General features: G+C 35.7%; 2 protein-coding genes across 9 annotated transcripts; one reads left to right on the top strand and one right to left on the bottom strand.

Moving 5' to 3' along the window:
* Positions 1 to 34076: 34076 nt before the first annotated feature.
* LOC150084307 (RCC1 and BTB domain-containing protein 1-like) lies at positions 34077 to 167768 on the bottom strand. Of its 6 annotated transcripts, XM_090375158.1 has the most exons (15): positions 167710 to 167768; positions 152075 to 152354; positions 140013 to 140254; positions 135973 to 136063; positions 127040 to 127107; positions 117528 to 117635; positions 112604 to 112746; positions 97405 to 97595; positions 88637 to 88692; positions 86949 to 87019; positions 76288 to 76341; positions 76027 to 76124; positions 73818 to 73948; positions 57447 to 57522; positions 34451 to 34543 (listed from the first exon to the last, which is right to left on the bottom strand). In XM_090375158.1, the coding sequence occupies exons 1-14, from the start codon at positions 167710 to 167712 to the stop codon at positions 57472 to 57474; spliced, it is 1587 nt and encodes a 528-aa protein (XP_090231284.1). In that variant the 5' UTR covers positions 167713 to 167768; the 3' UTR covers positions 34451 to 34543; positions 57447 to 57471. The 6 variants fall into 6 exon arrangements, with proteins under 6 accessions (XP_090231280.1, XP_090231281.1, XP_090231283.1 ...); XM_090375154.1 differs by lacking the exon at positions 57447 to 57522 and having other exon boundaries at positions 34077 to 34543; XM_090375155.1 differs by lacking the exon at positions 57447 to 57522 and having other exon boundaries at positions 34077 to 34543; positions 76027 to 76073.
* Positions 167769 to 175657: 7889 nt separating this feature from the next.
* Positions 175658 to 230415, top strand: LOC150084306 (aprataxin-like). 3 transcript variants are annotated; one of them, XM_090375152.1, is made up of 7 exons: positions 175658 to 176000; positions 195909 to 196076; positions 203491 to 203609; positions 207680 to 207733; positions 220254 to 220357; positions 229823 to 229907; positions 230087 to 230415. In XM_090375152.1, exons 2-7 carry the CDS (start codon positions 195927 to 195929, stop codon positions 230163 to 230165), a joined length of 591 nt encoding a protein of 196 aa, XP_090231278.1. In that variant the 5' UTR covers positions 175658 to 176000; positions 195909 to 195926; the 3' UTR covers positions 230166 to 230415. The 3 variants fall into 3 exon arrangements, with proteins under 3 accessions (XP_090231278.1, XP_090231275.1, XP_090231279.1); XM_090375149.1 differs by having other exon boundaries at positions 175662 to 176000; positions 195903 to 196076; XM_090375153.1 differs by lacking the exon at positions 220254 to 220357 and having other exon boundaries at positions 175664 to 176000; positions 195903 to 196076.
* Positions 230416 to 247903: the final 17488 nt, after the last annotated feature.

Genomic DNA, 247903 nt, shown 5'->3' with positions numbered 1-247903 from the left:
CCAATGATATCGAAATAATGTTGTTCCAGTTTTTAAAGTCATGGCTAAGAAATCTTATCTGTCTGATTCTGTTCCAAGCAGTTAAAGAAACCAAAAATCTCTCTATTTCGAAGTCTGGAAAAGCGCATGAGATTCAACACAACTAAAATCTCAACTACAAGCTTATAAAATTTTCATTGCTCTTGCTGAAGGAACTCAGTTTATCTTCACTTTATGCATGTGTGTGTGTGTGTGTATATATATATATATATATATATATTATAATATATATTACGCGAAGGGACTTTTATGAAGTGGATCTGTACACTCAGTTTTGAGAATAATATATCTTTTACTGAATGACTGCAAGTAGTCCAAGTTATTAACCATTGTAAGTAGAAATATAGTCAATTCCGCGACTATTCCAGTACCTGGTTATTAGCCAAATGTAAACGTAGTTTTGCTGGTGAAAAAAAAATATCACTGATATCCTTTAGTAAAGTCGGTTAGTGATATACCACCATCATAGCCCATAAATATTTCGTCTTCTGTCTTTCACTGATGGTATTCAAACTGATAGGTAAAAATAGAGAATCCATATAAAACCCATGTTACCAAACATCAATCGTATTTGGAACCTGCACATCATATTTATTGCCTCAATGATAGACATGAAAAAGTGGATATTGTTTGAATTTAGCCTGACATAGCTCAGAATTATGGAGCGTTTTTGTTTTATTTTAGATTATGTGAATGATTTATTTAAGGCTTTTATATTAAGACCTTTCTTTCCAAACTCTCTTTGGGATAAATCAGCAAAAATATTTAAAAAGTGCATCTAAATGCAGAATGCACTTTTATTCGATTAAATTACTAGGATTCGATTAAATTAATAGGAACTCCAAATATTCTTCTTCAACAACTTATCTGTAACCCTGTTCCAAGGTTACAGCATTAAAACTATAGAATGAAATTGGTTTCCTGTTACTGAAAATAATAACAAATATTTATTTTTACATTTAAAAGCAATAAGAGTAAGAAATTTCATAAAAAATATTAATGCCAAATTTACAACTTACAAATAATTAAATATTACTGATTTTTTTTAATCACTACTTCCTGATTATAAAAATTTTAACTAAAATTTCGATAAATCATTTATTTTTTTAAACAAATTAAATTACGCAGAAAAATTACGATATTCTGGTGAATATAATTTCGTTTGTTTACGATCATTTATCTCTTTGTATATGTATATACGTGTACATATATATTTAACCTCCAGCTTTCAGTAAACCGGTAATAACGCTTAATATAAGATGTTTTTTCCTTTAACATGATTTTATTCTTTTCTCTAACACCCAGATATTGGTAGGAATTCTTGGAACGGTCATAGGATTTCGATTTCCTCATGAATTGGGTGATTAAATTTTAAATAATGAATTGATGCACTTATCACGTTTTTTTTTTTTAAGTTCTAAACTTATTAAATATTAATGAATTAGTAGAAAAGGTTTCTGCCGGATTTATACAAACCAAAAATCTACCCGGAGAAAACAAAGTTATTCTTAGGTAAAAGTTTCTGCGACCTCTTTGAAATCTTATCATCAGACCTTATTTATGCTCCTAGATGTGATGAGAGAATTTCAAAGAGGTTCCAGAAACGTTAATAACCTATCAATAAATTAAAGCGTCTATTACTCCAGGTAGTTGGGTTGGACAGAGCAGGAGGAGGAAGAGGCCATAGCCTTTTCTACCAGTTCCAATATTATTAAGATAAACTTACAAAAACCATGCTAGCAGGGACTTGTCTGGGGCGCCAAAAACAGAAAACAATAAACAAAAAAACATATATCCTTAGCAAAGGGGCACCGAAAAATCTTTCTGCATGGGGCGAAGAAATACCTTAGTGCAACCCTGTTTTAAATTATTAAATTAAGATCCCACGTAATTTAATTTACCAAACATATTAGACTTTTTGATTCTAAAAAAAGGTAGCCGATGTTTTATTATTATTATTTGATTTTTAACTACTCCAGCCTACGTTGTTTAGTTCAGGGAGGGTGTGCCAGATCCAATGGGGAAACTGCAAACGTCCATGTAGTTTAAGTCTAGTTAAATTCAAGCTTGGTTTTCGTATGGCATCTTGCAAATTGCCTAATACAAACACTGAATATGCCAAATTTTTTTGACAGTTTTAGTTATTTATATAGCCTATAAAAATCTCATTTTAGAATGAACCTATTAATTTCTGCCGGATTTATACAAACCAAGTAGGTTGAGATCATTCTTTAATGTAGCACTAGCTTTAAATCGGATAACTATAACCGAGAAAATAATATACTGCTACTCAATTTTATAATTATCCCATTTCCTATTTGTAAGGAGGAATGTAGAAAATAGTTAGTATAATCCTCTTAAATAGCTGAGGCGTTTATTATATGAAGTCAAGTGAATAAGAAGTGCTCTCCCCCACCAAAAGTGAACTACATTCTTCAACTGAACTTTATAATAATCATAGCTTTCGGTTTTCTTTTCTTTTCTTTTCTAAGAGCAACGTATGAGGAATAATTTGCATAATCCTTGTAACTGGTAGAGGTACCCGTATATGTGAAAACTTAATAGTAAATAATATAATGTACCCTAACGTTGTACTCTAAACAAAGAAGACTGGAGTAGTAAAAGGGGGAGGGAAACCCTTCAATTATCACTCGTTCGTAGCAAGAGCTGATCATCCTAAATTTTTCAGTTTATTGTGCCAACATTTACATTGATTATTACTCAGGTGAAATACTGTTAGTGGTTGGTTAATTTGCAATATGTCATACACATAACTTTATTTGTAAATATTAAATGTTTAGTAAATCTGTAAAGGTATTTCTATATGTCAGTGTATATAAATGAAGACGTGGAAGTAGCAATATTCGAATCATCCAACGTTTATGATAGATATATTGTATTAGATATGCAAAGAGAAACATAGAATCACTGAAAGCATCTTTTCCTGTAGACTTCCAAGGTTAAGCCTTAAGTAAATAATGTAAATAAATACGCTATGTATTTTTATGTGACCTCGATGTACCCCAATACTGACAAAAATACTGCCGAAAAATTGCAGGTTCACATAAGGCAGAGTTTTAAGGGTTTTTTTTTTTTCCCTTCATTATTAAAAAACGGTTAAAGTTTACAATCAGGTACCCCTTCCGATCGATCGTTGCCAGTAGCAGTGATTGACAGGCCTAGCCCCTTAACTCTAACCTCTTTAGTATACGGTACCCTTAGTTAGTGTGTTTATTCCCACCCCCCTTGTGCTTTTTTTAAAATCGTGAACTCGTTTTCCAATTTTAAAACAGCGGCGTAGGGGGATTCACTCTAAAGCTAAGTAAAAAGAAAACACTGAGAGGGGCTAGGCTTGCCAGTCACTGCCACTCACAACGATCGATCGAAGGGATACCACATTGTAACGCCTAACCTTAAAAACTTTAATTTATGCAGTTTGATTTTAAAGAATCTATTAATATATATTAAAATATGTAAATAAGCAGTACACATAAATGTATGCGTAAAAACGAAACATGTGGTGCATAATTTATGCACTCCGTGTTTTGTTTTTAATGGGTTTTAATATCATTCCTAATTTAAATTCAGTTAAATTATTTTGTAATTCAAAATTAATCAATCAATTTTATTCACTGTTCGGATTTTATGCTGAGATTAATCTCACTCATTTTAATCTGAAGTGGTATGTCGAGATCACACAGTATAAATATAAAATGCAAATAGATATGTTTCCATACTTGTAATCCAGATATAATTAGAGCTACTGTATGAAAGGTATGTCTTGTATTATCTTCCCGAATCTAAAAATAATAAAATAAAAACTAATAAATATAGCATTAAACTGGTATAATTCATGTAAAGGCTTAAAATATTAGATAGTGTCTTTGCTATGTACTGTTTGATTAAAATCATTGTTCATTTGTTTGTTCAATAAAGCCTTCTTGAAAATTTCTATGTTTATTTGTTATTAAGAGTCATATGCAAGGTCAAGTTGATAGATCAGACAGGGAGGCTACCGCCTCAGGTCCCCATATTCATCTCTCGTCTCAGGCGACAAAATCTCTAGAATCGGCCCTGGTTATATGCAATCTGATGTGATGAGGTACAGCTGTCATTAGATAGTGTTGTTGACAAGTGGCTGAGCTATAAAGTCCAGAACACCTTAAAATTTATAGTTCACAAGGGCGTGCAGAAAAGCCTATGATGCTCAAACAGGAATCAAACATGTTGGTGTTTTTAATAAGTAGAGCAATCCGGATGTCTCGTAACCCCTAACTTTTTCATTATTGTTACTTCTGTATGGGCTTATAAGTGAAAGAAAGCAACATACAAAAGGACAACATAACAATGTCCTTGTTTAGGGTCGAGTACGTCTATTTGAGACTCAGCATTTTCTCTGCCCAAAATGATTCGACGTCATGTTCTATAAAAAATTTGGCGCAACATTTTTCGGTTCAACTGAGCAGCCTTCAGTCTCTTTCAACTCTCATGCAGTTAATGCAGTTATTGTCTCGGGTATGGCAAGCTGGGTTTGCTACCCAGCTTGCCATACCCGAGAAACGCTGATGGAACTAATATTCAAGTGACAGCTAAGTCAAGTAGGTCGAATTTCAGCGAAATCCGGTCTTTCTGTGACAACCAAATCCTCTGCTTACACCTTCACAATGGTAGGACTGATAGTAACACTGGATATATCCCCCCATGTGCAAGTCCTGAAATACGTCACCTAGTATATTGGAGGTAACCTAGGTGTGAACCGACGTCGGCAGGAGTCGAGGTGTGGCATCCACACAGAGGAATGCCACCCTTGTGTTACTAGGCAATACTAGGTTGAAATCATGCTCATCAACAGATGCAATGCCACCATTTTTCTTACTGAAGGCTTGAAGTGGTGAAGCTCTCTAGAGCAAAGCTGTGGAACCCTTCCATCTTTTCCATCATGCTGTATGATTTATGTCATTTGAGGCTATGATGGGAGCCATGGCGAGATCTATTCTTCCTTACATTTTGAGGATTACACCGGACCAAACCTATTGGTAACTCTTTAAGAGACATCATTACTTATCAGCTAGTGTATAACCAGTCTGCGCATGTAGCACAGTGGTATCGTCAACGTCCTCCCCATATCGGGTGGAAAAAGCCCGGGTTAGAATCCCGTCGATGACGCGAGGAACTTTAATGGGCTTTTTTCACTCCGTGGCTGAGTTAGTCGGTCTCAGGCGTAGATAGCAAGGTTCCCCCCAGAAACTGGGATTTTTCGTCCAGAAAACAGACAAATCGACCATAGAACACATGCAATTAACAGACATAAGACACAGCAGGGCAGATAAATTTAATTATTCGGATGGCCTAAATATAATAGTTTAGTGTATAACCTCGCTGCCTCTACTCTTCCAGATAGTGACTGGTGAAAGTCCGAGTAGTGAGTATGCAGAGAGCATTATTGAGACCATGTAATGTCAGGGAGTTGGGAAGATTCTTGCCATGTGTACGCCACATCCGAATATTTCAATACTTCATACAACCTCTTTGTTACTACTGAATACATCTTAAATATTCAAACTAACAGAACAAACTTATCTGCGAAAAGATCTAAACCTCCAAAACACTTCCTTATTCATTTTACAAATATATGTGGTCTCAGTTCCAATCTCAGTGATGTCCATTTCCACTTAGTCTGCCAAGCTCCACTTACTTTTTTGACAGAATCGCAATTTAGGCATAGCTACTGTCAAAAGTAAAGTGAAAGACTTTTCTCTCTTAAGGGCCACTGCAAAGGTCTCAGACAATTTTTATATCCTATGCAATGGGACCTACTGATGATGTTACCAACAACAAGTTCTAAATAGGGGGAATTCATGGAAATATAGCAGCAGCTACTAGGTTTTTCATACCAACTAAAATACACTGATCAAGGCTCTGATCTAAATGGATGTCAAATGAACTCAGGGGCGGAAAGAGGGGGGGAATATGCCCCCTTAACCAAAAATTTGAAATTAAAGAAAAAGAACGCAAGAGGCGTTCTAAAAAAAACTTAAAACCCTGGTCGCCATGCCTCCCCCCACCCTTACGATGATGCCTAGATACGCCACAGAATGAACTGATGAGACTTGTTGTTTTTTAGTTGTTGGCGCATCGGCTTCTGTGGCCATAATGCACCTCCCAAAGTTTTTGCATTATACTGTGATCCAAGCCCGAGGCGGGATTCGAACCCGCGACCTTTGGGTTGCCATGCAGGCACTTTACCCACCTGGCTAGCCCGGTCGGCGATGATGAGACTTGTGGCAGAGAAAAAAAATGCATGGGATGCATAGAAATTAACAGGTGACACAGAAGCCGATGATATATAAAAATTAGTCTGTAATCAAGTAACAGAGGAGATTAGGCAAACTAAGGCAGATTATGAGATCTCTCTGGCAAAGAAAAGCAGCAAAGACTTCTATGTTTATATTAAGAGTAAAAGGAAGGGGTTGAATCACATTGGGGGCGACTAGATGTCAATGGGTTAACTGTGGATGACCCTGCTCATATTGATGAAAAACTGAATAGGCATTTTGCATCTGCATTTACACGTGGGAAATTTTTTAGGGAAGGGGATGCCAGAGTTTATCAAACTCGAACGGGGAGCTAAATGATTTTGTGATAACGGAAGGTGGACAAATTGTTGAAACTAAACATAAAAAAACGCGCCTGGGGTGGATGGAATCTGCCCAATTATATTAAGGGGGGGGGAAGCAAAGGAAGTAAGCAAACCCGTATCCGTATTTATCAGAGCATCCTTGGATTCAGGGGAGATCCGTATGGACTGGAGATGTACGAATGTATCTCCAGTTCACAAAGTGGAATCAAAAGGGGTCATGAGTAATTACAGACCTGTTAGCTTAACGTCTGTTCCGGGAAAATAATGAAGTCACTGGTTAAAGAAGTAATGCAGGACCATCTGGAAGGCATGCAATTATACTGCAGTCACAGCATGGATTTGTTAAGGGGCAGTCTTGTCTGACTAATCTGATTGGACACTACGAGGCAATGACCAAGGAATTGGGTGCAAAAATTTATTTTGATATCATATACTTGGATTTCAGAAAGGCTTTTGATACTGTTTCACATAAAAGACTACTGTATTTAAACACTAAATGCACAAGGCATAATTCCATATGGGTTAAAATTAACTATATAATATCGGTGAAGATACACCATAGTTAACCCATAAAATTAAACTACTTAAGGAGTGCACAGGCATCGTTTTAATTATATCTCATATTGTGGCTACCTTCACAAGGAGATACCAGGTATTGCACTACTTCGAAAAGTAACGCTTCTCTCTAGTAGAGAAGACTATTGTTACTTATTATCGTATGTTACTTATTACCGTTTCAAAGCCTGTTGGAATTTCTTCGGTGGATGGGCAGGTACTCTGGTAATGCAAACATGCCATTACAGTTGCGAAGTTAATTCCACAATATGATAAATGCCACCATTTGACATCTCTCATATTGTGGAATTAACTTCGCAATTGTGATGGCATGTTTGCATTACCAGGGTTCCTGCCTACCCACCGATGAAAGGCCAACAAGCTTTGAAACGGTGCTGTCTGGGTGGTGGAGCCCACTGAGAATAAGTAACAGTAGTCTTCTCTACTAGAAAAGCGTTACTTATCCGAAGTAGTGCAATACCTGGTATATCATTGTGAAGGTAGCCACAATATGAGATATAATTAAAACGATGCTTCTACACTACGGAAGTAGTTTAATTTTATGGGTTAACTATGGTGTATCTACACCGATATTATATAAATGAAAGACTACTGTACAAACTGGAGCACTGCAGCATTAAGGGCAGGTTACAGCTCTGGATAAAGGGATGGCTAAGTGGGAGATGATAAAAAGTGCTTAGTAATGGATACTATCCTTTCATGGACGAATGTTATTAATGGAACCCCATCTGGTTTCAGTGCTGGACCCATTATCGTTTTATAAATTTATTAAGATATATCTGGCTTAATGTCCAAGTTTGCAGATGATATAAATATGGGAAGGATGGTTAATGAGAGCAATCACGGTAAGCTACTGCAACATCTAAAAAATTAGGTCGATGGGCTGAGAAATGTCAGTTGAAGCTTAAAGTTTGACAAATACAAGGTACTGCATATGGGTAATAGTAATCCCAAATTAATAAACCAGCTGTGTGGTACTACACTGAGGGTAGTGGAAAATGAAAAAGACCAGGTGTAATTGTACAGTCAGATATGAAGTACTCTGAGCAGTGCACACAGACTGCCAGGACAGCTCATGGAGTTTTGCCAATGATATACAGAAATTTGCTATCAGGGACAAGGAGGCGATTATCCCTTTGTACAAGGCTATGGTTAGTCTTCATCTTCAGTACTGTATACAGGTCTGGAGGCCCCACTTTAGGAACATGTAGCTCTGCTGGAACAGGCATAGAGAAGAGCAACCAGATTGGTGAATGGAACAAAAGAGTGCTCTTACCAAGAAAAGCTTGTTTTGCAAATTGCATCAACTGGAGACTAGGCAACTGCAGGGAGATCTAATTGTGCTTAAGGCCTTGATTGGATTGAGCAAGCTAAATGTTGATGGCATTCTTCCTCTTGCTCAGAATACACGATGAGGCATAAATTCAAGGGTGGCTACTGGACAGATGTGCAGAAGTTTTGCCTTCAGCCAACAAGTGGTTGATTGTTGGAACAAATTTCCATCCGTCGTTGTGGAAGTGGGTGGTTTAAATAAATTCAAGGAAGAACCTTTACATATTCTTGGAGAGTATGGGTGGATGAAGTGTTGTTTTTTTCTTTTTTTGGCTGATGCTTTATAAGTTTGGTTTGTTGCATCATATGTCATTACTAATAAAACTATCAGGCGATCAAAGAAGTTCGTATAGGTTTTCCAAGTTAATATTTTGACAAAAATTAAGTGGAAGCCATTGTAAAATAAATAATTTTTTGTTTATACTCCGGGACAACCAAACGGTCAGAGGAGTTTGTAGACGACGACTATCTGTCGATGTACTTCCAAAATGCTACTGCGTCATTTGATGCCCAGCATGCATGAAGCGCACTTCGGTAAAAGCGACGAATTCTTTCATCTTTTTTTGGCTTCTCCAATTACCGTTATTGGAACAAGTTTACTTCATGAGTAAAAATTAGGCACAAACGCTAGAAGCGGCTCGTAGGATAGGATAGTCACATCATTTAGAAAGCATACAGAGTGAACGGATAGCCCAAAAACGGTCCAAAAAATTTAATCAGATGATGAGTCACTTTGATTATGGATCCTACAAGGGACCATCGACCAAACTGAAGGCTGCTAGTAAGTAGGATTCAAGACAGAAGCCCAGTGCTTGAATCTTTCTGCAATGTGAACTGACCATTCATTTATTTGCACCATTTGGGAGATGTACAAACCGAGCAAATGAGTCCCACAAATTCATAGCCGATAACAAATTCCAGAGACTATTAATTTGCTTGTCGCTGCTTTCGCGTTACGCTAATTTTGCTGCTGCATATATTATGAACAAAAAACGTCATTGGTTAATACTCTGTGATGATAACCAATGATGGAGCAGTGTCATAAGGCTGCAAACACGCTACCGCCTAATTCGCAGAGGAACTAACGGCCATAGGTGTCAAATTCGGAAGTGCAGAAGAAGTTCTGAAGTACTTGTAATTGGATTTTTAGCGCATCAACGACTTAAACCATATTACGGCATTGTGCATTATATCTGTACAAGTATGTATTCAAGGTCCGATCTGCAGCGGTGTGGGCTGCAAAACTCGGAATAACTCATGGTATGGGCAACCCTATTTCCTCGGCCTAAAATCGGCTAACTGAAGCTCCAATTAAAGAATCCATTTCTTAAAAATAATCACAGTGTGGTTATTAATCTTAATAATCGTAGACGATTGCCTATAGTTGCGCATCCAAAAATTTTGCCAGGGAAAGTGATAGAGTCCATTAGCTCCACATTGACAAATTTTACAAGCACCAGCACGTGACAATAAAAATCATATAAAATAAAAGTGAGTGTTCTTGTGGTAGCTCCATCCCTTATTCCCCCCTCTTGCCGTGTGTGTGTGTGTGACTCTTTTTCGCAATAACTAGCAAAGCGTCCGGTATTACAAATATCATTACGAATACATATCATGTATGTACGAAAACATGTTTCTCAAACTTTACATTCGAGAGATTATTACTACTACTACTAATAATAATAATAAACCACAAATAAAATACCACTGACAACACACATTACAATTTTTAAAAAATATAGATAATGCAATAAACATTTTTACTTACTATTCAAGAATAATTAATCTAAGCTCTGCAAATCAAACTGTAAATTTAAAATACTGAGAAAACGAAAGTAAATGGCTTTAGAAAGTTCATACGCCAATGTATGCAAATCTAGACAAAAGATAAAACGTACCATAATTTCCTTATGAATTTGATCTCCATCTCCTCCTTTTCTCAACCAACAAATTCCAGTGTTCACAGAAACCATAACAGAAATGACTGTCTTGCTGTAATGTAACCAGCTCGTGTTGTCACATTTTTATACTAAACCTACTCAACCAGCTGTCAGAATTATTGACACATTAACATCCTTTTATGGAATCACTTTTCGATAAGTAGTCATAATTCATTGTCTAAAACTATACATAGTTTCTCAAATTATACAAATAATACAAAACAATAAATTATACAAAATACAAATAATACAAAACAATAAATTACGATAAAAATAAAATACTCAAATCAATGCTTGGAAATACAACAAAACAAAACTTTCCTATGATATGGGCAAACGATTTTGATGGAATGCACAGTAATTTGGTAATGCATCCAGCAACTGTGAAGGGTGGATAGAACGAGAAAGCAAAAATTAAAACGGCTAAACTTCGCAAAGAAACTCTTACTGAAGGATCTTTGCGACACGGAGCAATAGATAAGCTCAGCTCCTCTAACTGCTTCGTGTGATTGAACAATCTATTCCTTTACTAATTTTGTTTCCCGATTTAAAACCAGTGGTAAGGCCCTAAACCGTTTATTGGGAAATAAAGGTTTTAAATCGGGAAACAAAATTACGTAAAGGAATAGATCGTACGATCAGTGAGAGAGTGGAGAAGCTAGATGTGGCAATCGTTTGCTGTCGCAAAGATCTATTGGTAAGAGTCTCTTTTTGAAGTTAACCATTAATATAAATATTGAGACTAATTTACAAGATATAGCAAGAGGCTAATTTACTGTTTAAAAATATTAATATGTAAAATAACTAAATAAATATGTAATTAAACATAAAAATGTATTAGGTGTAGAAATAAGTGAAACAAGTCAAAAAATAAAATAATAAAATGACACGCACGCGCGTTCCTTTTTGATGAAGTAAAAAATTTACCGGTTATCCAAATTTTCTCGGAATCTCAATGGAAATAAATATTATTACCAGTTAGAACCCTGCTACATGTTAGCAGCCATACAAACAAACAAAAAAAACTTATATATGGATTGGTCTGCAAATAAAGCCTCTTTACCAAAGTATAAAGACAACAAATAAGATGTGGGAAATTTGTTGAAATTTTATACCGTTTACTAAACAAATACAGCGGAATCATGTATACATTATGTACGAGATAAAGTTCGCAGACTGGTGCTGTTGCGGTCATGTGCAATGAGTTTGAAAATAAGTAAATGGTAGGTTGTAGTTCAAACTTCCCCCAACAGATGTGGTGCAGAGATTTTCCAATGGCCCATTAAAATTCCTCACGTCATCGACGGGAGTCGAACTCAGGTCTTTTCCACCCACTGTGAGGAGGATGGCAATTTTACCAACTGTGCTACCCATGTGGACTTTCTCTCAGCACTGATCCCCCATACGAATGTATGTTCTGGAATAAACCTTAGTCTAAACCCCCTCAAAAGTTTAATGTTCCTCTTTCCTGACAAATTGAGTCCTCCAGAACAATTTGACCCTAAAATTCTCCACAACTCCATATTTTTTCCCCTTTTTACAACCTGTAATTTCTTATTTTTTTTTTTTTTTTTTTTTTGATTTGGTAGTTGTTGGCGCATCGGCTTCTGTGGCCATATTGCACCTCCCCAGGTTTTTGCAGTACTTTGATCCAAGCCCGAGGCGGGAATCGAACCCGCGACCTTTGGGTTGCCGGGCAGGTACTTTACCCACTCAGCTAGCCCGGTCGGCGTAATTTCTTATACTGAGCTAAATGCTAAAGCAAAATATGCAAGATAAGCCATGGCACAATTCTGTAGGATAGTGAGCAGGGAATAACGCTATGCAAAATGCATGGGTGTTAAGCACGAACAAAACTAAGGCTGTGAGGTATCAGTATATTGTGTCTATTCTTCGGTCAGTTTGCTATGCAAAAATACCAGATTTTTCCGTATAAAAGAACCATGCAGCCTTCTCCTGAGACCTACTAACTCGGCCACTAAAAAAAAAAAAAAAAAAATTCGTTGTCGTAGCTTAAGAGCATCAGCAAATAAGGTGTATATTGTCTGTAAATTGTGTATGTTCTGAAGTCAATTTTCTGTTTGGTGGATGAAAAACCATGCTATCCTCACCTGAGACAAACTCTGCCACATTGTGAAAAAGGCCCATAAAAATTCCTCACGGTGTAGGGAGGATAGCAATCCTACCAACTGTGCTACCCATGAGGGCAAAAATACCTGTTGTCATTGATGGGATTCAGATTCAAGCTTTTCTAGCTGGTATGGTTTGGTTTTTATGGTGCATGGGCAACTAAGGCCATGATGCACCAAGTCCACAAGCTGGTATGGGAGGCAGTGATTATAATCACTGTGGGTCTTATAACCGGTAATAATGGACATTTTTTTTGGCTGATGTTGTACATGCTCAAGATCACGGTGAGGCGTTCTTGAGAATTTAACTCCATTAAACTGAATTCAGTATAAAGAAATTATATTTCATTTATAAATGCAAAATATTTCTCAGCAGTGGTGTTTGTTGTTAAACGGTGGTTGCAAATTACATTTTAATATTTGAAACTTCTAGTTTTGAAAATTATTAGTTATAATGATTATTATACAATTGGTGTTTTATATTTTAAAATAAACTATATTCATAAAACTGCTACAATTACATAATTCTGCATCTCTTGCCCATGCAAAGGCATAACAAAACCCCAATGTATCCAACAAAACATTTACTGAGCTACTGAGATGCAAAAGTTCTGCAAAACAAGGTGTATGGCTCTAATGACATTTTTTGCCTAGACACATGCGTACAGGGCCATACAAAGGTACTTGGGGGCCCAGATGCAAAAAAGGTTAAGGGGCCTCATTAATTTATGTTGAGACTTTGATGGCTCCCTCGATTGGGGCAGACAGATCGGGGCCTGGGTGCAGTGCATCCAATGCATTCCCCCATTTGCTTGTTTGTTTGTTTGTTAGTTATTTGGTTTTTAGGAGCATTAGCAACTAAGGCCATATTGCTCTGGGGATATGCGGTGGTTATTCCCTGATCTTTCCGCATCCTCCGTATTTGGTGGGCATGGGCTCGAACCCCAGTCTAATCAAGAAGCGTGTGCTACGCACTGCTGCTCCTGCCCACGGAGGCGCCTTCCCCCATTTGCACAGCCCTGGCTGTGCACAAACAGAAATACTACTGAACATAGATTTCCACGCTCAATTTGCTAGCAACTGACTAACCATTTACACCAACAAATGCAAGTCAACTGTCAGATGACACTGAAATTATATCTATAAATAATACACTATATTGGCTAGTTTTTAAAAAGTTAAAGTAGCATTTTACATAAACCTTATACCACAAATTTTCTAATAAAAATAACATTGGATATAAAATGGAATTATCCATAATCATTGGTATTTGTTGTAAATAATTATCCAAATAAAAATGTTTTGTGAATAGCAAACAAAACTTTATCCCACACAATCACATACTACATCACACTCACAGCATAACACCTAAAGTTTTTATTTCAGCTAAAAATATTAAAGCATTATATAAATGCAAACAGATTTAGAGTAATTATTCATGAATGGTTTTGCATATATAATGCACTTAAGTATTTATGAATTATGTAGCAAATTATTTCTATGCATAATTCAGAACACACACATTTGAGGGTAACTTCAAGAAGCCCAGTATTGTATTTTGCCTTATCCAATTGCAATTTTCATCTATCTTCTCTCACTTCTTAAAAGTTGAATGTGAAACAAGATGGTTAGTGTGCTATTCCTTTTCATTAGCAAAATAGTCTGTTTTGCTATTGATATTTTTTAATCTTAAACTTCATATTAAAAGTTACCATATTGATTTGCTGACACTTTTTTGGCATATCATATGACCATTACCATTGTCAGAATAGTAGAAAAATCAGATGGTTAGTTACTTAGTACCTTTAATAAATCCATAGTATCATCTCTTTAGTCTTTTTACCATATTCTTATTTTAACTACATTTGGAATGAAGTTATTGAGTATAAAATATTTAATCACATATGCTCATTTTCAAAATTACACAAAAGCAAGAACAAAACAGAGATTTAAAATGTTCGTCTGATATAACCTATGTAAACAAAGCGAAACACTGACAGAAAAATTCTACATCACTGAGATGTTTCAGTAGTATTCAGGTTGTATCCATATCTGCACAGTAGGGAAAAAACAATTAACAATTCATGGCTGGGTTCAAGCATTTTCTAACAAGAAAAGAAATCAATATGAATATATCAATGTTGCTTTATTATATATACAAGGTGCCAGTTTTCAGTGGTAATCCATAAAAACAGCGTTTATTTCAACGTTCAACAAGACAGAGCATCATAAATATACAAAATTATGCAGTATTACTCAAAGTACAAAAACAATGCCTCAATATATATATATTTTTTCTTCTTCTACTTGTGTATAATAATACTGCAAACCCTAAGTGACAAAATTTACTATTTTATTTTATTATATGTGCAACCTTATTTGGCATAAATAGGAGAATACTTAACATTATTTTGGAAATACAAAATATTCACATACCTTAGAGCACCACCACCAAAAGTTCTTTCCACCACAAATATAATATTTTCATATAATAGATTACTAGCAAATAGGAAATACAGTCTTTAATACTATATCTCAAACTGAATTAGATGAGCAATTATATCAGTTTTTCTTAAATATTTTAATGCAATAATTAAATATTCCTATAATTGAAAAAATATATATCATTCTATAAAACTATCACATTTCTTGATGTCTCAAATCATTACCACTTTACAATTATAGCTCACTGGTTTCTTTTTTGTTTTGAGAGATTATATTGAATTATCAAATGAAAGCTATTAATTTGATTAATGCATTTATTTTGTGAACCTTTACTATTTAAATACACTAATCAAAACAACTGGAGGATCACTGTGCAAACATTTGTGTAATATTAATTTTATTTTCAATTTACTTCTCCCTTAAGGAAATGCCCCTAGCGAGGATATCATGATATGGTTGAGGCTAAGTTCTGAACTTTGTATGTTGAAAACATTTCAAATCAACTCAGAAGTGCATGGTAATTGCAGCTACATTGGAACATGACAAATCAGAAGTATCATAAGCTTGTAGGAATGGCCAGTTTTTTTGGGTAGCATATATGATGTACAATGACTTCAGTATAGCAATGGCCCCTAGCAACTGTGATGCACTAATAAAATTATATTGATGGGTTGTTGCAAGGTTAGTCACCACTCTTGTGTTAATGCTGTTTCTGGCTAATTAAGTGTCACTGGACAGTTAATACTGCAATAAATACATCTTCCTGCAAAAAATATCTTCCTGGGGCATCCAAGATGTTGCTTGATGGGATTCATGGTTGAGGAGAGAGTAGGCCAATCCATATGATACCCTCATTTTCAAAGATATCAATGGCTAGGTATGCTCTATGGGATTGAGAATTGTCATCCAGCAAACAAACTCTTTGCCTACAGCACTAGGAATGACCTCTGCATATCAATCTATGAAAGTGCTGTGACTGCAGTCGCAATGGGTAATGAAATGGCAGAATATGCAATAATCCCTTAATTGTTTTGACCAATGTATGTTTCCATGGAAGTCATTCCAAATTTACTAACAATTTCATTTACAAATTTCTATAATCAAATAAACCCAATACTATGTCAAACATATCTGTTTAAATTACCTGAAGAATCATGCAGCATCTCACAAAATTCAACCCCACATCTGCACCATATGGACATGTGTGAGATGGTAACAGTGCATTCTTTGTACTAGCTAACATGGCTCTGGAGAAGCTGTGACAGGCCCAGCAAGCCAACAGTGGATAAAAAGAGCTACCAAAATCCTGAAGAGTCAAAGCCAGACTGAAAATAACGATAAACTTGACTTGGATACTGGACTGTGAACTGGAAAACTGAATATACTTTCCTTAACAGGCAAGATGGAGGAGTTAATTGATATGATCAAAAAACTGGAGAATCACTGTACAAACAACATTTGTGTAAATATTAAATTTATTTTCAATTTACTTCTCCCTTAATGAGATACCCCTATGATAGCCACAGGGGCATCTCCTTAAGAGAAATTGGAAGGAAAGGAAATTGGAAATTTTGGGTCTGAGTGAGACTAAGTAGAAGAGGGAAAGAAGTGTACGAGAGGATTTACATTATATTGGAAAGATGCAGAAGATTATATTAGAAGTCATAATAATAAAAGTTTTTATCTCATTTTTTAGAATTGGAAAGGTCACTCATCCCCCAGATTGAAACATAAATACTTGAGCGGCACCTGGCAGACACAATGAATATCTGCATTCTTGTTAGCTATTTATGTTTAGCCAGTGAAACTAAAGCTCTACAACAAGATCAGACATCTGTCGCTGGCATCCCACAGACACCACACTGGAATGGGAGTTCCAAGAAGAAATAAACATACTTTTGATCACATGGCATCTGTTAAACACCAAACAAAAAGTTAATGTCTTGCACTTCACGGCATATCAAAAGCAGAAAATACTGTATAACTAGTTGGATAATACTGGTGGGTAAAGGTACATTAAAGGATTTCATTTACAAATTTAAAAAAAAACTGGGGCCTATTAGATACCAAACTAAGAATGGAAGGTTAAATAAAGGAAAATTTCCAAAATTATGTAGGGCTGGAAAAACTATCAATGAACCAAATCTAAGGCCATTAATTTGAAGCAAAAGGTTTCTTCTAGAAAACAGAGAACATATAAGAAATTTGACAACTATCGTGGATTTATTTTCAGCATGAATATATCAAATGACATATATATTCATGCTGGAAGCTCCTAATGAAGTTGTAGGCATGCCTTGGTGGTGGGAGGAATCGTTCCTTTGTCCAACAGTTAACAAAAGTGCCACTAGGTAGTAAAACTGGCAGTTTGAAATCTAATGTATCCCTAACAGAAGCACTACCAAGTGGCACCGACATTAAAGATGCAACAGACAAAAACCACACATCCTAGAACCATGCAATTGTGCAAAGAAATGACAAGATGGAGAGCCCTTTTTTTATGCCTCTACACTGCAAAGTAGGAGGGTACTAGACAAAGCAAGTTAGCTTTTTTCCAGTTGAACTTAATTTATCTTGCCTTAAAATTTGTATTTGAATTTGAAATTCTCTTACCATAAATTTAGTTTTGAATCTGCATAAAGACTAGGGCTATACTATTCAAAACGATGTGTTTTTCATGCATTTTCGGCTGATATAATTTTTTGTGTCACATTGTTAACAGGAGAGACTGTTCTACAGGGATGGGGTACACTTAAATAGAAAGGGTGCAAGAATATTTGCTAATGGTTTGAAGGCAGTGTTAGGTGGGTCAGAAAACTGCTAGCTTGGAAGGATACACAGACTAAAAGATTAACAGTGGCCACAGGCAGAAATGGAAGTGATTCTTGCACTGCTTCTATTAGAATGAGCAGCAGCCTGGAAAGCAAGGTGCTGAGAATTTCCAGGAGTCATGGTGGAACAAGTAAATACATGGGCTATGTTTGGGTAACTAAGAGTAGGAACAGGTGTATGTACACCGATGAGCCAAAATATTATGACCACCTACCTAACATGATGTTGGTCCTCCACGTGCAGCCAAAACAGCTTGCACCTGGTGACGCACGGACACTACAAGATTTCTAAATGTGTCTTGTGGTATCTGGTACCAACACGTAACAGCAGATCCTTTAACTCCTGTAAGGTCCGTGGTTGAGACACCGCAGATCAGAATTGCTGTTCCAACACAAACCACAGATGCTCAATGGGATCGATGTCTGGGGAATTTGGAGGCCAGGGCAATATCTGGAAGTCTTCCTCATGTTCCGTGAACCAGTCTCGAATAATCTGGGCGGTGTGGCATGGCGCATTATCCTGCTGAAACACGGCACTGCCGAGGGGAAGACCGTTGCCATGAAAGGGCGTACCTGGTCAGCAATGATATTTAGGTAGGTGGTAGACATCGAAGTGCCTAGCACATGGATGACTGAACTAAGGGTATCCCAGCAGAACATTGACAAAAGCATGACACCGCTGCCACCGGCTTGTTTTCATCCCACAGCGCATCCAGGTGCCATCACTTCCCCAGGTAAATGACGCACGTGTACCCGGCCATACACATCATGCAACAGGAAACATGATTCATCAAACCAGACGACCTTCTTCCAATCACTCAAGGTCCAGTTTTGATGCTCACGTGCCCATTGTAGGTGCTGTTGCCAGTGAACCCTGGTTAGCATGGGCACTCAGAGCAGCCTGTGGCTATGCAGCCACATTTTCAGGAGGGTTCGATGTACTGTGTGTTACAACACATTACTCCAGTCACCAGCATTTCAATTACCAGGTAGTTGTGCCACAGTCGCCCTTCTGTTGCCACGTGCCATCCGGGAGAGCACTTGCTCACCTAGAGCATCAATGAGCCATGGTAATCCAACTCCTCATCAGCGGTTCATGGGTTCCCCCTCCTCGGACCACTTTTGGTAGGTACTAACCACGGCTGACCATGAGCAACCCACCAGCCATGCCGTTTCAGATATGCTCTGACCCAGTCGTTGGGCCATTACAATTTGGCCTTTGTCAAGCTCGCTTAAGTCCGCTGCCTTTCCCATCTGAAGAACAAGAGTAACACTGATTAACAGAGTGCAGTATCGGGTGCTTTTTATACCGTGTCCCGACCCACACACATGCATAGTTTACCTGCAGTTGCATCGATTTGCATAATGACTCACTAGTCATAATGTTTTGACTCATCGGTGTATGTTTTTATGCTGTTTATCACAATATTTCATTGAAAATTTTGATAAGCATAACCTGCATTCCCTTACAAATCCTTGGGTTCTGGGCAATATCTGAATTCAAATTTGGACCCAGCCTATCAAAATTCATGACATGTACTTATATTTCAGAAGGGAAAAAAAATCAAAAGTTTAAATTTTGTTGTCCAGTGTAATCAATTATACCTTTATTTTTAATTTTGCTTGCATACAGGTAGGTAACAGTAGCTCTTGCAAATAAATATATTTGCTGTAATTTCAGCAGTATATCCAAGTGTAAACACGTGTATAATCTTAAGTTAGTCATTAAAAGTTTTAGCACGAAGAGAATGGAACCTTGCTCCACTCCTCCCATAAAAGCTAAAGCAACTTGTTCTCTGCTTGAATTAGGAAGTCTTGTTTTGGCTCACAATTTTTACTAAAAAACAACCCAAATGTGTTCAAACTGGATTCAGATCCTGATTTGGAAATGGAAGGTTCACAACATTATTGCCACCTCCGTAACCAGGTGAGCAGGAGTGCATAGCACACGCTTCTTGATTAGACCGGGATTCGAGCCAGTGACCACTAAATACGGAGGATGCAGAAAGGTCAGGGAATGACCACCACATATCCCCGGAGCAATATGGCCTTAGTTGATAATGCTCCTAAAAACAAAACAACATTATTCTCTGTTGTACGAACTGGATTATTCAATTACAGCAAATCATAATGTAGTGATATCTGATTCAGCTGCTACTTGTCAGATATTCACTGTAGAATTACTCATTTATCACAAGAGCATTCTTTTTTTTTTTTTATGAGGCATCAAATGGCTTCATACAGTTCCTGGTTCTAATGGAGAATTGCTTTTCTACCCATTTCATTTCATCAGTTTTAATTTCTAATAAATATTATTTATAATCTTACAACAACATAATGTGCTGCTTTGTAAATATCAGTCACATGTTTGTTCATTTGCATGATGAGCCTCTTCTACATTTTTAGGGGTGGCTCTAACATTATGAGCCATATTCATAAAGCAGCCACAATTAAGAAATTTACTGATGCCACCAATTACCAGGGGGAAATTACTTTAGGGGTGGCTCTAACATTATGAGCCATATTCATAAAGCAGCCACAATTAAGAAATTTACTGATGCCACCAATTACCAGAGGGAAATTACTTGCACAAGCCAATTACTCTAGCTTTCCTTATCTTGAACTGCCAAATGGATGTATTACGCTGCATAATTCCAGCCCAGTGCCTTTTCTACAAATAATGTACTTCTATCAAAGGAGCATGGCCCAGCTAGGAATCTCACATCCATCCATCCATCCAAGTGAGCAGCAATCAATTAATAGAAGCTTTAAATTCCTTATGGCCAGCTGATACTTCAAGAGAGAATATGGGAGACCCATTTTATCATTATGGCCCCTCGGTCACTACACATTATATCCACCATTGAAGATATACAATAATGTTCTATCTAACAGTGTTTTCTGTAACAATGGAACAAATACCACTTGAGGCCTCTATCAAAAAAACAAAAAAACAAATGTCATCTGGAATAAAAGATTTACACAATATACACCAAGCCTATACTTCCTTTATCCTTAAAAAGGTGCTCCTTTGTTTATTATTCAATCACCTTTTCCCCACAATTCTGATTGTTATTTGTTATTTTGGTTTTTAGGAGCATTAGCAACTAAGGCCATATTGCTCCGGGATATGCGATGGTCATTCCCTGACCTTTCCGCATCTTCCGTATTTGGTGGTGACGGGCTCGAACCCCGGTCTAATCAAGAAGCGTGTGCTACGCACTGCTGCTCCTTCCCACCTGGCTATGGAGGTGCCTCCACAATTCTGAAGCAGTTCCACTTCTCAATACCCAATAGGTTGACTATAATCAACCACCTTCCTGCTCAAACTGCCATACCTGATGCCTTTGAGAGCAACCGAGATAATGATCATTATGCTAATACTAAATCTGCCTTTGACAGACTGGATATCTCAGCCCTCCTGTATCTCTTCAGGCTTTCTACTGGATAGGAGACCTACATAACCTTCCTTATGTATTACTAATGAATAGGGGTATCTATCTAACCATTCATAAGAGGACTTTCACCTATTATAATATACCTGCTGGTGTCCTGCAAGAAGTGTCCTCATTGCCACCTATTTAAGGCTATTTTGAGTTCCTCCATATTCCCCAATGATTATATATTTATGCAGATAATAATAGAGCTACTAACAAAAATCCCCTCAATAGCCAACCCAGTTAATATAACTTCTAGCATTAACAAACTCTGGGCTCTTGTCACCTTCTTACATAACTTTGGGCTTCATCTCAACTCCGATAAATTGACCATCATGGTATCCTTGCTATAGAAACAACCAACTGTGGTACTACCAGCAACTGAAGAATCATTGTTACCAGCCAAAAACGCTTTGGAATCTACTTTTATCCAAAATTTTGATTCCACAACCACACTGAATACCTACTGAATAAGATAAAGTATGATGGACAGCCAAGCAGCATTGACACTACATTACTACTCTACATTGACAATAAAGAAACAATGCACAGATGCATCCAAACATCTGCATATCCTACAATTCTGCTCAGAAATCACTTTACCCATAGACCAATAATTGGGTCTGAACACTGAGCCTTAAAATGAACAATCTACAAGAAACACCTCCCTCCTCAGACCAGAACCAATGGATATGGTCAAACTAAATATATCATTGGTTTCAAACTTCTCACAATGAGGCAGATGATATTAACAATTAAGATGTTAACAGACTCAAAAAACATCCCATATCTCTGGAATAACTGTGAGTGGCACAGTCTACTATTTTTAGTCCCCACAGATAAAGCTCTATAATGATGTTAGTATTAGCATATGATGCAAGCTTATACTACACAGCCAAAAAACTACCCACATCATTTGTCCATCCCCTCTAATGATTTAATTCCTTCTAATTATTTGTTCATCCTCTAGTAATTGGTCTAATCTCCTCATCATTTATCCATATCCTCTAATAATTTACACGGTCCTTTATATTTATTCAAACTACCCACTTCAACACCAGATGGAAGCTTATCCCAACAATCAGTTACCCTCTGAGTGAGAGCAAGATTTTTGCACATCTATCCTGCAACCATCCTTTTCCAATTTAAATTTGTCTCCACGTATGTGCCATCCAAGAAAGAGTACAGATGCCATCAGCATTTAGTTCACTCAACCCATTTACAGCTTTAAACACTTCAATCAGGTCTCCTCACAGATGCCTAGTTTCCAGATGCTACAATTTATGTAATTTAAATCTCTCCTGGTACAAGAACTCTTTTGTGCCCCTAACTAATCCAGTTGCTCTTCTCTGCACCCAATCCAACAGACCAACACATCCTTCCTAAAATGAAGCTTCCAGACCTGTAGGTAGTATTCAAGGTGGGGCTTAACCGTTGCCTTATACAATGGAATAATCACTCCATCACTACTAGTAAAGTTCTTGTATATCACTGAAAGAACCTCATGAGCTATTCTAGCAGCATGTCTGCATTAAAACAGATTGTCTCAACCTCTACAATTGCTTCTTACTGGCTCAGGCACTTGTTAAAATACAAACCATATAGCATATGGAAATAAATCTGCATAATCTGATAACAGAAAAGTAAAAACTGACAGATGCTGCTCAAAGTGGATCTTCCATATGATCGATAAATTAGTGTTCCAATATATTAGAGCCAATGAATGGCTCCATGACAATACCCGATAAACCAAGAATGAAGAAATATCAACTGGATGACATGGACCATTAGCAATAAAAAAAAAAAAAGGCTAATTATGAATTGTTGCATATTCTTTGTTATTTAATTTTAATTATCAATTTCCTTTTTCTATTGTAATACTCCTGGCTTGTTGCTGAGACGATGGACAAAAAAAAGGTAGTCATGCACGATACTGTGACCAATCATATATATACTGTCATTAATAATAATTGTTTTTTTTTAATTAAATATAACAGTAGCTTTAAACTGGTTTTGGCATTTTATGCAAACAAAATGGATGACATTTTTTGGTAAAATTAGAGAATACAAATGACTCCAAACATGCTCGGCATGGAATTAAATCTCAGATTGCATAGGAGTCAATCACTTGCATGGCCCACTCAGCCATGTTTTGATTGCTAGTCTAGAGTAGCAATATTAGCATAGGCTAGTAAACCTGTATTTGATATAAACAATGATTTACAGAGAAAGCAGCAATCTAAATGTATAATGTGGATGAAAAATGGAAATGCACTGATAAATATTTTTAATACTAATTTCAAAATTCATTCAGCCGGTGCAGAGTTGTATTATGTATACAGACAAAGTACAACTAATAAGTTCTTACATGTTATTATGAAATATACCTAAAGCAATCACATCATTATGTTAACTTTGCTTGCAAGTGTATCTCACATACAATTCTTTAAACTGTCAATCACAATAAATCTGCATTGTGATGAGAGATCTTAAAATTTATTGTAACAATATTGTTTGTTAGTTCCCATATCTATTATTTACACAGTAATGTATTCTTTAGTTATGTAAATAATTAGTAAACTGAAGGCTACCTTTCTAACAAAAAATAATATCACCAAAAGGTTATTCTGTTATTTAAAATATGCATTATTTGTTATGTATTTTGGATTACTGTTCTCCTCATAAGATGATGACGTGTAGATACTGAAAGTTGTTCCTATTTGAATATTAATGACCACAGCATTAATTAATGTAGCTGAAATTCTGTTACCTGCTAAATACATAGGAAAAGATAGCCTTCAGTTTACTAATTTATTCCATGGGCCATATATAGCAAGGACGAAAAAATCCCTGGGAAAAATCACCAGAAACCCAAAACCTCCATGTCAAGCTAACTTAATCCAGCTTGAAAAGGCTTCAAAGAGTTCATTTTATCTCTGGTTTTGTAAAAGTGAAAACACAGTTTTAAAAATTTCACGACATAAAGAATACATGAAGAAATTCCACCTTCTGCCGTCACAGATAATGTTTTCAAAACAATGAAGTTTATTTGAAACAACTTTTAACAAATACAATAATAAGAAAAACTACAAAAAATTAAAATAGAGGTTTAATCTGACAGCAAAAGTTAAATATTTTCAAATTAAGATATTTGATTACTGGTAATGCCTTTAATCACTCTATGTAGTTCTGATTGATAAATATGGGTAATATTGTAATATGTTATAGAAAATAGCATACTGCAGTGCTTTTTTTTTTTTTTTTAATTCATCATTTATAATATATCTGTCAATATATGATTGATATATTATAAATAAAGAAAATATTTCAAAATTCAGAATATTTCATATAAAAATTCCCTACTATATTAAATCTATTTCTTCTATTTACTTACAAAAATTAAACTATTTTACCAAATCTATACCTTTGAAATGGACCACAGTAATGAAACATTATATACATATAATGGTGTAAAATTATCATGATTTATATAAATTACAAAAGACATTCCTTCCCACAAAATAACCTTGAAATTCTTGTGCTCAAAAATGGATGTGTGAATAATTTGCATTATTACAAGCCACAATCTCAGAATGAACCATTACATTTCTTTATTATAGCAGACTGTACATTATTTTCACTAGTAAGTTAGCCAATTACAGCCTGGGATTTTCTAGTTATCCAAACAACAATCACAAATGAAATAAAGAGTTCTTTATTATAAAGAAGTCTTTATTTCATTCTTCTTTATCTTTCTTCTATAAAAGAGGTAGGTTATCTTTATAAAGAAGTCTTTATTTCATTTGTGATTTTCACTAATAAATAACTTCAGCATCATCACATCTGGCATTAAATAGTATTCACTATTTTAAAATGAAATGGTTTAATTCGTTTTGTTTCTAAAAAAAAATTTTAGAAAGTTTAGATGTGTGTACTATGAGAACAACTAATGTTTAACTGACAATAATTATATTTCTGGTAGTTCACTTTCATGAAAAGTCCAATATTACAGAAAACTACTTAAAATCAGTTAATAAATACAACCTTTTCCTTCAAGTATATGTAGGGAGATTTTTTACTTTCATAATATACATATAAGCCTTCAGATGACCACCATTTCCACAAAAATAAACTATACTGTACTTAATAAAAGAATTGTTAGTATAGATGAAAATGGATCATAAATGAAGAAAAGTACCGTTTTCAAAGGACCAAAATCTACAGTTTTTACAAACAAAACAATGTATAACTTGATTTGATACAGGTGAAGCAGGAAAAGCAAGAGAAGAGCAACCACCAAACTAGTGTGGCAAATGGAATACAAGACTGATGCCATGAGATGAGTGCTGGTGCTGCCATCTACTAGAAAAAAAAAACATGAAAGAAAGGGTGATTGTTCTTCTTTAGCACTGGAGTCAAGGTCAGCAGAAATTGCCGCCATTTCAGAACGTAGTGTGAGCTGAACTGCAAGTCTCTCCTATGTCTGTGTTGTGGAGGGGCAATGGAACAAAGAGTAAACATCAAGTTTTGTGTTCGACCAGGCAAGAGTGCCACAGAAATGTTTAAAGTGATGAAGCAAGTGTATGGAGAGAACTGTCTGTCTCATGCACGGGTATTTGAGTGGTATAAATGTTTTGCCCATGGAAAAGAAACACTGGAAGATGACCAACATCTCGGCCCAGCAAAAACAGGTTTTTGTATGCCAGAATTGACTGAAAAAGTGTGGAATATCATTACCAATGACAGATGTGCAATGCTCTGAATGATTTTAGAAGATCTGTGCATTAATAAGGAAAGTATTCGACAAATAACTCAGAATTTGAAGAAAACAAAGGTCTGTACACTGTTTGTTCCACATTCATTGACAGTCAATGAAATGTGCAAGTTAAAACACTGCAGAGAACTCATTCAGGCCGCTGAAAGCAAACCCAAATTCCTGAATTCGATCATTACAGATGACAAAACATGGTGTTTTCATTATGACCCAGCAACGAAGCGACAAAGTGCGGAGTGGAAGTCAGCAAACTCTCCCAAAGCCAAAAAAGTCCATTGAGAAAGGTCAAAAATCAAAACCATGATCAGCACTTTCTACAATAGCAAGGGAATTGTGCACAAAGAAATTGTACCCAATGACCAAAGTGTTACTATCTGGACATTTTGAAACATTTGTTGAAGAGAATCCGTTGTGTGTTTGTTGGGGAGGTGCCTCGGTATGGAGAAGATGGCAGTTGGTTCCTCTTGCATGACAATGCACCAAGTCATAAGGCTCTCACTGTTTGGGAGTTTTTGGCTAGCAAAAAAAGTCTGCGTACTGTCACACACCCACCACATTCACTAGACAGCCCCATGCAACTTCTTTTTGTTCTTGAAGCTCAAGGCACCACTGAAGGGCTGTTATTTTCATGATGTCGACACCATTCAAAGAGCTGAAATGAGAACACTGAACAGCATACCAGTCACAGCCTTCCACCAGTCATTCCAGTTGCTTCACATTGTTGCATGCAGTATGTGAAAGTGGGAGGAAGTTACTTTGATAAACCAAGGTTAGTTTATAATTGCTGCACTGTGTATGTTCTTGAAATGCAAATATAAAATGTTTTCAGATGAAAAAATTATTGCAAGTTAAAAAGAAACTGGAAGTTTTTATTATGAACTAAAAAAAACTGACATACCATCAGCCGAGGTTATTAACTGAAAGTTTCAGAAGTGAAGGGAAGTATATGCTAGTTTTTTTCTAGTAAGATTTAAGAAGACTATTTTGAAATATTATGAAATTGTATAGAATAACAAAAATTTCTGGTATTACTTTTCAAATATTCACAAAAAATGTTAGAGAGCTATGAATGGGTAAAGGACTATCACTGAACTGGAAGTGTAACAAACTGAAGAAAACTATATATACCTTAAGTAATAATACAGGGTGTCCGAAAAATAATGGTACAGTTTTGTACTAATGTTTTGCGACACAAGGCAAGCACCATGGCTGTAAAGGTGGTCAAATGAAGTCAACAGGGCAAAAAGTTTGTGGCAGGCACCACATTGCGCATGCAGGCAGTCAGCAGTGCATGCATGCGCAATGTGGGACAGTCGGTGGCATATCAGTTAGTCTGGCAATGACTACCATGCAAGAGAAAGTTGCATATGTTTTGTGGTTGGCAGAATGCCAATCCATAATCGAGGTTCAATGGCATTTCAAACGAGAATATCACAAGGATCCACCATATGAGAATATCTGCTGATGGTTTAAACAGGTTAAGGAGACAGGCAGTATTCAGAAACGTAAACAACCAGGAAGACCACGGACATCGGATGATAACGTGGAAGCAATACAGCAGTCCTGCATTCGAAGTCTGCAGAAGTCCATTAGCCGGCGAAGTCTACAATTGTGTCACCCAAATTCAACTGTGCACAATGTCGTGCAGAAAAGGCTACAGCTTTTTCCTTAAAAAATTCAACTCCTGCATGCAATCCACCCCAATGACAAGCCGAGAAGAGTGGAATTCGCTGTCACCATGCTGCATAGATGCGACGATTAACCAGGATTTTTAAATTGCATCGTATTCTTGGATGAGGCTACATTCCATATCCGTGTTTGTTTGTTATTTTGGATTTTAGGAGCATTAGCAACTAAGGCCATATTGCTCCGGGGATATGCGGTGGTCATTCCCTGACCTTTCCGCATCCTCCGTATTTGGTGGTCACGGGCTCGAACCCCAGTCTAATCAAGAAGCGTGTGCTACGCACTGCTGCTCCTGCCCACCTGGCTACGGAGGCGCCTCCATATCCGTGGGTGTGTAAATCGTCACAACTGCCAGATATGGGCAAATGAAAATCCTACCGTGACACGTGCACACATTAGACTCTCCGAAGGTCAACGTTTGGTGCAGTTTAACTGTCAATGGCAGCATGCATCTAGACATGCTGGAGCTTTTTTCTTTCCCCAAATCGAGAACATGGATGAATCTGATCTCATTATCTTTCAACAGGATGGAGCACCACCACGCTTTACAACGATTGTGCACCATGTGTTAAACATTCGTTTTCCAGGATGGTGGATTGGACGAAATGGACCCATTCCTTGGCCTCCACGAAGCCCAGATCTTACTCCATTGGATTTCTTCCTTTGGAGTCTTGTGAAAACACTGGTTTACAGTGAAAAGATTCAGAATCTTGTCCATCTGAAGGAAATAATTACTGCAGCAGTTGCAAGCATTATTCCGGACGTTCTTGCTCGAGTGTGGACCGAGGTTGATTATCGTTTAGATGTGTGCCGTGCTGTTAATGGTGTAAACATTGAAATGATTTTAATAATCTATGTTACCTATTAACTGTAATAAAAATATTTCACAGCATATTGTGTAATGTTTATTACCACATAAACTAACACCAAACCCCACCATTATTTTTCGGACACCCTGTATATAAGATGACAGAATGATACATAGCTGATAGAGTAATTGCACAAACTTCCTATATTCATTTTAAAAATATTAATTTAAAATGGCCACCAAGTCTGGATCACAGCAAGTAGGATAAAAGTTGCTTAAAAATTGATTAACGCATATATCTATAAGCAATTCTGAAAAATTTCATGAATTATTGCCCATAAATTATAGGAAAGGTAGATTTCAGTCAGATATGAATGTATTATTATTCCAGTGGAGATTCCTGATGGGCAAGCATTCAATTTAGTAACAAATGTGGCAACTTGGATGTATCTACAACTTTCAAACACACAATCATAATGGTAAAGCCCTGCCATGGCTCATATGTTCGATAGATTGATATTCATCAAACTGCATGAAGCTCGCATGTGACTGACAGCTTCATGCATTCATATGACGAGTTTGCAGAAACCAAACAGCTTTTAATTTTTTTACTAGAAAAGAATATTAATTAGGGATGAATTATCTTGACTTAACTGCAGTCATTACTTTGAATCTAGAAAGCAAAGACGATTGGCAGTGTCACGCAGCAAGGATATTTCCATACTAAAAAATGACCATTTTGTAGGGTGTATTCTTCCTATCAAAAAATTAATATACCTAATGTTTTTTCTGCTTGACTGAAACGTGGCAACAACTGCTTCTTTCACCATAAGAATTCAACCAAAATGTGGCATATAAAATGCCAAATTTTTCCAAATTTGTGCTCTAAGAAACTGCTGGAAGAAATGGTCCATTTATGAGAAGGAAATATTGTGTAAATCAATATAACCTGCTTATGAAACTGAAATATAGTCAGGGATGCAATATGTTGCAAAAAAAAAAAAAAAAAAAAAAAAGCAGGGGACTTTGGCACCTGCAGCAAAAAAGTGAAGTTGTCATTCTTCACCTTGATCAAAAAAAGGAAACTACCACAAACATTGCTTAATATCATATGTGACATAATAAAAGAAACTGCCCTGATCTCAGAAGAATGGAAAAGCTACAATAAAATTATGAAAATCAGATAAAAATATAATACTCACTTAACTATCAAATAAAATAGCATTTTAAATCCCATCACATACTAATAAAACAAAGAGAGAATAAAAGAGATAATAAAAGAGTCTATAACTAAATGAATCAATTCAAGCAAATAAAAGTATGCTGCTCTGGGCTACCTCTCCACAAAATATGAAAATACAAAAGCATGGAAGACATCTTAAGATGCCTCTGACAATATAATCTGTCAAATAAAAGAATTCAGTTCATTTTAAATCTTGTCAATGTGTGATTTATTACTATTTATGTATTGAATAATTATTTTACTTTTGTATTACAAATCATTATTTCATTGCAAATTTTTATACTAAATGCAAGTATCATCTTTTATCTTCTCAGTTTTCAATCCATGCACAGTACTAAGTACAATAGGTTCTAATACTTTTTGTGCTTGGGATTTTCATTAAAAAAAAAGACTGACTTTGAAATGTGATGTAGCTGCACGTTGCTACATGTAGCATGTTAATTTTGAAGAACACTATTTCCCTTTTCAATGCAATTTTGGAACACAGCAAGCGTCACACACTCCATCAGCAGTGATAAAGTGGGACAGCACATTTACTGAGTAGTATGTTCTATAACTTCTACCAGTAGTACAAAGCAATAACTCAATATATTGCATGACTACTGTTTATTCCTAAATGTGGGAATACACGTATAGGAATAAACCCATTGGGTGTTTGACAAAATGTGCAAGCATGTTTTAAAATATTAAATGGGGATAAAATAGTTTATATTTCTAATTTCCTGATATTTTGATTTTATATATGACAGCAGCATGTCAACTTTTTTATTACATTATTGTTATGTTAGTTTCGACAGAGATTTACAAAAGCAGGTAGATGGTAAAATGCATTTGGATTTCATATGAATGAGCAGTGTTAGCATTCTCAATGGCTCACTGCAAGAATGCATGGAAAATTATGATCAAGCAAGTGCTTTTTTTATGGAACATTATGCTGTTGAATAAGTGAAGTGTCTTCTTTTGACTGCAAATCAGAAAAGAAAAGTTTATCTTATCCTCATTTAATAATTTAGTTTATTTTTCTCTACCTAATTATATTCAAAAAATTCTGCTGTTAATTAGGTTAAGAAAACTCAAAGGTAGGCAAGTTGGTAGAATGCATTCAAATTTTGTATCAATGGAACAAAAAGTATATAATTATTTTTTTCACATTATGAAAAATATAACTGACAACAGGTGTCAGTTCAGATAGTTTTTTTTCCCCTGTTACTGATAAGGTTTTAGAAAGGCTGTACAGAGTCACTCACTTAGCAGCCAGCCTGTGGGGTACCATATTCACCTGACACCACTCATTAATTATGACTAGCAACCCAAGGAATACCTCACATCTAAGAACAAGAGTAACAACTTTTAAATGTCTTTAAGTGAATCTTTTTATTCCTATATGTGGGCTAGTCAAAATTTGTAAGCATTAAGAGTAAAAAAAATGATTGTTGCACACTGTGAAAGCCATACACAAACTGAAGCATACATACTAATTGACAGAAACTGTTAATCATTATAAAAATATGGCTAAATCATGTGCAATCATCGAAAGGTTTTCTCCACTAATGTAAACTAAGTTGCCACAAATGCTTTTACAAGTTAAATGATACAAGAGCCTATCTCTATATAACATTGCTAACTGCAGTAGCATTCACCTGATTTCTTTAAGCCTGCAGTGGCCATGCTGTTGTACGCCAGTCACTCACCACTTAAATTTAAATATTAAAATATATAATAAAATTATTTAAAAGTGAATTTTAATGCATGTCTACTATTATTTTCAGTTTTAGTGTGCATCACTTTTTTTTAACTGGAAAAACAAAACTGTAAAAAATTCATGTTGGTGTGCAAAATGTGCCTCATGTCCAATTGCATATAATCTTCTTACAGAGTTTTGGTTTCTACATCACTGTTTTCTCTCACTCTATGAAACTGTGCATTGGAATGAAAAAGTTGAGAAATATTATTTGGATAATAAGTTGTTATTAACACAGAAATTTCTTCTTATTATCCAATATAGTATCAGAATAAAGAGAATTATATAGTGCACTGTTTCAAAGTATTTTTCTCCTTTAACCCTCCCCCAAAATATTCAATGTTGCATACAATACAACAGAACACTTGTTCATGTGTCTTTCTTTGCCATAGCCACTGCAGTGTCTGGGGTGAGTCTAGCATGCTCTTTCTCACTACAATATGATAATTTACCACATAACTATATTCAGATGTGACCATTCACCTAAATAATAGTCAGTATGGCCTATGGAAAGTTTGAGTTTAGCACCTGGCCAATGTCAACAAAGACTGCTTACCACTTATCTAAAATACTGAATGTGAAAGTAGTAGAGACAGTTGTCTCTGTATCCATGTACCCAGGGATACAGAGACAAACAAGATGAGTCAATCGTTATTGAATTTAAAATCTTTGACAAGTGATTATTAATGGCCACTATTCATCAGGGGCTAATGTTATGAGTGGGATCCCACAAGGTTTGGTGTTGAGCCCCTTACCGTTTTTAACGTTTATTAATGATACTGATGTATATATATCAAATTTAATGTCTAAGTTTGCTGATGATACTGAGATGGGTAGTGTGGTTAGCAACAGTAATCAATATCTGATAATTTAACAGGACTTGGATAAATTAGGCAGATGGGATGAAAAATGGAAATGAGGTTTAAATACCAAATGCAAAGTACTGCATTTAGGAAGCAATAATCCCAAAATAACATACCTTTTGAGTGGTACCAAACTCAAGATAGTACAGAATGAAAAATACCTAGGGATAATAGTACAGTCAAACATGAAGTTCTCTAAGCAGACAGGCTGCTTGGACAGCTCATGGGTATATATCAATGATATACAGGGATTTGTCAGAAGGAACAAAATGATTTTCCCATTGTATATTGCATACTACATACACGTCTGGAAGCCTCATTTTGGGAAACATGTAGGTCTGTTGGAATAAGTGCAGAAAAAATCAACAAGATTAGAGCAGGAGCACAAGAGAGTACTTGTAGGAAAAACTTAAATTCCATAAACTGGAGCACTGGAACTTACAACATCTATGAGGTGACCTGATTGAAGTGTTTAAGGCTTTAAATGGGTTGAGTAAACTAAATGCTGATGGCATCCTACTCTTTCTCAAATGACAAACAGACACATATATGAGGCAACTAATTTAAACTGTAAAAAGATGGCCACAGGATATCTGTGCAAAAATTTGTTTTCATGCCAGAGGATAACTGACTGTTGAAATAAGCTTCTATGTGGTATTGTGAAGTGGGTAATTTAAATAAATTTAAAAGGCTGGACAAATTAGTGGAGGGGATAGACAAGCAAAGTGCTTTTCCCCCCAGCTTATGTTGTATAAGTTTTTTTTCCTTGCATTATTTCATTCATGATTAATACTAATATCAATCAGAGAATGCAAAGATGCAACTGATCTGATTAATGTTCTTCATTTGCTACTGTCCTCTGTTTTATAATCTGATTCAAATTAATTTCAGTGCTAAGTTGCATACCATTTTACTAGAATTCTCAAAAATGATATTTCATCGATGCATTATCCTCGGCACAGCTTTATAATTTTGTTAATCCATATCACACCATACTTATACCTTAATAAACTAAAATTCTTGTAGTACACTGCGTGAATTTAAGTCCACAAAGAAACACTCTAAGCTCCTTTTCCACAATACAATGAGCAACAATATATACATAATCCAGAAAACTATACCCAGAAGTTTTAACAGAAAAAAATAATAAAAAATTCCACTATTTATTTTATATGTTTGTATATATCTAGAAAACAATGCTAAAATGTAAACTATTAATTTATATAAGTGTACATTAGTGATCTAGGTCTCTGCAACATAATATCCATTTGTGTTTTTGGATGCTTTCTTTCAAACTAAAATAAAAAAAAAAATAAAAAGAGTTAATACTTGTGTGATACACAATAGTTTTATGTGGGATTCTTACCACTTCTCCTCAATCCTAATTACATTAGAAATGTTTGGGAGGATTTTAAAATTTAAAATTTTTTTTAAAATAAAAAAAGTTAACAAAATTAAAAGTAAAAATTAAAAACAGATGATATATCGACAATCATTCATTTATGAGTAAATATGCTAAACAGATACATATAAAAGTATTTCTTTCTAAAACTGGATGGAAACAAAATCTCTGGAATTCACAGGACCAAAATTAAAAGTAGTAAAAAATAAAAATATTTAATCTGCCACTAATCTGTCCATGTGCACAGGAACGTCTTGTTCATGCAACTATTAACAATATATCAAATTGCCTTAAGCTGCATATAATCAAATCCACACAAAGTTAATTTTGAAACCTTTGTCCCTCCCAGATACACAAATGACAAACTTGCATGTGAATTATTGACCACTAAGTTTGATTGCACATTATTTCAAAAAACAGGTTAACTTAAGCACCAAACAGCCCTTATTAGGAATCTTGTATTCTTATTTTTACACTCAAATCGGAAGACCAGTTTCCCTAAGTACTCTCCATGTGTCAGTACTTGAAAGCACCATGCTGGGCTGCCTTGAAAATGAAATTTTTCACCGTCATCTCATCCAGTTTAATAAATGCTTCTGTTTGAGCTACTGCAGTAAGGTGGTTAAGTGCAAATCGAAAACAAAATTCTTCCAATTCCTACAAAAGAACAAAGTTGAATAAACTATTTAAAATTCATAATATGAATGAATATTTCCTCTATAAATTACATTCTCTCTAAATTAATGATCATTAAGTGCATTCAAACTACAAAAGTTATAAACAAAGAAAACAGCTTTCATCAAATATCAATACTGGCTTTATTAAAGTTAACTATATACTGGGTTACTGTAAACAAAATAACTTAGGATTTAGGTTATGTTAATTGTGTGTTATAAAAAAAAATCCACGTAGTAATATACAGCCAGGTTTCTAGAGAGAATACAGAAACAGAAGTAACTAGGGGAAAAAAAACAGTATTTGCCAATGAGAATGACAAGAGGTGAAGTACCACAGACAGTCAAGAAATTTTTAAATTTCCAAAATTAAAAAGTATAGGGTATTAGATATGGTTTATGTCATGTTTCCACATATGGAAAAAAATTTACTAATAACTTAAAATAATTTTTAATGTTACCAATTAAAAATCCATCTTGTTCTCAGTTCTTCATAAAGTGAGTGAAATGCACAGATTATTACATATCTGGTCACTACTATTTGCTACTACTAGAACAAATTGATGCGACTTGCATTTTCAACTTTTATAGCACATGTATTTGTTGTTGTACAGTAGTCAGAAATTGATATTAAAGTGCCTTTGTTTTAATCAGAAGTGCAATCGACAGTACTGATAATAACGTAAAACCAGTTTTACTGAAAGATTTTAAGTCAACTTATGGAAAATTCACTTAACGTAACAGGTTAGAGCATTAGCATCATATTTGTACACAAGTTACAGTTTTATTAATTCCTTCATAAAAAGTGCAAGAAGTGAAAGTATGGCTGAAATAAATCCAAAAAAAGTGTTATATTGAAGTCGGCTTTAAAAAAATTGAAGGTAGTTTTGCACACTTCACCCATTTTGTTATATTGAAAAATATAAAACTGGGCAGTTTCAGCTATGCCCTAGTGGCACATTTCCTAATATCAACCTGTACACAGATCAATATACTTTCTAACTTCCTGAGGCTGAAAACTAGCATCCGCAGCTCAGAAAAATGGTTAAGCAGAAGGAACAGCTATACAACAGATGCATTAGTGCAGAAGATACCAACTGGGTAAATATTGCTAAACACGAGATTATAAACCCAGTGTATGCTTCTGATGGAAATTCTTCCATCTTCAAAAGTGAAGAGGAAAGAAATAAGCATAAAAGAAAGATAGTCCATAAGAAGTAATGTAAAAACTATGACTGACTGTCCTAACAGCATGTCTATAAAATAGACATAAACATATAATAAAATGGAACATATCAAACCAGCACTTCCTAATTTATTTCACAAATATAATTTCAGCTATGATCTACTAAATCCCAAGTATTTTTATGACAGAATCTCAACTGTCAATCTCCTTGATAACCACCCATTTCGTTTGTATAATCCCTTCCGCTTTTACACTTTTTCAAGTGAGTTTCTAGACAGTATGGAGGCCTATTTGGAGTGAGTGTTTTCAATTTTAATATAGTTGATAATGAAAAGGAGATAAGAGTAACTCTGTGCAATCTAACATAAGATTCTCTCAACAGCATAGATGAGCTGCCATGGTGCACATGGTGTTTTAGCTACTGTATAGGAATTTTCTAGCAGAGACAGAGAAAAGTAATTATTTGATTATATAAAAGTTTGGTCCCACTCAGAATATGGTATATCAACTTTTTAAAATTTATTATTATAATGAAAGTATATATATTTTTTCTCATCTTGAGACCAAGCATCTGTATGGCTTGAGTTGTGTCTGTGTGTGTGTTTTGCAGTAGCATAAACAGAAGACACATTTAAATTAAGGGAGGAAATTAAAACAGAAACAGGGTTTTTTGTTTGTTTGTTTTTTTTGAAAAGTGTTGTTGTGGGAAAATGTATGCAAGGCAAAGAGGTTATTTGGAACTAGAATTGCTAAACACTGTAAACATGTAAAAAAGGGAAATAAACAATAGGACTCTCATGCCTCACCTAGGGAAATCTTTTTGAGTTAAGCAGTATCCAAGTGGTTAAATGTGAGAATGCAGTAGCACACATTCAAGTTGACCATGATTCAAGTCATGTGGTTGCTAAATATGGTTAACAATTGTATTCATTTCCAAAATGATTGGTATAGTTGTACAAGAGCATAAACAGAATACAGATATATACTTTTTTTTCTTATCATATTGATTTCCTGTTTTTTTATTATTATTATTAGCCATAGAGTGCAAGGAAGCCTGAGGCTTATGCTGCACCAGCCAAAAAAAATTTCTAAGTTATCCAGGGAAACACAGAGAGGGGGAGGGAAATCACCAAGAAAGAGAAGAATGATGATATCCAGCTCAGGACCCTGGGTGTGCCAAGCCCATATTCACCAGATGTGAGCCCCTGGGGTAAGTATATGGGAAATCAAACTGATGTTTGTTAGTACAGCTATCACAATCTGCATCTAAATCAGTGTGGTTACTTCTTATGGAAAAGTTTCTTATCTTAACCAAAAATGCCAACCTACATACAGTTGATGAACTCACACAAGAAATTCCACCAGTTGTGATCAGCAACAATCAAGAAATTCTGGCTGGCATGTTAAATGCCAATGTGTTGCATAGTGAAAATGTTTTCACTTGGCTAAAACTTTCCCAGGAGTGCTGTGTTTTTGTGACAATATTTCATCCTTTGTCACATTATATGCAAATTAAACTGGACCGTCTTTTTTTAAATATCCTGTAGTTACAACTGTTTTTGTTATTCCTAGACTGCTGTCTATGCATGCACTGCCTGGATATTCATATAATGCAGGACAGTGTTATACCTAAAATATTCAGTTTTACATAAAACCTACATTCTGGACAAGGTGTGTTACAGAAATTAACTTTGTAAATTTCCTATTATAATAAAAGTATATAGTTCACATATTATCAAATCAAACCTAATTTAAAATAAACCATCTAAGTTTTTTTATTACCCCAATAATGTACAGGTGTTCAAGTATTAGCTCCAGGGATCACCTATATACATCCACAAAATATTCTAGTTCTGACAGATCATGGCATACCATTTTCTGTTAATCTCCAGATTCTAAACTTGCTAGCTTGTTTAATCTCTAGATTCTAAACATTTCTTGGTTCATCTAATCTCCAGCCCTTGGGTTCTACCATCAACATTCAAATAATTAATATTTGAATGTTGATGGTCAAATAATTAATATTTGAATGTTGATCTGATTTTAACCCAGTGCATAATTTTATAAGTACAGAGTGAAGTTCTTACTCGTCAGTTTCCTTATGATAAGAACTGAAATAAATATTATGATTTTTTGTAAATAATTAAGTTATTTACAAAAGTGAGTGTTTATTTACTTCTGCAAGTAATTGAGTAATTTTACAATATTATAGAAAATTTTAGAACCTCTATTTGGAGGATCCCATCTGGTGTTTTTGGATCACAAAGTGGAGCACAGTGCAAATTTGCAAAATCAAAATGAATATGACAGTATTAAACCATGCCTGCCAAGATAATAGGACATTGTGGTTCCATCAATGGCTTCCTTCAAGTCTTGAATAATCTCGCCTGGGAACTTCTGACTTTTATAAATTCAGGTAGCACAACACTAGCCATATGATCAAAGCAAATTTGGCATGAATGCATCAAAGCTACTCCAGAGGCTAACCATCTTGACTGGAGGACAGTCACTTTTTTTAGCTTTGGAAAAGCAGGTTTGTTTCAAACTGGAAAAAAAAAAAAAAAAAGTTCAGAAGTTACACATGTGGGTTGCTAATGAGAACATTGGTGGAATTTGAATGAACGTTGTGGGCAAACATTTCTTGTCAGTATTTGGAATTATAATTCATATAGATCTCGTCAGTATTTGGAATTATAACTGATATATATATATATATAAACTTGTTATAAAAAGCATCATTTTATTATCAAGAAGTATTGTAGTTTATTTTGTAAGATTGCAGTTTAGAGGTACTTTGACTGTTAAATTAGAACAGCAGTTATGATAATCAGTAGTGGGAATCAATAATTTGTGTCACGGATCCATATTTAAACTGTAATGTGAAAGACTTTTAAAAAGTATAAAACTATATATAATATCTGCATATTATATAGAGTTTTGATGATTATAACTCATGAGAGCACCTTAAATTATAACATCTCGTAATTTTAATATAATTTTTAGACATAATTACAGTTATGTCTACCTAGGTGCTAGATGACTCTGATCACCCAGTGCAATACCACCACTTTGGAGGCTTGAAGTAGCAGAACCCATGTTTAGTCTCCAGAACAAAGTTCCAGTCAACTTTCCCCCATCTCTTCCATTATGCAATATGATTGACGTCTTTTGAGGTTAGGATGAACACCATGGCACCCAGATCCAAACTTCCTTACATTTCAAGAGTACAGCTCTAAAACAGTGTTTGCAGGTCAGCCGCTAGTTAGTACACTGTACCGAACCTGTTGGTAACTCTCTTGGAGGCTTCTGGATCAGCTAGTGTATAATCTTGCTGCCTCTACTCTGCCAGATAGTGATTGGAGGGAGTCCGAGTAGTGTGTATGTGGGGGGGGGGGCGTTGCCGAGGCCACGTTATGTCAAGGATCTGAGTATATTCTTACCATGTGTATGCCATATCCAAAAATTTCATTACTTCATACATGTTTCTCCCTCACTTTTTCTTACTATTGAATACACCATGAATTGTCAAACTAATAGAGCAAACTTATCTGCGAAAAGATATAAACCTCCCAAACACTTCTTAGTTCATTTCACAAATATACGTGGTCTCAGTTCTAATCTCAATGATGTCCATTTCCACTTAGTCTGCCAAACCCCATGTACATTTTCTGACATAATCTCAGTTATCAGTTGATTCAACCACTGCTCATCTCAATTGCCCAAATTATTTGCTGTATGATTCTTTTCACCTCAAAGGTGGTGCTTGTGCATGTGTCTGTTCCGATATTCCCTGTCAGAGACTTGGTAATCTGGAATCTTCTCTAGCTTAAAATCTCTCTACCTCATTCTGTCAAATTCATCTGTTGTCTCTACTGTTCTCTCAACTCCACTAATCACTTGGAACTCTTTGGCTTCCTCTCTTTGCTACTTTACTTTCTCCAGTCCAACTTTCCTACCAGTGAGGTCATTTTCCTTGGTGATTTTAATGTTCACAGCTCTAGCAGGCTTCAGTTTTCTAGTCACACAGACACAGCTGGTGGAGATGCTGAGGCTTTTGCAATTACTAATGACCTCGCACAGATTGTTCATTTACCTACCAGAATACCAGACAATCGCAACCATACAGCCAACACACTTCATCTTTTTCTCACAAATAACCCTTTCAAGTACATGGTCAAAGTGAATGGCTCTTTACACCAGTGTTCCGCATCCTTTTTCTCTCGCAGCACAACCTAAGTTTTCCGCAGCACACCGTAAGTTATCCATGACACAACACCGCACATAAAAATGTTAATCCCCAAAAAGCATAGTTTATGGAAATGTTAATATAAATATGCTATAAGTCACAATAGAATCAATTATTATAGTTCCAAAATAAATTGGCTCATGCATATATTAACATTTTATGAACCCTAAATCACTGTACAAAATAAAAGCAAAGCCAAAAAAAAAAAAAAAAAAAAAAATTCTATGAGTATTAAACCAAATAACTAAGCATACCTTCAATGTGATATTTGTGCCTGCTTTGCTAAAAACAGACGGCTGATGCGTAGCGGAATCGTTGACAATGCAAGCCTCATTTCTTCATCAAAGGATCCGAGTCTCTCCTCCCTCTTTGATGTTTTAATTTCAGTTAAGGTTGAAAAGCCCAGTTCACACAAATATGTAGATGAAAATGGTAATAGCATATTAATTGTCATCTCAGAGCTAGCTGGGTATTCTTTTCCTTATTGACAACCAAAATGTGCCCAACTGTGCTTCACGATATTTTAATCACAATGTTCTGTCCGCCTTTAGATCTGTTAGTTCCTCTTGTACATTCATCGGAAGAGATTTTGCAGCAAATGGATCACAAACCCAGTCAAAATCTTCAATGCTCTCTCCAAAATAATATTTGAACTTCTGCTTCAAATTATGTAAATGTTCTTTAATGAAGTCCATCACCACTTTATTACTAGCAGCAAGCAGCCATACAGTTGGGAACATCTCAAACGACCCATTTGCAATGCATTGTATCCACAAATCCAGCTTATTCTGAAAGCCTTGAATCTTATCCATACCCGTAAAAGGATTTTTGTTCTTGCCTCGCATTTTTCAGTTCAGCTCATTCAAGTGAATGAAAATATCGGAGAGATATGCCAACTTGGTCACCCATTCATCATCTGCAAATAACTCTGCATACTCATGGCCCTCAACTGTTAAAACTGTCTGTACCTTCCTCCTTAAGCTCAAAAAGGCACGTTAACACTTTATCACATGACAACCACTGTAATTCTGTATGTAGCAGGAGTGTGGTATGTTCAGATCTAATTTTCCTGACACAAAGAGAAAAAAAGCCACCAATCGAGGGGGCTGCGATTTGATGAAGTTAACGACTTCTACTACTTCATACAGCACAACTTTCAGACCAACAAAGACTTGGCAACTTTTGTTGCCAAGTCTTTGTTGGCAAAGACTTGGCAACAATAGCTTCATGGTGAATAAGACAAAGGTCACATCATATGTCAGGATTCAATTCGTGCACTTTAGCCACAAAGCCTTTAACTCGACCTGTCATGGAAACGGCTCCATCTGTGCAAATACTAACACAATCCTTCCAATTTAATTCATTTTGGAGCATATATTGGTAACAAAATATTTCTTCACCGGTGACTTGTTCAGGTAGTACTTTGCAAAAAAGAAATTTGTTGCAATTACATCTCCATCGATGAACCGAATGTTGGCAAGAATTTGAGCATGACTGCTAACACCTGTCGACTCGTCGATCTGCAGTGAGAGCTTCTGACTGCTGTTGATTTTCTCCTTCATGTCTTCAATGTCACTGGCCAAATCACTGACTCGGCAACTGATTGTGTCAGCTGAGAGTGGAATTTTTGAAATTTCATTTGCAGCTTCTGGACGCACAACTATTTTCACCATCTCTTTACAACAAGCTGGCATTAACAAAGTTTCGGCTATTGTGTGGCTTTTTGGCCTTTACGATAAGTGTGGCTACTTTATAGCTAGCTTCCTGTACTTTTTCCAAAACACCGACAAAGTCATGAACTTTGCCAGTTTTTTGTTTTGTTGCAACAACCATCGAAAATAATTTATATCGTTGCATGCCAGAGAAGAATGTTTTGTTGAGAAATGTCTTTTCAGTTTACTGGAAACCATAGTGGCATTGCTCAGTTTTTCTCTGCACATGACACACTTCGGGATTGGACATGTTTTATCACCACACCAGAAAAAACCAAAATACAAATAATTAACACTATACTGTCTGCACACTAATTTTTGTTTCTTTTTTTCGGGCTCGTCACTTTCAGGACTTTCACTTGTGGACAGAATACTCCTTACGAGGAACTTGACATTTGTTAAAAAAAGAAAATAGTAAAATCAACAATGTTATGGCTTGCGATCACAGTTTTCTGAGTATTTCAGAGCACAGCTGTGAGGAAACTGAAAGTGATAGATGCAGGACCATTCGAACAGAGGGAGGGGCACATCTATTGCTTTAAAATATAGTCTTATAACAAGGTAATAAAGTTGAAGTAACAGAGACAAATATCAAAACAAGCCAATAAAATAATAAAAGACAGGGGATGTTTTGCTAATCCTTACACTTTGAAGGAACAGCACATACATATCTAACTTTAACAAGTAACATCCTATTTCAGTCAGCGCAGTGACAAAATGAGAAATATTGGAAGGGCAAACACACAAATAACTTGAGAAAGGAAGTGTTGGATACTTGCACAAAAAATAATTTACTGTCCCACATGTACAACATTGTGTTTTAGTAGAAATGGCATTACAAACTTATATAAAAACTATAATTGGGAGTAAATAATGTACAGTTCATTTCTTAAAATAGGTAAAAGTTCTCAGTTGTCAATTTGTAATCATAATACATATTTATAGGTATACAGCTTCAGCAAAGTTCACTGCACACTTGTCATCTTGTGGCGGAACACTGCTTTGGGCACCTCAGATCATGTAGCCGAGTGGTCAGGAGCACGAGTGCAGAAGCACGCGCTCTTTGAGTGCACCGGGGTTCAAGCCCCTGACTACTAAATACGATTAACATTTGTATTGATGATTTATTGTGAACTCCACTGACCTGGTGGTCGTGCCGGAGTATAAACAAGAACTTGGTGACTGTCTCTTCTCCAGTGGAGCCTTTATCTCATGGCTATTCCCAACCTCGTGTTGTTTGGCATTACAAGAATGCAAAATGGGATGACCTGCAAGATTTCTTTTCTTCTTTTCCTTTTTCGGATTACTGTTTCAAAACTTCTGATGTCAACATTTGCTCAGATCGTGTCAGTGAAATTATTCTTGTAGAAATGATTGGAATCCTTTATTCTACACTCCACTTTAAAATCTCATCCTTTATCTAAACCTTGGTTTTCCAATAAATGTGCTAAGGCTGTTCAAGAGAAGAATGTTGCATATTGTAATTAGCTTGCTTTCAATTCTTCAGTTTCATTTTCTGTCTACATCAAAGCTCGTCACAATTGTAAAGCAGTTATTAATCAGTCCAAACTAGATTTTGAACAGGCTAAGAATAGAAAACTTACTTGCTTCTTGCCCTAATGGTAGCTGAGCATTCTGGTCTCTCACCAAAGCTATTGGCCACAACTTTTGCCCATCTCTGCTCCTGCCTCTGTCAAAACCAGATGGTTCTATTGTCACTTCAGCCAAGGATAAAGCCAACCTGCTAGCATCCCATTTTAATTCCAACTCATATATTAATGATCTTGGTAAAACACCTCCCACCATTCCCAACATGCTCCATTCAATGCCTCCTGTGGTCTCCATCAAAAGGATGTCAGAAGGATTTTGACAAATCTTGAAGCTAAGAAAGCTCCAGGTCCTGATGGTATTTCTCCACTTGTCCTCAAAACCTGTGCTCCTGAACTTACTCCTGTTCTTTGCCACCTTTTTTCACTTTCTTATTACAAAGGTGTGTTTCCTTCTGCTTGGAAATTTGCTCATATCCAGCCAGTTCCTGAAAAGGGCGACAAATCACTCCCATCCAATTATCATCCGATCACAATTACTTCTACTATTTCTAAAGTAATGGAGAAATCAATTAACTGCCAAATCAAACTATCTAGAAACCTTCCGTTTGATCAACGATCGCCAGTATGGATTCCGTCAGTGTCGATCCACTGGTGATATTCTGGCTTATGTTACCCATTTATGGACAAATTCAATGGAAAAGTTCGGTGAAACACAAGCAGTTGCTCTTGACATATCAAATGCTTTCAATCGTGTTTGGCATAAAGGTCTTCTAAACAAGCTTCCAGCTTATGGTTTGCCAACTGTTTTTTGTAATTGGTTATCCAGTTTTCTCTCTGACCGCTCACTAAGGGCAATGGTAGATGGCTATCTGTCTTCTAACTTCTCCACTAATGCTGGTGTCCCCCAAGGTTCAGTTCTTTCTCCCACTCTTTTCCTCTTGTATATTAATGACCTTCTTCGATTGACCAGAAATCCTATCCATAGTTTTGCTGATGATGGCACATTGCATTCCACTTTCTAGTTTGAGAAACCTTGCCCTGCTCAATCAGCTTCAACTTCTCGAATATCCACTGCCAATTCCTTAAATGCCAATCTCCAAGTAATTCTCCAGTGGGGCAAAGACAACTTAGTTAATTTCAATTCTTCTAAAACTCAGTCCTGTCTAACATCTTGCAAAAAGGATTCTTCTGCTCCTATGCTTATCTTTGGTGACACTCCAATTTCTAGGCAAGATGATATATCTCTTTTGGGGGATTACCCTGACTTCTCAGGCGCCTCCGTAGCCAGGTGGGAAGGAGCAGCAGTGAGTAGCACACACTTCTTGATTAAACCGCGGTTTGAGCCCGTCACCACCAAATATGGAGGATGTGGAAAGGTCGGGGAATGACCACAGCATATTCCCGGAGCAATATGGCCTTAGTTGCTCATGCTCCTAAAAACCAAATAACAAACAAACAAACAAACAACCCTGACTTCTAATCTCTCTTGGCACAAGCACATTACAAATATTGCTTCTTCTGCTTCTAAAAAACTTGGTTTTTTTCTTTTGCTCTCAGCGTTACTTTTCTTCCAAACAGCTGTTCACTCTGTACAAATCGCAAATCTGTCCTACCATGTAATATTGTTCCATCTGGGGCGGTGCCCCCAAAATCTCTCTCAGGCTTCTAGATTCCATTCAGAAGAGGACAGTTAGGTTAATTAATGACTCATCTCTAACAGAGTCTCTCCACACTCCGTCTCATAGACGTCTGTTTGTGCTGCATGCCTTTTCTACAGATACTTCCATGGGCACTGTTCTTCTGAATTGGCTTCTATAATTCCCGCTGTCTCTTTCAAAACAGTCAGAACACGTGCTTCCACCAGCCAACATCCATTTACTGTCCAACTTCAAACTCACAAAACCAACTTTTCACCTTCCTCATTTATTCATTCAACTGCCGTTTTCTGGAACAACCTTTCTTCATACGTATTTCCTGAAAATTACTGTCTACAGAAGTTCAAGTCTAATGTCAACAAATATCTTCTTTTTTCTTCTCAACCTCCAACCCATGCACGGTACTAAGTACTATAGGTTCTAATACCTCTCGTGTTTAGGATTTTCTTAAAAAAAAAAAAAAAAAAAAATTTAAGACTAGAGTTGATAAAAAAACTACAACTCAGGATGGCAACACCAAAATTCGGAAGGGAATTGCTACAGGTGATGCTCCTCTGGGGGCAAGGTCTTATTCCATGTACTGACTGACCACATATTTGGAGTTGTCTCTAGCAAGTAATACTGCCATAGTATATGTAGTACACACACACACAATAGATATAGATATACTATGTATATTGGAGATCCAACTCAACCTAAAGCCTACTCCCTATGCACCTGGCTACACAGACAGATCATAAACAAAAGGTGCTTGTTCCACAAACAGTTGTAATTCTGGTAATTCAACTGTTAGAGAAAAATTATGATTATATTATGAAGGATAAGTAGAAGACAAGCAGGATATATCTGTCAGATGCAAAAGTTAAAAGGTTCATTATACATACAGGAGACATTAAATATAACACTGAGATTCTAATTCAAAACTATAGAGATGAAGGTGAGAAAAGCCATGAGTTACAATTTAACACAAAAATGTCTGGAATTTTGCCAAGGTATATGATAAGGAAATTTATGGTACGAGCCTTCACCATCAATTACAACTGAAAAAAACCCTACAAGACTCATGGAGCAGAACTTTTGTGCTTTTTGGTAAAAATAACTGCTTTTGTGATAAATGGAATACACTTAAATAGAAGTGCAAGAATATTTGCCAATGTTATTGTGAGCAATGTTAGAGGAGTGTACCTATAAACTGCTGGCCTGGAATGGGACACATAAACCAATAATTTTAATGTAACTAAAAAGCATGGGTATATTCAATTCTTACACTACTAAACTATTCTAATGGCATACAGTAACTTGTAAAGTATTATGCAAAGCACAGGGTCTTTTGAAGATTTTTATAACACTATTAGCTGTAAATGATTGGAAAGCTACATAAAATTATATACTGCACAAGTGTTCAGAGAGTTCTAGAAGTTATAAATTTGATTAATTTGAAGCTAGTTAATTTAACAAATGTTAACAAATAAGAATAACAAAAAAAATGGTACCATTCTGATGTAAATTATGCAGAATTTGAATATGGTGAGTACAATCTGCACAGCAAAGACAAACATTACAAAAAGGGAGGACAGGTCATCCTTTTGATCAGAAAGCACATGGATTCAAAAGTGTATATGGGTGAGAAAAATAAGAATAACAGATAATCAATCTGGTGCGATAAAAAAAAAATGTAACAATAAATCTAGGAATTGGAGTTAGTCAAACATAATGATCAGATATATATGCAACAGAAATAGGCAAGCAAATTCAAATGTCTTATTATAGGAGACTGAACTTGCATCTTATTTCTACAGCTTTAAGCATTAACATAAAGGTAAAAAATCAATATTACTGACTTGGTCATTACTGATGATTCATCTGTTATTAAAAACCTTCTTGTGACCATAATGTTTTAATATGGAAATTCCCATATCCCAAGGATATTAGTTATGAAAGGTAAAAAGAAAGCTTTCATTTTCTTAAAACATACCGTGTTGATCCAAAACATTATTCTTACGGGATATACAGGCTAAACAGGATATGTTCAAAAAATAATTATAGGTTATTTTCATATCATTAAAAAAAAAGTGTTGTGATGAAATCCAATATAGATGGCAAAAAAAACTGATGAAATTAACATCAAAGATGAAGGCTATCTGAGATATCTATAGATTATCAAGAGTAAGGGATCTTTACTCTTTGGCTGAATGCAAATTTCAATATATCTATTCTGAAATCACCCTTTTTCAATTTAAATTTGTCCTTTCGTGCGTGTGTCATCCAAGAAAGAGTAAAGATCCCTTTTGTTTACTTAATCCTTGTAAAGTCTATACACTTCAAATTAGACCACCATGCAGATACCCAATTTCCAAAGATTGCAACTTACAAAACTCCAGTCTTTCTTGGTAAGAATCTCCTCGTGTGCTTCCAACTAATCTTGCTGCTCTTTTCTGCATCCTTTCCAACAGATCTGTGTCCTAAAATGAGGTTTCCAAACTTGTATGCATCATTCCAGATGTGGCCTAACACTGTCTTATACAATGGGATAATCACTTCTTTGTCTCTGTTGGCTTTTGTATGCACTGCTCAGAGAATTTCATGTCAGGCTGTATGTTATCCCTAAGTCTTTTTTTTTATTGACTACTTTGTTCACTGCTATCCAAATAATATATTATTCTGGGATTGCTGCTACCCAAATGCAGTACTTTGCATTTCTCAATGTTAAACCTCAGCTGCCACTTCCAGTCTATCTACGGCGCCTCCGTAGCCAGGTGGGAAGGAGCAGCAGTGCATAGCACACGCTTCTTGATTAGACCGGGGTTCGAGCCCGTCACCACCAAATACGGAGGATGCGGAAAGGTCAGGGAATGGCTACCGCATATTCCCGAAGCAATATGGCCTTAGTTGCTAATGCTCCTAAAAACCAAAATAAACAAACAAACCAGTCTATTTCTTGGTTTATATCAAGAAAAGAGATCCAAGAAAAATTGCAGAGAATTTGTTCTGAACACTAAAAGGAAGGAATAAACATTACGGGCCCAATAAAGAAGAGTAACAGGATCAGTACTAATGCCCCTAAGCAAATGAGTGATGAGGTGAACAAGTTTTCTGCATCAATATTCCCAAATATTATTCAGCATTAAATGAATTTGTGATGAGAGAAAAAGCTCTAGAGGAGAAATTATCAGGTTTAAAAGTGAAGAAAGCAAAAGAAATTGATGATATTAGCATTAGCATTAGTAGAGGCATTTGATGCAAGAAAGCAAGCTTATGCAGCATCAGCCAAAAAAAAAAAAAAAAAAAAAAAAGTAACATAAATAAATAAAAATAACCACTTCCACTTCACCCCTCTGTTCGTTCGAAATACCTGTCCAGCTGAGCCTTAAACTTATTTAGGCTATCAACTTCCACGACAAGGGATGGAAGTCTGTTCCACCCACCAACCACCCGCTGGCTAAAGGCAAATTTCCGCACATCTATCCTACATCTGTCTTTCCTCAATTTGAATTTATGCCCTCTCAGGTGATTTTTCTGAGCTAGAGGAAGAATCCCATCAGCATTGAGCATGCTCAAACCATTCAAGGCTTTGTACATCTCTATCAGATCACCCCGCTGGTGCCTAGTTTCCAGACACTGTAATTTGCAAAACTTAAGCCTTTCTTCGTAAGAGAACCCCTTTGTCCCATTCACCAATCTAGTTGCCCTTCTCTGTACTCGTTCCAGCAGCTCTACATCCTTCCTGAAATGAGGCCTCCAGGCCTGTATACAGTACTCTAGGTGTGGCCTGACCATTGCCTTATACAAGGGAATAATCACCTCCTTATCCCTGCTAGAAAAATTTCTATATATCATTGACAATACACCATGAGCTACTCTTGCAGCTCGTCTGCACTGCTCAGAGAACTTCATATCTGCCTGCACCACCACCCCCAGGTCCCTTTCATTCTCTACCACTGTCAGTGTAGTACCACAGAGTTGATACGTTGCTCTGGGGTTGCTGTTTCCCATATGTAGTACTTTACATTTGTCAATGTTAAACTTCATTTGCCACCTCGAAGCCCATCTGCTCAACCTTTCCAAATCCTGTTGCAGCAGCATAGTGTCAGTAGTGTCCTTGACAACCCTGCCAACCTTTGTATCGTCTGCAAACTTGGACATTAAGCCTGATATACCATCATCAATATCATTTATAAATACAGAAAACAATAAAGGCCCCAATACTGAACCCTGAGGGACTCCACTAATAACATTAGTCCACGATGAGCAGTGTCCATTGATTACCACTCTCTGTCTTCTCCCCCTCAACCACCCCTTTATCCATAGCAGCAACTTGCCTCCAATGCCACACTGCTCCAATTTGTGCAGCAGTCTTCCATGTGCAACAGTATCAAAAGCCTTTCTAAGATCCAAGTATATAATATCAAAGTTATTCCCTGCATCCAGTTCTTTTGTGACTGCATCATAGTATCCAATCAAATTGGTCAGGCAAGACTTCCCCTTAACAAAACCATGCTGTGTCCTAGCTATAACTGAAGTCTTGTCTAGATGATCCTGCAGTGCTTCTTTCACCAGTGCCTCCATTAATTTTCCGGGAACAGAAGTTAAACTCACAGGTCTATAATTACTTGTGTCAGCCTTTGATCCCCCTTTGTGAATTGGGGTCACATTTGCACATCTCCAGTCAATGGGTACCTCCCCTGAGTCCAAGGAAGCTCTCATAATTATGGCTAAGGGTTTGCTTACCTCCTTTGCTGCCTCCTTTAATATAACTGGATAGATCCCATCCACCCCAGGTGCCTTTCTTGTGTTTATCTTCAACAATTTCTCCTCCACTTTGCTCTCAGTTATTACAAGATTCTCTAGCTTACTGCTAGAGTTGAATACACCTCTGGCATTCCCCTCGCTGAATAACTCCTCATGTGTGAATGTCGATGCAAAATATTCATTTAGTTTGTTAGCTACCCGAGCAGGGTCATCAACAGTTGACCCATCGATCTCAAGTGGACCAATCTGATTCATCCCCTTCCTTCTAGAGTTTACATAAGTAAAGAACTCTTTGCTGTTTTTCTTCGCATCCCTTGCCAAGGATCTCTCGTAATCTGCCTTCGCCTGCCTAACCTCCTTTGTAACTTGGTTACAGATCAACTTGTATCTATCATAGGCATCCGTGTCACGTGTTAATTTGTATGTATCCCATGCATTTTTCTTCTCTGCCATATGCCTCATTAGTTCATCTGACAACCATTTAGGCCTAAACCTTGAACAATATTTCTTAGTTGGTATGTAAAGCCTAGTAGCTTCCACGATAAGTTCTTTGAATGCTTCCCATTTTGAATTTGCTGTTGGCAATATCATCAGTTGATCCCACTGTATAGAATTTAAATACTGTCTCAGTCCATTGTAGTCGCCTTTACGAAAGCAATACCCCTTCCCTTTACCCCTAATGGTAGTTACCTCTTTGAGTAACTCCCACTTCAGCACACTGTGATCACTGCCACCAAGTGGTTCATTTATCTGCAGATTCTGAATGCATGAAGAATCACTACTGATAATCAAATCAAGAGTATTACTCCCTCTAGTTGCCTCCCGAACATGCTGATGTAGAAAACAATCATCCAATAAATCCACAAAAGCCTTGCTACTGTGTGAGTGACCAGCCCCCAAATTCCAGTCAATATCTGGGAAATTAAAATCCCCCATTATAAGACTCTCTGATTTACTTGCCCACTCTATTTCTCCGAACAGTTTCTTATTATACTCATCAGAGTCATTAGGCCTATAGCACACTCCTACTCTCAATTTTGATCTCCCAATGCTTATGTCACACCAAACTGACTCGACACTGCACTGTCCAGCGATGTCGACTGGCTTCACTTCCTTGGATTTTATGTGTTTCTTAATTAATAGCATAACCCCTCCTCCCTTCCTATCCTGTCTATCCTTTCTGTACACATTGTACTCCCCAAATTCCAGTTCTGCATTTCTTATATCTGTGTGACACCACGTCTCTGAAATCCCCACAATATCTGCCTTTGATGTTTTGAGCAATACCTCAAATTCATCAAATTTATTTACTAAACTCCTAGCATTGGTGTACACACAAGTATACATGCACCTGTTCTTTTTCTTAGCTACCCTAACACAACCCATGTGTTTACTTGTACCCCAATGATTCCCAGCAGTCTCTGAAATATCCTGCATCTTATTTTCCAGGCTGCGGCTCATTCCAATAGAAGCAGTGCAAGAATCACTTTCACCTCTGCCAGTGGCTACTGTTAATCTATTAGTCCTTGTATCCCCCCAATCTAGCAGTTTTCCGACCCACCTAACATTGCCTCGATAGCATCAGCAAACATTCTTGCACCCTTTCTATTTAAGTGTATCCCATCCCTGTAGAAGCAGTCTCTCCTGTTAACAAGTACAGACCAGGCTGAAAAAAATTCTACCCCTTGAGCCCTGCACAATCTTTCCAGGGCCGAATTGATTGACAGGGCTCTCATCATATACTCCCTCCTATCGTGTCTGGGCAGAATTGCAGACACTTTCAATTTCAACCCTAATTCACGGCTTTTTTTCATCAGTGACCTGTACTTGTCAAGTAATTCCGCCGGTCTCCTTTATATCTTTATAGTTTTATGAAGAAGAGGCTAAGAATCCCCTTAAACCCTTATTTATTTATAGTAAGAATACATACTACATATTATAAAATATTTATAATATGTAGTATGTATTATTTATACTGTGAATGAGTGATAATGCTGGAAGCATCCCTAGACTCGGGTGAAATTCCAAAAAACTGAAAAGTGTGCACATATCTATCCATACACAGAGGGTATTCTAGGAGAATTTTCTCTCTTTTTTTTTTTTTTTGTTAGTTGTTGGCTCATCAGCTTCTGTGGCCATAATGCACCTCCCAAGGTTTTTGCATTTTACCGTGATCCAAGCCCGAAGCGGGATTCGAACCTGTGACCTTTGGGTTGCCAGGCAGGCATTTTACCCACCCGGCTAGCCCGGTCGGCTCTAGGAGTATTCTGGGCAAATCAAGCCTGTCTAAAGTCTGTGGCAAGAAAAATTATGGAATCTAATTAAGGAGGCAATGCAAGATCACCTCAAAAATCATGATATAAGAGTGACAACAGTGTTTTGTTAAAGGAAGATCTCATCAGACCAATCTGTTACGGTGTTTATGAGGTAGTAATAGTGTAAGTGGATGCAAGAAATAACCTTGATAGAATTTACTTGGAAAGGCATTTGACACATTCCAAAATTAATGTCTTGTGCATAAGTTGGGAAGTGTAGTTCCACTAATAACATTAATCCAAGAAAAGTAGTCCCCACTGATAACCACTCTCTGTCTTCTCCCACTCAACCACCCCTTTATTCGTAGCAGCAACTTGTCCTTAATGGCAAACTACTCCATTTACATAGCAGTATTTTGTATGTAATGGTATCTAATCTGGTGGGATAAAAAATCTGGTGTGATCAAAAGCTTTTCTGAAGTCTAAGTATATTATGTAAAAATTATTTTTTGCATCTAGTTCCTTTGTTACTGTGTCATAGTAGCCAATAAGACTGGTCAGCCAAGATTGCCTCTTAACATCCATGCTGTGATTGAAACATAACTGCCTTCCTGTTTATATGAGTCTGCATTACTTCTTTAACCAGTGACTCCATTATTTTCCCTGGAAAGCTAATAGGTCTGTAATTACTCCTATTTCCTTTTGATATCCCTTTGCAAACTGGGGATACATTTGAACAGCTCCAGTCCATAGGGACCCCACCTGAATCCAGAGATGTTCTCATAATCATGGCTAAAAGTTTGCTTAACTCTTTTGCTGCCTCCCTTAATGTAACTGGCTAGACCTCAGCCACCCTATGTGCCATTTTCACACTTAGCTTCAACAATTTCTCCTCCACTTTCCTCTATTATCACAAAATCATTCAGCTTCCTGCCAGATTCTGACTCACTTCTGGCATTGCTATCCCTAAAAAATACCTCTTGTGTGAATGTACATGCAAAATACCCATTCAATTGGTCTGCAACCTGATCAAAATATGGATACTCTCTCTTTTCGGAAGATATGTACAATTATACATAATAAACGACACAGTGCTTGTTTTAATATACAGTTGTTATACATCGAGTGCATGACTATTAAGATGGCAAAAATGAAACTTCACAATTATTACATGTGAAAAATTTAAAAAGGTTCCACATATCTCATTGTGAATTCTTTAACCTGGAGCTGTGGGGGAGTTCTTCAAGACCCTGCATGATATCAGCAATGTCATGCTCACCTTTGACTTGGTCCACACAGCTGAAACTCTCAATACCTTTTTAAACAATCACGTTTTCTTTGATATCTTCATTTAAAATTCCAGAAATGTCAGTTAACACACAAACAGAAAAAATGTCAGTACAGCTAAGCCTATTCTTAATAATTATATGCACATGCTGAAAAACAAAAATTCAAAATTAGCAATATCTCTCGCATCCAATTATTGAAGCATGCATGCATAATGTTTCATGGCATCATCTTTAATTTTTATGCTCACTGGCTTGATGTCATGGAAGAGAGTGAGTGGCATCCAACTGCTGAAGCATGCAGGATTTTTGACTAACATTTTGCTCACCATCAGTTAATATAATCCGGGTGATAATAATCAAAAGTTGCAAATAATGGAGGTTATAAAAAACATGTTTAAAGGGCTATCTAAAGTGCTGCAGAGGGAGGTTTTATTTTACAAAAATAATTAAAATATATTTTTAAAGTAAAAAATGATTTTTAATAGTTGTGTTCATAATACAATAAACTCTTCAAAATTTTGTAACTCTCAACGATTGAGAGGTGCCAGATTTTAAAATTTTCTGGATTTTAGAGGGTATACCTAGCAATTGAGCAGTTTTAGAAGCATACATTTCAATAAATATTAAGCATAATTGCAAAATTTCAACTGCATGTATAATGAAATGGTCTTAATTCTCACAGCAGAACTAACTTGCCTTTGTAATAGGTTGCCCTGGTACAGTACTACATTCAAGAAATAGTTTTAGCTATATTACAGCTCTGAAAACATTTTGTATACTACATGCAAGTCACATCAAACAACTTTTCAATTGGTCATGTCTGTGTTTGTGTTGTCCCTAGAGACTACCTGCTATCTGACAAGAGGCCAGTTAGTCATAAAACAGGCTGTAACAGCAGTCTCATCTTTTAAGTAAAGAGCCAATTAAACCTTTGGAACAAACTTATATAGTATCAGTCAAAAAAAAAAAAAAAAAAAAAACTTATTTATACAGCCCTATCTAATATTTCTCCATGATTCTGCAAGCAATTCTTGAGGAAGTGAATAAAAATGTAAAATTTAAAGACAGAACATACTGTATAATAATTCTATAAGAAGTACACTAGCAAATTTTCATTATAGCTCCATATAATTTCATTATAATAATATTTGCTGGTACAGTCAAGTTCTGCCATAATGCGGTACATGTGTTCCTAAAAATCTCCGTGTTATAGTATTTTGTGCATTAAAAACAACAGGGCTTATGAGAAAAATAGGGATGGGGCAGAGCACTCAAAAAAAAAAAAAAAAAAAAAAAATTTCGGTCTGGTAAGTAAAACACTAAAAAAAGTTAGAAACCCAATAAAATTGCTAACACAGGTTTAAACATCTTAAATTTCTAATAAATGAATAAATATTACAGTAAACATAGCACTTTACCTTGACAAGATATGAAATTTGTTTGTTTGATTAATATTTCTGTTCATTGACTTTTTTTTTTTTTTTTTTTTGATTGTAAAATTTAAAACAGTAAAAAAGATAAGCAATCAATAACGGCAAACATGTGACGCACAAATTTCACAAGCGAGATACAGAGTAACAAGTTTACAAAGCTTGTAAAAATAGGAATGAAGAGAAGACTCTGAAAATTGTTTTTATATAATTGAAGATTTCATTGAAGGGGAAACATATTTCACCATAATAACATAAAAACCCACAGAATTCCAGCTATCAGTATTATCGCAAATGGAATAAGATCGAGTTTACTACCCATTTATAATTAATTGCACTAACTGAAAAGCCCAATAAACTGGGAACTGCAAATTGTTTTTATTGTTTTATGGTAGTGACCTCCAGAAATGTGCTCCTCTGCTCACGCTATTATGCCCCATGAAATTTCTGTTAGAACAGAAAAATGTGAGCTCCTGAAAACATAAGTCGGTCTACAATATCACATGTTATCTTTGTGAATACAATGAGTGACAACAGTGTCTCCTACCAATACAACTACAGTAAAGGGGAAATATAGTTTTCAAACATTTGTTTGACATATTTTAAGCTTCGTAAATTTGTACGTATTGCTGCACAGGTTGCTACGTTCAAGCTTGGTGCCGGGTATTGCATTCACTTAGTGTTCTTCGCAGATGAAATTACACATAAGCGAATGCAAAAATTGCATTATACTCGCATTGTTCCCTAATATATCAGTTGCGTTGGAGCAAATTCTCATTGCAAAAATGTGCATTATAGCAGAACTGACTGTAGTTGGTTTTGGCAGTCTTTTCAAATTATAAAAGCTATTCATAAGTCACAGGACCCAATTCTGACTTTGAATTTTGTTGTAGATGTATTTTGAATAATCTGTACTAAAATGCATATAAAACCATATATTGTTAGTCAGAGAATGGTAGTGACTTTGAAATACCTCGTTTCAAATAATCCAATATTGAAATAATGAGGATAGGATATACTGTATATAGATTTAAAGATGGATTAGATAAATATGTGGAAAACAGAAGAGGTCACATAAAATTTATTTCTTTGCATCATTCTACCATTTTTCCAGAATGCCCAAGATCCCTTTAACACAGAATTCTCAGATGAAAACAAGTGGCATGCAATTTAAACAGCTGATATCATAACATAATTTTGCTATAAATAAGGTATTCTGAAATACTGTACACATACTTCATCAATATTTAATAGTTATATAAGATTTATGATGTCTGTTCTTAAAAGCATCATTCACTTTAATGAATAGTATGATTTTTAGTTTATTGTATATTTTAGTCCTGTGTCTAACACAAGACTAAAGAATTCAATATCGTTTTAGCAGTGTTTTATGTGGCACTCATAACTTTATTATTAAAATCATGGCTTGTTGCTGGAACATCTGAGTATCATCTCACGGTGACACATGCCAATTCTACAATATATCAAGCTACTTCATACTTGTGGTTATCTGTTCAACTAGAAGAACAGGCCCTATCCTCTGAAAGAATACAAAACACCTTTACTTTTCCAGATGGTTCTAATATATAATAAATAAAGGACATGAATATCATCATGTCCTTTGTATTTCTCCATCCCAGATCCTGACGTTGTATTGACGATGATAATGGAAAAATGAAATTCTTCAGCGAAGAATTTCATTTTTCGTTGAAAGTAACCACTCTTCTTTATCTATCAGCTTGATTACTTGCAGCAAAATATAATTTGTTACAATTTGCAGATATTCAAAACAAGATATTTGCAAAGAATTTTCCACGTCTTTTTATGTTATGCCAAAACTCCAAAATGTACTTTGTTGGAGTTTATAGAAAAGCCTGTTAAACACAATCCATAGTTTCAACATTGGCTAAATCTGCCTGTGCTCTTGTTTTTGCATGTAGAAGCCTAGTCTATGTAAATTTTTCATACCATATGTGTTAATGGGATTGATATTTTGAAATTGGCTCAGTATGTATGGAAGTAGCAGGTTTTATTTTGTGGAAGGAGAACACAGGAAACAAGTTTTCCCCACTTGTAGTCCAATTTGTGGGATCACAGATATGCTGTCACCTATAGAATGAAATTTTAAGAAATGAAGAGTATAAGATAACTTTAGGAGTTTTTCTTTTTGCAGCAGGGATATAATCTAGTGTGTACATTTTCACTGTAAAAATTTTTAGTTGCTAATCTCATTTATAGTAATACTGTATATGCAGGGACCATTTACTCAAAGCTAAATATTTAACTGTAAAACTATTAATTTACATCACATACCTCATTTGATGCACTTTACAATATTTTATATTTGATGTCTGGAAACTGACATTACTAAGAAAAAATCTATTCTACTGGACATTACAGAGAATAACACCTAGAGTGCAAACATTAAAATGTGCTCTACAGTACTAATTTACTGTTTTACCAATGTCCTATTCTTTACTAGCTCAAATTCATTAATAATTTATACATGTTGCTATTGCAGAAGCATGCTGTATTCCATCAGTTATAAACAAAAAAAGGGTTAAAATTTAAAAAAAAGCCACTGAAGAATATATACCCAAGGGTCATTTAAAAACTATACTTAAAGGATAAATAATATATTCCACACAACACCTAATATATAGTTAGCAGCAAGTGTATTCCAAGTAATGCAGTAATGCTAATTAATACAATATTCATACAAATCAATTAGGAATCTCTCAATTTCGTTTCTTCTACTTGATATTAACATTCTAAAAAGAAGTGCAAATTTACAGTATGGACTAAATTTTATACCTTCTATAAATTAAAGCTTAAAATTTCAACATTTCACCAAACATTGGCAGGGTGTCCTGACTGGAACAGGAGAAACCTAGCAAAACAAAGAAAAAAATAAAAATCACGAGTCAGTCCTACTAATGATCCTACTCCCAACCCTTCCCTATCAATCCTGCCAGCTAGTTAAGAATGAAGAAACAAAAAAATATGCACAGCTGCTACTTCCAGACTATATATAAGGTATTCCAAACTAAAGCTGGATGAGTTTCTGGTAATATTTCAATTGTTGGTAGATTTCTATGAACCATTAATATGAATAAATTCTGAAAGATAAATATATCATTAGAAAACAGGACAGAGGGTATGAGACTTTAAGACTACATATTCCTGTTAATTAATGAACTAGTTTATTTTATTTTTTTTAATAAAAAGTAAGCTCTCTTATAAAACTGAGATATTTAACTTTTAATGTGTTAAAACCAGAGAAAAATATAATAATTGAGCTCAGGTCAAAGTTAATATGGGATATACCATAAATCAACTTAAAAATAAAATTAAAAAGATTCACTACTAAATTATAATTATATTAAACAGGAAGATATACACATCAATATGAAGCACTACAAGCTTAAATTAGAAAAATATAAAGGCTTGAAGACTATGTGACTTTCCTTAAAATATACTGCAGTCATGTTTCCTATGCAAAATATGTATGGTCATCATGTATTTCATCACACTTAAGTTGTACATGGTCACCTTTTGTCCCAAAGCCTAGAGCAGGAACTGGCAATCTTTCTATAACAGAGGGCCTGGAGGAATTTTTATGAGGTACTTGCAGGCCATAAAGTTAACACCATTATATTGAAGAATACAATAAAACTAGACCAAGACAGTTAATATTATTATTACTGGTGTTTCGGCCAAGGGCAAGACAGTTATGAAGGAACCGAACAATATGGATTCTTAAGCAGAAGAGACATCTTACAAGTAGAAGTATTTTTTGCCAAACTTAATCTTGGGTCCAAGAAGAGAATTCTCATTACCCTAATCAACCGTTTCAATTTATTATAAGCAGGGGTGGCTCATCCATAGGCACTGCAGCACCCCCAGCTATTTAAATCTAGATATACAGTGAATGGAGTTATATGAAATTTTGTGAAGAACAATGCAACGCAATGAATATTAATATGAATATTAACGGGACCTGCATATAGTATACGCATCCTCTATTTCCAGTAATCATTTCAATAATAAACAAAGAAAAACACAAAATCATTTCCAACTTTGAAGTTTAATTAACCATACGCCACATTTTGCATTCCAGTGAATGTCTGGTAGTTGGTTGCCAATATACATTTTTTATAGGTGAAACGAATTAAAGTCACTGTAAAGTGTGCAGTGCAGATTTCATCATTGACCATGATGGGTATGTAGCCACAATGTTGGTGTCTTTTTGTAATTCGCCCAAATTCCCATCAAGTAACTAAATAATATCAGTGTTAAGTCAATACTCAACATTCAACAGTGTAATCATGTGATTACAGCTTAACTGTAACTGGAAAGGAGGAGTTCAGGCTAAAATAAAAGAAGTGTACAAAAATACACATTTTATTCACTGCTATGCACACCACCTGAATCTGATGATGAGAAATGCAGCAAGTAGTACCTGAGATCCAAGAATATTCTTTTTGAATCTCATGTTGATACCAACATTTTTCTCGAGATCACGAGTGTCTCACTGTTCTCAGAAAGCATATGGACAGCCGTGTTGCCCTACAAGATGGAACTTCAATATACGCACTGTGAACAGCGTTTATGAAAATTTTGAATCCTTAAAAAAGTACATGGAGGAACTACAAGTGACAGCAAACATAGATAAGACGATTTCAGAAGCAACTGGAATTTTGCACATCTTGAGTAATTAAAAATTCGAGTTCTGGTTAGAACTTTTCCATCAGATAATGCCTCACGTGGAAGTTATTTATAATCAAATGCAATCTCGAGAAATTGAGGCAGTTAAAATACAAGAATATATAGGAAACTTTAAGAATGCCATTCTAAAAATCAGGAATTCAATGTATTGTGAAAATCCTTCAAAAACACTCATGATTGAAGCAAAGGAAGTATGTGACTATATAAATGTTGACATAGGTGAGAGATATTCTTTTACAAAGCAATTAATTGCTGCTAAATTGTTTAACAAAGTTAACTTTGTTATTTTTCGTACAAAAATGACCATGGAAGAAGTACGGGAGAGTACTGAGGCATATCTCATGATTGAAAGAGAAAAACTTCTTACGGAATTACAAGTTTTCTATAGCAGACATAATCTACACAATCATTGCAAATTAACTGACTTGCTGAAATTTATCTCAGAAAATAATCTAGCTGAAGTTCTTGGTGAACTTAACGGAGACATTTTTGAGGTTTTTTCCCTAATGGAAACCCCAACAAAACTCATAAAAGTTCTTTTGACCATTCTGATGACTACTTCAGAACCCGAACGCTGCCATTTCAACATTAAAAAGAATAAAAACATTTTTAAGGAGCACTATGAATCAGGAAAGGCTAAATACTCAAGCAATGCTTTTAACAGAGAAACGCTTGGTCAACAGTGCACCAAACTTGAATGAAAAAGTTATTAATCTATTTTCAATAATGCAACAAATAAAAACCGAAGAATGGATTTTGTTTTTAAATAAAAGTTCAAGTCTGTTAATGGTAAATGTCTAGTTAATGTTTTGTAGTATTTTTAATTTGCTCATTATTGTTACTGTGTATGTCTACATGTCTTATAACCAAGGCAATTTAATGTAACTTTAAGACGCAGCACCCACAAAGCATCAGAGTCATGAGCCGCCACTGATTATAAGCATCTTTTTTTTCTGTTTTATTATGGGACCATAACTCACAAGGAGAACTCTTCTTCCTTAACCTGAAATCAGTTAACTAAAACAATAATCAAAGAGAACTTTAAGAATTGCTCTGTCCTTTGACTGAATAAACAAGATAGAAATTTGGCTCATGCCTCACCAAACAAATGACAAATGGATAATGAACCTAATATACCATTAGGCTTAGGCTATGCTAATTATAATTGAGAGGACCCTTCACCTTCAGTTTCCTTGGCATTGTGCTACTTCAAATAGAACTTCCCAGTTCTGTTTAAACTGGGAGGTTCTGTTTTGAATATGGAGCGCATAGCATTCCATATTCAAATAAGCAATATTTTGCCATCTCAATAAGTGCTATACTATTTATTTGAAGTAGTGCAATACTAGAATAACTGTTTTGAAAGCAGTAAGAGCTGCATAATATTATAAAATTGTAGAGACATTTTCTTTTCCTATTATAGCACTTGGGTTGTAAGTTTAGAACAAAAAAAAAAAAAAAAAAAAAAATGCATGTCTTGCTATCATTCATAGGAAAGTAGAAACACATAACAGTACTTCAGTGATCATGTATGGTCCAATAAAAAAATTAAGCTAATAAAATGTTGGTTGCATAATAACCACAATGAACTTCTTAGGAATAAAATCATTTTAAATGGAGAGATATTAAGTTTAAGAAGGCATTCTGTGGGATCAATCAATCACTTGGAATTTCTTAAGCAAGAAATCATTTTAAGCAAAATATCCACTTACATGGATTTCACTGTGTTATAAAAGTTAACTTTATCCAAGTATACCAAATAAAAATTACTGATTTTAAACAATTTATTTTTAGTGTCAAAATTATAAAACATTCAATACCAAGGTCATCAAATGCTACTAAATCACTGTAGCTGCTGGTGCAAGGTGACATATGAGGCAGTAATGTAACCAGCTGAGTAATAGCTAATTTCACAACAGAAATAATGGAAGGAGGAAGAATTGTGTGTAAGAAAAAAGTCGATACACATAATTACTCCAAAATGATAGAAAATTATTGATATTTATTCATACAAATAAAATACCTATATGTCAAGTAGTACCAAAAATTATTTTTGTGTGGTAAGTGATTTTAAATGGATATTGTTAATGTATAGAATAAAGTTACAGTACAGAACTTGTGTTGGCTGACATGAGTTCTCATTTCACGTTTTTATCTTCTTTTTTTTTTTTTTTTTTTAAGTGAATAATGTCTATGCTGGGAGTACCCTACGGTGCTCAGGCTGTAACGAAAAGTGAAACGTCTAACTGCTGTTATATCTCCGAAACTAATAAACAATAGTATAAACAATTTATATTTATTTTGTCGCGTATATAATGCCGTCGACGAATATGCAAGAAAAAATTAAAAATTTTGATATTTAATATCATTTTTTTTGAAAAAACTAAAAAGTTCATATTTTGGTCATTTGCCGTTGCGCCTTGGTTACTTTCACTCTCAATAACTTCTAAACTATGATAGATAGACATTATTATTAGCCATATGGTGCAAGAAAGCCTGAGGCTTACACTGCACCAGCAAAAAAAAAAAAAAAAAAATTCTGAATTAGAGAGAGAGAGAAGTAGAAGGGAATCACCAAGAAAGAGAAGAATGATGATATTCAGCTCAGGATTCCGGGTGTGCCAAGTCCATACTCAACAGATGTGAGCCCCTGAGGTTAAATAAACAGTAAGCGACAAAATTGTTCAGTAGGAAACTTAGTTTTTACATCTATAAATAGTTCTGATGTAGCTCTTATGGTTCCCAAGTAATAGCGATGCAAAGTTGACAGAGTTGAAAAATTCGAGCATTTTCAAGTTTGTTTTCGCAATATCTTGAAAACTATAAATGTTAGACAAAAACAGTAAGCAAAAAAATTGTTGCCTTTGAGAGCTCTACAAGGACATATAACTAGATTTCAAAATGGGTTTTTAGTTTTCGAGAGTTGATAACTGCTACTGCATTATATGCAATAGCAGTTTTTTTTTATTTCATGCTTTCCCCTAAACTTATTTGTTTTGTTAAATATGAAGTAAGGTTAAGACTCTAAGATAGCATCTCTTCTATTCACAAAGGCAGCTCAAAAGGAATTAATTTTCAAAAAGGAAAATAAGTAACTACAGAACTAAGGTTCTATAGTTTGACTTCTGTACCATGGAAGATTGTGAAATGGAATCCTTAGTTGCAATATAGTATCACCTGGACAGGAATGAAATTACAAGGATATGCTAGAATGGCTTTGTTATGTGGAGATCATGTCTCTGACTAATCTAATTAGCTATTATGAAGGTGTTACTAAATAACTGAATGATAAAGAATAATTTTGACATCAGGAAATCTTTTAACACCCCATGTAAACAATTACTGTAAAAATGAAGCAATCCAACATTAAGGATGAAGGGGTTATTAAGCAGTAGGAGACAGAGAAGAGTTAATACATGCCACTACTCTTCATAGACTAATGTTAGGCATGAGGTCCACAAGGTTCAGCTGAAGCCATTGCTGTTGCTAATATTCATTAATGACAGAGATGTTGGTATTTCACAATTAATTTCTAAGTTTGCTGATGATGCAAAATATTATTATTATCAGTGGAAAAATTATATAAGAAAGCACACTTATATAGCTTCGGGGGGGGGGGGGGGGGGGGGGGAAATGCCCACTAACTTTGCATCGCTCTCTAACAATCTGTCCAATTCTTTAAATTTATTAAAACTGCTGACTTACAAAATAACAGGTAGAAGTTTCTTCCAAGAAACTTTTACAGTTTCTTAGAAAAATTACTCTGGATAAAAACAAACTTTCACACATCTACCCTGCAACCAACCAATTTAAAGCCTTAAGCACTTCGATCAATCAGATCCCCTCATACCATCATACACAGTACTCAAAGATTCAGCTTATCCATTGTGTTACATAATAGGATAATTAGTTCTTTGTCACTAATGACAAAATTCATGTATACCACTGACAGAACCCCATACTATCCTAGTAACATGTCTGCATCGTTCAGAGAACCTCATGTGAGACTGTACAATTACTCTTAGGTCTTTTTCATTCTCCATTACCTTGAGTTGGCTACTACCAAATAGTTATTATTAATATTAAACCTCAATTACCATTTTTCAGCCCATCTGCTAATTTATCTAGATCTTGTTGGAGTAGCACAGCCTAATTACTATTATTAACCACACTGCATACCTTTGTAGCATCAACAAACTTAAGACATTAATTGATATGCCTACCAGATACGAGTAGATTGGTTAATAACGCTAATGGAAATTAGAGTGAACAGATCAGTTTTTGAGAGCTGCCAAGTTGACTTTTTTTTCATTTCTTAAAAAATTATTGAATTTTTATTACATTTCTGTTTAAAATAAGTAGAGTAATTTTTACTTGCATTTATCTGATAGATTATTAATTTGTTCTTTACTTGGTTTTCAAAATTGCTTAAAAAATGAAAGGAAAGTTAGTTTGCCTCCATTATTACAGTATTGTCATAAGAATGATATAAAAACACAGCATTTATTATAGTATTGTTATAAGAATAATTTGAACGCAATTTAGTAATCTTCTATATAATTCCACGAGTATAGTTAATATTAGAAGTGTTTTATTAAGTCCACAAACCATAAATTTACAGCAATACAAATGCAAGTTCAACATAACTGTATCACATAGAACATAACTTAAAACAGCTAAGTAACTACTGCTGCCAAATAATCTGGCTACAGCGTAGCATCATTATACTTGTATCTCTTAGTTTTGTGTGGTATTCTTAAATTAAATTTAAAATGGAATCATGCCTATGAAGAGCAATGAAACAAAGACTCAAAGCAGCAACACTTCTTGTTGTTTTGGTTTTTTTTAGGAGCATTAGCAACTAAGGCCATATTGCCCCGGGGGATATGCAGTGGTCATTCCCTGACCTTTCCGCATCCTCCGTATTTGGTGGGCACAGGCTCGAACCCCAGTCTAATCAAGAAGCATGTGCTATGCACTGCTGCTCCTGCCCACCTGGCTACGGAGGCACCTCAACAACACTTCTTACTGCTTTGAGTTATCCTCTGCGCCAAGACTTCTTTGGTGCAGAGGATAACTGCCAATGGCAGTTCTCTTAGGAATCAGGGTTTTATAATGTGCTCTGTTGTCTCTTTGCAAACCTGCCTTTAGCTAGACATAATACAGCCAAAGGGGATGGATGCCTTTGTATGTGTTTGTCATAAAGACCAAACTGAGGTTAAGCATGAATTAAGCATTCTGATGGGCTTATATGAGGGCTTGATAAACACAACTGATGCCCTTGAAGGAATCAGAGAGGGACCCATCAAGCACTCAGCTGCCCAGCTCAAGACTAGAATCCATGAATGGGAAAAAGGCAACACAATGACATCCTCAATGGCAGAGATCTCTGGTCTCCCAGGAGCTAGCAGTTGTCCTATCATCTTTTGTAAGGGCACAAAGGGAGATAATGTTGTACACATTGACATTAAGAGTGGGAGATCATTGATAAAAAAAAAAGTCATGAGTTAGGATTAAACTTAAAAATGTCTGCAATTCTGCCCAGAGACAATAGGAGGGAGGACATGATGACAGCTTTGTCAACAATTTGATCCAGGAGGTGCAAGAATATTTGCTGATGGTATTGAGCCAGTGTAAGGTGGGTCAGAAACTGCTAGCCTGGGAGATACAAAAACTAATAAATTAACAGCAGCCACAAGCAGAGGTGAAAATGATTCTTGTATTGCTTCTACTGGGACATATAGCAACCTGAAAAGCAAGGTGTCAGAGATTACAAGGCCTGGTGGGGTCTTCGTAGGACAAGCAAATTTTTTTATTACCATTCCTTTCACACAACTGGTCCAACGTTCTTGCCACCATTTTACCAATTCTGTCCACAGATGCTTCCTTTCCTCTTTGAAACTTGCATCACAATCTATTTCAAGTGACAAACAGTTAAATGGCAGCCCTTCCTTAGATGACAACTCAATGATAGAAATACCAAGTGCAAATCCAGTGGTAGATGACTTGTCAAAACTTGTAGTGCATCAGTAGACAGGCCATACACATCTTCAATAGAATAGATCGCTGAATTGAAAAGATCTTTCGCATACTGAATTTCTGCAAAGCAGAGCTCAACCAGATATGTGATGCATATCCAACAATTGACAGGAAAATGCAGTAATAAAATAAGGCTAATGCTTTACCCCCGATGCCCCATTCTTTTCTCATAATTCGAGCAATCATGCCCACAAGCTTTCAAATTTTGCTCGCAACACATGTGACCATCTAGATTAAAAATATCCTTTGGCTTATATTTTCAAGAATGGACTGTACTGAACACGAGTAACCTGTAGATTTTTCTTTGTCAACCGATCCAGCCTCACATGAAAACTTAGTTTTAATGTCATGAAACAAAACTAATAACTTAGTTTCATTTCATGAAACTAAGTTATTCCTGTCCTCCTTAAATCTTTGGAGTCATCCCGTGCTTAGAAAGCACAGAATTGGTGGCTACATGCATTCTGGTAAAGAAATATTAGCAGGATATTATCAAACTTTCTATTAACCACACAAAATAACACTATTTTTCATAAGATAAAAATGGTCCTTGTAATTCATATTAACAAAATTTTCAAATATGTTTACATCACATTAATAATTACATATTTTAATGTATTCATATGAAGAAAAATATATGTTATTATTATTATATAGATTGAGTTTCTATTAATGAGATTCTATTTATATATATAGTTTTTAGATACAAAGTAATTCAATTTACTTGGTATCAAAATAATTCTTTGCATCTTAAGTAATTTAAGTTAAATGGCATTAAAGTCAGTTCTGCTATAATGCACATTTTTGCAACATAAATTTGCTGCAACGCGACTGATATATTAGGGAACAATACAGTACAACACGATTTTCGTATTGGTTCATGTGCAATTTTGTCTGCGAGTAACACCAGGTGAATGAAAACTGAGCACCAAGCTGAATAGCAACCTGCACAGCAATACATACAAGTTTACGAAGCTTAAAAAATGTCAAATGTGTGAGAGCTATATTTCCCATTTACTATAGTTGTACTGGTCAGAGACACATTTGTCATTCGCTGTATTCACAAGATAACACGTGATATTGTAAGCCGATTCACATTTTTCTGTTGGAACAGAAATTTCGTGAAGCCGGATAGCATGAGCAGAGGAGCACATTTCTGGAGGTCAATACCATAAAACAATATGCAGTTCCCAGTTTATTGTATTAGTGCATCTGCACGGTAGCACAGTGGCATCGTCACCATCCTCCTCACACCGGGTGGAAAAGGCTCTGGTTTGAATCCCATTGATGACACAAAGAACTTTAATGGGCTTTTTCACTCCATGGCTGAGTTAGTCAGTCTCAGGTGTAGATAGCAAGGTTTTTTTGTCCAGCAAAGCAGGCAAATCAACCAGAGAACACACGCAATTTACAGAAACAAAATATGGGTTTATGTAATGAATTACGGTGACCCTAATATAATAATAATAATTTTCTATTAGTGCAATCTAGTTATAAACAGGTAGTAAACTATTTTACTGCATTTGCAAATTATACTGATAGCTGGAATTGTGTGGGTTTTTAGGTTATGGTGAAATGTGTTTCCCCTTCCATGAAATCTTCATTCATATAAAAAACAAATAAATTTTCAGAATCTTCTCTTCATTCCTATTTTTTAAGGTTTGTAAACTTGTCTCACTTGCAATTTGTGCATCCCATGTTCGTTGTTATTGATTGCGTATCTTTTTTACTGTTTTAAATTTTACAATCCAAAAAATAAGAAAATGTCAGTGAAGAAATATCAATCAAGCAAAACATATCTTGTCAAGGTAAAGTGCTATATTTACTGTAATATTTCTTTATTATAAATTTAAGATAAACCGGTGTTAACACTTTTACTGGGTTCCTAACTTTTTTTAACGCTTTACTTACCAGACTGAAAATTTTTTTTTGAGTACTCTGCCCCATCCCTATTTTTCCCATAAGCCCTGTTGTTTTTAATGTGTGAAATACCATAACATGGAGATTTTTAGGTACCACATTATAGCAGAACTGACTGTACTTTGTATCTAAAAACTACATAATAAAGTTTCTAATGACATTATATGCAGTAGCATGTTTTCCTCAAGTTCTCTATCAGATAAACTGCATAACCACAAATATGCCCTTAACTAACTTTTATCTGAATAATATTGCAAAATCTGACATCTTAAATTGACCTTAATTATTCAACATAAAAGAAATTCTATAAATTTATTAAATCTTGCCTATAATCAGCAACTATGTGAGAGCTACCACAAAATGGATGACAAAGAAATTATATAAGTATTTAGATTGACTTCACTTTTTTTAAAAAGTGAACATATTGCTGAAACTATGTCAAGTATTTTTGTTTGTTAAGAAACCACTGTTGCCTGTATGCAAACAAAAATATAAAAACAATAAATAAAGAATTTATGGTCAGTGATATGAATTGCATTCCATTTTTGTCTCTATTACATATGACTGAGTGGGTGGTTAATATTCAAGAAAGGCTGCTACCAACTTCATGAAGTATGTTAATACAGTCACCGTCCCCATACATTATATTTGTGTGACCTCAGAAGTCCAGATATGAAACTATCAGATTAATTAAGGTGTGTACATAAGTATGTACATATAGCTATTTTGTATATTGTATGTAGTGTTTTTTATGTGTGTGTTTTTTTTTTTTTTTTTACTAGGCATCATAAGTGGTACCCGGACTTGTGAATACAAATTTACCCCTCCACGTCCATGAATCATGTGTGATTCATTTATAACTACCCCCCAATTTTATTACTTTTCGGGATATATTGTTGACCTTGAAGTGTTTCAGCCACAGTCTCAAGTTATTAGTTACTTTCTAGTGTGAAAATGGGTAGTCGTGGACTTTGTGACGAGGAGTTGCGAAGAATATTGGAGGAAAGTGACTATGAGCCAATTTCTAGCCATAGCGACGACGATTACGTACCAGATACAGTTTCAGAGCCCGATATTGACAGTGGAAATGAATGCAACAAATATTGACACAATTGACGGATATGGCCGGTACATTAGGGACACATGAAGGTTCTGCTAGTGTTAGTAAAAGTCATTGGACTTACAACATTTCTCCACCTCAGAAAGAAACTTTCATAGGTTCATCCGGTATCCAAAATATTGACAGTATAATGGAAAATGGTAAAGCTTCTATAACCTGCATTTATTATAAATTTATAAATGAAGACGTCATATATCTTATGGTGAACCAGACAAATTTATATGCTCATCAGGTTATGAATATTCAAGTAATAGTGAAAGGAAGAATGCAATGATGGAAAGATACTAATGAAAGTGAAATGAAAAAGTTTTTGGGATTCATCTTATTCTCAGGTATTGTTTCATATCTGAGATGGGAGTATTATTGGAAAACCCCTTATTGATCTAGTAATTACAAATTTACGTAATTCATACTTTCCCGGGGATGTTGTTGTTATCGACGAATCTATGAATACCATTCAGAGGTCGGTTTCTATTTGGGCAATAAACCCTTCAAAAAGTAATAAATATGGATTGAAAGTATACAATTTGTGTACAAAAGATGGTTACGTTTGGTCTTTCGATGTTTACAATGGTCAAACCCAACAAACCCTGCCAGGAATCAAAAACCTGGATGTGTGGTTATAAAACTATTAGCCAGACTAATAAATGAAGGGTGATTTCTAGTTGCAGATAATTATTATATTAGCATACCTCTTGCGAATTACCTGAAATCAAATAATACAGATTTGTGTGGTACACTTCATAGTAATAGATTGGGAGTTCCTAAGGAAATAATCCAGAAGAAATTATGCAAGGGGTGAAAAAATAACAATGCAAAAAGATAATATTGTGATCACTAAGTGGCATGATAAGAGAGATGTTTTGATGTTGTCAACATGTTTTGGTGATGAAATGAAGTGTGGAAGAAGAAATGAACAAGTAAAACCAGAAATGATAACTGAATACAATAAGGCAAAAAAGGGGATCGATGTATCAGACCAACTTTCAAGTTACCAGTCACCAATGAAAAATTCATTGATATGGTATTAAAAAATTGCAATAGAATTAGTTTTTTGGGACAGAAATTGTGAACACATTCATAATTTTCAATGAATTGCAGCAAGAGAAGAAAGACAAAATGTCTCTTTTAGAAGTGAGAGAGGCAATCACTAAAGAATTGATGGGAATCAAAAAGGAACCAACCTCTAGTACAACTGCTTGTCAACATTTTCTTCAGAAATTCTGAGGCTTTCCCATGGTAAAATTCACAGGAAAAGGTGTCACGGATGTTACGAAGAAGCAAAAATTGCTGGAAAAAATCCCAAATTGGCTGCCAAGCAAGTTCATACTGAATGTAAATCATGTGAGAAGCCATATTGTATGAAATGTTTTGAAAATAAACATAAAAATTGGTCTTTTTTTTTTTTTTTTCAGTTTTTTGTACTTCTGAAATAAAATACACTTTTCTTCACATTTTGAAATCTGTTTTATTTACTCCTAACATTGCATGTAATTTGAAATATTTGATGTAAAAACTAGGAAGCTTTTACGCAGGTTCATTAACTTTTCTAAAAAAATATTTTCTTGTTAATAAGTCCACAAAAGATTAAAAACATAGGTCAGAAGTCCAATTTTTTAAAAATGTTTAAGCTGGCAAGGTCCTTGGGAATCACATATGACACCTGAACTTATTACAAAAAACTATTGTGCATCAAATGTGATTCCCTGGACAGTGAACGCGTTAAGTTACCGATAAAAGAGACAGATATCCTAATGTTATCTGTCTCCTCTATAGATAATGTAATGATCAATGAAAAGTGCAATGTTGAACTACATGCTGTGCTATGCAGAGAGAGAGAGAGAGAGAGAGAGAGAGAGAGAGAGAGAGAGAGAGAGAGAGAGAGAGAGAGAGAGAGAGAGAGAGTGCCTGTGGGAATTCTCAACTCCAACTGATACTTATAAACCCAACAGGAGAAAAAAGGCCAATTCTGGAATGAGAGAAAACCGAAAATGGCTTATAGAATTAATAACAAAATGAAAATGGTGCAGACCTTTGCTGATTGGATTTACTTCTCATGAACCAAATCAGGTGTTCAAGTAAGAGGTTCATAAGCTGCGGGTATTCAAAATAAATTTTCTATGGACTGCAACAGGTCTAAAAGGTCCAAAATTCACTGCATCACCCTAAATATCCATGGAAAGAAAGAAACTCCAAAAATTCTTAACCAAAAAAATTTGAAAATGTATAACTCTGCCAAGTTATAAAAAACATGAGATATGGAGGTAAGGCACACACAAGGCCCAAATCAATGACCAGCTACAATGCTTGAGACTACCCTGCTTAATGCTGTAACTCAGTATGAAATGATAATTTATATTACTTATAAAGCATATACACAAGTGTATACATAACATGATTAAACAATATTTCCTTGCAGTTACCTATTAAAATTATAAATGTATAAGAATGCAAATTATAAAATTATAAAATTGTGTGGTATAAGAATGCAAATCAATCTACATGAATATAATCATTAATAACATAGCACCTATTGATTATTAAACACATTTTTACAGAAATTTAAATGGGCAATTTAAAATTTGATAATAGTAGTAATAATAGCCACAGTGCAAGGAAGCCACAGGCTTTTTGCCACACTGACCAGAGGGGGGGGGAAGAGTAGATAAGAAAATACAAATTATTTGCTTCCCTCCTCACATAGGTAACCATCCAGTTGGCTAGCTAAAAGAAAACTTTTACAATCTAGTCTAAACTTCTTCACCTGTAATTTGAATTTATGCCTCTGAGTTCTGGAATTCTCTATAACAGTGAAAATTCCACCTTCATTCATTTTACTAACCCCTTTCAGAGCCTTATAAAACTCAATCAGGTCACCTCTGAGGTGCCTTGTTGCCAAGCTCTGTAGCCCACATATATGGAGTCTTTCCTCATATGGTCACCATTCCGCTGATCTCTCCATGTAAGTGGCCTGTCTTTGGACCCTTTCAAGAAGCTCAATGTCTTTTTTCAGATGAAAAGACATTGAGCTTCTTGAAATAGAAAAATTTGAAATACTTGAACACAGTATTTCAAATGTGGTCTTACAATTGCCTTATACAGTGGGACTATGACCTCCATATATCTACAGGATAATGCTCGGTAAAGCATCTACAGGACACCTCCATAGCCGAGTGGTCAGGAGCAAGAGTGCAGTAGCACACGCTCTTTGAGTAGACTGGGGATCAAGCCCCTGACTGCTAAATACGGTCGATCTGCCAACCTGCACTGGACCAGCATGGTAGATTATGGTCCATGTCCCTCAGCATGAATTGTTGAGGAGGCTTCCATCCTGCAGTGGGTTGATAATGGCTCCAGTTTTTAAGACACCATGTGACCATCAAGATTAAAAATATCCTTTGGCTTATATTTTTCAAGAATGGATGGGCTTTTCTGGCTACCTGTTTACACTGCTCAGAAAACTTCATATTTGCACATATTATAACTCCCAGATCCCTTTACTCCTCTACTGTTTCTAATTCAACCCCACCAAGTGCATAACTTATTTTGGAGTTACTATTCCACAGGTATTCATATTTTGCTGCATTAAAATATAGCTGCCACATTTCTGATCATTCTTGCAGCCTATTCAAGTCATCCTGAAGGAGTGCTGCTTGGTACTGATCAAATGCCTTGTTAAATCCAAATAAACTATGCCAAAATTGTTCCCTACATCCAGTTCAAGAGTAACTGCATCAAAATAGCTTACTAAGTTAGTTATACATGACTTTCCCTTAACAAAACCATATTGTGTTGTATTCAGAATTCTGCATCTACCTAAATGTCCCTAGATTGCACTCTTAATCATTACATCTGAGACTTCCCCTACCACTGAAGTCAGACTAACTGGTGTGTGTAGTTACGAACTTTGTTCTTAGAACTACCTTTATGTATTGGTGATATGTTGGTACTTTCCCAATCTAAAGGAATCTCCCCTGAGTCCAAATATGCCTTCATAATTAACTTCAATGGTTCAATACACTCCACCACGGAATGTATTGAACCATTGAATTCCCTCAAAATTACTGGATATATGCCATCAACTTCAGGAACCTTACTTGCCTTTATGCTCAAGTTTTCTAATAAAAAGTCATCTGTAATTTCAAAATCACTACTTTCGTAGGACTCAGCCTCACTTGCACAGCCTCTTCTCAACACGAAGGGTCTTTCTTCAGTGAAGATAGATGCAAAGATAGATGAGGATGAATTGAACCTGTTCAATTCATCCTCAGCATCAGCTGGGTTGTCTTAGACTTTCCCATACCCAGTGCAATAAGGGTCTGATCTGATTCGTTTTTTTCTTCCTTGTATTCACATGCGTTCACATACATAGGTTAGTAAAGAGAATAATTCATTAACCATAACTGAGGTCTTAGTGCAAAGAAAACTAAATTAAACAACCTCTGAACCATCAAAATCAACCACTGCCTTTAGAGAAACTGTCATAGAAAAGTAAATATCTGTAAAGTATTACTTTTATACAAACATTTAATAGCAGAGCAATTCTCTCTCTCTCTCTCTCTCATGACTTTTAGTAGAAGACAAAGACCACTGATTCTGCGGATCTCACATTGTGCATACAGACAGCACACACGAAATCAACACAAATTCTCAGATACTATTTTTTTAACCTCTCTTATTCTTTTCTCATTAACCTTTCACCTCCTTGCAAGTTTTCTGGTGGTAGTAACATAACTACAAAAGGGATGAACAAACAGAAGCAAAGCTACCCATTAATGAAAAAAAATATTTTATTATTCTCCCTGTGCTAATCAGAAACAGAATGATATGAAATAAGATGGGAGCTCAAATAGATGAATAAAAAAAAAGCCTATATGAATTACATGAGGCAATGCATAGCATCAGCAGAAATGTAGGTGAGTTAAATAAATAAAAACTAGCCAGGTAAGTACACAGAAACCATAAAAATACACATGAATAACAGAAACACTCTGTTTATACTCTAGCATGGCTACATAAGTCAGAGGAACTTAGAACTAATTATTTTGATTGACAAGAATATTACTGTTAACCATATTTAACAGTCATGTGGGACTGAACTATAGTCAACTCAAGTGTGTGTGTACTGCTGCACTTCCACACTGACCACTTAACTACATCAGACATTAAAGGCAAAATTTACATCAGACATTAAAGGCAAAACTAGAAAATTTGGCAACTATATTAATCTATAAGGCATTACAGTTTGCACTACACCAAATTAGATATTCAAGTGAACCTCAGTCTTGGAAGAATAACATTTCAAAACTGGAGAAGGGTAAGATAATGGCTAATCACTATCAAAGAAGAAGATAATCACTATCAAAATGAACACCCACCTTAGCTTCATACTTGATTGCTGCTGCATATAACATTGCAACATTATCCACTGTAATGCCATGCTTGATAATGCGCTCGCAATGGCGTTTCAACTGGGTCTCACAGTAAGAATTGGCCAGATCAAGTAATCCTAGATTGGTTATATTAAAAGAGCTTATATTAAAAGTATGAAAAAAATGAAGAAATATGAAAATTAAAGCAGTTTTCACTCATATTCTTATCTCAGTTTCATTTTAACAAAAAACAGGTACCTTTTTTGTTAAAATGAACCTCTCCTCACACATCTATCATTATGACCCATTTACTGTAGTAGTCTGAATTTGTTGCAGATCAAGCAAGAAATGGCTTTTTGAGAATAGACAGAAACAGTTTTCCAATAAGCCAAAAAAATCATGCCATTTCCAATGGAGTAACTTACACATTTCATTTAATGGTTAAAGATTTTCCTTTTTTTTTTTTTTTTTTTTTTTTTTTTTTTTTTTTAGTGGTAAAAGTAGCTTTCTTTCACTATAATTTAACTCAGAGTTTATCATGTTTTTTCTCTCTCTCTCTCTCTCTCTCTCTCTCTCTCTCTCTCTCTCTCTCTCTCATAAGCTAACACTCTTGACATTGAAGAGTCTGTTTGCAAATATTTCAAAGTTAGCTAATTCATTAAAACACAACAAGAAACATTTCCACATTATGTTTATAATATTATAAGAGTTTATTTTTACATCATCTGAACCCAAAACATATTCTTTTTAAAGCCTCAAAAGTGCTGAATCCATTACTTATCCATGAGATGCAATTCGTTGGTTAGAATCCCATCCATTAATCGATGAGAGACTTAATCGGTCAAAAATATATATAGTCAAATATTTAGTATAGTATTTTTGCATATAGTAAAAATATGCAAAATAATTCTGAATATAGCAAAATTCCAAATATAATAAAACTAATAAAATGATTTTGAATATAGCAAAAATGAATACAGTATATATATATTTTTTCAGTCTAATTTAATTCAGGCTTTATCCAGTGCTGAAAAACATATCAGGCTTTGCTGAATTACATGTCAAAAAGGTGAATGTCTTAAAATACACTTTTTGCATTAGAACAACATTTTTATTGTTGCTTTATGCTTAAATTGCACATATTTACAAATCGTGTTATCTTCTTGTAACTAGGCTCCACAGCTACATTCAACCAATGACAAATATCTACAATTCACTTCATAATGCAATGTGCTTTCAGAAACTTCATCCCTGTAGGACTTCATTTAATAGCAACTTCATTAAGACTATTCAAATGGCTGTGATATACCTACATTTCTTTATAAGGAGGGAAGAGAATCAGCACTGGCATCTGACCTACCCACAATCATCCTTGAATAAACACCCAGGCTCTGAATTGCTTGTACCAGGCAAATATTAATTCTTCTTGATGAGTACTTATGAAATGTGGATCTCAGTAGGAACATTGCATAAATGTGGTTGATTTAATTTTATCAACAAAGAATATGAGGCATCTTCTCCACATCCACTATTAATTTCTTATAATTACAATTGTAGTGGCATATGTGAAAGCTTTATAAATTAATTAGCCAAAAGAGAAACTTTGAGCACACTCTTTGAAATTGAATTATATTTGAAAGGTGAAATTAAAAAAATAAATTAATTAAGAAAGAAAAAATTATACATTTTTACCACATCAGTCTACTTTGCTACAGATTACTGAAGCTCTATGTAAAAAGTTATATTTAAAATTGGCTATTTTAAAATTTGAACTGGGCTTTAAATAATATCCTGGCATACTTTAAGATTAACAAGGACTGAAATCCATTTATAATGAGTACACAGAGTAGAGTCCAGATCATCACCCCACCCTATCCTCAATGAGCCTAAAACAGACAAATCCACAAAACAAACTTGTTTCACTTAATAATATTGTGCAACAAATAAACATAAGATAAATGGAAATATCCATAAATAAAGAAACATGTAACATGCAAACTATGAGTCAAAACTGCAAACAACTGATTCGGCATATAAAATAGTCAGTTCTAACATTTTCCAAAAAAAAAAACAAAACAAAAAAAAAACATACTCATAATAAGAATTTATCCTATAAAAAAAAAAAATTCTGAAGGTAATTTCATTATAATCATATTCCTCATAACATAAGCTGCCCTAACAGTTTAAAATTTTTCCCAGAAAAAATAATCATTACCTATTGCATCTTCTGGGGGAAGATCAACTTCATCTGTATAAAGGTATCTTAGAAATGCACGATATACCGGATATGAAAATTGAGTTATATCCACAATACTATCAAAATAAAAATATTATCAATAATAAGTGATGCACTATTTAATGAAAGCAAACATCAATTTTTAAAATTAAATAAAGCATGCTTTAAATTATTTTTCATTCCATAACCCAATATATATTTTTTTAAAATGAGTATGTACAGTAAAGTTTAGATACTTACTCTTTCTCATCTTCACCCCAATGAGCTTGAAACATAGACCTAAAGTGTTCACACCTACAAGATAATTTATTTAAAAACATTGCCGTTTTAAAAACTTTTTTTTTTTTTGTAACTATCACTTGCAAAATCATTTGTCACTGCTTCTCAGAATTTATATTTAAAATAATAAGTTTCATAGATTAACTTCTCTTTATAAAAAATATAAATATTAATATGCAGCTCTAATTAGTAAAGGTGCCAAGTCAGTTATCCCAGTAATGATATATGCTTTGAAATTCATTATGCAGGCACAGATTAATTTTAGATTAAATTTATTAAAATTAGATTAATTTTAATAAATTTAAAATGAATTATTAATGATACATTAAGAAATATCCTCCCCAAAAAAATGAATTGTCCCATTTCATCTAATATTCCCCAATCTCTAAATAATATTAACCTCAAAGAAGCCTTGGAACTCACCACAGGCCAAGTCTACTTCAAATTGGTGACCAGTTCCATGAACAAAAAAGGAGCCTTGGCATGGAGAATGCCGATTCCTTCCCCCACCCTTCTAGTAGATATATTTATGTCAGATTTTTAACAGAAAGAAATAGCTTCATCCTCCACTCTTCCCCAAATTATGGCTCTGGTTCTTGGATGATATTCTTGTGATATGAATCTGGAATGAAAGGGATGTTCCCTCCTTCTGTGGCTACATAAATAATATACACAAAACCATAAAATTTTCCACTGAAACTAACAAAAACAAAATACTGCATTATGTAGATGCCATATCCAGGCTAAATCATAACACCAGTCATCCTCACCTCTGTAAAAACTGAGGGGAAGTGGAAGTTCTTGAAAGTGTTGTTAATAACTCTACTGCAGATTTTCTTAGGGTAGTTCTTTTAAATCAAGATATTTTTGATAGTGGTAAGTTCATAATTGAGGTTATACGATGAGAATATTTTCACGACCCTGAGAACTATGCTCTTTCTAATCCCAGCTTTTACAAAGGTACAGGGTGACTGGAGTTATAACTTAGCAATACATGGCATCCATAGGACTTCTGTGCACTGATGTACTTTGTCTGTTATTGGAGATGTAAATGTTGACATCTAGGTAATGCAATATTTTGTTGTTGCTAGTTTCAGTGGAATATTTTACGGTTTTGTGTATGTTATTTAAGTATCTACTTTATGTTCAAGATCTGATATTTTTTGTCTGCTAGAAGGGTAGGGAGAAGAATCAGTACTCTCCTTGCTGAGGCTCCTTTTGTTCATAGAACTGGTCACCAAATTGAAGCAGATGGCATCCTTCCTCTTGCTGAGGCTACACTCAAGGGAACATAAATTTAAATTGAGAAAGGATGACTACAGAAGATATGTGTAAATTTTCCACCTGGTGTTGTGGAAATGGATAGTTTGAATAAATTCAAGGAAACAGACGAATTATTAGATGGGAGAGAAGTGATGTGGGAAGGTTTTTTTTTTTTTTTTTTTTTGGCAGATGCTAAAAGCTTGCTTTAGCTTGTTTTCTTGCATCATTTGCAACTACTCATACTAAGAACATAATGTAAAGTCTGCAAAATTGGCAGACTCCAACTGCTGACTTCATAACTCTGACTTGTAAAATAATATTCAAAACTAAATATTCTTTGCTGCAAGTTTACCACATTCTTGCACATGATTTAATGCTTCTTCATTTCATTCCATTTCAGATCATGTACAAGAATGAAGTATACCTGTGGCAAAGAATATTCAGTTTGGAAAGTTACATTAGAAGTTTAAATTATGAATTCAGCAGAGAAATAGGGCAGACTTGATGCTTCTTCATTTCTCTCTGTTCCAGATCATGTGTAAGAATGTGATCACTCATCATTTTAATTTTATTCATTTATGAAAACATGATCCTTTGAATACTAATCACCAACTCTGTGCAATTAAGTAAATGACATCACAAACCCTAGAGCAAGTAATGTGTGTTTGCTTAAAATGAATGAGAATTACTCACTGCACATGCATTTATGATAATCTCCTTTATGTGCTAGAGTTTCACTGCAACATTTTTAACAGCACTGCATAGCAAACTGTAAAGAAAGTGACAAGTATAATGAAGCTATGAGGTGAGACAGCTAAAAGTTTCTGGACTGGTGTAATAATTAATTTAGACTTAAATTAAAAGTTGACAATGTCCCCTTCAAAGTAATTTCCTCCAGAGTTTTTATACATCAATCGTCTCTCACTGTTTGAAGCATCTCTGGAAGCTCCTGTTTCATGATGCTGTTCAACACTTTCTGTGATTCGACCAGAATCTCTAGGATGTCTTTGAATGTTCATCATTTTCACTGTGGGGAATGGGAGGAAGTCAGAAGAATATTGATGATGTGATACCATTGCCATTTTGTTCTTGGCTAAAAACTGCTGAACCAACATGTGGACTGGCACATTGTCATGATGCAGAAGACAATCCTGAGTGTGCTATTTGTCTGGGCATTTTCTCCTGACATCCTCCCTTAAATGTCTTAGGACCCCGAAGCAGAACTGGTGATGTTTGGCCTGGCGAAAGGAACTCCTGATGAGAAATTCCCTCATTGTCAAAGAAAACAATTAGGATTCTCTTGACATTTGAGCTGGCTTACCTTACGTTTTTTGGATGTGGAGATGGACTTTTCCACTTGGAGGGCTGCTTTGTTTCTAGGTCATAACTATAAACCCTCTTTCATCCCCTGTTATGACATTGGAAAGAAAGTTTTTGTTCTTTCTGGCCTGTACCTTCTAGTCCCTACACACAGAAAGCTGGGTCTGTTTCTGCTCATCCCTCAACAAATGGGGCACTAATTTTACAGCAATCCACCTAATGTTTAAATTTTCAGTTAAAGTGCATCAGCATGTACCATAAAATTGGGTTTAGATGTCACAATTGCTTTAATTGTATGCTACCTGACCTTACGGATGACTTGATGCACTTTTTCAGTATTTGTTTTTCTTCCTTGACAAGCGACAACCTGAATGCTCAAAACCATCAACCAAAGTTTAGCCACCTTGGAAATGCATATACCATTGAAAAATTTGTGTTATACCCACAGCATCATCATCAAACACTTGTTTAAACATTTTTTTATGTCTCCAAAGATGCTTTCTCAAGTTTATGACAAAGCCTGATGCAAATTTGCTGTTCTTTAAAGTCCACCATATTGCTTGGCTACAAAAATCACAAGACACACTTAACAGAAACACTTAACCAACTGCAAAAAAGCATAACATCCTATTAGCACGAGACTGAAACTTGCCATACTAACTCACAATTCAGTGGTATCTAATGATACACTGCTGGAGTGATAACATGGGGTTAGTGCTCCATGCAACCAGTCCAGAAAATTTTGGTTTGCATGACATATGTACTCCTTTATGAAGCTCATAAAAACTGAAACCTATTAGGCCCCAACAATGTGACATCCATGTTCTTAGTGATGCATATAACATAAAATAAATAAGAACAATGTTATGTATGTGAGAGGCTTTAATTATGCAGATGGGCAATTTCTTGTTGTATGTTTACAGTGCTACACTATAAATTGGTTTTCCTGTAATCAATTCCTTATTTGGAAGCATGGGATTGCTATGAGAAATTAACAGTTTCCAAAGTTTATTTTTAAACTTTGGAAACTAGAATCAAACTAGAAGCTTAAAAAATATATGCAAAATGAAATATGTAACAATAAAAATGCTTATTTAACAGTTCATGTCTTTTTTTGTTTACTCGTTTTTTAAAAAATTTGGTAAATTTTATTTTTAAGTATGACATGGATATTAAAGTTGTTCCCTGACACCTACATTATGTGGAGATTGCACTGTATATTTCCTTAAAACATGCTGTAAAATGTTCCACAGGGGTTCGTCTGGACATCATTCTTCAAATGGAGATTAAGACAATCAACTCTTAATATTATTCAAAATGCAATGTGTACAATAAGGTTTCCGGGCAAGTTTATTCATTAATATTGATGTTCCAGAAAACGCCTGTGTTTTATATGATCGACTAGTGGTTTATATATTAGGACAACAATCTTGTGTTCTCAAGATCTATTCTGAAACGGGGAGAACAAACTTGCAACAACAAAATCGGCGTTGTGTTTATTCACTCTGAAATCCTCCTATAAGTTAGACCTCAGAATGCCGCAGAACTATGATTCTTTTACTATAAAACTTGTGCTGTGGGTAAAGTGTAACAAGAGAATGGCTAAGAGGCAAGGATGATTAAATAAAACATGGTTTATTAACTCTAGCATACAAACAGGTGTAAAATAATATGGTTATATACGTTTATATGATTATATAAGAGCTCTATCTCTTATCAAAAGGATAAAACGATATACTATAAGGCTAATGATACATGTGTACAAACTTATCTGTGTTCTTCATGTGATATTCAGTTGGCACTGCTGCCCGTACTCTCTGAAGCCAACAATCATCCTCCAGTTCGAGTATCTGGGTGTATGTGTAAGTGTACTATACAGGTTTAACAGTCATAACTTATGGTATTCCATTAATACAAATGAATCTTGCTAATCTTAAACTCTAATTTCTAAGTGTTGTAAGATAGATGCTACCTTAGTGAGTGTTACTATGAGGAGGGTTGTTTCTCAGTGGACTCTATTAAATAAAGAGTTATGTATTAACGTCCGACACTTTCATTCTATTAACTATCGTGTTGTAAATATAGGGTAAAACTTACCAGAATAAACTTTGCAATATTCAGAGATAGACGTCTAGGAACAGGAGCCAGCAGCAAAAGATTCTCAAGGTGTTTTTATGAGATAGCCTCAAGAAAAAGTGCTTCGCTCGGGACAAGACTCTCTTTGTCTCCTTCTCAGTTTCTCCATGTTTCTCTCTGTATCTTTCTCTGTTCTCTCTCTTTGTCCTCCTGTGTGTGTGTGTGTGTGTGTGTGTGTGTGTGTGTGTGTGTGTGTGTGTGTGTGTGTGTGTCTCTTCGTTTCCCGTGCGTTCGACCTCTCTTCTCCAATCTTTTCGTTCTGTCCATCCTCTCTTTTGTCTCCGATCTGCATATATACGTGTCCTCCCTTTAAGAGTTTCCAATGCTTCTAATGGTCAAAAGGCTAATTTCGTGGGGAAATGAAAATCCCAGGAACTGTTATTTTGGGGACCTGACACAGTAAAAATGGAATTTATGAGGAGAAAGAGGGACTTCACATCTGCATCAGGTAGAATTTCCAGACTGCCCAGCGGTAGTCACTAGATCTAAAGTCCATTCGTTCCTACACAAGGAATTTCCAGACAACAATTACCCTGTAGTTATAAGGTTCAGATTTCACCCTGAAGTATGCTTCTTAATTGTCATTACTCTCTTTTCTCTGATGAAAGTCATATACTTTCTCACAGTTTTATAAATAATACATCCACGATGTTTGTCCGATCCGATCAAGTAACGATCTCTTGCTGTGAATCAGCCGTACTCATAAAGATGGAATAGTGTTTCAACTGCTGTTTTCCCTAGCGCTGCGCCAACGGGCGTATGCTAAAAAAAAGAAACAGCCTTATACGAGTGAATATCACACTACAAGTATAGTAGTGACAAAAAGTATAAGGTGACTTGGCGAAGTAATAGCCCTCAAAGGCAAACGAAAAGTAAAAATGAAGACATTTTTACAAAAGAATATTTTAAATAAACTATGAGACCCCATATTCAGAATCACAAAATCCAGAAGGACTTAACCGATGGCATCATGTGATGCCACTCTAGCATTGCTCTGCCCACCTGTCTATTGTATCATAGTGGGCTGACAATCTCATTTTTCATGGAATTTTATTGGCTGGTATCCTTATTTGATAAATGACATTTCAAGGCATAACTGCATTCAATAAACATGCAAATTACCAAAAGGAACTGAATTTTATCTGCTTTGTATCAACCTCTTGAATAAACTGATAACACTGTAATAAGAAGGATCATAAAACACAAAATTTACAAAATATAAACCAGTGTTTTACTTGAGCCATACTGGCTTAGTTTTGTGTAAATTTTGTGTTTGATGATCCTTCTTATTACAGTGGTACAGTCAGTCCTCGTATAACATGTGTTTACACTACACGAATTCGATCATACATGATTTATAAATAGGGGAACGATATCGTGTATAACATGATATCAAACCGAATTCACTTATGCACGATTCGCCTTTGTGTTTACAAGAAATGGCAGTCAAACGCGGAATCACCCCCAACTGAACGCAACACGATAGGAATGAAGAGAAGATTCTGAAAACGTATTTATGTTTTTTTTTTTATATATCAGTGAAGGGGAAACACATTTCACCATAATAAGGTAAACACCCACACAATTCCAGCTATCGGTATTATCGCAAATGCAATTAGATTGAGTTTACTACCAGTTTATAATAGATTCCACTAGCAGAAACGCAACTGGAAATTGTTTTTATTGTTTTATGGTAGTAACCCCCAGAAATGTGCTTTAGTAAAATGAGGTGTTAATAGTGTATCTCTGCTTTTACGGTGTTGTTTATTCAGTTGCTACACGCACGCAGCTTTGTTTATGTGTATCAAGCATGCCTCCTCATTTTGTAATTGTGCTTTATTCCCAAAAAATGAATAAAATACTTAAAAAGGTGTGAAAAGGAAGCGTCCTGGTGAAGACACTGCAGATTCAGAGAGAAAAAGAAAAGCAATATCGATAAACAGAGGCGGACTGGATCAAAAATTCTTACCCGGGAAAATTTGTAGTGGCCTCATACTATGGTTTATGGCCAAAATCACACCGGCCTCCGGCCAACCGGAGTTTCCCCGGTAAGGCTTATGGCCAGTCCACCTCTGTCGATAGAGAAAAAAATATGAAATTGTGAAACGCTTTGAGTGAAATGAAAGACCATGTGATATTGCACGTGCTGCAGGCCTAAATGAGGCAACGCCGAGAATTACAAAGAATGCAGATAAAATAAAAACAACTTTTATAGCAGGAACAACTCAAAGTGTAATTAAAATCCATTAAAATCCACACAAAGAATTGGAAGAGATGGAACGGCTGTCATCTGTTTGGATAGAAAATCAAACTAAAAACAAGTTTGCTTACGATAGAAGCAAAAGCATTAGCAATATTTTATTACGTAATAGTCGTAATAAAATACGCGAGTATTTTATTATGATAATTTACTGTGTTTGGTAATGTTTTGGTTACAAATGTGTGTTCAATCTTGGGTGGTCGGCACCTAACCCTACTTTTCCCATAGGGCCTGTTGTTTATATTGCACGATTTTGCATTGCACAAGGGTTTCTAGGAACACAACTATCGTGCTATACGAGAACTGACTGTATTGGTGTATTCAAGAAGTTGATGCAATGGATATTCACAATGCAAGAAGCCTTTTTACTAATATTTTGTTCACCACTGAGCTTGTTTTCTCACCGCATTTATGGCCTTCCCTTGATGACTTCTGGTAGCATACTACTGAGAATCATGGTGAAAACACCATCCATCATAACTAGTTAACCTTCTGCATGTATTACGGCTGTGTTTCATGGCAAATATTGCAACTCACTGTGTTCATCAATAACAGCAAATGATGTGTGAAATTTTTACCACTAGCTTTTAACTTCTGTTCTTCTACATAGTGTATCATCCCCTTGGGTGGCTAAAAAATTTCCAAGCAGTACATAACTTTTTAACTTCAGTTAGAGCAGTTTTATGTGCAAAAAGCCAGTTGTGCTTTCTACTGACTAATATTGCATTTTTGTGGGAACAATTTTGATCAGCAACTCAAGAGGATATTAAGCAATTAAAAAAATAATAATAAACAAACAAAACTAAAAGGAGTAGTGAAAAGCAAATGAACAAAAAATTAAAAAAAAAACAGAACTGACTGTACAATCATTATATACAGTATTTTTATTCCTTAATGGATGGCTAAAAATTACGTTTATCACCGGTGGCATAAACGAGGGAGATTCTGAGGTCAAACTTTCCCAATCATTTTCCAATTTCAAGCTGAGCAAGCCTTATTTTAAAGATATATTAGTTTAGAAAATGTAAGAGGTAAATTTTAAGACAAATAACATCCCATCAAAATAGAGTGTAACCTTGATATACCAGTTTCAGACATAATGAAGTGATATCCCCAAAAAGATATGTAAAAAAATAATGCAGTTTATAGCGACAAATTTCACAACAGACACTGGCAAAAGCAAACTCCATACCTCAGAGAGGAAGTAACAGTGACTGTAGTGGTTTCCAAATGTGGACTACTGTATTTATTTATTATTTATTCAATGTGGGGCTGCAAACTTACACCAAATGAACAGCATGCAGGCCAGAAGGGCAGTTTATTTTTTTCCTTCTACAGTATATTCTCCCAATTAGATAATTAATGTTCTATAAACAACAGGGCTTATCCAAGAGTAATTACTGTATATATTCAGTTATGTATGTGAAACACAATACATCAGTGAAATGATAATTGTACACAGGAAACTTACAAAAGTAAATATTTTTTCCACTGAGAGGGAAATGAGAAAGTGCTACCACCTTTGTCAGTTGCTATACATTCAGTTATAAATTTTTGTAAACAGCATAAAAAGTTTTGTAAACACCTTTTCAAAGCTACAAAATCAGAGGTAGAATGGCAAAAACTGCTAAAGGCATAATGTGAAGTGTGCTCAGGAGTACATTAATCGCATAACTGATAGGGTACCTATCTTTTCTTCCTTCTATAATGTCATGGTAGTGCGTAAATGTACTTCTTTCTTTTAAATTTAAAACTTTACATTGCAATTGTTGGTCTGAAATCCTTTTCAAGACTCAGGAAAACTGAGTTTTGAAAGAGATTTTAGAAAGCACTACCATCCAAACTCTGTTTTGCAATAATATGCCATACAATTTGTCTATTTTATTTTAGTTTTAATGAGAACCTTAAACATGAAAGGCATCAGAACCTACAGTACTTAGTACCATGCGTGGGTTGAAGGTTGAGAAGATAAAAGAAGATACTTGTTGACTTGAGTAGATACTTATTGACAAGACTAGACTTGAATTTCTGTAGATTGTAATTTTCAAGAAATGCATATGAAGAGAGGTTGTTCCAAAAAAAATGGAAGTTGAAGGGATAAATGAAAAGAAAAGTTGGTTTAATGAGTTTGAAGTTGGACATTAAATGGATGTTGACTCTAGTTGCAGAACATGTTCAAACTGGTTTGGAAGAAAGTGGGAATTATAGAAGCCCAATCAGGAAGAGTGCTCATGGAGGTATCTATAAAAAAGGCATGCAGCAGAAACAGAATGTCTATGAGCCATAGAGAGGAAGAGACTTTGCAAGAGATGGGTCATTAATTAACCTAACTGCACTCTTTTGAATGGAGTCTAGAAGCCTGAGAAAGTTTATGGGGCATCACCCGAGATGTGGGAACAGTATTCCATGGAAGAGAGAGTTTGAGATTTGCACAGAGTGAGTAACTGTTTAAAAGAAAAGTAATGCTGAGAGAGAGAGAGGGAGAGGGAGAGAGAGCAAATCAAGTTTTTAAATGCAGGGGAAGTAATATTTGTGATGTTTTTATGCCATGACAGAGTAGAAGTTAGCATAATCCCTAATAGAGATATGTAATCTTGCCTAGAAATCTGAGTGTCATCAAAGAAGCATATGAGCAGAAGAATCCTTTTTGCAAAACTAAGACAGGACTGAGTTTTGGAAAGATTGAAATTTACTAAGTTATCTTTGTCCAGTTGGAAAATTACCTGGAAATTTTAAGAAATTGGTAGTTGATACTTGAGAAGGTGAAGCTGTTTAGGTGAGGTTTCTCAAACTGGAAGGTGGAATACAACATTTATTGAAAGAAGCTTACAATAATTACATCTTTCTGAAAACCACAATGTTGATATGTTTTATTCTAATTTAATTTTGTTACTTTGCAGTATCAAATGGAGATTGTAAAGGGATATGAAGCTTCATTTCTGTTTGCTATTTAACTAAACAAAGAGAACACACTGCAGCATAAAGTACGAATATCACTCTTTGTAAAACAGGATAGTAAGTGTAATTAGGTTGCCATACTTTCCAAAATTTACAGGACCACAACCATGTGAACAACATTCGAATTAATGTTACATATAGTGTTGCTCACTGTCCAGTTTTCACTCTGACAGTCCAGTATTTGAGCTCATTGTCCCAGTAAACAAATTAAGAAAATACCACACATGTAAATATCTGATATTTTCTAATTAAGTTTTATTATCCTTTTATAAGTTTGTTTATTTAATTTTATTTACATTCAGATTTTATTAGTTGTTTTCTTAAGAGTTTTAAGAAATTTTGCAACTTTCACTGCTGTTTAGGTAGAAATGTGACCTGGACAATTGAGAAAGAATGGTTGCAGGAGGAATCTTGCATAATTTGCCACTATTAATACTACTGAATACAACATTAACATAGTTACAGTAAAAAAGACCAAAATATTGATTAGTTCTAGCTTTGAATATATTTGATTAAATAATTAAATCTTTAGTTTGATAAGTTTTAAAATGATAAAATAAAAATAATTAAACTATTAAATTTGTGACATATAAAACTTGAGAAGTTTACAATAAGAAATAAGTAACTTATTTCAGTTTATAAGTTTTAAAATATTTCAAAAAATCATTTTATAAGTAGCAATTACCTTATTTTTAGTATTGCTTTATGAACATATATCACTTTGCCTTCAATGCAAAACTTAAGATCACTGGTATTCTAAAAGAAAGGAAGTTAACTAGAGTTATTGATCATAAGCTTCACACAGACATTACAAAAAACCTTCCACATGTTAATATTTTAAAATAAATGCTTTTATTATGAAGATAACAATAAATTTACATATTACAAAAGTGATAAATATACTTAATAAATCATATAGAAATAAATTATTCTTTAAACTTCTAAAGACTTTAGATTGATATTAATTCAATAACTCAACACATCTAAAATTATTTCAAGTTTCAAATTATTTCAAGAATCATTTTAATGTGCCATCAACTGTAAACTGGTATTACATATAAGACTTATTTCCTAAATGTGAAATGAGAAAAAGCAATAAAGTGATAGCACCATCATTTTATCACTTTTAACTCTACAGTTGTCGGTTGTATTTTATTTTTACATCAAAATTTTATTCTATCTTATTTTATTATTTTATATTTTTTATTCTATTTTAATTTATGTTAATAAAATTTGAGTCATATACAATTGGTGTATTCCATTGAAGTTATTATGAGCCAGAACTTTCCCAACCCCAGAGGCTTATTTGAAATTTAAAAAAGTAAATTGTTTTAAAGTAATGAAAACTCTAAGAACTCTGCCTCACTTAAAATTCTTCATTAAGTTCTTCCTGTAATTGAGTGAATCCAAGCATGGATTTTTACCAAGCACCTTGGCCTTCTACTCTTGGACCTAACACTTGAATAGGATAACCATAAACAGCCAGAATTTCATGAGGGTCATTACCTGATATTTACATGGTAATATGAAAATATTTTACCTATAAATGAAGGAGAATATGAGAGTCTAGGAAGAAAAAAATTATCAAACTGATCTGTGGACAGCTAAGACCACACATATAGCACACAGCCTGTAGAGGATTCCAGCCATTTCTGTAGAGTAAGAAATTCTTAGAACCCTTCCATATAAAATCTATAGTGGATAATACCAAAAAACAGAGATCAAAGATGTAGCATTCTTCCTCGCCTCAGAATGTGATTTTTTGAGTTCTAGACAAGCCAATCATTGGTGCAACATCAGGCGTGACAATCATTCCTTGCGTTTCTTTTCTTCTCTCTCCTTCCAGCAGTGGATTCACCATTGGCACAGGTTACCAATACAATAGGTTTGGTTTTTTTTAGGAGCATTAGCAACTAAGGCCATATTGCTCCGGGATATGCGGTGGTCATTCCCTGACCTTTCCGCATCCTCCGTATTTTGTGGTGACGGGTTCAAACCCCGGTCTAATCAAGAAGCGTGTGCTACACACTGCTGCTCCTTCCCACCTGGCTATGGAGGCGCCTACCAATACAATAGGCATTGATACTAACATATATATAAGTAGATACTGGATGGAAATAGTAAGTTTCTGCTGAAGAAGAGAATCAGTTCCAGAAAAATATAATTTTTATTTGCATTTATATATTTTAATGCTTTCAGTGCTGTTATGAAGTTTTACTGTTTTATTTATTTATTTTAATTGGTCTGTATGCATTTTACCTCAAGTACATTAAACAATTTTTCAAACATGCAATACTTCATTATGATAATTAGAACACTTCATTTTAAATAACAACAATGATTAACAAGTAATAATGTTTAACAAGTACATACCAGATCATCAAATGCAATTCTCAGACTATCACTCACTCTGTTTGTGAGAGCCACATCTAGAAAAATAAATAAATAATTTTTTAAAAAACATTTCAGTTAAAAAAAAAAAAAAAAAAAAAAACTTTTTTTTAAGTAAACATCCATTAATCTCAGCCTTCACTTAACTTTATCTTTTGCTTTTCCTAACTAGGCAGTGTACATTACATTATTAGTTCTCAAGGAGTGCATAAATGCTATTTTGAAGACAAATTGTGTTAAAATCTATGAGTAATTGCTATTTCAGATACAAAAAAGAAAAAAGAGAGCACAAAACTGCATACATAGTTTTTTGTTCTCTTATTCATCTGCATTACTTGTAAAATGCCCTTCCTACAATACATCTTGGATGCTTTCAATAAATATTTGTTGCAAAAATTATGAAATACTGTAATTTTAAAAATAACCTGTGGAATTATTTTACGAGTGAATTTTGTTGTGTTAACTCTCCCAGGATTGCAATTATTCCATTCAAATGGTCAGAGAAGAAAATTTAAATATTGAACAGTCTACTCAAAACACTCAAGATTGGGTAAGTATACAGTTTCCTCAATATGACCAACAACAAAAGAAGGGTGACAACCATATAATAAAATCACTATCAGAATTTAAGAAGCATTCAAAAGTGAGTGCACAGCACTTTCAGCTAATCTGCACATGTGAATAAAAAAGTTAGTTCAATAGTTTTTACCTTCTTTAATAAATACCTTTCATTATGTTCCTTATTTTACTGAATAACCTATAATTCTGATGGTATATATAATGCATCGTGAATTAACTTTAAAAAACATTCTAGGATTAAACTGAAATAGTGTATTTTCCATCAGTGTTTAAATAAGCTAATATAATGAATACTGCATCGTCCAATAATATATAACGTCCAATAATATATAACGTCCAATATTCTCATTACATCTTGTTTATTTCAATTTTTCAATTTCTATTTGTTTGACTACTCATGATGTATTCAGTAGTAAGAAAAGGTGGGGAGGACATGCTGCATGAAGTAATGAAATTTTTGGATATGGTACATAGGAATATATCCAGTTCCTTGGCATAACGTGGCCTCAACAATGCCCTCCACATACACACTACTTGGTCGCTATCTGGCAGAGTAGGGGCAGCAAGATTATGTAGTAGCTGATCTGGATGCCTCCAAATAAGTTTGATCTAGTGAGCTATCTAACAGTCAGCCTATAAACACCATTTTTGAGCTGTAACCTCAAAACGTAAGGATGAATGGATTTTGCCATAATACCCATCATAACCTCAAAAGACATCAATCATACTGCATGATGGAAGAGATTTAAATTGAACTGTTCTAACATCCTAAACAGTTGTGGGTAATACTTTCCTCTGGCCTACAACTTGAGCTTCTTTCATGGCTAATCTTTTCCATAATGACTTTATGTGCACAAAAAAAAAAAAAAAAAAATCTAATTTCCCACAGCCACAGTAAAATTTTAAGACTGTAATCAAACATTTTTCCAGCTGCACTCAGACACTGGGCACTTTCTGTCTATCACTATTAGCTATTCTAAAGTGATGTCGAGCTGGTCACCAGTTCACATAATGTAATTAGCAAGAACAGTTCACACTTAGTTACTAAGTTTACTGAAAGTGGTAATACAAAAATAAGAAATGTTAGCTTGTATTCATTGAATGTATGACTAGAAAAAACAAAACAGCAGCAAAAACAAAACTTAGAAATCTTGTCATTATGTGCAAGAAATTTATTGAATTTCTCCCAGCACATTGTTATCTTTGTGATGCTGATTAAATTAATGCATTAACTGTATACTCACAAATGTTTACCACAATGAAACTAAGGGATTATTAATATTTTATGAGAATTAAGAAAATTCTGCAGTGTTAATAAGAGTATCTCACTAAAACTTTCCCTTGATTAATTAATACTGACATGTTCTGAACATGTATGAATACTTCCAACAACCCATATAAATCAAATCATATTTTGATCATTTGAATTCAAATTGACCAGGTTTTACTACAGTCACATGCAGCAATAAAGTGCTCTCTCTCATTGAACAAAATTGTCTTGTTTTAGACTTTCCATGGCTTTGACAGAACAGTTGTCTATGACTAAGTCATCTTCCAAAAAGATCTTGAAATTCTTAGTCACAGGCAGCTAGCTCACAGCTTCAACTTCCAAAAGAGAAATGGAAGATTTAACAACTGTTAGTGTAACAAATTTACTCTTCACATATCAAGGAGCAATAAATCTGGTAGAGATGTGGGACAGGGGTGATTGAAGGACTATGTCAGGATTTTCAAACATTAGCATAACATTTAAAAGGAAAAAGTAAAATAGAAGAAAGGAATATTATTATTAGCTATATGGTGCAAGAAAGCCTGAGGCTTATGCTGCACCAGCCAAAAAAAAATTCATTCCGAGTAACCCTGAGAGAGAGAGAGAGAGAGAGAGAGAGAGAGAGAGAGAGAGAGAGAGAGAGAGAGAGAGAGAGAGAGAGCAGAGAGAGAGAGAGAGAGAGAGAGAGAGAGAGAGAGAGAGAGAGAGAAAAGTAGAAGGAAATCACCAAGAAAGAGAAGAATGATGATATCCAGCTCAGGACCCTGGGTGTGCATGAACAGCCTTACCACATGTGTGAGGATAACCTTGCTTGTACTTCCAATTTTATAACATTTTCACTTTATTTTCACACGTTTTTACTTTCAATCTGTTTCCTTTTTGCACCTCTTTCTATGTAGTAGTAAATGTCCACCAAACATTCATCCATTTTCAGAGAAAGGAATGCAGCCCACCTTTTCAGCACACAGATTAATCAGATGACAAGGACAGCCTAATGCCATCAAGTGCTTGATCTACTGTAACACCTTTGCTACTTCAGTTTTTAAGCCTATCATAACAGAGCATTATCAAAACTACATGCCAGACAGTTTTCTAAATGAATTCCACATGTTTCAGATTGGCTGGAAGAACTGGTTGGTTCAACATCTACATACAATACACAAGTGTATTACCTTCTCCAGATTTTGTATGTGGAAAATTTTGAGAATGTGTTTTCTTAAACACTACATTTATTTCTCTGGCATGTTACTGAAAAACAAATAAAATATGGTTTAACAATACAGTATACTTAATATTTAATTTTGAAATTGCCACATATTTTATGTAACACAGACTTGCATACCTGAAGGCCAATTCATTAAAAGGAGTTGGATAACAAAACTGCATAGACGATTTTTTTTGCAGATGCAGAAAAAAATCCACTTCTTGGCATTATTTAGCTATTATAATAGTAATTTGAAGATGAAGAAAATTATTTTAGGAGGGTGAGCAGGAGAATGGGTCAAATAAAGTTTCTGTTGTAAATCTGGAGGGATGGAAGCTACTTATTCCATTCTTGTTTTCTGTCACTCAAAACTATATGGCATTTTGATTATATTTATGTCATGGGTAATTAAGAAAAGTTCAAACTTTGATTTGGGGAGGGGGATGCAAAAGCATTCTGCTGCTATTTCTTTGGCAAGAAAAGTTCTTAATATAAATAAATCTGATTACACAAACAGGCAACACATATACTGATTGATCATTCAATTTTTGTGAAAAGGTGTACAGAGGTGAGACAGCTTTGAAGTTTGTTCAAAAGAGTTCTAGGAATGACCCATAACAACAGACTATAGCTTCATTACACAGGAGATTTAAAAAGATCCTCAGTGGAAGAAAACTGAACCTTAGTAACTCGCTCAGCTCCATTAGCCTGTAGTAGTGTAAAAAATTTGAATTCTATATGTAATTCATTACTTAGTTCATAATGTAAAGTTTTAATTGATTTATTAATTAACTAGTGTTAATTGACTTAACATTATTTTTTATACTTGATAGCAAGATTTAAGTTGAATCGTTGGCATGTAAAAGTAAGTTAAAAGTAGGTACTTGTTCATTAAAGCCTTTATGCTAATTTTAATGATATAAACTTGAAAATTTTACTCAATGCATGTTTAAGTGCTTTCTTCACCAATGCTTTCTTGTAATAAAACAAGAATGTGAGCATGGTGCGTACACAAATCTCATGAAAAGCATCCCATGTGATAGTTATTAAGTGTGTAAACAATAAATTAAAAAATAAAAAGTTTTTTTTTTGTATAGATAAAATGTTAGATATAAAACAAAAAATGATCAGAAGTAACTTTGTAATTTTAAGGTTGAAGCCTTTAATGAGAATAAATATTTATTTGAAATGCATTTTGTAGTTAAGGTGAACAGTAAAATTAAGTTCTCTCATACTATTATTATTTGAACAATAATAAGAGTATGAGGGGTTTGGTGTGGGGGGGGGGTAAATAATATTGATGATTTATTTATAAAATAAAGAAAGATATTTATATGCCCAGTAATAAACAGAAACAAGAGCACACATTACTGATCGTAATATAGATATTTTCATAGTGGCTTAGAAATCGACTTAAATTTTGTAAACTAGTACATTTATTTCCTTATTACAAAACATGCAATTTTCTTATTTTCCTTATTACAAAACATCCTAAATGCAATCTAGGAATTACAGTGTCCACAAAAGCAAGAGATTTTTTATGCAATTAATTTGGTGAGAAAAATGCAGCCATCACATATTCTGGAAATAAATTCTTTAATTAAGCTGCTCACTACAACAAGACAAGTTAATGTATATTTTATCATTGGGAAACAAAGTTTTAAAAAGGAGAGGCTGTCTTTATTGTCTTACTTAGATAGTTTTAGAGAGAATTTAAGTGACACTCAAATAATGTTAACTTTGGTTAAACAGAGAAGCACATGCTTTGTGAAAGAATTAAGTGGAACAATCACGAACCTGTAAGGAGAAAGAGGAATCCTGTTAAGATAGATCTTGCAGTGTTGGAAGTGGCATACTTTGTGTAACAATGCTACAATTGATATGTTATAAGATGGTTCAGTTATAGTTTTGCAGAAATTCATAATACATATTTATACAAAGTTATAAATACAGAGTTAATCTAATGTTTACTGAACTCCAATTTTTTGCAGCAGGAGTTGTATTTCTGATATGCAGTGAAATTTGAAATTTTATATGCAACTTCTAGGCACAAAATATAACGTGGCTAGAAGTTATGTATAAAAAGTATAAAGCCAATATATAATTGTGGGTAACGTAATCACACACAGCTCTACTGACTTGTACAGCAATCTCTTACTATTCAGAGGGATTCAGTTCCCAAGAAATGTCGTGAATATGGAAACCATGAATAACAATGTTCAGCACCCATATGAAACCAAGCATTACAATCTAAAAAATATGAAATTTAAGAGGAAAACTAGCCTAAATTTGAGTCTATTTATGTATTATATTTAAGTATAGAAGTATAGAGAAATGTCAATCTAAATAAGTGTGGTTTCTAATAAAAATACAAAAAAGTTTTAAAGTCAAATAAAATTTATTTAATTTATTGAAATTGTCAAACAATACATGATGGTCAACTAGGCATTCCATTGGTTAACAGTGCCTGGCACTGAAGACACTAAGAAACTTTTGATGGATAATTGTTTCTTTTTCTTTTTAAGTTCTTTGTGAACTTCTTTACAAGGTGCAAGCAAGTGATTGAGTTCTCTCCTAAACTTGATGCTTCTCTCCATATTTGAATCCAACTCAAACACTATCAGAATGGATAGTGTGAAAATTTCATTTAACAATCTGATGTTAAATTCTGGTCTAACAATGTCAAGCATGTCATCTTCAGGATCATTTCAGTTTTCATCCAACTCTTTTATGGCGAGCTCCTCAGTGTGAGTCTCAATTAGTTCCTGTATGTCTGCTGTCTCCATGCCTTCAAATCAGTCAACTTGTATTCCTTTCGCAATCATTACAATCTCTGCTACCACATCATTCATGTTAGAGATTTGGGTATCATTAACCACTTCTGGCCATAATTTCTGCCAACATGCATTAATAGTAGAATCCTTTACCTCTTCAACTGACTCCTTTAGTTGTAAAATTATAACACTGCAATTATAACATTGCAATCAGCAATGTTATAACATTTCTGCATGCAATGTGCATGCAATCAGCAATGTTATAATTTTTCCAACTTTGGCTTACGATTAAGCTTGAATCCTTCTCCATTTCAGTTAGCAAGCCAGTGAATATTCTCTGACATAACAGGTTTTAAAAGCCACAATCACAACTTAGCCTAGCAGTTGCAAAAGTGATGTTGTATTTGGTAGCAAGAATAAAATTTCGACAGCCGGATTCAAACAGATTCTCTGGATGTCCTGGAGCAATATCAACTATAAGAAGAACTTTAAATGGCAATGATTTCAAAAATGTGCATGGATTCAGTGATTTGTAAACGACCATTGATTAATCATGAGGCTGCTTGCATTAACACAAAACAACAGAATAAGCCTCTTCTTGGTGGCCTTAAATCCAGGAGCAGATTTTTCATGTTTCACTCCCAACTGTAAGTACTTGTTTCCAAAGCAAGCCACTTTCATTTGCATTAAACACTTGCTCGGGTAGATATCCTTTATCCATAATTAACTTTTTTAATTCATTCGAAAACTTTCTGCCACAAAATTTGCCAAGGCAGATTCACCCCCAACTTTTGCTTTTGCTGGCTAAAAAATGTGTGACTTTCGTCACATTTGCTAAAGTATTTATATAGTTTTTTTGCATTTCCACATATGATAAACGAGCTTAACGGAACTTTTTTTCTGCATTTGATTTTCAATTTAAGGCCTTTTCCATTTTTTAAACATCACGTGTGTTATGGTACATATTTTTGCTACAATAAGTGCTCTCGGAAACATTGTGTTGTATCTTTTTTTCCAATGTTTTAATGGATCAGACATTGGATTCATTGATTTTATAATGGTTTGCAAATGAAACAAAACTTTCTCCTTTTGAAAGTTTATCTAACGACTCAATCTTGCTTGCTAAAGTCATCATCTTCTTCGATCTTTTAACAATTCCTCTTTGCTAAAATTCATATTTTCATAGAAAATTAAGCTATTAAACGTTAAAACGAAAAAGAAGCACACTCATGCTACAAATGCATAATGCAGACTGATAATTTCACACGATCAACATTAGTCACATTCACACTGGAATCAACATTAGTTATGCATACATCTTGCAACTGTAGGTCATGGCACATTGACATTGACATTTTACACTTATAAAAGGCAACCATGAATAAGCAAAACTGTGAATAACAAGGAATGGCTGTATATAACTGATTGCCTCATATTCTAGATTTGGAAATAAGAAATTTTAAAAATAGGAGTTTTTTTATAGATAGATATAATACCACTACAAACCCTCTTCTTTTTTGCTCACTCCCAAAATATCTACCGATTAATTAGCCCTCGTATAACCAACATAAGACTCATACTCACTAACAACTGTAAAGATAAAATTATAATTCATATTATATTTAATTATAATTAAATATAGGACTGGTTAGATAAAATGAGCATTTCTGTGCATGACTTTATTTTAAATGGTAATCCCAAACATGAAAAATTGTTGAAAGATACAGTACTCTAGAAATAAAATGTCTTAAGTTATTCCTCATGAGAATAACTTTAGTGATACTAAAAGAAACTTGTTACATTGGACTTAAACTTCTGTAGGATATAATTTTCAAAAAATTTGGGAAATACACATGAAGGAAGGTGTAACAAATAATGAAAATAGAGGGAATGAAATAACAAAAGCAAATTTAGTTCAATAATTGAAGTATAGAGTTTTCAACGGATTTGGACTGGTTACCTCACAACTCTGATTTAAAAGTAAACTGGAATTACACATGACAGTTCATAAGAGCAAAATATCTTTAAAAAAGGCATGCAACAATTTGTGAGAGCAGGGCATTCATTAACCTTAACAATTATGAAAAAAAATTAAAAATCACATCTAGAAATCTGAGTATTCAAGATGAGCATAAATGACAAAGTTGTGAGAAATAAGAAAATGGGATTTTACAAGGAATAAATTGTCTGAGAATAACTTTAGTGATACCACTGGAAGAATAATTAAGATAAAAAAAATTTAGTATTACCAAGACAAACAACATAAAGATGAAAATGACTGCACAAAAGGTACTTCTATCCTCCCCTCATATAATCTTGTGAAATATCCTCATTTGGAATTTATAGATAGAAATTTTTTTTAGCAAAAGGAGAATCCATACTAAGCAGTTTCTTACAAGGAATGGTTTAGTATGTAATCTCCATACTAAGCTGTTCCTTATATCATATGGGGGGGGGGTAAATTATGATGAGTGGTTATGAAGTAATTCAACAGTCCAGATGGTTAAAAAAAAATGTGGGGATCAGAAAATCAGAGATGAAAATAGACCTCATTGAAATTAGAACTGAGACCACTAAAATGGAAGACACTGCACAATTGTTAATTTTTCTGAATCATCCAAAATGGAGTAAAATAAGTGAAGTCCCAATCATATTTGTCATGGATTTGTTGCAAAAGTTAATACCATTTAAAACCAAAGAGCAGGTCACAAAAATTAAAAGTTATTTTTAAAAAAATTTCTACAGTTTGTTTTGCTAATTTATATGAATTCTCAATATTTTAAATTATTTTGAAAATAAGCACATCCATATGTTTACCATTTAAAAATGTAAAATCTATATTAATAAAATCATAATTAGCAATACAAAAATTTAAGAAAATTCAATTCAAATTATATTTCAAAATTAAGCAAAAAGAAATCACCTAATTCCATAGGTCTCCATGTCACAGCTGGTGATGCAAAACAAGCAAATACATCATGAAGAGAATGAAATGGAGTTTCGGTAGGAAGAGTTACTGCCTGTCCTCGACACTGACCCCACATATACACTTTGGACGTCTGGGTCAAGGCTGCTGAGATATGGTTGTAATGGGATGCTGCTATTTCTACAACTCTGAAATTGAAATATATTTGACTTTTTAAATGACAAAAACAAGACAATAAACAAACTGAAGACATGAAGAGCGATACAAATTTGACCCTGATATTCAGATATGTAATCTTATGAATCTTATCCTTACCAATCAAGAATTCTACAGATTGATGCTGTCACCAGTTGTGCACTTCATCCTTCATACACACAACTTTTCTCCAAGATATTGTCAGAAGCTCAAAAAGGTGATTAGTCACAAAGGGAAAGTCAATTTTATGTGGCAGTATCTCCCAACTTATCTGAAACAATGTAATAGTCACAACTTGCACTATCCTGCAGAACTGGTTTCAATGGTTGTGTACAATTAGCACAAGGTGTCATGTTAGTATATGTTGGAGTAAATTGTATGTATTCTGTGCACATATATTTCTGACCAGAAATATATGTGCACAACGTACCAACTGTGTGGTACCAACCGTACAAAACGGTACGGTACCAAACGTACCAACTGTGTGGTACTACACTTAAGGTGGTAGAAAATGAAAAAGACCTGGGAGTAATTGTGCAGTCAGATATGAAGTTTTCTGAGCAATGCAGACAGGCTGCTAGGGCAGGTCATGGGGTTTTGTCAATGATATATAGGAATTTTGCTAGCAGGGAAAAGGAGGTGATTGTCCCTCTGTATAAGGCAATGGTCAGGCCACGCCTTGAGTACTGCGTACAGGTCTGGAGGCCTCATTTTACGAAGGATGTAGATTTGCTTGAGCGTGTACAGAGAAGAGCAACACGATTGGTGAGGGGAATGAAGGGATTCTCTTACCAAGAGAGGCTTAAGTTCTGCAAATTGCAGTGGCTGGAGACTAGGCACCTGCGCGGTGATCTGATTGAGGTCTATAAGGCCTTGAATGGGTTGAGCACGCTGAATTCTGATGGGATCCTTCCACTTGTTCAGATTACGAACCTACGGGGACATAAGTTCAAATTAAGAAAGGACAGATGTAGAATAGATGTGCGGAAATTTGCCTTTAGCCAGCGGGTGGTTAATTGCTGGAACAAACTTCCATCTGTCGTTGTGGAAGTTGATAGGTTAAATAAATTTAAGGAGGAACTGGACAGGCATTTGGAGGGAATGGCGTGATGATTTTTTTTTTTTTTTTTTTTTTTTTTTGGCTGATGCTGCATAAGCTCCTACACTTGCTTTCTTGCATCATGTGCCACTACTACTACTACTACTACTACTACTACTACTACTACTACTACCTGTTTCTCTGGATAAATACCAGAGTTTCTGGGAGTTGAAACTGTAACCAAACTTGCTATGACCACTAGTTATGCATAAAACTTTTTAAATTAAAAGTACAGTAAAATCTCAAAAACTGAAAAACTGACACTTTATGAAAATTTTATATTAAAAAGAAAACTCCATCAATGGTTGCTGCTTCAACTGTTACATTATGACTATGGGAACTTGGTGTCAATCAAGCTCAATGCTATGTTCAATAGTTTTTTTTTTTACATGAATAACATCTATGCTGGGGATACCCTATGGCACTGAGGCTGTCACGAAAAGTGAAACATCTAACTGCTGTTATATCTCTGAAACTAATAGACAATAGTATAAACAATTTACATCTATTTTATTGGGTATGTAATGCTGTTGATGAATATGCAAGAAAAAATTAGTAATTTTAATATTTAATATCATCTTTTTCGAAAAAACTAAAAAGTTCATATTTTGGTCATTTGCCGTTGCGCCTTGGTTACTTTCACTCTCAATAACTTCTAAACTATGATAGATAGACATAAACAGTAAACGACAAAACTGTTCAGTAGGAAACTTTGTTTTTACATCTATAAATAGTTTTGATGTAGCTCTCATGGTTCCCGTGTAATAACGATGCAAAGTTGAGAGAGTTGAAAAATTTGAGCATTTTCAAGTTTGTTTTTACAATATCTTTAAAACTATAAATGTTAGACAAAAACAGTAAGCAACAAAATTATTGCCCTTTGAGGGCTCTACAAGGATATATAACTAGATTTCAAATCGGGTTCTTAGTTTTCAAGAGTTGAACAACTCGTTAAAGTAACTACTTCGTTCAGTTACTTCAAATTTGTCGAGCAGTGGTTGTGTTTCATTTAGTTAAGTTGTAACAATGCCAAAAGTTACATCAACTAAATGTGTTCAAAGATTTCGACAAAATCACAAATCTAACATTGAAAAGCAAGCGCCAAAGTCAGCGGCGGAATGCAAGAGAGAGAGTAGTAAGCATAAACGCAAGCAAGATCAATTAGAGGCAGATGTCCAGCCATCAACATCAAAAAGAACAGTACAATCAGCAAATGAAGATCGTCAAAAGTGTTATACATTAGCTTCAAAAGAATTTGAAAGAGCGTTTTTGAACTCGTTCAGATATGTCTGCAGTGTTTGCAACAGACTGGTTTCAGAATGATTTGAGATTACCAAAGCCAAACCACATACAAATTCTTGAAGATGAATTTCCAGAAGCAGAGAACGTGGCATCATTTATGCTTTGCAATACATGCTTCACAAGCTTAGAATCGGGAAATGTACCATCGTTATCCAAGTCCGACAGCTTCATATATCATCCGTTTCCATCGAATTTACCACCGTCAATTGTATAAATGAACGGTTGGTTTCGGCTAGATTGCCATTCATGCAGATTTGACGTTTGCGATATAAAACAGGCAGTTATGGTATCGCCAGAGAAGTCATAAATGTTCCAGTCAATGTAAATAATATGGTTAGAGAGTTGCCTAGTGCTTTAGATGACGATTATGCATTCAACATCAAGAAGCATTTGATTCATAAATCGACTTACTTGCAAGGATATGTGAGAAAAGAAACGGTCAAATTGTGGCTAAGGTATTTAATCAATACTCCTCTGTACAAACATTATAATATCACAGTCGATCGTCAGTTGCTTGCTACAGTTTCATCGAGAGTTACCAATAGCAAACAAGTAGACAATGTAGAGAAGATCACATCGTCTGAAAGTGACATTGAATTACTTATGGCACAGCAACACACTTTACTTTGGAATGAAGACAAATATCTTGCAATTGCTCCTGGACAACACAATCAACCAATGATAGTTTACGATGAACATGCTGAGGAACTGTCGTTTCAGGGATATACTTAGGCCATCCACGTAAATTTAAGGATGGATTACGTGTTATTCTGTTTATGATGGCAACTAGCAAAATAAGGTGAAAAGATCACCGAAGAGTAAAGCCACATCGTATTCTATACATGGCGATGAAAATTTTACACTTGAGAATAAACGAAGGTTATATTCCACTTTTAAATGCGTCAAAGAAACTTCCAACATAACAAAACGTATGATAGAAGACCAAAGATTTGTTTAAGAATGCGTCGAACATAACTTGTCGTTTCTCAAATCCATTCCAAAATCTGTACACTGCTGGTCTCAATGCAAGAAAGATGTTTTTGCTATGATCAGACAACTTGGTAAACCGACCATGTTTCTGACATTGAGTGCAATGGAGATTTGCTGGTCACAAATCTTGAAAACACTTCACAGACTAAACAATAACGAAGATACAGAAGTTGACGGAATTTGATGGATACAGAAGTTGACGGAATTTGATGGATACAGAAGTTGACAGAAGCTAGTCAACGACAATCCAGTCACATGTAATATATACTTCAATAAGCTAGTTGACGTTATAATGCATATACCCAGGGTCCTCAGCTGGATATCATCATCATTCTCGTTCTTGATGATTCCCTTAGACCTCTCTCTCAAGGTAACTCAGAATTTTTTTTGGCTGGTGTAGCAAAAGCCTCAGGCTTCCTTGCACTATACAGCTAATTATAATAATAATAAAAAAAAAAATATATATATATATATATATATACATACTACAATCGAAAAGGTACAATCCTTTTGGAAAATTCCAAGTAATCAATTTCTTCAAGTGTATAGAGTTCCACACTGTGGCAGTCCGCATGCTCACATTTTGCTGTGGCTACAAAATGATCCTAAAGAATTGGTTTCGGGAGATATGCCAAAGTCTGTAGAAATAATAGATGAATTGCAGCATCAATGCTTCGGATCTTCTGACATCTTACTCAAATAAAGTGCACAAGCATACATTTACTTGTTTCAAGAAGAATGATGATGGATGCATATTCAATATGAAATATTGAATTCATGAACACACAAGACAACTGACGTTCAAGTTACAAATTCCGTTTTCAACAATATAAGAAAGAACTTGAAGAGAAACATTACGATACACTTCAGTAGTTTCTAGAAGAGCACAAGTTAGATATGAAAACTTACTTGGTTTATTCGATCAGGATTGACAAGACCTACCATTCTAATGAAAAGAAATAAGACACAACTTTGGAAGAATACCTTCAGTCCTTGGATAGCTAGTATAAATTCAAACATGGATTTACAGATCATACTTGAGGAACATTCATGTGCATCACATGTTGTAGAATATGTCTGAATTGGCAGAGTATAAACATGAGATGGTTGATATACTTTACTAGCCTTTCGAAAATGAAATGGTTGATATCTTAGATTCAAACAAGTTTCTTCAGATATATGATGAAAATAAAGGGTACCTTATGAATTGCCGCAAAAGGCACGAGTCGGACATTGATATTGGCAAAACATTAGAGTATTGTAGAACACTTTGCATCGAAATGGACGATAAAGAGGATGCTCGAGCAAAATGCGAGGAATATGTTCAAAATCTAATCGCAGAGGATGCTAGTAACAGATTTCAAGAGAACAGTGATAATATTGAAATGATTTCGGCAAACTCACTATCTGCTGTGGTACGTCGGTGAGAAAATGTCATAACTAGCGACGATTACTGCAAGTTGGTTCGAATGACGAATAGAGAACAATGCAAGTTGATTCTTGAAGTTACACATCAATAACAGATCGAGCTAACACAACACCGCTTCAAATATTCTTTATTGGTCCAGCAGGCTGTGGCAAGACATTTACCTTGAAAATTATGATGGAAACTTACAATCGCTTAAGTCAGGCACACAACTCACTTAACAACACATTCGTCAACAGGGAAGGCTGCCGTAGCATTCAACAGTACTACAGTTCATTCGCCATTCAAAGTTGGTACGACGCAAATACATGGTGGTCTTGCTCGAGAAACTCAGCACCTCTATCGTAACGTGTTTCAAAATGTTCAAGCGGTATTCATCGATGAAGTTAGCATTGATCGGAGCTGACATTTTGCATATGATCAACACCAGACTGCAAGAGATCACCAGAAATTCCGATCAAGAGTTTGGTGGTTTAGATATCATATTTTGCAGAGATTTGCGTCAGTTGATGGCAGGGAATTCAAGGCGCATATTCAATCCTCATAAGAATTCCGTTGGTGGTGCAATTTTGTGGCAGTCTCTCAGTTTCTTTCCACTGGTCCAAGTGATGAGACAGAGTGATGCATTTTCCTGCATATTAAATAAAATTGAAAACAACGAAACGTTAGATGTTTAAGAAAATAAGTTAATCGAAAGTCGATTTAGAACACGAGACTTTGTCACGGAACAAGCACCAAATGCTATTTGTTTGTTTCATCTTAACAACATGTTGTTCAATATAACGCTCAAGCGTTGGAAGGAAACACCACCATCGATTGTACAGCCAATGATTACTTCACCGGTTATAAGAGTCACAAACAGTTGACTAGCATGCAAACAAAACTCCATCAAATGAGCTTAGCAGAGACCGGAGGTTTGCCATACGTATTGCATGTATCTACTGGAAAACCCTACATGATCACTACAAACATTGATGTTGAAGATGGTTTAGTCAATGGAGCGATCGGAACTTTAAAGCACATTGAAATAGAAGAAACAGAAATCAAAACATTGTGGTTACATTTCGAAAGCAAGAATGTTGGAACTAAGAGTCATCTCCAGTCTCGCCCGCACATATTGTCGCATCGTGGCGTATTAAAATCTGGCTGGACTCCAATTACGAGATGTTCCGCCACAGTATCTTTCAAAAGCAAAATGCTTAAATGAATGCAAAAGAATCCAATTTCCTTTGGTTGAAGCTTGTGCCATGATGGTTCATAAATCTCAGGGTGGAACTTTCAAAGAAATCATATTCGATTACGATAAGAGTCTCGAACAGTAACTGGTATAAGTTGCATTGTTGAGAGTTAGAAGCACGATGGCCTGTACATCAGAAATCAGAAAGATGACTTTACATTACAACATGCTTGTGGTTGTAACACACCTAAGATGCAAGATCTTCGAACTGAATTGAAACGTTTGAATAACCATCGTTTGGAAACACTCTCTACAACCACATTACAATTTTGGGATCAAGTTGCTTCGTCAGGTTTCAGAATGGCATTGTTGAATACACAGAGTTTGAAACTTCATAGAGAAGACATTGCGACTGATCCAATTCTCGTGGAATCAAATATCTTGGCATTAAATGAAACATGGCTTGAAAATGATGAAAATGTTGATGTTCGAGGATACAAAGTATCACACAATTCAAAAGACCTTCTATGTGATCTGGTGGTGTTGCGATATACAATAAAGTAAAATCAATAATATGTACACCACATATTCTCATTACCCTGGGTGCAGACTCGCAATGGCAAATGACTGGTACAGATAATTGTGGCAACATTTGTGCAGCTGAAGTTGAAATAAATGGACAGAAGACTTTGCTTGTAACATTCTACATCTCACCTACTTCAACATTGGAGCAGATTAAAGTTTTCTTAATATCCAATCTAGCGATTTATATGCCGAAGTTTGGAGAAATACCTGAAGTTGTAAGGAAATTCAATTTTCAAAAGATCCCAATAATTTTGGTGGGTGATTTCAACACTGACATTAAGAAACCTGAAAATGCTCCATTTCTTGACTTCATGGAATCAACATTCGATCTTAAACTCGCATCAGATCCCACAAAATCTATTATGCGTGGTCAATCATGTATTGACTTGGTCTTAAACCGCAACATTAATGGTTTGAATTGTTTCAACTATGTATCCTACTTAAGTTACCACAAATCTTTATTGTTGATTGTAAATGAAAATACTGAATAAAATAAAACTAATTTCATTAAACTTAAATTGTATTTTTTCATTTCACATGACGTTATTCATGGATCCACCTTCGGCTCCATGGAGCTGATGTCGATTTTTTTTATATTCAATTCTGCATAGAATGTGATGCCAAAAATCATTTCAACTTCTTCAATTTTAAATTGTGGGCTTTGTAATTATAGCATATTGCTCACTCATGCAAGTTTCCTGAGAAAACCTTCCTGTGACTGCCAGTAGAGCAAATGTTACAATCTAAGCCTCGTCTACTCACTGGAAAATTTATATGATGTACAATTTGAATGACTGTATCTGTCAGATGTGGTCAAAACAACAAACAAGAAATATACATCATGGGATTTGATTATCAACAAATTGCTCAATTATATTATGAGAGTTTATGGACAGCAGGATAATGTGGCAAAATTTACATGGTCATAATATAATTTGCAATTGCCACTACAGCAGTTTGATTATGACAAATCCTTGTACCCTAGACTCTTGTAGCAACTAAAAGAGTAAATACTTACCAGTAGTGAAGCTTTACAACTACTATTAGCAAAAATGCTGAAAAAAGATACTATTATGAAATATAATTTAGCTTTAATACTTTCTTTAAATGACATTCTCTTCATGGATGATGTCCAAACTATTACAACAACTTTATACAGCATGATACATATTTTAATAAAGAAATATCACATTACCGACCATATACCAAGTCCTTGTTTGTATGCACAATGACGCTAAGAATAAAGAGTACAAACTGCTGACTTCATATCATCTAGTATCTAGCATTCTCACAGTCTAATTAGGCCCCCACTCCCAACACTCCATTTAGCTTCTGCTTTCATAAGATTAACACCTTTGCTTCTGGCTTGACCAATGACCTTTATGAACCCAATTCAAAAATTACAGATTGAGTCAATCAAGAATAGGGAGAGCAGAAACATTTTTGGGCTTTCTTCTCACTATAATTGAATTAGTCAGCCGATGGCAAAGGTTTCTTGACAAAAAAATAATCGGTTTTTCTACCATCAAACAAGAAAAATGGTTTTTAAAGTCAGGTGGTTTTTCCTTCCAAGTGGATTAAAAACCCCATGATGCACATATGTATGTGTACCAGCACACTAACTGCATATTGATGCATATGTGCATCAACACACAGTTAATGTGCTAAGTAGGGATTAAATGGAGTTGGGATTAGTGGGGGGGGAGGACCAATAGGCAGTTAGAATGACAGACACAAGATATTCCTCTTATGACATGATGCCAGCAATTTGAAAAAGGCAAATTTTTACTCCTTGTTCTTACTCATTGCACATGTGAACAAAGAACTTATACAACTTTTGTAAAATGATGCTTACTTATAAACAGAGACACTCAGGGAGCAGTGCTTAGACCCCACTTGTTTTTTATCCTCCTAAATAATACTGATGAGGGAATACAGAGAAAGCTGGCAAAGTTTTCTGACAACTTAAAGGTTGGGAGGGTGGTTAACAATTAGAACTTTACTTGCTATGCTACTTCAAAAGGATTTGGACCATTTTTAATGTTCCACTAGGGGGCTTCACCCCCTGCCCACTTTGCTCGCCAACCCTCGTGCCTGCTTTTCTAAGTAAAATGTAGAAATATGATGGAGTAAGTCAAATCTTTTCTACGTAAAAGACACCTGTCGAAACGCACTGATCGATATCTAATCAAGAAATGACGTAATTATTTATCTGTACATTTGTAGTGACATAACTGCCCTGCCCACTTGTACCCATGTGACCTGCATCCCTCTTCTCCCATTGGCTACCCCATTCACCACCACACAGATTCTCAAGGTGGAATAAATATCAACTACGCAATTATTTACCTGCATTTACATAGGCCACTTAGGAAAAGGCCTTTTGCTTTGGGTTCCATAATGCAAGAGGAATATTGTTGCATCCAAAAGAGCAAAACTAAAATATTTACAAACTATACAAATATTTAAAATATTTATAAAATACTAAACTATTTACAAATATACAAACTATATCGGGTTCCTTCATCAGCGGACATTACAATGGAACATCAAATGATGCCTGGCGTGGTCATGCACTAGACAGTGAAGCACGTGCACAAGATTGGTGAACGTTATGGAAGCAGTTGTCTTTCAATGGACGACAACAATGTAATTATTTACCTGTGCATTTGTAGTGACATAATTGCCCCACCCTCTTCTCCCAATAGCTCGAATAAATATCACTAGGAGGAAAATTTTTTAATGTATAGAGAAATAACACACTACCCTAAGGTGAACTTTATTAGGTCTAGTGTACTCTTTGGCTCTCGTCTCACTCATCATTGAGAATATTCCTCCCTCATTCATTTTACTAATCCCCCAGGACCTTACATACTTCAATCAAATAGAAACTATGTACCCTCTTCTATTTTATCCTCCTAAATAATACTGATGAGGGAATACACAGGAAGCTGTCAAAGTTTTCTGACAACTGAAAGGTTGGGGGGGGGTGATTAATGATTAGAACTTGACTTAATATTCTATTTCAAAATGATTTGGACAAAATGCAGATATGGTCTGATAAATGGCAGCTAAAATTTAATGCTAGCAAACCCAAAGCATTGCACTTGGAGAACAGAAACACAATAGTTTAAAGATTAGGGGAGAGAGGAATTAAAGGATGTGCAGGATGAGAGAGAGACTTGGGTTTATGATACAGAAGGACATAAAGTTCGACATAGTGTCGAACTTTATGTCCTTCTGACAAACAGGGAACATAGTTTCCATTTATGATTTATCAGAATTCTGCTAGTAAAAGGAGGAGGTCATTATCTTTCTCTATAAGATGACGGTGTGATCACACTTGGAATATCGTACACAGTCTGAAGGCAACATACACCTAAAGAAAGATACAGAACTTCTAAAGAAGGTGCAAAGAAAGTTGACTAGATTGGTGAAGAACACTAAGCATTATCCCTGTGAAGAATAGTTTAAAATAAATAGTCTTTAGAGCGTAACAATTTGACATCTTAGGAGGATTTGAGTGAAGTATATAGGGCTGTGGGTGAGATTAGTAAAATGAATGAGGGAGGAGTATTTGCACTGATGAATGACACAAGAGCCAGAGAGTACAGCTATAAAATCTTAGGCAAAAACAGTACACTAGACCTAATAAAGTTCACCTTAGGGTAGTGTTATGGCACATTAGAAATGTTGACTGCAAGGCTGGCACGGTGAAGAGTTTGAAAAAATTCAAGGACGAATTGGATATGCACTTTTTTTGACAGAGAAGGAAGGGGTGAATCACACTGATGTTGATGGTTTAACTGTTGGTGGACCTGCTCAAGTTGCAGACAAGCTGAATAGGTATTTTGCATCTACCTTTACAAATGAGGAATTTTTTTACAGATGGGGATGCCAGAAGTGAGTCAAATTCTGGTGGGGAGCTGAATGATTTTGTGATAACCAAATGTCGAGGAGAAACTGTTGAAGCTAAATGTAAAAAAGCTTTTGATACTGTTACACATAAAAGAATGATATTTAAGTGAGAGTAGCTTAGGGCAAGTTGCTGCTATGGGCAAGTTGCTGCTATGGATAAAGGGGTGGGAGAAGACAGAGTGGTTATTAATGGGCATTGCTCTCCTTGGACTAATGTTATTAGTGGAGTCCCCCATGATTCAGTGCTCAGCCCATTGTTGTTTTCTATATTTATTAATGATATTGATGAAAGTATATCAGGCTTAACATCTAAGTTTGTAGACGAAACAAAGGCTGGCAGGGTAGTTAATCACAGTAATCAGGGTATGCTACTGCAACAAGACCTAAACAAATTAGGCAGATTGGCTGAGAAGTGGCTATTATTATTATTATTATTATTATTATTTGGTTTTTAGGAGCATTAGCAACTAAGGCCATATTGCTCTGGGGATATGCAGTGGTTATTCCCTGACCTTTCCGCATCCTCTGTATTTGGTGGTCACAGGCTCGAACCCCGGTCTAATCAAGAAGCGTGTGCTATGCACTGCCGCTCCTGCCCACCTGGCTACGGAGGCACCTGAGAAGTGGCAACTGAATTTTAATATTGACAGATATAAGGTACTTCATATGGGGGAAAGTAATCCAGATTAACATACCACCTGTGTGGCACCACACTTGGCAGTGGAAAATGAAAAAGACCTGGGAGTAATTGTACAGTCAGACGTGAAGTTTGCTGAGCAGTGTAGACAGGCTGCCAGGGCAGCTCATTGGATTTTGTCAATGATATACAGAAATTTTCCCAGCGGGTATAAGGAGGTTATTATCCCATTATATAAGGCCACATCTTGAATATTGCAAGCAGGTGTGCAAGCCTCATTTTTGGAAAGTTGTGGATCTGTTGAAGACCAACGAGATTGGTGAGGGGAGCAAAAGGGTGTTCTTACCAGGAAAGGTTTCAATTCTCCTAATTGCAGCATCTGGAGATTAGCCATCTGCAAAGAGATCTGAATGAGGTGTTTAAGGTCTTGAATGGATTGGGTAACCTCAATGCTGATGCTGTTCTTCCTATTGCACAGACTAGACACAATCAGGGGGCGTAGAGGAGGGATGGTTGCAGGTCGGATGTGTGGAAATTAAATTTAATTAATTAAATCCAACAATCAACCATTCCCTCAGCCTGAGGATGGTTGATTGTTGGAACAAACTTCCATCTGATGTTGTAGAGGTGGGTTGTAAAACCAAATAAATAAATAATCACTTATCTGTTTTCACAATTTCCCAGTCCTGAAATGTCAAGAGGTCATCAAAAAACTACATACAGACGTTTTATTTGGAAAAAAATAAAGAACAGAATGTTGCTAAGTTTTGGCTGAACCTACCATTACAAATTTTCATTAATGATTTTATTTTTAGATACATGCATGTTCCATGTGAACATTGTGTGGAACTAGAAGCACGGTATGGAATAGCACCCTGCAGATGCATGCAGCATTTTAAACTTCTGTTGTCAAAAGCAATGCATGTAAAGGAGTTCAAGCAGAACAACTACAGTTTTTTTTTTTTTGTTTGTTTGTTTTTTTTGAGTTGTGGTGCTGCTGCTGACCATATATAATTAAAATATATGCTTCAATAAACACATTCTGTTACAAGATCGTATGTGCAACTTGTCTTGCTCATATTTTCAATGCGCCTCCATAGCCAGGTGGGAAGGAGCAGCAGTGCATAGCACACGCTTCTTGATTAGACCGGGGTTCGAGCCCGTCACCACCAAATACGGAGGATGCGGAAAGGTCAGGGAATGACCACCGCATTTCCCGGAGCAATATGGCCTTAGTTGCTAATGCTCCTGAAAACCAAACAAAACAAAAAAAAAAAAAATATATTTTCAATCAAGTTACTGATCAAGTACAATTAAATTTTCAAAATATTGACACACTTATTAGCAAATGTCAAAGAAGTGTATCTGGAAAAACCAGCCAGCTCATAATAAATATTTCAAAAGAGAACCCCTTTGGACATTATTTGCTATAAAAGTTAGTTGAGAGTGACCAAATTTTAAAAAACAAAAAAATTGGGACAACCCATTTAGAAACATGTAGAGTCTCTTACAGATGACTCTATGCTTTGATTTATGTTGTTATGTGTTTCACACTAGTATCTACTGGAAACAGATGTTGAATCAGTAGCTATTATTATGATTGTGTTCTTTAAATAGCTTTAAGCTGAAATGTTATCTACAATACATCTTTCTTATAAATCTGAATGCTACTAATATAAGAAATAAACATTTTGGTCCAATAAGCATCAATGATTACTTCCTGTTGTGCAATCAACTTGAAGACTTCTTAGAAAACTGGAGAATAAAAAAAACTTAAACATGCATGTGTAATAAAAATTAACACACTTATTGACACACTTATTAGCAAATGAAAAAACTATTTTTTTTGTACTTATATAATAATGGCTATTCCATACCACCATCTACAAAAAAAAATTTCCTTGTGAGATGATAAGTCTAGTGATTCTGCCATTGCTGAAAGCATCTGTGGAAGTTCCAGGTTCCGAATTCTACAAGCATGGTCACTTATCTACAGTTGTTCTAGAACCACAACTGCATCAAAAAATCTCCTCCAGTGCAAACTTCAGTTCTAGAAAAAAAAGAAGTTATGCGGTACTAGATCTAACGAGTGTAGGGTAGGGAACAGCAATAAAATGGCAACACTAGAAAAATTAGCCTATTTGGCATCTTGTTTCATCTTTTATCGGAATAGGACATCCCACTCAAAACGAAAATGGTCCCATTAAAAATGGGGTGTCACCATAAGCTTGTGACTTTGCTAATTCCGTGTTGAATTCTTTCAATTCTTTTCAATTACTTGATTTTTTCCTTTCATATACACAAGTTTTACAACAGCTCCAGAGAAATATAATGCAATCAAATAAAGTGATTTTATCTGAAAGAAAGGAAAACTCGGGACCATTCCTGGAAATTAATCTTTCAACAAACTTTCAGCATAAATCTGAAAAATCTCTTCTCACATGGCATATTATTCCATCTTGTTGGAATGTAGAGCATATCAGCACTCTTTTCTGCAAAGTTGAAGAAGAAGAATTTTTCCAACATGTTTTAGCACTATGCATTCACTAAATCTTGCCACTATTCTCTTTAAAACAAAAAATAAAGACCAATCATGTAACTGACAAACAACATACCATACATTAATACAATTTGAATGCATCTTATTTTCCTGAATAATCTACAGACTTTCTTTGGCCCATATATAGCAATTCTGTTTATTGACTATCATTCAAATCAGAGTAAAACTCATGAGACAAGAAAAGACATTATGACAGCTTTGTCTTCAAAGACATTAAAACAGCTTTGTCTTTGAATTTTTCAATGATTCAACTATAGTACTTACTTCTATGATTGTTTCTAGTGATCTAATTGAACTTGAATGATCATTATTTTTTATTTATACACTTCTGTGTAAAACTTCTTGGTGAATTTTATTATTATCCATTGACTAGCTGCATCTTTACAGTCCAATTCTTGCAACAATTCACTTTGAGCAGGGATCATATTTTAAAAAGAGGTAAATTTTAGTTCTTTCCTGCAAATCTCAGGTATCCATTGTAATTTAAATTCCAATTAAGTCTTCAACCTGGAATAAATATGAAAAAAGTGGAGGTAACATTGGAGTGTGGTTAATGACAGCAATCAGGATACATAACAAGAAGATCTAGATACACTACCAAAAGAAGACATGCTAACAATTGCAGGTTAACATTCACACATGCAAGGTACTGCATTTGGATATTAACAAATTAGAGGACACAAAAGTAAAATGTAGCCCTTCCTTTTAATATATTATGTAGTTTGATACATCTGAGAAAAAATATATCTTGACCACTGCATTATGATAAATGCTATCTTAATCTATAGTGTCAGAACAATGTATAAGATGTCACCTATACATACACTGTCGTACAAGTAATTTAAATTAAAAATGAGCATTTCAGCTGAACTTTTATTAGCTGTCATCACCGAGAATGAGCATCAATGAAGAGAAAAAATTAAAACCTAATAGAAATACTAATGTAATTTAATCTACGTTCCACATGGTTGGCTGCATCCATACTGTAGCTAACTGTGTTGATGGCTGGTTATGTTTTGTATGTAATCGGGCTGACCTACTCATCAAAGTTATGACATATAGTTTATGATACAGATACAGATCATGGAGATTTTACAAAGTTCTCCTACAGCTCAGCGCAAACATAGAGACAGATGACATTAAGTACACTACAAGTGCTCCAGCCTACAGACACCCAACTCCAAACTTATGCAAATTGCAATGATGGCACAGATCACAATGGCACAAGACCAAAAGGTGTACAACACAACCCCATATGCAACTGACAATTTTTTTTAAATTATAATATGGATTAAATTAAATTTTACCTTCCAATTTCAGAAGCAATCCTGACAGGAGATACCTGATTTGCCTTATTCCCTGTACCTAACTGTCCATAAGAATTGGCTCCCCATGCATATAAGACCCCTTCATCAGACAATGCCATGGTATGTGCATACCCACAAACCACCTAGAAATTAAACATTCAGAAATTAAACATTCCATATATTCTGATTAACTTTTCTCATGGAAAAATATTCATGTGCATACACAATCTTATAATCATTTCATATGAATAAAGTTTTATTTTTAGAAGCATCACAATTAAATTTAAATACTTATAAGTTAATGCTTAAAACAGGCTAGACTGAGGCCGCCAGTATTATTTATATTGGGATTAACAATGTAACACTACTCAAACTAGTGACATCACAAATGGATGTCAAGGGGCTTAGTTACATTACCTTCAGAACTAAACATGATAATATTTGAAGCAGAAGAAAACCATGAATTCTGCTTCCCTCTCCAGCCTTCCAAACAGCCCTTATGTGATCTTAAACAAATATACCAAACCAGCAGTCAGGTCCAACTCCTTGTTCCCCCCCCACCACCAAAAGTGGCAGAATTCAATATAGTAGTTCTACCACTGCTTTGAAGGCTTGAGTGTCAAAAGCCTTCAGCGTGCATATGAATTTCATTAAATAAAATTCATGTATGTGATAAAAGTTTACTTTTCAGATCAAATCATTTCAATATCACAATTAATAGCTTTATTTTAACTACATATAACACTCATTAGTAAATAAAGCCATATATTATAAGAATAATAACATATAACCCATCCCAAAATGGCAAGTAAAAGACTGTTAATGATGAAGGAAAAAAAGCTGGAGTGAGTACTTTCATATAATACTTCTAAGGGCTGTTTAAACTATTAGTCTATTTAAAAATTCGTTACTTTAATGTTTTTAATCAAAATTTTGGCTTCCCCAAGGGTGAAACACTACTTGAATAAAAGCACAATAACTCTTTTTGGAAATTGTTGGTATTTTCCTAAGGGGGAAACATATCTATCTACGTATTTCTGGACAAATAAAAGTTAGAAATAGTGCATGAATTTCCTGAAAATGCTAACAGTATAAAAATCATTAGATATTCTGTTCAACTCATGATTTATGGTTTTTTTTTTATGTATCCTGTTAAAGTATTGTTTTGGGGCATGAATTAGCATTAGCATTAGCATTAGTAGAGGCATTTGATGCAAGAAAGCAAGCTTATGCAGCATCAGCCAAAAAAAAAAAATAAAGTAAAATAAATAAATAAAAAATAACCACTTCCACTTCACTCCTCTGTTCGTTCGAAATACCTGTCCAGCTGAGCCTTAAACTTATTTAGGCTATCAACTTCCACGACAAGGGATGGAAGTCTGTTCCACCTACCAACCACCCGCTGGCTAAAGGCAAATTTCCGCACATCTATCCTACATCTGTCTTTCCTCAATTTGAATTTATGCCCTCTCAGGTGATTATTCTGAGCAAGAGGAAGAATCCCATCAGCACTGAGCATGCTCAAATCATTCAAGGCTTTGTACACCTCTATCAGATCACCTCGCTGGTGCCTAGTCTCCAGACACTGTAATTCGCAAAACTTAAGCCTTTCTTCGTAAGAGCACCCCTTTGTTCCATTCACTAATCTTGTTGCCCTTCTCTGTACTCGTTCCAGCAGCTCTACATCCTTCTTGAAATGAGGCCTCCAGGCCTGTATACAGTACTCTAGGTGTGGCCTGACCATTGCCTTATACAAGGGAATAATCACCTCCTTATCCCTGCTAGAAAAATTCCTATATATCATTGACAATACACCATGCGCTACTCTTGCAGCCCGTCTGCACTGCTCAGAGAACTTCATATCTGCCTGCACAACCACCCCCAGGTTCCTTTCATTCTCTACCACTGTCAGTGTAGTACCACAGAGTTGATACGTTGCTCTGGGGTTGCTGTTTCCCATATGTAGTACTTTACATTTGTCAATGTTAAACTTCATTTGCCACCTTGAAACCCATCTGCTCAACCTTTCCAGATCCTGTTGTAGCAGCATAGTGTCAGTAGTGTCCTTGACAACCCTGCCAACCTTCGTATCATCTGCAAACTTGGACATTAAGCTTGATATACCATCATCAACATTTATAAATACAGAAAACAATAAAGGACCCAATACTGAACCCTGAGGGACTCCACTAATAACATTAGTCCACGATGAGCAGTGTCCATTGATTACCACTCTGTCTTCTCCCCCTCAACCACCCCTTTATCCATAGCAGCAATTTGCCTTCAATGCCACACTGCTCCAATTAGTGCAGCAGTCTTCCATGTGCAACAGTATCAAAAGCCTTTCTAAGATCCAAGTATATAATATCAAAGTTATTCCCTGCATCCAGTTCTTTTGTGATTGCATCATAGTATCCAATCAAATTGGTCAGGCAAGACTTCCCCTTAACAAAACCATGCTGTGTCCGAGCTATAACTGAAGTCTTGTCTAGATGATCCTGCAGTGCTTCTTTAACCAGTGCCTCCATTAATTTTCCGGGAACAGAAGTTAAACTCACAGGTCTATAATTACTTGTGTCAGCCTTTGATCCTCCTTTGTGAATTGGGGTCACATTTGCACATCTCCAGTCCATGGGTACCTCCCCTGAGTCCAAGGAAGCTCTCATAATTATGGCTAAGGGTTTGCTTACTTCCTTTGCTGCCTCCTTTAATATAACTGGATAGATCCCATCCACCCCAGGTGCCTTTCTTGTGTTTATCTTCAACAATTTCTCCTCCACTTTACTCTCAGTTATTACAAGATTCTCTAGCTTACTGCTAGAATTGAATACACCTCTGGCATTCCCCTCGCTGAATAACTCCTCATGTGTGAATGTCGATGCAAAATATTCATTTAGTTTGTTAGCTACCTGAGCAGGGTCATCAACAGTTGACCCATAGATATCAAGTGGACCAATCTGATTCATCCCCTTCCTTCTAGAGTTTACATAAGTAAAGAACTCTTTGCTGTTTTTCTTCGCATCCCTTGCCAAGGATGTCTCGTAATCTGCCTTCGCCTGCCTAACCTCCTTTGTAACTTGGTTACAGATCAACTTGTACCTATCATAGGCTTCTGTGTCACGTGTTAATTTGTATGTATCCCATGCATTTTTCTTCTCTGCCATATGCCTCATTAGTTCATCTGACATCCATTTAGGCCTAAACCTTGAACAATATTTCTTAGTTGGTATGTAAAGCCTAGTAGCTTCCAAGATAAGTTCTTTGAATGCTTCCCATTTTGAGTTTGCTGTTGGTAACATCATCAGTTGATCCCACTGTATAGAATTTAAATACTGTCTCAGTCCATCGTAGTCGCCTTTACGAAAGCAATACCCCTTCCCTTTACCCCTAATGGTAGTTACCTCTTTGAGTAACTCCCACTTCAGAACACTGTGATCACTGCCATCTAGTGGTTCATTTATCTGCAGATTCTTAATGCATGAAGAATCACTACTGATAATCAAATCTAGAGTATTACTCCCTCTAGTTGCCTCCCGAACATGCTGATGTAGAAAACAATCATCCAATAAATCCACAAAAGCCTTGCTAGTGTGTGAGTGACCAGCCCCCAAATTCCAGTCAATATCTGGGAAATTAAAATCCCCCATTATAAGACTCTCTGATTTACTGGCCCACTCTATTTCTCCGTACAGTTTCTTATTATACTCATCAGAGTCATTAGGCCTATAGCACACTCCTACTCTCAATTTTGATCTCCCAATGCTTATGTCACACCAAACTGACTCGACACTGCACTGTCCAGCGATGTCGACTGGCTTCACTTCCTTGGATTTTGTGTGTTTTTTAACTAATACCATAACCCCTCCTCCCTTCCTATCCTGTCTATCCTTTCTGTAGACATTGTACTCCCCAAATTCCAGTTCTGCATTCCTTATATCTGTGTGACACCACATCTCTGAAATCCCAACAATATCTGCCTTTGATGTTTTGAGCAATACCTCAAATTCATCAAATTTATTTACTAAACTCCTAGCATTGGTGTACACGCAAGTATACATGCACCTGCTCTTCCTCTTAGCCACCCTAACACAACCCATGTGTTCACTTGTACCCCCATGATTCCCAGCAGTCTCTGAAATATCCTGCATCTTATTTTCCAGGCTGCTGCTCATTCCAATAGAAGCAGTGCAAGAATCACTTTCTCCTCTGCCAGTGGCTACTGTTAATCTATTAGTCCTTGTATCCCCCCAATCTAGCAGTTTTCCGACCCACCTAACACTGCCTCGATAGCATTAGCAAACATTCTTGCACCCTTTCTATTTAAGTGTATCCCATCCCTGTAGAAGCAGTCTCTCCTGTTAACAAGTACAGACCAGGCTGAAAAAAATTCTACCCCTTGAGCCCTGCACAATCTTTCCAGGGCCGAATTGATCAGCAGGGCTCTCATCATATACTCCCTCCTATCGTGTCTGGGCAGAATTGCAGACACTTTCAAATTCAACCCTAATTCCCCGCTTTTTTTCATCAGTGACCTGTACTTGTTAAGTAATTCCGCCGGTCTCCTACTCTTAATATCATTAGTGCCAACGTGTACAACTATATCACCTTTTGTGCCCTTAAAAGATGATATCCGCTCTACAACGTCATCAACCTTTGCCCCTGGCAGACATACCCTGGTCCTGTTCCACCTATCCTTTTTACAAAGCATGTTTCCCGTTTCCCTGACAATAGAGTCACCAACAACTACTAGTTGGTGACTAGTAGTTGTTGGTGATACAGAATTTTTCCATTCTGTATTTTTCTGAGAGCTTCATTTCACATCAGTCAGTTTTTCGAGTATGAAAGAGTTGCAAGCCCAGTGTTATCAAACATTTTCACTATGAAATCAAAATACAATGAAAACTAAGTAACAAAAAAGACTCACTTTCTGAATTACAGCTCCCTGTAAATTTGCAACACGGCATGGATTAGCTTGATTTGCATTGTTTCCTATACCTAGCTGACCATTTCCATTATAGCCCCAGCCATATACCTATAAAATAGATATTTTCACATCATTTATCTTAAATTACATTTATGCAATTCATTTTCTTTTCCAAATGCTTTGGTATTCAAAAATGAGTTGCGCTCATAAAAACTGAATTTTTATTAAATAACACAATATGTTTTTTATGATATTTATACACAAACTAGCCAAAAAAATTTGAATCTTTATTCTGTATCTAATCGGGCCTGCCTTTGTTTCGAATAACAGCAAATATATGGTGCAACGTGGATTCTATAAGGTGTTTTTTAGTGCATTTTATTCTAATTGTAACCATTCTTCCAGCAAAATATTGCATAGCTGCAACAAAGGTTGAAGGAAGAGGACTTCATTGCCAATGGAGGATATGTGGAGAATTGAGGTCAGGTGAATGTGGAGGCCAGGGAGGATAGTGGAAATCCATGTCATGTTTTCTGAATCATTCTTGCACAATTCTAGTGCAATGTGCTGTTGCATTGTCATCCATAAGGTGACCATTACCTTCTGGATAAAAGCGTAACATTGCAGGATGCAATAGATCTGATACAAAATCCAGGTACTCCTGGGATGACATTCTACCTTCCACCAGTATCAACAGACTCAATCCGTGCCAACAAAACATTCCCAATACCAAAATACCACCTCCAGATGCCTGGGTTGTCTTAACAAGGCAAGCAGGGTACACTGCTTCATAAGGTTCTCGCCACACTTTTCGCCTACTACCAGTGCAAAACAAAGGGTATTATGATTCATCTGACAACATGACTTTCTTCCATTGTCTAATCATGACATTCTTGGTACCACTACAAGTGGAGTGGAATTTTCTATTTTTCTCTAAAACAAGTGACTTCTGAATAGGCAGGCAATTTCCGTTTTTTTTTCTGCCACATTCATACCAAATTTCTTCAATTTCCTGAGCATGGTATGGGTTGAAATTGGGCAGTTCTGGGCTGGATTGAATTAAGATATTATTTGCTGAACACTGGATGTCCTATTTTTCCATACAGTCATCCTCAGAATATGACAGCTTCATTCTTAAAGTATTTTTTTCTGCCACATTCATGCCTTTGAGATGTGGAAGAATTGCTTGCTTTCCAGTCACTAAAAACCTTTGAGATGGATGCTTTTGAGAAACCAGGTCTTTTGTTTCTTGAACATGGCTCTTGATAAACATGCACCCACCATAAGACCTTTTTCAAAGTCTGATAGATCACACATTTTCCCCATTCTGGCTACAAATTACTGCATTTGAACAGTCTGTGCAATCTTTATACACGACGAGACAACACATCATTACTCACAGCACAGTTTTCTTTGAGTCTATTTGCATTAATTTGTATTTTCTTCTGTGTGTGGCTGTCTAAATACAAAGGTTTGTATTTTTTTTGGCTAGTGTGTGTAGATAGCATTCAATATGTACAAGTAGCATACCACACTATCTTACTGTCTTATTTCGTATTCTACCAGTAACAGCAACTTTTCTAAACGATTTTTTTTTAATTATTATGTAGTTAGCAAGAAACTGGGTTTTTGTTTCATTTTTTTTTAACCAGAAAACCTCAACAAACTGATTCAAAGGATCATTTAAAAATAATGGAGAAGTCACCACCACAGATCACAGAAAAGAACAGACATAGAAGGTAAATAGTGTAGGCAGGCACCATTACCATCTTACATCAAGAGAGAAATAAAGAGATTCTGAACTGCATGTGTTTTTTTGTACTTATATAATAGTGGCTATTTCATACTGCCATCTACAAAAAAAAGTTTCTTTGTGAGATGATAAGTAAGTCTAGTGATTCTGCCATTGCTGAAAGCATATAAAAATAAGTTATGCAGCACTAGATCTGAGGAGTGTAGGGTATGGAATAGTAATCATGCAGTTTTTGGCCAGAAATTTTTGAATAATCAAAGCAAAGTGAACAAAAACATTTGTCTTGATGAAGAAACCAGACTGTAACAACATTTCCTTGGGTTTTCTGCTGCACATCTTTCCATAAATGCCAAAGAACATCTTTGTAGAAATGTTTTCAGTTTGTTCCTGTGGGAAAAATGGATGCCACACAATTTCATCAATGTTGAGTGATGCTATTGGCATGCTCTTCACATTAGAGTGTGCATGGCCTTCAGGTAATGATTTTGGGCTCTTCCATTATGATGACTTGTTCTGTTTTGGGTCATATCATAAACCCATTATCACTTGTGATGGACTTCGAAAGAATTACAACTCTCTCCAAAATGTTTCCTAAAGATCCTCACACATGCTAAACTAAGATTAATCTTTTGCTTATCAGCAAATAGAATAGACACAAATTCGGTGGCAATCCACTGAAGGTTCAAATCTTATGCCAAAATTCTCTGACATGTACCAGATGAAATTTAAAACCTTGTTAATGAGCTGGAAACATTTGGTTTAGCCAAGTTAATGAGCTGGAAACATTTGGTTTAGCATTAACAGTGGCAAATGATGCAAGAAAGCAAGCTTTTATAAAAAAGCTTTTTTTTTTTTTTTTTTTTTTAAATTACACCTCCCATTTCACCTATTCATTCCCTCCAACAGTTTGTCTAGTTCTTCCTAGAATTTATTTAAACTAACTTCCACACAGATGAAAGTTTGTCCCAATAATCAACCAACAAACAAACATCTATTCTGCAACCATCCTTCCTCAATTTGAATTCGTGCCTCCTCAATATATATGGTCTGAGCAAGAGGAAGAATCCCATCAGCATGGAGCTTGCTCAATCCAATCAATACCTTAAACACCTCAATCCGATCACATGGCAGGTGCCTAGTCTCCAGATGCTGCAATTTGCAGAACTGAAGCCTTTCTTGGTAAGAGTACCCCTTTGTTCTGCTTACCAATTCCATTGAGCTTCTCTGTACTTGTGCCGAGAATGACAGAGAAAAATGAAGCTCCACATTCTTCCTAAAATAAGGCCTCAAGCCCTGTACTCAAGAGGTGGCCTGACCATTGCCTTATACAATGGGATAATCACACCTCCTTATCCCTGCTAGCAAAATTCCTGCATATAATTCAAAAAACCTCATTAACTGTTCTGGCAGCCTGTCAACATTGCTCAGAGAACTTCATATCTGACTGCACAATTACCCCCAGGTCTTTTTTTATTTTCCACTACCCTGAGTTTAGTATCACAAAGTTTGTACTACAATCAGGAATACTGCCCTAAGGTTACTGCTACCCATATGCAGTACTACTTTGCATTTATCAAAGTTAAACTTCAATTGCCATTTCTTAGCCCATCTGCCTAAGTTTTCTAGATCTTGTTGCAGCAGCATACTGACATTACTGTCATTAACCACCCTGTCAACCTTTGTATCATCTACAAACTTGGACATTAAGCCATATGCCTTCATCAATATCATTGATAAATATAGAAACCACCCAACCATCCTTTTTGATAAATATAGAAACCATCCAACCATCCTTTTTGATAAATATAGAAACCACCCAACCATCCTTTTATCCATAGCAGCAACTTGACCTTAATGACACACAACTCCAATTTGGCTTCCATTCTCTAGTTACACAAACCCAGCTGGTCGAGATGCTGAGACTTTTGCAATTACTAATGACCTCACACAGATTGTTCATTACCAGAATACCGGACAATCCTAACCATACAGCCAACATGCTTGATCTTTTTCTCACAAACAACCCTTCTAAGTATACAGTCGAAGTGAGTGGTCCTTTAAGCAGCTCAGATCACAACTTGGTGATTGTCTCTTCTTCAATGGGGCCTTTATCTCATAGCTAATCCCAACCTCGTGTTGTTTGGCATTACAAGAATGCAAAATGGGATGACCTGCGAGATTTCTTTTCTTCTTTTTCTTGGTCAGATTACTGTTTCAAAACTTCTGATGTCAACGTTTGCTCAGATCGTGTCAATTAAATTATTCTTGTAGGAATGGAATCCTTTATTCCACACTCCACTTTAAAATCTCATTCTTTATCTAAACCTTGGTTTTCCAATAAATGTGCTAAGGCTGTTCAAGAGAAGAATGTTGCATATCATAATTGGCTTGTTTCCAATTCTTCAGTTTTATTTTCTGCCTACACCAAAGCTCACAACAATTGTAAAGCAGTTATTAATCAGTCCAAACTAGATTTTGAACAGGTTAAGAGCAGAAAACTTGCTTCTTGCCCTAATGGTAGCCGAGCATTCTTGTCTCTCACCAAAGCTATTGGCTGCAACTTTTGCCCATCTCGACTCCCACCTCTGTCAAAATCAGATGGTTCTATTGTCACTTCAGCCAAGGATAAAACTGACCTGCTAGCATCCCATTTTTCTTCCAACTCATGTATTAATAATCTTAGTAAAACACCTCCCACCATTCCCAACAAGATCTATTCAATGCCTCCTGTGGTCTTTCATCAAAAGGATTTTGACGAATCTTGATATTAAGAAAGCTCCAGGTCCTGATGGTACTTAAGAAAGCTTAAGTACCATCAGGTACTTAAGATATTAAGATATGATGATATTAAGAAAGCTCCAGGTCCTTCCGTCTGATCAACGATTGCCAGTATGGATTCCATCAGTGTCAATCCACTGGTGATATTCTGGCTTATGTTATCCATTTATGGACAAATTCAATGGAAAAGTTCAGTAAAACACAAGCAATTTCTCTTGGCATCTCAAAGGCTTTTGATCGTGTTTGGCATAAAGGTCTTCTAAACAAGCTTCCATCTTATGGTTTGCCAAATGTTTTTTGTAATTGGCTATCTAGTTTTCTCTCTCTCTGACCGCTCACCAATCATGATGATAGATGGCTCTCTGTCTTCTAACTTCTCCACTAATGCTGGTGTCCCCCAAGGTTCAGTTCTTTCCCCCCACTCTTTTTCTCTTGTATATTAATAACCTTCTTCCACTGACTGGAAATCCTATCCATAGTTTTGCTGACAATAGCACATTGCATTCCACTTTCCAGTTTGAGAAACCTTGCCCTGCTCAATCAGCTTCAACTTCTTGAAAATCTGCTACCAATTCCTTAAATGCCAATCTTCAAGTAATTCTCCAGTGGGGCAAAGACAACTTTGTTGATTTCAATCCTTCTAAAAGTCAGTCCTGTCTTATATCTCACAAAAAGGATTCTTCAACTCCTATGCTTATCTTTGGTGACACTCCAATTTCTAGGCAAGATGATATATCTCTTTTGGGGATTACCCTTACTTCTAATCTCTCTTGGCACAAGCACATTACAAATATTGTTTTCTCTGCTTCTAAAAAATTTGGTTTTTTTCTTTTGCTCTCGGCATTACTTTTCTTCCAAACAACTGTTCACTCTGTACAAATCGTAAATCTGCCCTACAATGGAATATTGCTCCATCTGAGGCAGTGCCTCCAAAACCTCTGTCAGGCTTCTAGATTCCATTCAGATGAAGGCAGTTAGGTTAATTAATGACTCATCTCTAACAGTCTCTCCACTCGCTGTCTCATAGATGTACTGTTTCTGCTACATGCCTTTTCTAGAGATACTTCCATGGGCACTGTTCTTCTGAATTGGCTTCTATAATTCCCCCTCTCTCTTTCAAAACAGTCCAAACGCATGCCATCACCAGCCAACATCCATGTACTGTCCAACTTCAAACTCACAGAACCAACTTTCATCTTCCTTGTTTAATCATTCAAGTGCCGTTTTCTGGAACAACCTTCCTTCGTACTTATTTCCTGAAAATTACAGTCTATAGAAGTTCAAGTCTAATGTTAACAAATATCTTCTTTTGTCTTTTCAACTTCCAACCCAAGCACAGTACTAGGTACTATAGGTTCTAATACCTCTCGTGTTTGGGGTTTTCATAAAAAAAAAAAAAAAAAATTTATACAGCAGTCTTATGTGCAACAGTATCGAAATCTTTCGTGAACTCCAAGTATATGATACCAAAATTATTTTTTGCATCCAGTTCTTTTGTGACCACATCATAGTAACTGATCAAATTGGTTAAACAAGATTTCCCTTTAACTAATCTACTTAACAGAGGAACAAGAAAATTCAGTTTTTCAGTAGGAAGGAAGGAAGGAATGATATCAGGTAAAGTAAGTAGAAGTTAAGAGTAGATATAACTTTAAATATGTGCCAAGAAACACAAAAGACTAACTTTCACAAAATTACAGATATCTCAGTTCCCTGTAAATTTTCTTCACAAAGCAGCACAAATTACCTCGATATGCACAGCTTCCTAAAGCTAACCGACTATTTCCATAATGGTCTCGGTCACACATAGAGTTCCTATAAAATATATATACAGTGGATTCCGGTTATTTGGGCCACCAGTTAATCGGGGCAGCCGTTTATTTGGGGAAAATCTTAAAAAACAGAACCGAATTGAGAAAATAGCCAGGGTTTACTTCGCTTAATTGGGACAACATGCCGTTTAATCGGGACAGGAGACCGCAGCACTGAAGATTACCCTACGATTATCTCCGACCGTACCACGTAGTTCAATCGGATTTCTGAAGGTCACAACCATAAAACAATAAAAACAATTAGAAGTCACCTATTTATTGGGCTTTTCTGTTAGTGAAATCTATCATAAACTGATAGTAAACTCGATCTTATTGAATTTGCGATAATACCAACAGCTGGAATTCTGTGGGTTATTATGGTAAAGTGTGTTTACACTGCTACGGAATCTTCAATCATATAAAAAATAATAATTTTCAGAATCTTCTCTTCATTCCCATTTTTAAAGCTTCATAACTAGTTACTCCGTTCTCACTTGCGCGTATCGTATTACTTGCAATTTGTGTGTGCCGTGTTTTTTGTTATTGATTGCTTATCTTTTTACTGTTTTAAATTTTAACCCCACCTACAAATGTCAGTGAACAAAAATGTCAACTAGTTAGTATGTACATATTACAGTACGTATTAATTATTCCGATTATCATGTTTATTCTTCCGAATTTCACGTATCATTTAATTTTTTAATTGGTAAGGTAATAAAGGGTAAATTTGTGCTTAATATATCTTTACTTTTATAGCCTCTGGATAATATTCCTCCTATTTTCTCTAATTAGAATTGCTGTTTAATAGAATTAAAATTCAATTCACAAACGTGATCACAATGACCGGCGCTTACTACACATTGTATAGTGAACGGCACTTTACTATGGCTTGGTTTGGTTTGGTTTGTTTTGGTTTTATTGGCGCATTAGCTACTAAGGCTATAATGCGCCAAGACCATGTCATTTATAAAATAATTTAAACTTTCAGTGACCTAATTAGTTAGGTCACTATGTCAAGAAGTATAAGAAAAATGTAAATTTTATAAACGAGTAAAAATATTTATTGACTTTAAAAATCTAAAAATAGCAGACACATTGTCATTGTCGGATAAAATCTGACTGAGTGTATATGGCTCAGTCAGATCATTAAAAGCGGTAAGACGGATACTGCTAAAAACTGGACATTCGATTAAAATGTGTCTAATTGATAAAACTGTGCCACAAGACTCACACATAGGAGGGTCATCAGCCCTCAGCAAAAATGAATGAGTTAAATCTTTACTATGGCGAGTCCATCATAACGTGATTTGATTGAACAGTGAACCAATTGTAAAGGGGGGTCCATTGTATTTTTAACTATTTACGTGAAACTTCGGATAATTGGGGCAGTCGCTTAATCGGGCCAAAATGCACTAGTCCCGATGTGTCCCAAATAACCGGAATCAACTGTATTTCACAACATTATCTTAAATTGCATTTATACAATTCATTTTCTTAGCCAGATACTTTGGTATTCAACAATAAGTTTCATCCCAAAAAACTGAATTGTGGGACTGAGTTGCAAGTTGGTTGGTTTTGGGGGATTTTTGGTGCAAGGACTAATATGGTCTTGATGTGCTAGTTCATATATGATATGTTAGCTCACATAGTTTTTATTCTGTATTATGTCTGTGCATGTGTATATCCATGGGCCAATTTACAGTTGTGCAAGCTGAAAAATTCAGAATAATTCACAGGAAAAAGCCCTTCTTCCACCCAATATTGGAAGGGGACAAGAAAGTTCACTGAGGGGGTAGATACATATCAGGAAGCAATAAATTTGCTTAAATTGATCAACACATGAGAGCAATATCCTAACATATGACATTTCAGAATCTGGTCTTTCACAATAGCAAGATTGGTTTGGACAATGGATAGAGTTTGCATGAAGAGGTCTAAACATTTTTGTAGCACTACAGGTAACCATAATAATCTATATATTTAATACAGAACCCATGTGTTTCAACAGTCAGTGTGAACGATAGGCTTAACCGATCAAGCTGGAAGTGGTCTCAAATTGAAGCTATTTCTTCCTAGGTGTGCAAAAAGTTGTTAAAATTTAAAAATTCGGAATAGTTTTATTTTACAGAACGGGCCAGTTTTGTAGTACAAACGAGAATAGTTCAACATTCACTTCATAGATGGAACCACAGGGAGATATTATTATTATTATCATTAACTATGTGATGCAAGGAAGCCTGAGGCTTATGCTGCACCAGCCAAAAAAAAAAATTCCCAAGTTACCCTGAGGGAGGGGAAGGGGGAGAGCGAGGTGGGGGGGAGGAGAGAGAGAGAGAGAGAGAGAGAGAGAGAGAGAGAGCAGTAGAAAGGAATCACCAAGAAAGAGAAGAATGATGGTATTCAGCTCAGGACCCTGGGTGTGCCAAGCCCATACTCACCAGCCCCTGGGGTGAGTTAACTGTTAAACAAACAGTTGTCTAAGTTGATAAAGCATTTTTTCTGATTATCAATTTGCTTTTTAACTATTTAATTGATTAACAATTTGCACGTTCGCACAATCATGTCCTTTGTTCCAAAAAAAATAATAATAGGACAGCTAGAGAAAAACTCTGCTACCAATTGTGAAATTTTCGCAAGGGATACTGCTAGTAAAATTCAAATTTAAGCTGAACCTTATGAAACTTTACTACAGCAACTGGTTCACAATTAAACTACATAAGGTACTTGCAGAAATCTGAGTACATGCTAACACTGAGGAAGGAGAGAGAGTCATAAAAGGGTAACCTAAGATCCATCATGAAGTAGTTTTTGGGAAATTTTTGGTGCATCAACCATTTTGGTCAGTGTATCAGTTCATACAGCTTATCATCCTGCTCCTTCCAACCTGAAATCAGTACACTAGCCTCAAAGCAGTCTTTAAGAATTTCTCCACTCTTTAACAGGATTTGAACCTAGACCACTGTAAAGGGGCAAGTTGACAACTATGCTGCAACAGAGGGTAATAAGATGCTGAACAATCCATAACAACCTCTCTTAGCTACGTTTTCACATTCCCAATTTCTTATTCTATATTACAAAATGTCAACATTATGGCATAGAACTAATCCAGCACAATAACATATATAATTCAATGAAAAGAAAAAATACAATATTATGAGTAAAAAAATTACCTCCCCATTATCTAAAACAGCCATTGAAGAAGTCTGACCACAAGCAATAGAGATACATCTTCTTGATCCTAAAGAAACATAACATATTCAATCACTTGTTTATTCAAATTAATTAAACATACTAAGGAAAGTATCACTACTAAGTTCTATGTCCTTAAAAATTTTAAATATTTTCTAATTTGAGTAAGTTAAAAATAATAAAACATATAATGCCCATAAACAGATATCCAATTCAATTACAGGTATTCCTCACCATTAGGAAACCTAGAAAAGGAAGGTATGTGTGTCTTGGTGAGTTGGATCATACAGATTTTTTCCCCTACTATAAAATTATGCTAACTTACACATGCAACTTAAATGCTATAAACTCTAGCACAGCAAACAAGTTTCTTTGACTTTATCAGGAGTATCAGAACCTAAGTTTGCATTTTCTGGCTGGAAAAGGTGGTAAATGTTAATTATTTTCAAGAAGGTAAATGATGTTTTTAAGATCATTTATGGTCTTAAAAACACTGCTTTGTAATCTCAAATGGACAGTAAGATTAACTGGAACCTGAGTTACTACTGGATTTCTCTTGCATATTTTGGAAAATCAATAAGGATATAAAAGATAAGTGCAGCATTACAGCGATAACACTGAGCAGGCAGGGGAGTCTTCTACTTTTAAAAAAATGGGCATGGGTAATATTTGTGTGACCTATTTGCAGATAGGCTAACACATCACATCCTGTTGAAACAATCTGAAATTTGAGATTCGTAGTTCAAGAGTTGGTTCAATACTCAAATTTTTTACATTGGTTTTTGCCAGCACACCGAAATAAAATGAGACATACATTTTTCAAGATTACTGTTGCAAAGCCTTAGTATAGAACTTTCCACTTGTCATAAGGCAACGTGACAGCTGATTTGGTAGCATTATCAGCTACATTATCAGAATTTTTTCTCACATCCTGGTATCCAAAAAAGTATGTATGTACTTCTCTTGAGTTCACTTAAAGTAGTCAAGGAGGTAATTATCTTCTTTACTGTTAAGTAAAGGAAGTTCATGGAATTTCAGGGCTCAGAGCACATTTAGTTTGAGAAAATTATACTGATGTGAAGTATAATTTTCTAAAATTTGGATTTCTGTTAGTATGGCAGAGCACATATCGAATTTTTCTGGCAATTGCTAGGCCATGTGAAGATTAGGACAACTGCAACCAAATAAACATGAATTTCATTCTTTGACCCATATATATAAACTGCAATGAAGTTGGGAAGCTAATATTCTAGGAGAGCATTTTCAAACTCTGTGTTCTGCGAGACGTTAATAGGTGTTCCACAAAAAATAAAATAAATTTTAAAAAAATTATATACAATAATGAGAAGTTTCCATTATATTCTGAAACTGATCTTTTAATGCTTAGCAGCAGCACACTGCTAATTAATTCTATTTCACTTTACAGACATGCCATTTTTTCACACCACCATTCCAGTGTATGTTTTTGTGCCTCTTCCTCTGTCTATAGTAGACAGAATAATTATAGGCAGGGCACGGTTATTCACTAACCATTCTGCAATGTATTTGCGCTACAATTCCATCCCTTCTCATCAACAAGCTCTTGGTGTAAGAAATTCATTACTTACATAAGCAGTTGGTAACAGAAATTATTATTATTAGTATTAGTAGTGGCAAATGACGCAAGAATGAAAGCATATCGAAATCAGCCAAAAAAGCCAACACTTTCCATTTCACCTGATCATTGCCTATTACACTTTTTCGAGTTTTTTGAATTTATTCAAATTATTCACCTCTACAACACCAGATGGGAGTCTGTTCAAACAATCAACCACCCACTGGCTCAAATCAAATTTACACACATCTGATCTATAACCATCCTTCCTCAAGTTGAATTTATATTGTCCCATGTGTGTAGTCTGTGCAAGACAAAGGATACCATCAGCACTGAGATTACTCAATCCATTCAAGGACTTAAACACCTCAGTCACATCTCCTTGCAGATGCCTGATCTACAGATGCTACAATTTGCAAAACTGAAACCTTTCCTAGTAAGAGCACCCTTTTGATCCCCCTCACCAATCTTGTTGCTCTTTTCTGCACATGTTCCAATGGATCTGCTTACTTCCTAAAATGAGACTTCCAGAGTACGCAAAATATAACCTAACCATTGCCTTATACAATGGGATATCACCTCCTTATCCCTGCTGGCAAAATTCCTGTAAATCATTGACCCCATGAGCTGTCCTGGCAGCCTGTCTGCACTGTTCAAAAAACTTCATATCTGGCAACACGATTACCCCCTAGGTCTTTTTATTTCTCCACTGCCCTGTGGTGGCACCACAGGGCAGTGGAAAATCTGGGATCAGTGCTTAATCTGGGATTACTGCCCTCCACATGAAGTACCTTACATCTGTCAATATTAAAATTCGAATGCCACTTCTCAGACTGTCTGCCTAATTTATTTAGGTCTTGTTGCATCAGCATACCCTGATTGCTGTGATTAACTACCATACCAACCTTTGTTTCATCTGCAAACTTAGATTAACCTTGTTAGATCAATATCATTAATAAATATAGAAAACAACAATAGGCTGAGCACTGAACCATAGGGGAATCCACTAACAACATTAGTCCAAGAAGAGCAGTGCCCATTGATAACTACTCTGTCTTATATCTACCAACCAACCATCCCTTTATCCACAGCAGCAACTTGTCCTTAATGTCACACTGTTCCAGTTTGTATAGCAATCTTTTATTTGCAACAGTATCAAAAGCTTTTCTAAAATCTAAGTACAGTTGGTCGTCGACTTACGACCAACTTCTGTTCTGACTGACAGGTCGTAAGTCGATCTGGTCATATGTCGGCCATATATTTATTAACAGTATTTTTTAACCTTTCTAATCTTTTTATCATCTTTATAATTTATTTTTATAATCTTTTAAATTTTTATCATCTTTTATTTTTCATTTTAAATACAGTAATGTTTTCATCTTTTATTTAGCGATACTGTACATACCTTCGTTTCTACGCCTAGGCTATCTCACTCTCTGAGGTTAAATTCAAATGTTCTCTACATTTTAATTGGTTTATTATTCATACTGTTTATAAAACAACAAAACTACAATCTATAATTATATTGTACATAATGTGAAAAATAATACTGTACATAATGTACTGTAAACACACAAAAATACAATCTAAAATTAATGTAAAAATTAATACAAATGAAATTTACAAAATCAATTTTTAATCTTTGCTTGTGCTGGGTTGTGCATCGTCAGGGTCATGTTCTTGGGTTGAGGTAGGAGTTGTTTATTTATAAGAGACATTATGCAAAGCAAATCTTTTTTTAAAACGCTTAAACCACCCAGTACTAGCCTGAAAATCTTCTGCGTAATCGTCTCCGGCGCGTGATTTTAAACTCTGAAACAAACTTCTAGCCTTTGCTTGCACTGTGTGAAAGACTCATGGGTGTATTTTTTTGTATTAAATCTTCCATCCACACAAACAACAATTTCTCCATTTCATGGATGGGTTCCTGTCGTTGTTTGGTTAAAATTGTAGACTTAATAGGTGTAGAACCTTTCACAGCGTCCCGAATTCTTTCTTTGTCCTTAAGTATCGTCGATACCGTGGAATGTGATAACTTCAAGTCACGTGCTATCGTATTCACTTTCTTTTCGCCTTCATACTGCTGGATAATTTTCATTTTACACTCTAAATCAATAGTTTTTCTTGACTTCTTAGCTGGCGTATATGTAGATGAAGGCATTTTCCTTTTACTAAACATTTTATGCGTATTTCAGTAGAATTTTAATTAATACACCACACGCAACAGATGCTTGAAAGCGACTGGGTGTATGTGAGAGAGAGCGACTGAGTGTATGTGCCTGGTGCTGTCCTCAGGCCTCCTGTCATCGATGTGCCTCCTCACCTGGGTTATGGGTGTCCTCAATAATGACTTCCTTTATTATTATTTTTTTTTGTGGTCGTAAGTGCGGCCGGTCGTAAGTCGCATAGGTCGTAAGTCGACGACCAAGTGTATATGATGTCAAAATTTATTTTTTTCCTTCCAGTTCCTTTCTTATTGTAGTAGTAGTAATGACATATGATGCAAGAAAGCAAGCTGACAGCAAAAAAAAAAAAAAAACCTTACACACTTACGCAGCACATCCATCCATACTCTCCAAGAATTTGTCTAGTTCTTCCTTGAATTTATTCAACCCATCCACTTCCACAACAACAGATGCAAGCCTGTTCCAAAAATCAACCACCTGCTGGCTGAAGGTAAACTTCCGTACATTTATCCTGCAACCATCCTTGTTTGTAGTTTTGTGGCACAAAAGCTGTTTCGGCTATATTGCGCCTGTTCAAGTTTTGTTATTTTCAGTTATGCAACCATCCTTCCTCAACTAGAATTTATGCCCCCTTATGTGTGTCAGTCTCAGCAAGTGGAAGAATACCATTAACATTCAGCTTACTCAATCCATTGAAGGCTTTAAACACCTCAATCAGATCTTTCCGCAGGTGCCTAGCCTCCAGAAGCTGCAATTTGCAAAACTGAAGCCTTTCTAGGTAAGAACACCCTTTCGTTCCCTGCACAAACCTGGTTGCCCTTCTCTGTACTTGTTCCAGCAGATCCACATCTTTCCTAAAGTGAAGCCTCCAGACCTGTATACAATACTGAAGATGTTGCCTAACCATGGTCTTATACAAAGAGATAATCACCTCTTCATCCCTGCTAACAAAGTTTCTATGTATCATTGACAAAACCCCACAAGTTTTCCTGGCAGCATGCCTGCATGCTCAGAGAATTTCATGTCTGACTGCACAATTACCCAAGGTCGTTTTCATTCTCCACTACCCTGAATGTAGTACCACACAGTTGATAAGTTATTCTGGGGTTACTACTACCCACGTGCAGTACCTTGCATTTGTCAATGTTAAACTTCAACTGCCATTTCTCAGCCCATCAACCCAGCTTTCTAAGATCTTGTTGTAATTGTTCACCCTGATGACTGTCGTTAATCACCCTGTCAACCTTTGTATCATCTGCAAACTTAGACATTCATCAATATCACTGATAAATATTGAAAACAATAATGGGCCCAGCGCTGAACCCTGGAGAACTCCACTAATAACATTAGTTCACAAAGATCAGTACCCATTGATAACTATTCTCTGTTTTCTTCCACTTAACCATCCCTTTATCTATAGCAGTCCTTAATGCCACATTGCTCCAGTTTGTACAGCAGTCTCTTATATGCAACAGTATCAAAAGCCTTCCTGAAATCCAAGTATATGATGTCAAAATTATTTTTTGCATCTAGTTCCTTGACACAATCAGATTGGTTAGACAAGACTACCCCTAAACAAATCCATGCGGTGATTGCAGTATTGCATGCCTGTCCAGATGTTCCTGCATTACTTCTTTAACCAGTGATTCCATCCCCTTCTGATCCCCCTTTATGAACTGGGGATACATTTGCACATCACCAATCCATAGGGACTTCCCCTGAATCCAAGAATACTCTCATAACTATGGCTAAGGGTTTGCTTACCTCCTTTACTGCCTCCCTTAATATGGATAGATTCTATTCACACCAATTGCCTTTTTTACGTCCATCTTCAGCAATTTCTCCTCCAGAACTTTCCTTTCAGTTAACACAAAGTCATTTAGCTCCTTGTTAGAGTTAGATAAACTTCTGGCCCCCACGTCTCCACAGAATTCCTCATGTGTGAATGTAGAGGCAAAATGCTTATTCAATTTGTTAACAATCTGAGCAGGGTCATCAACAATTAACCCATACACATCAAGTGGCCCAATGTGCTTCAACCCCTTCGTTATACTATTAATATAAGCATAGAAGTCTTTCCTGTTTTCTTTTCATGCTTTGCCAGAGACTTCACATAATCAGTCTTAGCTTGTCTAACTTCCTTTGTAATAGTATCCAATCACATGGGTCAGACAAGATTGCCCCTTACCAAATCCATGCTGTTACCGTAGTATAACTGCATTCCTGTCTAGATCCTGAATTACTTCTTTAACCAGTAACTCCATTATTTTCCCTGAATCAGAAGTCAAGTTGACAGGTCTATAATTACTCATGTCTCTCCTTGATCCCACTTTGTGAATTGCGGATACATTTGCACAACTCCAGTCCCTGTGGACTGGAGTTGTGCATGCTCTCATAATCATGGCTAAAGGTTCGCTCACCTCTTTTGCTGCTTCTTTTAATATAACTGAACAAATCCCATACACCTAGGTGCCTTTTTAGGTTTACTTCAACAATTTCTCCTTCACTTTCCTCTCAGTTATCAACAAAATGATTTAGCTACCCACCAGAATTTGACTCACTTCTGCCTGGAAAGCACAGTATCAAATACATGAGCTGTGTTAGAGTAACTAAGAGTAAGAACAGGTGCACATATATTTGCATCTACACTAATACTGGGAGCATAGTACATAAATTTGATGAATTTGAAGTACTGATTAAGTCATCAAATGCAAACAGTGTAGGAATATCAGAGACATGGTATCACTCAAACATTAGGGATGCAGAATTTGTATATGGAGAGTACAGTGTGTACAGAAATGACATAGCATATAGCATTGCAAATCAAACAGCACCACAAGAATCTTCCCCAAACTTCACGTTCATAGCTTTTGTGCCACAATACAACTCTGTAAAGAACATATAGTGTGAGTTATTGTGTGGTGTCTGGTTATGTTCATCTATTGTTCATCTGGCTCTTAGCCACTGAACCCTGGGAAACCAAGAACTGCGATCCCCCATCCAGTACTGCGAGGAGGTTGGCTAGGAACGGTAGGATCATGTATCTCTGGCAGGATGAATCCTGGCAGACTGCCAGGGAGGGCCCAAAAAGTGTAACATTGCAGGGTGCAACAGATCTGATATGAAATTCAGGTACTGATTTTAAAAGTTACATGTAAAATAAAGCAGAAATTACTACTTCTGTATGGTAGAAAAGTTCAGTTTTTAGAAAAACTTATTTAAAACAAATAATAATTCTTTTAAAATAATTTTGAGCAATATTCATTAGAATAAAATTTCAGCGCAAAATGATTCATTAATAAATACTACAAATATATATATAATATGTATAAAAGCCAAAATGATTAATTAATGTTACTTACTTGCAAATATGAAATTAAATAATATATACCTATAGAAACACACGTTGCATACATTTTTAACATACTTGTAAAAAACATGCAAAATATAAAATAAGTGACTCATCACCTACATTTCTTCACTTACAACTGTGATATGCAATAATAGAAAGTAGTAGAAACTTTCTTTTCTTTTTTATTCCCAAGAAATCTGCACTAAAAAAACTGTTCATAGAAAATACCCAATTTCCTGCATTTTAAAACCAAACCAGAATATTTTTTATAAGATATAGATGGTCTGAATTCCAAATTTAAAATGCATAGAACCATAAAAATACAGAAACTTTGTAAAGAACCATAAAAGACATGATTTTTCAGAAATTTTCCATTATAACTAGAAAAGTTGGCAGGCATTTCTCAGCCAGTATTGGAGAGCATTTTAAATCATGATCTATGAAAGTTCAAATAATCCAGAAATTAATAAGAAAAAATGCAAAATGAACATCCAAGATTAAATGAATTAAGTTATAATAGCTATAATACCAGAAACATTTTTGATGAAATATTATGTGTTATTGTACACATATATACACTCAGTGATCACTGAATTATGACCACCTACCTAATACTTGGGCCACCATTCACACAGATAACAGTTGCTATTTGCCTAAACATTGACTCTACAAGATATCTGAAGATGTCCGTAGGGATCTGCAGCCATGATGCCTGCAAAGCTTTCCACAGTGTTGGAATATATGATGGGTGCGTATCCATATGCCTTTCTTCCCATTCAAAACATAGCACAGGTGTTCAATTCAATTGAGGTCAGGCATATTTGGAGGCCAATCAAGATGAGTGATAACTTCACTTTGTTCCTTGAACCACTTGTGCACAGCTCAGACCTAATGGCACGGCGCATTATTGTCTTGGAAGATGCTGTTTCTGTCCGGGAAAAAATTTAACATGGCAGGGTCTCCTAAGAGCTACTGATATAACTTACCAGTGAAATGTTGGTCCATATGCAGTAGGGATCCTAGTTCTTGCCAGCAAAACACGCCATCACCCAGCCTGGATAGTGGGCACCATACACAATGGGTTCATGGTTTCGTGTTGCTTGCACGCACACGCACACACACACACAGGCATCCATCGGCATGTTACACTATGTATATGGACTCATCTGACCAGCACACTCATTTCCAGTCCTCCAATGTCCAACCAGAGTGTTGCTGACACCACAAAATTGCCACTGATGATGATCAGCAATGAGGAGAGGGTGTCTCTTGGGTTATCTGCTGTAGAACCACATGCATCTGAGTGCGCAGTGCATCATCATTTGGGATATTGTTCTTGCATTCCCCATACTGTATTGCAATGTCAACTGCTACACAGTGACCTGCCTTAAGTCCATACAATGTGCTGCACCCTTCACTCAACATGAACATCCACCCTTGCACAGTTATGTCGGTAGGCGGTGGTTTGACACCAATCTTTATACACATTACACCACAGTGAACCATGAGCAACCGACAAGACATACCATTTCCAATATGATAGTACCTGATACATAAGCTCCCACAATCATGACCTTTTGAAACTCTATGAGAGCTTTACTACATCACATAACTGATACTTTATCACTTTGACCATATGCAAATTATCACAGCTCTAAAATAAAAGCCCCTCCGGCTTTTTATACTGCAGCATAGACCATTACAGATGGGGAGGTCACAATTCAGTGATCACTGAGTGTATATGCACAATGAAGAAAATGCAATGACTTTAAACTTTCTCACCAATACCAGCTACGACTTTTCTAGCAGCTGGCTGATTTGTTGTTGAACCTAATCCTACTTGTCCACAATTATTCTGGCCCCAGGCATACACCTACAAACAGACAAAAAATAAAAATGCATTTTCCTTCCATGAAGATGCAAAAAATAAAATATTTTCAAAAGTTATTCAAATATATCATCCACATAAACTTTTAGTTTGCCTACATACAAAGATGATTCAACTTGGTCAGTTTATTGAGAGTTACAATTTATGGTCATTAAAAAGCAATTATTTTATTTCATTTCAAAATTAAACATCTAACAAAAATATGTTCTAGCCATTATCTAACTGCCAACACATGGCACAAGCATAAAGACAATATCTCCCTTATAACACTGCAGTCCAATCAAGCAGCATTCAGTACATTTTTTAAATTCAGAAATCAAAAATGAATAAAGCAACACATAGTACAGTAAAACATTTATTTTAATATGAAAAGTTAAAAGTTGGAAAAAATTTTACAGGAACAAATAGACACAGTAAACTAAGTAAAGGAGTTTTATTGTATCATGACTACAATAGACTAAGTATCCCAAAAAAACTACTGATAACATTTACCATTATTACAGCTAATAACTTGTCCCAGATAAGTAAATGACTCCGCCTTTTCGATTACTGCTCCTTCAATCATTATGTCCCTTTCTTTGGCATACTTGTTCATCATTACTTTTGTTTTAGCCATATTCATCTTTAGTCCAAAATCCTTACTAACTGTGCATAACTGATTAAGATTTTCCTCTAATTCTTTGGGATCGTGGCTTATGACCACAATGTCATCTGCAAATCGTAAATGGTTTAGGTACTCTCTGTTCACATTGACTCCTTTCTGCGACCAGTCTAATCGTCTGAAAGCTTCCTCAAGGGCAGCAGTAAACAGCTTCGGAGATATTGTGTCTCCTTGTCAAACTCCTTTCTCGATTTTAAATTTCCTACTGTCTTTGTCTAGTCTAATAAAGGAGGTAGCATTTTCATATACAGTCCATTCCGGTTATTTGGGACACATTGGGACTAGTGCATTTTGGCCCGATTAAGCAGCTGCCCCAATTATCCGAAGTTTCACGTAAATAGTTAAAAATACAATGTAACACCCCCCCCTTTACAATTGGTTCACTGTGCAATCAAATCACGTTACAACGAACTCACCATAGTAAAGTACCGTTCACTATACGATGTGTAGTAAGCGCCGGTCATTGTGATCACGTTTGTGAATTGAATTTTAATTCTATTAAACAGCGATTCTAATTAGAGAAAATAGGAGGAATATTATCCACAGGCTATAAAAGCAAAGATATATTAAGCACAAATTTACCCTTTATTACCTTACCAATTAAAAAATTAAATGATACGTGAAAATCAGAAGAATATACATGATAATCGGAATAATTAATACGTACTGTAATATGTACATACGAATTAGTTGACATTTCTGTTCACTTACATTTGTGGGTGGGGGATTAAAATTTAAAACAGTAAAAAGATAAGCAATCAATAACAAAGAACACGGCACACACAAATTGCAAGTAACATAATACGTGCAAGTGAGAACGGAGTAACGAGTTACAAAGCTTTAAAAATAGGAATGAAGAGAAGATTCTGAAAATTATTTTTTTTATATGAGTGAAGATTCCATAGAAGCGTAAACACATTTTACCATAATAATCCACAGAATTCCAGCTGTCGGTATTATCGCAAATTCAATAAGATCGAGTTTACTGTCCGTTTATGATAGATTTCACTAACAGAAAAGCCCAATAAACAGGTGACTGCTAATTGTTTTTATTGTTTTATGGTTATGACCTCCAGAATTTCGACCGAACCACGTGGTACCGTCAGAGACAATCGTAGGGTAGTCTCCAGTGCTGCGGTCTCCTGCCCCGATTAAACGGCATGCTGTCCCAATTAAGCAAAGTAAACCCTGGCTATTTTCTCGATTGGTTTCTGTTTTTTAAGATTTTCCCCAAATAAACAGCTGCCCCGATTAATCAGTGGCCCAAATAACCGGAATCCACTGTATTTTCTTTCAAAATCATAATATATGGGGTATCTATGCCTTGTCTTTCCAGTGCCCGAAAAGCCATTTGACTCCAGTATGAAGTCAAATACCTTTTCATAATCCACAAATGCCAGGCATAATGGTGTTTTATATTCATTTGCTTTCTCCATTAGCTGTGATATTACGTGAAGGTGATCCATAGTTGAGAATCCTGTCCTAAAGCCAGCTTGCTCTGTCGGTTGATTCTCATCAAGTATTCTTTCTAATCTGTTAGTAATGACCCTTGTGAACAACTTGTAGATGTGGGGTAACAAGTTAACTGGTCTATAATTTCCAATTTCAGATAAATCAGAAATTATAGACAGTTACAATTAGAGACAGTTTTCATTGACAGTTACAATATAATTCATCAAGGTCACTGCCATAGCACCCATGACCAGCAAATACGGAGGATGCGGAAAGGTCAGAGAATGACCACCGCATATTCCCGGAGCAATATGGCCTTAGTTGCTAATGCTCCTAAAAACCAAATAACAAACAAACACTGCCATAGCATTAATAACAGTTGCCCAGCTCATTTTATACTCTTTGTTCTCCCCATGTTCATATCTCTCCTTGAATTACTTGCACCATATGAACATTTAAAAACATGGCAAGCAAAATTTCCCATACTGTGCTAAAAGCTCTGACAAGGTTCAGTCCTTTCAACCTTCCTTGGAGAAACTTAAAAAATATTGCACTCTTCCACTAACTAGAGACAAAGCAATTGCTATTCACTTAAATTATAACATATTAAGGTGGGCCTCGATTAACGCGATTAATTCGTCCCGTGAGCGCATCATGCAAAATGGAAACACGTTAATCGAATATCATAACCAATAGGAAAAATTATAATTGGTCCTTGACCTTCTGGAATGTCCATAAAGAATTTTAAAAATACCTTTTAAATAACTTTTTAACTGTATATAATGTAAAAGATAATGAAAATAATTATGGAATTAAATGTTTATTGCATAAAACAGCGGTTCTTAAACTGTGCGCCGTGGAATATTTTAAATTTTCGAGGGAAACACAGCGATACTCGACATCTGTCGGACACCGTGCGAACTACTAGCTCGAGGTAGTTCACAGTTTCAGCATTTCTTATTAAGTTGTTTGGACCTAACTACTAAACGAAACTGTTAAGTATTTCTTTTGGTCTGGGTGCGCCTTGAAAAAATTACTCAGACATTAAAGGTGCCGTGAACCGAGAAACTTTGGGAACCTCTGACATAAAATACACAATGAAGAAATTACTGTTGCGGAAATATTTGAACAGTGTTGGCTTTCTCTTTTCATCAATCAATTTCCGATAGCCGACAACAATCTTCTCTGGGCCCTGGCAAAATAAATATCGCTGAGAACATCAAACCTTTTGTTTGAGGTTCTATGCGATACGAAAGATTTCACCTAATTCTTTTACCGTTATCTCCTTCATCTGGCATCAACATTTTCATCTGGCTCATTTAAAAATTTGAATTTTTAAATGCAAGTCTGCATTGACTTTATTAGCAGGAGACAAACACGTCTTCTTCCGATGGTTGATGAAACACAACGAGGCGGGCAGCAGGCAAACGTTTGTTTATTGACTGTACGACTCGTGGTAAGCTTAACACGCGATTCAAATCTTTTTCAACTATTGCATAAAAAAAAAGATTGCGTTAACTGGAAATTTGCATCGTGTAAAGTGAAAAGTGGTATCATTTTTCAAATAGCGTTAACTGAATATCGCGTTAATCGAACTCATGTTATGCGAGGCCTAGCTGTATATAGTTTTAATGAGCATCAACTATATGATTTTTAAAAAAAATTATATATATACATATTGCCACAAAAAAAAGTTTTGTATTCTTAATTGATGAAAGTGTTAGCTCAGCACCGTCTATAAACAAAATTTATCATCAATCACAAAAAAAAACATATGAATGCATGGCAATGTATTAATTAAAATATAAAAACTCAACTTACTTCTCCTTCATTAGTAAGAGCCATTGAATGATGGCTGCCACAAGCTACTTCAACTACTTTTCGACCAGCGAAACTAGAAGAAATAAGACTAGGAGTGAGTCCTTGATTGGTGCCTCCATTACCAAGCTGACAATATCCATTGTGTCCCCATGTATATAAATCACCATCTTCTGTTACAGCTAATACATGAGGTCCACTCCCATAAGCAAAGCTCTTGATTCCTTTTTTACACAAGCTTTCCACTGAAAAGATTTTTAAAATTTTAGACAAAAATTCTGTTTTCAGACATCTAAAGAAAAAGAGAGATCACTAATGGCAAAATCTGAATTTTGCCATTAGTGATCAAATTCCAAAATAAGAGAGGCATAATTGATTACATCTCATAAAAAAAGTACAAAAGCAAAAGCTGGCCACAGCTTTAGTAAGTAGTGTACAAATACACAGTTAGAAACATGGTCAGACATGTAACACCACAGAATATAGTAATATTCTTGTGGTGGTACCAGAGTGTAAAGAGAAAATTTATTTATTAAGTAAACTATTATAAAGAGAAATAGTTATTATGAATTAAAAATTACTGTAAACTGGAATTTTTATTGATACAATTATAACAACCATTCATTCATAAAGTAATTTGTTTAATGAACAGCAATAACACTGTTAAACAATTTTTTTTTTTTTTAATATAAGACCTTTTCTTAATGCATTTTGTCTCCGTGATTAGAAAAATTACTTCAAAATATTCCAATCACATCAAATTTTGAAAAATTTCATCTTTTTATATTAAAAGCTGTAGACTGCTTATGTAACAATTAGAAATAAATTACAATTATATTTGAAAATTTCTTTTCCTGAAGCCTGAAAACACCTGTTGGCTTTAAACCATTAATACTTACTTGCAACATCTGAGTTTACAAGTGAAATTAATGATTTATTTAAATATAAACAACTTGAAGTCAAATGTTTCTGTGTGTTACTGTAATTCACCATGCGTGAATGAAATATTTATTGTGTGAGAAATTAAATCTCACATTAGTGTGTTAATAAACTTAACAGCTTCTGTTATGTTTATGGCAGGTACGTAACTGAACAGCAAAAAAAAGAACAATTTCTCCTATGATCAAGAAAAATTATGATCCATATTTTAGATGCAAAACAGAAAATCAAGCAAACAAACCCTGTTGTAATATGCAATGACACTTTGAGAATGGCTGAATTCAAATTATTATTTTAATAGGTGTTGAACCTCCACTATCCACCTGAGATTGACTAACTCAGCACTGATTGAAGAGGACTTTAGAAATTACTATAGTCACCAACAGAATTGAACTCAGACCTCTCCAAATAAGTGGCGGACAGTAATGTATTATGCTGACTAACCTGCCACAGGGGCAATGATGGCTGAATGAAAATGAAAAAATTAAATATATGCCATTTACAGTGCGCATGTGGTGATGGGAACAAAAAGATCATTTTGAGGACAGAGAGTGAATGAATAGGTGAAATAGGAATGGTATTTTTTTTTTTTTTTTTTTGCTGATGCTGTATAAGCTTGTTTTTTGCCATCATGTGCCACAACTAATGCTACTAAAGCATCAAAAGTTGGTAGATTATTCTCATCAACTGGTGCAACACTTTGTTTATTAGAGGCTTGAAGTAGTGGGACACATGTTTAGTCTACAGAGCAAAGCTCCAGTAAACATTCCCCCATCTCTTCCATCATGCAGTATGATTGATGTCCACTGAGGTTAAGATGGACATCGTGGCAAGATGTAATCCTCCTTACATTTCGAAGTCACAGCTCTAAAACATTTTTGCAGGCCGGCTGCTAATTAGTACACCAGAATGAACCTATTGGTAACTCTCTGGGAGGCTTCCGGATCAGCTAGTATATCACTCCGCTGACTCTACTCTGCCAGATAATGACTGGAGGGAGTCTGAGTAGTTTGTATGTGGGGGGGGGCACTGTCGAGGCCATGTTATTATTATTATTACCACCAGCCACATTGTGCAAGAAAGGCTGAGGCTTATGCTGCACCAGCAATAAAAAAAATAATAAATAAATTTTAAAAAATCCCAGAGTTACCCTGTGAGTGAGTGAGAGAGAGAGAGTCAAAACTAGAAGGGAATCACCAAGAAAGAGAAGAAGGATATCCAGATCAGGACGCTAGGTGTGCCAAGCCCATACTCATCAGATGTGGGCCCCTGGGATTGGACAGAACAAACTCCAATGAAAAATGAGACAGACAAAGAACACTTTAGCACTAGCATTAGTAGAGGCATATGATGCAATAAAGCAATCTTATGCAGCATCAGCCAAAAAAAAAAAAAAAAAAAAAAAACACGCTCCCATTTCACCCCTCCGTTCGTACCAAATACCTGTTCAGCTCAGCCTTAAATTTATTTAAGCTATCAACTTCCACAACAAAGGATGGAAGTCTGTTCCACCAACCAACTACCCACTGGCTAAAGGCAAACTTCCACACATCTATCCTACATCTGTCTTTCCTCAATTTGAATTTATGCCCTCTCATGTGATTATTCTGAGCAAGAGGAAGAATCCCATCAGCATTGAGCATGCTCAAACCATTCAAGACTTTATACACCTCAATCAGTTCACCTTGCAGGTGCCTAGTCTCCAGACACTGTAATTTGCAAAACTTAAGCCTTTCTTCATAAGAGCAACCCTTTGTTCCGTTCACTAATCTTGCTGCCCTTCTCTGTACTCGTTCCAACAGCTCTACATCCTTCTTAAAATGAGGCCTCCAGACCTGTATACAGTACTCAAGGTGTGGCCTGACCATTGCCTTATACAAGGGGATAATCACCTCCATATCCCTGCTAGAAAAATTCCTGTATATCAATGACAAGACACCAGGAGCTACTCTTGCAGCCCATCTGCACTGCCTTATGTCAAGTAGCTGGGCATATTCTTACCATGCATACAGCATATCCAAAAATTTGATTACTTAATACAGCATGTCCCCCCACCTTTTATTACTACTGAATATACCATGAATTGTCAAACTAATAGAGCAAACTTATCTGCAAAAAGATCTAAACCTCGCAAACACTTTCTTGTTGATTTCACAAAAATATATGGTGTCAGTTCTAATCTTAATGATGTCCATATCCACTTTAATGTTGTCCCCAGGACTTTCAGAATGGGCGCACCGCCAGGTGAATTTAACTGACCGGCCAGCTAAAATTTAAGCAATTCTTGCAGTACCGGCCAGCTAAAATTTAAGCAATTCTCACAGTACCGTATGGTGCTGCTCACTGATCTCAATCAAAATTAATTTGAACATACTATGCAATCGAGATCAATGTGACAGGAGCATATAAGGTTAAATTATGCAATTAATTTTTGCTCTGGATTGCTTAAGTCACATTTATAAATAACAGAAAATTTTATAATATTGCGAAGTATTACACTTCCACACCCGGCTGCTTCATAATGCCACCGGGCTGGCAAAACTTTCTGGGTAGAACACTGCACTTACGGTCTGCCAAATTCCATGTACTTTTTCTGACAGAATCTTGGCTGGTTCAACCACTGCTCGTATCAGTTGTTCAAATTATTTGCTGTATGATTCCTTTTGCTTCAAAAGTGGTACTTCACAAGTACCACTTTTCTGATATTCTGATATTCCCTGTCAGAGACTCATTAATTTGAAATCTCCTCTTTTTGATCTTCCCTGGCTTAATATCTCTCTATCCCATTCTATCAAATTCATCTGTTGCCTCTTTAGTTCTCCCAACTCTACTAATCACTTAGAACTCTGACTTCCTCACTTTGAAACTTGACTTTCTCCAGTCCAACTTTCCTAACAGCGAGGTAATTTTCCTTGGTGATTTTAACGTTCACAACTCCAGCTGGCATCTGTTTTCTAGTCACATGGACCCAGCTGGTTGAGATGCTGAAGCTTTTGCAATTACTAATGACCTCGTGCAGATTGTTCATTTACCTACCAGAATACCAGACAATCCTAGCCACTGGTGATATTCTGGTTATGTTACCGATCTATGGACAAATTCAATGGAAAAGTTTGGTGAAATTCAAGCAGTTGCTTTTGACATTTAAAAGGCTTTTGATCATGTATGGCATAAAGTCTTCTAAATAAGCTTCCATCTTATGGTTTGCCAACTGTATTTTGTAATTAGGTATCCAGATTTCTCTCTAATCACTCACTGCGGGTGATGATAGATAGCACTCTGCCTTCTAACTTCTGCACTAATCTGGTGTTTCCCACGGTTCAGTTCTTTTTCCCACTCTATCACTACTGTATATTAATGACCTTCTTCCATTGACCAGAAATGCTATCCACAGTTTTGCTCATGACAGCACATCATTCTACATTCCAGTTTGTGAAACCTTGCCCTGCTCAAACAGCTTCAACTTAAATAATTAGGCGTATAACCAGTAAAATAAAATATCTTTAATCACAAATAGATACCTGTAGCTTTCGAGACTAAATGTGCCTCTTTCTCAAATAGAAACTTTAGAGATAAAATTATTCGAACGGACATAGTCGTGCGTGCAGTGAGGCATGCAAGGGCACGAGGTAGGTCATTCAATCATTAAACTGGTGTTCATTGTTGCTGCATGGACATGCATAGTTTTTATCCAGAACTTGTCTAGACTTAAAATGGTTGCCTCTAAGATGGGATGTAGTCTCATGGCTTTGCAGCAGTTCATGGCTCTCGAATTACAAAATATATTGAGTGACTAACCAGAGGCGGTGGCGAAAGTGTTGGGAGTGGTCAATTACTTCATAGTCCCGCTTGGGATTGAGGTCGTGGTGGGTGGACCAGAAGTGTTCTGGTCCACCCACCAGAAAACAACAACAGGCCTCACTTGAGCAGAAAGTCTGTTCATGTTGTTCTCTTTTGGTTTGAATAAAGCAATTTGCTTAACTAAACTTGAGTTAAATGAATTTGTAATAACTGAGAGCAAAGTGAAGGAGAAATTGATGAAGTTAAACATAAGAAAAGCACCTGGGGATGGATGGGATCTATCTAGTTATATTAAAAGAGGCAGCAAAGGAAGTAAGCAAACCCTAAGCCATAAAATTATGAGAGCTTTCTTGGACTCCGAGAAGGTCCCATTGACTGGAGATGTGCAAATGTGTCCCCAAATCACAAAGGAGGATCAAAGGGTGACACGAGTAATTATAGACCTATTAGTTTGACTTCTGTTCCAGGGAAAATAATGGAATCACTGGTAAAGAAGCATTGCAGGATCATCTAGACAAGATGGCAGTAATAATTCAGATATAGTATGGGTTTGTTAAGGGGAAGTCATGTCTGACTAATTTGATTGGATACTATGATGTGGTCACAAAGGAACTCGATGCAAAAAATAATTTTGATATCATATCCTTGGATTTTAGGGAAGCTTTTGATACTGTGCACATGGAAGACTATTGTACAAATTGGAGCAATATGGCATCAATGGCAAATTGTTGCTATGGATAAAGGGATGATTGAAGGGAGAGGACAGAGTGGTAGTCAATAGACACTGATCTTCGTGGACTAATGTTATTAGTGGAGTCCCCCAGGGTTCGGTGTTGGGCCCATTGTTGTTTTCTATATTTATTAATGATATTGATGAAGGTATATTAGGCTTAATGTCCAAGTTTGTAGACTATATGAAGGGTGGCAGGGTTGTTAATGACACTAATGACAGTACGCTACTGCAACAGAATCTAGAAAAATTGAGCAGATGGGCTGGGAGGTAGCAGCTGAAGTTTAACATTGACAAATGTAAAGTACTGCATATGGGTAGCAGTAACCCCAGAGTATATGTGGTACTACACTCCGGGTAGTGAAGAATGAAAAGACCAGAGAGTAATTGTGCATCCAGATATGAAGTTTTCTGAGCAGTGGAGATGGTCTGCAAGAGTAGCTCATGGTGTCTTGTCATTGAAATACAGGAATTTTTCTAGTAGGGATAAGGAGGTGATTATCCCCTTCTATAAGGCATTTGTCAGGCCACACCTTGAGTACTGTATACAGGTCTGGAGGCCTTATTTTAGGAAATATGTAGAGCCACTAGAATGAGTACAGAGAAGGGCAACAAGATCGGTGAATGGAACAAGGGTTGCTCCTATGAAGAAAGGCTTAAATTCTGAAAATTGGTGTCTGGAGACTAGGCATCTGCAAGGTGATCTGGCTGAGGTATATAAGGCCTTGAATGGTTTGAGCAAGCTCAATGTTCATGGGATTTTTCTCTTGCCCAGATTAATTGCCAGAGGGTCCAAATTCAAATTGAGGAAAGACGGTTGTAGAATAGATGTGTGGAAATTTGTCTTTAGCCAGCAGATGATTGATTGCTGGAACAAACTTCCATCTGTTGTTGTGGAAATTGACAGCTTAATTGAATTCAAGGGATAACTAGACAAATATTTGGAATGAATGGATTGGAGAAATGGGAGGGGTTTTTTTTTTTTTTTGGCTGATGCTGTATAAGCTTGCTTTCTTACATCCTATGCCTCTACTAATGCTAATGCTAAATTACATTATCTCCAAATGCCTTATTAACTTTTCTCCCAGTTATCACCAAATCATTTAGCTCTCAGTTATAACTTGGTATACTTCTGGCCCCCATTCATAAAAACTTTCATGTGTAAATGTAGTTGTAAAATATATTAATTCCGTCTGTTAGCAACCTATGTAGTTATTATATTCATATCTAGTGGACCAGATATGAATATAATATGGCTGAGTTAGTCGGTCTCAGGTGAGGGTAGCATGGTTTTTTCTCCCGGAAATGCGGGTTTTTGGTACAGCAAACAGAAAATCAACCTCAGAACACATGCAATTTACAGACAATATACAGAGTAACATGGCCTTAGCTGCCGATGCTCCTAAAAACCCATTAACAATAACAGTTATCCCTTTCTTTCTAGTGTTAACTGTTAACTTGCAAAGCATTCTTTGCTACTTTTTTTTGCATTCTTAGCAAAAGACTTCTCATCTGCCTTAACTTGCCTAATCCCCTTTATGATTTGATTGCAGTCTAGCCTGTACTTCTAGGTTTTTGTGCTCCTTGACAATTTATTTTCTGTGGTTACTTCTCATTTAGTATTTGCAGTTGGTAACATCATCAGTTAGTGCCACTGAAAAGAATTTGGAACTGTCTAAGACCATTGTAGTCTCCTTTATGAAGGCAGGATCCTTTCTCTTTACACTTGACAATTTTTATATCTTAAAGCAAATTCCACATCAGCATACTGTGATCACTGCCACTTAGTAATTTGTGTATTTGGAGATTCTTAATGCATGAGAAAGCACTGCTGATAATCAGATCAAGAGTATTTCTTGTTGTCTCTCTAACTTGCTGCTGTAAGAGATAATCATCCAAAAAATTCTGCTTCTGTGTGTGATCAACCACAAATTTCATTCAATTTCTGAAATTTAAAATCCTCCATTATAAGACATTTACTGAACTGCTCTATTTGTCTGTATAGTTCATTCTACTTATCACAGTCATTTGGCCTATATCTTACTTTTACTCTCATTTTTGTTTTCTCAGCATGTCACACCAAAGTGACTCAGTGTTACAGTAACCTGGAGCACTGCATTAGATTCTGTGCATTTGTAACCATGAGCATCTCTTTCCCCTCCCTCCTCTCCATTTCAGTATAGATAGTACTTCCCATATTGAAATTCTCCATTCCTCTGTTTCAGTGGCACCATGTTGCTGATATCTCTGTAATGTCCACATTTGATGACTTAATTAGTACTTCTAATTCATCAAATTTATTTACTATACTCTGCATTAGTGTACTAGCATAATATATGGGCACCTGTTTTTTTCCATTAGTAACTCCAACACATTATGTTCTGGGGAAAATAATGGAGTCACTGGTTAAAGAAGTATTGAAGGATCATCTAAACAAGACTGCAGTAATAGTTAAGACACAGCATGGGTTCGTTAAGGGAGGTCTTCTCTGACCAATTTGATTGGATACTACGATGTGGTCACAAAGGAACTGGATGCAAAAAATAATTTTGATATCATATACTTGGATTTCAGGAAAGCTGTTGATACTGTTGCACATGGAAGACTGCTATACAAATTGGAGCAGTATGGCATTTAGAGCAAGTTGCTACAATGGATAAAGGGATGGTTGAGTGGAAGATGACAGAGAGTGGTAATCAATGGACACTGCTCTTCGTGGACTAATGTTATTAGTGGAATTCCCCACGTTTCGGTGCTGAGCCCATTGTTGTTATGTGTATTCATCAAAGATATTGATGAAGGTATATCAGGTGTGATGTCCAAGTTTGCAGATGATACAAAGGTTGGCAGGATTGTTGACAACAGTAAAGACAGTATGCTATTGCAACAGAATCCAGAAAAATTGAGTAGATGTACTGGGAAGTAGCAACTGAAATTAAACACTGACAAATGGAAAGTACTGCATATGGATAGCAGTAACCCATGAGAAACATACCAACTGTGTGGTAATACACTCACAATACTGATAATACTGTGTTGGAAGTGGAGAGTGAAAAAGACTGGGGGTAATTGTTCAGTCAGATATGAAGTTTGCTAAACAGTGCAGACAGGCTGCAAGAGCAGGTCATGGAGTCTTGTCAATAATATATAGGAATTTTGCTAGCAGGGACAAGGGGGTGACTATCCTGTTGTACAAGACAATAGTCAGGACACACCTTGTAGTGTCAATCAGCCCCAGGTACTTTTTGATAATTTCTCTTACACTCTCTTCCTAGTTATCACAAAATCATTTAGCTCCCAATTAATTATTACTTGGTATACTTTTGGTATTTCCATTTCTAAAAAAAAATTGTGTGTGTGTGTGCCAAGCACGCTGCTTAATTTTGGTGATCGGATGATAACCAGGGCATTCAGCCTAGTATGATAGTTCACTGTTCAGAGCATCTGTAATGTGTTTACTTATGGCTTAGTTTGCTCTATCGCATTTTTTGTCAATCCACAAATGCAAGTTACTTCCATCTGAAACTGCATGAAGCACGCCTAAGGAAATTTTGCTTCAAAATTACTAACCCCCTCCCAATTACTAACCGGGCCAAACGCTGCTTAACTTCGGTGATCGCAAGAGAACTCGGGGCATTTATCCTAGTACAATAGTTGGCTGTTCAGAGTGCCTGTAATGCATTTAATCATGGCAACAGTCACATTTTCGTTGCTTTTTGTCAATCCACAAACACAAGTTACTCCCCTCTGAAAACTGCCTTGAGCATGCCTAAAGTTTCACCTCAAAAGTTCACAAGTGAATGTAGACGCAAAACATTTATTTAGCTTATCAGCAACCTGAACAGGATTATCAATAGTTTTGCCATTCATATCTAATGAGCCAGTGTTGTTCATCCCTTTCCTTCTAGTGTTAACATAAGCAAATTCTTTGATAGTTTTCTTTACATTCTTAGCCAAATACTTTTCATAATCTGCTTTGGTGTGCCTTTCTGTGTCCCCTGCTAATTTATAATCATTCCATGCATTTTGCTTCTCTGCTCCTAGTCTCATCAGTTCTTCTGACATCCAATTAGGCCTAAACCTTGAACAACATCTCTTAGTTGGTATAAAAAGCTTAGTAGCCTCTATGATTACTTCCTTGAATGCTTCCCATTTAGAATTTGCAGTTAACATCAATTGGTCACAGTGAAAGGAATTTAAAAACTGTCTACAAGCTCTGTTGTCATCTTTATAAAAGCAAAATATATTCCCTTTACTGCTATATTCATCGTGGCTTCCCTTAACCCATGATTTTGGAAATATGGTATCGGCAGGTCTTCCTTACATGGAACAGGTTTTACTGCAGATAATACATTAGGATATTCAATGCTGTACTTGCTTTTTATGGCCATCCCTGATATTTCTGTCATGCAGAAATAGCAATTGTCAATGCAGTTGGACGGTTCTCATTACACCATAAGAACAACGAAAGGCATACTTTTAATTTTCTCAATTAGCCACATCCTCAGATTTGTAGTGCAGATAATACAGCACATATGTGGAGCCCAAGTTTTGTCCTAATCACTGCAACCAAAGTATAAAGAATATGCACATTTATTAATAGCATAGATTATCTTCCTCTGAGTTTCTGTTGTAAATCATCCACAAACACAGCATAAATTGTCAGGGCAATTCAGATGCAACAGATATGCAGATAAACTGTACACATACTCACACTACAACTGTCTTTGCATTACAGAAAGAGAAAGGTGGGAGGCAGATAGACATGGTTGACTGTGTTAACTCTCCATATGTAAACATTATTATTTACAGGTAAAACAACAGATCAGTGTTTCATATCTACTGCCCTAAATTGTAGGAAGATATATGTATGTATATAAAAATTGTGATGCAATGTGAAATTTTAAGAATTATTTTCAAACTCAACATATAAAAATTGACTGTAAACATCTGATATATTAGTGTAGGTAAAATTCCTGTTGGCCAGGGTAATTTATTAATTATTTACATTGGCTAATAATTGATTCATTATTTATATCTATAGTTCCACAGCATACCCAACTGTATTCTATGGATTATGGATGTATTGTTACATCTGAAGACTGCTGTAAACGTATATAGTACTTTTGAAGACTAAATGCATAAGGCATAATAAGTTATGGGTGAAATTAACTATATAATATCAGTGTATATACACCATAGTTTACCCATAAATTTAATTACATAAGTAGTATAACGGCATAATTTGATTTTATCAAATTTTATTGCCCACTGATGAGTGAGCCAACAAGCTCCGAAACGCATGTGTGGTGGTGGTGCCCACTAAGAATAAATAACAGCAGCCTCCTCTACTAGAGAAGCGTTATTTATTCGAAATAGTGCAATACCTGGTATCTCGTTGTGAAGGTAGTCACAATGAGATAATATCAAACAATGCTGTTACACTACTTATGTAGTTAAATTTGTGGGTAAACTATGGTGTATTTACACCGATATTATATAGCATATATAGTACATATTTCAATATAAAGGTGCATATGATGGATAGAAAAGTTTGCAATACATATTAGTAAATTAAGTAAAAATAAAATTAACTTAAATTATATAAAATCCAAAATGATATATAATATTTATTTATTTAAACAAAATAAACATAGGAATCAGCCCAAAGCCAGTAGCCACTAGTTAAACAAGGGTCATGCATAACAAAACAAGGATGACCACTCAATTACAAACGTAGAATGAAATTACTGGATATCTTTGACAAGGGTCAAGACAATTAATCTACGCCAAAGTATGGATGTGAGACATAATGGATGAAAGAAACAGAGAAGATAAATGAAAAACACACCTATAATTTGCATAAATAGGTGTAAATTGTATATATTGTATTATGCATGGTTAATAACATAGTTTACATTGTGCAAAGTGATATAAATGACTGTAGTCTTCATTTACGTATTCTATGTTTGTTCTTTCATCTGTTGCCTCACATCCATACTTGGGCATAGATTAAAACCTTATTGTTTCAACTCTTGTTTGAATTATTCAAAAATTTTCACCCTAGCAGTGACCATCTTTCTGTTGTTACTCTTAATAATTGAAATAAGTAATAGCTACTAGCCTAGGGATGGTTCTGAATCAAGCCTCATAAAGTACATTATAATGGCTTCTAAGGTTTGTGTTATATTCTACTGTTCTTTCTTTTACTTCACCTGTTTATTACATACAGCTTTATACATTATATATTTATTTACATATAACATAATATCATTAAAATGCACCATTAATTCCTTCAATTATTATATTTGAGCTATATAAAGTTAAATTAGACAGAAAATGAAACTTCTTGAATTAACATCACTCATTCATATGTTATAGTAAAGCAATAAACTTAGATAAGTGTAATTATATAAATGAATATCAAGAAAATTAGAAAAATCAGGAACATACCTCTGGTTATTTATAATTTCTAGTTATATCACTGCATTATTTTTACTTTTTATGCATATCCTGATTTTCATTTACATACTTACACATATACATCTTTCATTTATATATATATATTTATATATTTAATATACACATTATATACATTTGCGAGGTTCCAGACTTCCATGAGAATCACCTAGACCAAGACAACCACTACAGTTTGAGCCAAGTGCATACACATCATCATCCTTGTTAACAATAAGTGCTTCATTTCCTGAACTTCCAAACACACAAGCTATCTTTATTCCTGCTACAAATTCTGGTTCTAGAATGCTAAAAATAAGCCATCGATCTATATCAGCCATATTAGTTACGTCAGTTAATAAGACTGGCAGCTCAAGCGCCTGTGAACAAGCTGCCAATTGTTGCTGAAATGTTATATCCTGAAAAAAATAAAAATAAATAATCAATAATAGTAACAAAAATTAAAATGGTGATACTTTCCCTTTATTTCACAACATTGATTTTATAAATACACAGCACACATCTTTCTCAGTATATTGTTATAGTATATCTTTAACCCTTTATAATAAGAAAATGTGACACCTTTTTTTAATTTGCCTCTTTTCTTTATTTTATTACTATTAAGCGAAGTATCATTTCTGTAATTTCCCTCATATTCCTTTGCGGAAAAGGTACTCTTCACTTAATAGTGATAAAATACAGAAAAGAAAAATTCAAAAAAACAGTCATAACTGCTTATTATTATTAGCCATATGGTGCAAGGAAGCCTGAGGCTTATGCTGCACCAGCCAAAAAAAAAAAAAAAAAAATTCCCATGTTACCCTGAGAGAGAAAGAGAGAGTAAAAGGGAATCACCAAGAAGGCAAGAAAGAGAAGAATGATGATGTCCAGCTCAGGACCTGGGTTTGCCAAGCCCACACTCACCAAATGTGAGCCCCTGAGGCATATATAAAAGGAATAGGAGAGAAAACCATGAGAATATATAAAAATGTATTGTATGATAAACAAAATTAGTAATCTGACAGATACCATTTCCCCAACAAGATGCAGATACACTATTCACAAAATTATGTGCAGCTGCAGGAAAATTTACATCAGGGAGACAGGAGGGTCTTTTTAAATGACAGTAGGAGAGTATCATAAACTTGTAGAATATGGGAAATACCAGGAAATCTGAGATTACTGAATAAGGATAGATGCTCTAATACTTTTAATGTAAAAAATTTCAAAATTATAGGGTGGAAAGGAATTTTATCAATAGAAAAACTAAAGTAGTTATTCATATCAGAAAATTTTAAAATAAGACAAACAGAAATATGGAGAGGGATACAGATACATTATGGATGCATTGTTTCAGAATATAAATTTATACTCTGTTGTATTCTACAAATGTTATTTATTTATATTAATAAATAAATAAGATTATGATAATAAAAATAAATATCTATATAAAATTTTTCATTAATATAATAAACAATTTGGTTTTTTTTCTCTTTGTTTTGTGGTTTCAATTTTTTTTTTTTTTTTTTCTTTTATACTAGAGAATTCATCTGTAAAGAGGAGGGGAAGTAGGGTAGAACAGGTTGCTTGGTCTCTCTAATTGACCAATTGAGGGTCAATCACTTTCTCTTATGATATCACTTCCCTTCTCTTACTTGTCTGCTATATCTCCTGGCAAACATGAAGCTGTGTGTGTGTGTTCAAGAGACCAGTACAGGTTCTGGAAAGTGATGTTCTTTAACAAGATAATTATCACAGAGTAAACTATGATTTAATAGTGATTTAAATCATAGTTATTTCTTAATGGAAATAACCCATGAAGATTATTTCCATTAAGACTATTATTTAAAGTCTATTTGTTACTTAAAGGTTATTTAAAGACCTGTTCAAAGTCAAGATTTCCAGTTGTTATTGAAATTTCTGGACTGGTCACTCACTCAGTTGTAGAACATTTCTGTATTTACTGGATTTTCTTATTAGCATGGTATAAAAGCAGTAAGGGAAAACAATAGTGTCAATAAAGGAACCACTAGGTGGTGGTAATCATAATTCACTGATGTGCATTAACTTAAAGATGCACTGTCAAAATTAAGGGAAGGAATTCTGCTTCTCCAAAAGTGATTACAATGGTCTTAGACAGTTTTTAAAAATTCTTTTCAGTGAAACTAACTGATGTTATTCAATAAATGCAAATTCTAAATGGGAAATGTTCAAAGAAGTAATCATAGCAGTTAGAGGGATACTGTTCAATGTTTAAACCAGTTGTCAGATGAACTGATGAACATAGTGGCAGAGAAGAAATATACATGGGATGATTATAAATTATCAGGGGCACAGAAGCCTATAGTATATATAAACTAATCTGCAATCAAGTTACTATGGGGATAGAAATTCTAAGACAGATTATGAGCAGTCTTTGGCTAAGAATCTGAAGAAAAGCAGCAAGAAAGTTTGCTTGTTGCCGCTAGAAGGGAAGGAATGAAGCACTTTGAATCACTGAATATGACTAACATAACTTTGATGATCATGTTCAAGATACTCAAACAAATATTTTGCATCTACATTTCACACATGAAGTTTTTATGGACAAGGATACAAGAAGTATACCTAATTCCAACTGTGACCTAAATGATTTTATGATAACTGAGAGAAAATTAGATGAGGAATTAAACTAAAAGTAAACAAGGCAACTGCAGTTAACAGAATCTATCTATTTATACAAAGGTCATTTAATGAAAACCACAAAAGTTAAATAAAAGTTGTATATTACAAATAACTAGAAAACTATGCATGTCTGTCTTTGGCATAGTTCTATTAGTTTCAAAACCCTTCCTCTAATGCCGCACTATATTCCTTGAGGAATATATAAGCCTATATTCCTCAAGAAAAAGTAAGGGAAGAGGAGAATAGCATACATTTCAGCTGGAGTATTACCTTCAACAGCAGATTTTGGTGTGTCTTTTTTAGAATGAGAAAGAAGAGCACAGGATGTAGCCACCTCGAGTGAGAGACTTGATGATGCTGACAAAGGTAGAGGAAGATTGTGATTGGTCAGAGTTGTAAATCTATGGTAGCTCTATACTCTCAACAGCAACCATTTCATGCAGTTGAACAGACTGCAATACCATCACAGCCTTCAGAGAAAGCTGCATTTTGCTGATTGGCATTGGCCCATCTGTTTTGAATAATGAATAAAACAGGATGACTGGGGATTGAATGGACAGTTCAGTTGGCTGTCTGACAAGTCTGTCTTGAATTCTCTGGGACCTCCTGGTGCTAGCAGAAGAAACAATGGACATGGGAGAAGGTGAATGAAGATTAATGAGGTAGGGACCAGAGGAGATGGAGTCAGAGGTGTTTCTTTAGGTGGCACCTGAGGTCGGGGAAGAGGGAAATTCAGAAGGGAGGGACAGTGAACCTGAATGTTTCCGGTGATGTTGGCACCTGGGCTGCATTGAATGGACAAGGCTTCTATAAACTCTCTGGTGATAATTGTGCGAGGCTTGGAGGATCTTAAGATTAAAGGAATTATTATTATTAATATTAATAGCCATATGATGCAAGGAAGCCTGAGGCTTATGCTGCACCAGGGAAAAAAAAAATTCCCGAGTTACCCTGTGTGAGAGAGAGAGAGAGAGAGAGAGAGTCAAAAGTAGAAGGGAATCACCAAGAAAGAGAAGAATGATGATATCCAGCTCAGGACCCTGGGTGTGCCAAGCTGGATATCATCATTCTTCTCTTTCTTGGTGATTCCCTTCTACTTTTGACTCTCTCTCTCTCTCTCTCTCTCTCTCACTCAGGGTAACTCGGGAATTTTTTTTTTTCCTGGTGCAGCATAAGCCTCAGGCTTCCTTGCACCATATGGCTATTAATAATAATAATAATTATTATTATTCCTTTAACCTTAAGAGTCTTAAGATCCTCCAAGCCTTGCACAATTATCACAAGAGAGAGAGTTCATAGAAGCCTGGTCCATTCAATGCAGCATCACTGAAAACATTTCTCGCAATTGCTGTGAAATGGCATATCACTCTCCCCAAGTTGCCCAGATTATTCCTACCATGATGGAAAAGGAATTTGAACAAATTCCAATCCCACATGAGAGAGCCTCTTTCTGCATGGCTGTTTACAGGAAACTGATACTCTCACCTTTCGAGATTTCTGTTTAAATAGCTTCCCCCCCCCCCAGCATCGAGGCTGGACTAATTAAAGGTCTGATTCTGATGGTCCTGAATCTTTATAGTCCCAAGGCTCAATCCCATAGCTTGACTAAATTAGAAACATTCTCTGCCTCAAAATTATCCTGCAGAGTTCACTAACTGCATCATCAAGAAATGCATCCAACAGTTTGGACACCCCCCCATGTCATGCAAACCACAAGATCCCTGCCCATTTCACATTCCTCCATCATGTAGTAGTGGGGTAATCTATCATATGTAATCTATCTACAAAATAAAACAACATAAAAAGTATTCTTTACCAGACAACCACAAGCTTTGCCAAACATTAAGAACCTGCCCCCCTCCTCCTTAGATGTGCACAACTCTGTCTACCAAGTGGACTGCCAGTGCAGTAAATGCTACATGGGCAATCATACCATAGGATGAGCACTCACACAGATGAACACATTGGAGCAACCCACAGGAACAACTTCGTGGGAGGAAGGGGGAATAATGTTGCATTTCACATCATCTGCAAGAACCATACCTTTAACTTTAAGAGTCCTAAGATCCTCCAGTTCTCAAACAATCATTGCCAGAGAGCGAGTTCATAGAAGTGTGGTCCACTCAACACAGCTCAGGTGCCAACATCAACAGTGGCAGGTTCAATATTCCTCCCTTCCTCCCTCCATCCTGGATTGCCCTCTTCCCCAACCACAGATGCCACTCCAAGAAATACATCCAATCACATCTCCTTGGGTCCCTCACCTCATTACCCTTCCTCACCTCTTACCACATACAGGATTACTTCTGTCAGCACCAAGTTCCGGAGAATTCAAAATGGACTTTCCCAACAGCTAACAGCCAATCAACTGAACCAAGCACCATCCATTCAATCCCCAGTCTTCGTATATAAATCACTGCATTTTCAAAACAGACAAGTCAGTGCTAATCTGCAAAAGGTAGCTTTTTCTTGAGGCCATGATAGAACTCCAGTCTGTCCAACCGCAAGAAATTGTTACTGTCGAGAGTACACGGCTCCTAAAGACTTTCAACTTGGACCAATAGCAATCTTCCTCTACCTTTGCAGTGACCATCAAGTCCCTCACTGGAGATGAATACATCCTGTACACTTCTTTTCTGGTCTAAAAAAGATACCAAAGTCTGCCACCGAAGGCTACATTACTTCAGCCGAAATGTATGATATTCTCCCCTCCCTTTACATTTTCTATTTTTAATATTTTTCTGATGTATACTGTAATTTATTATTAGGATTTCATTTATTATTATTTCACAAAAAGCAGCAAATGCCATTCAATAAATTATTTATAATTCATGCAGAACAGTGTTCTTTCATTCTTAGTATAGCATGTTACCTGCATGTGAAAATATTCCCATTCAACTCACATATTTTGTTCGAACTTTCATTTGGTGTTGTAAAAGTATTTTGAATAAATTTAAGGAAGGATTGGAAAAATTGTTAGAAGGGATGTACAGATCAGCAGTGTTCTTCCCAGGACCTATCGAAATGAGTGCACCGCCCAGTGAATTTAACTGATAGCCCAGCTAAAATTTAAGAGATTCTAGCAGTAACATATGGTACTGCTCACAGATCTCAATCAATATTAACTTGAACATACTATGTGATCAAGGTCAATGCAACAGGAGCATATAATGTTAAATTATGCAATTAATTTTTACTCTGGATCGCTTAAGTCACATTTATAAACAGTGGCGGCTTGTGATTCTGATGTATGGGGGTGCTACTTCTTAAAGTTACATTACATTGCCTTGGTTATAAGACATGTAGCCATAGATAGTAATAATAATAAGCAAGTTAAAAATACTACAAAACATTAACTGGGCACTTACCATTAACAGACTTGGGTAATCTTGAAATTTTATTTAAAAATAAAATCCATTCTTCGGTTTTTATTTGTTGAAAATAGATTAATAACTTTTTCATTCAAGTTTGGTGCACTGTTGACCAAGCTTTTCTCTATTGAAAGCATTGCTTGAGTATTTAGCCTTTACTGATTCATAATGCTCCTTAAAAATGTTTTTATTCTTTTTAATGTCGAATGGCAGCGTTCGGGCTCTGAAGTAGTCATCAGAATGGTCAAAAGAATTTTTGAGTTTTGTAAGTTTACCAAGAACTTTGGCTAGATTATTTTCTGAGATAAATTTCAGCAAGTCATAATTTTTGCAAGAGCATAGGGTTGCTCTTGCGAAGAAAGGCTTAAGTTTTGCAAATTGCAGTGTCTGGAGACTGGGCACTGGCAAGGTGATCTGATAGAGGTGTGTAAGGCCTTGAATGGTTTGAGTATGCTCGGTGCCGATGGGATTCTTCCACTTGCTCAGAATAATCACCTGAGAGGGCATGGATTCAAATTGAGGAGGGACGGATGTAGGATGGATGTGCGGAAATTTGCCTTTAGCCAGCGGGTCATTGGTTGGTGGAACAGACTTCCATCCCTTGTTGTGGAAGTTGATAGCTTAAATAAATTTAAGGCTCAGCTGGACAGGTATTTCGAACGAACAGAGGGGTGAAATGGGAGTGGGGTTTTTTTTTTTTTTTTTCTGGCTGATGCTGCATAAGCTTGCTTTCTTGCATCATATGCCTATGCTAATGCTAATCAACCACCCACTGGCTGAGGGCAAACCTATGCACATCTATCCTGCAGCCGTCCTTCCTCAGTTTGAATTTGTGTGCCCTCATGTGTAATCTGAGCGAGGGGAGGAATGGTATCGGTATTGATCTTGACCAATCGATTCGGGGCCTTGGGCATCTCATTCGGATCGCCTAACAGGTGCCTGGTCTCCGGATGCTGTAATTTGCGGAACTGATGGCTTTCTTGGTGGGACCACCCTTTTGTACCCTTCACCAGTCTGGTTGCCCCTCTCTCTGTGCTCGTTTCAGCAGATCTATATCCTTCCTAGAGTGAGGCCTCTGGACCTGTATGCACTACTCGGGGTGTGGCTTGGCCATTGCCTTGTACATTGGGAGGATAATCATCTCCTTGTCCCTTTATGTTCATTACACATAAACTGGCTTGGTAATCTATCTAAAATTTAAGAACAGGCCCACATTTCCCCCATGTGAACACAATGACATGAAAGAGAGAGAGCAAGCAGCTTTGGTGCCAGAACCACAAAGAATTATCTACATTTACTGAAATGCAGGAATGCAATTCTGCATTTGAGTAAAAAAATAGAATTGTGTTCTAACACTTCACAAAAAAAAAAAAAAAATGTCTTTTATTAGAATGTTTATCATTCTGTTCCTTCTAATTTACATCTGAAATCAAATTTTCAATGATAATATAGGGTTTTCTAACTTTTTAGTAAAGGAAACAGAACCAAAGTATAATTGCCCTTTTTTTTTATTTTAATTTTTAAAATCTGTGAACTGTTAAACTCTGACAGAATTTATTTATGCATGGGTAATGCATAAATAAACTACCTTGGTAGTAGAAATGATGTGTCTGCATTTCCCATGCATAAATAAATTCCTTCATACTCTTAGTTTTTGCAATCATTTGGAGTAATCTGGGTTCACACGCTGTTTGTGACTGGAGGAATTTTTAAAGGCTTCAATTATGGCTCTTATAAGTTAATATCAATAGAGGGAGTAGGGTTTCCAAATGAGCTGTTCTGGATTTTTCAGCCTGCACAACGTACAGTTGTACCATGAACACATGCTTATACAGCCATAATTAGGCTGACCATATGTCCCGTTTTCAAAGGGACAGTGCTGTTTTTTTGCTGTGTCCTGGCCATCCCATCGATTTAGTAAAAACAACCCAGGGGCTCACATGTGATGAGTATGGGTTTGGCACACCCAGGATCCTGAGCTGGATATCATCATTCTTCTCTTTTTTGGTGATCCCCTCCTACTTCTCTCTCTCTCAGGGTACTCAGATTTTTTTTTGGCTGGTGCAGCATAAGCCTCAGGCTTTCTTGCTCCATATGGCTAATAATAATAATAATAATAATAATAATAATAAAAGTCAATTAATTTGCAATAATTGTGTAGATCAAAAATGTGTATTGGCAACCCACTGACCAGGCACTGACTCAACCAGTGAGAGTAAAATGTGAAACTGTTTAGCACACAGTTCTGTCTACAGTTAAACTTCAAAGTTGAAAACAATTTTATGTTTTTATTCATTTATGATTGAAATGATTATTGGAAATAGTTGTTTTCCCATGAACCAAAGGCCTTAGGCTATGGTTAGGCCTGGATAGACTGGGCTCTGTTTAATACTTGTATTAAATTGATGTGGAAATAAAATGATATTAATAATAATAAATCAGCGTTTCCCAAACTGGGGTCTGCGAAACAGACTCTACTGAACTGTTCAAATTATTCGTTCTATGTATAGCAAATTGATGATAAATAAATATATCTTCTTCTTCTTCCAGTCACATAATTCCCTGAGGAGCTGTTGTAGCCACCAACAAATTTCTCCAACTGCATCGATCGTGTGCTATAAGAGCGGCATCGCAAAGTGCCATGCCCAGAAGTTCACTAATCCCATCCTTCCACCTAGTTGCAGGTCTTCCTCTGCACCTCTTCCCCTCAGTTTTTCCTTCCATTATATATTTCAACATAAAGTGTTCCCCTCTTACTATATGACCAAAACACTTCATTTTTCTTTTGTTGATGCTATGAAGAAGAATTTTAGGCCTGCCAATTTTATTCAATACCCACTCATTTGCTCTTCGATCCAAGTAAGAATATGCAGTATTCTCCTGTAACACCACATTTCAAATGCCTCAATTTTCTTCCTGTCAACTCTTTTCAGATTCCATCCTTCACATCCATAAGTGGCAACTGAAAAAATTAACGAATCAATGATTCTCAGTTTCGTCTTTAGGGACAGATCATGATCTCCATAATTTGTTCAGTCAGCAACCAATGTTTTAGCAATTGCCTGTCATCTCTTTACATCGTTTGAGCAGTCATTATTTTTATTTATTCTTAATCCTAAGTAATCAAATTCATCAACTTCTTCAATATCTTGCCCATTAACCTTCACTTTACTGGAATCACGATTATCACCAATGCCCATAATTTTAGTTTTACACACATTCAGAAACAATCCTTTTTTCTTACTTGCTTCACATACTCTCCTCAGAGTTTCTTTAAGGTGCTCCTCAGAATTAAAAATTAGCACAGGTGTGCCAATTTAGTCTGCATAACGAAGGTTGTTTATCTTCAGTCCTCCAATTTTGATGCCAGTCTCTAAATCTTCCAAAGCTTCACACATGATATCTTCAGCATAAAGATTAAAAAGGTGAGGTGGCAAAAATAAACATATATTGATGTAAAAATAAGAATAAAGTTGAGTTGTTTTAAACTTTGAATTTTCTTTTCAGAAAACCGTGTTCACACAGACACGCACACACACACACACACACACACACATATATATATATATAGGGCTCAGCAAACTTTTTTTGAATTTAAAGAGGTCTACAAACGTTTTTGCTTTTTTGAAAGAGTCCATAGATCTCAGTAGTTTGGGAACCACTGTATTAAATAAAGCTTTTTTTATTATTATTATTATTGGAAATAGAGGATGAGTACACTAAATGTAGGACCTGTTAATAAAAATATTCATTGCATTGCATTGTTCTTTACAAAACCTCAATAACTCTGTTGACTGTATATTTAGATTTAAAGCTGGGAATGCTGCAGTACCTACCAACAAGCCACCCCTGTTTATAAATAACAGAAATTTATATTGCAAAGTATTACACTTCCCCACCCGGCTACTTCATAACGCCTCCCGGCTAGCAAAATTTTCTGGGGAGAACACTGATGGGATTAGTAATTTTTTTTATTTTTTGTCTGAAGCTGTAAAAGCTTGCTTACTTTCTTTATTTGCCACTACTATTACTAATACTTCTTTGTTGGTATAAAATATTTACTAATGATATTGATGTAGGAACTTTGCTGATAGCACAAAGGTGGACATGGTGATTAATGACAGCAATCAGCACATGCTGCTTCAAGATAATCTAGACAAACTAGGCAAATAGGTTGAAAAATGCAACAAGTTAAATGCTGATAAATTAAAGGTGCTACATCTGGGTAAGAGTAATTCTGAAATAATGTATCATTTGGTGGCATTAAACCCAAGGCAACTGATAAAGAACAAGACCTTGAGATACCTGTGCAGTCTGACATTAAGAAACAGTGCACACTTCTGCTAAAACAGCTTGTGTGGTTCGGTCAATATTAAACAGGAACTTTGCTAGCTACCCAAAGAGATCATTATCAATGATCTCTTTGGGTAATCAATGGACACTGCTCATCGTGGACTAATGTTATTAGTGGAGTCCCTCAGGGTTCAGTGTTGGGTCCATTATTGTTTTCTGTATTTATAAATGATATTGATGGTATATCAAGCTTAATGTCCAAGTTTGCAGATGATACAAAAGTTGGCAGGGTTGTTAAGGACACTACTGACGCTATGCTGCTGCTGCTGCAGCAACAGGATCTGGAAAGGTTGAGCAGATGGGCTGAGAGGTGGCAAATGAAGTTTAACATTGACAAATGTAAAGTACTACATATGGGAAACAGCAACCCCAGAGCAACGTATCGACTCTGTGGTACTACACTGACAGTGGTAGAGAATGAAAAAGACCTGGGTGTAGTTGTGCAGGCAGATATGAAGTTCTCTGAGCAGTGCAGACGGGCTGCAAGAGTAGCTCATGGTGTCTTGTCAATGATATACAGGAATTTTTTGAGCAGGAATAAGGAAGTGATTATTCCCTTGTATTTGACAGGCCACACCTTGGACATTGGACAGGCCACACCTTGAGTACTGTATACAGGTCTGGAGGCCTCATTTCAAGAAGGATGTAGAGCTGCTGGGACGAGTACAGAGAACGAGTACGAGTTGAGCAGATGGGCTGAGAGGTGGCAAATGAAGTTTAACATTGACAAATGTAAAGTACTACATATGGGAAACAGCAACCCCAGAGCAACGTATCGACTATGTGGTACTACACTGACAGTGGTAGAGAATGAAAAAGACCTGGGTGTAGTTGTGCAGGCAGATATGAAGTTCTCTGAGCAGTGCAGACGGGCTGCAAGAGTAGCTCATGGTGTCTTGTCAATGATATACAGGAATTTTTTGAGCAGGAATAAGGAAGTGATTATTCCCTTGTATTTGACAGGCCACACCTTGGACATTGGACAGGCCACACCTTGAGTACTGTATACAGGTCTGGAGGCCTCATTTCAAGAAGGATGTAGAGCTGCTGGGACGAGTACAGAGAAGGGCAACAAGATTAATGAATAGAACAAAGGGTTGCTCTTACAAAGAAAGGCTTAAGTTTTGCAAATTACAGTGTCTGGAGACTAGGCACTGGTGAGGTGATCTGATAGAGGTGTATAAAGCCTTGAATGGTTTCAGCATGCTCAATGCCGATGGGATTCTTCCTCTTGCTCAGAATAATCACCTGAGAGGGCACAAATTCAGATTGAGGAAAGACAGATGTAGGATAGATGTGTGGAAATTTGCCTTTAGCCAGCGGGTAGTTGGTTGGTGGAACAGACTTCCATCCCTTGTTGTGGAAGTTGATAGCCTAAATAAATTTAAGGCTCAGCTGGACAGGTATTTCGAACGAACGGAGGGGTGAAGTGGAAGTGTTTTTTTTTTTTTGGCTGATGCGCATAAGCTTGCTTTCTTGCATCATATGCCTCTACTAATGCTAATTATCCCATTCTATAAATCAATCAATAGGCCTCATCTGGAACACTGTAAAGAGGTTTGGAAACCTCATTTTAGGAAGAATATAGATCTATTGGAAAGGGTGCAGAGAAAAGAAAGGAAGCAAAATTAGTTTGGGGCACAAAAGGTTGTTCTTATGAAGGAAGGCTGGGTTCTGTAAATTACTGTCTATGGAAACTAGGCAGAGCCTCTTTCCACATGGCCCTACCTAGTGCATGCCCAGGTCCTCCAATTATTAGAGGGAGTCCAAAAATAAATATTTCAGTTGACAGATAAGCAGGCTAGCTAGCAATTATCCAAGGGGTTTGTGTTTTGAAGGGTCACTTAACCAAAAATTATACATTTCATTTTAATGTTTTCAAAGATCATAAGAAATTATATTTATACTGATTGGGCCCCTTGGTCCCCCCCTTCCTTCTTGGTGCACCCCTGAAGGAAATTATTCAGATCTTCTAAGGATATCCTATGTATACTTATGTTTTAATGTCCATTATTATTATTTGTAGTAATAATTATATTTTAATAATTATATATAATACTTTAATGAATTTTTTTTATAAAAATGATTATATTAACACAGAGCTCTTTTACAAATCAAGTTCAAATATTAATTACAAAAAAGAACTCCTACCTCAAAGGCCTCAAGTGCTGGGGAGAGCCTCTAATAGGATAAAAATGGTCCTGAAATTAGGCATCTAACATAACAACCCAGCTGAAGTATGTACGGCATTAAAATGGTAAAGTAAATCAAATGCTGAAAGGCATCTTTACTCTTTCTCAGTGACATTCAAGGGAAGCAGAAATTTAAGTTGAAAAGGGATGCAGAATAAACATTATATTCCATCCTAACCATAGTTAAGATGGAATATAATGGGTTTTTTGTTTGTTTAATCCCATTTAAATAGGATACAGAATAGATATCTGGAAATTTTCATTCAGCCAGATAATAATAATTGATTGCTGGAATAAACTTCAGCCTAGTATTTTGGAAGTGGGCAGTCTGAATAAAATTACAGGTTTAGAAAAATCATTAGAAGGAATGGACAAATGAAGTGGGTAATTTTTTTTCCTTGCCTAATGCTATATAAGCTTTGCTTCCTTGCATCATTTTTTTCCAGTTAGCATTTGTATTTATTAATTAAAATTACCAGGTGGATGAGCTGAAAGAATTCAAACGATGTCTAAGTCCGTCATAATTACCATTAGAAAGCAAAATTGCATTGTCTGTAGTTTTTTTTTTTTTTATTATTATTATTGAAATACATATATTACAGATCAAATCCTTTAAAATACATGAAGTGATAAAACTACCATACCACTAGGTCAACCACCAGGTGAAGCCTGAACTGTTGGCAGATCAGAAAGTTGGTTTGGCACTGCTATAGAACACATGAATCCTGTTTGAGTCCTGCTACTCCATGCATTAGCAAAACAAAAACTTCTGTATGAAAAATGACAATACAGTATCTACAACCAAAAATGCACATATTTTGCAAAAGTGCAGAAGTGTGATAATCAGGGCCGTGCAAAGGTACTTGGGGACCCGGAGGCAAAAGGGATTAAGGGGCCTCATTTATTTATGTTGAGACTTTGATGGCTCCTCAATTGGGGCCCTCTAGATCAGGGATCCTGATGTGGCGCATCCAGTGCACCCCCCACCCCATTTGCATGGCCCTGATGATGATTTGATTAGTAAAGCAATAATGAGCTCAAATAAGATGTAAATGCAATTACTCTTCAAAGGACTCAGCCAATCAAGATCAAAAATGTGGGAGGAAATCTAAAGTAATGCAAAGAACAGACAGAAACTGGAGTTTTTTTGTTAGTTGTTGGCATATCGGCTTCTGTGGCCATAATGCACCTCCCAAAGTTTTTGCATTTTACTCTGATCCAAAGCCGAGGCGGGATTCGAACCCGCAACCTTTGGATTGCCAGGCAGGCACTTTACCCACCTGGCTAGCCCAGTCAGCAGAAACTGGAGTATCACAAGGACAATTATTACATCAGTGGCTATATTGTCCTGTTAAAAGTAGAAAATCAATAAAAGTGTCAATGTCACTGCAATTTAGAAATCGTGGTCAGTGGCTGACAGTAGTTCCTTTAATTAAGGATTGTAAAAATCTGATAAATCCTTTCCGATTACCAGTTCATGAATGTTGTTTCCTCGTGTAACATTTCTAACAAGTTGATACAGAAAGTATTAATCTAGCAAATCCAGAAATGTCCTGGATTTACCTACAGAGATGTCCTAAAAAGTGCATCACTAACTCTCAAGTTCCAGTTAATATTTGGGAAAAATAAGTTCACCATAATAAGATGCTTTGATATGCTAGCCTACTGTGTTTGTCTAGATAAACATTCATTAAACTTGCAGTCCATGACATACTCTACAACACACCTAAGTGGCAGGGTAACATGGTCTATAAAATAGAATACCCCTACTTCCAGGGTTCTAAATACAGAGCATACTGGAATGCCATCCCAGTTTGTCACGTGTATATGTCATGTACGTAATTGATTACTATTTTTATGTTATTATTATTTATTGCTATTATCTTTTTATTAATGAATGTTCTGTTTCATAAAATTTTCTATTTTGATCCCTGACACCCTCTTATTTTTTATCCAATGTTTACATCACACTAGACTGATGTACAATTTTTGAAAATATGTGTTTACTGATCAAAAGCATAACCCCCCCCCCCCTCACCATCATGTCTATCTCTTCTGTAAATATTGTACAGAAGAATATGGCATATATCAGAATAACAAAATATTTCTGTTATTCCACTTATATTTGCATCTGATGACAATACTTGAAATTTATTTATCATTTTATTTACTGGGGTATGATATTAAGGCTAAGTATAAATGATATATTTATGCTATATGATGATATAGCATAAATGATATTAATGCAGTTAAACATGGGCAGAGATTTCTATGTCAATAACCCATAATAACTCCATAAAAGTACTATATTACAAAAGAATACGGACAGACTGTAAACGTTTGCATCACATAATATACTTAATAAAAACAAGTAATTCAATATCTGATAAATTATTATTATTATTTTCTCCAATACATTTTCAAATATTAAAATGTTTACCTTCACTTAAAAAACAAAAAGTGAAAATATTACATATTCAACACAAAATTAAATAATTTGCAATATAAATTGCCATCATGAATTTTTATTTATTTATTATTACTTTTTAATAAAGGAACTTCCAATGATGTAGTATGGGCTTCATTATCAAAAACATAGCACAACATATATCTAAGTAAAAGGTGCTTAGAACCACGTACAAAGTTCAAATATATTTTACTCTGTGGGCAAACGCTGATAGTGCTACCCTTAAAACCCCTTGAAAAAAAAAAAAAAAAAGATAAAATATAGTTCTTATGCTGGCTCTATATAGATCGGTTCTGTAACTGTCTAGTGTCAAAGTATAAACAAGATTTTTTTTTTTATTATTTATTCCTAAAATAATAACACTGCTGTTATCCAATTTTATGCAATCTAAAGAAAGCTACTACACACTATGTTGAAAATTATTACATCTTGATTTCAAAAGAAAGCGAAAACTGTAAGCACAAAACAAACCTGTTTTATTATTCACTGACAGAACCCACGTCAGCTGACAATTCACTGTGCATTCCAAAACTTTTATGAACATACAATGTTTCTATAATCAGCAAAATACCCAGAACGAACACTTTTCCCAAAAAAATATTGCTTTTAATAATCATTTACATAAAAATAAGCTTACAGCAAATTATTTATTTTTTAATAAAAACAGCAAAATCACTCAGACCAAAGGTACACCACAAACATTCAGACAACAAATACCATACCATACCATAGCTTTTCCATGAGCTGGCGAAAGGCCAATTGACAAAAGCGACAATCTTGTTTGGAATTCCGAGAACCGAAACTAACATAATAAAATCCCTACTACAAATATTTTTAAATTTGGATCTTTAAAATAGTGTTTTTAAAATCTCAGCTAACAGTTCTAAACAGATGAAACATTTCAAATCTTCGAATTTTAATTTTTATGCTGTCCTAAACTGCAGGGGGTGCTGATAAATAGTTCAAAAAAATTGTGTGAGATTCCAATTTGTAATTCAGGGTTGCATCAAGAAGAGGGCAACAGTTGCTTTTGCCTAATTGTATTTAGCTGTTTGTTCATATCTGAACAGCATTGCTGGTAAAAAAGCTAAACGGCGAGATCATAAACCTGAAGTTGGCGTAACAGTCCTTATTTGAACCAATTGAGCAGAAGGGGCAGAATTGATCCATAATTCAAAAAATAAATAAATAAATTATGTGCGATTCCAACTAGCAGGCAACTAATGCGCATACGTAACATTACGTAGCCTCTGACGAATCAAAACGGGGCTTCAGAGTCAATTAGGAGCCATGACTTAGACCCATTAAGCACAGGTGATGGAATCGCTGGCCTCCCTAAACCGGGTCAAAAACACTTCAGTTCGAATCCCGTGGATGACGTGAGGAACTTTTATGGGCCTTTTTCACGATAACTGAGTTAGTTGGTCTCGGAGGGGGGCATATTATGGTTTTCTCTCGGAAACTTGAGTTTTTCGTCCATCAAAACAGGTAGATCGACCATAGAACCCACGCAATTTATACAGATATAACATATACGGCGCAATATGGCCTAAGTCACTAATGCGCCTAAATCCTTAAAACAAACAAATTTTTTAAAAAAAACTGCTCTTCGAATGAAATGCAGTCAGTAGTATATCGTCCTTTGGAGCAGCTGCACCAAAGCTCGGGGGGACCAAAAGAAAAGGAGAAAAATGACTGAGTGTCAAAGAAGAAATTTTGCATCAGGATAGCTTGTAATGTCAAGCTACTGATTGCAGAATTAACTGACAGAATTAATATAACACTCTCGCAGAAAGCAGTAAACTGTTATTTTCAGAGTAATCTACGATCGAATCTATGACGGAAGTATTCCATATCAGCAAGTTACCAGAAACCACATTCATTCCTGTTTTGAAAGATGAAACCAGTGAAATGTCAGTAGAAACGTATTGATTGTGTAATAAAATGTTATGCAAAGTGAGGCTTGGAATGGACGTCACAATGCTGTTTCGGTTCGTCATACACATCATCTTAGGCGTAACATGAATTTCAATATAGGAAGGTCAAATTTTTTTCCTCTCAAATTTCGGCACCTTTTACAATGAATATTAAATATCGAAATAGATTTTTAAAAAAAATGGATTTTGTTCGTCATATAATTTATCTTTCAGATTTTCTAAATTATTTTTTAAACAAATACGGGAGTCAGGTTCTAAGCGACAAAACAATGTGGGGAAATTGAACCCCCTTCCCTTTAGTTATATGTCACTGCGTACCCGTAATGTCGTGGATACGTGTTTTATTACCTTGACAGGCCTTTCTTTCTGAAATTTTCCATTATGAGCAGGAAAAGCAACTCAAGAGGCCTGCAGATCATCGCCTGCTCACTCTTTCCAGGTTAATTTCTTCACTTTACTCAACGAGCTCTTTCGAAATGGTTAATATTTCCCTACCATTACATGCATTAATATGAGCGTCAGTAGCTTAGTAGGACATGAGAAATATGGCACCGAAACGAAGAAAAAACTTTGGTGTTACATTACTTTCAGACACATTTGTAAGAAACAAGTGTGTGTGGTGAAATTGGCAGATTAACCTCTTCGAGACGATATTATATCACCAAAAGAAAAAGAAGTTAAGTGACTCTTTTTTAGAATCTTTTGAAACGTTATTTCAATTTTACATGGGTTTAATATTTTACAAGTTTATTACAAAGTTTTTTGTAATAAACTTGGAACTCTCCTTTGTATTCAACGGAGGTGGTTTTGGTAGTCGCATTGCACGTCGTTCACTGTTAGTCTTCGGCATGTCGAATAATATATATTTTTTTTTTTCGTTTAAATTTTTTTATGAAATACTGTACGATAGAGAACGATGAAAGAAATATTTTGGCTTTTAAATTTTTAAACTTGGACTGCTGGAAGTTGAGATATATAGTGATTTAAAATTAGATTGTATGAACCAGAGCTCTAATGCTCAATAAGACGAGTCGCAATCGCCGCAAGAAATTGTTGTATACCAGGTAATTTATTTCTGTACAACATTCCTTGCGGCGATTGCAACTCGTCTTATCAAGGTTCTATCCGGTTTCTTTTCAATTTTCGTGATAATCAACATGCGGCCTCAGTTTGCGCTTCTCGTTCAGCAGCGTCAGATTTAGCCTTTCATAAAGTTACATACTTTTTTATTTAACAAAGCCAAAATACTTAGTGTCCAACGTAATTATGCGAGACTATTAATTGCAGAAACCGCCGAATTTAAATTAGATGAGAATTCTGTTAACGTTCGCTGGCCATATCTAAGCTCCGATTCGTGGTCTTTTTCGCGCATGCGCGAAGAGAAATAATCCCTATTTAAGTTTCATGCTCACCCCTATTCGGTAATTTTCATTCCTGTGATCACAACATACGGTCGAAAAGCGTTGCCAGCTTCAGAAAGGAAAATCGTTTAGCAATTTTTTTCGTTAAATTAATTATTCACTTGATTTTTAATTGCGTTTAAATTGATTTTTAATTATTTTTGACTGTTATGTAAGTTTTCGATTTTTTAATTGTTTTCGTTTTAATTTCTGGAGAGTATCATACAGAAGTGTTAAACGTATCAAATTGAGATAAACTTCTCTTATTCTTTTACAAATAGTGATTTAAAATATAAACGCGACACGCGTGCGAGTTATACCATGGCCGCTCTGTATGGGGTCCTGATTGCGTCATGCATCTCTGCTACGTACGGCCCCGCGTCGCTCATGCTTGGTACGGAGTGGTACAATGGTGGGGGACGAGAATCATTTGGTATTGAATTTTCGCAGCAATTTTTGTCAATCGGCTGACGCAGGTTACTGCCATTTGAAAACTGCCTGGGGCAAATTTATATGACAAAACTGAGGTGCACAATGTTATAAAGGCAAAATTTCTTCTACTGTTGGCATTGAGAAAAACACTGCATTAACTTAGCAGTTTAAGTTACTCGCTGGTCGGGGGGAGAACTTAAGGATAGTCCTCCTAACTCCATATAATTTAATAATTATTTGATTTTATTTTTATAATATTCACTTATTTACTTATTTTTTAATTTGATAATCCAATTAATAAAAGAATAAATTCATAATTTCATTTATTTAGTAATAATTATTATTACTATTATTTCCTTCTGTTCCAGAAACACAGAATATTATGTTTCTTTTCCATATTCTTTACGTTGAAATCATTTTGTCCCCTGTTTTGAAGGGAAAAATATGGTAAACCTAATCCTTTTCAAATTTAACTTTATATCCTATCTTGCGTGTCGTCCAAGAAGGAGAAAGGACGCCATCAGACTTTAGTTTACTCAATCTATTCGAAAGCAATAAATCAACCAAATTTACAGACATTATACGCTGGGTGGACACAAATCATGGGATACCTACCTAGTAACGGGTAGGCCCACCTTTCGCCTGGATAAGGCTAGTCACACGGCGAGGCACTGAGTCTACTAGTACAAAAAAGCATTCCATAGGTATTTCCATCCAAGCTTGCTGCACCGCTGTCCATAATTCCATCGCATTCTTGGGTGGAGGATCCAAAGCTTGAACGGACCTTTCCACAGCATCCCAAAGATGCTCCACAAAGTTCATGTCCAGTGAACGGGGAGGCCATTCCATTGTGGTAAAATCTGCGTAACGCTCTTCGAACTATATTCTAGTCACCACGGCTCTGTGAGGAGGCGAATTGTTTTGCTGGAAGAATCCATTGCATTGTGGATGTACAATGACAATGAAGAGATGCAGATGATCTGCAAGAATGGACAAGTAACCTGGACTATTCAGAGATGTTTCCAGACGTACCAGAGGTCCCAACGTGTGCCAGTTGAACACGACTCAGACCATTATGTTTCCATTATATTCCGGTAAATACATTTATTCTGGTAAATAAATTTCATGAATTAGAGGTATTGCTCAAAACATCAAAGGCAGATATTGTTGGGATATCAGAGACGTGGTGTCACACAGATATAAGGAATGCAGAACTGGAATTTGGGGAGCTCAATGTGTACAGAAAGGATAGACAGGATAGGAAGGGAGGAGGGGTTATGCTATTAGTTAAGAAACACATAAAATCCAAGGAAGTGAAGCCAGTCGACATCGCTGGACAGTGCAGTGTCCAGTCAGTTTGGTGTGACATAAGCATTGGGAGATCAAAATTGAGAGTAGTTGCGTGCTGTAGGCCTAATGACCCTAATGAGTATAATAAGACACTGTACAGGAAAATAGAGTGGGCCAGTAAATCAGAGAGTCTTATAATGGGAGATTTTAATTTCCCAGATATTGACTGGAACTTATGGGATGGTCACTCACACACTAGTAAGGCTTTTGTGGATTTATTGGATGATTGTTTTCTACATCAGCATGTTCGGGAGGCAAGTAGAAGGAGTAATATTCTTGATTTGATTATCAGTAGTGATTCTTCATGCATTAAGAATCTGCAGATAAAGGAACCTCTAGATGGCAGTGATCACAGTGTGCTGAAGTGGGATTTACTCAAAGAGGTAACTACCATCAGGGGTAAAGGGAAAGGTTTTTGCTTTCGGACAGTATTTAAATTCTATACAGTGGGACTAACTGATAATGTTACCAACAACAAATTCAAAATGGGAGGCATTCAATATTTTGCATCGACTTTCACACATGAGGAGTTATTCAGCGAGGGCAATGCCAGAGGTGTATTCAACTCTGGCAGTAAGCTTGAGAATCGTGTAATAACTGAGAGTAAAGTGGAGGAGAAATTGTTGAAGATAAATACAAGAAAGGCACCTGGGGTGGATGGGATCTATCAAGTTATATTAAAGGAGGCAGCAAAGGGAGTAAGCAAACACTTAGCCATAATTATGAGAGCTGCCTTGGACTCAGGGGAGGTACCCATAGACTAGAGATGTGCAAATGTGACCCCAATTCACAAAGGACGATCAAAGGCTGACACAAGTAATTATAGACCTGTTAGTTTAACTTCTGTTCCAGGAAAATTAATGGAGGCACTGGTTAAAGAAGCACTGCAGGATCATGTAGACAAGACTTCAGTTATAGCTCGGACAGAGCATGGTTTTGTTAAGGGAAAGTCTTGCCTGACCAATTTGATTGGATACTATGATGCAGTCACAAAAGAACTACTGGATGCAGGGAATAACTTTGATATTATATACTTGGATCTTAGAAAGGCTTTTGATACTGTTGCACATGGACGACTGCTGCACAAATTGGAGCAGTGTGGCATTGGAGTCAAATTGCTGCTATGGATAAAGGGGTGGTTGAGGGGGAGAAGACAAAGAGTGGTAATCAATTGACACTGCTCATCGCGGACTAATGTTATTAGTGGAGTCCCTTAGGGTTCAGTGTTGGGTCTATTATTGTTTTCTGTATTTATAAATAATATTGATGATGGTATATCAAACTTAATGACCAAGTTTGCAGGCAATACAAAGGTTGGCAGGGTTGTTAAGGACACTACTAATGCAATGCTGCTGCAACAGTATCTGGAAGGGTTTTGCAGATGGGCTGAGAGGTGGCAAATAAAGTTTAACATTGAAAAATATAAAGTACGACATATGGGAAACAGCAACCCCAGAGCAATGTATCAACTGTGTGGTAATACACTGACAGTTGTAGAGAATGAAAAGGACCTGGGGTAATTGTGCAGGCAGATATGAAGTTCTCTGAGCAGTGCAGACGGGCTGAAAGAATAGCTCATGGTGTCTTATCAATGATATACAGGAATTTTTCTAACAGGGATAAGGAGGTGATTATTCCCCTGTATAAGGCAATGGTCAGGCCACACCTTGAGTACTGTATACAGTTCTGGAGGCCTCATTTCAAGAAGGATATAGAGATGCTGGAACGAGTACAGAGAAGGGCAACATGATTAGTGAATGGAACAAAGGGATGCTCTTACGAATAAAGGCTTAAGTTTTGCAAATTACAGTGTCTGGAGACTAGGCACCGGCGAGATGATCTGATAGAGGTGTATAAAGCCTTCAATGGTTTGAGCATGCTCAATGCCGATGGGAGTCATCCTATTGCTCAAAATAATCACCTGAGAGGGCATAAATTCAGATTGAGAAAAGACAGATATAGGATAGATGTGCGGAAATTTGCCTTTAGCCACCGGGTAGTTGGTTGGTGGAACAGATTTTCATCCATTGTTGTGGAAGTTGATAGCCTAAATAAATTTAAGGCTCAGCTGGACAGGTATTTCGAACGAACGGAGGGGTGAAGTGGAAGTTTTTTTGTTTTTTTTTTTGGCTGGTGCTGCATAAGCTTGATTTCTTGCATCATATGTCTCTACTAATGCTGATGCTAATTACCGACCGTCCACCTGTCTGAATAGTTCCTTGTTGACACGACGGGTGCATAGCTTCGTGCTGTTCCCGGCAGATACGCACCCTCCTGTCCGCTTGAAAAATAACTGGAAACGGCACTCATCGGACCTAGATATCCGTCTCCAATCATCCAAGGTCCAGTGCCGATGTTGTTTTGCCCAATTGAGGCATAGATTTCTGTGTCGTGGTGTTAGCAATGGTGGATGGTCGGTCCCCATAACTTATTGCGGTTAATGGTCGCCTGATGGTCTTGGTGGAGAAGTTTCTAGCCTCATTTAATTTGGCAGTGATGTGTGCCACTGTCGCCCTCCGGTTGTCTGAAACAATGCGAGACAGTCGTCGACGGCCACGTTCTTCCACCACCTCTCGCCGCAAACAGCTCTGTCCACGATGAGATTTTATTCTTGAAATGGCATATTCCCGATATACTCTTGATACTGTCGAACAGGGACAGTGCAATTTCTGTAGCACTTCCGGGATAGAGTTACCCATGCATTGGAAACCCACTGTCATCCCTCTTTCAAAGTCGGTTAACTCACGACGTTTATCCATACTGACATCGAATTACCGTCAACGTGAATGCAGTGTATACCTATATACCTGTCAAGCGATGGGTTCTTACCACTAGCGAGAGGGATTATAGCGTCGCCTTGCCCAGGAATTAGGTCTCCTGAATTCTGTTCTTTCAGTGTATGTGGTGCAATATGGCCTAAATTTCTAATGCACAAAACCCTGCCACAACCAACCGACTTTCAATCGTCGCAACACAGGAGCCCAGTTTCTAGATGCAGCAATTTACAGAACTCAATTCTTTCTTCGTAAGTATACATTTTTGTCCTCCAATTAATCCGTGTTACTCGCCTTCGCATATCCCAACAGTTTTACAGCATTTCAAAAAGTTCAATCTAAATGTAGGTTTTATATATCCTTTAAATGTTCATGATTGTTCTATGAAAATTTTATTTTCCAGTTTGGTTTATGAATACAAGTAATTTTTTAATGTATATATGCACGTGTAATACTGTATACACAAATAGAGAGTATATACAGTGTATACCTATATTTTACTTATATACAACAAACATATATATTTATTCATTTATACATTAACATATGTTTTTTTTTTTTTTTTTTTTTTGTGATTCGTATCTGTTTTTGAAATTAGGTTTCAGCAGGTTATTTGAATAGTACCAAAACTAACATACCCATTTACTTTTTCTTTGGATGAAAGAGTATGCTTGTTGATTTTAACATTTATCTTACGAGCTCTTATAAACCGCAAGGGGGGAAATTAGAAAAGTTTTGGTGCGTGCAATTTTCTTTTTCTTTTTTAAGATTATGATCGGAAGCTGAACTTTTACATTTAGCTTTTTTCTTTTCTTTTTTTTTTACAGTTATGTAGATAATAAATGGTATGAATTGAAAAAGATGTTAAAGTTTTTTTTTTTTTTCTTTTTTGTATATTTTCTCCATATTAAATAGGAATACTTGGTTGAAACTCCAGTTAAATTTCGCTCTTGTTAACCCGGATTCTGCAGGATGGCATTGAGAAGGCGCTTAAATCCCACTATTGCTAAGTGAATTCCATTCTGCAGAATGGTACTGAGAAGGCGCTTTAAGGTAACCATGGAATTCAGAATTACTTGTTAATTATTCTGATGCCTAGCTCCTGGTTTTTGTAGTTGTTCGGAGGTGAGTTTGCTCGTTAGCGATTTACTAATTTTGCCTTTCTGACTTCGTGTTTTACGATATGCCACGAAGCCAAATCTCCGCATAATGTGTGACTTGATATTTTTTTTTAAATCCTTCTTTCCCCTGTAACAAAAAAAAAAAAAAAGACTGCAAAAATAGTGTATTTCATATATGAACTTCCTGCACACAACTTTTTACAGTCGATATGAATGAAATTCAGATCTTGTGCAGGTAACAAGAATGGGGGGGGGGGAGAGGAAGGCGACGGATTCGCATAAAAAGATAACTAAATATGATTTTTTTTTCTTAAATCAGGACAAAACAGAAATTTTCATTCGTGACATTTTTTTTTTAATAATATCAATTAAATACAATATCAATATACATCTCTAAAAATGTATTTTGTTTCTTCGTGGCGAAAAAGAGGTAGTGCATCACTGTGCAAATAGACAGATGCCTACCATCATAAACAAAAGTACACTTTGTACTTATACAAAAATCAGTTATCCTATTTTTTTATAGGTAGATATCTCTGGGTGTGAATTAATTATTCAATAAACATTCACTATATGGCAACATGTAAATATTCATTAATTTCTCTTATAATAATTACACATACTCACTCTCTGCATTATAGTTATTTACAATTATTTAATTTCACATATATGTATATTACAATAATGTTATATCCTGTATTTTTTCTATTTTTTTTTCCTCAGCATTTTGTTTCACACCTAATACAAGAGTGAACAAATGCTACAAAGAAATATATAGCTATTTTAAATAGAATATAATTTTGTATGACTCCATCAAAGCAACACATACCAAATCACTGCTAATTAGTATTAGCAGTGGCAAATGATTCAAGGAAGCAAGGTTATACAGCATTAACCAAAAAAATAATAAAAATGAAATAAAAACCTTATTTGTGTCTCCTCTAACAATTTGTGTAATTCTTCCTAAATTTATTCAAGCTATGCACTTCCACAATGCCAGATTAAACTTTGTTCTAACAATCATTTACTCTCTGGCTGAAAACAAATTTTTGCACATGAATCCTGCAACCATCCTTTTTCAATTTAAGTTTTTCAGTGTACTCAGTCCATTTGAAGCCCCTTAAATGCTTCAGTCAGGTCTTCTTGCCTGTGCCTAGTTTAAAGGCACTGAAATTAGCAGAACTGAAGTCTTACTTGGTAAGAGTACCCTTTTGTGTCCCTGACTAATCTGGTTGCTCTATTCTGCACCCATTCCAAGAAATTCACATCCATCCTTCTTAAAATGAAGCTCCCAAGCTTCATTTCTCCAAGGTGCATTCTAACCATTGCCTTATACAATGGGATAATTACCTCCTTGACTCTGCTGGAAAAGTTCATGTGTATCAATGATAGAACTCCACGTGCTGTTCTAGCAGCCTGTCTACACTACTCTGAGCAGTAGTGGATTAAGATAGGTTGAGGCCCCAGGCGCAGAAGAAAATATTGGGCCCCTTAAAAAAAACAGAGAGACAGGGAAAATAAAAATACATGTTAACCATTTTTTTAAATAAATAAAAAATATTATGTACTATTAATGTTTTATTTCCAATAAAATTTGAATATAATATATGTATAATATAATTAATAATAGCATAATAATAATCACAAAGTTTTGAACTAATAGTTGAACATATTAGTTCAACTAATTTGTTCGTGTTTTGCGTATAAAGTTGGGGTTTTGTGTGGGCCCTTCAGAAGTCGGGGCCCAGGGCGTGCGCCCGGTGCGCCCGCCGTTAAATCCGCCTCTGACTCTGAGAACTTCATGTTGGGCTGTACAATCAGGGCTGACTGACCTGGGCAGCTAAGTGGTGATCACCACCTAGACCAATAATGTTTGTAGCATGTTGCCACTGCAAAAAAAAAAATAAAATAAGTGGGACCAAAACTGTTGCATGTCACCAGTGCCAACTATAACTAGCCTGCCCCTGTGTATTATTGCTCCTATATCTTTTTCATTTTCCACAACCTTAACATACCATTTGGGTTGAACCATATAAGTGTGATTCAATCCAAATGGTATGTTAAGGTTGTGGAGAATGAAGATTGAACCAACCATGTGTGGTTCAACCTAAATGGTATGTTATTCTGGGATTACCGCTACCAATATGCAGTACCTTGTATTTATCGATGTGAAACCTTAATTATTATTATTATTATCATCAGCCATATGGCACAAGGAAGCCTGAAATTTGCTACTTCTCATCCCATCTGACTAATTTTTCTAGGTAATGGTCAGTAAGATACCTTGATTTCTGTGATTAACCACAATGCCAACCTTTGCATCATCTGCAAACTTGACATTAAGTTTAATATGCTTTCATCAATATCATTAACAAATATTGAAAACAGTAAGGAGCCAAGCACTGAACCCTGAATGGCTCCACTCTCCACTAATAAGATTAGCCCAAGAAGAGCAGTGCCCATTAATAACCACGGATCTTCTGCCACTCAACCATCCCTTCATCCAAATCTTTCGCCCTAATGCTGCACTGCTCTAATTTATATTGCAGTCTTTCATTTATAAGTACATGATTTCAAAATAATATTTTGTATGCATTTCTTTTGTTACTGCATTATAGTAGCTAATTGTATTGGTCACACAAGATATTCTCTGATCTCTTCCTGTAACTGCATTCCTGTTAAGATGATCCTGTATTACCTCAAACTCATGACTTCATTATTTTTCAATAGAACAGAAGTTAAGCTTAAGTATTAATAATGGCAAATGATGCAAGAAAGCAATTTTTTTTTTTTTTTTATGAAAACCCCAAACACAAAAGGTATCAGAACTAAAGTACTTATTATTATGTGTATGGGTTGAAGGTTGAGCAGATGAAAGAAGATACGTGTTGAAATTATACTTGAATACAAATCTCAAATATGTCCTACGTGGTAGGACATATTTGAGATTTGTACAGAGCAAATAGCAGTTTAGAAGAAAAATAAAGCCAAGAGTGAAAGAGAAAACCCAGTTTTTTTAGATGCAGAGGAAGCAATATTTGTAATGTGCTTAAGCTAAGAGCAATTAGAAGTCAGGGTAATTTCTAATAGAGATATGTGATCTGGTCTAGAAATCTGAATGTCCCTGAAGATAAGCATTGGAGCAGAGGACTCCTTTTGTGAGATAAGACGGGACTGAGTTTTAGAAGGATTGAAATTAACTTAATTATTTTGCAAAATTGGAAGATTACCTAGAGATCAGCATTTAAGGAATTGATAGTAGATATTTGAGAAATTGAAGCTGCTTTTGCAGGGAAAGGCTTCTTTACCTGGAAGGTGGAATACAATGTGCTATCATCAGCAAAACTCTGGATAGAATTTCTAGTCATTTGAAAGCAATTAATATACAAGAGGAAAAGAATGGAAGAAAGAACTGAACCTTAGGGAACACAAGCATTAGTGGAGAAGTTTGATGGCAGAGAGCCATCTACCATCACCTGCAGTTGTCATAGAGAAAACTGGTTACTAAATTACAGAAAACAGTCTTATTAAATTTGACAATACGAAATTTTTAGAAACCTTCAAGTACCGTGTTAATAGGTGAGTACTGCTCTTTAAGCTTTCGCTATTCTTTTCTAGAGGTGAGTACCGCTCTTTAAGCTTTCGCTATTCTTTTCTAGAGGTGAGTACCGCTCTTTAAGCTTTCGCTATTCTTTTCTAGAAAACAGTCTGCAACATCCTCTCCCCCTCTGTATACCGATATGTAAGTATAAATGTTAATTCTTATTTTAACCGCAACTTTTTGTTTTTTCACGTAGAATAATATTTGACTAAAATTTTGGTTGTAACAAGGAATTATTTTTTAGATTGTTCTATGAAAGTATTAAATACTTTTATGATGTAAACATTCCTTCTAATGTGGTTGCATCATAACAAGTTGTCCTGCATTAGGCTCCAGAAGATCCTGTCACTGTTTTTTTTTTTTTTTTTTTTTTTCAGAAACAGTTACAAATTTAACTTGCAGTTAATTGAGAAAGCTAGACCTGCTGTCATTGACAGTATCTGGTGACAAACCAAAATGCAGAGTTTTGACAAACCAAAATGCAGAGAATATAAAATGATTTTATATTCTCTTTTATTCTGTAGTGTAAAAATGCAAATTTGGCTAAACCCATATGACCAGGTATTTATTCAACCAGTATTAATTGGTCTTCTGGATATTATATAATTACTCAATTCAAAATAAAACAAATTCTCAAAGCTTTGTGGCATCTCTTAACATGTAATACAGCACAGCTGCTGTAGGATTTTCAACCTTGTTATACAGAACAGATAAAGAAAGATTGTAAGTCCAACATGATGAGTTGCCTTATGTTGCACTAACTTATTAGTATGCCATAACACCCCTTAGATGATAATTTCAGTGCTTGCTGGCATCTCATCAGTGGGAGTTTGGGTATACAGCATATGACAACCTAGTGATAGTATAAACTCACAAGATAAGAGATGCAAAAAGTATCAATATAAATTTTGCGAATATGAGCTAAGAAAGCTCTGAACCTGTCTGTAAATACAATAATATAATATAGCTACAGTAAGATTTGCATCCCTGTTATACCAGCCTAGGTAAAGAAAGATGCAGTGTTATGAAAAGGCATTGCTCTACCAAATGGTAATATAACATTTAATTTGAACAAATTTTTTTTTACAATTTTTTGCAATGCTCTACGTTCTTCTTTTCACTGATGTTTTATCTACAGCTGTAACTAAAATGTCAGTGAAAAGAGGAGCATAGAGCATCACCAAGCCATTAAAAAAATCTGCTAACAGCACAGATTTTTTTTAATGGCCTCAAGCTAGGTCGTGACTTTTTTTGAGCCTCTATTATTAGTGTTACTTTCATAAATTTTAAACAAAATTCCATTAATTCAAGATTATTTATTTGTATCCATTTACATATTTTATTCAAGTCATATCCTGTTCTTGCAATATCTGATATTGTTGTTTCCAGACATAACTCCTTTTTATACTGTTAAGAATATAAATAATGATCATAACAAAATCTGCAGGCCCACAAGTGTTAGAAAACGGTGCAAGACAACTACCTGTAGTACCTTTGCACCAGTCTTAGATGATAAAAAGGATTAGTATCTTTTAGGACTACTTCCTCGAACATTTCTCATTTTGCATTTGAACCTTATTATATTTGCCAATTGGTTTGACATTAGCTACAAGCCAATTTATATGTGTATAACCTTCAGAAAGTAAAACCTTTTCCTCCAGTCCTCAACAGCACATCCTCTGTGATAGTATAATGGATTTGTTGTTGTTATTTGGTCTTTAGGAGCATTAGCAACTAAGGCCATATTGCTCCGGGGATATGTGGTAGTCATTTTCCTGACCTTTCCGCATCCTCCGTATTTGGTGGTCACGGGCTCAAACCCCGGTCTGATCAAGAAGCGTGTGCTACGCACTGCTGCTCCTGCCCACCTGACTACGGAGGCGTCCCATGGATTTGTCATTGCTTGGATAGTCTAAGTTCAAATCCCATCAGAGACCAGAGGAATTTTTAAAGGATTTCTCATTCAAAGCTGTTGGCTAATTTCAAGCAGAGTGCTTTCAACTTGAACAACATGCAAATCAGCCTATAACATACATTTATATCACTCATAATAGACAACAAAGCCATATGAACTGGACTATCATAAGACCTGGTGCACTATCATATTATCATAAGATGACTATCATAAGACCTGGTGTGTGTGTGTGGTATGGGTGTTTAATGGCGCACAAGCTGCTGTGGCTATATTGCGCCTATTCATAGGTATGTTGAAAAGATAAAATAAATAATTAATTAATGTGAACACGGTTCAATCTCATTTCATGCCAGAAACTAATCATAGTTGCTTATACATTCCTATTTGTTTCAAATAACAGAAAAGTTCATTAATATTGGCATTTTCACCAATGATATCATTTAATGTTATCCGTTCCCGGAAATTAGCCAGAGAATGAAATATTGATGTTCGATGTTGTTGATAATGTGGACAGTCAATCAAAATATGTTTGACTGTTAGATGCTCAGAGCACTGTGAACAATGAGGAGGATCATCGCCTGTCAGTAGATGGAGGTGAGTCAGATGAGTATGTCCTATTCTAATCCGTGCGAGTACCACTTCTTCTCGCCGAACTGTCTGAATGCATGAGGGCCAAAATTTTGGGTCCTGTTTCAACTGGAAAAGTTTGTTATTTGTTTGTTTATGCGATAGCTTTGTCAATTGTTCATGGTATGCTGTTTGAATTATAATATTATAATCAGAAACAGGAATAAAAACAGAGGTTAAGTCTAGTGTTGACGGATTTTTAGCAGAAATATCAGCCAACTCGTTCCCTTTGATGCCTGAATGTGCTGGAATCCAGCAGAAGTTCACTCGTTGCTGACGATCTTCAATTTTCAACAGCAAATACTTGATTTGATTTAATATAGGGTGATCCTTATGAGAGAAATTCTGCATTGCTCTAATTGAGCTGAGAGAGTCGGTGTAAATTAAATATTTTGCAGATGGGTGAAGAGTCAAATTTTCTAGAGCTAATTGAATTGCATATAATTCCGCTGAAAAGCTGCTGTACTCAGGTGGAAGAGAGGCTGATATGATAGCAGAGGGAAACACTGCTGCTGCTCCAACAGTTGAATGAGTTTTGGAACCATCAGTATATATCGGTAAGAAGTCAAAATAGTTTTGAATATGGCTAGCATGGAGTTGCTGCACATTCAAAGTCGGTAAACAATTCTTTCCCCATTGGAGAAAATAATCATCGCAGGCTGGTTGAGGAAATGGAATCCATGGTGGGTGAGAATAATTCTTTCTGTGCTGCCTACTCTGGAGAGGAACATTCCAATTTTGTGCTATTTCAAGGAGCCGTAGGCCTGCTGGTCGTATTTTATTTGGTTTATTTCTATAGAGATTATGAAATGGTGGATTAAAGAGATATGGTCGGATGGGGTGCAGAGAACAGTTTTGTATTCTGGCTGCATATTTAAGTAGTAACATTTTTCTGTGAAGGTACAGAGGGGGCTCATGGGCTTCAATATATGGACTATAGGTTGGTGAAGTCCTATAAGCACCAAGAGCAATCCTCAGTGCCATGTGTTGTACAGGATCGAGCCAGCGCAATACACTCTTTCGGGCAGAATCATAAACTGGGGCACCGTAATCCAACCGAGATCTAATCAGTGCTCTGTATAAGAGCAGCAAAGTTGTACGATCTGCTCCCCAAGACTGGGCAGATAGAGCTCTTAGCATGTTCAGCTTTTTCAGACAGGTAGTACATATTACTTTGATGTGCTCAAAGAAATTTAACTTGCTGTCTAATATTAATCCCAAGAATCTAATATTGTTGGCAATCGGGATGGTGGAATTTGATATCCTAAGTTCAGGGTCTATATGTAATTTACGTTGATTACAAAAGTGGATTGCAACTGTTTTCTGATGGGAAAGCCGATATCCATTGAAATCAGCCCATTTTTGAATTTTATTGAGGGACATTTGCAATTGCCGTTCAATAGATCTCATGCTCTGAGAATGGCAAGAAATGGATAGATCGTCAGCATAAAGATAGGTTTCTACAGTATTTGGAAGGAAGTTCTTTTGAAATGGAATCAATTCTAAGGGCAAATAGAGTTGCACTCAAAACCGACCCCTGTGGTACTCCTTCTTCCTGCAAGAATGTAGAAGAAAGGGAGTTTTGGTGTCGAACCTGGAAAGAACGGCTCTGGAGGAAGTTCCTAATAAATATAGGCAGGTTGCCTCGTAGACCAAGATTATGTAGGTCACTGAGAATGCCATACCGCCAGGTAGTATCGAATGCCTTTTCTATATCAATGGAGACCATGACAAGGTGTTCGTTTTTCACAAAGGCATTGCGAATTTCAGATTCGGCCTTGATCATCAGATCTAGAGAGGACCTATTTTTGCGAAAGCCATGTTGACAATTACTCAGTAGTTGTTCAGTTTCAATGATCCAGCTGAGTCGACTGTGGATCATTTTTTCAAGAATTTTACCAAGGCAACTTGACAGAGAGATTGGCCTGTAACTATTAGGATTGGAAGGATCTTTTCCAGGTTTCAAAAAGGGTAAAACTGTAGCATGGTGCCAAGAGGTTGGATAAATATTTTCCAGGAAGATTCAGTTAAAGAAGACTAGCAGCATTTGTAAGTTTTGCTCATCGAGATGGTGCAGCATGACATAATATATGCCATCTGGCCCAGCTGCACTGTTTCGTGTTGTTCTGATGGCTTGTAAAAGTTCACAATATTCAAGAGGCTGATTATACGGAAGTGATTGTGAGGTTCTAAAGTTGATTGGCCTCTGTTTGGTGGAGGTCTTAATTTTTTGGAATTTCGGAGTGTAATTTGATGCAGCAGAGACTTCGGCAAAGGTTTTACCCAAGGCATTCGCTATATCTAGACGACCAGAGAGTTCTTGCCCATTGTATGAAAGAATTGGGGAAGGGATGTTTGGAAACTTCCCAGAAAGCTGTCTAATTTTCTTCCATATTAATCTGGAGTCGGTATTTCTGTTGATAGTACATGCAAACAGAGTCCAAGAATCTTTCTTGGCTTGACTGTGAATGAACCGCGCTTTTGCCCTTAACTTCTTGTAACTAATTAAATTAACTGTCGTTGGAAATCGACGGAATAAATTGAATGCTTTATTTTTTTCCTTCTTTGCTTTCGTGCACTCTTCGTTCCACCAGTTGTTGAAGTGCTGTCGGGTTTGGGGGTTTGATAATGGAATTGAGTATTTTGCTGCAACTAAAAGACGGGATGTGATATAATCAGTTACTTTGTCTATAGGTTGTAGCTAAATAGTTTCTTTGTCCAGAATTATTGCTGATTGAAATTTGTCCCATTTGGCTTTAGAAAATTTCCATTTTCTGCAGGGTTGGTCTAATGGTGATTGTGTAGTGAGCAGGTTACAGACAATTGGAAAATGGTCACTTCCCATTGGATCATTCATAGCGGACCACTGAATGACTGGAAACAGTATCGGAGAACAAATCGAGAGGTCGATTGCAGAAGTCTGTCCAGTAGGTAATTGTATGTGGGTGTGTGTACCACTGTTAAGAATGGTAAGGTTCTGTTTATCTAGTAGAGTTTCAATCAGTCGGCCCTGTCTATCTAATTTAGAGGATCCCCATAAAGGGTGGTGGCCATTGAAATCCCCTAGCAAGCAGATTGGGGAGGGTAGCTGTACTAAAAGTTCTTCGATATCTTTATAAGAGTAGGTATTGTTTGGTGGGAGATAGACTGAGACTAGCGTAAATGCAATCTCAGCAATCAGATGCACAGCAACGGCTTCAATTTGGGTTTGAAGAATGATTTGACTAGCAGGGATCTTTGAGTTAATCAAAATAGCTATACCACCACGAGCAGAGTCAGATGTATTCCGATCTCTTCGATAGACTGAGTAGTTTTTTATAGAAACAGAAATTTTAGCAGTTAAATAGGTTTCCTGCAGACAGAAACCCACTGGAGAGTAGCGTCTAATTAAGTACTGAATGTCATCAATTTTGCCTCTAAAGCCTCTACAATTCCACTGTAAAATATAAGGCATTATTTGAGTTTAGAAGAAGCTGTACCTGACGTGGCTGTCTTGTGGCGTTCTGGCTTTGGTTTATTTCTTTTTGGAAAGGTGGATCGACCTGTGTCCATATCTTCTTCTTCTGCAAATATTTCAAGAATTGGATCTTCCTGTTTAGATGAGTACTCTTGATCCATCGATGTTTCCTGAACACTCTGTTTTGAAGTTGAACTGGGATTATTTGGAGTAGTAGCAATCACTGGCGATTGAGGAGATTTTGCTGGAATCGTAAGAGGCGTATTACTTGCTTGGTCTGAGTGTTTCTGGATATTGGACTGCTGCTGAGAAAGAACAGCTCGAGCCCAGTAGAGATTGATATGTTGGATGGAACAGTAACATCAGTTTGCATGGCTATTGTTTGATATTTTTTTGCAATACTGGCATAGCTACGGTTAGATATACTGGGTGCAATTAATTTTCTTGCTTCCTGATAAGTAACTTTGTTTTCGACTTTATACTTTACAATTTTTTTCTCCATTTTCCACTTCTCACATGTTTTAGAGTAAGCAGGATGGTTACCCTTGCAATTAGGACAAGTCATTTCTTTTGCCGAACAGTCATTTTGACTGTGATCAGAAGATCCACAGTTAGGACAAGCTGGGTTCCCTCTGCATGCCGTCTGAGAGTGGCCATACTTTTGGTATTTATAGCATCTCAACGGATTAGGAATATAAGGACGAATGCGACAGAGTAGATATCCTGCTTTTACTGATGAGGGTAGATTTGGACTGCTAAAGGTGAGAATGATATTTCTGGTGGGTGTGAGTATATTGTCCCTTTTAGTCATAATTCTTTTGACAGCAATTACATTTTGTTCATTTAGCTCTTCTTTAATTTCTTCTTCTGTCACATTCAAAAGGTCCCAACTAGATATAACACCCTTAGATGTATTTAGGGTTGCATGGGCAGTTACCTTTACTGGAATTTTAGCAAAGTTTGTCACTTTCAAGAGTTTTTCAGAATGCCTGCAGTTGACAGTTTCTACTAGTAAGTCCCCCGATTGCAATCTCTTAACCATCTTGGGAGACCCTGCAATACTTTCCAAGTGTTTTTGGATAAGAAAGGGGGATAGCTTACTAAGAGGCTGTTCTGATAATGAATGCATTATTAAAAATGCAGGAAACTCGGTCGCAGAGGAAATGGTTTTTAACCTCTTTGCTTGCGAAGAGTCATGTTCGTGCACTGTGTCTAGCCGACTGCTTGTCGGTTCTAAACAAGGAAACATATTTTGTTCCATCTTGGCTCCTTTTAGCCCCTGGCAGATGAACTTTTCTGCCAAGGTTACCGGCCCCGCCACGGGGAGGCAGGAACAGTGCCTGGAGTGACCAAGCAAAATTAGTAGGAGTTAGTCTATTAGATGTGAAAAATAAAGAAAGGTTACTTTCCTTCCTTGCTCTCTACCAGTACTTTTGATACAAGAGCTACTAAATTAAAGTATTTCTCAAAGAGAGGAATGTAAAAGAGAACGCAGAATTCACCTATCAAAAAGTCGCAGTGAAAGCACAAAGAGAAATCGCTCAGTCAATTGCTTGGCACCCGGGGCCATAAGACCTGGTGCACTATCATATCATCATAAGATGACTATCATAAGATCTGGGCCTGAGTAATTAACTGGTTGTTAATTACTCAGGCCCAGGTCTTATGATAGTCATCTTAAGTTGGGTGTAAGTACTATCTCACACCCAACGAGTCATTTCTTTGAATTGTTTATACTCTGGCTCGACCGACAGGGCAGAGGAGTTACCAATAAATCGTGAATACAATTTTTAATCATATTTAATGGTCATGCGGGCCAATGTATATGTGTTACCATGGTACTTTTTGATCATGGTCAGTTTGAAAGCACGTGTGCTACTGAACTCTCACTCCTGACCAGTTGGCTACATCATTCCATATTAATACATGACCATTATTAATAGCCTATGAATTTTTAGTAATATGAATAGAATGTCCATTGTTGGCAAAGGAGAGGCACGAGAGGAGAGCAATTTCTTCCATTTGGAAAATCAATATTACTTTTTACAGTACTTGATACCTTTTGCTAGACTGTTGAAAGGATGCTGGATTTTACAATGTGGGTTCCCCCCCTCTTCCTTTCCACAAGGAAAATTGGTTGCAATGTCCGCATTGCAACCCATTCTACTTACTATCCTCATCATCTTTATATAAAAAAGTAGTTTGTGCTCATTCCAGAAATATCCTGTTATCTGATATATAAAAAAGCAATTTGCAGTCATTTCAGAAAATATACTATATTTCTGAAATGTTAATAACATTTCTTATTATATTTAATATATAATAACATTTAATGACATAAAAAGTTGCGAGTTAGATTTAAATTTGAAAGTGTCTGCCCAGACACAGTATGATGAAGTACATGATAAGAGCCTTTTCAATCAATTCAGCCCTGGAGGTTCTGTGCAAAGTTCATGGGGTAGAATTTTTTTCAGTATGGTCTGTGCTTGTAAAAACAGGATTGTTTTTACGGGGATGTAATACATTTAAATAGAATGGGTGCAAGAATATATGCTGATGCAATCATCAAGGCAGCATTAGGTTACTTGGAAAACCACTAACCCAAGGGATACACACACTAATAGATTAATAGTAGCTGCAAGCAGGGGGAGTAAGTCTTATAATGAGGATTTTAACTTTTCAGATATTGGAGCTTTTCAGGTATTGGTTGGTCTTATTCTTCAGTTTTCCCCTTATTGATGGGATGGGAGAAAGTAGGAGGAAAACTCACTATGGTTAACAAAATTTTTAAATAAACTAGGTAATTTTATTTGTCTTAGCACATTAGAGAAAATATTAGGGGTAAGACTATTCTGGTTTTGATCATTACCAGCAGATCAGATGACATCATAGTTGCCAGTACAGGGGTAATTAATGCAGGGTCCCATAATGAGACATTCAAACTTGTTTACCCATTCTGTCTTCATGTACATGCTCTTCTAGTGCATAGCATTTGTCCACTCTCATTTTAACTTTGCTTCCAACTATCTCACACTACACAAATTCTGGTACTGCATGTATAAGTTTTAAATCTGTCAGCTTTGGTTGTTGGCATTAGTTTATTTAGCCAATGATTAATAAAATCTTTTATACTAAATACAGCATCCACTGCTAGAAAAGTTTACACATGCATGAAATTAATTTATTCGTCACCTAATATTAGTGCAGTATCAAGTATGGGTCTGCCTTTTTGTTTGTTTTTTTTTGTAACTCTGACGCAGGCCATGTAATTGCCTGTAACAGAATCTTCCCCATTAATTTCCAGTTGAAATTGTAGTTATTTCTGCTCCTTTATTGTACAGTGAAACAGTGATACATTGGACAGTGAAAGCAGTGAGGAACACTGAGCGTACTGTACTTGAACTGAACCATTCACTGCTTTTAATACAGGATTATTTATTTAAAATGAAATACAAAAATTTTTAAATTAATACAGAATTTAAATGCAATTGTTACAGAATGTGCTGTAAGTGGAAACCTTGTGCTCATAAACATGTAAATTTGATGCAAATCTATAAAGAATATGTTCATCAGTGGTGCAAATGCAATGAATAGTTTATTTGGTACAGGCCTGTTTGGATAATTATTACTGCATGTTTTTGACATTGCAAATATGATCTTGATCAAAGTAACATTATAAAATAAAGATATGTTCTTCCAAGGGGATCCCATGTTACATATCACACTAATAAGTACTGTACTATCTCTCAAATATTACTGCAGTCACAAAGAAACACATTTTTCCACCAATCTAAAAATATTTCACTTAAATATAATAACATCATGTGGTCTGTTGCCATATTTACATCACGATAAACCACTGACCAATGGAACAATAAAGGATACCCTGACTAACCACTGAACTGACTAACTGCACAATAAATGGATATCCTGTATAATTATCAACTTAGCTACATCAGTGGTTTTATTTTTGTGTGGAGCATTGGCATTGTACTCCAGCATAATCCCTCTCTAGGATTTTTTAATCAATCTAAAGTAATAAAAATAAGTTAATTTCAGAAATAATTATGTTATACTCCTATTCCTGTGCTAGTAGATTACTTTGGCAAAATAACACTTTGCATTATTTTGACAAAATAATGCAAGGCAACCACTCATGTAGCAGCACCCTTTTAAAAAAAAACTTAATTCCTAGTCTAAATAATCTCAACTGTTTCCTTCATTCATTTCTTTATCGAATTCATAATTTGGCCCTGGAGAGGAGATTCACAGACTAATAGATTAACAGTAGCTGCACGCAAAGATGGAAATGGTTCTTGCACTGCTTCTATTGGAATGAGCAGCAGCCCAGAAAGCAAGTTTCTGTTGATTCCAGGAACTGCTGGGAGTCGTGAAACAAGTAAATACATGGGCTGTGTTAAAGTAACTAAGAGTAAGAACAGGTGCATGTATATTAGCATATACACCAATGCTAGGAATATAGTAATTAAATATGATGAATTTGAAGTGGTGGTTAAGACATCCAAGGTGGATACTGTTGGGATATCAGAGATGTGGTGTCACTCAAATAAAAGGGATGCAGAATTGGAATTTGGGGAGTACAATGTGTACAGAAAGGATAGGAAGGGAGGAGGGGTTATGCTGTTAAGTGAGAAATGCATAAAATCTAAGGAAGTGCATCCAGTTGAGATAAGTAAACAGTGCAGTGTTGAGTCAGTTTGGTGTGACATAAGCACTGGGAAAACAAAAATGAGGGTAGGAGTTTGTTATAGGCCTAATGACTATGACGAGTACAATGAACAATTATACAGAGAAATAGTGGGCCAGTAAATCAGTGTCTTATAATGGGGGATTTTAACTTCCCAGATATAGACAGGAACTTGTGGGTAGGTCACTCGCAACACTAGCAAGGCTTTTGTGGATCTGTTGGATGATTGTTTTCTACAGCAGCATATTAGAGAGGCAAAAAGAGGGAGTAACACTCTTGATCTGATTATCAGCAATGATTATTCATGCATTATGAATTTACAGATAAAGGAACCACTAGGTGGCAGTGATCACAGCAGCATGTTAAAGAGTCAAAAAGTGTACTGATGTGGGATTTACTTAAAGATTTAACTACCATCAGGGGTAAAAGGAAGGGCTTTTGCTTTCGTAAAGGTGACTACAGTGATCGTAGAGATTTTTTTAAGTTCTGTATAATGGAACCAACTGATGATATTACTAACAGCAAATTCTAAATGGGAAGCATTCAAGGAAGTAATTTTGGAAGCTACTAGACTTTTTGTTCAAACTAAAAACAATACTGTTCTAGGTTTAGCCCAAATGGATGTCGGATGAACTAATGAGACTCGTGGCAGAGAAGAAAAATGCATGGGTTGCACATAAATTGTCAGGCGACACAGAAGCCTATGGTAGATACAAGCTAGTCTGTAATCAAGCCACAAAGGAGGTTAGGCAAGTGAAGGCAGATTATGAGAAATCTTTGGCAAAGGATGCAAAGAAAAACAGCAAAGACTTCTTTACTTATATAAACTGCAAAAGGAAGGGGATGAACCAGATTGGTCCTGTTGATCACAATGGTTTGACTTTAGATGATCATTCTCAGATAACTGCCAAACTAAATGAGTATTTTGCATCTACATTCACACATGAGGAGTTATTCAAGGAGGTGCGGGCCAGATGTTTATCAAACTCTAACAGGGAGTTAAATGGCTTTGTAATAACTGTGAGTAAAGTGGAGGAGAAATTGTTGAAGATAAACATAAGAAAGGCACATGGGGTGGATGGAATCTATCCAGTTATATTAGAGGCGGCGGCATAGGAAGTAAGCAAACCGTTAGCCATAATTATGAGAGCTTCCCTGGACTTGGGGGAGGTACCCATGGATTGGAGATGTGCAAATGTGACCCCAATCCACAAAGAGAGAGACAGGTAATTACAGACCTGTTAGGTTAACTTCTGTTCCAGGGAAATTAATGGAGGCACTGGTTAAAGAAGCATTGCAGGATCATCTAGACAAGACTTCAGTTATACCCATGGATTGGAGATGTGCAAATGTGACCCCAATCCACAAAGGGAGACACAGGTAATTACAGACCTGTTAGGTTAACTTCTGTTCCAGGGAAATTAATGGAGGCACTGGTTAAAGAAGCATTGCAGGATCATCTAGACAAGACTTCAGTTATGGCTCGGACACAGCATGGGTTTGTTAAGGGGAAGTCTTGTCTGACCATTTTGATTGGATACTATGATGTGGTCACAAAGAAACTGGATGCAAAAAATTATTTTGATATCATATAATGAAAAAGACCTGGGAGTAATTGTGCAGTCAGATATGAAGTTTTCTGAGCAATGCAGACAGGCTGCCAGGGCAGGTCATGGGGTTTTGTCAATTATATATAGGAATTTTGCTAGCAGGGAAAAGGTGGTGATTGTCCCTCTGTATAAGGCAATGGTCAGGTCACGCCTTGAGTACTGTGTACAGGTCTGGAGGCCTCATTTTAGGAAGGATGTAGATTTACTTGAGCGTGTACAGAGAAGGGCAACAAGACTGGTGAGGGGAATGAAGGGATCCTCTTACCAAGAAGGGCTTAAGTTCTGCAAATTGCAGTGGCTGGAGACTAGGCACCTGCGCAGTGATCTGACTGAGGTGTATAAGGCCTTGAATCGGTTGAGCACGCTGAATTCTGATGGGATCCTTCCACTTGTTCAGATTAAGAACCTAAGGGAACATAAATTCAAATTAAGAAAAGACAGATGTAGAATAGATGTGCGGAAATTTGCCTTTAGCCAGCGGGTGGTTAATTGCTGGAACAAACTTCCATCTGTCATTATGGAAGTTGATAGGCTGAATAAATTTAAGGAGGAACTGGACAGACATTTGGGGGGAATGGTGTGTTTTTTTTTTTTTTTTTTTTTTTGGCTGATTCTGCATAAGCTCATACACTTGCTTTCTTGCATCACATGCCACTACTACTACTTGGATTTCTGGAAAGCTTTTGATAATATTGCATATGGAAGACTACTGTACAAATATAAGCAGTATGGCATTAAGGGAAAGTTGCTATAATGGATAAAAGGATGGTTTGTTTGTTTGTTATTTGGTTTTTAGGAGCATTAGCAACTAAGGCCATATTGCTCCGGGGATATGCGGTGGTCATTCCCTGACCTTTCCACATCCTCCGTATTAGGTGGTCACGGGCTCTAACCCTGGTCTAATCAAGAAGGGTGTGCTACGCACTGCTGCTCCTGCCCACCTGGCTACGGAGGCGCCTCTATAATGGATAAAAGGATGGTTGAGTGGGAGAAGACAGAGTGGTAATCAATGGATACTGCTCTATGTGGACTAATGTTATTAATGGTGTTCCTCGTGGTTCGGTGGTGGGCCCATTGTTGTTTTGTATATTTATCAATGATATTGATGAAGGTATATCAAGCTTAATGTCAAAGTTTTCAGATGATAGAAAGGTTGGCAGGGTTGTTAATAACAGTAATGACAGTATGCTGCTGCAACAGGATCTGGAAAATTTGGGCAGATGGGTTGAGAAGTGGCAACTGAAGTTTAACATTGACAAATGCAAAGTACTGCATATGGGTAGCAGTAACCCCAAAGAAATGTACCAACTGGGTTGTGTTACACTCAGGGTAGTGGAGAATGAAAGAGACCTGGGAGTAATTGTGCAATCAGATATGAAGTTTTCTGACAGTGCAGACAAGCTGCCAGAGTAGTTCATGGGGTCTTGTCAATGATATAGAGGAATTTTGCAAGCAGGAGCAAGGAGGTGATTATCCCCTTGTATAAGGCAGTGGTCAGGCCACACCTTGAGTTCTGCATACAGGTCTAGAAGCTTCATTTTAGGAAAGATATGGAGTTGCTAGAACGAATACAGAAAAGGGCAACAAGACTGGTGAGGGAAACAAATGGGTGCTCTTACGAAGAAAGGTTTAAGTTCTGTAAATTGCAACTTCTGGAGACTAGACACCCGCGAGGCGATCTGATTGAAGTGTATAAGGCCTTGAATGAATTGAGCAGGCTCAAAGCTGACAAGATTCTTCCTCTTACTCGGATTACAAACCTGAGGGTGCATAGTTTCATCCTGAGGAAAGACAGTTGTAGAATAGATGTGCGGAAATTTGCCTTTAGCCAGCAGGTAGTTGATTGCTGGACCAAACTTCCATCTGTTGTTGTGGAAGTTGATAGCTTAAATAAATTCAAGGCAGAACTAGAGAAACATTTGGAACGAATGGATCAGCGAAATGGGAAGGGTTTTTTTTTTTGGCTGATGCTGTATGAACTTGCATCATATGCTGCTAATAATACTAAAATAAATATTAATCTAAGTTGTTTCTGATGTATTAATTATAAGGTGTAAATTTTTTGTATACTGTTGACTGTATCTGTTCCTAGAAAATACAGGCGCCTCAGTAGCCAGGTGGGAAGGAGCACCAGTGCATAGCACACGCTTCTTGATTAGACTGGGGTTCGAGCCCGTCACCACCAAATACAGAGGATGCAGAAAGGTCAGGGAATGACCACTGCATATCCCGGAAGCAATATGGCCTTAGTTGCTAATGCTCCTAAAAAAAATCATAAAAAATACAAGAAAAGTAATGCTATTTTAGAGATTTTTGCATTAAATCTGTATGTTTGTAGAATTTTTTAGATAATAATACTCACAAATAATGAGTATATCATTTGTTATAATTATATGACCATCTTTTTTTCCTTTTCATGCACTGCAATTAGATATATTTCTGTTTTGTGTGAATATAAATCTCTCTCTATAACATTTGAATCGTAGCAGATCCTGGAATTAGGGCACAAATTCAAACTGAAAAACAGCTTCATCTTTCTGAAGCTGACAACATCAGAACTGATTTACAGAAAGTGGCTGAAAAGGTTTCTGATGATTATTATGCTTGCACTTTTGATTTGCAAAAAGCTCTTGCATTTCCAATTGTATATGTACAAATTACAAGAGAAATTTGTACATATACAATTGTGGTGTCCACCCAATTAAATCTGGACCCTCTGTTAATGTATGTGTGGAATGAGACAGAAGGTGGAAGAGGGTCTCAAGAAATCTTGACTGTTATTACAAAGCATTAAAAGATAACGCCAGCCAATGCATCAACATTACTCTCTATTGTGATGCTTTCAGGGGACAAAACTGCAATATAAAGGTTGCCCTTAATTTACTGAAGTTGTGCAACGACCCTTCTATGGCCAGCAATACAACCGACGTAGTATTCATGGTTTCTGGTCACTCCTACTTACCAAATAACACTGATTTTAGAGTTATAGAAAAGTTTAGTAAGAAACATTCATTGACATATGGCCCTGATGACTAGATTAATATAATAAAAAAACTCAGAGAAAAAAAGACCCATTTAAAGTAGTTGAACTTAAGCACAATGATTTGTCATCAGAGCCTGAAGAAAAGGCCATAATCAACAGGAAGGAAAAAAAACATTAGCAAGGAGCCTGTCAACTGGCTTAACTTTCAACAGCTACAGTTTAAAAGAGGGTGTCCCTTCTCAATATTTTACAAAACTCATCAAGTGATTTAATGCCATTCAAAGAAATTGATGTACAGAAGAAGAAGAAAATTGGTAGACCTCTGTCTTCGTTGGTGCAGGTTAAATATAATCAACTATACAAAGACCGTCAGCCCATAACAAGTGCAAAGAAAGCAGACATGATTCATTATTGCCTTTTATTCCTCCTTGTCACCATAGTTTCTACAAAGAGTTGTTGGTGGAAAAGAACACTGGATCTGCTGAAGTGCCTTCAAGTGAGTCTCAAATTATGCATGAATATATGTACGAATGTACCCACTTTTATCTTTTTTTTTTTTTTTTTTCTTTTGTGCAAAAAAAATTGTATTTTTTTATTTCAGTAATACATTATTTGTTTAAATAAAACAAATAATGTATTTCTGATATTACTCATTTATTCAATCTTAAATAATAAAAATAGTTAGTAATAGGGCTTTGTGTTCTACAGAAGCGGGAAAATATTTGAGTTAAAACGAACAGAGTTCATTTTTTTTTTTGTTTAAATCCAAATTTTAAGGATAAACATTTCAAATTCCTAGGAAATTCAAAGACAGAAGATATTTATAACTATTTTCAAACAAATATTGACAATTTATTTAAATTTATTCAACAATAAATTTTTTATTGGTTCATATGCAAAAGTTGATTTTTTTCAATACTATTTGAAACTGACTTGGTTCACTTTCAAATACTTCTGACCCATTCATATAAGAATTTTTAAAGTGTGCAATTTTTTTTTTTAAAGAAACAGGAATATTAGATACCAAAAATGGCAGAAAAAAGAAAATTAGATGAAAAAGGACCAACTTCCCAAAAAAAATTTCATTGGAGTCTTGGGCTGAAAGCATCAATGGAAGATCCATCACTTCTTGTAGAGTCAGATAAGAAAATTGTCATTATTAAAGATAAATACCCCAAGGTAATTTCTTCTCGTCTCTCATGTATCCTTACTTTTTTAATTCTAGATTAACCTTCCACCGCTCATAACCCTCAGTTTTAACAAAGGCACTCGTGTGACATCTGTGTGATACTACTTTTTAATTTAATTATAAAAAATTAATTTTTAGCTTTTTTACTGAATTGAAACTTGTGATCTATTAATTATGATTTGCTAAATTAAATTAATCAAATGTAGCTAAACAAGAGAAATCAATACAGTAGACCCTCATTAATTTGGATTGATTGGGGGATGGGAGAGGTCATCTGGATTAGGGAAGCAAAAGATTGCCCTAAAAGACAAAACTTAGAACACAAATAAATAGAAAATTTATATTTAATTTATATTAAATAGAATATTATATTTAATGATATGATATAGTGCTGATGAAAATAAATTTTAAAAAATATCACTGTAGAACCTTTATTTAAAAACTATAAAAAGACAATACATCTATCCATCGATAGAAGACTCAGTAGTTGTACAGCAGACTCTCAATTAACTGGGGCACTTCAAGACTCAAGTTAAAAAAAAAAATCCACCAGAAATCATAAAATTCAAATAATAAACATCTGTTTATACCTTTATTTTGCAAGTCGTAAATAAACAACAAGAAGTGGCATTATAAGTCATGATTGGGAGATGAATGTACTTATCCCACAACCCTTGTTGTCTTCAACACCTACCGCACAAAAAAAAAAAAAACAATGAAAAGAGAACAAATGTTTAGTTTGCTTTAGTGCATTGTGTGGATTGTTGTATTCTGTCGGACTGCAAAAAGACAAATTTTATTTTCTTATTTGTCAGGAGTGTCAATTTTTTTTTTATAGTACATATATTTTTTTTTTGTTTAGAAATTGTAAAAATGAATGATGAGTAAACATAAAAGAGTTGTACTTTCAATTGAATAAAAATTTCAAATTATTCAAAAGTTTGAAAATCGTGCATCCATTAACTCTTTAAAGAACCACTATAATGTTGATAACCAAACCATATGTGACATAAAAAATAAAGGGAAGCTATTTGATTCTGTGCGAACATCTGATAGCATTAAAGGCATGACTATCAGAAAAACAATGAAACAGTCTGCATACATGGACCTCGACAAGGCAAAGGTGTTGTGGTTTAGCCAACAGTTACATAAACCCATAATATATCATCATCAGCCATTTTAAATCCACTACAGGATGAAGGCCTCTCCAGCAACTTTCCAGTTCCTTCTGTTTTGTGCAATGGCCATCCATTTACTACCCACAAACTCATGAATTTCATCTATCCATCTCCGCCGTTGTCTTCCAGGTTTTCTTCTAGCTCCTCTTGGGTACCATTCTGTTATTTCTTAGTCCATCTGTCATCATGTCTTCAAGCTATGTGTCCTGCCCAAGACCATTTTAGTTCTTTAGTTTTGATAAGAATGTCCTTTACTTCAGTTTGTTGCCTAATCCATGTGTTTCTCTTCTTATCTAACAGTCTGATTCCCAATATAATTCGTTCCATTCTTCGCTGTGTAGTTCTCAGCTTCTCTTCCATTCTTTTGGTGAGTGCCCAAGTTTCACCTCCGTAAGTCATGGTGAGGAGTATACATTGGTTCATTATTTTACGTTTCAGACAAACTGGGATATTGCTCCTCAGTATGTGACTATATTTCCTGAATGCTATCCATCCAAAATTTATTCTTCTCTTGACTTCTAGCCATTTATCATTATTACAGCTAATAACTTGTCCCAGATAAGTATATGACTCCCCATTTTCAATTACTGCTATTTCAATCATTATGTCCCTTTCTGTGGCATACTTGTTCATCATTACTTTTGTTTTAGCCATATTCATCTTTCGTCCAAAATCCTTACTAACTGTGCATAACTGATTGAGATTTTTCCCTAATTCTTTGGGATCGTGGCTTATGACCACAATGTCATCTGCAAATCGTAAATGGTTTAGGTACTCTCCATTCACATTGACTCCTTTCTGCGATCAGTCTAATCTTCTGAAAGCTTTCTCAAGGGCAGCAGTAAACAACTTCGGAGATATTGTGTCTCCTTGTCAAACTCCTTTCTCAATTTTAAATTTGCTACTGTCTTTGTCTAGTCTAATAAAGGAGGTAGCGTTCTCATATATTTTCTTCAAAATCATAATATATGGGGTATCTATGCCTTGTCTTTTCAGTGCCCGAAACATTGCCTTATGTTGTATGGAGTCAAATGCCTTTTCATAATCCACAAATCCCAGGCATAATGGAGTTTTATATTCATTTTCTTCCTCCATTAGCTGTGATATTACATGAAGGTGATCCATAGTTGAGAATCCTGTCCTAAAGCCAGCTTGCTCTGTCGGTTGATTCTCATCAAGTATTCTTTCTACTCTGTTAGTAATGACCATTGTGAACAACTTGTAGATGTGGGATAACAAGCTAACTGGTCTATAATTTCCAATTTCTGATTTATCTCCTTTCTTATGCAGCAAAACTGATTGCATTATTCCACTCCCTAGGCATCACACCTTTTCTAATGCATTTTGTGAAGTCTTGCCAGTTTTTGTGTCATGTCTCTTCCTCCCAATTTTAACAACTCTACAGTAACTTCATCTTCCCCTGGGGCTTTCTGATTCTTCATTTTCTTCAACACATCTTCCCTCATCAGGAAGAATATTGGATATGTCATACGTGTTACTAATTTGCGATCCATCTTCCCCACTGCTGGAATCATTCCTTCACTCCTTGTATAATTCTCTATGGTAGTCTTCTGCTATTCATAAGTACACCATCACTATTCTTCAGTTTCAGTATCATTTGTTTTTCTGTATTACTGCTGATTCAAGTCCTTTGTTTTCCCTTAATGCTTGTTCTACTTTTTTTGTGTTAAATCTTCTTATGTCCTCTCTGAGTCTCTTTTTAATGGCTTTGCATAACTCAGTATACTCAGTTTGCTCCTTGTCAGTGTTTATCTTGCTCTTCATTTGTTGTCTTTGGTTCATCATGAGAAGTGTTTCTTGACTAATTTTTTTCTTCTTTGGATTTATTTTTACCTATAGGTTTCCTTGGACTTTATCACTTTCAGAAAGTTGTAATATTCCTCGTCGATATCTTGGTCCTGAGCAGTCTGCAGAAGCTCAAACTTGTTCTTAAGTTCCAGTACATACTGCTTTTTCTCCTCTTCTGTTATCTCAAAGACCTTCGTATTATTTACTCAAGTCAGTTTTTTCCTTTCTTTCCTTACATCTATATGAAGTGTGCATCTTACCATTCTGTGATTACTTCCAACATGTACCTTGTGTCACCTTTTGAACCCCCTTTTTGAATTGGTAACACATTGGCACACCTCCAGTCCATAGTGACGTCCCCCTGAGTCCAACGAAGCTCTCATAATTATGACTAACGGTTTGCTTACTTCCTTTGCTGCCTCCTTTAATATAACTGGAAAGATCCCATCCACCTCAGGTGCCTTCCTTATGTTTAACTTCAACAATTTCTCCTCCACTTTGCTTACAGTTATTACAAGATTATCTAGCTTACTGCCAGAGTTTAATACACCTCTGGCATTCCCCTCCCTGAATAGCTCCTCATGTATGAATGTAGATGCAAAATACTCATTCAGTTTATCAGCTACCTGAGCATGATCATCAATAGTCAACCCATCTATGTTAAGCGGTCCAATCTGATTCATCCCTTTCATTCTACAGTTTACACAAGTAAAGAACTCTTTGCTGTTTTTCTTTGCATCCTTTGCCAAAGATTTCTCGTAATCTGCCTTCGCCTGCCTAACCTCCTTTGTGACTTGATTACAGACTTATTGCTTATATCTGCCATAGGCTTCTGTGTCAACTGATAATTTATATGCGTCCCATACATTTTTCTTCTCTGCCACGAGCCTCATTAATTCATCTGACATCCATTTTGGCCTAAACCTTGAACAGTATTTCTTAGTTGGAATGAGAAGCCTAGTAGCCTCCAAGATTAAGTCCCTGAAGGCTTCCCATTTAGAATTCAACATTGATAACATCATCAGTTGATCCCACGGTACAGAATTTAAAAACTGTCTGAGACCCCTGTAGTCACCTTTACGAAAGCAAAAGTCCTTCCCTTTAGCCTTGATGGTAGTTAACATCTTTAAGTAATTCCGACATCAGTACATTGTGATCACTGTCACCCAGTAGTTCCTTTATCTGCAAATTCTTAATGCATTAATAATCACTGCTGATAATCAGATCAAGAGTACTACTCCCTCTGGTTGCCTCTCGAACATGTTGCTGTAGAAAACAGTCGTCCAATAAATCTAAAAAATTCTTGCTAGTGTGCAAGTGACCAATCCACAAGTTCCAGTTGATATCTGGAAAGTTAAAATCCCCCATTATGAGACATTCTGATTTACTGGCCCACTCTATTTCTCTGCACAAATGCTCATTATACTCATTAGATTCATTACACCTATAACACACACCTACTCTCATTTTTCCTTTTCCAGTGTTTATGTCACGCCAAACAGATTCAACATTGCCTTGTCCACCAACATCAATTGGATGCACTTCCTTAGATTTCATGTGTTTCTTAACTAACAGCATAACCCCTCCTCCCTTCCTGTCCTGTCTATCCTTTCTGTACACATTGTACTCTCTGAATTCCAATTCTTCACTGCTTATATCTATGTGGCACCATGTCTCTGATATCCCAACAATATCTGCCATTGATGTCTTGACTAGCACTTCAAGCTCATCAAATTTATTAACTATACTCCTGGCATTGGCATACATGCAAGTATACATGCTCCTGTTTATACTCTTAGTTACCCTAACACAGCCCATGTATTTACTTGTTCCACTATGACTCCCAGCAGTCCTGGAAATTTTCAGCACATTGTTGTCCAGGCTGCTGCTCATTCTAATAGAAGCAGTGCAAGAATCACTTTTTTTGCCTCTGCCTGTGGCCACTGTTAACCTTTTATTCTGTGTATCCCTCCCAAGCTAGCAGTTTATCAACCCACCTAACACTGCCTCGATACCATCAGCAAATATTCTTGCACCCTTTCTATTTAAGTGTACCCCATCCCTGTAGTAGCAGTCTCTCCTGTCAACAAGTGCAGATCAGGCTGAAAAAAATTCTAACCCTTGAGCCTTGCACAATCTCTTCATGGCCGAATTGATCGACAAGGCTCTCATCATATACTTTCTCCTATCATGTCTGGGCAGAATTGCAGGCACTTTCACATTCAACCCTAACTCACAACTTCTTTTCAACATTGACCTGTACTTGAGTAAATCTGCAGATCTCTTACTCTTAATGTCATTAGTTCCAACATATACAGCAATATTACCTTTTTTGTCCTTAAAAAGATATCTGCTCTACAGCATCATCAACTTTTGCCCCTGGCAGACATACCCTGGTCCTGTTCCACCTATCCTTCTTGCATAGTATATTCCCCATCTCCCTGACAATAGAGTCACCAACAGTAACTAGTTCCTGTGGGACCAGTGCATTGGAGATTGCCTTTGTGTTGCCTGATGCACAGTAGTGAGCTCTGCCATTGAGCTGGGCAGCTGAGAACTTGATGGGCTTCTCATATTAATTTCTCCGAGGGCATTTACCCTACACCACAGATATTGGCCCTTTCTTATTAATTTCAAGAAATTAATTAGAAAGGGATAATATCTACCCACAGAAGCACAGAATCCAGAAAAATAAGATGCAAGTGTTGCTGAAATAATTCAAGGAAACTGTCCATGCACCAACCCAACAACAAATACTGTTACTCACTATGACATTAAAATAACACGAGAAAGTTTTGGGGAACCACAATGACAACTTTGTCACAGAAGCATCTGCCATTGGGAATTCCTGGATATCTGTATTCTGTCATGGAATACCAGAAAACTGGATACCCCAGTACAAACAACAGACAGATTAAACTGAAAAGTGTAATATGGTTGGCACTCTCTAAACAGGAAACAAACTTAAAGGCAAAGTGTAAGTAAACTAGAACAAATGATCAAAGCAGTGAGCCTAAACATAATTCAAATATGCAAAAAAAAAACTAATTCATACTAGTAGCAAGAATTGGTCTCACATCAGCAGATAGTGAATAGTCTTAGTTCAAAAGCTGCAGGTCTACTGGCTGTCAAACATGCAGAAAGATAAGATAGCCCTCAGCTTACTAAATTTATTTCTAATTTTTACAGCTTCTGCCTGAAATTTTAACTTGTTTATATTGCATGGAACTGCTCCATAATTTACAAGTCATCAGAGATTTGCTAATTTTACTTCACTAATGAGAAACCAGTAATCCTGGATATTGGCTACTTAAAAGAGGAGTAAAACTACAAACTACAGTCTGGATTAGTGAAGCAAAAGATTGCCCTAAAAGACAAAAAAACTTAGAACACAAATAAATAGAAAATTTAATGATATCGGTAGGTAGTGCTGATGAAAATAAATAACAAAAATATCACTGTAAAGCCTAAAAACTATAAAAAGACAATACATTTATCCAATGATTGAAGACTCAGAAGTTGTACAGCAGACTCAAGATTCCAAAGTTAAAAAATAATAAATATATATATATATATATATATATATATATATATATATATCCACCAGAAATATAAAGGTTTTAGAATATTAACATCCTTTCACAAACATACTACACTTCTTTTTCTACTTTCCTCACCCTTCCAGTTACTGGCACTTTGTGCAACTTTCACATCCATTTATGCATACTTTATTCAATGTATTAATACAAACTTATATATACCTTGCATCCTTTAATGCTGCTTTGTGCTTTTAGGTGCATCTGTCATACCTGATTTATTAATCTTTCATTCATTGAAACCATTTCATCAACTGAATACCTCTTTATCTTATGTAACTTTTTTAAACATTACCTTTAAGGGGTTACATTTAATATATATATATATATATATATATATATATATATATATATATTAAATGTAGGATAATAAAAGGGAATGGAATAGAACAGTTTCACTGTTCTATATGAATTTGTCTTTTAGTGGCATGTAACTCATTATTTTCACAAGAATCATCTTAATTATTATCACAAGAACCATCTTAATTATTATCACAATTTTTAAGCACTGTATCCATCTTCGTGTAAAACAAGATACATTGAAAACAGGCTTAATATTTAACCCCCACCTTTATATTTAATCCCTCTCTTTTATGCACATTAGCATATATGCATAAGTGCCTATTATTTTCACTGTATCCATCTGCATGTAACAATTTCACGATAATCTGTTCCAGTGGACAAATTTTCAGAAATTTTATATTTGTTGTTATTTGATTGTTAAATGTTTATTTTCTATTTATTGTGGCTGTTAAGTTAATGTTGATCAAATTTTCTCAATTAAATAGTTTAATATATACTATGTTGAATTTTATCAATAGGCAAAATATCACTTCCTAGTTCTTCCAAAACAAAATATTCCAAATCTTAAACAGTTGAAGAAAGAACATGTTGACCTGCTGAAACACATGGAAACAAAAGGACAAGATTTAGCAAAACGGTAATTAGTTTGTAAGCAGTGTTAATCTGTTTAGTGTAATTGTGAAGTAAAATATAAACTGTGTCAATGTTTACAGTTTACTGCTACTACTACTACTACAAGATACATTGAAAACAGGCTTAATATTTAACCCCACCTCTCTTTTATGCACATTAGCATAAGTGCCTATTATTTTCACAGTATCCATCTGCATGTAACAATTTGACTCCCATTGGGCAGATTTTCACGAAATTTTATATTTGTTGTTAACAGAGTCAACAACAAGCCTGATTTGATGGGACATATTCAGCCATAATAATTCCTTTAATATCAGAGAAAACAAGAAGCATGGTTTTCATTCTTGTTGTTTTTTTTGGTCTGGGGGGATTGTTTTGTGTTCCATTGCATTGATGACTGTCTTAGTTTCTAGGTCATAATGAAACAGCCAATTTTCATTGCAAGTAATTACAGTGCTTAGAAAGTCTTGATCTTCTTCAGTTTTTTTTTTTTTTTTGTTTTTAAAACATCTTCACAAGCTTGGAACCTTTTCATTCTTTGATCTTCATTCAAATTTTTTGGCACCATCTTGGCATATATTCACTTTTCTCCATGCCTAAATTGAGTTTTCATGGATACTGGAATGCCTCGTCATTCATAGTCTTCCACATTCTCTCTTCCTTCTAAACATCTTTTATGCCATTCAAACACGCAAGCCCTTGACATTGGCATTTTAGCATTAGTTGAGGCATATGATGCAAGAAAGCAAGCTTATACAGCATCAGAAAAAAAAAAAACCTTCCCATTTCACCCATCCGATCACTCCAAATGTTTGTCTAGTTCAGCCTTAAATTCATGAAAATGCGAACTGGGTAAGCAGATTGATTAGAAGTGATCACTGTTTAAGCATTGAAATGGTTGCAGCAGTACTCAATATGGACAAAGAAACAGATAAATTTTAACTGAAATTAACATAGTATCTTCCCCATAAACTTGATGTAACAAGTTATAACTTTCAGTTGGTGTTTTCTTTAGTTTTATTAAAAAGTTTGAGGTTGATTCATTGTTAGATTCTTTTGTGTCATTTTTCTGGCAAACTGCAAAAACTCAAGGTAATGTAAACCTGTCTCACTGCAAAGTAAATAAGTGTGCTTAAACATGACTTGGTAAACAACTAGGGAAAGGTTCAAGGTCAACTGCTGTACTGTTTCAGGTGGCACTTGCTGTGTAGTGGCTGCACACACACAGTCTCATTATTTAATAGTCATATCTTGTATAATATCATGTAATGGATCAAATCACCCATTCCATGATAATATCGTGGAATGGATGATTTGAGAAAAAAAGTTACTGCTTTAATCATATGTTCCTCCCACCAAATGCCTAGTTCCAAGCTTCCTACATCATAATCTCTCCTCACATGGATGTAACTTTGCCATTCTCAATAAATGAACTACCCATCTTCTTAGGGTGCCTTCAAGAAACTTAAAATGTCTCTCTCTGGATGTAGTCTCCCTCCAGATCTGAACAGAATATTAAAATTTTTTGTCTGCGATTGACTCATAATGGAACTATTTCCTCCTCCTCAGATGTAAAGCTATGATAAATTATTGATAAGACAACCTTCTGGACCAATTGCTTACACTTATGATAACCATCATCCTGATTTTATTTTAACACTCCAGTCTCTCTCCTCGTTTGCACCTTCAGCTACCCCCTTCCCTCCAGTGCATAAGTTCTTTATAGGTTGTTAGTTCTCAAATATAGGATACTACATTTGGCAGCATTAAAACTTAACTGCTATTTCTCTGACTATCCATGAAATCTGTACAGATCATTGAATGAGCTCAACCTGATTTACATCATTACCCTTTATTCTCCCAACAATATCATTCAAGAAAATCAAAAACAAGAGTGGTCCCAGCACTAAACCTCAAGGGAACCCATTTATAATCCTAAGGATCCCACTTATAATCTCCACCATTGTCCTTCAGCAGTCTCTCACTCCATCTCAGGACCTTGTCCAAAATCCCTATTTAGGGCCATGTCAAATATTTTAGTTAAGTATATGTAAAAATTGTTTCTTGCATCCAAGTTCTGTGTGACCATCATAATTTATCAGATTATTTTTCATGCAGTATTTTTCCTTAATTCTTTTGTTGAATTGTTAAACACCAACTTATCATTTACATTGAATGGACTTTCAATGAACAGATATAATCCCATAATCAGTGTGGGTTCCCAAATAACAGGCTCTCAAGATGACCACTGTTACTACACATAACATTACTATATTTCAGAAAGCTTTCATCACTTTGTTATGGTGCTTCATACACCTCAGTATGGCATACATAATGCACTTCCAGTAATCCCACTAGAAGTCCACAGAGTTTAGGTTTGGTGAACATAACAGCCAGCTGCACTGGATAGGCATACTCCATCATAGTACTGCAAGTTCCACACTTGTTTAAAGAGGTCTACGTTTGAATACTGTTGGAAACTGGAGGAATTATTAAGTGCCTCTTCATTCAAGGCCGAAGTTAGCCAATCTCAGACTAAGGAAATAAAAATTACCCCCATAAGTTTTCCTGATTTTTCAGCTCACGCAACATAGGAATTGGCCCATAAATAAACACCTGTGCAGATCTAATACACAATAGAGACCATAAGAACTGCCACACTATGATCAGGATAGCTGATGCATCAAAAACACAAACCAACCAACCAAACAATTAGATTTATTTTGCCAATTTGGAAAATTCTACTGAAACAAGGCAGTAGTCTGTTCTATGGCATTTATGACCAGCATGATATCTTCAGAAACCAATGTATCAAATAAGATGCAAGTACATATTACCTATAACATAGTTAATGCATAAAACAGGCACCACACAGAAAAAAAAAATTGCTGATAGTATCTTATGGCAGTTCTTACGTGTAATTGTATGCACAGCCTGTGCTGTATTACTGTGAGCATGGCAATGGCAGCTATGACAGTGTGGTGTTCTAATGATTAGCATTAGTAAAGGCATTTGATGCAAGAAAGCAAGCTTATGCAGCATCAGCCAAAAAAAAAAAAAAAAACCCACTTCCACTTCACCCCTCTGTTCATTCAAAATACCTATCCAGCTGAGCCTTAAACTTATTTAGGCTATCATAACGAACCAACCAACCACCCGCTGGCTAAAGGCAAATTTCTGCACGTCTATCCTACATCTGTCTTTCCTCAATTTGAATTTATGCCCTCTCAGGTGATTATTCTGAGCAAGAGGAAGAATCCCATGAGTATCCTCAGTGCTCACTTTCATTACCCCCTTCCCTTTCACTATTAATTCTTTCCTTCTCCATTTACATGGGGAAGGAAAGAATTAATAGTACTGAAACTCATTTTTCACCACATGAGCCACAAACGTTTTTGGAGAAAACATTACTTTTTCTGTAACATAAAAAACAACTAAAAAAAAACTTTCATTACCAATTCATTAACTGTTTTCAACACAGATTTATCCTCTCAAAATCATATCCCAAAAATGATACTTTACTGCACTAGAAACACTTTAATTTTGAATAACTTACATTAAATTAAAGCAGTCAAACATTTTGGATGATACTTTTCACCCTTCTTTAGTTGCTGCTAAAATTTACAAATATTATAATGTGTACATTTTGAATATGGCTTATTTTGGCATACACTAAAGAAGGCTGAGAAAAATCACCTGAAACATATTACTAATTTTATTTTATTTAATGTAAATTATCCCAAAAATATATAATTGATAATTGTCCTTTATAAAGAAAAGCTATTTTGATTATTGTTTAAGCAAATTGATTAAGCAGAATCAATAATGCTGCAATTTCAGTCCTCAATATTTATTATACAGTATTTCACCACAATGGTAACTATATTGCTCATTATATGAAATATTTACAACTGGATTTACTCTGAACATTTAAATTTCAATATAAAGTTGTTAATTCATAATTCAGTAATAGCTAATTTGTAATTCTAACTAAATGAAAGCATAGTATTCTTAAAAAGCTATTTAATATTCTTATACCAAGCACTTTTTTTTCTCTACTCTTTCTTTTTCCAGAGTTGACAAAGATGCCACATTCAGATTTGGTTACCATGCAGTGCCCAGTATGAGGTAATATTTAAAAATATTAGCCTGATAATTTTTATATTATATTTAAATTGTATCAAAAAGTAATGAAAAAATAAGTTGCCATCCACACTACAGACAATTTTTAAAAAAGTACTATTAAAGTTTCGGCTCAAAAGCTTGTGCCACTACCATAATAATAGAAGAGTCAGATATTTTGAAAACCCCATCATCCCTCACTTATGACATCAGTGATTAAGTTTCAGTAATTTAATACTATTGAAAAATTTTTCTCTAAAAATATTCAAAATGCATCTAAATAATTACCTTATAAAAAATTTTCTAGGAAAATTGTGCACTGTGTAAAGGAACAGTATAATGCACAACATTTCCATAACAGTCTGTGATAGTTATGTGTTATTGTTTGTTTGAAAGGCATGTTAAGTCTACATTTATAGATACCACATCCTTTTAATTTGAACTTGGTATAATTCTGAGTTTTATATAAAATTTAGATGGTTTAGAGTCATTGTTCAATTTTTCTTCATTTTATTCTGTTTCCATAACCTTTCTTTTTATTTAACCAGATTGTTAATAGATAATGACATTACTCATATTTGCAGATCTGACAAGAGAAGCTATATTTTTGTAAAGATTAGTAAAGTTGCTCTAAAGAGGTCTGCATTTTGCTTAAAAAGGCAAAATTATCTCACAATGTTCATGCCTAAAAAAAAGTTTTACTAGGGACATAATGCCATTCGCAATATTCTCCTACAGTTGTAAAAATAAAATCCACATGTATTAAATGATGCAATATAGGAAATGTACCTTAGCCATTACATACAGTAAAATACTGTTACAATAGACTTGTTTTTAGGAGTGCATGAATCATTTTGTTATACCATAATTTTACTTTAATGAATAGCATTCAAAATTTATTATTATAAAGTTTGTTCAAATAAATCCTGCTACACTTTTCTGATATATGGAAGTAATAATTTCCACTTTATTTTACTTTAATACTGACTTTGAAATCAATAATAATTAAATAAAATTACAAGGTATAATTATTTGTTTATACGTTGTTTTGAAGGTGCATTTTATTTATAAGAAATACAGTAGATATAATTTAATTTTCACATATTAATGCATTAAATTTTGTTCACATTAATAATATTAGTATGTTTACTGCCACCTATATTTGAGAGAATTTATCCAATGTGCCATAATTTTTGGAACGTTGTTGTCAAGGAACAATAACAACATTCCGAAAATTTGTAAATAATGGTTGACAGTAACAATCTGGAATTCTAGCTTTAATTGAACTCTTACTTTTGGGTTAGGTGTATAAACAGAACAAGCTTAAAAATTTTAACAAAAATCTTTCCCACGTACATAAACTAACCTCAACACAAGCAAAGAATAAATAAAACTGTGTGCCAAGTTCATAAACAAAAACCAAGCTTTGTTGAAAATAGCAATGAGTTCAATTACTTTAATGGCACATCACTTCTAATGCCTGTCATTTGACATTTATATGCATTAGAGGTAGTAAATGTGTTAAACTTCAGTACAATCAAGTGTGTGGGCTCAGACTGCACAAGTTGAATTAGATTACTCATTGCAAATATTTTTTTGCTGAATGAGTGAACTTTTTATAGGAATATTTCTAGAGCAAGAGACCTGAGGTCAAAAAAGCACCAGGCCCCTTTTGTTATGGTCACATATCTGTTTTTTGTATGCTTTTATCTAATTATCATATGAGTAGTACTGAATGAGATCTAAATTCAAAAGCTGCTCAGTAGACTTTTGTATTTACTAAAAATTATGGGTTTTTGTTATCCATTTGTTTAAAATTAGTAATTCAGTTATTATTTGTGCTTCATCTGATGCAATGGATGACTCTGTTTCTTACTGAGACTTTGAAATTGCTTAAAAAATGAAAGTCAAAGTAGGAAAGAATCTGCCACCACCGTTCATTGCAAAAAGATAAGAATGCTATAAATTCCATTAAGTATTCTTCTGTGTAATTCCATAGGAATATAATTAATATTAGATGTATTTTTATGAAGTCTACAAACTATATAGTTATAGCAATATGAATGTAATTTTATAACATAACTATATCAATAATACATAATGTAATAATACTTAATAGAGTAACATTATTATACTCTTATTTCTTAGTTTCATGTGGTGTTTTAAAATTAAATTAAGATTAAAATCAGGCCATAGACTAGAGCAATGGCGTCCAACCTACGGCCCACGGGCTGGATACGGCCCATGCAGAAAGTGAACCAAAACAGCATTTTAAATTTTGTTAATTATTTTTAAAGAACCATGTACATTCAATTTTGCTAAAATAAGTGTAAATAAACAAATTTAAAAGATTTGGTGCTCGTTGCGGCGAATATGTGTGTTGTGTTGATGTTATGAAGCCACTTATTGGTGTTGTGAATTCCGTTTCTTTTATCTATTTTTTTGTATCAAATATTTGCATGCCAAATCTGAACAGTCTGTGTATGGGAGGTGCTATGAAAATGTTCCCTGACTCCAATTATGGCATGCCTTTTATTTGACCTTGGTGGCTGCGCAAAAGTGTATGTGCAATACATTTTGTTGAAAAATGTAACACTAATTTTTCTCGAATCACTCAGTGCAGCCCAAAAACAAATCTGACTCTGAATATGGCCCCTGTACAAAAGCAAAAGACTCTAAATAGTGGGAATGTTTTGGTTCAGAAGAGAACTGCCAGTGGCAGTTCTCTTATGATTCAGAGATTTATATAGTGCACTACTTGTTTCCCCATCATCTATGGAGAGACATGATATATCCAAAGGGGTTAAGTGCAAATTCAGAATTCTGATGAACTTGAACACCAGTGTTGAGGCCCTCAAAGGAATCAAAACGAGGAACCCATCAAGCACTCAGTTGCCCAGCTCAACACTAGAGCCTACTCATACATCAGACAACATAAAGACATCCTCAGCAGTGGAAAGTGCTTGTCCCACAAGAAGTAGCTATTATTGTTGACTCTGTTGTCAGGGAAACAGGAAATATACTGTGCAAAAAGAATAGGTGGAATAGGACCAGGGTGTGCCTGCCGGGAACAAAAGTTAATGATATTGTAGAGCAGCTACCATCGTTTAAGGACATAAAAGGTGATGCTATACACAATGGTACGCCATAGCCTAGTGGTCAGGCGCGCGGGTGCATAAGTACACGTGCCTTGAGTGACCGGGGTTCAAGCCCGTGACTGCTGAATACGGTGCTGTTTCTTGTATTGTCTATCTTGTGAACTCCTCTGATCATTTGGTCGTCCTGGTGTATAAACAGAAAAAATAATAATAATAAATTTATCTGAGGATTTACTTAATGGGTATAGGGCGATATTGAGAAAAAGCCCACAAGTTAGTTAAACTTAAGTGTGTGTGTGTGTGTGTGTGTGTGTGTGTGTGTGTGTGTGTGTGTGTGTGTGTGTGTGTACACACAGTGGAACCTCTATATTCGTCAGCCCCTATATCGTCACTTTTTTTTTTTTTTTTCGGCAAAAAAATGCTCCGATATTCGTCACGATAAGTCACCCACCACATGGTCATCCTAGCCTTGTGCAATCGCACACGCAGTCAGCCAGCCCCATGCGATAGCCCAGCGGTCTGCCTTGTGCGACTGTTCAGTGCGTATAACTTCTTTGAAATTTTTTTAAATTTTGCAGTCTTTTTCAGTTGTCTATGTAAAAAGAAGTGACCATGGCCCCAAAAAAGTGTAGTGAAGAAAAACAACCAAAAAGAAAGCTGTGGGGACCACAATTGAGTTGAAAAAAGAAATCATTGCTAAGTTTGAAAGTGGAACACGTGTTTCCAACTTTGTGTTAGAATTTAACATGCCGAGAACTACGGTAAGCAGCATAATTAAAAATAAAGAAGCAATTAAAGCGGCTGATGTGGCAAAAGGTGTAAAAATTCTTGCTGCTAAAAGATCACAAACATTTTAAGACATGGAAAATCTTTTATTAGTATGGATTACTGAAAAGCAAATGGCTGGTGATAGTATTTCAGAATCTATCATCAGTGAAAAAGCAAAGCAGTTATATGATGACCTGCAGCAAAAGAACCCAGGAACCAGTGGTGATTTCATGGCAAGTAGGGACTGGTTCAAAAAATTTTAAAAGGCGAATGGGCATTCATAGTGTAGTTAGGCATGGAGAAGCTTCAAGCTCGAATGTAGAAGATGCTAAAAAGTTTGTTGAAGATTTCAAAAACTATGTAGACACTGAGGGATTTATCCCTCAACAAGTTTTTACCTACACCACAAAAGAGGAAAAAGCATTGCCTGGACACAAACCAATGAAAGACAGATTAACACTCTTGCTGTGTGGTAATGCTAGTGGGGACTGCAAAATTAAACAAATTATTTGTTTATCATTCAGAAAATCTGAGAGTTTTTAAGAAGAACAATATCACAAAAAGTAAACTAAATGTGATGTGAAAGGCTAACAGTGACGTCGGAGACAGAACTTACATTGAGAGAATTTTGGAAAAATTCTCTCAATGTAAGTAAGGAGGAAATTGTGGCCAGAGTGTGTGTGTCAGAAAGAGACTTTGAAGGTTTTGGGTGAGAGCCTGTTGTTGATGAAATTGTGTCTCTGAACAGGTCCATGGGATTGGAGATTGATAGCGAGGATGTAGAGGAATTGGTGGAGGACCATAGAAAGGAGCTTACCACAGAAGAACTGTTGGACCTTCATAAAGAACAGGAAGCTGAAGCAGTGTAGGAAATTTCATCAGAGGAGGAAGGGTCAAGTAAAGGCAGCATCCCAACTGCTGACATTAAGAAAATGCTGTCCAATTGGGCCAAAACGCAGAGTATGGTCGAGAAGTGGCGCCTGAACATTGCTGTAGTTAATCAAAATATAAATTCATTCAATGATGTGATTGGCTACTTTCGTAAAATTTTAAAAAACAGAAAACATTGGACAAGTTATTTGCTAAATCGAGTGCTAGTGAATCATCGGGAAAGGGACAAAAAAGACATTGATCACCAGAATTGGAGTTACAGTACCTGATGTTTTAATGGAAGATGACTCCCCTTCTAAACAATACATAATTCCTTTCCTCTTCTTCAGCTTCTACCATCATCGCTCCTCAGTAAAGGTAAAGTTCTGGTTAAAGTTTTATTTATTTATGTATCAGATTCGGGGCTGGGAACGGATTATTCCAATTTTAGTTAATTCCTATGGAAAAAATTGATTCTATATTTGTCCGATTCGTTATTCGTCGGTCCCTCAGGAATGGATTAATGACGAATATAGAGGTTCCACTGTGTGTGTGTGTGTGTGTGTGTATATATATATATATATAAGTAAAATCATCAAATGCAGACATTACGGGATATTGGAAACATGGTGTCACTAAGACATAGGGAATGTGGAACAGTTTTAAAGGATTTCCTCAAACCCACCTCATGTTTCTGTGTTGAGCAAGGCCAGTCATGTATTGGTTTGTATCCTCAGTGATGTGTTGTGTTCTTGTATGGCTGGCCTCTTAGCAAACAGCAGCAGTCACCTGGATATCTGCTCAGATTTCTAGGTGGGTGGGTCGCAGCAACGTTGAATCAGTTTGGTGTGACAAGCATTGGGAAAGCAAAAATAAAAGTAGGATTATCTTTTAGGCCAAATGACTGATTAATATAATGAACAACTGTACAAACAAACAGATTAGTTAGTAAATCAGAATGTGTTATAATGGTTTAACTTTCCCGATATTAACCAAAACTAGTAGGTTGGTCACTTACAGTAGCAAAACTTTTCTGAGTTTATTGGATGATTGTTTTCTACAGTGACTCTTCATACATTAGGAATCTCCAGATAGTGCTAGACAGCAGTGATCACAGTGTGTTGATGTGGAATCTATACCAAAAGATATAACTGCTTTCAAGGGTAAAGGCAAGGGAAGGGATTTTGCTTTTGTAAAGGTGATACAATGGGGCAAACTTATGTTATCAACTGCATATTCTAAATGGAAGCATTGAGGGAAGTAATTCTAGAAGCTACTAAGTTTTTTACACCAAGAGATACTGTTCAAGGTTTAGATCTAATTAGATGTCAAAAAGAAATAGTTGAAACTGAAAGTAAATAAAGCACTTGGCACTGATAGGATTTATCTAATTATATTAAACAAAGCAGCAAAGGGGGTTGCACACCTTATCCTATAATTATGAGAGCATCCTTGGATTCAGGGGAGTCTCTATTGATATTTGCATATGTCTCTAGGGGGATCAAAGGTTGAAATGTGCAATTAGAGACCTGTAAGCATTTCTTCTCTTCCATGGAGTTAGTGGTTAAAGACAATGCAGGACCATCTTGACAGGAATGCAGGTATATGGAAATTACAGCATGCATTCTTAAAGTGGAGATCTTGTCTGACCAATCTAATTATCTACTGTGAAGTAGTTACATTGAATTGGATGCAAAGAAAAAAAAAATAAGTTTGATGTCATATACATTGATTTCAGAAAAGCTTTCAGTACTGTTCCACGTGAAAGACTGCTTACAAACTGGAGCAATATGGCACTGAAGGGAAGTTGCTACTATAGACAAAGGGATGATCGACTAACAGAAGACATGAATACACCAAACTAGTTGGGCTTAAGGGTGAGTAGTACTAATTGATTGGAGGACTGTACCAGTGATAATTTTAGAGAGAGAGAGAGAGAGAGAGAGAGAGAGAGAGAGAGAGAGAGAGAGAGAGAGAGAGAGAGAGAGAGAGAGAGAGAACTATTTACATGGTATTCTATAATTGGTCACAGTAGTTTTCAGGGGAAGGAAATCCCTTATGATGGTAGTATTAGAGAGCATCTAAAGATTATTCATTTGCAAATAAAACTGTATTGTCCAAAAAAATAACTAAGAGGGAAATATATATGGGTTAATAAAGAATGGAATAACAAAGGACTCAAAATAAATGGAGATTACCTGAATCACTTAAGATTTGCAGATGATATCATTCTCTTTGCCAACGATTCGGAAGAACTGTAGTAAAACATTTGTAGTGGCCTCATGGTCATACTAGTGTTTATGGCCAAAATCACACTGGCCTCCATTTGTCTCCGGCCCACCGGGGTTTCCCCAAATCTTATGGCCAGTCCACCTCTGTCTACTAATGCCTTGGAGAGAATTCATGTGGCAATCACAAAGGGTGCAAACATATTTTTGTCAAGAGTTTCTCATGAAGAGAATGGTATTTTATGTTGTCAGCCAATTATTGCTATGGCAGATGTCATGTGACCATAACACGTCATGGCAGGATGGTCCAATAGATTGATTCCCAAATTCGTGAGACCTTACACCAGATGACATCTCTGGAAAATGAATTTATTCAGTTCTTTAATTATGAAATTGAATTTTTTCAGCCAACAGGTATCCGAAATAAGGAACATAACTTGTGACGGATCTGAATTTAACTTCTCTAATTTAAAATCAGAGAAGTTAAATATCATTTAGATCCTTTCCTTGTTTCCTCTTTATTCTCCCCCCCCCCCTCCATTTTCTGCATTTTGCCCTGTTGTACGTGGTCCACCCATGATTTTTCCCAACATGTGTAACTATGCATTTTGATTACCTAATCTAATTGAAATCTGAAAGGAAGAATATTTAACTTTCTAGTTATGTTCTTAGACAGTGTTGAGATGATAACTATTATTTTATGTAAAAGAAGCATTTGAAACTTACAGAGATTGGACAAAAATTTGTCACCTGTGATATTTAGAGCATAAAATGGATTGAAAATGTGTATCTTCTACACTTGTTTTCTTACAGCACTCAATTTAGAGTATAAGGTCAACCCATTTTCTCTGTTTACAGGTATAGCTGCTGTGACTGAGGAAACAAGGGTTTCCCACACAAAAGATGGGGTTCAGAAAAGATGTTAGTGAGTGGCAGAAAGGGTTGATAGCATTTGGTATGTCTAAAGGACATTATGTGGGAGCAGTCTACAGAAGATTGTGAAGAGTATGACGACAGCCTCTATACACAAATGGAATGGGCAAGCAAGTGTGAATGTCTTATTATGGGTGTCCTCAACTGCCCCTAATTGATTGGAATAAATGAGTGGGAAAACTCACCATGGGAAAAATATTTTTAAGTAAACTAGATGAGTCATACCAGCATGTTAGAGAAATTACTAGGGGTAAGAATATTCTTTACCTCATCATTACTCACAAATCAGATGACATCACAGGACTTAAAAGTACAGGAACCATTGGCAGGTAGTGATCACACAGTTGTTAGAAGATTAAGAAATATGTTGCCGTAATTAAAGGCAAAGGTAGGAGTTTTAACTTCAGAAGAGCGGACTATAACAGTTTAAGGTGCTATATGGCATCTATTGATTGGATGGATTGCAGAGGGAGGGCAAATATATTTGAATAATGGAATACCTTTTAAATCAATAATCACACAAGCTGTGAACACATATCCATCTATACATTAAAAAAGTTTTCCTGATAGTGGTATTTATTCGAGCCAGTGGAAGAAGAGGGTGGGGCAATTATGTCACTACAAATGCGCAGGTAAATAATTACATACGTAATTTCCTGGTTAGATTTCGATCAGTGTGTTATAATGTTAACCTTATGCACATGCTTCACTGTCTAATACATGACCACGTCCAGTATCATTTGATGTTCCATTGTAATGTTTTTTGTATATTTATGTCAGCTGATGAAGGGGACCCATCATCCCAATATAGTTTGTATATTTGTAAATCTTTTAGTCCTGCTCTTTCGGATACAGCAGTATTCCTCGTGCATTATGGAATCCAAAGCAAAAGGCCTTTTCCTAAGTGAACCTATGTAAACGCAGGTAAATAGTGATATTTATTCACCTTGAGAACGGCACGTGGTAGAGTAGCCAATGGGAGAAGAGGGATGTGTGTCACGTGTTACAATTGGGCGGGGCAGTGACATCACTACAAATGCACTGGTAAATAATTACATAGGTCATTTCCTGATTAGATATCAATCAGTGCATTTCAATAGGTGTCTTTTACAAAGAAAAGATTTGACTTACTCTGTCATACCTCTACATTTTACGTAGAAAAGCATGCGCGGGAGTTGGCGAGCAAAGCAAGCAGGGAGCCAAACCCCCTAGTATACCATTAAGAAAATATAGCACTAACTAGGAGGATGCTGGGATGGATGAATGCAGAACTGGTCAGTCTAATAGAGAAAAAAATGACAACATGGGAAAGCTGCAAAGCAATGAAAAGTACTGAAGCCTGCAATGGCCACAAGTTGATCTGTAACAGTATCACAGATAAGGCTAGAGAGGCCAAGGCCGAGTGAGGAGTTTTTTGTTGTATGTTAATACAAAGAAGAACAAAATTATAATCAGACTGGATGCTAGTATACTGATTGTGGAAAAGTCTTAGATAACCCAGCTGATGTTGCTGATGAATCGAATAGGTGCTTTGTATCGGTATTTACTGATGAAAGACCATTTATGCTGAGGTGAGGCTGGATGAGTGAGGCTGAGCCATATGAAATTATTGATTTCAAAACCAAAATTATTGAGTATGGCATATACCCAATAATTTTGAGGGAGGTGGCCAGAGAGTGTATTGAACTATTATAGTTAATTATGAGGGCATCTTTGCACCAGGGAGGAATCCCTTTGAATTGGAAAAATGCCAATGTATCACCAATACACAAAGGCAGTTCTAAGAGTGAAGTCAAGTCAATAACTACAGATGGATTATTCTGACTTCAGTAGTAGGGAAAATCTTAAAGCAATGATTAAGAGCAAAATACAGGGACATATAGATAGAAATGGCATTTGAAGGACATGCAACATGATTTTTTGTTAAGGGAAAATCATGTTTAACTAACCTGGTAAGCTATTTTGACATACTTATAGTTACTCATAAAATAGATGTAGGGAACAATTTTGACACAGTTCAATTGAATTTTAGCAAGTCATTTTGACTCTGTCTCTCATGAGAAGTTACTGTATAAGCTGGAACGTGTTGGAATTACTGGAAAGATTCTAAGATGCACTGCAGGGTTGCTGCAGGGCAGAAGCCTAAGGGTTGTGATTAATGTATATTCTTCAGATTGGTGCAAAATTAGAAGTTGAGACCACCAAGGATCAGTTCTTGGACCACTACTGTTTCTGATTTTCATAAACTACATCAACGAAGGAATAAAGGGTGTGTGACATCAATTTTCAGATGACATAAAGATTGGGAGAGGCATTAATGATCTATGCCAAGCAGTGCTCCTTCAGGATGACTTGAACACACTTGAAGAATTTTTAGAAGAGTGGCTGCTGTATTTTAATGCATCAGTATGTTACATATATTACTATTTTACATATTACTATTCTCCATATTACATTTGGAGAATAGCAACCGCAAAATAACTTATACACTTGGTCGGGTTGAATTTAAAAAAAAAGGAAGAAAAGGATCTGTGAGTTATGATAGTAGTAATAGAGCATGTGATGCAAGAAAGCAAGCATATGAGCTTATGTGGCATCAGCAAAAAAAAAAAAAAAAAAAAGATTCACACAACCATTCCCTCTAAATGTTTGTCCAGTTCCTCCTTGAATTTATTTAACTTCCATAACGACAGATGGAAGTTTGATGGATGATATAGGCAAATATGAAGTTTTCTAAACAGTGTAAACAGTCAGCCAGGAAAGCCCATGGTGTCCTACCAATGTTTATCAAGTCTTATCCCTTGATTTATCCCTATCTCTACAGGATATTTCCTTTATAGATAGGGAGGTCATAATCCCACTGTATAAGGCAATAGTAAGACCGCATTTGGAATACTGTATCCAAGTAAGGAGACCTCATCTGAAAAAAATATATTGAGCAACTTTTGTGGTGAGACTGGCAAAAGGGAGACAGTACAAGGAAAGACTTTTATGTAGGCTACAGAGCTTGGCAATCAGGTACTTTAGAGAGGACCTGATTGAGGTTTATAAGGCTCTGAGAAGGGTTAGTAAAATGAATGAAGACAGAATTTTCCCTGTTATAAAGAATTCTGGAACTAGGGGGCATAATTGAAATTACAGGGGAAGAGAAGGTGTTTAGACTAGATTGTAAGAAGTTTTCGTTTAGCCAGCATGTCATTGATTGCTGGAACAGGTTCAGAGGTGGACTGGGTCAAACTTCTTACTGGGGAAAACTTGTAGTGGCTTAATACTAGTGTTTATGGCCAAAATCTCACCAGCCTCCAGCCCACCGGGGTTCCCCCAGTAAGTCGTATGGCCAGTCTACCTCTGAACAGGTTGCCTTCATAGGTAGTTGAAGATGATTGTTTGAAGAAATTCCAGGGTTAACTGGATAGTTGACCCTGGAATTTCTTCCAGGGTCAACTATCCAGAATTATGTGCTTTCTTCCTCACCTGGGTGAGGAGGAAAGCACATAATTTGTATTTTCTCTTTTCTTTTATTTTGCTGGTGCAGCAAAAGCCTGTATTTTGCACTAAATGGCTAATATTAATAGTTAAAGAGGCAGCTGAATTTTCTGGTGTTTCAGAAAGAAAAGTAATAAGAGTATTTAAGGAATGGGTGTAAACCAAAATCAATCGGAAATCTGAAGCAGAACTGTGGTCAAAAGTCTGTGCTAAGTGAACATAATCACTGACAAATGCCACATCTATTCAATGAAAAACTATTCCAAAGACAATAACTGCTGCAAATAGTTAACCAAGGTCATCATCAGCCAATGTTTGAGAGAATGCTGCAAAGAGAATTGCATAACATGGATATCTGGAATTGGGTAAAGTGTTGTACAAGCTTTTGATGGATCAACATTGCTTTGGAGATGTTTGAACTATTGTGAAGTTGATCTCTTAATTTATATACTAACCAGAATGAATCAGGCTGGCTATACAAATATTCTGGTCAGGTTGTGCATTTTGCTGAACATTTGAGGGACATTCATGATATTGATAATCCTGTATTCCAGGATGACAACTATCCAGTTCACAGGGCCTCTACTGTATTAAACTGTCACAAGGAAATGGGAGAGACTTTAAATTGGCCAGTGAAGTCACTAGATTTAAATCCTGTAGTAAACATATGGGTCTATCTTAAACAGAAGGTGAAAACACAACAGCATTCACAAAACCTGAATGAATTATGGGCTCACTTATTTACAGAATATCCTAATATGAATATAAACTATTTGAAAGGTGTAGTGAATGCTTACTGATGCCAATTCATGAATAAGCTTACTGATGCTAATTTATATGTTATTAATTGAAAATAACATAAGTGACTGTTTTTTGTCCAGTGCCTGTGTATTAGACAATGATGTGATCCCTTGAAATGTATTCAGTCTTTGCAAACTTAAACAATCAATACTTTTAAATGTCAAAAAATGTCAAAAAATAACTATAAAGAAGGTTTGAAACTCTATAAAGGTGTTAAGCAGTTTCCTAATTTTTTAAATTATTTATAATTATTGTGTTATTTATTATAATAAATATTTATGTATATAATACATAGCACATGAATGTTTTATCTGAAATTACAAATCACTTGTTGTATTTTAGCCATTTGCATCTGCATGTGATTAGCCAAGATTTTGACTCACCATGTTTAAAAACTAAAAAGCATTGGAATTCTTTCACTACAAAATATTTTGTTGACTCTGTAGGTAAGATATGTGTCAGTGAATTTTAATTATTACAAAGTACAAGTTGTGATTAAAATTTGTTTTTTATATGGTGACATACTATCACACTGATTAGGTGTAGCATGCTCTGACAACTGCCATTTTCCTGTCTTTCATGTCTACACATGGTTGGTTGTTCAATCCACTGGTGAAGACTGTAAGACTTTTGAGTTATTTTATTAACATTATTTCAATCTGTCAAGCATGTACACTGCGTCAGACCAGGTTATGCGAATCCCACCTTAAATTTTTTATATTTTTTATACATATCATTTAACTTCATAATTAATTAATTTGACCATCTAGTGCCCCTGTAGCCATATTTGTCCTTTGTCTTATTTAACCTGAGTCTGATACATAGTTAACAGAAATGAATTGAAGCTATATTTACTAGTTTGTGTCAATACATACATGTCCTTGATAAAGTAGTATGCTGATTCAAATGAATAAATATAAATGGCATATTTTATATGTGTACATACCTGCCAGTGCTTCTGATTTAGTTTGAAGTTCCCCAGTAATCAGATATGTCTTCTTGTTTTCCAGTTTTGTTTTCTTCTGATTTTTTGGTAAAGTGCATGTTATTTTTCAGTCACAGGCCTACCAAACTTAATGATATGCACTTAAAATCTAACTTATATGGTTACTCAGTGTTCACTTTCATTTCTGGATATAAGAGCAGCAAAGGATGTTCTACATGAGACCAGGATTCAGACTATAATCCACAAATAAAAAATTCTTCATTATAATGTGTGGATAATATATTATTTATTTTTCATGCATGTTCTTCACCACATAATGCCATTCATCCTTTCTTTTTAGTATTGTTCATTATTGGTACTTTGCTTGGTTGTGAAAGAAGCATAAATCTAGCTTATAATAGCCAAGATCAAATTTAAAAAAGTTGTTAAAGTTACTTATAAATACAAACAATTTCAGATCAGGAAAGTAAGTATTATTTTCAAGATTTATGGTTAGGTTTGATCCCTGTATTTTGAAGTCAGAAGAAATAAGTAGGTTTGCATTTTTCAGTTTGTGCCAACTTGTCATTAACATATCATGTGGCAGGAAAAGTGATATTGCTGACCATGTTAAATGTACAAAACATATTTTCAATAAAAAAACATATAATAAAAAATTATATATAATATGAAGTTTGAATTTTTTGTTTTCTGGGCTCCACATTAATAAGTTTTAACGAGGTATTATTTTTATTTTATTTATTTATTTTTTTGCTGATGTATAAGCCTTGCTTCCTTGCATCATCATTTTAACAAATATTAATACTAAAAATTGATTTTTTAATTCATTCTGGTCTAATGTATCACAGCAGCTACGACGTTGTAAAATTCTGCTTCTCCTCCAGTGTCGTGCCAAATACAACCATTGGTGCCACCAGTTATGAAATTTGCTTTCCGGCTGTGAAAAACAAATTTTTATTGCACTACCATCTAATCTTCATAGTAACAAACTGAAAAAAACTCAAATGATGTTTATATGAAGTTGTTACCAGCAGGAGGCAATTGTTTTTCTTCATTTTAGAAGTCAGATTTAGTATTAGTAGTGGCAAATGATGCAAGAAAGCAAGCTTATAATGCATCAACAAAAAAAAAAAAACCCTACATATTTCACCCATCCATACCCTCCAAGAATTTGTCTAGTTTTTCTTTGAACTTATTCAGACTACCAACTTCCACAACAGAAGGAAGTTTTGTTCCAATGATCAAAATCAATCATCTGAAGGCAAACTTTTGATCATCTATCCTGTAGCAATCTTCCTCAGCTTGAATTTATACTCTCTCATATGTGTGTAGTCCTAGCAAGAGGAAGAGTGCCATAACATATAGCTTACTCAATCCATTCAAGGCCTTAAATACCTCATTCAGATCTCTCCACAGATGCCTAGTGTCCAGATGCTGCAATTTGCAGAACTGAAGCCTTTCTTGGTGAGAGCACCAATTTTGTTCCTTTCACCAAAATCTTGTTGCCCTTCTCTGCACCCATTCCAGTAAATATACATCCTTCCTAGAGTGAGGCCCCCAAACCTGTGTACAGTACTCAAGGTGCAGTTTAACCATGGCCTTGTACAAAGGGATAATCATCTTCTTATATAAATTTTCTGTATATCATTGACAAAACCCCATGAGATGTCCTGGCAGGCCTGTCTGCACTAGTCAGAGAACTTCATATCTGACTGCACAATTACCACCAGATCTTTTTAATTTTCCACTACCCTGAGTGTAATACCACACAAGTGTCATGTTAATCTGAGATTACTTCTACCCACATATAGTATCTTGCATTTGTCAATGTTAAACTTCAACTTCCATTTCTCAGCCTATTGACCCAATTTTCCTAGATCTTGTTGTACTGCAACAAGATCTAGGAAATCCTTTGTATCATCTGCATACGTAGACATTAAGCCTGATATACCTTCATCAATATCATTAATAAATATTGAAAACAACTGTGAGCCCAGCAATGAATCCTGGGGACTCCACTAATAACATTAGTCCACAAAGAGCAGTGCCCATTGATAACCACTCTGTCTTCTCCCACTCAGCCATCCCTTTATCTATAGCAGTAACTTGCACTTAATGCCACATTGTTCCCATTTGTACAGCAGTATTTTATGTGCAAGAGTATCAGAAGCCTTCCTGAAATCCAAGTATATGATATTAAAATTATTTTTCTGCATCCAGTTCCTTGTTCACTGCATCATAGTATCCAAACAGGGAATCCAATCAGAGATATCATATACCCTATATTAGACATGAAGTATTTAGACATAGTATCACCATCTCATAAAAGCCTTTCTGAACAGACAGGATTCCATTTTTCAAGAATGCATTTACCAAGGAGAGATTTCTGCAAATTAAACATGCATCTAAGATGCAAATATTTTGTATATCGCCTCTCTGCCCACTAACAAAGTATAAAACAAAAGGAATTCAAAGTAGGGGATCTAAAGTAAAAAATGTTTTCAGTTATCTGAATGAAAAGTTTTTTGAATTATTATTGACTATTATGCCCTATTTTGAAAAGTCTACTACTGATTAACTTGATAAAACCAGGCTTGACTTTAACCTCAAGAATCATACTTCACCACAGTTGAGGGTAGATTTCATTTATTCACTGACTGATTTTACACCAGTATTTAACTAGCAAAAGAACTTCAAAATTAAACATACATCTAAGTGGCACTGTTATGGGAAACACAAAGAGATCATTAGAAATGTGATTACCACAAAGAAAACTGAATGAACAGGGCTGTTGGTTTTAAAAAAAGAGGATAAAGCACACTTGCTTTCTGTAATACTGAAACTGATGTAACAGCAGGAATATATAAATTCATACAAGGTACATTCAAAAAGTTCCTGGAATTTTACTGTAAAAGATTATTGAGTGAACAGTTGGGCTTACTAATCTAATCACATTCAAAGTATCTTCCTCCTACGTGCATGCATTCTTTAAAATCATGTTTTTTTTTTTTTATTGCATGTTTCTTTGATGTCATCTACTGTAATGAAATGATGACCCCCAAGACCCCATTTTTAGTTTAGGGAAGAGCCAGGAGTCAGATGGTGCAAGGTCAGGAGAGTAGAGAGGCTGCTGTGCATTATCATGGTGTAGAATCCAGCCATCCATCCATTTTGGAGGTCATCTTTGCCTCACATTCTCATGCAAACATATCAAAACTTCAACATAGTAAGCAGCAGTAATGCTTTTCTCCATAGTCACAAATTCATGGTGCACTATGCCTTCATCATCGAAAAAAAAAACAATTAGCATGACTTTGACGTTGGATTTTGTTGCATAAGATTTCGTGGGACACGAGGACATTTTTGTGAGCCATTCAGATGATTCCACCTTGGTGTTGGGGTTGTAGGTGAACACCCAACTCTCATCCCCAGTGACCACTTTTCTAAGGGAGCTCGGATCCTGCTTAGATGTTTTTTGAACAAATCACCTCTGATGACTTTCCTGCAGTCCATTTGACATCTGACAGCAAGTGTGGAACAAACTTTGCACTTGTGCAACACATCCCTAAATAATCTTGCACCAGAATTATATGTACTGAGCCTACAGATGGTCCAACCTTCATTAGTAATCTGAAAAACAAGTCATTTGCCTATCATTTTGCACTAGTTCCTTCACTTTTATGACATTTCATGACATCAAAAGATGTCCAGCATTTCCTTGTCCATTTTTAAACTGATTCAATCACTCATAAACTGCTGTTTTCTTCAAAGTATCATCTCTATAAACTTTCTGCAATGTTTGCAGCATCACTATAGCACTTTTCCTAAGTTTAAAGGACTTGATGTTAGCACATGCTGTTCAAATTTGCAACATTCTGCAATCAGTCAGCTGTGACCTATGAGTGAAGTGGTTGAGCCAGTTTCCACTTGGCATGTGTGCCCACCAAGGTGCAAACCATTTAAGTACCAGCATGCAATTCTGGGAACTTTTTGAATGTACTATATATATATATATGCACATACACTGGTGTTCAAAGAAAGTGCATCACCCCTTAAAATTGTAATTGTCTGAATAACGTACATATATGGCAATATTTATTACAGATTGCATCAGATAAGATTTACACGTGTAAGTGATGAGGTAATATTGCATCAGCTGTTACTTTCAGCTACATAAGCAAGCTCTGCAAGGAATGAGTGCAGAGTGCAAGCTCTGCACTCATTCCTTGCTTGTGTCAGGATGGCGAGTTATGTGTAGTTGACGCCATGAAGAAAGAATGCTATTGTTCCTTATAGAGTGTCTTGTAATCAGTCGACAGTGAGTAGATTTCTTTCCAAACTCAAGAATACTGGTTCTGCTGATAGGACAAAAGGAACTTGATGCAAACGAGTCTCTACGCCAAAACAGGACCGTGTTTTGAAGCGCTTATGTCTTAAAAACTGTAAAGCTTCTTCATCTGAGCTGAAAAGAGAATGGGAAAAACATACAAGAGTGGTAGCAAGCACAGTAACAGTCAGAAGATGCCTCTTCAAAAATGGACTTGTAGCTTGTCGTCCTAAGAAGTCCCTCCTCACACAAAAAATGAAAAAGGCTCGATTAATTTGGTGTAAGGAGCATGTCAAATGGACCCTCAAGCAGTGGAAGTCAATTATTTTCTCGGATGAGAAGAAATTCAACCTGCATGGCTCTGATGGGAGACAAACGATTCGTTGTAGACGTGGTGAAGAATACCATCCAGACTGTATGGTGTCTACAGTGAAATTCCCTACCAGCCAAATGATATGGGGGTGCATTTTGTATCGCAGAGTACATCGCCTGCCGTTTATAAAAGGTTACGTAAATGCCAATGGATACCTGGCTACATTGGAAGCCGACCGTTAGAGACCATTGCTGCCGACTGTTAGAGACCATTTCAACCTGCTAAGTAACTGCATCCTTCAGGAAAACTCTGCTCCTTGTCATCGGGTGAAAAGTGTAAGTAGGCACTTCTATAGTTACTTTAGCTTCGTTTCGGCATTAAAGGTTCAACCGTAATGTGTTTACATTTGTTACAGGTGAAAAAATGGTTAGAAGAACGGTCCATTACAACTCTTAGCTGGCCAGGAAACAGCCCGGACCTGAATCCTATAAAGAACTGTTGGCATTGTGTGGAATCTGCAGTTGCCAGAAAGAAACCGAAGGCCCTTCTTGAACTTGAAGCCATAATTCATGTTTGGAACCACAAACTATCAGTTGATTATCTTCAGAAATTGATCTTGTCAATGCCTTGACGGTGTGCTAACTGCCATCAGGGCCAGAGGCGGTTCAACTAAATATTAGTTTGCACCTGGTGAACTTTTCATTTTGTTTTCCATTTAAAATGATAAACTGAAGCAAATTGAGGGCTTCTGATAACATTTCAGCCATAATTGTCGTGTTTACCAAAACTGTTGTATAAAGGTTGCAATGCTCATTTTGGAATATTTTGAGAGCACTTGTCAAATATTACTTAGCTTTGCCTTATCTATTAATAAATATCTTTTGTTTATATTTCTATTTGTGATGCTAGTCATTAATGTAGAGTACCATTGCGAAAAAGGATTAGAAATGTGAAATTCCTAGGTGGTGCACTTTCTTTGAACACCAGTGTATATATAAAAATTAAAAATAATAATTAAGAAAAATAAAGAGAAAATAAAAGTAATGAAGAAAGAAGGACAAGCACTGGATGCAAAGCATAACTTACATTGTGTAGGCAACCACAAGCTTACAAAAGGTAATGCAAATTAAATCACAAATGCAAATTAAATTAAAAATATGATAGCAGAATGTATAAGCCTTGCAAGATGCAAATAAAAAAAATAAAAAAAAGTACAATACATAGTTACAATGAAGAAACTAAATTAAGAATAAGGGTATTAATGTTCCAAACAATTTAGAACAATTAACAACTAATACAGCAAATTTATCAAGCCTTTATCTCTGATTGCATATAAATCAATAAGAACATTATCATCAGTTAATAGCTTTTTCCATGCCCTTGATACTTCATTGTGACTTATAGCCCAATTGCAAATAGCAGTTCTATGTTACAATGTTTTTAATAATGGCCATTATCTTTTTTCTCTTTTGTTGTGCTCACTATCAGAATTGTTAAAAAAATAAATAAAAAAATCAAATACTCTTTAGTTTCCTTCAATATAAAAGTTTACAACTGAGCATGACTCCCAGTGATTTACAGATTGTATGAAGGCTGATACAGATTGTATGAAAGCATGGTATTTGAAAGTAAGAAATTCTGCTTGATAAATATTTAGTGGAAGAAAGATCAGGTGCATCATTCTGTAACAGTAATAGTGTCTTAATGTTTTTGTTTGCATTTAATTTTTCCTTTTGGATTATTTCTTTAACAAAATGGTTATAAACCCATTCTGAAAAGATTTTGAATTGTATAATTAAATTATCATTTAGGAAAAATCTGTTCTGAATAAAAAGGCAGTCCAAATTAGTGAAGTTTTACTATATGTTTTCCACAACACAATGATTTCTTTATGCATTTTAAAAGATCATAACAATCAAATACAAATGGATGAAAGCTGCAATGTAAATTTTATTACAAATCATGAAATACAGAAATTAAGTAATCCATCACTTATTATCAGTGAAAACAAACAGTGGTGGACATTAATCTTGTTTCTGAATGGTGATTAGACAATCCTGTGTTCTAACAAATTTCTCAATGTTGTTGGAGCATGGTAAAAATTATTTCTCTGGGGTGAAATCTCTATCTTGTACAGTCAGCTCTAATGCTAATTGGTTGCTTTGGTGAATGGCCAATCTGATAATTATGATGATTCCCGAGTGGTTTGCTTGCTTCGCCTAATTTCCTAAACATAGCTGGAAAATAGGTACTGCCAGGATAACAGATTGCCAGATTTGGGTACTTTGACTGCACAGACAGTGATATGACACTGATATCTGATACAGAAGAAAGTTGCAAATTTTGTTGGAAAATTTTAAGAAAAGTTGTGAAAAATATGAGACGAGAATAATTTTGATAAAACTAAAGTTATGATAGCAGAAGGGATGAAAAGGGAAATGACATCATCATCCATTTTAACAAATGGATGATGAGAAAATAGTAAGAGGATAAAAACATACATCTTGGCAGTCTGCTAACAAGTGATGAAAGTAGTCAGGAAACTAGAAATGGAATTTCAGTGGATAAGATAGCATTTCAAAAGAGAAAGCAAATATTTACAGAGAGAATGGATATTGAATTAAGGAAGCTAGTTAAATGTTTTGTATGGAGTATCATGCCTAATGGGGGGAGAAATAATAACAAAAGAGGATATTAAATGAATTGAATGGATATTGAGAGGTGATGGTGGTGGTAGAAACTTGAAAGGGTGAAATGAAATAATAGAGTTAAAAATGAGGAAATATTGAAGAGAGTAGGAGAAAATCATTCTATGATAAAAGCAGTAAGAAAAAGAAAAATTGGATTGGGCATGTACTGAGGGGAGATTTTGTTAAGAAGCATAACTGAAGGAAAGGTGATGGGCAAGAGGCTGAGAGGAGAATTAGAATATTAGATGATTTGATAAAGATGAGACTGATGTGTATCTTAATGCTTCCTAAAGTGAGGCTTCCAGACCTGTATGAAGTATTCAAGATGTGGCTTAATCATACCTTATACAGTAGGATAATTACCTGCTTATCCCTGCTGTAAAAACTCCTGTATATCATTGACAAAACTCCATGAGCTGGCCTAGCAGCCCCATCTGCACTGCTCAAGGTTTAACTGCACCCTAAAGTTTTTTTATTCTCCACTACCCTGAGTGGGATACTGCATGGTTGGTATGTTATTCTGGGATTACTGCTACCCATATGCAGTACCTAGTATTTGTCAGCATTAAACTTCAATTGCCACTTCTTAGCCCATCAACCTTATTTTTATAGATCTTGTTGCAGCAGCTTACCACGATTACTGTTATTAACCACCCTGCCAACCTTTGTATCATCTGCAAACGTAGATATTAAGACTGATTATCTTCATCAGTATCATTACGAAATGTAGAAAACAATGGGCCCATCACTGAACTCTGGGGAACACTAATAACATTAGTCCAAGTATCCATTGACAACTATTCTTTGTCTTCTTCCTTTTAGCTGTTCAGTTATCCATAGCACTAATTTGTCCCTAATGCCACACTACTCTGGTTTGTACAACAATCTTTTATGTGGAACAGTATCAAAAGCTTTTCTGAAATCTCAGTATATGATGTAAAAATTTTTTTTTGCATTCAGTTCCTTTATTACTTTTGAAATAGGGATGATTTAGGTGTATAAGAACAGGATGGGAAAATTTAATAAATAAAGTGTTCTTTATTCATTAAATTTTTTCAAAAACTATTAACAAGTTTGCAGTTGGCACAAGTAATTAAGAAAGCACTTTCAACCAGACATAATTAATAACATAATTTCACATCATTTATGTCTTAATTTTGATTTAAGGGCAGCTTTACTCCAAAATTCTCATCTGACCTTTATAAATTTTTATTGTGACCTAAGTGTACTTTCACGTGCTTACTGTAAATAATTAAAATCCTATTCCATGTTTCTTGCTTATACTATTTTTAATTTTATATGCACTAATTTGATTCTGTTATGTTAGTTAGTTATCCAGTGAACTTGTAAGCCATGTTGCACAATCTTTGAAATGAGCATGTTTTTTTAATTCCATAAATGTAGTCCGAGAAAGACTTATTGTTTATAATGTTGCCTAGTCTTGAAGATAGCCTTGAACATTTTGGACGACACTGAGAGAGATCCCCACCCCTTTACTACATATTTGGAAGTCTTGATACGTTTGGTTCATGCCAATTTAAGCTAATTATTAGTTAAAAATGAACTTTAAAAACTTAAGAGAATATTAGACTTCCAGTCATTGAATATTAAGCATCTAATATGTACTTCTTTCAGACATAATCAAACAATTAAAAAAAAATGGCCATGTCGATATTATGAGTTCCAAAGAAGCAGAAGCACTTTTGAAAACGCCTTTGAAGTGAATATGAATTTTTTTTCCCTTTCATATTTTTGTACTTAATGCAAGAAAAACTGATACTTAATATATTTAAAATTTCTTAATATATTTGTGTTGAAAATGTTAATATAACCTGTGGTTCCTCATTTTCTTTTCATCAAAAGCTGTATAGTCTCTAATAATTGTTTTTTTTTTTCCAGGTGTCATGTATGTGATGTTCCTCTACCTACACTTCCAAAGTTAAAGCAGCACATATCTGAACATAATTTTGAAAAATAAATATTAATAATTCATTAAAAACTTTAAATTTTCATTTTTAAAAAATCAAAATAAAGTCAACTTTAACATTTGTGATTTTGTTTATGGCAGTCAGTTGCTGCATTTGTGCTACCCTCCTACCCATGATATCAATACAAGTGATATGTCATTCGATGTCATTTAAAGATTCTTGTACATTTTTATTTAAATTCAGTAGAAATATTGTTGTGTAAACTTTTCAGATTAAAAAAAAAATTTAACTGTTTCTAAAGGAATGTAATTTTTTTTTATTTAATATTTTGGTAATGGATTGTATTTTATATATACAGGGTGTCTCAAAAATATTGGTACAAATGTTTAGGGGAGGTAGATAACATCTAAAGGAATGTGAATCGCATAGGAACCCATAACCGGAAATGTCACTGGAAAGTAGTAGCAGAGGCACAAGAAGCAGAAATGACACACAACAGTAATTAGTGGCAAACATTTATTTGACATAATATTAACAATAGAGTACGAGATGGATGCATTTCATGATGTTACAACAGATGCTCGAAGGTTCCACCATAAGACGCAATGCATGCGTGACACCGACGCAGCATGGATTGGCGGACATGGTCGAACACACCTGAAGTTTCTTTGACAGTAGCATCAGTGCAGACGAGTCTTGTCACGAGATCCATTTCCGTCTCCACAGGCGATTCATACATGATAGATTTGAGGGCCCCCACAGAAAGAAATCAAGGCTCGATAAATCAGGTGAGTGTGGGGGCCAGGCAACGGGTCCACCACGGCCAATCCATCAACGCCCAAAACACCTGTTCAAATGGTCACGAACACACCTTCCATAATAGGCAGGCGGCCTGTCATGTTGAAACCAAATGTTGCATCGCACATTTGCTGGAACATCGTCAAGTAACCTGGTAGAACTTGTTCAAGAAAGATCCGATATTTAGCGGAGTTCATGCGGGATGATAACATGTATGGGCCGACTAAGCAGTCACCGACCATACTTACCCACGCATTTATTGCGAAGCGATGTTGTGCCGCATGGGGTGGACACCATGTGGGTTGTCGTGAGCCCACACGTGAGCATTGTGCTGATTGAATAAGCCTTCCCGAGTGAAATAAGCCTCACCCTTGACCAAAACATAGGCTGGAAAATTCAAGTCTTGAACACTTCCTTGGAGAAACCACTGCGCAAAAGCCACACGTGCAGGATGATCTTGGGGGAGCAGTAACTGAACCCTTTGGAGATGAAAGGGGTGTAAGGAATCGTCGTGCCAGATTCCTTACATCCCTTTCCTGTACACTGCAACGAGACACTCCTAAGGCAGAGGCAACGGCATGTGTGCTGGTAGTAGGATTATTCTGGACGGCATTCCACACACTTTCTTCCATGGCGGGAGTTCGCGTTGAACGTGGTCTGCCCGCACTACTCCTGTTACCTCTAAATGACCCATAATCGCACAAATTTTGATGCACACACGCAAACAAATGGTGGTCCGGTACATGTCTGTCTGCGAAGCGTTCTCCATAAATTCGTTGAGCGGCTTGTCCATTGCCCTCTGCTAATCCATACATTAGGTGCATGTCTGCCTGATGCCTCCGTAGCCAGGTGGGAAGGAGCAGCAGTGCGTAGCACACGCTTCTCGATTAGACCGGGGTTCGAGCCCGTCACCACCAAATACGGAGGATGTGGAAAGGTCAGGGAATGATCACCGCATATTTCCGGAGCAACATGGCCTTGGTTGCTAATGCTCCTAAAAAAAAACCAAACAACAACATGTCTGCCAGCTCACAGTTCGTATATCGATGCATGCTCTTCGTGCGGCAACTACTGCTTGAATGAGTAAACCAGAAATTTTCTCTCGTGCAAACTGATGAACAGCACCGTCTACCGACTTATGGTGACGTTTCCGGTTATGGGTTCCTATGCATTTCATATTCCTTTAGATGTTACCTACCTACCTCCCCTAAAAGTTTGTACCAATATTTTTGAGACACCCTGTGGATGATGCTCAGTGCGATGCAATATCATATTCTTCTGTACATTGATAATCTGTTATACATTACTGAAGTTCATTCTTGACTATATACTATGTTCTAAAAAGTATTGGGATGCCATATAATAATAATCACATGATGTATAAAGTATTGACTGTGCTAATGATGGAAAAGATGTTATAGTGCATAGTTATAAATTACAGTAAGTCCCCGAGTTATGTAACTTCGGACTTACGTAATTTTTTTTTATGCAATATTTTTTTAGGATTGTAAAATTTAAAACAGTAAAAATAGGCAATCAATAATGACGAACATGGCACGCTCAAATTGAACAAGTGAAATACGGAGTAAAAAGTTTACCAAGCTTAAAAAATAGGAATGAAGAGAAGATTCTGAAAATTTATTCTTTTTTTTTTTTTTTCTCGTATGACTGAAGATTTCAGTGAAGGGGATACACATTTCACCATAACTTAAAAACCCACAGAATTCCAGCCATTGGTATCATCTCAAATGTAATAAGATCAAGTTTACTACCTGTTTATAATATATTACACTAACAGAAAAGCCCAATAAACTGAAAACTGCAAATTTTTTTATGGTAGTGACCTCCAGAAATGTGCTTTAGTAAAATGTTAGCTCGTGTGAGGTTATAATAATGTGTTTCCACCTTAACCCTGTGAAGTTCTTTACAGAAAATTTCATTTTGACTATTATCACAGTGCTAACCAAGAGAATAAGCGACAGGTGTACTAATAAATCTACCAAGAAAAGGAAAGCAATCGATTTGGATCAGAAAATTAAAATAATGAACTATGAAAATAGTAACATATTAACAAGTATCACGTGGAATTTAGATTGTCAGTGTCAACAGTGAACACAATAATAAAGAGCAAAGACAGAATATGAAATGCGGTGAAGGGATCAGCACCAATGAAGTCAATTATAATAACCAAGGTTAAGAAACACATATCAGTTTTTATAGTACAATAATAAATAACGTACATTTTTTTTCTTTTATATTTTCTTTTCTTATATGCTACTTCATCGCTGTCCCCAGATCACGCTTTAAATTGAACTAATTAAAAATATAAAACTATTTCTATATATACACAGGGTGTCTCAAAAATACACAGCATAACTTCAGGAGCCGACCGGGCTAGCCAGGTGGGTAAAGTGCCTGCCTGGCAACCCAAAGGTCGCAGGTTCGAATTCCACCTCGGGCTTGGATCAAAGATACTGCAAAAACCTTGGGAGGTGCATTATGGCCACAGAAGCCGATGCGCCAACAACTACCAAAAAAAAAAATAAATAAAAATAAAAATATAACTTCAGGAATGAGTTCTTCATATGTAGACAATAAAAATATTTTATATCAACATAGTTCCGGAAGTGCTTGGTTCCCGAGTTATTAACCGGAATGTCTTATCTCTTGCAGGTGATTTCCTTCGTAACAAGGTACTCCATTTAAGCAACAGAACCTTCAGTGCGCCACTAAGGCAATAGCCTATCTGCGCAAAAGTCTTAAACTTTTGTATTACATTTATATTTTATGTGACCTATCATCACTACCTTAGTTATTAGCCAAAATTATTCTAGACATTTCTGTTGATTAAAGGACTCGTAAAAATCGGTCTTTAGCCTGTGGTCACACAGAGATAAGTAAATATCCCGTGTGACCACAGTTACCGCCCCTTCCTCGTGGAGGAAGACCTCTACACGTTTCGAGGTTAAAATTTATTTAACTTTACTTTATAAAACCATTAAACTATAGTCTCACACTGAGTCTCTTTCCAAGCTTAGCACTATCTCAATAGGCCTTTGACACAGACCCATAGCCACAGACGACATCACTTTACAATTTCAATCATAATCTGTTCTTCTCTTACTTAGGGCCATTGCCTTTTCATACTCGGGACAAGTATGGTCTACTGCATTATGTTCTGCTGTTACTTTTCTGCGTTTGCAGTTTATGCAACAAGGCGGTCTTTCCTTGTTAACACAATCTTTATATGAATGTCCTTCAATGGAACAATATCCGCAAAACGCTTTCATTTTACAGAACTTAGCTATATGGCCAAAAGCCATGCACCTGTAACATTGGGTCACCGTGACAATGTCGCGAACTCGACAGGCAGACCAATTTACAAACACTTTTCCTTTTCTAATCAGCTGCTTATGAACGGAACCTGCTATATGCACTATCCAGTTATTCAGTTTCTTGTTCTTTGCTTTATTTACTGATATAACATTAAAACTTTCTTGGAATACATCATGGTTTACTCCATAATCTTTCAAGTTCTTAGTCCATAATTGTTCTTTCAACTCGTCTTTATTCACATCTAGTTCCACGTCATAAATCAGAACCTTGGGATCTCGCTTCTTTACTTTTTCCACACACAATTTCAGTTCTTTAAATTTTGGACAATCTTCGAGCAATTCTATATCCTTTTCTGACTCTACTTCAAGGATGATCTTCTTATCCAATACAGCTCTTAAATTTTGTACCTTGACATTCTGTAGCTCAGGTCTCACTTTTTTAATTAGATCTTTTTTAATGTCTTCACTACATTTATGGTTACAGTTCTTGGTAGTAATGACTGCCACTCTGGGTTTTGCAACGCACTTTTCTTTTACCACGGTGGCATATTCCTTTTTGTATTGTTTTTGAATGTCTTTCTTTTCAGCCTTAATAACACGTAAATCTATCTCCAACTTTACTATGGCCATTTCTAAATCATCCCATATTTCCATGATCTTGGTTGCTACATTGCCCGTTACCCGATGTTCTCTTTGCAATAGGAGAGCCCTTAATCTCCCTCGTGCCTCTGCTATTTTATCTAATCCTGTTACCACAGGCCCTTGTTCCGAACTTTTTGTCATAGAATTTAACAGCTTCTTCATACTATTTATCATTTCTGATTTCTTTTCTGGTGTCCATACCTTCTGCTTTTTCCTTTCACGAGCTGTATCATGAGATTCCCCAGTACTATCAGTTTTTCCATTTACTTCTTCAAGATCTATATCTTCCACCTCTTCCTGAGTCTCAGAGTTTTCACTCTCAGAATCACTATCTGCTTCCAACTCCATCTCTGCTTTTTTCTTGGAAAGAGAGCCAGCGCTCGACTTTTTACCGGACATATTAAAAGGCTACAATTGCCAACTATTTACAACTTTAACTTTATACAAGGTCTCTAAGACCAAACTTTAACTCAATACACAAGTAACCAAAAATCTATTTGGAAACCTATTTAAAAACATCCCCCACTCAAGTGAAACGAGTGGGGGTCCCAAAAGCTTTAAACTTGAGGGCACAAAATGCAAATTTTTAAACCAAATTCTCTCTGCCCCACCAACTCAGTACCCGTTTGGCCGGTCAGGGGGATGAACCCCTAACCGCTCACCCCAGACGTCGAGAACGTAGGGCAGCTAATCAATGCACTTCGTGCAACAGAAAACTCAAAAAGCAACAAATCAATAAAAAGAAATTTTAATCAAAATTCGCTAATTACACTTCTGATAAGTCACTTAATCAGTCCCCAAGATTAGCCCCTGGGGCCGTCACAAGGTACTGACAGAATCTGGTGGTTTTCCATTCCGACCATGTACTCAAATCAGGAGCAAGCGGATATGCACTTTATGTATGGTTTGGCAGACAGCAATGCTCTGGAGGCTCATCGTTTGTACCACAAAAGGTTCCCAGAACAAAGATGTCCAGACAGGAAAACATTTGAAGGTATCCATCACTGCCTTTGTGAACTGGGACCTTTACACCTCGTGCTGCCGACAGAGGACAACCAAGATCTACGACTCCTGAAGTAGAGGAGGAGATTTTGGACGTTGTGCATGCCACTCCTGGAATCAGCACATGCAGAATAGCAATGCAACTGGCTGTTCAATGTTCGACTATTTGGAGAGTGTTGCGAGAACACCAACTGTATTCTTACCATCTGCAATGGGTACGGGCCTTGTCACCACCAGATTACCCTGTACGAGTAATGTTCTGCCAGTGGTTCTTGCAGCAGTGTGGTACAACTCCTCACTTTCCTGCCTTAGTGATATTCACAGATGAAGCACAGTTCACACGAGACAGAATCCAAAACTTTCACAATCAGCATGTATGGGCTGAGGAAAACCCACATGCAATTCTTCCATCACATCACCAACAGCAGTTCAGCTTCAACATCTGGGCGGGTGATTTTGGTGATAAGTTATTTGGGCCCCATGTACTTCCAAACAAACTCACAGGGCAGGTGTACAGAAACTTTCTGGAAAACAACATGCCTGATTTCCTTGACGACACACCACTGATCATTCGTCAACAAGCACACTTCATGCACGATGGCACTCCCGCACATTTCAGCCACCTAGCCTGCAGTTATCTGAATTGAAGGTTTCCTGGTCATTGGATAGGTAGAGGTGGACCAACTGCCTGGCCTCCATGCTCAACTGATTTAAACCCACTAGATTTCTTCTTGTGGGGCCATTTAAAGTCATTGGTGTATTCGACTCCGGTAGCTGATGCGGAAACTCTCCGCAATCGAATTGTGGCAGGTTGTGAGACAATATGAAACATGCCAGGAATTTGGCATAGTCTTCGCAAGTCCATGAGACGTCGATGTGAGGCCTGTATTCAGGCAGAAAGTGGCCATTTTGAACAATTACTATAAGGTGATGTGAACAGTTAAGTGTCATAGACATACCTTCAAAACTCGGAAATCAAGCATTTCCGGAACTATGTTGATATAAAATATTTTTATTGTCTACATATGAGGAACTCATTCCTGAAGTTATGCCGTGTATTTTTGAGACACCCTGTGTATATATAAATATATAACTAATTAATTGAAAAATATATGACTAACTTCTGAGGATATGTGGTTTTTGTAATTTTGGCATATGAGGAATAGAGTAGCAATATTTTATTAGTCATTCCTGAGTTATGTAAAACTCGACTTATGCAAGAAGTCCTGGAACGTATCTCTTACATATGTCAGGGACTTACTGTACTCATTTCCAAACAAAATGCCACATGGAGAAATTGTGTGATGCCACACTTAAATAGATATGGACCTAACGTTAGATTTTGGAAGATCTAACGATCCCCAGACCAATTTCTGAATATCATTCAGAAGTTAAAGATGGAAGAGGATGCCCCAGTTAAATTTCAGTGACCAACTATGTGGGAGAAAGAAGCCTCAGAACAATCCAATTGATTGTTCTGATTCGGAGTGCCAATAACAGCTACATAAATATCACAAAGAGATTTTTCCCCTTAGTGATTTTTTTGTAGCTGTAGTGGCAGTTTTGTTTGATAGCATATTTGATTGTTCTGAAGCTAACCAAATACAGGAGAGACTGTCAACATGATTACCATAAACAGGGCATTATATCAGGATGGTTTCATGGATGATCTGTGGAACACAAAAACCATGATCACAAAAGTCAATGCTCTGTGATTAAATGGTATGCTCACAAAAACAAAATATAATTTTACCTATGAATAGTTTTAATGTCTCTATGCCACATTTCAGAATATGGCTGCTATCAGTTGGCCACATAAAGCCAACTTTTTGAAAAAAAAATTCTATTCACTTCATCACAGTCACCTATCTTCTTTCTTCCATCTACATGAAAAAACATTAAAGGTTCTCCAGTGAGTTAGCTCTTATGTTGCCAGAGTGGTGTCACTTTTAATATAAATTGTTTATTTATGAAAGCACAGGTGAGGATTATAAGCTCAATAAATAGTTTAGGTTAAAACAAAGGGCATTAATTTAAAAAATATATAATAAATAATTTTCATAATATTATTATAATTATAATAATAGCTGAAGAAGTCCAAAAATACAAGGTTGAACACAAAATTACATAATGATAGGAGCCAAGAAAACAACTAAACACCCTGAAATGTAGCTGTGTAGTTAAAACACAGACAACCAAGTGATATTCTCACCCATTCAGAAAGCAATAGTTTCATCTGAAAACATCACTTGCTTAGCAGACTCCTCGACAACGTATGTTAAATTAAATTAGCAACACTTTGGACCCTCAAGACGAGTGCCGTTAAAACAGAAACCTTCAATGTACAGACATGGATAATACAGCCAGTTAAGATGATATACGGTATATATATATGTGTGTATATTTTTTTAAGTAGTAGTAGTACTGAAGAAATAAAACTGTAAAGATAGTTTGTTGTTTAAATGTGAAATATCACATTTCAGCAGAGATCTACACATCAAGTGCTACAGGAATCCTAATACGTATAAACAAAAGCGGAAAAGAAATCAAACTGATTAACAGTGTGAAAAAAAAAAAAATAGTATTACCCAACATGGCTAAAATAAAATTAATTGAAAATTTTGCCATCTATGGAAATGTTGGGACCACTAGAGCCATCTTAGTAACTCGAAGTGTAAACCGTGAAATATCACACACAAAAGAAAGAAAGAAAGAAAGAAAAAAAACAAATGTCGGCCATGAATCACAAACTCTTCAGATTGCTACTGAAATATCCTGACTGACAAACAGCATTTCATTAGTCACCCAAATGAGTGGTGAAGCTACTTATCTGAATGGCTGCAGCAATTATGCTGCCAAGACAGGAAAGAGGCCATACTGTCAAACAAACCCAAGAACTTGCTGCAACATAAACTAAAAAGGCAGAAACTGTAAGTAAAATCAAATACATGTATATATGAACTGCACATGAATACAAAACTCGAGTCTTCTTTTTCTGAGTCTTCATTTTCTTTTTCTGTTTATTTTATGTGTGATATTTCATAGTTTAGACCTTGGTTTACTGAGATAGTTCTGGTGGTCCTGACATCTCTGTAGTCAGCAAAATTTTTAATTAATTTTATTTTAGCTATTGGGCAATACTATTATTTTACTTTTGTGTTAATCAATTTAATTACTTTGCCATTTATGTTTTTACTTATTAGGATTCTCACATCATTTGGCATGTAGTTAAAAATGTGATATTTCATACTGTATTTTAGTATTAGCATTAGTAGTGGCAAATAATGCAAGAAAGCCAGCTTATACAGCAACAGCCAAAAAAAAAAAAAACCCTTCCCATTTCACTTAACCATCCCCTCCAATAGTTTATCTAGTTCTTCCCTGAATTTATTCAAGCTATCCACTTCCACAACAGATAGAAATTTGTTCCGACTATCTGCTGGCTAAAGACAAACTTCTACACATCTATTCTGCAACCATCCTTCCTCAACTTGAATTTATGCCCCCTCGTGTGTAGGCCCAGCAAGAGGAAGAATCCCATCTACATTGAGCTTGCCCAATCCATTCAAAGCCATAAACACCTCAATCAGATCACCTCGTAAGTGCCTAGTCTCCACACACTGTATTAGCAGAACAAGCCTTTCTTGGGCAAGAGTACCCCTTTGTTCCTCTTCCCAATCTCATTGCCCTTCTCTGAACCCATTCCAGCAGCTCTGCATCCTTTGAAAAATGAGGCCTCCAGACCTGTATGCAGTACTCAAAACGTTGCCTGGCCATTGCTTTATACAGGTCTCTTTGTCACAAGCCGAAGGAGTTACACCATGTTTTGGACGTGTTCTGTTAATTTTGATGAGCAGTGTATTTGCAAAATACATGATAGTCTTTCAAAAGAGTGAAGTAACAGTAGAGGATTTAGAGTAAAGTTTAACACCCCATTTATTAATATAACCAACTGTTGATGATGTATAACCCCGGGGGCTCACATCTGGTGAGTATGGGCTTGGCACACCCAGGGTCCTGAGCTGGATATCATCATTCTTCCCTTTCTTGGTGATTCCCTTTTACTTTTGACTCTCTCTCTCTCTCTCTCAGGGTTACTCGGGAACTTTTTTTTTTTTTTTCCTGGTGCAGCATAAGCCTCAGGCTTCCTTGCATCATATGGATATTATTAATAATAATATTAATAATAATAATAGTTGCAAGAAAACAGAAATGCCCTCTATTCCTTACTGATATTCTTTCAACTTGATTGGAAGAAAATCAATCAAGAATAACAATGGAGAGAGAAAAGGGATGTGAGAAAGGGGGGAGACAGAATTCGGATGTGCCTCTGGTGGAAAAATACCAAGAGTATTTGACTCTGAAGGAGAAGCACACACATATAGCTTATAAACTCCATCATTTGCCAAATATTGGTTTGGTCTCCAAATGTTTTGATCACACCTTGCACATATATGTTCATTGCTTAATATTGGCTAAGTATTACTTCTAACTTATACAGAAAATTAGGAGAAACAAAAATACTATGTGTCAGGTGGAATGAGTTTGTGTCATGTATATGTATTATATTCAGGGTGTTTCATAAGATACTGATCCTATTCTTTCAGGATCAATTCAAGATGTGCAAACAATGAAAAAAGTTCATATAAACATGTCTGGTGGCTGCAAAATAAATGGAAAATTTGAAAAATAAGAAAAATACTTAAATAAAAAATAAAGCGATATACACCGTAACCTGCCCATAGATTAGATCCATAAAAAGTGGATATATGAGCAGGTTTGCATATATCCATACTATTTTTGCATACTACTTAATAAATCCAAAAATTAAAATAATTGCAAATAATCTAAGACATAAAATTGTGTCCTCAAAAAAATTTAAACATTTTTAATAAATAAACGAATTTTTGAAAAAATACCGTTGAAATTAAAGAATATTTACCAATAAATGATAAATAAATTTATCCACTGAAAAAAAACTCAGACGAAACTGCTATAAAAGAAAAACTTGCAGAGGAATATTGTCGTTTTTCCGATGCTTCGATTTTGTGCAATGTGATAGAACTTCAATAAACCATGAAACTTTATAGTTGCCCTTATAGCTAGCAGTGTTGACTTCTGTGTGCCTGCAATTATAATAAACACTGTGGTGACTAGTCTGACAGAGACCAAATTTTCTTTTTTAGTTTAGAGGATTTTTAAATTCTGCTTGGAGTATAACAGTTCTTAGCCTTTTATTAATAGATTACAATACTTATTAAATGCAACGGTTTAATGAAAATTTAAGACTTTTCAACAAAATAAAATGTTTATTAATTCTGCTGCGAAAAAAAAATTATAAACAAACTAAATAGGTAAAACTACTATATATTTAGACGTATAAGTCTACTTCTAATTTTTGCCTCCAAAGTTCATGGCTAATAATTTATATGGTGTGTAAATCAACCTTCCTATTTTATGCTTATCTGTCACAAGCAATGGCAGGTAGCACTGGTTTAATCATCATACTTCCACAGTCTACAATAAACTATAAAGAAAGCGATAAATGTATACAGCACCACCTTGCGAAGTTTATGAAAACACAGTCTATAAGTGAAGGTGACAATGATGTCACCCTTACTTATTCTGTGTGTGTACTTGGGAGGCCATGATTATATACCTAAGCCATTTCTTGTAGACATCTAATGCTAATACAGATTGGTTTCACTGTAAATAATGCTTCGAATGGGATGGAAGATGACTGTAGCTAGATTAGGCAGGTCCAGCACTAGGGGTGCACAAGTGAAGCAGCTGCCGTTAATAAAATATGTTTTATATTTAACATTCAATAACAAATTTCTACTTTCTATCTACCCGTTTTACAACTCAAAATTTTGAAAATACACCTAAATTTAGGAATTATTAATAAACTATTCTGTTTAAGTGCTTTCTTTTAATGGTTCTGCAGAGTGCAGACACTTTTTTTTTTTTTTTGTGGGGATGCAGTCTACTGGTAGCTCTTAGGAGACATAATGCAACCTGTCATCAGGCCTGCACTGTGCACAAGTTGTTCAAGAAACACAGTTGCCCATCTTGACTGGCCTCCAAATTTGCCTGACCTCAATCCGATGAAGGGGAAGTTATGGCCATGCAACTGCCATCTGTTCCGACACTATGGAAAGCCTTGCAGGCAGCATGGCTACAGATCCCTGTAGACCACTTCAGGCATGCAGTAGAGTTAATGCCTAGGCGAATAGTGGCTGTTATCCAATGATGAACGGTAGCCCAACGTTGCATTAGGTAGGTGATCATAATTCAGTGATCACTGAGTGTATGTAATAAATTGTAAATATACTGTTATTATTAATTAGTGCCTTTCTAATGCTAAAAACTTGCCTTTAATTCAAGTTTGGAATTTTATACTCAAGTAGGATCAAAAAATTTTGAACGCTTTCAGTGCTTGGAAGCTCGTAATATACGGTATTAGTTTCTATTTGCTAGTTTATAAAACTGTTAACATATGAAATTCAGAATTACGCATGCGCACGTATTTTAGTTTAGAATATACCAAATAAATAAATAACCAAGACGAGAAAAAAATCATTTTATATAATAATTCAAATTAGCGCCAGCCATCTGACGAGAAGTAAAAATGTTTGAGGGAAGCAAAAATAGTAAGGATGGTAGCACTCTTCTGTCAGACATGAAAAATGTCTGACAGAAGAGTACTGAGAAAAGTTTCACTTCCAAAACTACTCAAATAAATCTATATGTATAATGAGAAATTTAAATAGAGTAATAACCGCTATTTTTTTTCTAAATAGAGGCTCACTTCTCGACATTCGACTATTATTCTTCATCATTTATTTATTCTCTCGGCTTTAATTCTTTAGAACAACATATGTTTCCTGCAAGTTATAACCAATAAAAATACAAATCTAATATTAACTAGTTGCTTCTTTTCTACCTCTTACCCATTTACTAATGATACTAGAGCACAATATGATTTTCTTTTAGAACATCTGTCTTGTTTGGGAATAGGGGAATTATTATATAATATCTATAATAAGCTAAATCGGCTTACAACAACAACTTTTCAGATAGATAACAGAAGCCATGCACACTTAAAGGTTAATAATATTGAATATTTCATTGCTCGTCACTAGATGGCAACACATTCTACTCCACGCATCTTTCCAAGTTTTCTTTCAGAAAATTTTCTATGAAGTGTGAAGCTTTTTGTAATCTGTATTCGAATTGGAAAATATTAACAACTGGAAGGATAATATTTGGCAACAAAACCAAAGATTTAATATGTATTTTTGTCAAAGCTTTATCAAACACATGCACATATACAGTCTGATATTGAAGTGCCACGATTGAGTATGAATGTGCTAGAGCTCATAATTGACATTCCAAACCGTGACAGTTTAGGAAACTATTTTTGGAAGTTTAATAACCTAAATGTTTGAAGCTGAATTTAAAAATATAAATTTATCATCAAGAACAGCGTTACAGCCCAAATCAAGAACTGGATATCATGCTACATATGTGATTTGAGCAATACGTTTTTATAAGATCATCGAATTTTAGCCGAATGCCCCGAACGTGAATGAATCAGTCACCAGTTTTAGTGATTGGTTCATTAAAATAAAAATTTTAAAAATCAAAAACAAGGAAAGCGATAAAAAATACACATATGTATACATAAGTGCTTATTTGGTGTGGCTTAATAAAGTATGTAACTACTTTTATTACTTTAAAACAATTTATTTGTTTGAAGGGGCATAAAAAGTCAGGTTTACAACTAAGAAGTTTTATTGTAAAATGAGGTCATGTAATAAACGTATAAAGGGAAATCTTATTTCAGGATTTTAAAAATATTCAAGGGAGACGGTAGATATCATAAAATATGTAAAGAATGTGCAAACATTATCTCCTTAACAAATATAATTATGACGTAGATTGTGACTGCGATTGAAAGTTTAAAAATTAAGCTTATATAACAATATAAAATCAAAAAATCATGGCATGAATCTTGGGAAAAAAAAGTGAAAAAATCGTGATTCTAATTCATTGTTATTATTTAAAAATACCAAGAATAATTAATGAAATTCGTATAGTTAGTGAAGTTCATTTTATGGGTTAAAAATGTGAGAAAATCAACTGTAAATTAATCAGTTTGGTTAAATTCAGAGATATTTTGGATATACCATGGATATTTTGGACACGGAGCAATGAATAAGCTTAGCTCCTCCTACTGCTTCGCGGTGGTTGGACGATCTATGGCTTCGCATAATTTTGTTTACCGATTTAAAACCAGTGGTAAGGAGGAGTGGGGGGAGAACCTTAAACCGTTTATTGGGAAACGGTTTAGTGGTTCCCCTAAAACTTCTAACTCCACTTTCCTAGCTTGTAAGTGACTCCTCGGTTTAATTTTTCCTAGGTGCCTTAGAAGCATTAATCATTTATGCAACCGATCCAAATAATGTTTTTGCAAAATGGCCTGGTTCTATTCGTTAATCCCTTTCTAACGTTAATCATCAGCAAACGTTGACAACTTCTCATGCATTTCTTAGCAAGATCCACGATACCTTTGAACCTGTTTATATCTAAATATTTGACCGTTGGGATAATAATCATTTGAAAAATTAACTAAACTTTCAGTTGCTCTTTTTATACCAACATATGACACATCTGACATAAATTTATTATTTATAATAAGTTTCATCCTTGAAAATACATTAAAACTATTATTTTCTAAGGTTACAATCTCATTTCCATTGATTGTGGTATATCAGAATTTAATATATATCCATGTACCATTAAGTATCCTCCATATAAATACCGTAAAATATTCTTGTATTATTTCTATCTTGTGAACTCCTCTAACCTTATGTCGTCCCGGAGCATAAAGAGAAACTTTATTTATTTATTTTATGTAGAAAAAAATTATAATCATAATCCTGAACGAAAATAATATACTTTTAAAGATCTTCCACATTTCTTTCAGGATAGTGGTGATATTCTTATGGTCGATAAATCAATAAGGGGTTGTTAAAATGAATTCCACATTGGAAATTCTACTTCCATTTAATAGTCAATTATTTATTAAATTAAGAACTTTTAAACCTCCTTTTTTTTAACCTTAACTATTTCAAGACGTTTCTTTTCAGGCATTATTAAACTCTTTTTAATTAATCCTTTTATATTATCAAATGTCATGCCACCTCCAGTAATATGTTTATGTACATGTGGATGAACTTTTTAATACTGTTGCAAAAGATTCAGTATCATTTATTTAAATCAAATTTATTTATAACTATATTTAGCTTCTTAATTAAATCATATAACAGTTCACCGTGTCCTTGGATGTTCAACACAAGGTATACTGTATCTTCCTATTTGACTATGGAAGGGGTGAAGCATTAGAACTAGTGATGGGCATAATCGATTATTTAGATTATAGCAAATCATTCGATTGTATTCAGGTATCGAAATCTCGATTACTGATTCCATTGTGTTCATTGTTAATTAGAACATCATCAAAAATTTTAAAGCCCACTTAAACGTAGCCTGGTCTAAATTCTAAGCTTGAATTAAAGGCTTCAGTGTCAGAAACAAATGAATTAATACCAATATATTTACAATTGTTTATACGTATGTATTTTTTTAGACAAATATACATTGTAAAACAGTTCGTGGAATTCATCGGAAGTTGCGATTTTAGATGCACCAATAGAAACTTTTTAAAGACATTTTTAAAATATTTATTTAAAAATGTGTCTATATTTGAAAACTGAATACTGTACTATTCCTAGTTTACATTTAAAAAATGAATACTATTTATGCAGTTCTGAACATTCTAATGTTCAGAACTGCATAAATAATAAATAAAAAATAAAAGCTGAAGCCTATAAAACATATTTGTTTTATAAACAAATATGTTTTATAGAGCTAACGGTAAAACAAATTTGTGAGAGAATTTTATAGGTTTCGCTCGTTAAAGTACTTACAAAATTTTAAAAAAATAATAATAATACATTAGTTACAATTATTAATTGCTAATTTGTAAAATGTACACATTAAATCATTTTTGCAATAATTGCTTATTAGCAACCAGTTCAATCTGGCCGTTAGGAGGCGCCATTTGTTTCGAATTATGTATACTGTACTTTATTTATATAATATTTGTATAAGGTTTTTGTTAGTGTTGAATGGTGCTGTTCATCTTTTCCTAATCTTAAAAAAAAAAAAAAAAAAGTCAAAAAAGAAAGAAAGACAATGTTTATGCAATATATTTTATTATATAGTATTTCTCGTCTTATTGAATTCTATCTTCTGAGGGGAAGGTATTTAAGACCTTAATTTGGGTACAAATTCGTATGTGTTCGTGTTCGCGTCAAAGCAATAGATGACATGGCCTTTCTTTGCAGTAACTTTCCAGGTCTTTGAACTTGAAAATGAGTGAATTTGTAAACAATATTGTAAATATACACACTTGTGTAAATTATTGTAAATAATTGTATTCGTGCATTTTTGTACACTCTTCTTATATTGTAAATACTGTAAATAATTGTAATTTTTGCTTTTTGTACACCCTTTTTATATTGTATATAATTGCAATTCTTGCATTTTGTACACCCTTCTAGCCGGTCGGCTGTGTATAAGGGGTGAAAGCAAACACTTGCTATTTTAATAAACGGATTTTAATAATAATTAATAATAATAATAATAAAAGTTCTAGAAATTTTTATAACGTGGACAGAACCAGATTCTCTAAATTTATCGACCAGTCGTTTAACCATTGAAATGGATCTAGTCGTTAGGGAAAATTAGAATTAGGCACTTCTGTTTCGTAGGCCCTTTGGTGGATGCATTTGGGTGCAAATGTATCCATCAAATTTTTAGGCTCTGATTAAATGAATTGAACAAATCATAGCAAAAAAGTGAACACTTTCGTAATACATTTACTTATTTCTTCCTGCATTTTAATAACATTGGAAAGATAACACGTATTTAATGTTTCTTCTGTGATTAATATAATAAGCAAATAGTAATAATGCATTATTTATGTATTTAGTAAACTGATAACAAAAAAATTAGCAAGGAGCAACGAATTTTAAGGTTAGACAGATTCGTTTCTGTACATCTGCCACATTCTCCATTCATCCTTCCAATCAGTCCACAGCAACAAAAATAACATCCAGTGCTTCAACTACAATAGACGGTATCGGATGGCCTATGTGATTTTCATGAGAAAAAAAATAAAATAATAATAATACTTCCAAGAAAACACAGCACCAATCTACCAAGCCATGTGAAAGATAGACAAACGGCACACAACACTAAACCTCAACAAGGAAAGCACACTGACACAGACAGAAGAAACAAAGACAGAAAGATGGGCGAAGAAGACACTCCACGGCATATACTACACTGACCTCCATCAAGACTACATAGATAAGATGGCTTCCAACGCTTGGCTCACGAACGGAAGGCTCTTCCCCGAGACCGAAGGATTCATGCTCGCCATCCAAGACCAGGTAACCAACATTAGGAACTAAGGAAATACATCGCTAAGTACCCCCCCCCCCCCGGAATAACAGATGACACATTTCAACGATGCCACCTGGCCCCAGACACAGTCCAGTGGATGGATTTTCATAGGTCACCGTAGAATGTAGGGTGGTCACCCAGATGGGGTACACTCACAAACACGACCAGGTGACCAGAATAATACATCAGAAGCTAGCGCAAAAATACCAGCTGATCAAAGAAAGTTTACCGTATTACAAGTACGAGCCTCAGGCCGTACTGGAGACCCCTTACTCACAGACTGTACTGGAACCGTGCCATAATAACGGACAGGACGATCCAGCACAACAGACCAGACATAACCTCAACGAGAAGAAGGAAATGGCTACCTAACTGATCGACATAGCGGTGCTCAGCAGCCTCTAGAAAACATACGAGGAAACGATCAGGAAGTACCGAGACCTAAGACAGAAGTGAAAGATATGTGGCATGTG

This window comes from Mastigoproctus giganteus, chromosome 6 (genome assembly GCF_048544385.1).
Source record: "Mastigoproctus giganteus isolate SK-2022 chromosome 6, ASM4854438v1, whole genome shotgun sequence".
Classification (NCBI taxonomy): domain Eukaryota; kingdom Metazoa; phylum Arthropoda; class Arachnida; order Uropygi; family Thelyphonidae; genus Mastigoproctus; species Mastigoproctus giganteus.
Note: the sequence above shows the minus strand (reverse complement) of the source record. Positions and strands in the feature narration are given on the sequence as shown.

Coding starts and splice junctions, on each gene's coding strand:
- LOC150084307 (XM_090375154.1), bottom strand. Junction 73,949..76,026: donor TCCCCCAGAAGATGCAATAG/GTAATGATTATT, acceptor TAACCAATCTAG/GATTACTTGATCTGGCCAAT. Junction 34,544..73,817: donor CAATCAAGTATGAAGCTAAG/GTGGGTGTTCAT, acceptor GTTCTTTTGTAG/GAATTGGAAGAATTTTGTTT.
- LOC150084306 (XM_090375152.1), top strand. CDS start 195,927: ATGGCAGAAAAAAGAAAATTAGATGAAAAAGGACCAACTTCCCAAAAA. Junction 196,077..203,490: donor TTAAAGATAAATACCCCAAG/GTAATTTCTTCT, acceptor TTTTATCAATAG/GCAAAATATCACTTCCTAGT. Junction 220,358..229,822: donor ATATTTTGTTGACTCTGTAG/GTAAGATATGTG, acceptor TACTTCTTTCAG/ACATAATCAAACAATTAAAA.